Source organism: Fundulus heteroclitus, unplaced genomic scaffold (assembly GCF_011125445.2).
Source record: "Fundulus heteroclitus isolate FHET01 unplaced genomic scaffold, MU-UCD_Fhet_4.1 scaffold_165, whole genome shotgun sequence".
NCBI lineage: Eukaryota > Metazoa > Chordata > Actinopteri > Cyprinodontiformes > Fundulidae > Fundulus > Fundulus heteroclitus.
The window spans coordinates 84,943-373,300 of NW_023396577.1; the positions used below are offsets into that span (position 1 = coordinate 84,943).

The 288,358-nt window shown below is 39.6% G+C and overlaps 1 protein-coding gene and 3 long non-coding RNA genes across 6 annotated transcripts; 2 read left to right on the plus strand and 2 right to left on the minus strand.

Annotated features, from left to right (window-relative positions):
* Positions 1–31,973: 31,973 nt before the first annotated feature.
* On the minus strand, positions 31,974–33,890 carry LOC105934189. 2 transcript variants are annotated; one of them, XR_004928513.1, is made up of 4 exons: positions 33,621–33,890; positions 33,420–33,528; positions 32,900–33,095; positions 31,974–32,791 (listed from the first exon to the last, which is right to left on the minus strand). It is a non-coding gene; the product is annotated as a mucin-13 (long non-coding RNA). The 2 variants fall into 2 exon arrangements; XR_001166692.3 differs by having other exon boundaries at positions 31,974–33,095; positions 33,621–33,888.
* Positions 33,891–55,292: 21,402 nt separating this feature from the next.
* Positions 55,293–56,507, minus strand: LOC118558849. The gene is made up of 3 exons (XR_004928515.1): positions 56,262–56,507; positions 56,060–56,168; positions 55,293–55,734 (listed from the first exon to the last, which is right to left on the minus strand). It is a non-coding gene; the product is annotated as an uncharacterized LOC118558849 (long non-coding RNA).
* Positions 56,508–56,909: 402 nt separating this feature from the next.
* On the plus strand, positions 56,910–57,698 carry LOC118558848. The gene is made up of 2 exons (XR_004928514.1): positions 56,910–57,181; positions 57,335–57,698. It is a non-coding gene; the product is annotated as an uncharacterized LOC118558848 (long non-coding RNA).
* Positions 57,699–85,926: 28,228 nt separating this feature from the next.
* On the plus strand, positions 85,927–228,305 carry epha4b (eph receptor A4b). 2 transcript variants are annotated; one of them, XM_012874097.3, is made up of 19 exons: positions 85,927–86,136; positions 109,046–109,110; positions 119,204–119,404; positions 120,479–120,586; positions 123,021–123,372; positions 157,604–157,759; positions 164,437–164,772; positions 166,221–166,333; positions 169,073–169,235; positions 171,704–171,812; positions 190,430–190,497; positions 191,119–191,244; positions 193,139–193,324; positions 211,305–211,366; positions 215,218–215,427; positions 218,710–218,859; positions 218,974–219,167; positions 221,244–221,384; positions 223,623–228,305. In XM_012874097.3, exons 1-19 carry the CDS (start codon positions 86,019–86,021, stop codon positions 223,720–223,722), a joined length of 2,958 nt encoding a protein of 985 aa, XP_012729551.2. In that variant the 5' UTR covers positions 85,927–86,018; the 3' UTR covers positions 223,723–228,305. The 2 variants fall into 2 exon arrangements, with proteins under 2 accessions (XP_012729551.2, XP_035985302.1); XM_036129409.1 differs by having other exon boundaries at positions 221,247–221,384.
* Positions 228,306–288,358: the final 60,053 nt, after the last annotated feature.

Consider the following 288,358-nt stretch of genomic DNA (forward strand, 5'->3'; position numbering starts at 1 on the left):
GGCTTTGGTGGTTGAAGCCATATGCCCTTTGCTACTCTTAGGCAATTAGTTTTGCAAGGTTTTTACCTATGTCACCATTAACCCACATACTCAGACACGCAATTTAATTGGCCAAAGGTTATACAAATAGAAGTTCTTATTTTATTGATAGCCTGTACACAGATTAGTTCCAACCGTTTGCAATTCCAGCTCCAAAGCAAAGACAGGGACTGATATTAAACTTGTAAATCACCTGGTTAAGTGAACAGAGTGAAGGATTATCAGGGATTTCACTCTCTGAAGCTGGATTTACCCACCTCGGCTGTGCAGAGAATCTTAATAACAAAGTTTGACACTTTGGGGATGGGCAACTGGGGACTCGCCCAGCAGGTCGTTCAATCAAGAATCCAAAGGCAGGTATATGAAGGCGGAGAAACAGATGAAGGAGAAAAGCTAGATTGCGGTTGGGGAGAGATTGCGGTTGGGGAGCGTTAGTGAACAGCAATTTGCATTATATTTGACACCATGGATCTTCCCATCAACTCTGATCGGTTTCCCTGGTCCTGCTGAACAGAACACCCCAACAGGATGATACTGCCACCCTAATGGTTCACTGTATAGGTGTGCCTGTGTTGGTATGCAGTTTTAGTAATCCATGACACACTGGGCACCTTCTTGCACATGTTTCTGTCTTCCCTACATGGATTGTAGCAAATTGCAAACGAGACTTAGCTTGGCTTAATTCTTGCCACAGTTCCATAAAGGACAGAATTGTGGTATGCATGGCAAATAGTTGTCCTGTCATTACTTTCTGCCAGCTGAGCTCTAGACCTCTGGCGCTCCTCAGTAGCCACTCTGGGCCTGTTAGCTGCTTCTCTGATTTAATTTCCTTGTACTTGCCTTGGCGTTTTGTTGGGGGATTTCCATGTATGTGTTGCATAGTTCACAGTAGTGCCATACTCTTTTCTGTGTCCGTTGGTTTTAATGATGATGTTTGATCTCTAATGATCTCTGACAAATCTTTGATGCCTTCTCAGAGCAGTCAGATTTGTGCTGTAATCATATTAGAATCAGGTGCACTCTACCTATAAACTGGGTAACTTTTAAAGACAATTGCTTGCACTGGATTGAATTTCAGATAGTGTGTAAAAGGGTGAGCGGACACAAAATGCACACAAAACTTATCAGATTTTCTCAATTAGGAAATGTGAATATCATAAATCCCCTTCCTACGTCACATAAAATTCTGACAAATAGATTGACGTTTGTGGTTGTCACGTGACAAACCTGTAGTTGCCCAGCCAATGCTATTTTGAGATGCATCATCACGATCCTTGGTATTCTCCTTTAATTCTTGAGGTTATTTCACTGACCTTTTCATTTAATCATTTTATGTTGTATAATATAATGAAGGCTGCTTATAGAAATACATATAGGAGTCCTTACAAACACCAAAAAACAAAAGCAAAGGTGAAAGCACTTTAAACACTGAGAAACGTTCTGAAACCTTTTCACTTACACAAATGTACACAACCACAACCACTGTTTCAGTGAAACAGAAAAACATCTGTGCCTACTGTATGTGTGATTTTCTAAACTTTCTATCTGCTTGTGAATGCCTTGTGATTAACAAGAACTTAAGTTTTATCTCTCTTTTGGCAGTTTTGTTACTGTATAAGAAAAAGCAGCATTTGTTGCAAAGTTATTGCCTTAGAAACTAACATAGGAAGTTGTGTCAGTGTATATGTATACTGTCTCATTTTCTGAATTTAGGCCATGTGATTTTTTTTATTTGTTTTATTTCTATCACTAACACCAAGAAGAAAATAGAAACTAGCGCTTCTAATGTGAAGGCATGAAACAAGCACTAATCACCATTTTTCTCAGTCGAAGAGTAAGCAAGCTAATTGCTATGTTTTGATAGAAACCAATAGGAGTGACAGTTGATGTAAACTTGTAAAAACTGTCTAAAAGCCCTGTTAATGCCATATTGTTTACGTGGCAGTAATATATAAATCCATCATTGTTTTATTGTAAATTCATGTGTAGTCAGTTTAAGTTGTAATGGATATACTGGTCCCATTGTCAGCTTTTTGGATCTAAAGGGAAGAGAATGGACAGCTACATCACACATATTACAGTGAAAGGCTTTGATTCTGCCACATTCTCATTGTACCAAAATGGTGCCATCTGTTTTCTCTTCATTACACACATAATTTGTGTCTAAAAGATAGATAAATAAAATGTTTAATGTTCCAGGTTGAAAATCAAGAGTTTTAGCATTTTAAAGCCTTCGATGACAACTGACTTGCAGTACCCAAGAAGCACATGCTTAATAAATTAGTGAGACCCTTTATCTGTAATTCTCTGTAAATGGGTGACTTAATGATGCACAAAATATAACAGTAAACATTGCTTTGACGTGTGTCTTTAGGATCTAGAGGACACAAGTTATGGTGGCTTCTCATTTTCTGTTATCAAAACATGATAATGAATGTGGATAGATCACATGGTGACTACAGGATCTATTATTAACTTGTGGCGTGGTTTTATTAATAAAATGGACAGCATCTTATAAAAGTACTTATTTTGTCATATTGTAGTGATAAACTTTGATGTATTTTATTGTGAGTTTCATGTGACAGACCACCACAAAGAAGAGGATAATTATTAAGTATAAGAAAAATGTTACATAATTTTGATTTTCTTGATGATAAAAATATAATAAGCTGCACAAGCTCCTTCCATACACCTGTTTATATGGTAAAATGGTAAATTGCTTGTACTTGTACAGCGCTTTACCTAGTCCAATGACCCCAAAGCGCTTGACACTACCATCAGTCATCCACACATTCACACCCTGACGGTGGTGAGCTATGTTAATAGCCACAGCTGCCCTGAGGCAGACTGGCAGAGACGGGGCTGCCATAGATCAACGCCACGGGCCCTCTGACCACCGCCAGCAGCCAATTGATGTGAAGTGTCTTGCTTAAGGACAGAACGACTGAGACAGTCGGACCGAGGGATCAAACCGGCAACCTGTCAATTGTAGGACTAACTCCCTAACTCCTGCTCACTGATGCACTGTTTATCATGATGCCTGATTCCCACGTCACAGACTTTGTTAATAGGTTTCTGGATTTCCCTGCCTCGCCTTGCTGTTGTCGGACATCTAGTAAGATTATGATTTCTGGACCCCAACTTGGATCTACCACTATGACCCTTGCATACCCCCTTGAAACTGCTTATCTTCTTTTCTAACTGTCTGTGCATGACCCAAGCCTGTTCCCTAGACTCAGACCAAGCCTCTGCCATCCTGTCTGAGTCTTCAAGTCTATGTGCAATGTTACTTTTCTTTGAATCTAATGTACATTATGCTCTCATACGAACACGTGACTTTTATCCCCATGTTTTCTGTGAAAACTTTATATAATTTTGACAAACTGCAAACTGGTTTTCTTTTAACATGGTTTTGCTCTTGCTCGTCTTCTGCAAAGGCCACATTTGTGGAGCAAAGAGCTAATAGTGATCTTGTCAACATAGATAGTTCTCCACCAAAGCTCTGAGGCCTTAATCTCAGAGGTTAAAACATCTGTATCTACACTAAGATTAAGTCTAGTCTAAAAAAACTGACCAACATTCAAGTCTGTGGTTGAAACATGACAACACGTGACAACAGTGTAATAAGTACTATGAGAGGTATGTTTACAGGATTTTAAACATCTCTTTCTTTTCTGTTGGATTTTTCTTTTTTCGGGAATCGAGAAGAGGTGGGAGGAGGATGTAAAGCTTTGGTGGGAGGTGGCATTACGGTTCCTCTTTCTAACTATATTTGTGGGACAGAAAGCAGTATTGACATGTATAGCATGTCAATACAGTTACACTGAATCAGTAATCTTAAACAAAGCTAAGACAAAGACTGTCCATCTGCTTTTTTTCCATGATGCGTCTCACTTTCATCCTGTTGTTACTGGGAACCTTAATGTTGCCCACTTTTTCAGCTCAAGGTAAGATGAACGTTTTCATTTTCAATAACTTAGTTTGCCATGTTTTACCGTGGTTATGGATATAAAAGTACTGCATTTTTATTTAAAGGTACCTCAAAATGCTGTCTGAAGTACCGCAGCGCTAAGGTTCATCGATCTTTCCTGAAGAGTTATTACTTACAGGGTTCACCATCATGTGCCATACCTGCAGTGTTGTAAGTTTGAAAATAAATAGGTTACTGGCCATAGTCTGCGATACTTTTGTTAATACAGTTTATTTAAACATATTTTTTTAAAGAAATTATACAAACTGTACTAAATATGATTTTTTTTCAATTACTTTTTCAAGATTTACGACACACGCAGGGAAACGACTCTGCACTAATCCCAGCAGTGTGTGGACGAAGACCAGTATGGCCTATCTGGATGGAAAGAACTGGCAAAGAAATACTTTAAAATAGCAGCAGGAAGATTGGTCTTACTGATCCCATTGTTGACATTTTTTTTTTACCCCGGTTTTCTCCTCTGCTATGTTGGTATTAATAACTATCAGCTTTGCAACGTGCCACATGTTTGTAAATCAAATCATCTATCACTTTTGATATTTTGCAAGTTTCATTCCTTCTTTCTGACAAATGGAAATCTTTAAAATGTCCTTACTTCCATAACTAAATGATTATGGCTTTAATTAGCAACTAGAGACGGTCACAATGGCTGCAATTGAGTAATTATGAGTTTCAAATGAGGTGGATTTAAGTACACACAATCACTTTTCAGCACTTATTGCTCATGTTATCTTTCATCTCTGTAATACCACAAACTCTCACTCTGATGAGAGATAAGAGCAGCACTAGATGAGATTATTACGTAAGAGATGAGATTAACACCTGATAAGATACAGAGCTCGGTGTGAATGAATGAGTATCAGTGAAGTAAATCTAGCTTTTAAGAGGTTGAACTGAAAAAGGTTTATTTTTTCTGAAAATGTTATTGGAATAAAGTTATAAACAAAGTGATAATAAAAATAATTAGTCCATACAGATGAATCTTTGTAAGTCCGTAGCTAAGCATGATATCTTCTTAGAGACCTAAAGGTCTGTGGTATTTCTTCACCTACTGCAAAGGATGCATGGAGAGGAACGAAGATCTGAAGGCTCCAGCACAATGTTTCATTACAAATTTATAACACCTAATTTACCGATAACCTAAAATATCTAGTTCAACAGCGCCATTTTCAAATGAAGGATCAGGTCTCCAAAGTGAAATCTGGCTTGGTCTGGTAACTCATTCTATGTTTGGCCAAAGGAATGACAATGGTTTTCCATTTCACCTCACAGTACAGTTGACCCATTGGAATATAGGCTAACCAGCTGGAGCCTCGTAGTCAGTAAATTTCCATTAGTTGGCGCTCTTACACAGTGATGTGTGAAGTTCTAAAAAAAAAAAAAAAAAAACTGTGAAAAAAAAGGTTGCTCTTTGTGGGCTGAGAGAAAGTACTGTGTGTCTGTGTACTGCAGCTGGGGGATGTTTGAGGGGCTACGAGAGGAGAGCGTTTGAGGTCGCTGCAACGCTTGCTAAAACCAAAGTGTAATGGGTTTTTCCCACCCCCTGTATAAATTATTGGCCCACTCCTATTATTATGTGTATGATGGAGCATCTGAATGTAAAAAAAGGTGATACATCATGAGCTATAAAACAATATCATTTTAATTGTGTAGGATTCGTTATTCTTATACAAATAATCTGTGGCTTTTGTACTTCCCATAGCTTGGTGCAAACGGAAATGGTCTGTGTTCTTCACTCTTAACAAATATGATTAGTCAATTGAAACAGTTTACTGAGTTATTAACTTTCCTTTAACTCTGGCTGTGTTTTTGTACTGTAGGTCTAGGTCAGAGTATAAAAAAACATTTTGACAAATAACATAAGATATAACTGACAGTAAGTTAAGTCATTTTAAGGGGTGATACAGTCATAAAACTTTCCTATAAGACCAGCCCTCCCACCTCTATCTCAAGGCACTCGTGGGAAAATGGGCAGAGGAAATTTCAGAGAATACCACAAAAACTCTGACCATCAGTTGGCTTCAAACCCACCAAAAATACTCAATAGTTGTGAAAACAAAGGCAAGCATAATATCAAAATATTAACTGATCAGTTATGATGCAATGGATAAAAGTAGATTTTTCACAGAGGAGATGTGGAATATGTAGTATCTAAGGAATTGTCTTGCTATCTGCTTAATTACTTTAAAGTGATTTAAATGGTTGTCTTTAAAAAATTGGCAGCCATCTTCCTGTCTACTACTATGGGGACATACAGACAAGAAGGATAACCAGACACTGCTACTAGAGCAACAGTACCATGTTTTATTCATTTTTTTTTTTGTGACACAAAATATTGTTTCTTAGTTGTTGCTACCTTTGGCAACCAGAGATAAAGAGTATGATCGTTTATTACTCCCAATCACAAATTTGGATGAGTAAACAAGGGAATCATTTGTCATGAACCAGAGACAGATGGACCCAGTATTCAGCCAGACAAGAGAGGTTTAAAGCAAAAAACGGGATTTAATAATAAAACAGGGACAGGCAGACTCAATGATCAAAAGGGCAGTCCAAAATCCGGTACACTAAAGGCAGTCCAAAATAGGCAGAAGTACAGACAAGGATAAGGCAAACTCAGAATATCCCAAGGCAGGTAAGTAATCGTACAGGGCAGGAAAAACAGGTTCAAGGATCAGGCTGGCTCAGAATCAAAAAGGCAATCCGGTTGGTATCAACAGGGCTATCAGAAATACAACGCTGGATAAGACTCACCAAGTGGCTCGAATTGATCTGGCAGATTGCAGGAGGAAGAGGCAGGTATAAGTAGGGGAGTGAGCAGGTGAATGGAGTGAAAACTAATCACTGGCATGGGTGGAGCTTATCAGGAACAGGGAAGTGACTGGAAGTAACTGAAACTGATTGGATGGTGAGCTGGCATATAGCTGGCAGGTGAACTGAGTGACTGATTAAAGGCTGGATACAAAAAAGTGAACTGAGCAGGCCAAGTGACTTAATAACAAACTACTCCAGAAACCAAAACAGAACCTAAACCTTCAACACTAAACCATATTCTTGTCTGCTCACACCATTTCATGTAAGGTTTAGTCTATGTTACTGTTGCTGTCATATTTCCTGAAAGAACGGGGTTGTAATGCTTTTTTGGACATCACCAGGCTGGTGCTAGGGCTAGATCTATGTCTAAGCTTACCAATTATGTTTTTCACATTAGTGAACTGGGCATCCATTTTCAAAACACAAACTACTTAAAAATAACATTTCAACCTATGAACAAATACAAAATACATGATACCTGCCATAACCTTTTAAGAAGTCATGCAGGGGTCATGGTTCTAGGGAAAGAGTTCCCTAGATCCTCAGGGAATCTAGCAGGTAGCGGCAGTGAGAAGGATGACATCACAACACGGTGAGGCTTGGTTGTGGAAGGAGTGTGCTTGAAGCTCTATGGCTGATTCACAAAGGCTTGGTCAAAATCCATCAGACAGGCATGGGTCGTCCACATGAAGGCTGAACAGGGCAGACGAATTTAAGGGTCAGGCAAGGGGCCTTGGTCGTGAGACAGAATGTTCGTTGTGGACCGGAGATCAGAAGAAATCCAGAAGACGTGCACTTGGTTGTGATAAGGCAATCAGGCCGGCAAAGAATGCTGGACATCTATAAGCTAAGGCTTTCAATAATCTGGAGCTGTCTGTCAATGGCCGGTATACGAAAGCAGAGAAACAAAGGTGATGAGCCAGACTGTGGTCCCCTGAGAGGCAGATCACAGGTGTGTTGGATGACGATAATGAGTATGGAGCAGGAGGAATGTGGAAGCATGCAGACAGACAGGCCAGAACTATAACAACGGCATGGAATGATAAATGAAGGAATAGAGAATGAGGCCGTATAATAGAAGAATCCATCAATAGACAATGAGAACTGATATGCATATATGCCGAGAGACAAGTGGAGAACCACATGGGAAGCTGGTGGGATAATCAGAGGAAAATGAGGAGAAGCTGAGAAGAAACAGACCAAAAAAAACCAACCAGGGAGGGTGGGTAGAGTGTCGGAAGGACAGAAAAGAAACCAAAAAAAAAACAAAAAACAAACCACTGGCAGTTGACCCAGATGTGATCCAAAGGAGGTACAGAGTTCAGGCATCAAAGAAACCTCAGAGTGCATGTAAGACTGGCTGGAGCATAACATAAAGGAGATGAAGAAGTTGATCCAACAACACTGAGGGTCTGAAAGACAACACGAGAGGTCTGGAGGCCAGAGTAAAGCTCAACGGAGTTCGGTAGAGTTAGTTAGAAGCTGGAATATCCCCTGACGAAGCTTGGGTACAGAAATGTGAGACCAGCCCATGTGGACAACCTCATGGGAGAGCTGTTGAACAGGAACAGAAGGTGGGTCCACCTGGGATGTTGTGGGAGATGAAGCTGATGATACCGAGGGCAAAGACCGCACAGTAACAGTCTCTGTTGCTAATGCTAAGGATGTGGATTCTGCTGCTGCTGCTGATGATGACATGGAAGGTGCTGTTCCTGCTCTGCAGCAGGTTACTGAGAAGTGCTGAATAAGCAGCACAAGCATGGTCTGGTGCTCTGAGGTGGGAAGAAGCGCACTCTGGTGTTCTGAAGTGGAAGCAGCTTGTGCCTTGCAGAAAGCACAGATGTTGAAAGGTGAGTGGAGTGAGTCATGGAGGAAGCAGCAGCTATGGACATGGAACCACTGCAGCTCTTCCTGCTGTGGACTTTGGAACTACGGAGATTTCTACACCAGCTTGCACAAACCCCCTCCTCTCATGCAGTGCTGTGTACCATGCTAAACTGCTGCAGTAGCCATACTTCTGCTCTGGCCTTAAGCATCAGACAAACAGGGTATGCCAGTGCATGTGGAGTCCCCATTGTTGTTTGGTCTACAATTAACCACATTACTTAACATTAAAGCCCCACTGAAAATATTGTGTGGCTTTTGCCCCAAAGTTTCCTAAAAAAGGGAGCTGGGGGAGACATTTAGTCGTCACACCTGCTGAAAACGTTCACTGTTTCTTACAAAGAATATCCAATTAGAATTCATAGCTGACATGTTTAGTATTCATGAAATATGTGTGATTTAAAGTCTTGGAAAGCTGTTTGCTGACATTAGTCCAAGATGGCACCAAGATGGACGCTCCTGTGAAGTAGTTACTTATATCGGTCTTGTTACTACTTTAGAGACACTTGTCTCTCTATGTAAATAGTTGCATTTAAGAATGTTGGATGCATTATTTTTAGTCTAACTCTTTTAGATTATTTTCCATTTTTCATGTTTTTATGCGGACAGCTCTGCAGGGGGGAGATACGGTTTGCCAATAGCTCTCAGAGATCCTATTTATACACCTATAATATTTGTATATGGTAGCTTCTACCATATACAAATATTTCCCTATAATTAGACAGTCAAAGTATCGATCCCTTGTACTTAAATACTTATTATCTTTTTTTGTTATTCTAATAAACTTTTTTTTTACCAAAACCTTCTTTTGTGCTGTATATATCTATGTTTTCCTGGTTATTATGTTAATAAAAGAAAATGAGTCTTTTAATTAGTCTTTCGTACATTGTTGTTCTAAATGAATCATGTAGTTGTATAGCAAAAACTCTGGGAAGATGCTAGTTGGTAAAAAATTAAAGGAAAAAAGGTTATTTAAACTTTTCCTGTTTTAAATCCAGTACAACTCCGGTGTCTTATAAGCCCATGTGGGCTGAGCATGTGTGTGCATGAAACTTAAATAGAATTATTCATAATTCACAACTTAAGGAATAATGGAAGGAATTGCTCACCTGTATAACTAAAGCTGTTCACCATCTGTTATTATTTATCAGTTGAAACAAAAATAATTTAAAACACCTAAAATAGTTACAACAAAGGCTACAGGAGGACATAAGTGGCATTTGTGAGGCCTAGAAAATGGTAGTTAGAAATGCTAAATCTTTTTTTTTTAAGTTAGAAGATAAAAATAAGTAAAATTACTCGTTTAAGAATAGAAAAATGTATTACGCTCCTTTGAGCATCTGGGATGCAGCAGTCTGTCACTGGAAGACAGTGTCAGCTCTGGAACAGCTCCATGCATGGGGTAGGAGACATTGTCTATCAGTGGTGGGATTTTCCCTACAGTTCCTCTGTCTCCCACTGGGTCCAGAGGGCATCCTAGGTCAGAGCTGGCCTTGCTAATGAGTTTATCCAGCTGCTTCCTCTCCGCTACATATAAGCTCCTGCTCCAACAGACCACACCATAGAAGATGGCTGATGCCACCACAGAGTCAAAGAAGGACTTCGGGAACGCTCCTTGCACTCCAGAAGACCTCAGTCTCCTCAGCAGGTAGTTTGCTCTGACCCTTCCTATAAAGAGCATCAATCTTGTGACTCCAGTCCAGTTTATTGTTCAGGTGAACATCCAGGTACTTATAAGAGTCCACTGTCTCAACATCAGTTCCCTGGATGTTCACCTGTGTCAGTGAGGTGGGTCTGTGCCTGTGAAACTCCACCACTAGCTCCTTTATTTTCCCTGCATTCAACATGAGATGGTTCAGACTGATGTTGAAGATGTGCCCCATGATGGCACACAGCTCATCGACACAGCACCTCAGGAGCCTGGAGCTGATGCCATCTGGAGCTGTAGCCTCTTTCTCACTTTGGTCTTCTGCTGAATGTTCCTCACTTGGAGCATTGAGAAGGACACGGTGGTGGAGGGGGGCTCATTAGTGGAGTCATCTGAAGCGGAGGGGGTGGATGATAGCTGAGAGATGTGCAGCTATTGGTGGAGGAACAGGCCGTTGTCCAAGATGAGGGTGTCTGCAGCCTGTTAGGCTGAGTTGGGCGGCTGGCTGGTCAAACCTCACAAAAGTGCTGATTCAGCTCATTCACCCATCTCAAGTTACAGTCTGGGTGTTCTGTTTGCAACCTGAGATGATTTTTAGGCTTTTCACTGCTGTTATTGTCCTGCAGCTGCACCTCTATTTAATTTTATTTTTCTTCTCACGTTTTCTGTATATTTCTCAGTTCTTATTTAATTCCTGACCTGAAAGCCCTCTTCTTCTCCCTCAGCAAATATTTTATCTCTTGGTTTATCAGGGCTTCCAGTTACAAAAGCACCTAACCTTCCTAAGGTATACAGTGGAGTCCATACAGAAGTTGATGTATTCTGTGATGCATTCTGTTATTTTACCCAAGTCTTCCCCATGAGGATCACAAAGCTCCACACAGTGGAGCTGAAATAGTCTCTCAGGGCTTCTTCTACCTCCTCTGACCATCTCCTCACTGTGCGTGTTATAATTGGTTCTCTGTGCACCAGTGGTTTGTAAACAGGTTGGAGGTACACTAAATTATGGTCAGAAGAGCCCAGGGGAGGGAGGGGTGAGGAGCTATATGCTTCTTTCCTATTAATATACAGTAAGTCCAGAATTTTATTGTCTCAGGTTGTGCAAGAAACCTATTGTTTAAATGTGGGGAGGGAGGAGGACAGGGATACATGATTAAAGTCCTCCAAGATGAGAAGTTTGCATTCTGCTCACAGAAGTGTGGATGATGTCACAGGCTGCCTCGTTGTTTGTGACGTACGCTTTTACCACGATCACATGTGAAAGCTCTTTGGCAAGCATGAACGGCCTCATTTCCACAGCTAGCAGCTCAATGTCCTTTGTGCTGCAGCTACAGTGGATAGGTTGTTAGCCAGGCCTAGTAGTAGCTGGTGGTATAGCTGGTGCTTCGAGTAAACAATAAGTGTATGTTGGCTTCTTTTGTCTCTGAGAGCATATCCTGTGTAGAGGAGGATGAGCAGCTGCTGGACCGCCGCCCGCTGGACTGAAGGTGAAGTGCAGATTTCTGCACAACTTTCTCATTCGTTATTAGGATGGCCTGCAATGGAGACACACCTTTTTAAAAGCCCCAGGCTTTCATTTACCCCAGGAAAGCAAAAGTGGGGCTTTAAATCCTGGAGCTTTCAATGGAAAAGGGTATTTAAAAAGCTATACATATATGAGCTTTCCATACAGTGTCATGTTTAACAACTGAAAGTTTTCACAGAGACAGAAACATTACACACAAGAGACGAAATCCAAATTATTTTTTTTATTACAATGGGTCTATTACTGTTGTTGGACTTTTTGAAAGCATATATCTGAGTAAAAACTTATTGACCATAAACTATTAACCATAAACATAAATGCTCTTTAATTGCACTTTTCAGGGATGGGAAGGAGCCAGAGTTTATGTCAGTAGTAAGTTTTGGAGAGGTGAAGAGGTGACAAACATGCACAGACTGTGAAGAATCACAAGTTATGTGTCTGTTTTGGTCTCGTTATGTTTGCATGCAAACATTTACCTGGTGTGAACTTGAGGCATGAGGTGAAGGTATGAGTAGTAACCAGAGATGTGTAGAGTAATCAAAAATTGTACTTGGGTAAGTAATACCATTACTTCAGTATATTTTACTTTTGTGAAAGTTTAAGAACTTATCAAAACAAATTAGTCCAGTAAGAGAAAGAGTAGTTGTCAGAAGTAGTGAGTATTTATTTGATCAAGAAATCTGATCTAATTACTGAAAATTCTGTAATCAGACAGAAAGCAGTTATGTAACAATCCTGGTATTTTAAACGATAAAATAAAAAAACCTCTAAGAAACAATTATTAGATAACAGATTCAGGTATAAAAACACATTTCCAATAATTTTTCACAACATAAATCTTGTCAAATGAGTATTTAATGTCATGGTCTGGGATCCTGCAAACCTCCTTATCTCCATGTCATTTCAGCCTAACGGAGCGTACCGTTAGCTTTTCTCTCTGCTGCTCTGTAACCAGGCACATACATAACACCTGTTTCCAGCTCTGTATACATTCTCCTCAGATAGCCAGACAGTGCCAGATTGTTGAAAGATTTCAGCTAGTCGATGTCCGACGTTCTTCATACCAATTTTCCACATTTTGACTACTGAGCTTCTATTTTCTGGACCATGACCTGGATTGTGTCCATGATCACGAGCCTTGCCAAGTCCCTAGATTTGTCTGCTCTTCTGAGCTCTGACCAGCCATGTATAACCCAAGCCTGCCTCCTGAACTCTGCCGAAGCCTCAGCCATCGTGTCTGTTTCCTCGGCAGTGAGTAATCCAGCTCTCACCTCTGCCTGCACTCCTGCTTTTTCCTTGCAGAGGATGCTTGATTGCTCCAGATCACATAATAACTAAATCTTTTAAATGCAACACTTTATCTGGCTTGAATATCAGGTTCCCTAGCTGTCCAACTCCTGACACTTAAATAAGATAATGCATATATGTTGGAGCAGTGCAAAGCATTTCCTGTGACACAGTTATACCATTTAATGTATATTCACTTGGCCTTCAAACGGCACAGAAGGGTCAGCAGACAAAAAATATGCATATAAAAAGTAAAGCTTGTATACAAGGACAAAGTGTCACTTATATATCAACTGTGTCTGTTTCCAGTGCAGTTCTGGATTAACATATCCTTGTTCCTCATTCCCTGAAATAACTAGAGGTGGATAACGTACCCAGAGATTGTACTCAAGAGTATCATTATGTCAAACTAATATTACTAAAGTGAAAAGTAGGGTGCAGTTAAACTACTCCTAGGAGTGATATTTACTCAAGAGGGGCAAAACGTAAATAGTTACTACCCACTTCTGATTCTAGCCATCAAGTAACCATATAACGCTGGAGGTATTACATTCAGTTAACTGCACACACAACCAGAAAATGCTTGCTTTTAACAGTTCTTTGCAAAATTCTGTTTGTATTATGTATTTTCCTAAATTCCCTACTGACTTGTTCTGTATTTCTAAAAGGCACACAATAATAAAATGGCAATCTGTAACAAGTGCTAGTATGCTGACTGCCGTGTGCATGAGATCAGCAAACTGGACTTTTAAGCATGTACTTGATAATAAACTGGCCCTGCAGCTGCTGTAGGTCAAAGGTAGGTCACACAAAACAGTGGAGTCTAAATGATTTCTATTGGTACATCCTGCACATAACACAAGTGTAATTTAGTGTATTTTATATGAGCTTTTTAACTGTCTAGGTAAAGAAGCTGGAGAGGATTATCAGTGGCAGATGGTGATACAGGAAGTATGTTTGACAAATTATCACAATGTTTTATCTTTAGATAATCTCTTTGCTTTTAAATATCTACACATTTGTATGGGAAAGTAAAATATTTTCTGACTGAACATAGAGTTTGCTTGAGCTGGAATTTATACCCTTTTTTACATTTACTTTGTTGCACCTTGTCCTTCCCGCAGAGAAGATCCCTCAGAGAGGTTTTTAGGAGCTCTCTGTACTGACCTTTCTACTGGAAGACTCAGAGCTCACCTTAACTTTATGTAATATAAACATGTTTTCAATTTTTAATTCATTTTAAATCTATGTAAGTACGAGTATGATTAAAAAGGATGAGCAACTAAACATAATAACATTTTAGATGCAGCTCACTGGAGGGTTGTGCTATTTTTTGAACAGGCTTGAGGGCACCAAGTATGGTTCTCGAGGGCTACGTGGTACACGCGGGCACCATGTTGGTGACCCCTGCTCTAACATATACAACAATGATTCTTGTTTCATACAAAATAAGTAAGACTTGCAGAGCCTTTGTTGAGTTAAACAAGAAAAGGCTGCACAAGGATGTGGTGTGCATGTCTTTGCAACAGCACGGTAGCTAGTTTTGCAAAATGACAGCTTGATAAGATAGCATGCCATGTAATGATGGAGTGGCTCGATAACACCATGGTACGCCTGGCCGTGTAGGTTAGGCTATATTTACTCAATGGTTTGAAGCTAAATTGATGAACTTTGGCTAAGTGCTTCTGAAAAGGCAGAGTAAATGATAAGTCAGGGCAGGGGTCGTACATCAGCAGTAATCAAATTGTCCAGCAGACATACAATCGTAAATCTGCATTTTAAAAAAGAGACCTGTTTAACATTAATACTGGGTTTACATTGCATTGTCTCCAAGTTTTACTGAACCTGTAGCTATATAACACTGACCTTCTAATAATAAAGCACGTCATCCTGTATTTTTAACATTACCTTGTTCAAGCTGACAGTGATGTTGCTTCTTATGCAGTGCTCACTGTCAATCTAATTAGCTAATATTTTTAAGTTAATATTTTTGTATCAGTTTGCAAAACTAACTTTTTGGTTACCTGTATGTCAGAGCTGGAAGTGATGTTAAGGTACACATACAGACATACATGTTCACAGTGTGAGGAAAGCAGAGCAGTGCCGAAGCTCCGCCCACTGCGCCCAGGGCATCAAGTGATCAGGAGTGCACCAAACAAAGTCGTGAGTTGATTAATGGAAAGCAGTTGTCATCTTTTTTTCATCCACGATTGACACACATGCATACTTTTTGGACCTTGTGTTTGCATTGTAGTTTGAACTATGTTTTGTTTTCTTCTTCAGTGGTTTCTGCAGTTTCTTAAACCTTCGGATAGACTCTCTCCAAATCGGTGCGCTCATAGGAACTATGGATGCCCCTCAGTATCGGCTGACAGGGAGAGAAACAGAAAGAACCTTTGGAGTTTTGTACTGTTGAAGACAAATAAGGCAGCAAAGCACAATCCACGTGCACTTACTGTATTCATTTCTGAAACGACACTATTCATTGAGCAAATGAAAAGCAACTCCACTCTGTACCGTCTTCTGTCCCTCCTAATCGGTGCCCTGAAAGCAGCTGTGGGCAGCGCCGACCCTCAGTAGCTGCTGACAGGTAGAGAAACGGAAGGAATCTATAGAACCTATGGAGTTTAGACTGTTGTAGATAAAAAAATATCGTGGCAAAGCATCTTTTCACATGTAGGCAATCAAGTAAGACTAAACTTCTTTGAGCAAATGATAAAGGTGAAATATGATAAGCATCAAGCCAAAAATGATCCCATGTTCAGCCTGTTACATCTGTCCTAATAAAATGTCTGTGACTATGAAATAATATGTACAAGTATGGCTTATGGAGGATTTTTAGTTTAGATAAATTCCTGCTCATGAATATTCCATAGGATAACAAAACGTGTCATGATCATATGCATCAGTTTCCTCTGTTATGTCAAGATTTTTTTTGTTTTTGGAGTTTTAGGGTTTTCCATCCAACAAATACAACATGTGAAAGCAGCACTAAAAAATTGTTTCCTTGTTTTAATCCCTTTTAAACGCTGTTGTCTGTTATTTTTCTCATTAGGTAAAACATAGACCGACAGACAGACAGATACTAGGGATGCAAGTTATCAATTAATAAGTTAATCTAAAGTTGATTGATCTTATCCATCGTCCAAAGATTATTTGATAAGCGGCCATTTTCTTAAAAACCTTAGTTTTCTCTTGTATCAAGAGGGTCTTTCCATAACATGAAGTACTATGTTTTTTTTTTTTTTACAATATGCAAAATTTTAAAAGTGGCATATAACTATATTTTTTACATCTTATTATGCCACCTGTATTAAATACTGACTGAATAAACGAGCATTGTGGTTTTTCTCACACATGATTTAACTTGAGCATAGTTATTAAATATAACAAAACAGAAACCTAACTAGATTACTGAATAGAAACAAGTTGAAGAGAATAGAAAATATGAATGATAAATGGCTTATACTTGTATAGCGCTTTAACTAGTCTGATGACCCCAAAGTGCTTTACACTACAGTCAGTCATCCACACCCAGACGGTGGTGAGCTATGTTAGTAGCCACAGCTGCCCTGGAGCAGACTGACAGAAGCAAGGATACCATACATCAGCGCCACCGGGCCCTCTGGCCACCGGCAGCAGGCAATTCAGGTGAAGTGTCTTGCTCAAGGACACAATGATTGAGACGGTCGGAACAGGGAATTGAACTAGCAACCCACCAATTGCAGGATGAACTCCCTAACTCCTGCACCAATGCATGTTGCAACATGCTGATACAAAATATAGGGTTTTCCTAAGGTTTCTAGGAGCAATATGTGGTCAAGGGTCTCGCTCCGACTGACAGACTGAGTGTCAAACCGTTGACCTTTGGGGCCTCTCCAGGACACAAATGCCTAGCTCTCTAACCACTAAGCCACCACTCCCACATTAGGTGTTCTCTCCATTGAGGAATCAAACTCAGGTGTCCCACATGACAGCCGAAGATACTCACCACTATTTTTTGATTCGGGGAGAATTGGTAGCCTACTCTCATCAGCTTGTGCCACTCAGCTGGGTAGGATCCGTGCCAGGAGATTTACTTGTCTTTAATGCTGAGATTTCCTTGTCAATTACTACATCTGAAATTCCGGGCCACAACGGTGTCATTGTGGGTCCTGCTTGTTATGCTCTGACAGACAGTGAACCCAGTATTGAAGCTAGTTGCGCCTAAAAAGATTAATTAAAAAATAAAACAAACAAAAACGTGGTGCATCCTGCTGATAGTCCAGAAAGGAGCAGAAGGCAGTTGAAATTGACAGTTGGCTGCTCATAGCAGGAGCTAACAGGTTTGGGTCATAAAAAGAGCAGGTAGACAGAAGATGGCAGACATGTCTAAAACAGTGGCCTGGAATCATGGTTAAAAACAGTCCAAGTCATGTCCAGAACCACAGAGTCGATGAGGTGTCCAAGCGAGGGCAAGGTGAGATGCGTGACAATCCAAAAAAACAAGGAACTTGGTCAGTAAAACAGGTGATGCAAACAATGAACACTGGACAGCTACTTTATGGTTTTTGGCAATCTGTCGTAGACTGGCTGTGTAAGGCAGAGTAGCAGGTGGAACGAATGCAGGTAATTAGGTGTAACAGTTGTCATTGCTCCCGCTTATTAGCACAGCAGTGAGGAGCAGAGCAGAAAGTAGCAAAATGCCAGCCAGCCCAAAAATAAATAAAAACAGATGAAGGGAGAAAAGTGCTTTTCTGGATCAACTATCTCTCTGATGTTTAAAATTATTTAAAAAAGGCAGAATGGGCTTTTTTAGGAATGTTAGCAAGATATCTTGAGCTGAACCTTCAACGAATTACTTTAAAATAAACCAGATTATTCTGAAGGGTTCGTACAAAAATAAAACTGACATGTAAACAACATCAATTTTGAGAATGCCTTTATTTTGGGAAAGACTGAAAGACTCTTTATTTAATTTAGTATTTAACCTTTATCATACAGGTTGTCTCATTGAGATACAAGATCTCATTTACAAGGGATACCTGGGGTCCGTTCTTCGTACGTCGCTAACTCAGTTAGCAGGATTTCATTGTTGACGATTTGGCATGATCTTGGATGGTTTGGTTCTTCGAAAGAGTTCCTGCACTTGTTGTCATAACAACATGTGCGCCAGCTTAAGCCTGCTCGAGAGCAGACTTATTTCATGTAAACAAGATTAGATCACGGCTGTATATGCGGAGGAGATGGGAAGTCTGTCATAGCCATGTCCATTTTTACGACAGCAACCTGTTGCGGAAGGTGCAAGAATAATTTTAGAGCTTTTCGAATTAATCGCGTATTGCGCAATAGACAGGATCCTTTAGCGCAGCGCGACAGTATAATTGTAGAGAGATTTTTCTTGGTGGCTGTTATAAACAGACAAGCACATCATCTAACAGTGGCTTTTAAAGAAGAAAAAGTGGTGTTGGAGCCATAAATCTAAAATATTTAAGTTATTTGTATGATAGTTTGCTTTTTATTTTTATCCTATTCAGTAAGAAGGTTTGTTCAGGCCATTTTATTGTGAAGTTTAGTTTACTTTGAAAGGCTTGCTTCCTGTCTAGCCGTATATTGTATTAGAAAAAAACTATGGATGGATTATCTAGACACGGAGCAATACAGTTTTACTGTGTAAACTGTGGATGACTTGGAAAAGGAAGATTTTCATTATTTATGGATAAAGATTTTTTTTGTTAAAATCCCCAGTTTGCACATTTCCTTTACTTCCCGTGTCTAAGGAATGACACTGAAATTTGGATCTCTTGACATAACAAGTGCCTTTTTAAAATAAAGTATAATAATTAAAGGCTACCATTTTGTAGAATATTCTTGTATTTAACTTTTACTTGTCCCCATGTTCTAGTGGGTCCCGTGGAGGCTCTGACATAAAAGAACAAAGTAAATATGAGATTATTAAAATGCAAAAAATCATACTGTAGAAAGTGATAGAAACATCTACCATGGACAGTATTTACGCATTAATTTGTCTGCTGCTTTTTGCCAGCCCTCTCTCCTGGCTTTAACAGATTTTGATGTGTTTTAATTAATGACTCAAATTCGGCATAACCTTCCATTAAAAGCTCGTGTTCTGCTTGGGAGAAAAACTGTGCGCATTCTTTGGCCATGCTGAACAGCCAATAGCAGCGCTGCTGATCAATGTTTCTACTATCGATACATTTCCCCTTTTAAACAAACGCATGAACGCGCAGTTGTCTCAGATAACGCAATCCAGCCATACTAATCGTAAACAACAGGTGTGTTCGAAGAACCCAATTAGCCGGATCATCATTAGCCGGATGAAATCATCTTTGATGTCTCATTTGATCTTGGATGTTTTAAGCAACGTACGAAGAACGGACCCCTGTTTTGATAAAACAAAAAACAACAACAAAGATGTTACAAAGATGGTAACAATACAAATAATAAAAAAAAAATTATTTGAATTGAATAAGCTAATAAAATATTACCTAAAAACACAAGCACGTTTTGCAGGATGATTCCTCTATTTGTCTTAAGATAAATTTCAATTGTCGCACAGGAGTCACATGGATTGTGTCCCAGTCCCAGATTGTGCTGTAAAGTGGTCCAAGTGGAAACTTTCTTCTTTTGAAGAAACAAATTTTTTGAGAATAGATAACTTTCTGCTTATATTAATACAACTTGCTCATTTCTTCCTTGAAACTCTGCAGCATAATGTCCGGTTCTATGTTCCACTGCTGCAAGTGTTAAAAGTAACACCTGTGCTCTACATGTTGAGTATTGCCCGACAGCTTGACAGGTTTTCTGAAATGTTTTGTATTATTCTTAGAAGAGAGGAAACAGCCCCTCTAATATTACTCTTGTGTATCAGACTCATAGACGCAAACCCCGGGCTGTACACATTTGCTCAACCCGTTGTTCAGGATGTGGTAATTGGTGTGGCGAAGCAGGCCCACCGAGTCAAATGAAAACACATGCAACCCCGAATGAAAAAAAATGCACAAACCTCACAAAATCATAAAGGAAAATATAGATTTCATAGTAAATACGATTTTAGAATGCTCAAGTTATACTTAATTTGCAGTGGTAGAGTTTGGACCACCTACCCTAAAATGCCAAAAATATTTTTATCAGCAACCTTTAGATTTGATACTGTGGTATGCTGTTTGCGTCACAGTAAACAGGAACATCTGATGTTGCGATGTGACAGATAGGAAGGTAATAAACAAGAGAAAGGGCTGCTGAACCACGGATAGCTTTGACCTATTTACACCAAGGTTTAGTTTATTAAATCAACAACCTGCACCCAGAAAAGATTCAACAAACCTGTTACATGACAACACATCTGAGTCCATCCTCTGGTGCAAGAAACTACAATATGCCAAATAAAGCACCAGACAGCTATAGATTGTACTATGTCTGTAAAATGTAAAACCACCACTTGTTGTGAAAAACAGCATACTAACTGTCCTACAACTGGCATGGATGCATGTTTCTGTAGTTTTAGATGAGCAGTATGAGCTGTGAGGTAGCTGGAGAGGACTTTTTGCTGATTGCAAATTTTCCTTGACGAGCTGAGTATAAAGTTCTTAGAAAAGCTGGTTTTGGTCAGTTGGCAGGATGGATGTGCCTTGAGCTTTGTGGACGCTTGGTGGAGGCCTGGTCTTCGCCTAGTTTTGAGTGAACTGAATTGAAAGCTGGGTTTTTTTGACAGACGGTAGGTATAGGAACTTTAGTCTTGGTTGTGGCAGAGCAGTGTGGCTCGAGCCAAGCAGTGAGCTTTAATTTTCTTTTTGTGGGTCCATTTAACAGCCTGTCCCTTTTTTCTTCCAGGTTTTCTATTTGTTCTGATTTTTCTGTCTGTTTGATCACAAATAAAATAACATTTCCGTGACTGACTCTTCTTTGCTGGACTGTTATTGTTACGCCACCCCATACCCCAGGACCGCCTTGGGGAATGTGACAGTGGTCGTTTATGTCTTGAGCCAGTACACCAGGATTATGAATTTGTTCTTGCTGTTTGCACTGCAAAATAAATGTTGGACTGAAGCAAACTTGTAAAAGTACTGCCATGTTCAAACTTATCAGGTTTATTTCTGTGAAGCTTTGATTACACTCAATAATGCTATATGGGAGGCTGACTTGTCCAGGGACAGGGGCTAAACAGGGGCTTTTCAAGCACTTACCAGGCTGTCAGTTGGTGCCAGAGAAAAAAAAAAAAAAACTCGGTCCTTCACCTTGTGTAGTTTTGGCAATGACAGGGTTGTAGAAAATAGTTCTTTGATTATCCTGATTGCAACATACATTGGTGCACTTCTTGTATGGGTGTGAGGCAAGTGTAAGCTATTTTTGAATAACTTCGGATATTAGGTTGTGTGCTTTAAGCTTAAAACCCTGCTTTAGCTGTGCTTGAGGGTTTAATTTTGAAGTAAGAATGGAAAAAGATCTTGATTTTCCCTTTTGCCCAGTGTAAAAGTTGTGTAAAAGTCACAAAAGCATATGAGACCTTCACCCCTTTTAAATCATCAATGTGGCAGCAGAGCAAAAAAGAAAATGAGACTTTTGAAAAATCCTCAAAATTATAGTAATCATAATGATGACATATTTAAAATAAAAATGTGTAACATATTATTACATATAAGCAATATTTTTTGTTTTACAAACAGTAGTATTAGTCTGTTAATTTAAAATAATATGGTGAAGCAGACTGAGGATTTTTTGTTTTGATGAGCTCCTCCTAATGAATCTTCATCTAGAAAACAAATCTTGTCATAATTATATCAGTGGGTTATCGCTGTAAGGTTAGACGTTTTTCATGTTTTCAGGGGTTTGCATCAAACACGTGAAAACAGCACAAAAAGTCTTAGTCTAATAGCAAGTTATTGGATGAATTCTAGTTCTGTTTTACACTCCCTGTTGTTTCAATTCAATCATTGTACATTATCTGTTTCCTCTTCTTAAAATCTGTTGTCCTCATTAATTTTATTCTATGATAGGATAGGTAAACAAGGTTATCTTGTGTGGAGTATATCCACCATTGCTGATCCAAAATTATTTTAGTACTTTATCAAGATTTTAATTTCTCCTGTAATTGCAACTGTTTTCAAAACATTAATATTGAAATATATTTTTAAAAAAAGAAAACACACTGACAAATATTGTATTAGTGTTCATTTTCAGGTGGGGGACACCACAAAGTATTTGTGCTAAGGGCACCCAAATGGCTAGCACTGCCCTAGATCTAACTTTTATCTGAAAATATGTGAAAGGCATTTGTGCAGCATCATGTTCCCTGTTTGATGTGCTAATGCTTACTAGTGGAGTCTGACCTCTCTTTTCTTGTGTAGTGAAGGACTGTTCAGAGCAGTGGCATAGCCACGGACTACATAATTAGAATTGAAAGTATGTTTATTTGTAACTTTCATGTTTGTAAGTTCACTATGGAGGAGGTACAGCCAGCTGCGCACGCACTGAACTGGAAGCTGGGTTTTGTTTTTTGTACCTGGGGTTTTGTTAGTGGACAACTTTCTATTATTCAATTCAATTCAATTTCATTTATATAGCGCCAATTCACAACACGTGTCATCTCAAGGCACTTTACAAAGTCAAATTCAATCAGATCATACAGATTGGTCATAAAGTTTCCTATCTAAGGAAACCCAGTAGATTGCATTGAGTCTTGACAAGCAGCATTCACTCCTCATGAAAGAGCGCAGAGCCACAGTGGACAGTCGTCTGCATTGTCCATGGCTTTGCAGCAATCCCTCATACTGAGCATGCATGAAGCAACAGTGGAGAGGAAAACTCCCCTTTAACAGGGAGGAAAACCTCCAGCAGAACCAGGCTCAGTGTGAACAGCCATCGGCCTCGACCAACTGGAAGTTAGAGAAGACAGAACAGAGACACAGAAAGCACAGAACCACACATTGATCCAGTAATCTTTTCTATGTTATGTTATAATAGCGGATGTTCTGTCTCCCCTGGATGATGTCACAGCTAACATAACGCCAGACCAGGTGTACCTACTATGAAGAGAATATTCACAGAGAACAAAAAGTTTAAAGTTTAAATAACAACAAACAATGCAAATTGGAGAACAGTAGGAGAACTCAGCAGAGTGAGAAAAATAGACCCTGATGTCCTCCAGCAGCCTAAGCCTATAGCAGCATAACTATAGAGTTAGCTCAGGGTAAGCTAAGCCACTCTAACTATATGCTTTGTCAATAAGGAAAGTTTTAAGCCTAGTCTAAAAAGTAGACAGGGTGTCTGCCTCACGGACCAAAACTGGGAGTTGGTTCCACAGGAGAGGAGCCTGATAGCTAAAGGATCTGCCTCCCATTCTACTTTTAGAGACTCTAGGAACCACCAGCAGACCTGCAGTCTGAGAGCGAAGTGCTCTGTTAGGAACATACGGGGTAATCAGAGCTCTGATATATGATGGAGCTTGATTATTAAGGTCTTTTTACGTTAGAAGGAGAATTTTAAATTCTATTCTTGATTTGACAGGAAGACAATGGAGGGAAGTTAAATAGGAGAAAAATTATCTCTCCTTTCTATTTTTCATCAGAACTCTCGCTGCAGCGTTTTGGATCAGCCAAAAACTGCATTTTGTGGACTTCCTGATAGTAAACAATTACAATAGTCCAGCCTTTAAGTAATCATTTGCATGGACTAGTTTTTCACTGTCACTCCTGGATAAAATATTTCTAATTTTGACATTATTCTGGGAGTGAAACAATGGAACCCTGTAAAATTGTTTAATATGGTATTTAAATGACATGTCTTGGTCAAAAATAACACCAATGTTTTTTACCTTATTACTTTACTTTTTTGTTATTTTTTATTTTTTTATTACTTTACTTTATTGAAGGCAATGTGCTAGCCAATTAGGGTCACTCAGTCATCCATTTATAGCCTACAGAAACAGCTGTGATGATCACTGTGACTACTGCTCCAATGGATATTCAGATTAATTTCTAAACGAATACTAGAACTGACAATGGAGCAAACGAGAGCAGACAGGGAGCAGCGCCATTGATTTATGTTGTAAATGTAAGAATTGAAGTCAACACTGGACTACAGTAAACATTTATGTTAGGAGGGTTAGCTAACACAGCTAGGAAGCACAAGAAGCAGAACCAAGCAGTGAAACTTGGCTAAATGGAGAAACTTGGGTTACCTAAAAGCAGAAGGGAACATTACTTTTTCTGATCCCTGTGCTCATTAGCTGCTGTAGTTACCTGACCTATATGAATGTTTACTTCAGTCACAGTGTTCAGCCTGATATCGTTGTTTATGCTTGACTGATTGAATGTACACAGCACTACACTCAGGGTTTCCAGATCTGACTGATGGTTTCCAACCCAAACACAACATAAACCCACCCAACTTAAAACAATACAGCCCAACTGAACTGAGGCAAAGAAAAAAAAAGCATATAGACTGCCTGCAAAATGTGCAATCAATGTGCAATTTTATTGAAATCATTTTTTTTCTCATTGCTGTAGTGGTCACAGAGCCACTGTTGAGCCTAAAGCATATAAAATGTTTTTATGATATAATATTCCCTGCTGAAAATTACTTTATGAACCCCCAACCCCCTTTAATTTGTCTTTAATTTGTCTCTGCAGCTGGGTCTAGATGAGGGAAAGGAGAAAGGACCTTCTGTGTTCAAGGACCTATCACCTATAACTACACCTATAAAAGTTTCTGAACACAATGTAACATTGAAACAACCATCACATTATCTATCCATCTAGACACCCATGACACACAAAACTGTTTCTTTTTTCAATGCAAAACTTCTTTCCTTTTCTTTTATCAAACACAATACTACGGTTAATAGTTAAAAGGGGGGGGGGGGCGGTAGGTTTGCCAGCAGAAGTTCTACAAATAAGGTTCAGCTGTCATCGTTTTGGGTTTATTTTGGGACATATCTGGACTGATTATCATTACATTCCTCTCGGCCATCAGCCACCAGTCATTATCCTATTAGCTCAGTCACCAGCCAATCAGCTCAGTCACATCCTAGTTACCACTCTGCACCAGATCAGCCCCACCTGTCACTCTCCCTATTTATACCTGCCTCACTCTACCACTCCCTGCCTGTAGGTCTCGTCTTGTTACCCGCCTTCATGTGTTGGTAGCTCTAGCGGCTACCCTTTGTCTGTTCCTGTGTTTTCCCTGCATCCAGCCAGCGCTCTGCCCTCACTACTTCACCTACTAGTGTTTGTGTGCAGTGCTTTGTTGGGAAGATTACTATGGGATTCTGTCTTTTGCTCAACGTACGCTGGGGATCGGAGACACATTTGTGGCTTCTAATCAAGATTCAGTCTATGGCTTCTCAAGTTGATTCTGTCAGTGAGTCCTGTTCAGCCTGGTTCTACTTATCTGCCTCATCGGCCACTTCTTATTTCCTACAATAAACCTTTTAAAAACGAGGCTCTGTCTCCGGCTGAATATCAGGTTCTCCAGCACTATTTGTTACATTCAACAATATAACAACAATCTTTTCTTTGGTTTTCTGCCTTTACTAAAGAAATAAAACAGTTAACTATAACGGCACAATCTGAATAATCAGATTCATATCCAGGCAACTAAAATACCCCTGAATATCTTTAATCTATGGTTTCTTTTATCAATTTATGTCCTTGACGTCATTTGTTACTATCGCTGAGTTTCATCAAACCTGCTCAGACATTTTTTCCCTTCTCCTGTGGCACTTGAAGCGCGTAGGGGTTATTACGAAGAATCCAGTTGCTGATCCCCCCCCCCCCCCCTTTTGCTCTGCTCCTGCTCTTCTGGACCGGTCCAGTTCATAACCTTTGTCGTCACCTTTCACAGCGGGAGGTTTGTCATGTGGGCCTCCGTCCTGACCAGACGTTATTTCTCCTCCAATTCGCAGGTTGTCTCTAAGTGTGTAATTAGGCATGCTGAAGGCTGAATTTAAAGCTGTTTTTCAAACAGAAGTTTTATGTTTGTTGTCTGAATGGACCAAGTGAGGTATAGTCTTAAAGTGCGAAGCCTATAGGAAATAGCACTTTTGTTTATGCATTGCAACTCCTATTTCTATGAGTGATGGCGCAGCCTGTGCGATCTCTACTGAGTCCTTTCTGATTCCTAAATGACCGTAGAAAAACACAATTTGGGAACCGATTGTGCGGTCCCAGCAGAATTTACTGTCAATGGGTTGAGGCAGTGAGTTTGGGAGAAACAATTTTTCTTTTAAGTGCTGCTCTGATAATGCACAAATGCAAACAGTAGAAGGATCTTTTTAAAGAGGGAAGAGAAGGAATGAGGGGTCTGGGCTGAAGTTACCAATGGTACAAGATGTTAAAATGCCCCTTAAAAGTTCACACTGATCGTGTTACTAAATTTAGTATGTGGATCCTCCAAGTGCTTGGCGAAGCAACAGCCCCAAAGTGCTCTCTACTCTGACTGTCCCTGGTTCAGAGTAGAGTGCTGCTGTTATCATTTAACTCTGCACCAGTTTGGGTCCATTCTGAGTCCTTTTTGGAGCCAGGTCAGCATCACAACTCTAACCGCTTCTTTCTGCTTTTACTCTCATCTGAAAAGCGTTGTTAGCTCAAACAATGGGTTTCTTTCTAGATAATACTTTTTTATCAACTTAGGCTACAAGTTGTAAACTGTGGAGAGGTCAGCGACAGGGCTGCAGGTACAGACTGCTGGGGACAACTGGAAAAAAAGTCCTGATATGCTGAGGAGTAAACTTAATAAGTGCTGGTATTGCTCAACGGTGCGTACCTGCCAACTTAAAGCACCGGTTTCAACACAAAAACAACAATTGCATTTTTGGTCTCCAGACAGGTATATCCTGGAAGTTATGTCTCATATCAGCAGAAAAAACAACAGATTTGATCAAAAATAATTTATTTGCATGTTATAGTATTAGTTTTGTATTGCAACTTATATTTGATAGAAAAACACATCCATCCAAATCTATTTAAGGCATTGGCTCTTGACCTCATTGCTGAGACACCCAGCGGAAGTCGCTTAACTAGTTTTGCAGGATGTCACATATTAAGGTTAGACCCGTTTGGTGCTTCACATTACTTATTTTTCTAATAAATTAATTTGAAGTGACATTGGTTTTAGTGTTTTCCAACCATCCATGATTTGCTCTGATTTGGAAGTGCCACAACGAATCCTTGAATTATCCGGGTGGAGCCATAATTGAAAATATTGTCAAAAGTTGAAAAGCATGGCATGAAAACATTCACTTGTCAGAATTAATAGAACAAAATTGCCTGTTAAGAGTCATTTTGTTTACATTATGTTTTCGCTTCATTTTCTTTCTTTGTCCGCTTTGTGTGGTGTTGTGAGGGCCCTGTACAGTTTTGTGGATGTCAGTGGTGTACTTCCACATTGTGAGCCGTCATTTGGACATCCTTTCTTTGGTGAAGGTGTCTTTGCGTCCAGCTTTCGAATGGCATTCTTTGTCCAGGGTTTGTTGGGGTCGGAGCAAATTGTCTTTCCTGACACCGTCAGAAACCTGCAATTGATTGTAAACATTAATGACATTTCAATTCAGTTTCAACATCATTTGAAACTATAGTTAGTGGTAACATCATTTGCTACAATTTAAACAATGTCTTCTTAATTAATTAGATGGAAAAATCTTTTTGAGTTGCAACCTAATTAACAAACGAATTGAAACCTTAAAATTCAGTTCAGAGAAGCCTGGTAGACCTTGGCATCTCACAATCACACAAGAAGTTGGAACAATTAATTATCAAAGAGGCTAGAAAAAGCCTTATTATTATTTACAGTATGCCATTTTGACCTGTACAACAACCTAATAGTGATTAAAGTGACTGTTTTCAGCGATCAAATCTCTACCACAGGATGTAATAGGAAACGGTAACATGGTAAAGTTGTTCTGTATATTAATGTTGATATCATTAAGTTTTTCACCCTACAGAATGAGTCTGACCACTTAACACTACGCTCTCACCTGCTGAGTAGTTAGCTCAAGCTAGAGCTAGCATTGCTCTAAATTCAACCCTCAAGCAGAGAATTTGCATTATGGTCAACATATACCCAGGATATTTTATTCTATAATATATTTGGCATGGATTTTGTTTCCCAAATTCAATTATCTGATCATTCGTAATGCAGTTAAACTAAAAACAAAATTCATATAGTTTAACCTAAATATTAGTTGTTTCGTAATTCAGGTTGCACAATATTATTTTTATCTCTTGTGTAGCTTTATTGTTGGACGAGAGTCACTTGTCGAGGTTTGCTGGCTCAAATCCAAAAAACAAACTTTTTGTTAGATCAGTCCAGTGCTGGATTACTCCATAGCACACCCAGATTGCTTTGTTTTTAATCCACCAGTGTTTTGAGCATTGAAAAAAGAAACCTTGTGCAACAACATATAATCCATAATATAGATAAACAATAACAATAAACATGGCTTAATGTGGAAGATAAGATAAATCACAAGAATACATACCTTACTGCATTGATGGGACATGGGCCTTCCTTCTGAATGGTGTATTCTCTAATTCTAGTAAAGTTCACTTGAATCTTGGACCAAAAGACACAGGGACAGTTTTCCCTAACCTTCCCAGCTAAAAGTAAATACAAAAAATAATTACACACAGAAAGAAAAAGTGAAGGAATACTGTTTCTGCTCAAACATGCTCGTTCCACTAAATCAATCGTGTATCTGTTTTGTTTAGTTCTTTTTTTTTCACTACTTACATGCTTGGACCAAGTTCATCCATCCAGTGAAACAGAGAAGAGCTGCCAAAATCAGTTTAAACTGCATCTTCAGCATCAAACGTTTTCCTTCCCCTGGCAAGTGTTGAACGTTTTTGCGAACACGCTGATTGAAAAGTAACATTAATTCTACTTCTGAGATGTGCTTTTATGTTATTGCAAGCCCCTCTCTCTCCTCCCTCAACCATATCCTCCCCCAGAGATGATAGTCTCTGTGGTTACACAGTGGGGAGAGGAAATAGTGAGTTTTTTTTGTACCTCTCAAGAGTCAAGTATGACAACCACAGTGATGCCACGAGTGAAACAAACAGATGCATAAACATTCCTACTCCTAGACACAGAGATCATCATCACTTTCCTCTACGCTCACCCTGAAAACCTCAAGTGCTTTTGTCCAGAACCCTAATAGATATTCTTTCCATCATCAGCACTGACCTATTGAAAAAAAACCCAATGTAGATCTGCTTATCTCATCTTTAATTGGTTGTGTTGAATTATATTTCCATATTAATGAAGCATAATCATCCCTTTTGACTGTCATCCTCCTTTTATTTACACTCATGAGAGACGCTAGGCATAAACGATTATAAACTAATAGATTCATGTATATCAATTTCATTTGTTCGAAAACTGAAACGTTGGAGTTCTGTTTGATGCAACACTCACAGAAGGCAATCTTATAATTCAGATTTGTATTCGTTAATTATGTGCCACTCGTCTTTTTAATCATGAAACCATTTTTTTTTTGCCACGCAGCTCTTTGAAGAATGTGATTTCCGTTTTTAAATGGTAAGCATTTATCTGGCAGTGGTGGGTGGCTTAGTCAATTGCACTTTAAGTTATTTTATCAACCGTTGTGATAAGGGTATCAAAGGAATTACCCTGTTACCAAATTTGGTGTCTGCGTGTAGTAAATGTTTAATAGCTAGGAAACTTTGAATGTGCATTCACTAGACCATTAGTCCCCTTAGTAATAGCCCTTGGACATTATATGCTGCAATGCAAGGATATCCAACAAAAAGACTCAAAAACACAATGAGCTCCTTTGGGGAGCTGAAACCACCAGACCTCTGACATGAGGAACATGTCAGAGTAAAAGACACCAGTTATTTACATTGTTGTTTAAACAGATATTCATTTATAAATCTTAACATACGCAAACGTGAGTTCATCAGCTCTTCACTCCACAGAGTTGTCATCACCTAATCTCATTGAAAAAGAATAGTTGCTCTTTGCTTTAATCAAAGACGTAGTCGCAAAGAGATAACCCCAGAGAAGGAAGTTGGAATATAATGCGTCATTTGGGAGATTTACAATAGTGGCAATTTGTAAGGCTATTAAAACTAAACCATCATAACAGTTGGCTGTAAATGCCAATGTAAAGTGAAAAGGTTGGAGAGAGGGACCAGTGCAGCCCGTCAGAGGGTCTCAAAGACTTGTGTTAGCACAGACATTAGCAAAAGTAGAATTCAACATTAATACTTGCATTTATAGAGCTGTGTTATGATTATACTACATATGCAGTAAATTAGATGACTGTGTTAAGCTATAGCTGGTTGACCAATGCAGCAAATATTGTCTTGTTTTGCAATCTCACCCTCTGTAAATGTCATTCATCTAGGGTTGCTTTAAACCTATTCATCCTCTCTCACCACCTATCCACTTACTTATTATTCCAATCCTCTTATTCCTTTTTTTTTTCAAAATGGTTTCACCCTATTCATCCTCCTATACGACCCTTCTGCATCCAACTCTTTCTAAATATGCCTCTTTATGGCCTTTGCCAATCCTTTTTTTCATCTCAACCATCCTTCTCATTCCCCTTTTTGTCCCACCCATTGTACTCGTTCCTTTTTTCACCCCACTAATCATCCTTATTACTCTATGACAACTCTTCAACCTGTCCCTCCTTTCCATCCAACTTTTTGACCTGATTTCACCCCAACCATCATCCAAATCCATCTTTCTGACCCATTTTTTGTGCCACTCATCCTCCTTGAGCCTCTTTACTGCTTCTTTTCATCACACCCATCTTCCTCATCTCTCTTTGACATCCCGTCATTGCTGTCATTTTTATTTAATAAGGTTTGAGCTTTTTTGTGTTTGTGTGACATATATTTTAAAACAGTACAACCCACTTGGAAAGGGAAAAGAATGTCCTTATCATGGATGAAGGATGGGTTGCCATATTTTATTTTCCTCCAAAGTTAAAATTTTCATGTCTGAAGCTGTAAAAATAAAGAGAAACGTGCCTAAAATTTTGACTTCCCAAGGGGGGAAAGTCTGAGATTTCTTACATAGCTAACCTCATAAAGCTTGTTTGCACTTGTTATAATTTATATATCATCAAACCTTTCAGATGTACAATATGGTGCAATGTCCTTAAGTGAATCTATGTACATCTATGTTGTTCAGATCTAAATGACAAACACGTAAGCAACCACTAAGCTGTTGATTCTGGTTTGTCTACCACTTCCTCACAGTCAGTTTAATCAAATTTACCTTGAAAACATTGAACAACAAAAACATTTGTGACTACCACCTGATGGACTTATAGCAGTTTGAGAACCATGGTTCTAATCATGCATTAGCTCATCCTCTCTCCTCTATGATCAAACCAGTGAACTCACATAGTTGTGTCCCGGCCCTTGTGAACATGACATTCTGTCATGTATAGAGCACAGCTGATAAAAAATAGTGATAATACACATCAGTGGTGTACTTTAGACATTTCTTTCCAACCACAGCCGCTCAAGCATATGTCCCGTCTTCCTTCTTAACTCTTCACAAAATCTGCATCTCAGACGTTGGCATTTATCTACGCCGTTGCGACTGTTTATCTTATCAACGGCATGTCTGAGCTAGTTTCCTTCCTGCATGCAAACACGCAGAGAAACACTTTAAATGGCAGAAACCTGGTTTTAAAGTCATTGTAATCATAAGCAGTTATAGGAAATATGGACTGAAATAATTCCAGTTATGATTGTAATTGATTCACAGCAAGAAAAGGTTTGTTAAAAGTGTGATTTTATTGTCAGGTAAAAAAAATAGAATATATAGATTTGTTTTTGTTTAACACACAGATTTTAAAAAAATAAAATAAAGTGTCATAATATTGTACATGACTATAATACAGATATAAAGCAGAGCTTCACAATTATTTTATTGTGATACATTAAAGCTTTCACTCGCTACCTTGTCTGGACACCCAGGAAGAGTCACAGAACAATTTTTGGTTGTTAGAAAGTTGTGGATAAAAAATGCTAATAAAATATGGACAAAAGAATTGAAACATCAAATATGCAAATGTTGCAACTCTTCATGCTGAGTTTATCTAAAGTGTTTTTAAGCTGCAAAGCATTGAAAGCCACTGCATTTAAGTATTGCGTGTCATATTTCTTAGAACAAAATTTGTTAAGGGCGGTCACTTTGATGTCTTTGCACATCTTTTCTGCCATTGCCTTATTTTCCTCTTATTCCGTCGTCTCCTTGTTGTTAAATGTCTTCGTGTGAATGCTTTTCTTCTTCTCGTGGTTTTTGCTGGTATATGGTCACTTGCTGAACTGGTACCAGAGGCACCAGCAATGTTGTTGGGTGCTGATGTTGGATTTGGAGTTGATTGTTCAGGTACTGGGGTTGAAGTCATTGTTGATGGTGCTGAGGCTGGTGTTGTTGAGGTTGTTGATGCTGTGGTTGATGTAGCGAATGTTGGAGTTGATGTTGGTTCTGATCCTGGTAAGGACGCCGAGCTTGATGGTGCTGTTGCTGGTGTTGATGGTGCTGACGCTTTTCTTGATGGTGTGTCAGATCCTGGTGCTGTTGCTGTTGTTAATGGTGCTGTTGCTGTTGTTGATGGCGTGTCAGATCCTGGTGCTGTTGCTGTTGTTGATGGCGTGTCAGATCCTGGTGTTGATGCTATTGTTGTTTGTCGATTTGATCCTGGTGATTTTGCTGTTGTTGATGGTGCTGATGCTATTGTTGATGGTGGTTCAGTTCCAGGTGCAGATGTTGGTGTTGTTGCCACTGCTTTTGGTGTTGATATTCGTTCTGATCCTTCTGTGGGACATTTTTCATTTTGTCTTTTCTTCAGCTGCTGAATTACATGTTTTGTCCAGTCATTCTCGGTGAAGCATAGTGTCTTTCCAGCGTTCGTCCGAAACCTGAAATTGTATTGCTAGATGTTAAAATGAATACAGTTCAGTTGTATCATTGCTTTTCTTTCTTATTGTATGGTTATATATCAAAAAATAAAAAAAATAAACAAAAATGTTTTTCTTCTCTCTTCCCTAATTACATATCTGATGACCGATTTTGGAATATTGTTGTATTTTGTAGTCCATTAAAACAAAGTGTGGAGGTTAAAACTAAAACTTTCACAAACACCATAAATAAAAATCTGAACAGGACTAATTTTCACAATTGAATAAAGATATTACAATGAAATCAGATGTAGCTGATATGTTTAAAAAAGATAGATCACTTACGCAACTGCTGTAAACAAACAGGGACCTTCCTTCTGAATGGTGTACTCCTTAATCCTAGAGTGAGGGACTTTTTTATTGGAGAGCGTAACACACGGACAATATCCAATGGCTAAAAAAAAAACACATAGACACAAAGGATTTGAATATTTGTATGTAAGGACAAATCAATCAATAATTTGTTTAAATATTTTTTGTACTTACTTGCTTGGACCAGGTTCATCCATGTCGTGAAACAGAGAAGAGAGGTTGAAATCAGGCTAAACTGCATCTTTCCCTTAAGTGGTCACCCGTTGAGTCTTTCGACAAACTGCGTTTTTCAGTAAGTGTTCTCCCCGTTTGCTGAAATATATACAAGTACGAAGATTCCAACCAGTCTTGTTCAGGCGGCAGCCACGTGTTCGATGTCTTTCAAGCTGCAAAGTTCTCTCACTCTTTCTGAAACTACAGGTTTTGATCTCAGCTCGTCTTATACTACAAGTTCCTCTCCCTCCCACCTCAAACACAACCCACCACAAGAGGGGATTGTCACAGCAGCCGCATGGTGGGGAGAGGAAACAGCAAGTTGACCTGTCACACGTCAAAGATGTGAATCATTCTTTTTACCACCGTCCTGGCCAAGTTTGAACCTAAACGTTCCTAGCAAAACATATTTAGACAGAGTATCGTTGTTTTCCACGACACACCACACTGAAAATCTTCACCTGTCTCTCAATTAAACTTCAAAGACGTACTTTGAAACAATGTTCCTCTTATTCTCAATTAATCTAGTCTTTATTTACTTAATATCAATATATGTCAATCAAGTTTTAACTTTTGACGAGAGAAAGAGGTAGCCTCAGCTGAACTCACACAGTGGACTCTCTCACTTAAACCAAATAGATGTGTATGTTTAATTTTAATCTGTCAGAAAAAATAGGGTTGTGGCCCAAATATATTTAGTTCTAGTAGTCATTTGAACTCATTTCAGGTGTCACTGTTTTGCAGACTTTACTGCATCAGAGCAGTTCTTTAAAACTATTTCTTGTGATTTAAGTAGTTTGCAGAATTATATCTAAATGATGTGCATTTTTTTCCCAATGTTAAAGGTTTTTCTAGATTTTAAAAACTTTATTTTAAGTTTTTGTTTGGTTATGGTGTATCTCATAAAAAGTGAAAATCTGTGGGTTTGTGTGTGGCCTTTGATGAGCACCAGATTGTGAAGAGGTAGTAGAGAGAAGACCTAGCATTGAAAGTGCATGTGCATGCATGCAGGAAATGTTGGGCTTAAATCGCACTTTAAAAATTAGAAGTGGGGGGCTTCTAATTAAAGCGACAGAATAAAATGTTCATGAGTTCAAAGAGGTGTGAATCGGAAAGGAAAATGTTAGCCAAACTGAAACTCTGCTTGGCCATAATGCGCCTCAAAAGTTTCCCCATAATAAACCCCATTCACAATGACATCACTCTGTATTGGAAGGCTTAACATTAACAATGGGCTTCATAATGTTCCTATGACTGCAATTCAAGAAATGTAGTTATTGTATTAAGTCAGTTTCAGGAGAAAAAAAAATGACCAATCATTATAGCTGGCTATGAGCCAGCACATCTTGTTTTGTGTTTTGGGCCTCAAACATCTTCATCCATTCATTTTTACCTCATCCCAACTGTGCCAAATGGGTTAAGATTATATTTATTCACCACTTGTCTCCTAATAATATTTAATTTTCATTACATTTCATTTAATATTTATTCATAATGCTTGACTTTACATTGTTGTTATAAATTTGCTTCACATACCATCCCGGTTTTGTTTGTATGAGCATTGTATTGTACTTCACCCCTAAGCAGATGTATTATTAATCAACAGAATTTATTCATGTATAGTTTTTTTTATTTTTTTTTTTATTTTATTGAACTAGATTTTTTATACATATTTCTTTGTGAATACTCAAAATTATTTATTCCTTTGTTCAATCCACCATCCAGGCGTTTAGGTGGTCTAATTGATTCCTGATTTTATAGGGAAATAAATGTATTGTTTGTATTACTGGATACAAACCAATGGAGGATTTTATTTTTCCCATAGTTTTACTTATTTACATTTATGGGACCTCATGAGCTGCTTTGTATGAATAAAAATTTACAAGTCATTAAACAGTGTTTGTAAATTGGCTCAATAATAATTTTCCTGTGTTTTGTGTAGACTATATTGTTAATTTTAACCTGCTTGGTATTGTGCTGTCTTATAAGGTTCAGGTGTGCTTTCAGTTCTGTTTAAAACCAGTAAGATTTATTTTGGACACCTCATCAATCTTCATGAACCCCCTTTATCCCATCTTACTTATTTTTACTATCCCTTTTAACCCACTTACCTTCCTCATCTCTCTTTTTGACCTGCTTTTTAATTCATCCTTTACATCTGTTTAAAATCGACCTTTTCATCCCAACCATCGATCCCAACCATTATTAGTTTGCATCCCTCCTCTCCATCTTTAAGACAAGTTTATTCCCACGCATCCTCCTCTTCCCCCTTTAAACCCACATCCCAAACACAGCAAACTCGCAATTGGGCGCGCCTGTGCTGTCAAAAGGAGATTTTGACAGAAGTAAGATCTTAATTTATTCAACAAAGCCCATTCAATTCAATTAAATTTTATTTTATTTATATAGCGCCAAATCATGAAACATGTCATCTCAAGGCACTTTACAAAGTCAAGTTCAATCATATTATACAGATTGGGTCAGATTATACAGATTGGTCAAAAATGTCCTATATAAGGAAACCAGTTGATTGCATCACAGTCCCGACAAGCAGCATTCACTCCTGGGGAAGCGTAGAGCCACAGGGAGAGTCGTCTGTATTGTACATGGCTTTGCTGCAATCCCTCATACTGAGCAAGCATGAAGTGACAGTGGGAAGAAAAACTCCCCATTAACAGGAAGGAAAACCTCCGGCAGAACCGGGCTTAGTATGAACGGTCATCTGCCTCGACCGACTGGGGGTTACAGAAGACAGAGCAGAGACACAACAAGAGAGACAAAAAAGCACAGAAGCACACATTGATCCAGTAATCTGTTCTACATTAGATGGTAGTAGCGGGTGAGCCGTCTTCTCTGGATGATGTCACAGTTAACAGAACGCCAGACCAGGTGTACCTACTATGAAGATAAAAGAGAGAGAACAGAAAGTGAAAGCAGAAATGACAACACATAATGCATTATTGAAGAACAGGGGAACTCTATAGAGTGAGAAAAGATCCTGATATCCTCTAGTAGCGGCTATAATGCTATAGGCTTAGGCTACTCAGTAGCCTAAGCCTATAGCATTAAAACTATAAAAGGTAGCTCAGAGTAACATGAGCCACTCTAGTTATAAGTTTTGTCAAAAAGGAAAGTTTTAAGATTAGTCTTAAAAGTAGACAGGGTGTCTGCCTCATGGACCAAAACTGGGAGTTGGTTCCACAGGAGAGGAGCCTGATAGCTAAAGGATCTGCCTCACATTCTACTTTTAGAGACTATAGGAACCACCAGCAGACCTGCAGTCTGAGAGTGAAGTGCTCTGTTAGGAACATACGAGGTAATCAAAGCTCTGATATATGATGGAGCTTGATTATTAAGGGCTTTATACGTTAGAATAAGAATTTTAAATTATATTCTTAATTTAACAGGAAGCCAAAGAAGGTAAGCTAAAATTGGAGAAATATGATCCCGCTTGTTGATTTTCGTCAGAACTCTTGCTGCAGCATTTTGGATCAGCTGAAGGCTTTGAACTGCATTTTGTGGACTTCCTGATAGTAAAGAATTACAATAGTCCAGCCTTGAAGTAACAAATGCATGGACCAGTTTTTCAGCATCACTCCTGGACAGAATGTTTCTAATTTTGGCGATATTCCGGAGGTGAAAAAAGGCAACTCTGGAAACCTGTTTAATATGGGATTTAAATGACACCAAGATTTTTTACTTTATTACCAGAGGCCATGTTAATGCCACCCAGATTAAGTGATTGGTTAAGAAGTTTATTTTTTGAGGACTCTGGCCCAAAGATTACAACTTCTGTCTTGTCAGAATTTAAATGCAGGAAATTTAAAGTCATCCAGCTTTTGATGTCATCAAGACATGACTGGATAAATATAGCTGAGTATCATCAGCATAACAGTGGAAATTAATCCCATGCTGTCTGATAATTTTGCCGATCGGAAGCATATATATAGTAAAGAGAATTGGTCCAAGGACTGAACCCTGTGGTACTCCACAGGTGACCCTAGAGTTTGAGGAAGATTTAATAATAACATGAACAAACTGGAATCTGTCTGACAGATAAGATTTAAACCAGCCTAATGCTTTCCCCTTAATCCCTACAGTATGTTCAAGTCTTTGTAGGAGAATATTGTGATCAACTGTATCAAATGCAGCACTTAGATCTAACAGGACAAGTACAGACACAAGTCCATTATCTGAGGCCATGAGAATATCATTAGTGACCTTCACCAGAGCTGTTTCAGTGCTATGATGAGCTCTGAAGCCTGACTGAAACTCCTCAAGTAGGTCATTGCTTTGTAAATGTTCACAAAGTTGATTAGCAACTACTTTCTCAAGAATTTTAGATAAGAAGATTAGATATAGGTCTGTAGTTTACTAACTCATCTTGATCAAGAGAAGGTTTCTTAAGTAAAGGTTTAATAACAGCTACTTTAAAAACCTGTGGTACATATCCATTTACTAAGGATAGATTAATCATGTCTAAAATAGTGCCACTGATCAAAGGGAATATGTCCTTAAACAACTTGGTTGGGATTGGGTCTAACATACAGGTAGAAGGTTTAGATGAAGGTCAAAATTTAGATAGCTCAGAAAGCTCCACTGCTTCTAAACAGTTCAAACACTGTGCAGGTTCTAAAGATTCCTACAATGCTGCCTCACTTACTGAGGACGAGGTAATCATGTTTGGGAGGATGCCAATTATTTTGTTTTTAATGGCATCAATTTTATTTATGAAGAATCCCATAAAATCGTTACTACTAAGAGCTAAGGGAATGGATGGATCAACAGACCTGTGGCTCTGGGTAAGTTTGGCAACTGTACTAAAGAGAAATCTAGGATTATTTTATTTCTCTTCAACTAATGATGAAAAATATGCTGCTCTAACTCTGCAAAGGGTCTTGTTACACAACAATAAACTGTCCCTCCAGATTAGGTAGGATTCCTCTTGGTGTGTAGAGCGCCATTTTCTCTCCAATTTCCTAACATTGTGCTTCAAGGAACGCAGCTCTGAATTAAACCAGGGAGCCAGCTTCCTGTGAATAATCACCTTCTTTTTCAAGGGAGCTACATTTTCTCATGCAGAACGCAATGAGGAAGTCACATTGTTAGCAAAGGTATCGATTTGTGAATGGGAAGAAACAGCATTGCTGCTGTCTACAGGGCATTTCTGCAATACTGAGGATATTAAAAAGGGGACAGCGTTTTGATACAGCATTATCCGATAAAGATCTACTATAATGGAATCCTCTTTTGGGGGTGGAGAACTCAGTTAGATTAAACTCAAATGTTATTAAAAAATGATCAGACAGGACAGGGTTGTGAGAGAATACTGTTAATTCTTCACAATCAATGCCATATGTCAGAACAAGGTCTAAAGTATGGAGCCGAGAGTGCATCGGTTTATGCACATTTTGAGCAAAACCAATTGAATCTAGGATAGTTTTAAAGGCTACACTAAGATTATCACATTCAGTGTCAACATGGATGTTAAAATCACCCACTATAATAACCTTATCAGTATTTAACACCAAATCAGATAGGAAATCTGACAACTCATCCAAAAACTGAGTGCAAGGGCCTGGTGGACGATACAAAACAACAAACAGAAGAGGTTTTATTGCTTTGCAGTTTGGATGAGGGAAACTGAGGGTTAAATGTTCAAAAGAACTGTAATTATTAGTTGGCCTGGGACTAATTAATAAATCAGACTGAAAGATGGTTCCCACTCCTCCTCCTCTTCCCACAGATCTGGGAATGTGAAAATTTGAATAACTGGAGGGGGTTGACTCATTTATACTAACGTAGTCCTCTTGTAGCCAGGTTTCTGTTAGACAAAACAAATCAATCTGATTATCAGAAATCAATTCATTAACTAACAAAGTCTTTGGAGGGAGAGACCTTATATTTAATAGACCACATTTAATTCTTTTATTTTTTAGTTCAAAGTGATCCATATGAATTTGTATTAGATTTTTATGATTTGTTCCTTTTAGATCAGTTTTTGATCTGTTAAGTTTTGGCCGTGGGAAAGACACTCAATAGGATAATGGGTGGGTAACAGTACAGAAGCTGCAGAGAGGTGTGTTAAACTACGGCTCTGCTTCCTGGTCTGGACCCTGGGTTGTCAGCATTTAGGAGAACTAATAAATCTGGCCAGATTCCTAGAAAGAAGAGCTGCACCATCCAAAGTGGGATGGATGCCGTCTCTCCTGATCAGACCAGGTTTTCCTCAGAAAGTTTGCCAGTTATCAATATAGCCCAAGTCATTTTCTTGACACCACCTAGACAACCAGCGGTTGAATGACGACATGCGGCTAAACATGTCATCACTGGTCAGATCAGGCAGGGGACCAGAGAAAATTACAGTGTCCGACATTGTTTTAGCAAACTCACACACCGAAGCAACACCAACTTTGGTGACCTCTGATCGGCGTGACCGGGTGTCATTACCGCCAGCGTGAATAACAATTTTGCGGTATTTACGCTTATCCTTAGCCATTAGTTTTAGGTAGGATTCTATGTCGCCCGTTCTGGCCCCTGGTAGGCATTTAACTATGGTCCCTGGTTTCTTTAGTGCCACATTTATTATTATGGAGCTGCCAATAATTAAGGTCGGCTCCTCAGTGAGACTGTCGCTGAGAGGGAAAAATTTATTAGAAACGCAGACGGGTTGGTGGTGATCTGGGGTCTGTAATATAGAGCTATGCTTCCTATGAACCGTCACCCAGCCAGCCTGGTTACCCGGCTGGTCGGGTGCTACTGCTTTTGGTTCGCTACGTGAAGTTACTCTATGCGGCTCCGCGCTAGCAAAGGAGCGGCTATCAGCTGGTTTTTCAACAGCACGGAGCCGGGTCTCCAATTCTGACACCCTCGCCTCCAAAGCTACAAAAACACTACATTTATTACATGTACCATTATCACTAAAGGAGGCAGAGGAATAACTGAACATCTGACACAGAGAGCAGCAGATAGGAGACTTAGTCAGAGACGGAGAAGCCATTATGAGGCTAAGGCTTGGCTAACGCTAGGCTAAAGCTAGGCTAGCACCCTGTTATCACGCCAAAGAACAAACCGTGTGAAACACGAGGAGTTCCCAAATGTGATGAGCAGCCACAGAAAATGTTTTAAAAGTGCTTATGTTTGGAAACAGATGTTACAGCAAAGAGGTTTAAAGATAAAAAGCGAGAGATCCTGGAGCAAAAATCCGTCGTTCACATAGCAACAACAGAAAGTGACACAATACGCATAGCTCTCAACTCTCACGCATTGACCGTGTGACACACGCATTTCACTAACTTCACACGCTCACACGCAACACATGGCATTTCACACGCAAACATGGAATTTCTCACGCATAAAAATCACAACGCCCCTCTGGGCTGCGGACGACAAAACTCCGCCTTCTGCTGAGCTGTTTCGGCTTCTTTCACAGCTTGTGGCCATCAGTGATTCCTGCTGCAGTTCGTGTTAACAGAGCAGCAGGAAGAGTGATCAGAGTTATGAATAATTTTAGTCTTAACTGTGGTGAAAGTGAGCCGGTAAGGTACCGCGTACACAGGAGGGGGGGGGGGGGGGGGGGGGGGGGGGGGGGGGGGGAGCTGCTGCGAGATGACCGGTTCATTCAGAACCAGTGATGGCTGCACGCTGGATAATAAAACAGTTCTGCTAACCAGATGCAGTTTAAAACGCCACTAGGTCAGTTTATAAGTTTCGTTTTTATTAATTCTGTATTTTTTAACTACATGCACCGTATTTCTGTGCCTCCGCGCTTGCTCCTCTCCCCCCTCCTTTCCCTCGGAGCAAGTGCTTTCTGGGCGTCAGTGCGCCCAGAGCGCACTGACGAGAGCAATAGAGATTTGTCTGGTCAGCGCGGCGACTGACTGAGAAACCTGTCGCTGTGAAAGGTGATGAGAATGTTATAAACTGTAACAGTCTAGAAGTGCATTGAGCTGAAAGGAGGGAAACATCAGCAGCTGGATCATGCGTAAAGACGCAGCGGGAACCTCTGTGTGCTTCAGTGTTGCTGCTGAGGGGATCATAAAGGCTTGATGAAACTCAGCCTGATTCACCAATCAGGTTATAGATTTACAATGATAAACAACCCATAGATGAATGTGTAACAGTATAATAATTCGGTCAATAATTAAAATCTACTTAATTTTATTCAGTATTATTTGAACAATTGTGTATTATTTATGTTTTAATCCATTAACTGAACAATAAAGTATTAATATGTCTCTTTCTCTTTTTAACAAAAGTAATACATATCTACTTCATTGTCTGGTGGGATAAAAATGAGATGGAGTTGACTCCACCGGCTCTTCCAGGGTCCGGTTAGCCCCGCCCCCAAACAAGCCCCGCCCCCAAATTAGCATAATCTCACTCCTAACTTTTGATAAAAGTTGAGAGGTCTGACAATACGCCTTACCGCAAACAGGAAGTCAGCCGTGAACCAACCCATGTGAACAGATTCTTTTTCTGGTGCATTTCCGCATCTGCAGTTTGAAGTTGACCAACCCAAAATACTTAACAATATAGTACATAAACACAACAACTTGTGCAGGGTTTATACAGGAATGAGTAACCCAAATTTAATGCTCGCAGAAATAATTTTAATGCCATTAACAAGTACCCATATATATATATATATATATATATATATATATATATATATATATATATATATATATATATATATATATATATATAGAGAGAGAGAGAGAGAGAGAGAGAGAGAGAGAGAGAGAGAGAGAGAGAGAGAGAACTTGTTGATGGCTGTGTTTAGACAACAGAGAGCACCTCCGCATGCATTGCATCCAAATGTTGTTCGAACACCATCTGATTTCCCTTCATTTTAGCCTAAAATATTTAGCCTAAACATTTAGGTTAAAATATTTCCTTGAGCTACTACGTGAGGTGTGAAAATACTGTTGTCTTTTTTTAAAGATTTTATCCAGCTTGTGGCAGGTAATGTAAACATTTCTTTGGTTTATAGTGAAGGAGTTCCTACACTATAAATGTTAATTCATCCAGAATCAACATTTCTCTACTTTACTGTAGGTTTTTCAATATAGACCTAGATGATAAGTAAGAGCGGTGAAGCACAGAGACACAGCGAACGTAGTTAAAAAAATGCAGAATAAATAAGAACGAAACTTATAAACAGACTAATTGGCATTGTAGACTGTATCTGGTTAGCAGATCTGTTTTCTGATCCAGCGTGCAGCCATGACTGGTTCTGAATAAAGGCTTCATCTGGGAGCCGCTCTCCCCCCTTGCCTCCTGCTCCGCAGAAGGCGGAGTTTAGACTGAGCTCTGGATGGACAGAGCTGTGAATGGGTCATCCGCAGCCCAGATGGGTTTTGTAATTGTAGTAATTGTAGTTTATTTTGTACAAACATTTACTCGCCATGTGGCAGCTAGCCCTCTGAAATTCCAAACGGGAAATTTACTCGCATTTGGCGACTGGCGAGTGTTAATTTCGGACCCAGTTCTCATATATATTGTGACACACTGATAGGGTCCACCTGATGTCAAAAGTTAATTTATGGCCCTCATGACCCTTATATCACCTATTGATTTATGACACATGTCACCCTTCCCCCTTCCAAATATGATTTATGATACACACACACACACACACACCGCCACCGGGCCACACACACACACACACACACACACACACACACACACACACACACACACACACACACACACACACACACAAGAAATGTGCTTATTGTAGGGTTACTTATAATCAAACGTGTAACTTTAGCTGTATAAACCTTCAGACTTATACTCTGCATTGGCAGGATAGGAAACTATGGTTGATGACAAAAACAGATTATCCACATAATTTATTATTATTACTAACTTTTCTCCCCCGTGAGATCAAAAAGATCCATCTTATCTCTTTACTCATCCTATAAATCTGTAGCTCATACAGATTGGAAAAGAAAAAAAGGAGGCAAAAATATTAGGGCTGTCAAAGTAACGCGTTAATTTCGATTAATTAATTAAAAAAAAACGGATTTAAAAAAATAACGCAGATTAATCAATGTCGTATAGTAGGGGTTTTCAATAGGTGAGGCGTGCCTCCCCTGGGGGGCGCCAAAGAGTCACAGGGGAGGCGCATGAAGACAGAGAAGAAGACAGCGCTGCCGCTCAACTATGTAGCAATATTCATGCCTTCTGTTTGAGCGCGCAGGAACCAATCCAAGCATACAGTGAAACAACTCTCAACGCTCAAAACCGGTCTGGCACGGTCTGAAAAACTCTTCTCAACCCACTGTCCTTGCGGTGAGTTCCATCTCTGCTCGCGCGCTACTTTGCTCGCGCACACCTGCTCATTCCACGCTCAACACCAGCTGTGCGCTCGCTCGGCAGTTAAAGCCAATCACAGACAGTTTTTTTTCCCATCCAATCAGAGTATGGCTTGCAAATACTGCATTCAGATGAATTAAATCAAAATGCTGCAGCCTTTGGCAGAAATTACTAAACATCACAGTGTGATTGAAGAAAAACTAATAAAAAGTGTAATATTTTAGTATTTAGACTAAAATATTAGTGAGGTGTGAAAAATGTTTTTGTCTCTTTTCTTTCCAGCTTCTGGAAGGTGATGCAAAAGTTTATTCTGATCATAATCATCATGAATGTCATCATTATTTAAAGAGCACTTTAACACGAGGTAAAACAAAGTGCCAAACATCAGAAATACATCAGATAAGAGATAACAACTAATAAAATGCCTGTTTGTTAAAATAGCACTAGGTCTAAATTCAATTCAAGGGCAGTGCCTGGGGACCCCGTGTAAAGCAGGGTCTGGGGCAGTTTGGGGAACACACCTAATGGCTGCGCTTTTTAGCAGCAGCCGACTGGCTGTGTTCCTGGCTACGCAAGGCCTCAGTCAATCGTTCCCCCAAAATGTTTGTTAAGTGTATGTGATGGACGGTTGTACTGGGACAGAATTTTCGATTGTAATGCAAATTGCAGTTGACTAATAAAATTGATTGATTGATTGATTGATTGAAATTGTGTATAATTAGCCTAAAAAGTAGATTGGAATACGGAATATGTTGACGTCTGTTAAATTCAGGTTATCTTTTTTATTATTATTTCAGTTGACGTCTCCTGTTGACGTGAGTTCAGTTTGACATTGGCATCTGTTTAGTTCAGTTTGTCTGCTGTTGAAAACAGCACTTTAATGTATCTAATGCTGATTATTCATTGAATCATTAGAATTTAAATATTTAAAATACACAGCAAAAATTATATGTGATTAATTTAGATTAATTAATTACAGAGTATGTAATTAATTAGATTATTTTTTTAATCGATTGACAGCCCTAAAAAATATATACCATCTCCATGCAGGGTCCTCTCTAGGCAAACAAACTTCTGTCTTACACAGCCGGGCTGCGTTAAAACAATAATCCTGATGCATTTGTTAGAGGCATCGATGTGTCTCAACCTTATTCAATCAGACAACTATAAACCCTGCAGGACGCATCCTTCCGTTTCTAAGAATCAAAAGGGAGGCTTCCATCCTCTGCAGGGCCAGGTGTCTGTTAGAAACACCGGTTCTAGCAATAAAATTGAGTCCGACAATAGCGCGCCACCGACACGCAGCTCGGCAGACACCTTTTAGGCATACAGCGCAGGCTCGGACAATAGGACTGACGTGGATAACACAGCACCCCGCCGCGTTGCGAATCAATCTGCATATCAGCATACTATGCGCCCAGGAAATAAAATAAGATCAAACCTTTTAGACGTAGGGCGATACATTCAGCACGGACGGAATCAAAAAGGTTTCCTCCCATCCCCTGCTGGCCTAAATGTCTTCAACAAACATACAGGCGCCGTTGATCTACAATCAAGGTTCTCGCCGCCTGTGACACGTCTTCAGGAGGCGGGGGGCTAAAGCTTACGTTTTTAACTTTAAAAACTATCAGTCTGAATTTAGTCTGAACGCGACACATAGCTGATTGCTACAACATGTCTCACGAACCTTCAACACACAGAGTGACTAACGAACTGTTTATTTTTAATCTACAACCAATAGCTACTTTTTTTTAGCTCTCAGGTTGCAAGCTTGCTTGTTAAGTTGTATGTAGACTGTTTCCGGGGTTCTCCCGTCACGCTAGCAGGGGAAAGATCATGTATCTTCTTCTTCTTCTTCTTTTCCTTTTATTGGCGGATTGCAAACAACTTATAGGTGCATACCGCCACTGTACATGAGTGTGTAGCTCTATGGTTCCACCTACTATATTCTATTTTTTAATTTTGTGTTATGTAAAAATAAAAACAATGCTTTATTAATTTCCATATTTTCTTCCCTATCTCCATCTGTCCCTAAAATTCCTTTAATACTCCAATCTCTCCCTGTTTCCATAATTACTTTCCTCAAAGATCATGTATCATGTGATAAGCCTAGCCAAATGACGCAGGGGCATTTACCGCTGAGGCATTCAAGGAGCACTTTAGTTTTCCCAGCTTTGTTGCGGTTCACATCATCAGCAGGTATTATTACAATATATTTAAAAATAATGTTTTTCAGGGCCCACGCCTCGAGAGTTGAAAGGAATCCATTTTACCCAGTCCAATTTTGGTAAGATATCTTTCAAGTTTATATTCATTTTATTTTAATACTGATAATATATATTTGTGACCATTCTTTCTTTTTATTTTCTGTATTCCAGATTTTAACGGCCACGGGTACATTGATGAATCTTACGGCTCTTTGAACCTGGCCAATCCTAATTTGTACTACGGAGAGTTACCGACAATTCAACCTCGACCGGGCAGACTTCCTCCAAAGACTTTGTTAAAAGGAGGCGCGATATAGCGTTTCAAAGCTCCTCGGGGTTTGCGCGTCAGAGTACCAGAGAACCTGACGATGCATACATTGTAATAAGTCCCCCGTCCGAGCCGTCGTGAATTCACCGATTCGAACCGCTCAGGACTCACACGGTCTGCTTCAAGAGGCTAACCAGCACACGCCACTTCACGGAGCACACGCAGCACGTAAGTTAACTATTATAACTCTGAATCTAACCCCGATTGTACATTTCCGAATTATCTCGGTTCATTTAATCTATCTTTTATTTAGCGGCAGTAACAATCAGTCGAAACATTCTCGCTCAAGCAGCCTTTACGGCCGAAATACTGCCACCCCCTGCTACATTTAGACAGACTGTAATTCAACATCTGTTCATTACTATTTTTATTCAGTATTTATTTATTTATTTTTCTTCCTCGTGTAGTGACTGTTTTTTTTTTTTAAAGTATGTCTCTGTACTTTTACCATTCCTTCAGTAACCGAGAATATACCAGTTGAATCATTCCCAGCAGCAGATTCCCATCCCCACACCTCAACCCCTCAGGCGGATGGTAAATGAACATCTGTTTGTTACTATTGTTATTCAGTATTTATATTTTATTTATTTTATAAATTATAAATAAATGATTTACTTAGCAGCAGCCCAGGGAGACATTGCTGTACAGCCAACAGCAGTTCTGACCCCTCCACGAGCAGCTGCCCAGGCAGACATACTTGTGCAGCCATCTGGTCTGGCGTTCTGTTAACTGTGACATCATCCAGAGAAGACGGCTCACCCGCTACTACCATCTAATGTAGAACAGATTACTAGATCAATGTGTGCTTCTGTGCTTTTTTGTTTCTCTTGTTGTGTCTCTGTTCTGTCTTCTGTAACCCCAGTCGGTCGAGGCAGATGACCGTTCATACTGAGCCCGGTTCTGCCGGAGGTTTTTTTTCCCCGTTAATGGGTGGTTTTTCTTCCCACTGTCGCTTCATGCTTGCTCAGTATGAGGGATTGCAGCAAAGCCATGTACAATGCAGATGACTCTTCCTGTGGCTCTACGGTTCCCCAGGAGTGAATGCTGCTTGTCGGGACTTTGATGCAATCAACTGGTTTCCTTATATAGGACATTTTTGACCAATCTGTATAATCTGACCCAATCTGTATAATATGATTGAACTTGACTTTGTAAAGTGCCTTGAGATGACATGTTTCATGATTTGGCGCTATATAAATAAAATTGAATTGAATTGAATTGAATTGAATTGAATTGAATCTCCAGCAGAAGCAGCAGCAACAGCTCCAACACCACAGTTACCCGGTAAGTCAGCAACTATTCATTGTTATTTTTATTTTGTATTTATAATTTATTTATTTTATAAATTATAAATAAATTCTTTTTCAGTAACCGAGAATATACAGGCTGAATCTCCGCTAGCAGCAGATCTCCCACCCCACCCCACACCTCAACCGAACCATCAGAGGATCTGACCCCTCCACGAGCACCTGCCCAGGCAGACATACTTGTGCAGCCATCAACAGCAGCTCCTCAGTTACCCGGTAAGTCAGCAACTGTTCATTGTTTTTTTTTTTTTTTGTATTTATTTATTTATTTATTCTATATGCTAATGTTTGCAGTAACTCGAGCCACCCGCCGTCCAAGAAGTGTGAATAGCTTACGTACATCTGTCCTGAAACTCCAACAAGACATTGGGCAAATAATCACCAAAGCTCGTGCTTTTAAGAGGATTATTCAAGGTATATCTTGATTTCAAAGCGTTCAAAAAATTAGTTTGTGATATATTCAAGTAAATTTATTCAATCCTGATTACATTAAAAATCTAATTATCTTCTACTTTTTTTCAATTTTTGTTGTATTTCAGAAACGGTGGCGGTTGTTGAACGAATTCCGTCGTCAGGAGACAGAGCACAGTTGTACTGCCTGCAACTGCAGAACTTGTGAGATCCTGCCAGATTCTGCTGGACCAGCTGTTCCAGCCACCAACACTGCACCATACAAGAAGTGAACAGAGAACACCTCGTGTGAATAACTTGCGCACAGCTGTCTAGAAACTCCAACAAGACTTCGGCCGAATAATCACCAAAGCTTGTGCTGTTAAGAGGATTATTGAAGGTATATCTTAATTTCAAAGCTTTCAAAGAATTAGTTTGTAATATATAAAATTTATTTAATCCTGATTACGTTAAAAATCTAATTATATTCTGCTTTTTTTATATTTGTTGTATTTCAGAAACGTTGGCGGTTGATGAACTAATTCCGTCGTCAGGAGACAGAGCACAGTTGTACTGCCTTCAAGCGGCAGAACTTGTGAGATCTTGCCAGATTCAGCTGGATCAACTGTTCCAGTCGTCGAGACTGCACTCACTGTAACCAAGTAAATTGTCACCTCTGTAAAAACGGGGAGCCAGCAAATGAGATATGCTTTAAATGAAATGTTGAAAGTAGACGGATGTGCAGCAAGGTGTCGTTCAAATCCAGGTATTTTTCTCCATCTCCGGGGATAAAGAACTCAATAGGGCTCGTGTCTGTAGTAGCTGACACTGGTAATATTTCGGTGTAGACCTTATCTTCGATAGATAGTTGAGTCATGGGGACGGTGAACAGATCGAGTTCAGCCAGGGTGCATTCTGATGATTTCTGATGTAAAAGAGCCATGATTGATTTTTGCTGATTATACTAATTCAGTTTAATATATCCTTGCTCACAGGGGGCATCCTCCTCCTAGGTCGGCTCTGGCGAACTGGCTTGTTCTTTTTACGCGGCACGAGTATTTGTGAATGCCATACACGTTGCCCAGGAGGTCCTTTTTCTAGCTCTTCTTGACAGAACCATAACCCCTGACCCCTCCTGGTTATTCACACCCCCGTGCAAACTGGTTATTTTCGTCATAGCTTTACCTATGACGTCCGAGGCGATGGCTTCAATCTCTGTGATAAGCTGATTCAAATTAGTGTAGTATCCGCTTCCAATCTGTATGCGCTGGACTTTTTCCTCACCCGCTTTCCGCCATTCAAAATAAGCATTTTCTGAGGGGATGTTATGCCATGTGTGAGGGTATGAAACCTCCGTCAAAGACACTTGCCACTGACCTTGTAAATTAATAGGCTCGGCTAAATCCACCCAGAAACTAGATATGCTATTATCCATAAAAACGTTGAGGCTAGCATTGGACGGCAGTGTTAAGACTTCACCGCCTCCCCTCCGCGGTGACACACCCTAGGTGGACCCAGCTCTTTTTACACTTCTGGCGACCTCCACTTACTTGTTACCTTGGATGTAGGACACATAAAACAGACAATTATTTATATACAGCAACTTTTATATTTCCGTGAAAACAAAGAATTTTATGTTCGTCCCCGCGCAAATAAGGGGCTCTAAACCTGCATTTCAAGACTACATGATCTTTTAGAAGCCACGTGTAACGGCGTGCCTGTCAGTCAGAATGGCAGCTTTTATGCTAAACACAGAGGAAGACGTATCCCCCTCCCTGCCTAACAAGGGACCTCTAAACCCAAATTCTCAGAATGGCAGTTTTTATGCTGAACACAGAGGAAGACGCCCCCCCCCCCCCCCCCCCCCCCCCCGTGCCCAACAAGGGACCTCTAAACCCAATTCTCAAGGTTCACAGTATTTTCAGAGACCTGGCCAAGGTCTCCCGGACTTTCACCGCTGTAACCACACGCAAATCCCAATTTTCTCTGGCTTTAGGAGTGCAAAAAGTCGGTCCTTCCAAGAAGAAAAAGACACTAGGAGATAAAATGAATCTCCTACCTTCTGTGCGGCCTGCAGATTTTTGGTTTTTCCTCTGGAATGACGTCCTGGCCGGAAAACGGAAGGTGGTACGTGCCTTTTGGTTCCGGGAGGAAACACCAATTTGTTAAGACTTCACCGCCTCCCCTCTGCGGTGACACACCCTAGGTGGACCCAGCTCTTTTTACCCTTCAGGCGACCCCCCACTTACTTATTACCTTGGATGTAGGATGCATAAAACAGACAAGTACTTTTAGTTATATTTTATCTACTTAAAGACAGATAAACAGTTACAGACATCAGCGCTGATTTGTTCTTGATTGGCAAGAAGCCCCGATTGCTCATTACAGAAACATTATAAAGGAGTTTAGGTTAACACTCATAAAAGGCCGTACACATCCAACCTGCATCATCAGTAGATAAACTGTGTCACCTCCGGGGTGGTATCTGATAGATATGTGCCAATCTTTTTGGGTCAGTGCCATCTAATTGTGCCATGCAGTTCTGGGATAAACAGCTCGTTTCACTTGACCTCGTTGATATCCTAACAGAAGCGTCAGATAAAATCCCTGGTCCTCGGCTGTGCGATCCATGTTGCAATGACAGCCCTCCCGGTGAGAGACGCTTTCTTTATACATCACGGAGGTCACTGGTTCTCACCCAGCTGTTGAATTTCGCCGGCCAATTTTTCCCATTGACTAAGACCTGTCTGACTCCCCGGACGGTGCGTTTGCCTAATATTTCACCCACTTGATACATTTTGTTTTTTGGTATTTTCACCTTTTGAAGCTCCTCAGTGTAAAAAGAACCTCGGACGGGCTCCCCGTCTAAATCTTTCAGTTTGAAGATGGGTGGAGATCGCTGTATAACTTCTGTAACTGTAAAGATTTCATCCGTGAAACTTTGTTCATATTTCTTGTCAAACACTTCACGCACTTTGGATATTCTGACATGGTCGCCTTGCTTAAACTCCATCTTGAGCTTTGTGCAGCGTTTAAAATTAGACCCGTACAAATTCTGAAACACCTGAAAGACGTTACTAATGGTGACTTCGACAGGGGCCATGTTATTACTCGAGTAATAGCTGTGGTTGTAACTTTTGACGAGATCCTGAAGCACATTTACATATCGGAGAGTGTTGTTTGCGGTGAAATATCTCCACATTCTTGATTTTAACGTGCGGTTAAACCTCTCAACCACCGAGGCTTGTATTTCACTAGCCGTGGAAAAATGTTCAATACCGTTTTTATCCATTAACACTTTGAATGATTTGTTGAAAAATTCTTTACCGTCGTCAGTTTGAAGTCTCTTGGGAATCTGACTCTCGTTTAAAATGGATTTGAAAGCTGTTACGACATCGGATGCAGTTTTCATTTTTAAAACCCTGACGTAGGCTCTTTTGGAGAATACGTCGATAACGGTACATAGATAATTGTAACCGTCATTTTCTTTGGACAAACTCTGCATATCATATATATAAAAAGAAAAGATGTAAAACAGACACATTGAAAAGACATTCTTTTTAATACGATGTCACAAACTAAATTATTATATAAAGATAAAGACAAGAGAAAACATGCATGGTATGGTTTCAACACCCCCGCCAGTACTGTGAGGCGGCTAGAAGCTGATCTCTGAATTCAGAGCTTTCTTCAACGACCAGACCAAACACTACATTGATGGGGTCATACATCTGCTTGACCAGCGTCAATTCTTACAAGTAAGCTTGTGCGACCGTGTCGACTGTACCGTTGTCTTCATGAATGTTGCGTGCGGTTAGAAAGTGTTGAATGGCTCAGATAAAACACTCATTACAAAGCACTGGCATTATACGATAGTAATTGCTTTCAAAGAACCCGTCCTCAATATCGGCAAAGTATTCATGGTCTCTCAAACTAGGACGGTCATCACGCCCGCCGACAGGGGGGGGACAAACGGGTCAGCGCGCAGCTTCACCAAAGTCTCTGCGTCTGTGTCACGGCACGTTGCTGCTCCCCCTCCCCTCTCGTACATAGCTCAGCGGTGCCAGCCAATCAGCACGCAGGCTCAGCCTGGCCCGCCCACTCTGCTCTCACACAAACTCAACACGCAAACAATCGTGCTGCTGAGAGAGACCGCAGCAGCGGAAAAACATGAACAGGGAAAGTAGCGCCGTTTGGCTTTATTTTAATACCGTAAATGAAATCAAGCTGTATGTTTTGTAAAAAGCCAGTTAATTTCAGTGGAAACACAACAAATTTATCTAAGCACGTGAAAAAACATGAGCACAGACAAAATTACATAGGGATTAAAAGATATAAGAGGTGGATTATGGAAAAAACACTGAACATAACATTATTATAATTATTATTATTATTATTATTATTATTAGTTGTAGTAGTAGTAGTAGTAGTAGTAGTATTAGTAGTAGTAGTATTTAATTGTAATAATAACATAAAAATCACAAAACCCAAAAGGTTGACAGTTTCATGATACATCAAGCTTAGGGACTGGCTAATATACAGCAGGTCATAAAAGGCCATATTTTGGCTGCAGTGCTTGCTGTTCTCTTATAAAGAAAAGATCAACTAGTGCACTAAATTCAATAGATGGGTTAAAAATATCCAGTATAAAATACAGAGATTCACAGGGCATGAAGTATACAATGAAGTTGACTTTTTTTTGGTGTGTGTGTGTGTGTGTGTTTGTGTGTGTGTGGTGGCAGCAGGTGTAGATAGGGGGCCCAAAAAGACTGCGTTGTCCCAGGGCCTAGCAAAGCTGTCAGCTGGCCTGACGGTCATTAGCGCATTCATAACATTTATCGTGCATGAACTTGTTGATGCCGTGGTGCAAAAGGTGGTGCACCACAGTTTTCACAGCTCTGATGAAGCCGAAGCGAATCCATCCGTCGTATTCATCGGCCCCGGTGCCAGCCTCTCTTTAGGGGTGGGGGAAAGTTGCGAGTTCTCAGGTTGCGATGGGTCCGGGGAGGCCGGATATCCCTGGCCTCAGGGTAGCTGCGAGTTGTCAAGCTGTGAAAGTGCCAGGGAAGCAGGAAAATTCACCGCTTGTGAATCTTCATCCAGGGTCACCGTCTGAGGTGGCATCGCAGGAGGCCCGGAATTCTTATCCCATAAAACAAAGTACTCAGGGCCGCCTTTCACGCCTCCAGGCAGGGGCTTGGACCAGTCGATGGTATGCCTCTGCAGCGACGTGAGGATGCTCTCGCTCCTGCAGTCGCTTAGGGCTGAAGAATCAGAAGTTGGTGAGGATGCGGATGAAGGAGGTTGGTACAGCTCCGGGGAGAATTTATCGCTATCCGGGGACCAGTGCTGCGCCGACGATGATGATGATGATGATGAAGCGTTTGAATCGTTTGAAGGAGATGGCGGTGGGGTAGGAGAGCTGCCCCTCCCGCAGAATGTCAGACTGCTGCCAGCATCGTTCCTCATGGTGTCAGATGTTAGAAGTCCGGTCAGTGAAGTTGCATGGAGTCCTGATCGGCCTGGACGTTTGTTTTTATATACTGAGAAGGGCGTGGTTAACGTTGAATGGGGCTGTATGGACTGTTGTGAGGGGCGGGTCTAAAAAGCGAGCGCTTTCTTGACCCCCAAAATGTCTTTCCAGTTGCGACAGTCTCGAAACAGCGTTGAAATCCGGTCTGCTATTCCGATCATCTTGTCACGCCACGCATCAAAGGGGATGATTAGCAATGTCCTGAACACACCGTAGTCAGAATTATAATACTCATGCACGAAAATAACCGTCTCTGTTTTATCTTGAGCCTTTCTGAGACTTGCACGGAAAAACCATTGGCCGGTAACCCCCGTCTTTGACGGCCAGGTACCCGAGAAGATCCTATTTCCTGAATCCTTGTCAATTTCATTCAGGTTGGTCAGCACTCTTCTGCAACGTTTAGTGGCGGGAAAGGGATTCAATCACTACAGAGGCTGGAGAAATAGAGCTTATATTACGATACATGCAATCAAGGTTGAAAGGGACTTCCGGGGCGGGACTTCAGCCGGAAGTGGGAGGTCAGAGGGGGAGGGGGGTGACAAGTGTCATAAATCAATGGGTCATATAAGGGTCAAAAGGGCCATAAATTAACTTTTGACATAAGGTGGACCCTATCAGTGTGTGTTGTAATATGCATTTTATTTTCCTCCGAACTTAAAATTTTCATGTCTGAAGCTGTAAAAATAATGAGAAACGTGCCTAAAATATTGACTGCGCAAAGGGGAAAAGTCTGAGATTTCTTACATAGCTAACCTCAAAAAGCTTTCTTGCACAAACCTTTCACATGTACAATACAATATGGTGCAATCTCCTTAAGTGAATCTATGTACATCTATGTTGTTCAGATCTAAATGACAAACACGTAAGCAACCACTAAGCTGTTGATCCTGGTTTGTCTGCCACTTCCTCATAGTCAGTTTAATCAAATTTACCTTGAAAACGTTTACCAACAAAAACATTTGTGACTACCACCTGACGAACTTATAACAGTTTGATAACCATGGTTCTAATCATGCATTAGCTCATCCTCTCTCCTCTATGATCAAACCAGTGAACTCACATAGTTGTGTCCCGGCCCTTGTGAACATGCCATTCTGTCATGTATAGAGCACAGCTGATAAAAAATAGTGATAATACACATCAGTGGTGAACTTTAGACATTTATTTCCAACCACAGCCACTCCAGCATATGTCCCGTCTTACTTCTTAACTCTTCACAAAATCTGCATCTCAGACGTTGGCATTTATCTATACCGTTGTGACTGTCTATCTTATCAACCGCATGTCTGAGCTAGTTTCCTTCCTGCATGCAAACACGCAGAGAAACACTTTAAATTGCAGAAACCTGCTTTTAAAGTCATTGTAATCAGGAGCAGTTCTAGGAAATATGGATGGAAATAATTCCAGTTATGATTATAAATGATTCACAGCAAGAACAGCTTTGTTAAATTGTGATTTTATTGTCAGGTAAAAAAAATAGAATATATAGATTTTTTTTGTTTAACACACAGATAACAAAAATAAAGTGTCATAATATTGTACATGACTATAATACAGATATAAAGCAGAGCTTCATAATATTTTGTTGTGATACATTAAAGCTTTCACTCGCCACCTGGTCTGGACACCCAGGAAGAGTCACAGAACAATTATTAGGTGTTAGAAAGTGTTTTTAAGCTGGAAAAAATTTAAAACCACTGCATTTAAGTATTGTATGTCATATTTCTTAGAACAACATTTCTTAAGGGAAATCACTTTGATGTCTTTGCACATCTTTTCTGCAATTCCCTTATTTTCCTCTTATCCTGTCGTCTCCTTCAAGATCCTGGTGCTGTTGTTGTTGTTGATTGTGGTTCCATTCCAGGTGCAGAAGTTGATAAGTTTTGCCACTGCTTTTTTATTTTGTCTTTTTTCCAGCTGCTGAATTACACGTTTTGTCCAGTCATTCTCGGTGGAGCATATTATCTTTCCAGCGTCTGTCAGAAACCTGAAACGTTATTGCTAGATGTTAAAATCAATACAGTTCAGATGTATCATTGCTTTTCTTTCTTATTGTATGGTTATATATAAAAAAATTAAAAAAAATAAACAGAAATGTTTTTCTTCTCTCTTCCTTAATTACATATCTGATGACCAATTTTGGAATATTGTTGTATTTTGTAGTCCATTAAAACAAAGTGTGGAGGTTAAAACTAAAACGTTCACGAACACCATAAATAAAAATCTGAACAGGACTAATTTTCACAATTGAATAAAGACATTACAATGAAATCAGATGTAGCTGATATGTTTAAAAAAGATATATCACTTACGCAACTGCTGTAAACAAACAGGGATCTTTCTTCTGAATGCTGTATCCGTTAATTCTAGAGTGAGGGACTTTTTTATTGGAGAGCGTAACACACGGACAATATCCAATGGCTGAAAAAAAAAACACATAGACACAAAGGATTTGAATATTTGTATGTAAAGACAAATCAATCAATAAGTTGTTTAAATATTTTTTGTACTTACTTGCTTGGACCAGGTTCATCCATGTCGTGAAACAGAGAAGAGAGGTTGAAATCAGGCTAAACTGCATCTTTCCCTTAAGTGGTCACCCGTTTAGTCTTTCGACAAACGTCGTTTTTCAGTAAATGTTCTCCCCGTTTGCTGAAATATATACAAGTACGAAGATTCAAACCAGTCTTGTTCAGGCGGCAGCCACGTGTTGAATGTCTTTCAAGCTGCAAAGTTCTCTCACTCTTTCTGAAACTACAGGTTTTGATCTCAGCTCGTCTTATACTACAAGTTCCTCTCCCTCCCACCTCAAACACAACCCACCACAAGAGGGGATTGTCACAGCAGCCGCATGGTGGGGAGAGGAAACAGCAAGTTGACCTGTCACACGTCAAAGATGTGAATCATTCTTTTTACCACCGTCCTGGCCAAGTTTGAACCTAAACGTTCCTAGCAACACATATTTAGACAGAGTATCGTTGTTTTCCACGACACACCACACTGAAAATCTTGATCTGTCTCTCAATTAAAAGTCAGACATACTTTGAAACAATGTTCCCTGTAGCTGCCATCGAAGTCAGAATAAATAAATAAATAATAGATTAGTAAATATTGGGTTAAAAATATAGAGTTCATAAATACATACATTTCTAGCAAAAAATAGTTTAATATGAAAGTTTTAATTTCCGGTATTTCATGTATATTATTTGTTGTGATATGGGGGAACCAAAGTTTGCTGCTGCGTGTTGACGGGGTGTTAACTTTTGAGTGTTGCTACCTGTTTATTAAGAACATTCTGGATCGAGCTACAAGGCAGACACCTCGTTGATTCCTCTGGCTGGACTTCAATAATAATTAAAGAAGACTGAATAACATGCAAAGTGCATTGAAGGACAGAAGATTTTAATTTTCTCTCAAGCAAAGCGGCCAATGAGGTACATTTACGTTTGTTACTGTTATATTTGTTTGACCGTGAAGATGTAACGTCACAAATTTCTGTTGCGTCATGTATGTATGGTCGCGTTGTTTCTTTGATGTTTTTGCACTGAAATTTGTTTTTATTTGCTTTCTGTCTGTGTATCGAGCAGTTCTCACGGCACACTATCATGCTCCGTGTGATTAAAGCCCGTAACTTTCAAGAACGACTTGGTTTCGTGATTTGGACTTGAGGGGGAATTACAGTGAGAACTCAGCCACCGCGACGCGAGGGGAGAGCGTGACCAGCAGCAGCAAGGAGCCAGTGCGCGCGCCCGTCTCTCGTCGTCGGAGCTGTGAAGATGTTCGGGGTTTGGGAGGAGCCACTCGTCAAAGGACAGTATGCAACCTGCCAGTAACCTAAGACAGTTGTGTGGTTATGCCAACGTGAAGCACGTTTGAGCCAAGTTAAATGTGAAGACGTAGAGTAGCCTTTACAACTGCTAAAGAAGAAAAAAAAAAAAAAAAAAAAAAAAACGCTTGCTAAGTTTGAAGTGTAACTAAGGTTTAATGTGATAACTTTTCGGAATATTCTACATATTTGTTGCCTGTGATATTTGAATGTTTATTGGTTAAGTGTTAAGCAACATTAAGTAATTCTGAGAAATATTTTTGTTTAAAGGGAGTACTCCGGTATTTGCCTATTTTCAGTGATTCTAAGTTTTAAAGGGTGCTCTCATTTAATATTCATCTTACATAAATCTAGTGTAAGTCTAGTGTATCTTGTCATTTAAGTTACCACTTGACATTCAAGTTGGTGTGATCTGATTTAAATATTGTGACCTTATTCTTTGCCTATAGTTATTAATTTTTACTACATAAATATTAACGTTATTGATATTTTCATGTTTTGATTTCTCAAAATAGCCTTTAAAAAAGAATAGGTCGTTAAAGCATAAGAAGTTTAACTGATCTAAAATAATTTTCTAAGGGGAAATTTATGCTCATTTTGCAAAACAATTTATTTCAAGTTAATTAGCTCTAGGCTCCTTAAGGTTACTTCTCAAACCAGTTTAAGTCACAATATACTAAATGGCTGATAAGGACATTGCAATTGAAATGCAAAACCCAGAAGTTACTCATGAAGAAGAAGAAGAGGGGTCTGTTCACGATGAAGCTTTTGGAAAAGATCCTGCAAAGAAAACTCAAGCGAATACAGAAACTGATGTTGCTGAAGACAAGAGGAGAAGGAAACTAACTGAGAAGGGTCGGGAGCTACATAATGAAAAATTAAAGAAACTTCAACGCAATTTTGACAAAAAATATGAAAAATGGAAAATACTTGCAAAAGAGGCCAAAAAGACACTCTCCTTACCCAACTCAACCGACGCTCTACACGAACATCAAATTCAAATTCATACTGCTGATCTCGAAGTGAAAGAACGCTATGAGGATATTCGTAAACACAGTGTCCCGGATGCAGACACCCGGCGTCGGGTGGACACCTGTGATGCTGTATCAAAGCAACTCATTGAACGACTACATGTTCTACAGGATGAAGACACAGATAAGCATTTACCAACTGTACAAGCTCCATGGGGTGACACTGGTTCAGTGTTTTCATCTAAAGAAGACCAAGTGTCCATGTTTAGCCGCCCAGCCTCGGGACATGTTTCAAGACGCTCAAGTGTGTCCTCCACAAAGAAGCAGGAGGCGGAAGCAGAGTATGCTGCAACCCAAGCCACCTTGAAGGTTCTAGCAGAAATGGAACAGGAAGAAAAGGAGCTTGAAAGGCTTGAGGCTGAGAACAGGAGGCAGCTAGCGCAGCAAAGGGCAGAGAACGCTGAAAGACAAGCACAACAAGAAGCAAGACGAGCACGGCAAGAAGCAGAAAATGCTGAAAGACAGAAGTTACTAGAGGAGAAACGCAGACAGTTAAAGTGTTTGGAAGCAACTAAAAGAATGAATGCTGCAAGGGCAAGACTGCAAGTCTACGAACATGATGTAGGTTCAGATGAAGACATATCAGATCTTCTTCATAACCCGTCAGGGCATTCACCTAAGGCTAATGCTCCTCTAAAGTACAGCATGCCTTTACAGCCTGCCTGTAGGCTTCCCACCACAAACCATGAAGTCCCAAGGCTTACTTCTCAAGTTGCTCGCTCCACTCATCACGATAACAGCACAATAATGCTTGCTGAAGCGATAGCAGAATCCATAAACACAAGCCGTCTTCCAGTGCCAGAGCCGCCGATGTTTAGCGGAGATCCAATCAGGTACAAGGACTGGAAAATGTCATTTCTAACCCTTATAGGCCGGAAGAACATTCCTGTAAATGAAAAGATTTACTATCTCTGCAAGTATGTCACAGGAGCTGCAAAGAAAGCAATTGAAAGTTATTTCCTGGTGGGGACTGAGAAAGCCTATGATTCAGCATGGGAAATATTAGAAGAACGATACGGCAACTCCTTTGTGGTCGCTAAAGCTTTCCGCGACAAGCTGAATTCATGGACAAAGATTGGACCCAAAGACAGCGTGGAGCTGAGAGAATTTGCAGACTTCCTGCGAGGCTGTCAAGCAGCCATGAGTCATATTAAGAGTCTTGAAGTCTTAAACGACTGCAGTGAAAACCAAAGAATACTCAGCAAGCTCCCTGACTGGCTCACTGCCAGGTGGAACAGAAAGGTAATGGAATACGAAGAAGAGAAACATGACTTTCCGAGTTTCCACACCTTTGTTGAGTTTGTGTCTAGAGAAGCCAAGATAGCTTGCAACCCGATGACTTCACTTCATGCTCTGAAGAGTGGTGATGCTGAAAGAGCAAAGCTGTCTAAGGTCCGTAACGTTGGCGTAAAGGTGCTAGTAAGTGCATCTGAAGAAAGGCCAGATGTTGAGGGACGAAAGGGCGATGCTAAGGGATGCATTTTTTGTGAGAAGACACACCATAGTATTCAGACATGTCGGAAGTTAATGGAGAAGCCTGTTAAAGAGCGAGTTAAGTATGTGCAGACAAAGAAACTGTGTTTTGCGTGTCTAAGGCCAGGACACCACTCAAAGAGCTGTGAGAAGAGAAGTGTTTGCAATGTGTGCAAGGGGAGGCATCCCACATGCTTGCATGAAGACCGTGCTAAGGCGGATGAAAAGGTCCAAGCTGATGGACAAAGGGAGAGTGGAAAACCTCCAAAGGGACAGGAAAGGTCTAAAGAGTCCAGAGACACAGAGTCTGCTACTACTGAAGTAGCAAGCACAGCTATGTCAAACCAAGTCATGCACAGTGGGAACAACACATATGCTTCCACTATAGTGCCAGTTTGGCTGTCAACGACAAGAAACCCAGAAGCTGAAGTTCTGGTATACGCTCTTCTGGACAGTCAGAGCGATAGCACGTTCATCCTGCAAGAAAGGGCAGAGGCTCTTGACACACAGATGGAGCCTGTGCAATTAAACCTTTCCACACTTGCGTCCAAACAGACTGTAATCCCAAGTTACAAGTTAGTTGGGTTACAGGTCAGAGGGTTTTACTCCTCCAAGAAAATCCCTCTTCCCGTGACTTATTCACGAGACTTCATCCCTGCTAGTCTAAGCCACATTCCTACACCCAAGACAGCAAGAGCATGGTCTCACTTAGAGCACCTTGCTGAAGAGATCGCTCCTCTGATAGACTGCGATGTCGGCCTGCTCATAGGGTACAATTGTTCCCAAGCCCTGTTGCCGAGAGAAATTGTATCAGGCAAGGATGACGAGCCATTCGCAGTCAGGACCGATCTTGGCTGGAGCATCGTTGGCTGCGTCAATCCCTGTGTTGACTATGGAGATGCTATTGGAAGCAGCCACAGAATCATTGTGAAACAAGTCACACCAAGTCTACAGTCACCTAGTGACCTAACAAGTCAAGTTCAGTACATATGCAGAACCCAAGTTAAGGAAGTTTTTGTTCCGACAGATGTGCTGAAAGTGCTTGAATCCGACTTCAGTGAGAGAAACGCGGAGGACGCTCATTTCTCTCAGGATGACTTTCGCTTCATCACGAAAATGGAGGAGGGTATAAAGATACAAGCGAATGGACAGCGTGAAATGCCATTGCCATTTAAAGAAGACAAGCCGTGTCTGCCCAACAACTTTAAGTGTGCAGATCATCGGCTCAGGTGTCTAAAAAGGAGATTTGAGAAGGACAAGCAGTACCACAAGGACTATGTCGCGTTCATGAGCGACATCATATCCTGTGGAGATGCTGAGAAGGTCCCGGAAAGTGAACTCCAACGAGGTTCTTGCTGGTACATTCCTCACCACGGAGTCTACCACCATCAGAAGCCGGGGAAGATCCGTGTGGTGTTTGACTGTTCAGCCAAGTTCGAAGGAGTATCACTTAATGACCATCTACTCACTGGACCAGAGTTGACTAATACCTTGATAGGTGTCCTTTGTCGATTCAGGAAGGGCCCAGTAGCCGTAATGTGCGATATTGAGCGTATGTTTCACCAGTTTCGGGTCAGAGCAGAAGATCAGGACTATCTCAGGTTCTTGTGGTGGGACAACGGGGACATCAAGACAGAGCCATTAGTGTACCGAATGAAAGTGCACTTATTCGGTGCAGCTTCGTCACCCGGCTGTGCGAACTATGGTCTTAAACACGTCGCCGCACAAGGACAAGGCCGATTCAGCGAAGCAACAATCCACTTCATCGAAAGAAACTTCTATGTCGATGATGACTTGATAAGTGTCTCAACGCCAGAAGAAGCCATAAAGTTGGTTGCTGAAATCAGACAGCTCTGCAGCTCTGGAAGGTTGCGCATCCACAAGTTTGTTTCCAATTGCCAAGAGGTGCTTGCATCCCTCCCAAAGGAAGAGTGTGCAGATTCGTCGAATGGTCAAGACTTGGCTCTGGGTGAACCCCAGATGGAGAGAGCGCTAGGCGTGAAATGGTGCGTCACGTCAGACCACTTCAGTTTTAGAGTGGTGGTGGACGAACGCCCACTCTCAAGAAGAGGAGTGTTGTCAACTGTGGCCTCCATCTTTGACCCCTTGGGCTTTGTCGCTCCCTTTATTCTGATCGGGAAGCAAATACTTCAGCAGATGTGCCGCGACAAGGTTGGATGGGATGATCCGCTGCCAGACGATCTGAGACCACGGTGGGAGTCTTGGCTCCTGGACCTAAAAAACCTGGCAGACTTAAAGATTCAGCGATGTTATCTCCCATCAGAGTTCAAGCAAGTCCAAAGGTATGAACTCCATTACTTCTCCGATGCGAGTGTCCTGGGGTATGGAGAATGTACTTACCTTCGGGTAATTAGCGAAACAGGACAAATCCACTGCTCCTTAGTGATGGGCAAAGCCAGAGTGGCCCCCACTAAGGTCACAACTGTGCCAAGACTTGAGCTATCGGCAGCAGTCGTAGCTGTACGCATGAGTGACATGCTAAGAAAGGAGCTAGAAATAGTTGCTCAAGAAGTTTTTTGGACGGACTCGAAGGTCGTCCTTGGATACGTGAACAATGATGCAAGAAGATTCCACGTGTTTGTGGCAAATCGCATCCAGCGGATTAAAGACAGCACCAGACCAGATCAGTGGAGACATGTGAGTTCAGTAGACAATCCCGCCGATCATGCATCGAGAGGCCTGCGGGCAAAGGAGCTCATTGCTTCCAACTGGTTTTCTGGTCCTGATTTTCTCTGGGGTGAAGAACTTCCCAGTGGGAATGTTGAGGTGGAAAATTTAGCAGCAGAAGACCCTGAAGTACGCAATGTCTTTGTACACAAGGCTTCAGCTACAGAAGTTTCACTGCTGGATCGATTCCTTAAGTTCTCCTGCTGGACAAGATTGGTCAAGGCCATTGCTCGTCTCACGCGACTTGCCAAGGAGCTGAAAGGTTCACTCCCAAGAACGAATGAAGCCACAAGTCTGGTGGAAAGGAGTAATGCTGAGGCTACCATCATAGGTCTTGTTCAGAGAGAAGCTTTCACAGAAGAAATCCAAACCCTCCAACATGGGAAGGAGCTCGTTAAGACCAGTAAGTTATACAAACTGAACCCTTTCCTTGACAAACAAGGAATCCTCAGGGTGGGAGGTCGGCTGACGCATGCTGATTTGCACTATAACATCAAGCATCCCGTCGTTTTACCTGCCAAAGGTCACGTAACAAGACTGCTCATACAGTATTATCATCAACAAGTGCAACATCAAGGACGTGGCATAACAGTCAACGAGCTACGAGCTAACGGATTTTGGATACTCGGATGCAGTCATGCTGTGTCATCCTGCATTAACAAGTGCTTCAAGTGTAGAAGGTTTAGACGTTCTACAGAGAATCAGCAAATGGCAGACTTGCCGCACGACCGTATGGAAGAAACACCTCCTTTTACTTATTGCGGAATAGACTGCTTCGGACCGTTCTATGTCAAGGATGGAAGGAAGGAGTCGAAGCGCTACGGCCTGTTATTCACATGCTTATGCTCTCGTGCAGTTCACATAGAGCTCCTAGAAGAGATGACCACAGACTTTTTCATCATCGCTCTCCGTGCCTTCGTAGCCATACGTGGCAATGTTCGACAACTCCGCTGCGATCAAGGCACCAATTTCGTCGGTGCCAGGCGTGAGTTCGTAGAGGCCTTGAAGGAGATGGATCAAGAACGCCTGAAGATACTGGGCTGTGAGTTTGTCATGAATCCGCCATCAGCAAGCCACATGGGCGGTGCCTGGCAAAGGCAGATTCGGACAATAAGAAGTGTGCTGACGTCTATCCTGGATCAGTCCTCCAATCGACTCGATACTTCTTCACTGAGGACTTACTTCTATGAAGTAATGGCAATCATTAACAGTCGACCATTAACAGCTCACTTACTGAACGATCCTACGGGACCACAGCCTCTTTCACCTAATCATATACTGACAATGAAGTCCTCTATCATTCTTCCACCACCTGGGAAGTTTGAAAGAGAAGACCTCTATCTTCGGAAGAGGTGGCGCAAGGTTCAATACTTAGCCAACGAGTTTTGGTCCAGATGGTGCAAGGAGTATCTGTTGAGCTTACAACCGCGTCAGAAATGGCAACGAAAGCGCAGAAGCGCTCAGGTCAATGATATAGTGATCGTTCAAGATGACACTGCCCCAAGAACAGAATGGAAGTTGGCAAAGGTCACAAAGGTCTATCCTGCAGAAGACGGTTGCGTAAGGAAAGTGCAACTGCTGATCAGTGACTCAACTTTGGATAAAAGGGGAAAACGCGTTGGGAAGCCAGTCTACTTGGAGAGACCTATCCATAAGACGGTGACCTTGATTGAAGCCGAGTGATGCTGCCACATTTTTCTTGCAATGTGTCTTATCATCCAGCGTTAACTTAGTTTGTAGGTTTGTGTAAAATCACAAGTGATTTGGTGGGAGTGTAGCTGCCATCGAAGTCAGAATAAATAAATAAATAATAGATTAGTAAATATTGGGTTAAAAATATAGAGTTCATAAATACATACATTTCTAGCAAAAATAGTTTAATATGAAAGTTTTAATTTCCGGTATTTCATGTATATTATTTGTTGTGATATGGGGGAACCAAAGTTTGCTGCTGCGTGTTGACGGGGTGTTAACTTTTGAGTGTTGCTACCTGTTTATTAAGAACATTCTGGATCGAGCTACAAGGCAGACACCTCGTTGATTCCTCTGGCTGGACTTCAATAATAATTAAAGAAGACTGAATAACATGCAAAGTGCATTGAAGGACAGAAGATTTTAATTTTCTCTCAAGCAAAGCGGCCAATGAGGTACATTTACGTTTGTTACTGTTATATTTGTTTGACCGTGAAGATGTAACGTCACAAATTTCTGTTGCGTCATGTATGTATGGTCGCGTTGTTTCTTTGATGTTTTTGCACTGAAATTTGTTTTTATTTGCTTTCTGTCTGTGTATCGAGCAGTTCTCACGGCACACTATCATGCTCCGTGTGATTAAAGCCCGTAACTTTCAAGAACGACTTGGTTTCGTGATTTGGACTTGAGGGGGAATTACATTCCCCTTATTCTCAATTAATGTAGTCTTTATTTACTTAATATCACATGATAACTTTTGACCAGAGAAAGGGGTAGCCTCAGCTGAACTCACACAGTGGACCCTTTCACTTAGATCAAATAGATGTGTACGTTTAATTTTAATCTGTCAGAAAAAAATAGAGTTGTGGCCCAGATATATTTAGTTCTAGTAGTCATTTGAACTAATTTCAGGTGTCACTGTTTTGCAAACTTTACTGCATTAGAGCATTTATTTGAGACTCTTTCTTGTGATTTAAGTAGTTTGCAGAATTATATCTAAATTTTGGGCAATTTCTTTTTCCAATGTGAAAGGTTTTTCTAGATCTTAAAAGCTTTATATTAAGTTTTTGTATGGTTGTGGTGCGTTCTCATAAAAAGTGAAAATGTGTGGGTTTGTGTGTGGCCTTTGATGAGCACCAGATTGTGCAGGGGTAGTAGAGAGAAGACCTAGCATTGAAAGTGCATGTGCATGCATGCAGGAAATGTTGGGCTTAAATCGCACTTTAAAAAATTAGAAGTGGGGGGCTTCTAATTAAAGCGACAGAATAAAATGCTAATGAAAATCCGCAAAAGAGGTGTGAATCGGAAAGGAAAAGGTTAGCCAAACTGAAACTCTGCTTGGCCATAATGCGCCTCAAAAGTTTCCCCATAATAAACCCCATTCACAATGACATCACTCTGTATTGGAAGGCTTAACATTAACAATGGGCTTCATAATGTTCCTATGACTGCAATTCAATAAATGTAGTTATTGTATTAACTCAGTTTCAGGAGTAAGAAAAATGACCAATCATTATAGCTGGCTTTGTGTTTTGGGCCTCAAACATCTTCATCCATTCATTCTTACCTCATCCCTACTGTGCCAAATGGGTTGAGATTATATTTATTCACCACTTGTCTTCTAATGATATTTAATTTTCATTACATTTCATTTAATATTTATTCATAATGCTTGACTTTACATTTATCATGATTTGGGTTTGGTTATGGTTTTTGTTTGTTATTTGATCAATTACTTCACTCTCCTGCCTTAAGTTCAGTTTCTGTTTTAGGTTCTGTCTTAGTTTTTGAATAGGTTGGGTTTTATTGTGGTTTGATTTTGTTTTATATTATTAGTTTATCCGGCCTGCTCCAACCATTTCTGTCACCAATCTTAATTCAGTTCACCTGCCAGCATTCTTCCACCCTGTCACTCCCCTTCTCCAGTCACCATCGTATCAGCTTCAGTTTACTCCCAAGCACTTCCCTGTTCCTGATTAGCTCCACCCATGCCAGTAATTAGTTTCACTCCATTCACCTGATCACTCCCGAAAATAACTAACATAACCAGAACATAACCCAGAACATTACAACATTGTTGTTATAACTTTGCTTCATGTACAATCCCGGTTTTGTTTGTATGAGCATTGTGTTACCAATGGAGGATTTTTTTCCCCCCATAGTTTTACTTATTTACATTTAGGGGACCTCATGAGCTGCTTTGTATGAACAAACAATGTACAAGTCATTAAACAGTGTTTGAAAATTGGCTCAATAATCTTTTTCCTGTGTTTTGTTTAGATTATATTGTTAATTTTAACCTGCTTGGTATTGTGCTGGTTTATGAGGTTCAGGTGTGCTCTCAGTTCTGTTTAAAACCAGTAAGATTTATTTTGGGCACCTCATCAATCTTCATGAACCTGACATCAACCTTTTCATCCCAAACATCCATCACAACCATTGTTAGTTCGCATCCCTCTTCTCCATCTTTAAGACAAGTTTAATCCCACGCATCCTCCTCTTCCCCCTTTAAACCCACATCCCAAAGACAGCAACCTCGCAATCGGGCGCGCCTGTGCTGTCAAAAGGAAATTTTGACTAAGGTAAGATCTTCATTTGTTCAACAAAGCCCATGTCAACAGATTCTTTTTCTGGAGCATTCTCACATCTGCAGTTGGAAGGCGACCAACCAAAAATACTTCACAATATACTATATAAACACAACTTGTGGGAAGATACCAGAGCAAATGTTTTCATCATAACCAGAAGAGCATCTAAAACATTTGTTAAAAACTTCAATACACTACATATCATCTCAGCAACCTATTTGTTGCGTGAACAAAAACGCCGGGTGGATTATTCATTCTTCTTTTATTCATTAGCTGTTGTCAAGAATCGAAGCCAAGGCTGTTTGTTGGCTGAAGAGGTAGAAGACAGGAATTAGTCTCCTTATAAACCAGGAGAGGGAACGCAGCATTGCAGAAAATTACGATCAATGCTCTCATACCCTCATGCTACATCAACCACAAATAGGAATGAGAGACACATGGTTAAGCCCAACCGGCACGGGGGCAGACTCAACAGCATATTCACCCACGGACTATCACAGAAAACCGTTTATGTGTTAGTTATGACACAGAACACCTCTTTATCACCTTTCACGGAGCAACGCTTTGTCTTCAAACCACAATTGTAAGTACACTTTTCTAACCAAGCATGAGTCATACAATAAAAAAAAAAAAAAAAAAACCCTCAGTGGTCTTTTAAACCAGTTCATTAGAACAGAAAAGATGTTTCTATTATCAGACTGTTTTAGAGAAGTGGTGCCATCCATTAATGGTTCCGGCACGGGCCAAAGCAAATGACACAAACCCTACCGACACAGACGTATTAGACTTAGACTTAGACTTAGACAACTTTATTTGTCATTTTGTATGTACAGGGTGCATACAGAACAAAATTGCGTTGCATACAGCTTATGAGTGGCATGTTGCAAAATCGATCAATAATCAAAGCACTTCTTGATCAGGTGGATGTATATATGTCACTGGCTGTGTCTGTACAACCTGCTTGGTAAAGAATCATCTTCACACGGATCAATGTTTAATTTCATCCTGAGTCCAACATTCAGGAATATTATTGATTCAAGTTCAGATGGAATTATTAGGGTCAGGCACGCGTCTTCACAAAATCTTTCCGAGAAGCCCGATATGAGCATAGTATATGTCAGGCTTTAAGTTTAGACGCTGATGGCGTTTCAGCGGGACACCAAGGAGAATGTCTGGATTTGCAAAGAGCAGAGCAAAGCAGGTCAGGGTCAGAGCTGAAGAAGTGTTGGGCGGTACAGAGCAGCCGTACACAACGATCAATACACCAACCTTTCTTAGAGTTATTGCACGATGTTCCGCTCTGCCCTGAGCACCAAACACGTAAGACCTATTTCTTGTTCTCCTGTATAATTGCGTGTATGACCACATCTCATCCTGACTTTTAGAATGCCTTGAAAATTGTTCATACCCCTGGAACATTTTTACGTCTTGCCTTCCACAAACTTTTATGGGTTTTATTGAGAGTTTATATTTAAGACCCACACAATTTAGTTGGTATGTGGAAGGAAAATTAGAAAGAAAAGTGGGACATGCTATGTATTAAGTCCCTTTCATTTTGAAATACCTAAAATTCAGTGCAACCATTTGACTTCAAAACTCATGAATACAGTAGAGTCATCCAGCTGTACATAAGCTGGAAGAGACCTAACCTGAAAGACTTGAAGTTTGACATAGGGAGTTTTTTTTATAGATACACTGTATGGCACGGGCAATTGAACACTATTTTGTGTTGGTCTGTCACATACAATCCTTGTAAAGACAAAGTCCAATACATGTTTAAATGTACATTTTAGCTTGTCAGTGTAAAAGGACAAAACTCTGTAAGGTTAAAATCAGTCTATTTTAGGTGTGGAGCCTACCATGAATACTGCTCTTTTAATTTAGATTAAAAGTCACACACATAACACCAAGCTGTTAAAACAGAACCAATGAGCGGATGGTTCTTAACAAATGAGGGTCACTGACCTTTTTTCCAGGGCTCTGGGGCATGGACATTGTCTTTTCTTGTGCAATACCTAGGGATAAACTCAAATCCCACACGGAGTTGAGAAATGTCATTTACTTTCCAATTAATATTTCAATTAGGTAAGTAATGCCCAATTCGTTTTCAGAAGCTGGTGTAGTTCAAGTGAAGCTGACCTCATGCCCTGGTATCAATCTCGTATGGACACCTTTCTATGAAGCTTGAATTGTGGATCAACCGTCCATTTAGTGAAAGGCGTCAATAATCGACTTAAACCGAGGGGAAACATTACCATACACATTAGCATAGACATTGCTCTCGTGGCTCTGAGGTGATTTGAATGTCTGTGAGAGTGACCGACTCACGGTTCAGGGAACGCAGGAGCGCACAAAGTCTAATCAATAAGCACTTTAATTATGGCGGCCCTCAGCATGCGGCTCTTCACGGTTGGGAGACACGCGGTAGCACAGCTGATCCAGCATGATCATTTCAGATGGAGTGACTTTTTCATCGCTTCACTAACCCGTCTCTGGCCAACACCATTATAGACAGCAAATTGTCCACTCCTCTCTATGGATTTGGTAAAATGGGCCCATCAGTAGCAAGATGGCGCTTTAGGTTTTTTTTTCTAATTTATTTTGCGTTGCAGTTATTGTGTGTGAAATAAAACTGAGTTTGTACTTTTTTTATGGCCTCTATTTTTGAAGGAGTTATCAAAACTATGGAAAAATGTTCGCTGAGTTACGTCTTCTGTCTTAATCCTGATTTGTTAGTACTTTCTGTGCCGCATTTATTTTATCTAGTTTAAATTGTTTTCATTGTCAGCTTACAGTTGTTTTCAAGTAGCGTGAAGTTTTCAGAAAGCATATCATGACTCTACTGGACTAAGGGTTAGGAGGCAGAATTAGACTTGATGCACAGGGAAATAAACAGCACAGAACATACAGGCTATTTAAAGACACGTCTCCATTTTCTACTAAGAGTATTTGGGGAATTGTGTAACTCTTGACAGCTTATTGAAGAAAAAAAAATTCTGACTTTATCTCTACAGTTCTTTGCAAAAGTATATTCATGTTTGAGTGAGTGTTACCGTTTGAGCCTGTGATTGGTCCAGCCACTGTAGAATCTGAAAATTTTGAGTTTGAGCCATTAAGACGCAGGTGTTTCGGACTGCAGCAGAAAAGATGGCAACAAGGAGTAGCTCACATTCATATTTGCTTTGATCTAAATGATTTCACTGTAGCTGTGGCTGTAGATTTAAGGTGAAGATTTAAGGTGAATCTCCATCCCAGTCTCTCTTGTTCAGGTTTGTGCTGTATTTAACTCTGGCAAGCTTCTCTTTGCCTGCTGAGCAACAACATAACAATAGCATGATGCAACCACAACCATGTTTCACCATTGGGTTGAGGCGGATGTGCCTAGACACACAAAGAGTTATTTTATCTACACAGTGTTCTGTACACATTACAAAAAGTTGAATACTTTCATAAAACACTGTACATTTAGATAAGGAGACTAAAATGTGCAAAGACGACGGATGAAAAACTAAAGATCAAAGAACAACTTATGTTCCACTATTCTTTTTTTAACGTTTTCCTATTTTTGAAATTTTAGTTTCTATATCATAAAGTTTATTTAATTATTTGACTATATATTCAAAAATAGCCCAAGATATTTTACATCAGAAAAACTGCTTGTGGATCTGTTAATGAGTGATTTAAGTCAAATGTATGGTCCTTTTATGCAAGAGACTTTTCTCAAGGTTAAACTTAGAATGACTTAACTAAGCTGAGAAAGTTACTTATTTTCCCAAATAAAACAATTCGTAAATCTTGAGCTTTCAAGTCCGTTCTTGTAAATGTCATGATCTGCTACGTATTTCCCCTCAGCTTAAACAAACTGTTCTCATCATGTGAGGCACCCAGTGACTGACACCACCTATTTCCTTTCCTTTGCCGGTTCACTAGATGGCGCACTTTTCCTACAATGAGCAAATAAGGGCTGGCACTATGACAGAGACAAAGTCCTCCAGATTTAACCCAGCAGTTTAAAGGGGATAAAATACAACTACTGGAACCCCGAGGCTACAGCTGACATTATTCTGCACTTCATGGCAATAAAATGTCAATTGGTCCTGAATAATTTAGTATTCCATTTTATAAAAATACTCTGCTAAACTGTCGACTTCTAGCTTCACTCAGTGCTTCATAATAAAAATAATTGAACTAGGGCTAGATTTTTTGTGCAGAAAGCTGATGAATAGACTGTTTTCTTTATTTATTTGTCAGCCATTTATCTCCTTTTGGCACAGATGCCTCAGATGAGGCTGTGATTTAGAAACATCATTAGAGGAAGCTCAATCCGCCCCCATTGACAGCCAAAGTTATTCACAACTTAGTGCAGTAAGGTTTCCATCTCGCTTGATCTTTTTTGGTCTGTCCTAGAAGCTTAGGCAAAGATCAGGGTGGGTCAGAGTATCTTGTGCCTCGTCAGACTTGCCCTACAGACGTCGGGAGAATGTCAGATATTCTTCCTGTTGTATAATTTACTTTGTTGACTAAATGGCATGACAAATGGAGCCATAGAAAGGGCAAAATGAATAAATGAATGGAAAAGTAAATAAATAAATCACAACAAAATTGACAAAGGGTAATTTTGCCTATTCACCAATTCATGCCTTTTTTTTGCGGTTTTGTTTTTTATGTATTACCACCAATGTACTAGGAATCAACTGTGCATATGCTTATCTGAGAGGATAGTTACAAATGTGACAAGATATTTACATATGTACCCATTCAACAATTTAGACTAATATTGAAACGTTTATTTATTTCAGTTAAATAATTCACTGAGTGAAACACTTTAATGTAATTTAATTAAACACAAACTGACATTTTACAGCTTTTGTTTTGTTAATTATGATGATTTTCCACTTGCAGTTAACGAAAACATGGAAACATGGCATTGAAGATATCAATATCATATCAGACCAAATAAAATAAGTTTTAACATAGAAAGGTTGACTTAGTTAAAAGTAAGTTTAATACATGCTTAAAGGTCTTTATTTTCAAATGGTACTTTTAATCTTACAAACAAGTCTCATCAGAACGCATATTCTAATTGTGTTTTTAGAAGCAAAGTGCCTTTAAAGTGTTGTTGAACATTTCAAGTTGTACAGGTTGTGCACCGGTAAAGTACTTTCTTGATATCGTCAGAGACCAAGTTTAGTTTATTTTCTTCAAAGTAAAATCTTGACCCAAAATAAATACAGTCAGGCATCAGCAACATTTTATAACTTGGGGAAGACAATCTATAGCAACTCCTGAGCCTTTTTATTTTATGAGTAACATGGAATGTATGATCTTGTAAAGACTGTGTGTCAGCAACTTAGATCCCAAATATGAATCTCAGCCATAATAGGTATATATTTAAACTTCTAATAAGCATCTCAAAACATTGTGGAAATAGTTTATTTAAACCAAATACCTACCAACCTTAACCTAGACCAGGGATTCTCCATCCTGGTCTTCGGGCCTCACTGTCCTTCGTATATCACACGTGTCTCGGTTCTAGCACACTTTATTAAAATCACGGCATTGCCTCCTCAGAGAGCCACCAAGTGCTACAGATGCCTGTTAACCGCTCACTCATGTAAGTCAGACATTGGGCAGCAGGGAAACATGTAAGGCATGATGGACCCTGAGTGCCACGACTGAGAACAACTGACCTATATCTTTTACACATTAGTTAGATATATGTTTAACTAAAAATGCTCACCAGGCTGTTTTTTTCCCCCTCATCACTCCCGACACCACCACTTTCTTGTCATTTGGCTCACAATAACCCCTGGTAGCCCCCCAAAAAAATTCCCTTCACCCTTCTCTTCCCTCTGTGAGACTTTGCCACTGGGTTAAGCGGGTCATATAATCCCTAAATGTGTGTGTGTGTGAGCGAGTGTGTTTGTGTTTGTGTGTATGAGAAAGCCTCGTCCCTCCTGCTTTGGCGAGATTATTCCAAGTTCCTGACCTCCGGGAGGTAAGAGGGGGCCCATGTTTGGAAACACAGTTGCCTGTCTTTGTCTATTGAACCCCAATGGGGGGACCTCGACCAAGGGGGTGGGCTCTTTCTCCCTTAGAGCCCAGGGACGCGCTTGGTCTGCCCCGGAGCTGCCATGTGTACTTTGATTCTCGCCACCTCCGTTCTAATGTGAATACGCCTTGATTAAGCAGCCAGCTGGTGGAGCAGCCCCAATGCTCCCTCGATGCACACTTTAGCACACACGCACACACAAAAAAAAAACACAACAGGCCGAGTTTGGCTTGCAAGAAAAAACATTGATCCAGAGTCCCCTCACTGTGAGTCAATCTGGCCCCAATAGCCATTCAAGTGTATCTGCTTGATCTGATGTTTCCCGATAAGAGAAATTCCTCTTGGGGTCTGTGTGTGTGAATACGAGATATTGATTGCTGAGTGTCATGGTGGTATAGATCTTGAGCAGCTGCAAAGGGGTTTAAACGAGGCCTGTAGCATATAATTAAAATGCTACGACGATGTCAGAGTAGATGCAAGAAACGATTTTGTCCTTTTTCTTTACGGTTGACAAAAAAGAAATGCTCGTGGGCTGTGCAGGGCTGCTCACATCGTCACCTTGCCGTTAGAGTGTGAGCATCTCAGACCAAGTAAAACAGCCCAGCTGATTGCTTTCTGAATACTCTGACAGTGAAATACATCCCTTTACGCATTTACATCAATATTTTCATACACAAGCAAGAAATATAAAAGCTTTCTTCTACAGCTCATAACTATCAGTAGCTTTATCTTGGTTTCCGGTGCCTTTTCTTTAGCCTCATCAATAGATATTTGCTTAACTTTTCCAAGACCGAGGGCTGAAGACCTTTTCTTTTGTTTAATCCCGACATACGGCTGCAAATACCGATCACTGTATATTTTTAAAAGAGTGGGATAAACCAGTGGCCTTGGCCAAGGTTGCATTCTCTCAGTGCCATTATTTTGTGCTTTTGTCCGTTAGCAAGATTTCATTATATATATATATTAAAAAAAAAAAAACTACAAGAAACGATGTGCTGAACAACGTCAGATGTGAATGTTTCTTTTTTGAGTATCCAAGCGCTGGCCTTGGTGAAAGAGGCATTTCAACAGATCTTCTAGTACTTCTGGTCTCTTTTTTATTTAGCATTTTTTTGGAAACTACAACCAGGTTTATTTAACACCATTCAACTCATTGTACTGGTCACTGTTCAATTAGAACTGAGCAACATTTTAAGCAGGAAATCCAAGCTAATATAGCAGCCTAAAAAAATTAAAATCGAAATTGAAATTTCACAGATATTTCTTCCTATACTTACCTGTCATAAAAACGTATTTCGATTGTGATTATTATCTGTTATCATCTGTATTGCAATATTTGTATTACACAGTACCTTCCAAAATGTCTTCATTGTGCTCAGACTTTTCTACATTTTGTCAAACTACGACAGAAATTATGCATTTGTTTTATATTTCATGTGATAGACAAACACAAAGTAACCCATAACTGTGAGGGGGATTTTTAAAAGTTTTTATGATCATTGCCCCAGTGGAGTGGGAACCTTCTACCTCGACCATTGGTAGCCTCCAGCAGGTTTTCTTACCTGATGACCCTGCTTTTATCTCCAACCCTCCTGAAATCGATTCCATAAAAACATCCCTACTCCATGATGCTGCCAGCTCTGTGTTTCAGGTTGAGGTGCTATGGGATGTGCACATCTGACATGAGCGCCTTCTTCATCTTGCTGTGTTGCTTACATGGGTTGTGACAAACTGCAAACAACATACTTTATGAGTCTCTTCTAACATTTGCTTTCTTCTTACCACTCTTCCATAAAGGTCAGATTTATGGAGTGAACGTCCAGCAGTTGTCCAGTCATCTGATTCTTCCACTTTGATGAATCTGCAGCTCCCCCAGAGTTACCACAGGCTTCTTGACTGCTTTTTTAATCAATGCTGCCTTTGCCACGTCGGTCAGTTTAGGGAAGGCGACCATCTCTTTGTAGGCTTGCAGTTGTGTTATACATTTTCTGATGATTGACTAAATAGTGCCCTGTGAGATTATTTCTAGATTGATACTGAGCTTTAAACTTATCCATAATTTTGCCTCTAATCCGTCTGGCGTGTTCCTTGGTCTGTTTGTCCGCTACTGTTCTCAAAGGAATCAGTGAGGCCAAGGCTGAACAGCTGGGGTGATACTGATATTAAATTACAATGAAGCCAATTCGTTGAACTGTATTTTATTTAGGGGTATAAGAGTGAAGGCGATGAATCCTAATACAATGCACACTGCTCAATTTTTTATAAATCCAAATCTTGTTAGTGGGTAACCCACTTTTCAGCAGTTTGTAATATTGCAGCCAAAATGATGCATTAAATTGTCTTGCTCTGCAAGATTTAGGCATAATGCATTGAACTTGGTGGGTGTGAAAAGGTTTATGAGGTATGAATACTTTCCAGCTAGACTGCCAGCCATCAAAATGGGCTTTCCAATTTTCATGGCAATTCATCCAAAAACTCTCTATTCATTCTTTTTCAACTTTCATGGACAGAAATTTGTTGAGACATCAGTTTGAGGCAATATCCCCATACACAGAAAGTCTTGTATATCATACAGGTTAAGTGGTCTGGGATAGACTTTCCATCATCTGCCAAATAGCTAAAGTGTTTTACAATCGTTTCAGGCTACTATTAGCCAGATAAGGGGTGAGCTTAAATGAAAAATAAGTGACAAGACTCACGATGGAAACATTCTTGTCTTGCATGGGTTTAAGCAAGACATCAAAAATATTATTATGCTACAAATCAATGTATAAATAAATGACTATTTACCAGTTTGAGAATATTAGCATCTGATTGTAAATTTTTGAAGTAACATCCAACCTAAACAGCACAATTAGAAGCCATCTGAACTGTTTGTTCTGCATGTCCGAACTACGTCTCTGTAGTTATCCAACATGTTCACAGCATTTAGCATCAAGCTCCCTCTTTGTGCAACTAATGGTGACTAGTAATTCCAAAGAAAATATTCAAGGCCACTACACTGAGTACTTATTCACTTTAACCATTCAGAACACAACTTTTCTAGCCTTGAGTGTTTGAATGGAGGATCTTTCACGCAAACTCGCTTTCCATGTGACAAGAGGGGCAAGCAGTGCTAACACAGGTAATGGGATCAGAATAATGTGTTTACATGATCAAGGATGAGACAGGATAATCAAAAGAGGAAGGATTTACAGTAGTAGGCATGCAGAGGTGAGAGGGTGTGAAGGGAGCATCTGGGAGGAGGGATAGATAACACGGAAAGGAGGCAATGGATGATAAATGTCAAGAAAAGGAAGAAAAGACGGAGGCGAGGAGGGAGTCTCCTTGTCAATCAGATTATGAAACAATCATTTGACGTAGAATCGCTTTGACCTGAAACCGGTTGGATCGCGTTCGCTCCTGCACGTACGTACACACCAACAGATGCACTCAGAGTCATTACCACACAGCTGCATGGAGATAAATGTGTCTCACTCACATCCAGTCTGGTGTTAAGTGCACGTATTAGGCCGTATCAGCATTCATGTACGGTCTTCGTTTGGGTGGGTGTGTGTGTGTGTGTGTGTGTGGGTCTGGGTGTAAGTAAGTGAATCAGTAATGAGTGAGTGATGGATGGACGATAATGCACATTTGGCCCCTCTCGCAAGCGCTCGGAGAGCTTAGATGTCTGGCCAGGCTCACACATTACTCTCGCAGAATTGTGTCAGATAAGACAGCTTTCTCACTTCTTCACAGCAAACTGTGCAGAACACGTCTGTCCTCTCCCCTGCTCTGCCTTCCCACATTTACCTTTCGCTACATTTATACTCCTTTATCTCTTTTCTCGAAGCCCCATTTCTTTTTCCTGTTTCGGTCTCACCCGAGCTGTCTGCTTCTTAGTAATGGAGCTAATTTGTTTAGCTGGCAAAGAGTGTCTGTCCATTAGCGTAGGCCTGTTTGTGCCGAGGGAGATGGTGACAAATCAGCCCAACATGTGTATCTGATCTGTGTACATTATCAGGATTCTCGCCATACAAAGAAGGAGTGAATAAGCGAAACTTGAAAAAGAAAAGTGTCTGTTTGCCGTTAGCAAGTCATTTATTTCTGACTCTGAGTCGGCATACCTGTAGCTTTCAGGCACTTAGAGCTCGGCTTTTAGGGTCCAAAGACAAAGTAATATTTACAGGTTGCCACACTCATGCCACGCGTGTTACTTCACTTTATTGAGTTAAGTTAAAACAGCAGGAAACTTGATGGCTTGGATAATAATATTACGCAGCCCTGTATCTTTTAGGACAAAGATTACTGAAAGGAGGTCTATTTCTATAAGACACCATGCAGTTCCCTCCTCGGTGTTAGGATTTTTTTTTAAGGGTTTTCTTATGTTTGTTGTTGCTTATGATTTATTTATGCCAGAAATGTTATGCTGGTGCATTTGTTTATCAATGTATGTTAATATTGTGTTGCCAAAATTCCTCCGCTATTAAAACAATATACTACAGTCTGGTATCTACTGAAAGAGAAAGCAGGTAGGCGTACAGCAACCTGAGACAGATTGTCTGCAATATGACACCTGCTTCTGAATAATTGGAAATCAAAATGAAATCAAAACAAATGTACTGCAAATGCCTTGATTAGTAAAAAAAGATTAAAATATAAACTAAGATTTAAATGAAAACAACAAACACTGAAGCTGTAAAATGTTCCTGTTATAATAAAACCATCTGTGCCTTTTGCATTTCATACAAACAAGCTGGGAGATTTTCCTTTAAATAACCATATTATTTAAACATGCTCCACAAACTATCTACTAAATGTGGAGACGATTTAGAAGACAGTTTAAAAAACATTACCCGTTTCAACATTGTAACGTGGTGTTCTTCCATTATGTGTTCTTAGTACTTACTGTTTGTCAGTAGCTATTCTTCTTAAACGTTTGAACTCTTTTGCAGAACCATGCAGTTTTATCAGACGCAGAAAGCAATTTGAAGTTTCTTGTTGAAATCATAATGGACTGCAGGACACCCCCCCCCCCCCCCAAATCATTTTGAAGTGTTGTGTTTCAGCATGATTTTTGATAATAGTTTCCATTTATGTGTTTAATACCATCTTTTCCCGTATCAGAGATGAAAAATGGCAAAACAGGTAGGATTCCACACTTCTTTAAATGCAGACTTCATGTTTTCTATGATGTTCAGTTTATAACAACAGCTACACATCCTAAACTAAGCTCACACCTCCAACCATGGCGGGGAAATCACATAAGACTATTTCCTATCCTGCTCACAGCCATTATTGCAGGTTACACCAAAGATCTTGATCACAAAAGGGGACCTCCTTTCATATAGCAAGGCTGAAACATGAAACCTTGTGACAGTTGTTCACATTTTAAACTTTTTCCAAAAAAAGAAAATCACATGTGGAATGTAATGTAATCCCATGTCATAGACCGGGAATTTAAATATGGGGCACAAATACATCATCTGTATGGACACTGATCCAAAGCAAACCCCCAAATTAGTTATAAAGTGGCTAAACGACAACAAAGTCAGCATTTTTTAGTGGTCATCAAAAAGCAGGCAAGGTGGGCTACAAACCCGTCAGACAATTAAGTAAAAACATCCATTGTCTTTTCATACAGCTTATGTGAATATCTTTTTTTCAGCTGCATATTTAAAAGTGAGTCTGACCCTAGATTAATTTTCTACTTGGTTTCAGCCTTTGTTTGCCTTTTTGCGCTATGACACAAAACCCTCACAGAGTGATAGATTTCCTAGCTGGGCATCTCTCCCACCTCCCTTTGCCAACTGGCTGACACGGCTTGGGCATGCTCCAACTCATCCTGATGACTACATTCTTCTTTTAATTCATCCTCTTCTTTCTCCTCTAACACCTTTTAAATGATGTGACAGCGGCTGAAGAAGATGAGAGGATAAGAGAAGTGCCCCGACTTGCTTCTATTCCACTACTGCTATGTTGAAAATGTATTTTGTGAGGAACACGGAGCACATGTAGATTCACCAAAAATATTTTTTTTCCTCGTGACCTCAATCTATTCAGTGCAAACATATTTTTTCCACCTCTACCCAGCTGGTAAATCAACATGTTTTCTAGTTTTCTCATCATTGGATAATAGGTCAGCTCCACGGGGAATGTGATACAGGAAGGCCACGGTCAGTTTTCATTGATTGTAAAATCATTTTTTTTTCTCTTTGAGAAAGGAAGTCACTGACTGCTCCTCCACGCTAGACTTACAGAAAATATGCTTCCTTTGCTGTATATGCCAGACAATATCCACTTTACCCTCAAGTCAGCATTTTCTGCATGTATACCCAGGTGCTGGTGTGTTTGTGCCTAAATGTACAGCCCCGACGATTTAGCAGGACAATGAGTAGCAGTAAAACAGGAGACGCTTGGAATGGTGTGAATGTCCTCTTCTCTCACCCTTTGTCAGTTTGCCTTTCTGCCCTGCCCTGTTTGTTTGCCTCCCTGTCTATAACGCTGGCGTCAGCCTCAAGGAGAGCCTCCTTCTCTTTCCTGCACCCAAATCTTTTTTTTTGTGGGCAGAGCTGGCAGATACTAGCAGATTTTTTTCTCCTTGAATAGCCCTTTTTGTCTCTTTTTCACTCTCTCCATCCAACATTCTGTTCCTCTCTTTATCTCCCTGTGGGGAAAGACAGTCTGGATTGAGTTTAAGTGGTTTTTTTTTTTTTTTTTGGAGGGGTGTTTTTGAGTGCTGAAAAGGTCTGATGTTAATGTTGCCACACTAAGAATTTCTTTAAATATTTCGTAAGTACAACCGCCACTCCATCCAGAAGTGTAAATATGGAAACACATATCTTAGTTTAGAAAGATTGATTGTGTTTTTGCAGACTGGGGCCATGTCTGCCACTGGATGGGGGATGTTGAAGGGGCTCTCGACTCTCGACGCGTGTATGCTATCGAGACGATGAGACAGACGGGGGCAGGGAGGGCTTTGTGCACCCGCCCTTTCCCACACTCCCTTTCACCTTTTGTTGCGGGGAAGGACCGGGGCTCTCTGACATGACGAATCACCCTGTCTGCTTAACTGAGTCAACGGCAGTCGGAAAGTAAGAGTGTTTAACAATGGCTGCGTAGACCGTGCCTTGAAGTTATTCCTTTTACTTTTTTTCCACATTTTGTAAGGTTACAAACACAAACTTCCATGTATTTTATTGGGTTTTTATGATACACCGGCACAAAGTTGTGATAATTGTGAAACGGGAGGGAATTGCTACCTCATTAGCAATTTTTTTTAAATAAATGTATGAAAACTTTAAAATGCATTTCCATGAATCCCCTTACTCAGCTCCGCACAAAAAAAAAAATTCCAGTGCAACCAATTGTACTTCAGAAGTTACTTGGTTGATAAATCAATTCCATTACTTAGACAACATTAGTGATAAATCAGCATCATTAAATCTGTGGAATATAGCAGACAGGCCAGGAATAAAGTTGTGGATCAGTTTAAAGTAAAGTAAAGTAAAGTTTAAAGTATTATATGACCTTATTCTAAGCTTTCAACATGTCCCACTGCTTGCAGCCAAATAAGGGAATACAGCAAACCTGTCAAAGATGGGTAGCTGATACCAAAGTTTGATGTTTGGTGTCAGGTTTTGAAAACAACACTGCACCACCCCCACTTTTAAACACAGTAGTGGTAGCATCATGCTGAGGGGAGACACTTCTATGACAGGGACAGGAAAACTGACCAGATTTGATGAAAAAGATAAGATGGGATAACATAAAATGAGATGAGATCAGATCAGATTAGATAATTTAACATAAATTAACATCATACATTCTTTATAATCCCACAATGGGAAAATTCGGGCATGCTTGTGGAAAAGACAAAAAAAAAACAAGCTAATCTAATCTAAAGTTAGTTCTAAAGCAACAGAGGATGAGCTTTATCAGAAACACCAGAATCAGCAGTAAAAAAATAAATGCCAGCATAAATATTGCACAATTATTGATAATATGGCATACTCGGGTAAGTAAGATGAAATATCCAAGTCAGCAGTGATAGAAAGTGAATAAAAAAAACTATTTACAAAACAATATAGAATAATATACAATACGCATGATAGTACAGCAGCACTTTGGAGAAGCTAAGGCCTGTGCAAGTGTACCCTAGCATCTGAGAGACAGTGTAAACGATTTATGATCAGATCAGAACCAGTGCGAGCATTAGCAAGTTGTAAACACTTATTGAGTTTATTGTGAACATCAGAGATTAGAAAGTATAACAGCAGCCAGGAGAAACAATCTGCGGAAACGTTCCTTAGAGCATCTGGGATGCAGCAGTCTGTCACTGGAAGAGCTCTCCAGCTCTGCAACAGCTCCATGCATGGGATGAGAGACATTGTCCATCAAAATGTTATTTTTCTTAGTCCTTCTGTCTCCCACCACCTGCACTGGGTCCAGTAGGCATCCCAGGACAGAGCTGGCTCTGCTGATGAGTTTAGGCTACCTCTTCCTCTCAACTACAGACAAGCTGCTGCTCTAACAGACCACACCATAGAAAATGGCTGATGCCACCACATCAGTCAAAAAAGTCTTCAGTAGCTGTGCTGACCCCTCTTGTAAGGATCAATGTTGTGACTCCAGTTCAGTTTATTCTTCACATGAACACCCTGGTACTTATGAGTCCACTGTCTCCACATCAGTTCCCTGGATGTTACCCGGTATCGAAGAGGTGGTCTGCACCTGCAAAAGTCCTCCTTTGTTTTCCCTGCATTTAGCATGAGATGGTTCTGCTGGCACCAGTCTACATAGCTCGGTCTGTACTCTGACTCTGCTTCATTTGTGATGTTTATCTCTGTGGCAGCGTCATCAGAGAACTTCTGAAGGTGGCAGCCTGGTGAGCTGATGGAGAAGTCTGCAGCATAGATTGTAAACAGAAATAGGGCTGATCAGTTGTTTAACATCAGGTAGAGATGGAAGAAGCTAAACACAGGACACTACAGGAAAGCCTGTAAAAGGTGAAAAAAGATTTGAGACTGGCAAAGAGGTTCAACTTCCAGCAGTACTAGATCCTAAATATGCAGCCAACTGTTTGGATTCAACCTGCAAAACAGGTAGAGACATACTCTCTGAGAGTTGCAGCTGTAATTGGAGGGAAGTGATCTTCTTCTGCAACGTATCACCTCTGGTTGGCTGAATACATTTTCATTGGAAACTGAATATTTTCTGCAAAAAACAAAAATAAAAACAACAGAAATTGGTCCTTCCTCTACACAGTTGTGCATTACTTTGTGTAGTCTTAGCTCTAAAAATCTAAACAAAACACTTCAAAATCTGCATGTCGGTAATGTAAAAAACAAAACAAAAAAACTTTACTTCCATTACTTGAAACTGCATCTTATTGCCATTTTGTGTGCTGCAGGTCTTGGTACCAGCCTGGGCCGATATACCCAGGGTCTGAACAACTCAAACTCTAGCAGACATGCTCATATGCACACCCATGCCCCTGCTTAAGTGCCAGCACCAAGCTGTTGCCCATAAAGCGTCCAGGCTGTCACAATAGAGACATTACCACATGAGTGAGTGGCTCTGAATGGGGCTCGGGGTGTGTGTGTGTATACAGAGTGCGGTGGCTAACGGGGAGCTCCTGGCAAGGCAGACGACCCTGTCATCACCTCTGCCCCATGTCAAATAACCGATCGGCATCAATGGTGCATGCATCGGCCACAAGTGTTTGCACAAACTCTTGCTGCACGGCCTGCTGCGCTTAAACAAGTTTGCAACTGCCATCTTTTCCGCTAGACTGAGACTCCCTGCGTTTACACTGTTACATGTGATCAACTCACAAAGACAAACAGCTTAGCTGATTTTTGAATGGCTGACCCAACCGGGCCAAGCGGGGTGAGGGGTGAGAGTGAGAGGTCAAACGAGAAGAAACCGTCTGGAGAAATGCTTTCAAAATAATTGAAAGGCTGAGGACGCTTCAGCGGGAACTGGAAACTGGTTCCTTCTTGTTAAGGAAAGCGGCAAAACAAGCATAAATGCATGAGGAAACACCCACATTTCAAACGTTTATCGGGAAACTATCGCTCAGCTCTGTCAGCACTCTGTCACTCTTCATGCACGCATGTGTGTGCAGCCTAAAAAAGTCATTATGCACAACAACCAGCCCTGCCGTCAACAAGCCGCGCAGAGTGTGTGCGATGGAAAGAGCCACGTGGGTTTTAGGGGCTGTGTCCACCCTGTCTCTGCAGGAACGCATGACAGCAGGATTTTGTCTTTGCATGGCTGAGCGCAGCATCATGGCAGGAGAGGAAGATGAAGAAAGAGAAGCAGAAAGGAGGAAGGTATGAGCTTGAGGTAGAGAAGAAACATATTGTTTTTTTCCTCCTGCTTTTTGTGCTCGGTGAGGAAATTAGGTCATCCCAAGTAAGGAACAAATCCTCATCATAATTGGGCTCTTAAAAATGTATAGAGATGGCTGTTTTACACACACACGCACACACACACACACACACACACACACACACACACACACACACACACAGAGGCCGAAATACACTGCTGCAGCAACACTTATGTCTGGGAGGGGTTAAAACAAGATTTTGTCATAATTCAAAACCTGCCTGACAGGTTTATAGCTCTTTCAGGAGCCTCATTTGAGACAGAAGCATGATAGAAGAACGTTACTCGTGGCAAATATAATTGTGGTCACGATCTCACCATAAATCATGCCGTGGATACGTCCCGTTCGCCCGGTGGCTGCATGGGGGGAGAAATTCCAATGCATCAGGCGACCTGTGGGATGTCACTACGCATTCTGTCACCCAAACCTCCAGACCACCCCTCCCCCCCATATAACACTCATAAGCAATAGAAAAGCAAAATTGGTACTGAAAGTGTGCTTTAAAATAATCAATTTAGATGTATTTGATAAATAATAGATGTAAATCTGCTGTTAAAATATGATATTATCGTTTATCTTTTGTTTCTAAACCTATGCTTCCATCTGGGCTACAGTTCTTTCACAGCGTGTGTTAAAGACGGAACGTCTGACCTTCTAACCTCTCAGGTTTTTTCTCCAATGTTTTCCAAGATATTCTCCATACATTTTTTTTTTCTTTTTTAATGACCACTACATTTATCGTGCATGCAGACATGCTGGCCCACACATACATGTAACATGGGCTGAATAAATCTCCATAAATCATCTGCATTCCCTGATACTGCAGGCATCCTGGGGAAGAGCATCAACAGCTGGGCAAAGACCCGTAGAAGAACGAGGCAAGCCAAGCAGTAATTGACATGAGTTGTGTCGCTTGTCAAAATAATTGACAGCTTTTTTCTAAATAAAGTGTGATCTGCTTATCCTGGTGATCCCGGCCCGGTGAATCGGTAATGATAGCTCTGGTATTGTCATGGTTTGTTCCGGCAAGCATTCTTCTGAATCTGGATCTCTGGGTGTCGTTTTATTTTTCGTGTGCTGAAAGGTTTTACAAAACAACAATAACAGCAAAATATTAAAGGCGGCTAATCATATATTTTGACCATAAAAAGAAAAACACAAAAAAATTAATCTTCAAATGAAGACAATATTCGCCAGGTGTTTGTCCTAATAGTGTTTATTTAGTCCTTTTTGAGCCTGAAAAGAACTCTGCACCGGGCGCGGTCAGCAGACATTAACATCGTTGTGTTCCATCTGGCAGCAGTACCACGGAGCTACCAGACAACAAGATGCTGTAACAGCCAGTAGACTCTGTATTATGCCTCACAGCAAAGTGAGAGCTTTACCTGTCACAGGTAAGAACAAATACATACTCATGATTGTATTTATTCATTATAACGCCATTATAACATTGGATGTTTGTCTGCGGGCTCCACTGCTTCTACTTGTTTACTCCTTGCGTGTATGCGCAATGCCGTACTCTAACAGAGCTAAAACAAAGTGCAAAACACAGAAATAAAATATAATAAGCCAACAGGGTGCAATAATTGAATCGAAAAACCTTTTCATGCAACCAGAGAGAGCTAATGGTGAAAAACGTTGTAAAGCAACAGTTTTATTAAAGTGTTCATTAAATAATTTAGCAGAATCACTCAAACACAGTGCCCCTTGAACTTGTTGTGACGTTACAGTCAAAGACTTTTGTGTTTTTTTTTTGTTTGTTTGTTTTATAATGTGATAGGCCAACACAAAGTAGTACATATTTGAGACATGGGAACAAAATTAGAAAATGGTTTTTTAAATGTTTACCAAGTACAAATTTGGAAATTCTGCTGTGCATCAGTATTCACGGTCCTTCGCGGATCTGAAAACAAATTCATGCCACCCATTCCAGATACTTATTTGTGCAGGATTTTCCAAACCATGAACCATTCATTTCATTTCACAAGACAAAACTCTGTGCTGGTCTGCCACATAGTTCCCCCTAGAAATACATTGAAAATTGTTGTAATGCCAATAAATGTGAGTTGATGGGTATGAATATTTTTTTCAAGGCACTGTAATTTGTGTTTGTAACTCCTTGTGATACATTTCTGTTGCAAAAAAGCTCTTCTTTATTTTTATTATTTTCTTGTTTAATTTTTTTCCCTTAGTTTTAATGTAATGCTGAAGTATGTGTTTTTCCTAATAATTTTTATTCTAACCAACTGGTAAAAAAAAATCTAATAAAATATTAATATAAAAAAATGACATGGTGCAATATTCAAAGTTCTTTTTTCTGTGTGTAAAACTAGCTGAGGTCCCCACCACCTCCTGTGTCACTCCACAGCCACTGATTGACAGGACTTCGCTGATTGTGGACCCTCCTTCCCAGCGTCTCCTCCTCTCTCTCCTCTCTTCTCCTCACCTCTCCTCTGGTCTCTCCTTCTCCTCCTCAATCGCAAGGCTTCGCTCAACGACTCGACACCGCCAACAGGGATGCAGCGAGGGCGCAGCGCAGCCTGAAAATGGCACCACCACGCGTCCTGTGGATCTATCCATCCCTTCCCCTGCTCTCCTCTCTTCTCCTCGTTTTCCACGCGTCTCCGCCGTGCACGGCCTTACGGAATTACCCGGAGAATGAAGGTGGGTTTGCGAACCTTTTTGGGAAGGAGTTGAGTTGGATGACTTGGTCGCTTGCGCGCTGTGTCGGCGGCGGATGGGAAGCTCCATCGTCCCGGCGGTTTCTCCTCCCGGGGAATGAGCGGAGCGCTGCCCGGCGCAGACTCCCGTTAAGTGCTTGTCTCGGTTATAAATCATGCATAGAGAGAAGCGGGGCGTCACGTTTTTCTTTCCCAAACACGCTGCCATTAAATTTGTATTATATGTACACACAGAGACAGATGGACAGGGCTGAGGACATTTCACTTTCTGACACGGGGAAACGCTTTTTTTTTACGTTACAAATCTTCCCTAGACATAACTTATAATGATTATACCAAAACAACATTGACAGCAAAAATCTTTCTTAATTATCGGTACATTCTAAAATGATGCATTTTTAAATATACATATTTATTTTGCTTCTCTTGCCTCAGTCTGCAAATGAGGAGCAGCAATTACATTAAATTTGTCACACGCTGCTGCTGAGCCTCTCCGGGTTATTGTATTAACATCGATGCTCAGCCTGAAATTAGCCAATACATTTACTCCCTAACTATTCCTGACTGCTCGTTGGAATGAAACATGGGAGCTGGGTCGTATTCATGGGAAACTGAACTAAATGCAAAAGTTATTTCACCCCAAAACACGACCCAAGTCTGTCAGTGAAGCAGTTTTTTTTTTTCTTTTCTGGGTGATGTGATGGAAAATGGAAGAGACAGTCTGATTGAAGATGATACAGCCGCGAGTTGTCACTGTGGGAATCCTTTCATTTGATATTCCCTGAAACCTCCAGTCAGTCTTGATCAGATTGCTCAACAAAGCACTCCATCCCTGTGATACTTTCTTTTCACTACCACATAGAAACATCAACTCCAGGCTCACTCGGGATAGATATTACAGTCAAACGCATCACATCGCACAGTGGAAGGTGTAATGGGACCCCCTGTTTCTGGCTGACTCAACAGTATATGATGTTTGCACATACATTGTGCTGAATATATGTCACAGCCTGGAATTGTGCACACAGAACAAAGACTCAGGAGGATGCGCGGGTACGGCAGAGGAGGAGGAGTGGTCGAGGCGCCCGATACGACACGTGAAGGAGACATAAAACATTGCTAAAATATTAACTGAAGCGAGCACGCACGATGAAACCCACTGGAAGCCAAAGGAATCTCCTGTTGATTTAGATAAGAGCATCATACCATGTGAGCTTCTGAACGTTTTTTTTGTTTTGGTTGTGTGTAGGCGTGGGCTTATTAAAGGTGTACGGGTTTGAAAAAGTTGCTGATTTTTTTTTCCGGCCAAAGGTTTAAAGTCCTTTTGACAAGATGACAAAGAAAGTGCTGGAGTGAGCATGGTTTTCTCTGGTTTAATGGAGCCCTGGACCTCCCGCACTCGTCCTGTGTGTCCCCATGGTGAAACCATGATGATGGCGAAAAACTAAGATTGTTAATGGGGGGGTGCACCCAAATGAGGAAAACGTGTAATTCTAGTACCATTTCAGAAAACTGCCACGCATCCTCTGCTATCCTTGAGCCCTAGCATGTCAGCCACTGAAGATGTGTCCGACATGTGGCCAATATGGCCGTTTGGAGTCCATCCTACTGCTCAGATATATTACTGATATGCAGAGCATAAATGCATATAACATCCTAACAAATATTGCATGCAAGCCGGGCCTTGCGGTTGAGATGTTGCACTCTCCGATATTGCATTGACAACTGGGATTCGATATACTGCACCGCTCAATTTAAGCAGCACGTTTGTTAAGCAGCAAACTGTAGGCATGCTAATGGAGCAGATAGCCCAACTAAGTAATGAGTTAAGATCAGCCCTATATACTTGAGTTACTCTGTGAAGAGCAGAACAACTGGAAGGCAAATTATTCTGCATATTCAGCACTTAAAACTGGGTCTAAAGTGGACTAAGTGGATGTTTGTTCCTTATTTTTGCTTAAAGTCTGTTCATAAAAATCTAACTAACAATAAATAAATGTGATGGACATCATTATATAACTGCAATGACAAAAAATGTTTTTAGTAGAGGATTTTTGCCTCTCTATTTGAAACGACAGCAGTTGAATAGTGCCATACATTTTCGATTTCAATGTTTGTGTTAATATAGAGAGATTTTGATGTTTTTATCCAAGACTGTCATACAAAGAGAAACTGCTACCAGCCCATGGTTAAATCTGTGTGCGATTTATATATTGAATGACTTATTTTTAGGGCTGATAGGTCAAATGTGTTTCATCAAATGTAAACATTCATCAAATGAGGCAAACGGTAGTGTATGTCAGGGTTTATCTGCCTGAGGTGTATTTGATCATCCGCCAAATTGCACCTGTAATCCCAAAGCGTGTCTCTCTGTTTGCATAGGTGTTAGGGAAGTGAGCTTTCATGTGGTCCAGCGGGAGAATAATTCAATAAAGCACATTTTGGTTTCAACATTTGGTCTCAGTTACTGCTGTGGCCGCACATTTATACCTGTTACATCTTCTGCTGTGTGTGTATATTTCATATTCATGCATCTCAGTTGGTGTTATATTCCAGCAAATCCTCCCTTTGGGTCTCTCTACCAGCAAAATGAGGTTATAATAAAGGAGAAAGAAGAATATACACTCCTTGATTGAGCTGATAGCAGGAGCACTGTGAGAAAACCGTAGGGCTTTTAAAATCTTCCTTTAGTGCTTCCCATTGATCTGCTCCAAAACTGTTGGCATTTACAAGAAAGTTTAAAGCTGAAGGTGGATTTGGCAGAACGAGTTGTGACAGAATTGTTTCCATGTAGGTAACAAGGGACACAGCAGAAATGAATTATTTCAGAAGCTGAGAGAGGGAGAGGTTTATTGTACTCTGAAGGTCTTTGTTAAAATGTGAAAAAATAAAACGTGAAAAACTAAAAAGAGGGGACGATGACCCGTGGCACACCAGCAGAGGGCGCCCCACGCACCGTTCGTCTGGACCCTGAGGGGTTGCTGATGTAATAGGAGCGAGGATGCTCCCAGGTCTTTCCTTTTTCTAGGAGTGTCTTCCTCACTGCGATATGTCCTCGCTACCTTTGCTTGGACGCGCATTCTTAGAAACTGTCCTGTTTTTCTCAGATTCTGGTTCATTTGGCTTAATTTGACTGCTAAATCCTAGACTATAAAAAGGGTTTGATTTTCCGTTCATGCCAAAAAGCACATTAATGATTTATTTGCTTATTTTGGATGGGGCGACATGAAACTGAATTTAAGAAAGGGAGGGTAGAGAAACAATACAACATTAAAAATGTTACTCAGCAGCAGTTTAAAAAATACAGCTTTACATCCAACTGGCCTCAGGGGGTGCTGGGAAATTGCTTTATTGCTTCTTTGGGTCAACATGAGGGTGAGCAGTTTTAGTGCAAAGGCAAGCATGCTTTATGTTAAACCTGCCCTCACACACACGCGCGCACACACACACACACACATACAACCTGCATGAGATTCAAACAGGATCCTTACTGTGGGATAATACTGGGTCAAAGGTCTCATCTGCTTTAATTGCTTCAATCTATAATGGTTGCTTGTAGTTATCGGCAGAGCCATACCTCAGTAAGCGCGTGTGCGTCTGTGTGAGTGAGGCCGAGAGATTGCTCTGCTCCCATGTAACAGCCGTGACCTTGGACCGAAGAGGATATAGATCTCCCCTCTCATCAGAAAAAAAGAAGGCAGAAGCTCAAAGCAGGACCATCCGTTTTTTTTTTGTTTTTTTTTACTTCTTCTCTGATTTCTCTCTAATCCCTTTTTAAAATATCTGCCCTTGTCTGTTTTCTGTTTTCAACCTCCCTGCGTGCCTCAATTTCCTACCCTCTACTTGCTTTTATCCTCGTTTCCTTCCTTGGTACATTTATTGTAACTGGAGCGGTTGGCCACAGCCTACACATGGTATGGCTTCTGTAAAGAGACAGAGGATATTTATTTACCATGATCGTAAATATGCGCTAATCCAAATTTTGAGGCCAATTTCTGACTTCTGCTTTCTTTTGATGTGCTAACACCGATTTGGTTAATTTAATTCTCGTTCAAAACTATAATGTATCAACAGTATTTCAGTTCTATGCTGCTTTAACAAATCTTAATTATCCTGATTTGAGCTGAACTGACTTGTCACTGTGTATGTGAGTAATCACTGTAAATTCAGTTTTTTATTATCATTTTAAATGTTTTTTTTTAGCAGATTATATTATTTATTAACCTGGCTAGAATTGCTAAGCATCCATGTGTGTTCTACACAATGTAGATACTTACCTTAACATTAAAAGGCTGCCAACGTCTCCTTATCCAACAAGTTCTGTGACATGTTACAAGTTAAAAAGGTTCACCAGAACAATTGACCCTTCTTGTTATCTACTGGAAGTCCCTACACAGTTTCAACCTCCTAACAATTGTCTGTCCTAAAAATGGCTAGAGTTTGCTAAATAACATCATCACCTAATTTGCACAAGTGATCCTTGTCATTTCATGTTAATGGCGGGTGCAGGAGAGGACTGCATGGTTGCACAGTTGTTAAGGCTTGCGCCTTGCAGCAGCAATGTCCTAGCTGAAATCCCAGCCTGAAAGCCTTTCTGCTTCAATTTGCATGTTCTCCCCATGCATGCATTTTATCTCTGGGTACTCTGGCTTCCTCCCACAGTCCATAAAATGCATTTTAGGTTAACTGGTCCCCTTAAGTTGCCCCCAGGAGTACGTACATACTTGCGTGGTTGTTTGTCCCGTGTCTCTCTGATGGACTGTCAGCCAGTTTCTCACTGGCCAGGGACTGCTCAGAGCTGATCAGGCTGATCAGGCTGAAATCCTCTGATTCCAGGAAACCGGCGATACCTCTGTGGATCTCTGCACAGGCTTGTACACAAGTGCAAATGGATTTCTGTTCATAAGACACACATACTGTCGGTATAGTGCGTTTAAAACCCAAACACAGACTTTCTTTCTTTCTTTTCTTTCTTTCACTTTCTTTTTAGTAAAAAATCCAACATTAAACACAGGAAACAGTAAAAAAAACCAAAAAAAAAACAACGATAAACAAACAAACCCACAATTTACCAAAAAAATGAATAGGCTAAAGCAAAGCTTATTATTGCCTACTTTCCTGCATGAGTATTGAGGATGAGCAACAAACAAACTTTATTGACTGAAACAAAAATGAAGATGCCGCAACGGAGGTTATCTTAAAGACGAGTCCAGGGCAGAACAGCGTAGGAAGCGGCAAGAACGACCATCTGGAAAACACAGACAGTGGAAGTCAAACCAGGACACAAACAAAGAGCCGTAAAACCAATATTAATGAAAAACAAAGCGCAGACAAAACAAGTAAATGAAAACAAGAAGGGAAGGAGGCAAAATCAAAAGCATTACAAATTCCCACAAACCGCTATGGCAAGGCTGAGATGCATAACTACTCCCACTCATTCTGCTTTAATGCATGGCTGGGGGGCAGTTAGGTGGTCAGAGAATAGTGTCACAGAGTCCGGGGGCTGACTGATAGATAGGGTTATAAATATGAGCCAGTGACAGAAAATGTTTCTGCCACGAGGGCTTCGCCTCATCATGGATTCATTGTGCGTTTGTGAGCATGTTTGTGTGCTTCTGGGCGGTACAGTGTGGGGCTGAGGGGATGCAAATCAAAAGGGGAGAAGGACAAGAAGAACAAAGACTGACAGGTAGACCGAGATAAAATAAACAGCTCAGCTTCCATACTGCGCCTCCATGTTTTAGTGCTAAGCACAATACCGCGGTGTGAACGTGTAGACAGTTAGGCATTCGTAATGGCATTCTTGGCAAACATTGCCTGCTGATACGTTATATTACACTACCTTCAAACCTATTGTATAATCTAGACAATGAAGCAAAGAAACAAAACCAAGTCATTGAATTAACACATCAAACAGCTGCTTGTGGTTTTCACGTGCAGTTTATGGTGGTGTATCTCATTGTCGCTGTGAAGTAACTGCACTGAATTTGGTACGGCAAATAAAACAGCTCCCATAAAACACGCTGTAAGGATGCAACAAGTCATGCTCATTAGGACGTATTGAGGTGGCAGACTAGCAGTTGAACCTTCCGTTAGCGTTAATGGCGGGGGTAGTACTCCATTTCCTGTTAGGAACTTACAGCTAACAAATTGCCTAGTTCATTCTGTCTAAAAGAGCAAACAAGCAGTTGAATTTCTTCTTACCTTTGTTCACGCATTAGCTACTAATCAGGCCCCGTTGGATCATTCAGGATGGAGCTCAGAGATGGATGGTGCACAGTGTCTGTGCAGTGTTGGATTTATCTGCTTGTTTACTATGAATTGGCAGTTTTTTTTCTCATTACTCCAAGCTAGAGGATTTTTCCAAATTAAAAGGAACATTTATACTAAACATTTGTTCCTGAAGTTAAACAGTAAATCTCTTGCTTGGTTCCCTATAAAGTAAAAGATGATGCAAGATATGCAATGTAGTGTGTAAGACAACATTTTGAACACATTCATGGAAATAGAAATTTCCCATGACCACAAATACAGTCATCAGAAAAGTAGACCTAATGAGTTTGTAACCGCCCTCACCTTGATGTATTCATTTTTTGTCGTGACTTAGTCAGTTTCTTATTATGTTGTGGTAGATGTTTTGCCCACATTAGTTCCCCAAACTTGTGGCCATTTGTTCCCAGCCACATAATTTTATTCAGGTTGAGGTCTGAACTGTGCCAGTTAACTTATTCATTTGTTTGCTCTTAAGTCATTCTGTTGTAGACTTGCTGCAGTGTTGTGAACTTTTTTTTTTTCCATGACTCACATTTGACCCTAGAAAATGTTGGTACGTGGAGGAGTTTGTGGTTAACTCAGTGACTGTGTGGTGCCCAGACCACAAGGCTACAAAACAAACCCACATCATCACTCCTCCATTATTATGCTTGACAGTTTGTGTGAGCTTGACTTTTTTTTTCAGCTGATATGCTGTATATGTTTGTTTTAGGTCAATATGGATCTCCAAACAATCCATATTTCTTTGTCTTTCTACATTTACTGTCATGAACTTTAGCATTTTAAATGAGAGCTTAAGAAGAACCTGACTATATGTTTCCCTTTAAATCCACTGAAAGTAACAAGGATGTACTTAGTTTTTCTACATTAATATTCCTATATTGAGGCGTGTGTCCCCCTCAACTGTACCTGCAAAAGTTAGCTCTTTTAATCTCAGTTTTGAGTTTTACTCAGCAAATTCAAATTCAATTTTACTCAGTCAAGGTTAAAAAACAAAACTGGACTTTTTATTCCTGAAGTGTGAAGACGTTTCGCTTCCTATCCAGAAAGCTTTCTCAGTTCAAAATGTCTGGAGTCGCAAGCTTTATAGTACTGCCCAACAAAGGCCTTGTAATGGCTTAAATGACATGCAAATTGAACCGAAGGCCTTTGTTGGGCAGTACTGTATAGCTTGTGACTCCACACTACTCCAGACATTTTGAATTGAGAAAGCTTTCTGGATAGGAAGCAAAATTACTTCAAATTTCGGGGGAAAAAAAGTCAAATTGTTTTGTTTTTTAACCTTTTTTAGATTGATCATGACCTGGATGACTGAGAATCCTCACCTGCATTTTACTCAGCAAAGGACTGTGAAATCACTATGGTGTCATTTATATATTTCTGTCATCTTAAGATGATTAAAATTTAAACGATTTCATAGAGGGCTATGTCAGCCACTATGTTGGAGACTACAAATCTGTGTTTTTCTCCAATAACTTTCTATTTGAAACAGGTACTGCTTTACAAAACATGATAATTTGGTCAAAGTAACTGCTTGACGTAAATATATATATATATATATATATATATATATATATATATATATATATATATATATATATATATATATATATATATTTCATCACTTTGATTGATTTTAACGGTGAATCATTTGAGCTTTAACTCAGCAGACGACTACTTCACTGCTCCCAGTAAGGGGGATCAAGGATGTCTTGACAGTTTTTAAGGTTGAATGAATCCTGTAGGATGCAGAGTTCATTAATGTCAGAGAACAGTTGTGTCATTTTGTGATGTCTGATGGCTGTGCTGAGGTTTGGATATAAGCAGGCTCCCACCTCTTCACCACCAGCACGTTTACTGACCCCTTCCCCCTCTCTGAACCAAGCCCTTAACTGCGGCTCCAATCACTGAGCAGTGGGCCTTGACCACTGTCAAGCATTGCCTCATCGCGTTCTTTTTCCCATGCCACCAGTCCTGAACATTTTTTCTCAAATCAAATTTGATTGCTTCCTTCCTTCGAACCTTCTGTTTTTCTTGTGTTTTTTCAGCAGGCTTGATTTGTGCTCAAGCTGTGAAAGATAGCATGACATTCACCTCCAGATTTAGGTCATAGGTATGGTCCACTGGCTGACAAATCTAGTCTTTTCTCAGCCGTTTAACAGTGGGGAAATGGCAATAATAACTCTGAGACCTGCAGTGTTGTCAGTTTATTTTAATTGACCTTTTGTCTTAGAAAATATTGTTAAGACAACTTGTGTTTTGTCATCTCTACTTTTGATTATTCATCATTTTAGCATTTTACTATCTATTTTGGTTCATAATTGTAATTCCATTTTAGTTATTAATTATTATGACAAACAAAATATCTAGTAGATTGTATTATTTATTTTTTTCCAAAATATTGATGTTTTTGAGTGTTTAGAACTTTTAAAGTTTAAAAAAAATATATTGTCAGGGTTTCCTCACAAAATTATGTTACTGAGTTTCCTCAGTTCCTCCCAAATTGTTTGATTTACCCAGTTTACCTTTCCGGGTGCCGTTTTTTGTTTGTTGGTTTACTTTTTGCTTTGGTCCACAACACCAAGCAGACTTTCTGGGAGAGGTTAGGATGGGGTGGCAGTCTCTAGAAACACCATGACTCACCAATCGATTGAAGTCCTTGTCATGCAGGTTCATATTTTTGTCTTTCTGCATCCTTCGACACAGGATCTTTTGAATTTTCAAGCGCAACAAACGTTTCTGGATTTTAAAATAGAATAAAAATAAAACCACTCACAAGCCCTGCCTGTTATTATCAGGGAAGTGACCACAAATATTTATTGTTTACTCCCCGGCTTGTGAACAACAGACCAGGGACCCATGCTCTGCAGAATACACAGATAGACCCTATATTCACAGTTGATAATACTAGCTAACAACACAGTTTAAAATGAAAACTCTAAATCGTTCTGTCTCCTGTTTTCCTGTGACTGTTTTCTCACACACAGACAGCCTAGGGTCACTTCTGCTCACAATATATGCAATGTCATATTAATTAATGATCATTCACTTAAAAAAGGCTACAAAACATTTGTTTCGGAATGTTGTTTATCAATGACAACTGGAGATAGGCACCGGCCCCCCTGCTACCCTGCATGGATAAGCGGGCGTAGACAGTGGGTGAATATGTGGGTCTTTATCATAGTTCTTAAAGTGCAATTAAGAATCAGCTACAATCGTTTTCAACTGGTCAAGCCCAGAAATTGGAAACTAGGCACAAATCTTAGTTGGACGCGTCTTAAAAAATCAAGGGAACTTATATTTCAACAGGCAACAGCAGCATTTACTACAATTGGTGCTTTTGAGATGTGTTTGCAAGTCACACATTCTTAGTGTTATATATTGAGGTGTGCATCCACAACAGAAGCTGGCCTCAGCACACTATCTATCTGTCATGTGATTTCTTCTTTGCCTCTAACGCTGTAGCTAACTCCAGAGACTCCAGGCCAATTTACCCGCTTGTGACCAACCACTGTGTGACAGCTCTCTGTGCCTGTGTGCGGGGTTATGTGTGTGTGTGTGTGTGTGTGTGTGTGTGTGTGTGTGTGTGTGAACACGTGTGTATGCTCTTTCTGTCAGAAGGAATGTCTGAAGACAGAGCACAAAAAAGGTCAAGAAGAGCAGAAAAAAAGCACATTTGAAGTAAAGGGCATTAGAGACATTCCTGAGCTATTAGCGTTAAATTGTACTACATTACCTCTTATTCTCTTGCCTCAGCTCTCAATAGCTGTTTAATACAGCTGAGGAGAGCGTGCTGCAGTTTATACGTGTATTTGTGGTTTGAACAGCAAGTTATTTCTGAATTCCCAAGGTCTCTCTATTGTATGCGCCTGTGTGTTTTGTTTGTGTATTTGTTGCCGCTCGCCCTTGATGAGTCGTGGACTTACTGGGAGATGAAGCTTATTAAAGAAAAAAAAACAAGTGTCTGGATCTGACTTGGTGTCACAGTTCAATATTGTAAGCATTCAACAAGCACGCACAGACAAACCAAAGACCCCCGCCCTCCTACCCACATACTCCAGAGCCTCTTCAAGCGACAAACTAGTGCAGAGCTCCTGTCATTGTGGGTAAGAATAAACTCTTTTCAGTCCTGCTAGCGCTGTCAGCAGGCTAAAATGCCTTCTGCTGCAGTGGAGTTCCAATGGTGCAAGCTTTTCATATGAGATGTTTTCAATTTTTTGTATTTATATTTTTACTTTTGCAGACCTTGTTTGTGCGCATTTGAAATGAATGCATTTAGGGTTAATTAAAAAGTAGACAGTCACAATTGATGATCATCCTTGGTAATTTTGCTATACACTCACAACTTTCAAACCAGATGTCTAGAGTATTTTTAGGTTCACTTCCCGATGCTAAAACATCTGTGATTGGGGTACAGACACAGGAGTGTATAAACAGGGAGGGCGGATGAGGGAGTTCTTTGTGGATGTGGTTTTGCTAAGGGCCTCCCACAGATGTTTAGTCAGATTGGGATATGTGGTGTTTGGAACTGAGTCAGTGCCTGAAGAGCTTTTTCTTGTTCCCAACAAGTTTTTTTAGGGTGGCAATACCTTCTCCTGTTAGCGTCCTTTAATATTTTGACCAACCCTGTCAATAAAAGCAGCATTCTTTGAAAGTGGGGTTATTTGATCCGCTCTAGATCGAAACATTTTTAAAAGATTGGAATTGATCAGCCAATGTTTTGACTTAACTAAGCTTATGATTTAGTTTACTAAATGAGTTAGTTTACTCTTCATCATTTTAGGTATGGAACATCAGAAGCATGCCATGTGGGCTAGATTGTTGTTGATAGCTGGCAAAACAATATTATCAATCCTGAATATTGTTGGCCTATTTAACAAACCAGAGTTATACCTAACAATCTGTGTTTTTCTACTTTTTATGCCGCGTTGCTTGTTTTGAGACCTGCACTGTTTCAGCCGTTGATGTGTTGAAGAACTGCTTCAAAAGCAGCTGAAACACTGCTTATTAACTTTTACAACGTTCATAGTAGAATGAAAGTTGCTGCCGTAATAACTATAAATCATCATCATCTTTTGCACATAATTAACCTTAACAGCAATGAAATACGAGAAACAATGAGTTATATCAAAACAGTAAACTTGCAAACACTAGCCTAGCACTTAAGCAAATTGCTCTGCATTATAAGATAAATATATATTGGTATATATGATGTTTTTTTTTTTTTTAAGGGATTAAGCGGGTCAGAAAATGGATGGGTGGATGGATGGTGAACCATTGTGAGAACATCTTTGTTCATACCAATGTTTAGCATGTAATACTGATGAATGTGGAATACTACTTCACTGCCCTCTGCTGACTTTCCAGGCATATGCATTGAATTGTATTATCTTTGACGTGGTATTGGGTTTTGAGTTTGCATACATGATCTTAAATGACTCAGAATAGGATCAAGGACACAAACTCTTGATTGGGTAATGCCTGCTTCAAAATGTTGAATATTCTTCAGTAGAATATTACCAATGTCACAACTTGACTAGTGCTGTTTTCCTCTTCCTTTTTACCTGCCAAGGTACTTTGTTTAAGTGTAGCACTGCTTTAATGCATGTAGCATGCCCACTTTACTTCTCTTTATATGTGATTGAAAAATTCTTGCATCTAATCTAATCTCTCTTTGCTTGTATCTATTTATTTTTTCATCCTGATTAATGCCATTAAGTACACAGATAAGAAGTTGTCAGACAAAGGAGTATGGTTTTTATAGGTTGCATTGCTGAAAGATGTTGTTTTGTTAAATGTTATTATGTAATGAGGAATCTGGTGTAAAGCCATATTAAAACAGGAGCCCAATGTTGAATTAAAGATATTTGCCAGTTTCATTTATCTTCTTAAGGACATATTAAAGGTAATATTCTGTCTAAACAGAACCTTTAGCTTATGATCTGTAAGATGTAAATCAGACAAATAGTGATTCAGAAACCTAACCCTCTATTTATGCATGCAAGGTAAAAGTTAATAAAATTCTCTTCAGAAGAATCAGCTGTTACACTCAGGTATCTGCACCCGTCTATGTAAATAGACATAAACTTCAGTGATAATTCCAAGCACGATTCTCATTATAATTGATTTTATTTCTCTCAATTTAGTCCGGAGCAAATTGGAATTTAATTTTCTTTCTTGTAGAGGTTTACCAAATCATAGAGAATAGGAAACTGATGAATCAAAGCAGGAGCAGGATTATAATTTAATTTCAGGCAGTTTAGTTATTCATAAATATATTCAGTTTGCAAAAAGTAATTAGGCTCAAATAATATAATTTTTGCCCTGAAATCAATGTAGATTGATTTTAGGGAGTAAAATATTTTAAATGCAAAATGAGGTTGGTATTACCAATTAAAAAAAGTAATAAAATAAAAATACCTTCCCTCACGTAATATATGACTATAATTTGGATATAATGATTGACATATAATAAGAGAGAATAAGTCTTGAATGCATCTTTTAAAACCTTACAGTTAAATGCCTGATGATCCCCATGTAATTACCATGCAAGCATTTTAATACACATCTCTATTTGGAGCAGGCTTCTCTGCATATTATTGTACTGTAACACATTTCGAAAATGCTAAGTTATGAGAAAACATACCCTTTAATTTTCCTTTGTAAGGTAATAGAGGGATTTATTTTGACAAAAACATCACGTAGAGTAAAAGTCATGGGAGATTGGTGGGATATGCTGCAATACACAGCTTCAATAAGACGAGATGAAGAAGGGATGAGAGTGTGGACGGAGCGAAAGAGCTTGAGGACTGATTGAGAGCCTCTGGTGGTTTGTGGATGAGTGGAAAGCGGACTGATGAAAAGACAGCGAGTGTAGCTGTCTTGGTAGGATGCCCATTTATTCCTAAAGTTCAGAGCTCAAGTCCTCCCACTCCTTCATCCTGTTCTCCATCCACTCATTTGTTGCCCTGACAACAGTAGCGCCTGTTGAACTGCACTCTCGCTGGAAAGGAGGCCGGGGGAAAGGTCTGCGTGTGTGTCGTGGGAATATTCTGAGATATTAAAAGTGTGTGTATCTCTACTGCTGCAGTTTCTCGACAATTTCTAGGTGCTGTAGTGGTGCATAGTCATGAATTAAGGTGGCAGAACTGATAAAGAAGCTATCATTCTGGGCTCCACAAACATCCTAATTAAGATACTATATTCTATGAAAGCAGGCAAAAGCAAAGTGATGATAAACTGTTTAAGTGATTTTATTGTCTGATATCAGACAAGGTTTTTATGTCATTGCTCTACAATAGGGAAGGGGATTTATTCTTCTCTAATGAATCACTGGGGATTGGTCCACAGGCTGATATTAGCTTGTGTTATTACCAACCATTGTGTTGGTTCAAGTGATTGGGTAATCATGGGATTTTCTGTGTGTGTGTGTGTGTGTGTGTGTGTGTGTGTGTGTGTGTGTGTGTGTGTGTGTGTGTGTGTGTGCGTGTGTGTGTGTGTGTGTGTAAATATACACCACGAACAAGGCCAGTCTAGGCTGGGCAAATCACTAAACGAGTGGAGATAATCTGAGTCGGCAGAAGCCGAGTTGGGCCGGCGAAAAGGAGTAGGGCCAGTGGAACTGAGTCTGGACTGACTGCAAGCGGGGCTTTCAGGACAAGGCAGCTGTGGCTGCCGGTGTGTGTGTGAGAGGAACAGCACTTGGGGAAGTGGGGAAGGACTCACGGCAGCTCTCACTGCTGCCTTAAGAAAGTTTTCAATAACACATAAAAAAGTCACTGGATAGGTCGCTAGTTGCCTTTGGGGTGGGGGAAAGTTGCTAGAGGGGTCTGAAAACTTGCTAAATATAGTGACAAAGTCGCCAAGTTGGCAACACTGTGTGTCACTTTTCCCTATCTAGGTTGGTGAAATAAAAAAAGGAGATTTAAAAAAAATAAAACTTTTATCTTCCTAATATCCAGTTGAATATTGAAGCATTAAGAGATTTTTATGTGAAAGGTAAAGCCACAAATCTGATGTTTTGCTTTTATCTTTTTCTGAGAAAAACAATATAAATGTAAACATCAGGTTACAAACTAAAGGTAATAATTAGACTCATGCTATTTGGAAAACACCCACTACTGTGTTGTAGTTTATCTCAAAGTGAATGATCAGCACCTCATTTACATTTCAGTTACATTTTTTTGTTGGTAGAAGATTTTCACTGCAGGACCTTGATTATTCAAAGCTCTGATTAGCATTTCCTTGCAGAAAAAAAGCAGTTTTATTGAAGCAGAAACTCAAGCTTTCCATTCACGGAAAAACAATTAAGATCATGCATAATAAGCATAGCGTGGCTCTTTAAATTCCTACACTTTTACCTGTTTAAGTTTACATTCAGAGCTTTAAGTTGAAAAGATCTAATGAACTCATTATGTAGTCATATATTGTGCTCCATGCCGAGACTGTGTGGTGGTCTTATTGAGCTGTCTTTTTCTTTGGGGTCCTGGCAGAGTCTTGAGGTGTGTGTTTGTCTTGTTTTGTGTGTGTGTGTCTGTGTGTGTGCCTGAGTCTGTGTGAGCATCCTGGCTCTTTTGTGTGCCAGTATGGCTGTTGGCAGCTTTGTTTGATATCTGGCGTGTGGATTGCAGCTACTTGCGGCCTGGCTCAATCTGTGGATGGTGTCCAATGGGAGCAAGTTGGTGAGACATTAAGCAGAGAGAAAGAGGGAGCAAGAAAAATAAAATGGGGAAACACAGACACCCCAGAGTGTTGAAGCAGCAGTGAGAAGAAAAATAGAAGCAGAGGGAGATGAGGAGACAAAAAAGACACTTGGATGTTGAAGTTTCAGCTTTTTTTAGAGCATTTGTAGAAGAATTTGTGATTCAAAGGTTCACACCGTCCACCCCCACCTACTCCTCATCTTTCACTCCCAGAATGTAAACCTCACAGTTTGATGCTGAAAATCGATGAGACAGCTTGTCTCTCTGTAACCAAACAGGCTTTGCAGTAATCAGGTCACATGTGTATATCCACGGAGCTCAGCATTTAGTTCCTCTGGTGAAACCCTGGGAAAAAAGAAGGTAATGTTTGTCCATAAGTCACATTTTTACTTTTATGCCGTCTCAGAACAGCAGCATTTGTAAGAAGATGCATTCCATGTGTAATAAGTCACGTCTGGCTGTTCATCAAGTGGGGGACTTGATTTTCTAGTTACAAAACTGGTCATAGAGTGCATGATTATGTCTCAGTATTTTAAAGAGATCAGAGTTCTGTTGCAGATTATTGATCCTTGTGTTTTTCTGGTATGTTACCTGTCTAAATTGATTTCAGACAATTAGGATTTCTCTTTAAGTTAAATATAAGAAAACATAAGAACAGCATTCAAAAAAAGCCTAGCCTTCCTGCAGTGAGCATGTCATCAGGTGATGCATGTTGGAAGCAGAGGGGATGTCACACTGTGTGAGAGGAGGTGGTGTAAAAGGGCTTTATATCATTAGTGTCTCATAATTTCAGATTTATCATTATCACAATATCCACCCCCTGTACTGTGTCTAGGGTGCACCCTACAACAGACCTGCATCATGTTAGCTCAGAGGATTAATAAGCAGCTTTCTGGTAATACATTCAGCCTAACCATGTAACCTATTCAGTGTAACCATGTCTTAACATTCATCCCTAGAAAGTCTGGTCTAATTTTCAAAAGCTGCTGATGTCACTGTTGTTCCTCTAACTTAATTTCTCAACACCTCACTAGCATTAAACCTTACTCTCTTTGAACTTTCTTATCTCACTGACAGCATCCAAATCATACAGTGTTGGTAGTAGTTGGTTATATGTACTCACTAATTTAAAAATAGATTTGATTTTTGAGTTTCTGGCTCAAGACTCAAGTCAGGACCAATCAAGCTGAAAATCGCCTGATTCTGGTCACCTCTCTGTGCATCTGTAGTGATTTTCAATGTAGTCTTCCACCTCTGTCCTACATAAGCAATATCCTACAAAAAAATGGGAAAAAGATGAAGGAGTGAGATAACATCCAGATGGAGATTTAAGTTCGGTATAGACCAAAACATAGAACAATGTTTACATTTTTCTCTCATCCTTTGAGCAGACACACACACACAGGCTATATACATACTGGCTTGGTCAGCAGACAGGAAACGATAGGTTATGCATTATTAATGAGTGCAATCATTGATTACAAGTAATAAGTGCTATTGACAATAGGTGTGAAGAGTGGAGAAAAAGTGTTAATGTGTAGGTTTATGTAAGGTTGCCTTTTCCCAATAGGCTGCAAAATGGCTTTTGAATATGTAATGACTCTAGTAGCACTTTAGATTAGCTAATAGGTGTACCATGAGATTCAGGCTCTCTTCTGAAAACTTCTGCACTTAACTTGAAGGTGCAGATCATCTGGATTTTAGTTTATGATGGGGTTATACAAATGTGTTATATGTTAACAAAGTAACATATTGACACTATGCTCTATGGAAAGAGGTGACTCTGTTTCTTGGACGATCAATATAAAAAAATAGTGTGTGGAAACACAGTGTACTGTTCTACAATATGTTTAAGCTATAAACTAAATGATATAAAACTCCTTGCCACATGTCGATGTGCCCTTGGGCAAGGCACTTAACCCCAAGTTGCCTACCGAGCTGCGTCTCGGTGTATAAATGTGTGTGCGTTAGTGAGAGCGACTGGGTGAATGTGGCTATAGTGTACAGCGCTTTGGGTGGTCAGCATGACTGGAAAAGCGCTATATAAGTTCAGTCCATTTACCATTTAAATGGTTGTTGTAGTAAGTGCCAAAGTAGGCATTATTACAATATCTAGATAATCACTGTGATGGCTTGAACCACCCCAACACCCAGTCTGTTTTAAATTCTTAAATTTCAAAGGCAAATAACATTTTTCCTGAATCTTGCGGATCTCATGTTGCCAAAGACTCAACAGATCTGAATTTCAGCATCAGTGAATGGTAGTCTTTTTAACTTTTCTCATTTTCAATATATGCCAGTTAGGAACTATAGGTGTGAAAGTAAAGTTTTTGGAACACACAGTTTCGTAATCTGATCGTCTCTTGTCTTGCATTTTCATCATTAGGCTGAAGTACAGTGGTCCAAGACAAAAAGGTGTTTATATATATATATATATATATATATATATATAAATAATATATATATATATATATATATATATATATATATATATATATATATATATATATATATATATATATATTAGGATTGTTAACACTATCGTGTGACTATTTTTTTTACATGCCAAGATGCAATGTCCAAATATGGAGATGATACCCAAACCCGAAAGCTAAAAAGCAAAGCCCGTCACAGAAAGTGCTGCATGCCACTCTCTCTCTCTCATGCGATCATTGGACTTTTGCTGCAATGATAACTATTTGAGTGTCTTAGATTTCTTCATTGATTACAACTGATGTGTGCACTCCTCTGCATCAACTATGAGTATGTCAACGAAGAATCACTGTGTGTACAGCACATCCAGGGTTATGCATAAGAATGGACAATGGAGAAAAGTTACTGCCTGGGAAAGATAGTGCTCGAAATATGACAGAAGCTACAAAACTCCTGCAAAATAAACATCTGGCTTGCACCATACATGTTTTATGATGGGTTAGTGTTATATCACAATGTCATAAGGTGACGCACTAGTCTATCAAATTTTTACTGGATGTCAAAAAACTATTGATCACATCAAGTACAGCCCATCAATTTTTTTTACAACTTTTTTAAAGTAGGCTATATCAAACTAGCCTCGTGAGACCATCCTGATCTCGCGAGCTTTCAAGGTTTCACTCGCAGATCAGTCTGGCTACCCTCCGTTAAAGAAAATTTGGAGCCGTTCACCAAACGAACGTCCAATCAGCGTTGGCTTTGAGGCGGGTTGAGGTGTGACGCAACGGGAAGCGCGACAGTTCAGTCTAAAGAACATGGCGGCTTCAGCCGATGAAACTAGCGTTAGCATGGCTATCGAGCAAGTTTTATCGGAATTACAGAGTATTTCTCTGCTGAGCTAACGAGCCTTTACTTGCAGCAGCAAGAGTAGCTTGGCTTGTGGTTGTGTTTTCGTCGTCGCTCTGTTACGAGCGACGACGAATCTGATTGGTTCATTTGGCCCGTCTATCACCAACATAGGCCAATCAGCTAACCAGTATTTTCGCCCCTTCCCAAAATTACTTCAACGTAAGGTTTCCAGATGGATATGCGGAGCAAATCTATCTGGCGGAGTCAGGTAAATATCAAACTAAAAACAACATAAAAACAACAAAATCCACCTTTGTTGAATTGATAACTTAAATTATCCTTATTATAAACTGACTTGAAATGTGATTAACTGTGATTAATCAAATGCCATTACTTAATTAATTAATTTACAATTATGTAGATAGATAGTCAATGCATTAAACAGCATTGTGACAACACACTGACCAGGCTGATATTTTTTTATTTTCTGTCTCTCCGTGATGGATCACTACACTAGGAAATATGTAACTCAGCTCTCTTTTAAAATCATGTACGATTACACTAGGATGTCCTATTTTAGCAAGGCACACTAAAGCCCCGGAATTCGAGGAGAAGACTCTAAATGGTCTTTAGCTGCTCTAAATACATGCACAGGCTGGAGGTCTACTCTGACCTTTTGCTGCACAGCACCTCTCCTCCGCTCAGTCGGTCTCATCCCTCTCATTTAATCTATCACTCTCTCGGTTCAGCGCCGCTGTGCAATGTCTCTGTCTGCTTCATTATCCCATGCGTACGATTATATTGCTGAACTGCTATGGGTGAGCACAAGTAGACACATGCAGAAATACTAGGTGAGGTATTACACACTCAAAATGCACTTCCATCTCCACAGCATAGCAGCACCCTGTTGTTAAGATGAGTTAGACCTAAAGAAAGGGGTCTGATGAACACAACGAGCACCAGAATAAGTAAGAGAAAAAATAGGAAATTAGTAAGCACATATCAGCAGAACAATCACTTTAATTCCCTAATCCCCTTATTGCTTAGTCACATTAGCCAAATACTTATACCTTGTGTAGATCACTGCTTCTCTCATAAATTGTGTTAAATCTTTGGCTTTCAAATATCTGGGGGCTGAAGGTAATAGCCCTAAGAGTCTAATAGAGAATAGATAACCTGTTACAAATGACAGTGATTTAGAGAAAAACTGACAGAAGAGAGAAGCATCAGTCTCTGCAGATGGATGCAGATTAAATATTGAATGTCAGAGGTGCTGATTAGAAACAAGCCGTCTTGCCTTAACAGGCAATAACAAGCTGCACGCACGGGTCTTGAACTTTTCTTTTCAATTTGACCAGGTTTTCATTATGCCTCCCACAGGTCTTCCCGCCACTTTGTTGTCTCGTTTTTTGTTTTCACCCTTTAGCAATGTTTCTCGTGTCATGTGTCACACTGTGTACATTCATTAGTCTATTGAACTTAGTGCAGCAGAGAAATTGCAGGCATTTAAAATTACTTCTGATGGGGACAGATTTTCCCTCAGGTTTTTTGGTAGAGAGTAAAAATCATGATGGCGTCAAATAGAGTAAGTCAACCACATCCTCAAAGAGCACAGCCACCCCAGTCTATCAACCTACCTGCTACAGTATGTTTGATTGTCGATATGATGTTCTTTTTCTACAGTTCAGTGTCAGTCGCCAGATGTAATGGACACATCACCCTCTAAAAAGTCCCACCATTGTCTCACCAGTCTAAATACTATTTTTTACAAGAGTCTTGGGGATCATCAAGATGTGTTTTTGGCAGATGTGAGACTTTGTTTTTTTATTCTTGGCCAAAAGTGGTTTGTATGTCGCAAGTCTCCCATTGTGATCTAGTCGCTTTTGGTATATGCATTGCGTCTGATGTGGGTTCTGTGGGGTGCCTCCTGGATGAGTTGTCAGAACAATCTTGGAGGTATTCTGAAGGGTTGGCGTCCTGAGAAGTTTCATTGTTGTTTCATTTTGTGTTTTCTTTTCCATTTATTGATAATCATCCATTTTTGCAGGAGTCTGAATGTCTTTTAAACATTTTTGAAACCCTCTCCTGATTAGTCGATGTCAGATACTTTTTATTTGCTCTTTAATGCCTTTAAATTGTGAAATGATGATGTGTTACTTTTTTATATATTTTATCTTCCTTGACAATGTAACACAGAAGTCTTTATTGGATTCTACAGGTCTGGCGGTAATCATGTCTGGATGTGGGAAGTGAAACTGAGCTCAGCTTTCCCAAACAAATTGCTTAATCATAGCTAACTTGTTATCTAACAAGGTATGCAATTACTTTTTCACCAAAAATCAAGTTGGTTTTAATAGTTGACTTGAACAGTAATTAGAAAACTAGATTTTGTATTTACTCATGTTTCCCTTTTTTAACATATTCATTTGTTTGATGCATTTAAAATATGACAAAGGAAAAAAAGAAGCAATCTTAAAGAGGCAATTTTTTTTCTCACATTAATGTAATTCTTCTGGTGTTTTGATGAAGACACAAGATAAAATAAATACAATGTTTTCTCACAGCTCTTGTATTTCAATTAAATACTGAAATCCTTTGGATATTCATTTGTCATTTACCAAAAAATTAAGAAAGAAAGAAATAACGGGCATATATCTTCATTTTAAAAACTTTTTTTATTTGTCCATGGGTCTTTTAGCAAGACAGTTACATTCACTTTCATGTCTAAAATTAAGATAAATTATAAAGAAGAGTAAAGAAAAACCCTAAAACTTTGCAAAAGTTAGCTGAAAACATTGCCATCAATACACAACACAATGGCCACTTAAGAAGGAAGTAGAGTGTTCTTCTCAAATGTTACTTTGAGACTTTTTTTCTGTAGGAATGAATGAATGCAGCAGAAAGTCTCACTTTTCTGCACAGTATCATTTTGTATGTAACATACGAAGGTTCACTAGAGTGAATTTATGTTATTCTTAGGCCATACTACTCTGTCTACAGTAATATAACAACTATAATGGTGCAATGAACACAGAACACGAACAACACATTAAAAGTTGCAGGGGGTGGTACTCACCGGACCAGGTGCGACACCCTCTGTACCTGTTTCATGTAATGCCTTGACAGAATCTGGAGATTCAGCCAACACAGAATGTTTAAAAAAGTTTAATAATAATAAACTGGTGTTGCTGGAACAGGAACTGACTGGAGCTCATACTGGAATCATTGTGGGGAGAAGAGTAGGGTTAGTCACCGGGAATAGCTCAGTGGTGGTGATAGTGCACTGAATGAATGCCACTAACCTTCTCAAATGCCAGGAGGTTGCACTGCTCTGAAGATTGATCCCAATGCTTCTGTCTGGATGATTCGGATCACTGAATAATCTGGATCACGCCGTGGCTAGACAGGGCAAAGGCTAGCAGGGAAGTTGTTGTCAGTTCGGCCATGTACAGGGAAACGGTCTACAAGGTAGGGGTGTCCAGAAGGGCTAGGGGTGAGTCCAGAATCCAGGCAAGAGAATCGGTAACAAGAGGCACATAGAGAGCAGAGGTTTCCAAGCAGGGGCAGAAACAGGTCCAAGGCCGAGGCTTGGTTTGTTCATGAGAGGTGTGCAGGCTTGGTCGAGAGGCAAGGCAGAAGATTGATGTGCAGAACACGGAAGCCAACATGGAGAATCCGATAGGGGCAAGGCAGGCAGGAGAAAACTGGAACGAGACAGGTCAGCAATCAGGAGGTCCAACAAGGAATGCTGGATGGTCTACTTACAAAATGGCTTTCAAGAATCTGGCAGTTACACACTGGGAGAGCCAATAATACATAGTGCTCCTCCTAGTAATTGGAGCCGGTGCAGGTGAAACCACTCAGATCTTGATTGCAGGTGCAGCACAAAGAGCAGGGACTGACGTCATTGGACTGGAAACAGGAGCTTTTCAGGCAGGATCAGACAGCAATAATTACAGTTTCATGAATCTCACACAGTTTTTCTCCTTCAAAGATCTTTGGGGAAAGCAAGTGTGCTCACTCTAGCCTTGTTCTATGTTGCAAACACAGAGCACCTGGACTTTTTTCTTGTCAAGGAAACAATTTATTGTCTGCATACAACAACAGGCCAGTCCTACACAGTCTTACTCTGCGGTGCCAATGCCATGTAATCATCCATATAGAGCATTTGCATTTTAGAGAGGCTGGACTCCAAAAACTTTTTTTTATTATTTATTTGCTTGACAATAGTTAGGCATTTGGGATTATTTATACTTTGAAGATTTTTAGCCTTTTCTGGGCTGTAAAAAATGTAATTTGCTATTTAACAGTGGAAAAACACAGCATTGTGTTTGTAATAGTTTCTCACCGACTATCTTTGTCTCCCCTTGAACAGTACCATAACAGCTTGTTTCAGCCACCGTCATTTTGAAGTTCAAATTATACGCCAACAGTGCTTGTGATTCCACTCTTGGCACACTTCTAAACAACAAATCTCACCCTGTATATGAGTCGTGAAAACATTTTGAGAGCATTTATGTGGATGTTTTTTTTAGTGGAACATGATGTTAGAAAGAAAGACAACACATCTATATATATATATATTCTTAAACATTACAGCTAAGATGTTTGTTTTATCCTCTTTTGTTGTTGCAGTTACTTTGTTAGACTCCATGTCGGCACTGGCGGACCTGGGCTGGGAGGCTTACCCAAATGAAGGGGTGAGTATCTGCCCTACACACACACACACACACACACACACACACACACACACATTATATTCTTTTATACTGCCGCTGCCACCAAAAGTATGACGGATAAAATCAAGCAGCTTGTGTTTTCCTTCTTGGGAAACAGGCATGAAGTTAACAGCAAGACTGGGGAGCATTTCAGTGAGCGAAGGGTTCTTGAGCGCCTGTTGCTAAATTTGGGAGCCTGTGGGGTGAATTTACAGATTATTTCTGCTGTGCTGAAAACGCGCTGGCACTGAAGCATCAATTCCTAACGGTGCCGTAACTTTGGGGATGCAGTGAAGGGACCACTGTCGGGGTGTAAATATTCTTACGCAAGAGACGGTGGTGTGTAAAGGTTTCTTGTGTTTAAAACTGCAACATGCAGGGGTGTTGTTGCATAACTGCCCTTTTTCAGGTACAGGGACCAGGGGAGTCTGGAGTGCAGTCACCATGACTCAGAAAATGACAACCGAGAAGGGAGGAGAGGAAAAGAGCGAGAACACAGGCAGGAAAAGCAGCGATACGGATAAGGATACATTCAATAGAGCCATATCTGTATGTTACTGTAGTGCTAGCTTGCTGAATGGCTCAGAATTAATTCTATTTCCTCTCGAGTTTTGAGTCCTTCTCGCCTCCTTTTTTTCCCCATTCAGCATCAGTGTGTTAAAATGCAAGATGCCACACACGGTTTCATGGTTTTGTGCAGATGAGAGGCAGCTAAAGTGAGCAGAGCTAAGCAATGTTGTTTTCTTAAGCAATCAAGTGTGTAAAGTTCTCCTCAGTACAGTGCTATGTTTGGAGGGTCATATCATGGATGTTTGTGTGTGCATCCTTTTCCATTACATTGGGTCCCTATTGAACAATAGCGTGTTCCATCTCCAATAAAAGATTCAGTTTAATCTAGAAAACACAAAGTTTACACATTAGGTTCAGGTGAGTGTGGACCTAAAAATACACGTTATTAGTTTCCAACCAAATAACTACAAAATTTTATGAGTGTGTCATTTCACATGGAATCTCAACATTGTGAATTCCCTTATGACTGTGTCACAAAATTATGCAAAAATAGTTTAATATGGCCTTAACAAATCTATGTTGGCAAAAAAATACTGTAAATAGATCAATAATAATATCACCTGAGACTTTATTAAAATAAAGGTATACAAGCTGCCCCTAGTTCCTTACACAATCAAAGAAGTGACCAACAGTAGAAATTGTAGTAAAGTGTTGTTAGCTGTTGTCATTGGTTTGGTGTAGACATGACTATTTTTCAGAGGTGTAATATCAAGTTCACAGGACAAGGGGATAGCAAATATTGTTATTGTGCTAAGAGTCACTAATCAATATAGAACAATACTTCCAAGTTTCAGTTGTCCATATATTTTGCTTTGTATGATTGTGTTATTGTAATCAAGAAGTATTGAAAATGCTCTTTTTCATGTGTTTTTACAGATTGAATTAAGGGTTCATAAATTTTAGTGAGTGCCATAGGGGATCTCTGTTAAGAGTAGAAATATTCAATACATTGGAATGTACATTCTGATGATGCTAATTTTTCAGATTTCAAATTTCAACCTTAAAGGATGAGTAAAAGACACTTTTCATTAGGCCCACATTTCTGTATTGATAATGTTATTGTTCTGATGTAATATTCTAATCATAAAGGGCATCTCATTTATTTCAGTTCTTCCTTTTCACATAGACATCATTCAGTTGTGGTTTATATAAAGTGGTACAGCAATGCTTTGGTCTGAATTCCTCATTAACTTACCCCCACATTCTACCTTGTTCCCCCTGTTCTGAAATGTGTCTGAGAGCAACTGGTTTTGGTCCTGTCTTTTTAAATCTAACCGAGGTATTTCACACCGCCTCCCCCTACAGGTCGCAGAGCGTTCCACACACCCTCGTTCGGCCATTTTTGTAGTATGCTGGGGGACGGTATAATTATCAACCGAACGATTTCACTTATCCACTTGTAGCTTCAGCATCCTTCACCTTGGAAAATGAACTTTCAAATAAAAAAAAATAATTCTGACAAATAAAAAATTTAAATTCACAACATTGGTAAGCTGGAAGTCCATGACCTTGTTTAGCAGTTGACCAGCAAATATTGTGATGTATTGTTAAAAAAATGTAATAGAAAACAGAGAAAACTGATCGGCTTGAAAAATACAACCCAAAGAGATATAAAGATATCTGCGCAGTACCTGGAGAGACTACATTCAAATTTTAGGCACCCTTAGAGCACTCAACAAAATGTATTTAATGGATAAAAAAGTGGATTTTGCAGGATATGTCCCCTTTAAATGTTGTGTTTTCATTAACTGTAAGCAGAAAACTGCAATAAAGGCTTGGAAACATCAGTCTGTGGAATTAATTTATGTAATGTGTTTCACTTTGTGAAATGTTAAAAAAGAAATAAACTTTTCACAAATATTTTTATTTATTGAATATTACTTCCCTTCATGTCTGAGCTGTCTAGGTGTACGAATTTTAAACTAGAGTTGGTAAAAAGCAATACAGCTTTGTTAATAAAATTAAAAAAGGGGGAAAAAATGTGTGCAAAACCTATTCCAAAAACAAACTCTAAAGAATAAAATTTGTATTCAGATCTTCTACTTTCCCCAAAAATGCTGCAAGACAAATTTAAGAGTGGCTGATATTTTTTCTATGCTTTTATGTCCAAGTTCTGTTACCAGTCTGACAAGCAATCTTTATTAGTGGACTCTATGAACACAAATAAACTCAAAAGTAACACATTTTTGTATCTCAAAATAAACAGTGTTCAAGTTTAAACTACTCACCTTCTTATCTAGTGTCTGTATGTGATTTAAAAAATCACATGCAGACACTAACTAGATAACTCCTTACAAGACAAACTTCACTTTGATGAGAAATATGAATTGAATTAAATTGAAAATATTTAGGTGATTTTATATTCATTCCACATTTATTTCATTACACATTTACCCTTTTTATTTCTTAGAGCCTTTTCATTTCAAAGACTCTAATGAAACTGTTCTTTCAGAAGAAATAAAGCTGACAAATGAATAACAAAAGCTAAGTTCAGGCTCTTGGCAACACATTTTTTGTTTTTCCAGGACTATTATTTTCATCTAAACAGTTCTCTTTAGAGACCGCCTCAGCTGCTGCATGTCTGTGCCAAACACTGCGACTGAACAATATAGGCCTCAAAATGCATTTTAGACCAAACCTCAAGTGTGTCACGGGATGATTTTATGTGCAGTTTGTGAAGATTTTAATAGTTTAGAGGGTTACGGGAAGATCTGCACACATTCTTGCTGCTCCATCTGGTCTGCTGTGCTAAAAGGATTCCTATGTCTGTTATTGTTTGTTGCTCTGTACTTTTTATGAGGGCAAACACGCCTTAGTTCATTTCAGCGCCACAGAGATTGTAATGTGTGTACGCAGTGAACCCGATATTCAGCAAACACAGGTTAGCGTTCAAGAAGTTTATTTTAAAATAGGTAAATGGTGATAGATGAGACAGGCAGGTCAGAGTGGCTGAAGTCCTCAGAGTCAGATCAAAACAGGAGCATGAGGCAGAGGCGTGCAGATGATCAGACGATGCAGGCGTCGTGTTGAAGACAGACCCAGACTTGACCAGTAGTAGCTGATGAGACCAGATGAAGCGGGTAAAAAAACAGACTTGACTCGAAGCCGCCGAAGCGTTCCCAGCCTGAGCAAAGCGAGAAACAGAAATCCTGAGAGAAACCTTTACCAGGTGGTGCACACAAGCACTAGTTAGCAAGGGCAAGAACAGGTCCAAGGGAATGAACAGGCAAAACGAGACGACACTGGGGAGCAACGCATGCAGAGACGCTTTTTTTCAGCAGGGACAGGGAATTTTGTCAGAGCTGAGAGGAAGAAGGGCGGAGCTAAATACAGGGCAATCCTGGTAGAAGACCTATTAAGCCCTGTCACACATTACGCAACTTAAAAATTACTACAGAACCCGACCATGTTTACCTGTGCGAGCTCAACTTTGTGCTTGTGTTACACAGCACAACAGAAGATGCCAGACTGCATGCCCTGTTGCTCAGTCAAGCTCATGATCAGAGATTTTCTGCCATGCAAAAAAAAATTGGTAGAGTGAATATGGCTGTACAGGCTGCAGAAGACAGGAGACTGGGGTGGAGGTTCACCTCCCAGCAGGACAACGTTCCTAATCACAGTCCTGTGATGGAACTGTCAAAGTGCAATCTTAAATCCAATTCAGATTCCATGGCGAGAACTTAAAGTTGCTGTTTACAGACAACTTCAATTCACTGACTGAATTAGAGCAAATAAGAGTGGGCAATGTGCAGTTCTAAATTTGAAAAATTGTTTTAAATCTATGTGTTGTTGTTTTTTTCTCAGGAATGAACTACTTTGTGTTGGTGTATCACATGGAGTCCAAAAAAAATACATGGAAGTTTGTTGTTGTAACGTGGCTTAATGTAAAAAAGTACAAAACAGTATGAACACTTCTTCTAGGCCCTTTAGTGAAAATAAATGCCCTACAGGTTTGCAAACAGAGATGAAAAATGATTGAAGAATTGCCAGGGCTCCGAGAAGCCTCTGTGTTTCATATCAGAGGATTATCTAGTTGACCTTTGAACCATAATCCTGAGGATTATTCCCAGTGAGAGCCAATTCCCACTAATATGCGACCAGTGTCTACCTGAATTAGTCCAAAAGGACACTTGACCCTCACAGGTCAGTGTTAATCCAGGTCGCGCAGGGCCGGATATGGCCGAGACTGAGCGAAGCGACCCACTTCTGTCACCGTTTGGCGGGGGTTGTTCCTCGCGAGAGACATAAAACAGAGACATCCTAATGATGTTTGAAAATAGGAGCCCCCACAGCCTCTCAACTCCCCCACCCCCCTCTCATGTTCTATCTCTGTTTTTACCAAACACCTCATTCTCCGCTAAGCCAGAGCTTGTAGGCCAATTATGTTCACGTAGGTGTAACCATCAGATGGTTGAAGAAGGGCAGATTTTAATTTAAGCTGGCGAGTAGTTGAACTAAAACCCTGATCTGACATCTGTGCTTTACTTCAAAGCGATTGGACGGGCCTCAGGCTGCTGAGCCGAGGAGACCGATATATATTTTTTTATGAACGTTAATTAATGTTTGGACGGAATAAACATTAAGCAGTGTGAAGAGTGCATGTGTGGTGCGTGTGTGTGCAAAGGGGGCCCGAAGAACTAAAACAGCGTTAACTCTCGAGCTTCTCCAAACATTTCCCAGTTGTGTTTTCAGGCTGCCTGTCCTGCAGCTGTTGTATCATTGGCAAAGACTGGGGGGCAACAGAGTTGTTCCACACACACACACCTGTGCTTTACACCAGGAATAAGTGATGATGAACAGACTCGCCAACTAGGGAAATAAGTCACTCACCAGGAAATGGCAGTAATCCAGCCACTCCAAACTCTGCTTACAAAGAAATAAACAAAGACATTATTATAAAGCCCTATTTATCCCTCAATGACTATTCCCATAAATGCTTTAATCACCAATCCCTTGGGGCTCAGCTCTGTGCGTTTGTGTGGGTGGATGTGTGTGACCGTCCTGTGATGTCCGACTGCTCTCAGCTCCACACAGATGGGTCTGTTTAGCTGCCAGGCGCCTGTAATTTACCAACACTTATTTCCACCCTCCCTTCTTCTATCCCGTTTTCTTCCTGTGTCTCCTGTTTTGTTCTTTTAATTGAATCAAGTGTTGCTTATCACAACCGCTATCAGTTGTCTGCATGCGAGCGTATTCAAACTTTATACTTTGTGTTCTCCTTCAATAATTGAGTCGCTGCTCGACTTGGGTTACCGTCTCAGCGTCTTCGTCCTCAGTCTGTCTCTGAGTTTCCTGGTGGCGAGCAGTTGGATTAAGAAGGAGCTGGTTTTGTTTGGGCTCCAGCTCATACACAGTGGAGGCTGAGTAGATTGAAAGCATCTGAATGTTTTCAGTGGGAAAAGAATGTGTGTGTGGATTGCTTTAGCGTTGGGGACTCAGAGGAGAAATGCATCAAATTGTTTGATGTGCTGGCGAGCACTCACATCAGATTAACTTCAAACATTTAATCTCAGCTCAGTCTCCAGTTGTCTGGAGTTGGCTTTGCAGCAGTGTTGCAGTTTTATTAATTTTATTCGAATTTGACATTTTCTTCAATATAAGAATTTTTTGTTATTGTTTTATCTAAGATCATATTTATCATGTTCTCTCTCCCGTATTCCATTTTCTGTTGTACACCAAACCCTGCATTCTGATTGGCTCCCTTTAGTTTGAAAGAATTGCTAGGACTTTTTGAACTGAGGTTCAAAAGTAGTCAATGTCTTACCTGTTGTAGGTTAATTCTTGTATCACCTTTGATTTTTTTATAAACCCAGATTAGCTGGACCTGGAGGCTAAAGCTAACAGCTTATCCCAGACACACCAAGAACAAATTGGTCTCCTACTGTCTTAACACCACTTCATTCTCAAAAACGGTGTAGCCGTTTATGCAAAAGCTATTTTATGAACTTTGAAATCATTGTCACATTTTCAATGGACTGGTAATTATTTAGAACCCAATGATTGTTTATATGTGAAAGGGAGGTAGGAGGCTGTGTGCCACTAATAACATTCCTTTGTGAAGCACATTCTGAGAGCAGAAGATGTAAAAGCTTTCCAGGGAGTGTAACTACCCAATCAAAATGTAAGGCTCAGTAAATCAGTAAAGAGGCATTTCTGTACACAGCTTTAATGTCTTTGCTTTTAGCACTGCTTTGGTTTTAGTTTTTGATACAGAAGTTGTTTTAACCCTGTAAACGTCTGCTTTGATCTTGGCTGCTCTTGAACTAGTCATTAGTTTCCATCTTCAGGTCCAACTATTTTGGATTTATACTACATGACAATGCCAAGAGAGTTAGATGCTTCAGCTAAGATACTAAATGCTAAAGCCTTGTAAAGTAACCTTACTGCAAATCTTAGTTTATGGTTAATACTCACTGTAACGTTGGATACTTCTTCAAGCAGTCAAAATGGCATCATTTTTCTTTCACTTAAATAGACGTTTTTCAAGGAGTTAGCATACTGTGTATCTAGTTACAGTAGCTAACATCAATATGCATGTTTTTTATGCTTGTAGAAGATTGACAATGACTGCGTCCATAATACCCTAAAATACATCAAATTAGATAATATAATAGCATGTTGGGAAATTGGATGTTTCTACCAAGGAGAATACTTCCATTTGTGAGTTTATTTCCAAGTAAAATAGCCTTAAAATAGCACTTGTACCAAAAAGTGCTATAAATAAACCTGCCTTGCCTTTTGTTTGAATTGCTCTACTGAAAATCTGCTTCGAGGATCACAAAGTTCAACCCCTTAACCATCCCTCTACATCACATTAGCAATAGTGAGCTCCATGATGTTTTTACTCTGTAGTTGGGCGACTAGGGAAAACACTGTATTTTCCCATGGCTGTCATTTCTTTTTTCTTGGTTTAGTCATTAAAATTGCATTGCTATTTTTCATTTGTTGGCATTTCCAATGACTTTTATTCACACCTATTAGTTAGACTAAATATAAAAGAATGACAACAATGCTAAAAACCTGATGGATTGGTGCACACTTAAGCTCTTGCAGGTGCATGCACATGTGCAAGTGCATTACACATTTATAGAGTTTACCAGCTGCAGGTTGAAGTGTGCCCATCAGTTTGGAGGTCAAAGCTTCAGCGTCAAGATGATGACAGGAGCTCAGAACAAAGATGGTGGTCCGCTCTTCCCTTTACCACAGCCCAGGACTCGTCCAGATGGTGTCAGAGAGGTTTAGTGTGTGCAGAGGAAAATTCATTTAGCATGCACTTGTATGGATCATATAGCTAAAGTCACTGAAACCACATTGGTTTATTTTCCCTTTCCTCCCCGTTTTACGGAATAGAAATGTTCTCTTTGTGTGTGTGTGTGTGTGTGCGGATAGAAATGTTTTCCTGTTCATGCAAGAAGTGTTCTCAATTACAGCCTTAGTCAGAAGTGGAAACAGATGGTAGCAGATGACAGGAGACAAAGTAGCTCTGTCTTACCTACTCGTTTTCCTCTCTCTCTCTCTCTCTCTCCCTCCTTGTCCAGGTTTTTCTCTGTGTCTCTCGCTCACTCAGACACTTCTGCCTCTTAAACTCTTAATCACGTGTTCCCCATCTAGAAAAACACGCTCAGTCTGAGCACATGTGGAGCATGGACAAAGACATTCCTTCAGTCATCTTGACACAGATCATCACTCATATCCATCCAGACATGAAAACAGAACATACGGCCTCAGTGTTGGTTTACTCTGAACCACACTTCGATGAGCTTGGGCCAAGTTTTCCCTGCAGCAGTGACTGAATTACATTGTCTTGGTGTATTGAGCAATGGTAAACAAGATTACAGCTGAGTGGTGCTGTTGTCAAGCGAGTCGTGTGCAGCTTAATGTTAGTCTGCAGAACTTCAGCTGCATCAACTTAGCTTCTGATTAGAGATTTATGTTTTAGTTAAAGAGATTTCCACTTCAGCACATATGTTTCACTGCAGCACTCCTGCTTGTGTTCCTCCTCTCTGCATCTCCTAAACTCTTATGCATTTACCAAATCTTCCAAACCATCTTTAGTCATACTTTCCCTTCTTCCTTTCAAGCCATACACCCATATTTCTTTTTTGTCCTTCTCTTTATCTTCTAGTTTACCTTCTAGTTTACCTCTCAGTGATTTCAAATATCATCAAAAACTCAACGTTTTTAGTTCTTTCAATGAAAGTGTAACTAGTCTAATGATTTCTTTCACATAGTGATGCATTTTTTCTTACCTTTTTATTATTATATCTTACAGCTAATAAGAGGCCAAAATCCAGTTTATTTGAGAATCAGAATAAGAAAGACTGTCAAAAAATGAGTTTTATTACAGGTCTACATTTTATTGTGTATTGTGTGCTCCCACTACAGTGCTAAATCTTGTTGGAAAATGACATCAGCCTCTCCATAAACCTCACAAAACGTCCTTGTTTATGGCTGTTCTGACTTTAGACCAGCATGGCAACACTTGCTTCACAAAGCTGCAGCCATCCCTGTTGCTTGTCCACCTTTTTACCACAGTTTTTCCTTCCACTCAGCCTTCCATTGAGATGCTTGCATACATCACCTTTTAAACTGCCAGATTTTTAAGCTGCTGCTGCAGTTGACAGCAGCAGATGATCCAAGTAAAAAAGTATCACTGACTGTGGAAACATCCACTGGACCTCAGACATCTGGGAATCCGTGCCTCTCTGCTCTTCCTCCTGACTCAAAAATTGGCCAGCTAAGCAACATTCCAGTTCTTCTTCTCTTTAACTCGGCAAGACATTTTTGATATTGCAATCTGCTGAGGAGAAGATCAACTCAAGGAATGTAACATTTGTAGCCCATATCCTGGATGAGTCCGTGTGGCGACTCTTGACTGTAGCTGCAGTCCATGCCTTGTGAATGGCCACCCAAACTCTTAAATGTGTTTGGGTTCACAATCCTATCGAGGCATGTCTTTTCTCTCACTTTTTCCTTCTATTTAACTTGTCATTAATATGCACTCTGATTAACCAGCTTTATTTTTTATTTTTCTGGCTTGTGGTTCTTTATGGACGGTGCCATTGACTATCTGATGGACAACTGTCAAGTCAGCTATCTTTCCAATGATAGTGCAGGCCAAAAACATGGACATAAAATTACATTTCTGTATTTAAAATGATGTGTTAATTGGTCTTACACTACCCTCCAGTTTCCTGAGAAACTAAACTTTGGGCTTAATTAATTGTAAGCTTTATTCATTAAAATTAACATAACTATTTCGGTTTGAGAGTAACTTATCTACTGTGCATATAATGTGTTTCACTTATTGAATAGAACTACTCAAAGGAATTTTTTTTTTCATTGATTTTCTTATTCAAAAGAAAATATTTTTATGTACAAGTGTATTTAAATACACTTGTACATAAAAAAGGAACATCTGATAGTTTCATTAAAAACCATAAACCAGCCTCTGAAATGTAATTGAAGCAGCAAGATAACACGTCCCTCTCTTCATCATCCGCAGTGGGAGGAGATAAGTGTGATGGATGAGAGGAACACCCCGATGAGGACCTACCAGGTGTGCCATGTAATGGAGGCCAATCAAAACAACTGGCTGCGGACGCGGCATATCAGCCGGGAGGGAGCGCAGCGAGTCTACATCGAGATCAAGTTCACCCTGAGAGACTGTAACAGCCTGCCTGGGGTCTCTGGTACCTGCAAAGAGGTCTGCATCTTTCTCTACACTGACAATAACAGGGACACCACGGGAGCTTGACATATAAGAAATGTCTGAGTCTTGATCCTCTCTTCTTGTGACTTCTTGTTCCCTCATGGTGGGCTGAACACTAAAGACTGGCCAGCTCTCTGGCTCTTGTTTTGTAACTGTCTACCCTTTAAAGTGAAGACTGAATTTTTTTTTCTTTTATGGAGGAACGATCAATATCACAGTCGGATCTAAAAACACAGAGCTTTTGTTAATCTGCTACTTTGCGCATTTTGAATGAAGCTTTTGTAATGTAATCTGACTTGTTTTACCAATTTTAAATGTGGGAGAATATTACAAATTTATAAGGGAAATGTCAAATTACTTTAAACATCTACAAATTGGAACAAATTAATCCCTAAGCACATGTAATGAAAACTCAGAGACAAAAGATTTGTTTTTTTAATTGTATTTTGTGAACTGAATGGAGTCCCTTAACAGTAAATAAATATTTAATTCATTATGCTGTTTAATTTGACAACATTTTGCCTATTTACTTTCTTCGTAGGCAGCACATTAACATATTTATTCATGTCAGGCTCATGTAGAGTTGACTTTAATTGTTTGTAATTTCATTATCATTTGGGTGAAATTTGTGCTTCTCTTGAGTAATACATTATGTTGCAGAGCTGCAAAGGAGCATTGTTTCATTTTCAGCTCTGAACACAAACACATACAAGCTGAAGTGCACTTTGATGAATTATGAATAGATAAAAAAGGATGAGGCAGGAAAATAAAATATAAACGACAAACCAGAAGATGTTGCTGAAATTTTCCGTCGATTTGAATGTTTGTCTGCAACTTGTTTCTTTCACTTATTTCGCTGTAATTACTGAGGTGAGAATTTTAAGTAACACCCTCACAGAGCTTCATGTTGAGTACAGTGAAAAACACTCCCTGACATTCAGACAGATGGCGAGAATTTTAAGAAGTAAACAAATACTAATATAGCTGCTTAATGTTGGTTAAACTTTAAAAGTCTGCTCACCAGGCATTAACCCACCCTAAATACTGACACCTGCTTTTGTTTTGCAGACTTTCAACATGTACTACTATGAGTCCAACAACGCTAACCTGTGGTTCATCAAGGAAAGCCAGTATGTCAAGATTGACACAATCGCTGCAGATGAGAGCTTTACACAGGTATGGACATGCTCTGACAAACACCTGTAAAGAAATAGTTAGTGTCCTAAATGTATGGATAAGCCGTGTTATTACAACCGACAGTTGTAACGCTGATGTTTAAAATAAATACATTCATCATAAGACGCATAGTTGAAATTGTAAGCTGAATATCTCATATGTGAATTTTCTCACATTTTCTCACATATCATACATTTTTTTTTCAGAAACAGGAAAGATTGCATAATGAAAGCTGACAGGCTTTGAAACATAAACATTGTTTATGTAATAAATAATGTTGGGCTTGAAGCGTGTTTCCCTGATACATAGACCTGTGAAAATCACAATACTTGGTAGAGATGCACCGAATAGGCATTAGCCGCTTCTCTTTGTGGTGTGATCTGGTGATTTCTATTATAGCCGATGAACTTTGTATAATTTCTTCAATTAAATGGAAATTAACTAATCCGACATTTTGCGGTCATATTCTAGTTTTAAACTACACATTCTATAAAAATCCAAGGTTCCTGCTTTACTTAAAACCTAGAAAAACATTCTCCTTAGATAATAGGACATTGAAATCAGTGAAAAATAAAACCCTGCTAACATGAATTAAATCACACCTCATTTACTTCTTTACTAGAAAGCTTTAAAGGTATACTATGCAACCGGGGTTGATTTTCCAGCGAGGCTCCCCCCAGAGGGCGAAAGTAAAAGTGCACTGTCGTAAAGATGCTCAGCTGTTCTGGGTTCTCCGTCAAGCCAGGCGCGGTTGTTTTGAGCTTAGCAGACAGGCGAACGCAACGAAAAGTGGAAAAAACGGCAGTACAAACAATGACTAACACAGTGAAGGTATGAACATCAAGCTTCCCGCAGCGCTATCTTGGCGAGCCGCCGCCTCGCCAGTTTTATTATTATTATTATTTATTTTATTTTTTTTTATGTTGGCGAGACGCTACCGCCACCGCCTCGCCAAGCCGCAGCCGCGGCCGCCGCGGTAGCGTCTCGCCAACATAAAAAAAAAAATAAATAAAATAAAATAATAATAATAATAATAATAATAATAATAATAATAATAAAACTCGATATGCTTGCATGTTTATTTGACGTTAACATGCGGTTCTTTGTTGTTGCTTTCGCGCGTGCATATAGTGAATGGCATGGCAAAAATACATGGAGTTCTCGCCGTAAAGCGAGACTTCTGTGTGTGCGGGCCGTGAGCTCTTGCAATTGCAAGTGCGGTATTTCCCCCACAGACCCCCAGGGCGGCCGAGAAAACCTTTGTTCGATCTGAAATGACTCATTTAATCATCCAAATCGGTATGGAACACATTAATTAACTGAAAAATGTTGCATAGTATGCCTTTAAAGCTTATGAGCTGTTTTTCACCTCAGTATGTAGATGCTAAAACTATGTAGAAGTTTGTAGAAGCTAAAACGACAACATATTACTTTAATTTACTCCATAATCCAGTCAAAATAAATAAAACGTGTATAATTTAACATTTATGAGAAGAAAAGCTCTTATTTGCTGCTATGTGTAAGTTTATTAACATGTTTTGTTGTGAATGATCATTTATTATCTATTTGAGACTGGAGGTAATATTAAATTGTACTGTATGTATGTGAGAGAGCATTCACTGCTATGCCAGGTTCGCAGTATGACTAATATTTCAGAATAGAAACAAAATGATTTCACATTTGACATTTTAATCTACATTTAGGATCTTGCATTAGCATTTAGAATGAAAAATGATGAACAAGATGAACGGGATTAGCGACGTTAGCATTACTACAGTAGCTGTGAACAGCAGCTTCACCATAAATGTGAGATTTCCAAAATACTGCCAATATTTCCTTATCTTGCATCACTCATGACAGATGACAGAATGTCACTCAAAAGGATAAGACAGAGCATCTTTGCTGCAATATTTTCTGTTGCATATTATCTGCTGAAGATCATCGCTCTTCAGAGCATAGGCCTGAATGAACTCGTGATATGCTTTTAAGGAAAATACACTTATCCTTTAAATAGTTTTTTATGTTGTGTAGTTTGTCTGAAAACATGTAATTTCGTAACACCTCAACAATACTGAAAAAAAAGCTAAGCACATCTTTTTTCCCGCAGGTAAAACGTCCACAACTAGGAGTGTCGTTTTCAGCACATGTTATATTCTTACCCGATAGTAAAAAAAAAAAAAAAAAAATTAATTTGCAAACTGCTGGTCACTCATGGCAACCGATCAAAGATAAAATCGTCTAATTCCAGTCATCAGCTGATTTCTCGGTGCATCTTTACAATTCAATGTTAGAAACGCTGGTCGTAAAGAGAAAAGACTTTGATCATTGGCCGATTGTTTTTTCGTTTATTGGATTTTTTCATCTATTTTTGGTAATACAGTAACCTCAAATGTCTTTTATGAAAACTAATAGACATTATACTGCTTATCCACAGGTGGACGTTGGTGACCGTGTCCTGAAGCTGAACACAGAAGTGCGAGACATCAGCAACTTGAGTAAAAAGGGTTTCTACCTGGCCTTCCAAGACCTGGGTGCATGCATTGCTCTGGTCTCAGTCAGGGTCTTCTACAAGAAGTGTCCTCTGACTGTGCTCAACCTGGCCCAGTTCTCCGACACAATAACAGGAGGAGACACTGCGCTAGTGGAGGTCCGTGGGGTTTGTGTGAACGCCTCAGAGGAGTTTGAGCCGCCCAAGATGTACTGCAGCGCAGACGGAGGCTGGCTGGTCCCCATCGGGAGATGTGTGTGCAAACCAGGGTTTGAGGAGAACAAGGACATCTGCCAACGTGAGTGGGGTGGGGAGTGCCGTTGGATTGAGTTGGATGGAGATAGACGTTTTCAAATGTGTGAATCTTAGAGAAAAACGGAGATGTATAAAAAAAATGCAGGAATAATTACAGATAGTTTTGTCTCGCAGGGAAGATCAAATTCCCGTCTTTTGTCAACGTAAATTTGCCGTTTATGCTCTGCGTATTGTGGTGGCATAAGCAAATGCCTTTCTCTTTAAGAGCTATAATACACAAAGTTATAGCAACAGCATTGAAAAAAAAAATATTTTTCCAGTCTTTTTGCCAATAGCTGTCACTGATTATCTATATTAGCAGCAGAGGTGAGCTTGCATAGTGTTTGATGCAATAGTGCAATAGTGGAGAGGGGGTATTATGATTTTCAAACAAAGAGGAAAATGATTATGGCATTGACTTTTAAAACTGACTTTAGCGTCTTATTTCACTGACTAGTGCAGTTAGCAAATCAAGGATAACTACTCACAGCGTGTGTTCCCGAGAGAATATAGATGCTTCCCAACAAGTTACCAACATTTCTAAATCTATGTTTAATGGCAGACAAAGTTTTAAGGCAAAAATTTAATAAAGAAAGCCTTTTGTTATCTGCTGAAATTCTTGCTCTCACTGTCTTGAAACCTGCATAAACCTCAAAGCTTTTTAGCTCTCTACAGTTCTTTTGAATTCACTTTAAACACATTATGTATTCTCAAAACATTCTATATTAGAGTTTTGTTGTTGCTCAGTAGCATCATCCACAATAAACAGCGTTGTGATCGCACTTATATAGCTGGCTTGCCTGTCAAGCTGAAAATTGCCTTATTTCTTGGTGCATGAGACACAAAAAAACTCAGAGGGGAAATTATGATACTTCATAAATCCTAACAATGCACAGACAGCAACTGGAGAGGAAAATGTGGGATTTGCTTTAAAGGACTTCCTCTTTTTTGTGTTTTGGCTTGCCAAAGTGGAATATCTGATGCCCATGTAGAAGAGGAGTATTTGTGTGTGTGTGTGTGTCTGTGAATATGAGGCAGTGCTCAGTGATGTGTGTTGCAGAGAGAAAAGGTTTGCCTTGTGGAGGAAGATTATTGAGTTGTAAAGCTCCCCCCAGATGGTGTGTGTGGCATATGAGTGTGAGTTCGTATATGTGTGCGCATGGAAGCACACTGTGCATGCGTGCATCTTGAATTAAGGAAGCTGTATTATGCTCATGCTGTCACCTGTCCCCAAGGACTCACTTCCTTGGGAAAATTGGAGCACAGATATTCATCTCTACAAACTAGAAGTGGGTGCACACGATGCAATTTCACTTGTTTTGGAGAAGCAGCCGCCAAGACACTCAGAAAAGTTGGCAGTTGGTCCTTAGAGACAAGTGAATAAGAACAAAATGTGCTCTGCAGTTTGCAGACTGGTAATGTGCACAGATCGTGGCAGAATGCTGGCTGCATCTCAATCATGAGACAGACTGCTAAGCTGTCTGCCTGTCTGTCTGCTTTGGTTATATCACAGGTGATCTCACTGACAGGTTTTCAAATGATTTCACTGTCCTCTCTGTGTTGGTCTATATAGGTCTATCTGCACTATGGGACTGAGATCCAGCTTGATATTGACCTCCGTGAATTCCTCAATTAGGTTTTTTTAGGCTCATCACTGCACAGAGAATAAATGCAACACGTTTTAACAAGCCAGCTTTAACTAAATAACAGATGGCTAGCTTACATTTGTGTGTTTGCTTGAAATGTTAAGATAAAATGATAGATGATGAATCTATCATTATATGCCTAAAACCATTTGATCGTGATACCATCAGGTTACATACACCAAGCGTTCATCCTGATAGTGTATTCATAGTCCTTTTTGAGCCTCAAAATAACCCCAGCAACGGGCGCGATGAGCAGATATAACAGACATCCCGCCATCTAGAAGAACTATCAGAACTATCATGTGGGGACAAATAACTCAATAAATAAAAATTAAATAATGCCGTACCGAGCCTGACCCACTAAAATGCCTCGTCGTAAAGCAGCAGCTCGGTGTGACCGAAGACCAACCGTCATTAAATAAATTAACCGATCTAACAGCAGCTTTAAGAGCCTCATCAGAACATCACAGAGAAATGAATTTCCCATTCATAAACACAAACAGGGACACAGCACCAAGGTCAGAACCAATCAATCAACTGATCTATTTATAGTGTTGTTTTTACTTCAGAATGTAAAGGCTAAGAAGCACATTGCTATTACTATTATCACAGTATTAATAAGGATGTTTACTCAAGTCAGTCAACTCTGCAGTCACATCTGAGCCTCGGCAGCTTTAGCTTCCGCTTCAGTGAACACCGACGTTCACACTGTATTCCCAGTGCTATACCAGTCTTTTCCCTCTTGGAATTATATGTTTTTTGCGTTTTTTTCCCCCCCACCCGATCTTGAACCTTTCTTTGTTGTTTCAATTACTTCGCTGGGAGATGCTAATAGGTGTTAGCTGCTTCCTGGTTTATCCACTGCTGCCCACACGCAGTTTTGCACTTTCACTGTCGTTATAAATAAACACAAAGGGTTTTATTTACTAACAAATTGAGCAAAAACAAAGCATAAAACAGCTAAATAATAACTAATACGTCAGCGGGATGCGATAATCTTTCAGAACAACTTTGTAAGCAACCAGAGTGCGTTACTCACGTATAAATAAATAAAAAGTCAAATAATATGGCTATGCACCTTTAAACACATTGAGGTCAGAAATAATATGTAGCCCATGTCTACTGAACCGACTGACATGTGGCTGGAAAGGTGGCCAGTCTCCTTACCAAAGTTAAATTGTAATACATTTTCAGGCTGACCTCTCAGTATAGTTATTTTGATTGAAAAATATTGAAGAGATTAAAATGTGAATCTCTGAGCTAAGCAGATCTGGATGGTGATCCCAGTTTTTAAGAAAGGCACATGAGAGAATGTGTTCCAGTTGTTGAAGGAATCACCCTTCTCTGCATCCCAGAGAGGCTCTTACTGATCTTTGGACCTCAATAGAAGCAGTGAGGCTGTGGAACAGCGCATCAGATTTTTACCTTTATGAAGCTGTTGAAAGGGTCATTGTGTTTTGCTTTGTGGATCTGGAGAAAGATCAAGGCTGTGTTCCTTAAGGAATTTTCTTAAGGGTTCCGCAACAGTATGAGGTGCCTGGAAGGCTTTTATGGAGGAATTGAAGGAGGAGGTTGAAGTAGAGCCCTGCTCTTTCACAATGAAAGGAGTCAAATGTGGCCTTATTTAGATGCCTCCTGGCATCTCTCTTTGGGAGATTTCTTGGCACTTCATAGCAGGAGATACGGTACAGACCCAGAACACACTGGAGGGGGATATATATTGCACATATGACCTGCAACCTCCTGGGATCTCCAGAATGAGTGTTGCTTGAGAGCGATAGATATTTGGGTTCAGACTTGGACCTTTATTTTACCCTAATGTACGGAACACAATGGGTGGATGGCAATGTGGAGCAGTCAGTGCCACTTGCTAGGTATTAGAGAAATGTAATACAGGGATCGTTCTCAGGCCCAGGTGGTCTCGGACCCCACCACTCTCACACCTTTTTCAATTCATAAATTCTTTGCTCTGAATACCCTAATGCCTAAAGCTAACGTTAACCATGACAACTAACCCTAGCCTTAAGGCCTTCCCATATAAGTCCTTAAATTATATATTGTTGGTTATCCTATATGCAGTCCTGAACTGGAAGAGAACTCAGACAGCTTTATCCTTTTGCATGCACCAATTGAAAATAACGTTGGGTTTAAACGAGAAGGAGATTCGGCCTGTGGGGGCTTAGAGTGGTTCTTGGTCTTAGACAGGTGTTGAAATTCTGCGGCTATATGTTTTATTAAAGTATTAGGAATTTTTTTTTGTTTTTTGAAGATTTGCATAGAATGTCAGCTAAACAAATCTCATGCTTTGCGTTGGTTTTTACTTGTAGAATGATGTCACATTCACACAGGAGAAAAAATGATTTATTTTGTTCTGAACCTTACACTGTTGCTGCTGTTTTTTTCTTCAAATTGTACAAATGTTTTGTTTTTTTTCCCCTCTTTCTTATCAAAACTCACTTAGCCAGCTAAGTGAGTTTTATGCATCCATAGCCAGCCTTCTTTTTACAAGCAGATTCATAAAAGACATAAGAGGGTGCCGAGCAGTAAGGAAGCTTGGCGCGTTTGCTTTAATGTGTCCCTGTGAGAACGAAGCCTGCACTTTTAAAGAGCTCCTCTCAGCGCTCTGCATCGGCTCTGAACAAAAGGTTCCTGCCCTGACACAATCGGGAGGTCTACCACAGGGACGACACACGCCACTAATGCATTCAAATGATCCCCTCTAGTTTGGTTCCACACAAAGGGGTGAGTGTGGGAGAGAGAAACATAGAAAGGCCTGGAGTTGCGTTTGTGTAATCAAAGTGGAGGTGAGCAAGCCACCTAATGGAGGGCCTGAGTTTTCTCCCTGTTGTTCTTTTTGTGGGTCCTGGTTTCCTTCTTTTTCCGTCGCTTCTCTGCTCTTTCTCCCAGCGTTGTCTTCAACTGTCCTTTGTGAATCTTGATCTCTCAGCATCCCTCTCATCACACCCCATCCCTTCCACTCTCTCCCTCTGTTTCCCTGTCTTGGTCTGAAGCGCTAATGGAATCATTACTGGCCTCTCTGTGTTAGACAAACACCAGACACCTCCTATTACAGCCTTTTTCCCCCAAATCTCCTGCTCTTTCCCCTTTCTCTCTTTTATTTGCTGGTTATGCTCTGATGTCTGCTTCTATAATTAGACTGTTCTCCACTTCTTCCTCTCTACAAGCCACCCATTTTGCTTCTCACCCATCTTCTCTGGCATCGTCTTCTTTTTTTCACCTCACCATTCCTCTCTTTTTCCCTGCTCCCCTTCTTCAAGCACGCCTTATCTTTGTGCCTGTTCTCGTTAAACATTTATGGATCAGGGGTTCATCTTTGTCCTTTTGTCTTTTCCTTTTATGTTTCATAATTCCTTTAGGAGAAGCATGCATAACTGTGTTTGTTGATGGCATGAATTGTTGCATGGACAAAGATTAAATCCCATAAACTGGCTCTGTTTCTTTTCAGTGTAAACAGACTGAGAATATGCAGACTCTAATACACGCCAATGAAGGGTTTGTTAAAAATGATTTCCCAATTATGGATTAAAGTAAAAATGGTCATCTTTAGGATAATATGTTTCCAAATGATCAGTAATTAAGGTGACACTAGTTGTAAAGTGGTATTTTTTTTGTCCCACAAACCAATTTTAATATCAGACAAAGATAATCGTGAGCAACAAAAAAGTGCGGTTTTGAAATGATGATTTCAAAATTAAGGCAAAACTGCTATCCAAGTCAAGCTTGCTTTATGTTGGAAATAAATGACACCTTTAACCTAATAATGCTTGTGCTGCCCTTGTTGCCAACGCCATCCAGCATTGCAGTTGCATTGCAGTTATGATAATTATTCATGATTTCTTGAACCTTCCTATGAACTTTCCATAAACAGCCTTTTAATCACTCTTGATTAATTTAGGCCCACTCTGCTTTGCAGTTGTTGTTTTTTTTAAACCTATTGGAAGGTTTCCAAGCGTGAATATCCTGTTTAAGATCATGCCACAATACCTCGATTGGATTTAACTCCAGACTTTGACTTAGTAACTCGACTATTGTTTGTTTAATTTCTATCATAGTCCTGGTGCCGTACCCAAGTGGACTTGAGTATAAGGTCACCAACTGGCTGGATGCTGCCCTTGAGCGTCTGGTAGCAAGTAAATTTCATGGTTCCACAAAATATGGCAGGTCTTCTATTTCCTGAAGCAGCAAGGCTGCCCCAAACCATCACAACACCTTGACCATGTTCGACTGTTAGTTGGATATGACATTTTTAAAATGCTGGGTTAGTTAAAATAACTTCACACAAATCTTCCATAAAGTTTCCCTTTTGTGTTTGAACTCCACAGACTGTTTTCTAAAAAGACTTGGGGACATACAAAATGTTTTTGACAACTGTAAAACGGTCTTTATGTCCTTTTTGTTCCGGAATTGTTTTGCCATGAAAATCTCCCATGAATGCGTTTTTATCTAGTAGCCTATCTTTCTTCTTGTTGAATAATGAACATTTATCTTAACTGAAATCCATTCTGGCCTTTAGTACAGTGTTGGCATTTTTCTCTTGTAGTGTTTTTGTGTGGCAATTGTTTTTTGTGTTTGTAAGCTTTGGAGTTTGCATCATTTGTGTGTCTCCAGTGCGTTTGGCTTTTTATGGCACATTCAGCCATATGCTTTGCGTTTGCACATGTTGGCCACCATAGTATACTCAATGACCACCTAGCTATTCAGAGAAGACGCCAAGTGGTTAATGAAGCAAATATAATAATAAAAAAAATATAAATTAATAATTAGATTTTAAAAACACTTGTTTTAAAATCAAATAAATGCACTGTATTATAATACCGTAATGTTAAATAAGCCTGATCAGATTTCTGTCCAGGATCTTCAGTTTACAATGATTCTCTATTAGGAAATATGTAAGCCAATCATTAATTTGCAGTCAGTGGGCGTTTTCTTCTGCGTTCTGAGAGATTCTCACGGGCCTAATGATGATTGTCATGGGAGAAATCTGTCACAGCTGTCACATGTGATACACATTAAACTGTAGAAAGATGTTTTGTTGATACATTTTGTATAGTATGCGCTCATGTTCAGTCCTGAATATGTTTGCCAGTTTGGGTTAGCAGTCGGAAAGGATGGACTCAGCTCACAGGCACAGCCCCAGTTCAGCTCACATGGTTCTTGTGTGTGCTGAAATATGTGGACCCAGGTGACTCTGTGGAAATGGAATTGCTTTGGGACTCTTGGCAGCATAATTAAAGCTGCACAAAATGATAAAACACATGAAATTGTCGTAAGCTAACGATCACAATGACACTTCTGGGACGTTATTGATGGATTATGAACCGAATTACCAAAATCACCAAAGTGGATTCAGTGTCAACCAGACATCCGTGATGAGTAAAACAATTTTATTTTATTAGTTCTATTTCTGCAATAGTAATTTTACAAGGAGGTAAAGTCTCTCACATTGAATTGATGACCCATTTCCAGGGCTTGTCTCAATATGGTCTTCGTTTGGACTCATCAATTCAAAATAGATATGCTCTGCTGTGTTAGTAGAATAAAGGGCTTGTGTGACATTTGGTTAAATTGGAGAAAATCAGGGCAGTCTATTGTCAATGTAATTGCCTTATGAGGCATATCAGTCTATGTGTGTGCCTGTGGTGGTGTTGGAACCCCTGTGGCGGGGTTTATGGAGTTTCGGGTATCAGCATGTTAGAGAGGGCTCATCTATATGAGAGACACATATTCACACTGGCTTCAGATGTTAAATGGTAAATGGTAAATGGACTGAACTTATATAGCGCTTTTCCAGTTATGCTGACCACCCAAAGCGCTGTACACTATAGCCCTGTGTTGTCCTCTGTTCTTTTGTGATTTCCAGGGCACTGTATGGATGTGGTTTTCAGTAACTTTGGTAGGGCATCCTTGTGACGTGTTGTTTTTTAAGATATCTTGGCCCACTATCTGTTGTCAGGTGGGTTCTATTTAAGTGTTTTTTTTCTGATTCTACAGTTCTGGTAGAAATCAGACCCGGGTGTGAAATTGACTGCAACTTTTCAAAATGTTTGATTTAAAAACAATTGATTATTGAAATGAATGCCTCTTCAGTGACACATGGATGTAGGGCCAGACAACAATTCAATAACAATATATATTTCTATTGTACCACATCGATTGGTGGTGCAATAGAAAAAAATAGGGTCAATAAAAAGTTCAATTGAAGAACAGTTTTCCTTCCTTTTGCAGTCTAGCCTATAATGAAGGTAAAAACTATGGCGATTGCATTCTCCCAATCAATCACAAACACAGACCCAGGAAGGCTGGGTCACCAAGCTCCGCCCCTTCAAAGAGTTCAGAGAGCATGTGTTATTTTTTCTCTTTTTAAAATGTACAGTTTTGGTATAAAGTTAGTTAAATAAAGGGTTGTGTTTGAATTCAGTGATTTGTGTGTTCTTTATCTAAAAATACATAAAGAACACAAAAAATAATTAAGGAACAACCTAAATTGGCTAGTGCTACACATAAAATATGTTTTGGAATGTTGAACATTGGATCCAGGAGGAGCAATGCTGCTTTCGTCCTTGCCGTGGAACAGAGGACCGGCTCTTTACCCTTGCTGAATTGCGGATGTGTAGAAGGCTTACAACCATGTCCCCCAAGGTATTTTGTTTGAGTTCCTGTGGGAGTATGAGGTATCTTGGTGGCCTTTAAAGGCCATACAGCCCTTGTATGCCCAAAGCAATTGCCTGGTCTGCATTCTCGGGACAAAGTCCAGCCTGTTCCCAGTGTGCTTTGGTCTCCACCTGGGCCACCGCTTACTGGCCCTGTCTGTGGACAGGATCTAAAGGCGTAGTCATGGAGAGGAGTATGTATGATTTGGTAACCTCAGGATGTTATCTTTGCTTTTTGCAGATGATGTGGTTCTGTTTGCTTTTTTGGGTCATGATCTCCAGTGTGCACTGGAGTGGTTCACTGCTCAGTATGGAGTGGCCATGATGAGAGTCATCTCCTCTAAGACTGAGGCCACGGTCCTTGACTGGGTCGGGGGTCAGTCTCTGCCTGAAGCAAATATGTTTCATAAATATAACATAAATATGTTAAATATGTATATATCTCGGTGTCTTGTTCACCATAAATGGTACGATGGATTGAAAGGTGAGGAGATGGTTTGGTTCTTCTCCTGAAGTAATGTAGGCACTGCTCCAGTATGTTGTGGCGAAGAATGCCTTCCAGTATGATCAAAAGAACAAGATCCCTTATACAAGGGGTAATGAGCTACCTCTGGAGAGTGGTCGATCTCAGCCTTAGAGAAGGGGTGGGGACATCTATTATCTGGGGGTGAGCTCAAATTAGAGTTGCTACATCTCTGAATTCAAAGGGGTAAATTGAGGAGGTTTGAACCTCTGATCAGCATCCTCCCTGGGTGCCTCCATTTGGGGGTTTTCCAGGTAAATCCCACTGGGAGGAGACCCTGGGGACAACCCAGAATTCGCTGGAGGGACTAAATGTCCTGTCTGGCCTGGGAACGCCTTGTGATCCCTCAAAATGAGCTGGAAAATTGTTTTTGGGGAGAGGGTTGTCTGGGTTTCTTCCCTGGACCTGTTGCCCCCACAACCCAATCTCAGATAAGCGGAAGACAGTGGAATGGTCTTCTATGCACTTTGCTTTGTCTTAGTAGTGAAATGTGCTATGCAAATAAATGTGCCTTGCCTTGCCCATGGTATTTCTCTAACATCTGTAAACTGAAAAACATCTGTAAATACAAAATAGCTAAAGCTCAGTCTGATTTAATGGCGAGCATCTGAACAGCAGTTTTTACATTTTCCCTCAAATGTGCCTTGATCTAAACTACCTAATAAAAACTTTAGCTCCATTTTTTAGGGTTGTTGTCTTCAACTCTGACTCTGCTCCAGTCTTTTCCATCAACAGATTTTCTTCCAGGAGTCTCCTGTATTTAGCTCCATCCTTCTTTAGGTCTGCTCTGACCAGCTTTCTGGTTTGCAATCCTTTCTTCTTGCCATGTGTTTTGGCTGTCTTAGACTTTCACAGAATATATTTATTCATTCTGAGGCTAAATCAGATTAATTTAAAAGATTGACAATTTCTATTAGTGTGGTGGCTCATGAGCATTTAGTAGAACTGGATTTAAGTCAGGGGTATCAAAATGACGGAGGGTGACTTCCTATGCTTTGCCTATCATATTTTCCAGGCTCTTATTTGTAAAACCTTTTGAAAGCAACATGCAATTTTCGTCCTGCTTCACAATAATGCTGTGTTTTGCTCTATCCCAAATGGAGGCTTTATCGATAGATCTGAATCTTTAATATTTAACATCTGTCATTTTCAGTTTTCAGGTTGCTTTTTCTGAGGCTGCTCTTTCCGAAGGCAAAGGGGATTCTGAAAATGTGAACGTGCAGACAGCGGAAGGAGAGGACAAAGCCACTGGAAATAAGCAGCCAGTTGGCAGGCTTAGAACAGTGGTTGACATTTGCTGAGCCACTGTAACAATATTCAGACAGAAGGACATTTTGTATAGACTAATTTGACAAACAAAAATTACGCCAATGTCTATGCTGCTTCAAAAAAAAAACAAAAAAACTGATATTTTATTTAATTGTTCCTCTCTGAAGACACTGTTGCTGAGAGCTTGCAGTTTCTCTGCTCAGTCGAAATCACATTGCTCCGCTTAGTTTGCTGCCTCTGCACCTGTGTAAATTATTACTTCCTCTCAGTCTAAATCAAAGGCATCCCTTTCTTCTTCACATTCACACACACTTGTCACTTCTCCTCCATCTCTCCATGCCCTGTGCTGGTGTAGCCAGTGTAGTGTGTGTCTTATGTGCATTCTGTTCCTGTTTGCCCTCTCTGTGTCTGTCTGCCACTGTTTCCTCCAGCACCTCTGTTTCCACTTGGTACTCCCCTGCCTTCTCCTGCTGTCCATGTCTCTTACAGCTGGTAGGCCTCTAGGGGTTCGTGTTGAAGAGCTGGTGTGCATGTGTGTGTGTGTGTGTGTGTGTATGTGTGTGTGTGTAAGCGTATGTATACATGTATCTGTTTTGTGTGTCTAACAGCCCCATATACTTTCTGAGATGTCAGAGAGATGGAGAAGAGTGATTAAAGTTTGGACATTGGTCACCTTAACATGAGTTTTCTTGCTTTCATCCCCTCTTTCTCCTTCTGAGCAGGCAAACGAAATGTGGGTCAGCATGACACATCAATCTGTACTTGTTCGCGCTGACTACGGCTCTCTGATGTGTTCCCTTCTCTCTTTTTTGCTCTCATTCATTTGTCTGTTTGATGCTGTCAGCGTGAAGTGAAGGCTTAGTTTACCGGAGGACCTTTTCAAAGTTTTATGCTACTGATTCCACTTAACTCGCCCACTGTTCTTTTCACTGCCCAAAGTTCAAACCACTCAGGAGTGAGTCCAGCGTGCATTTGATTTTGCGTGAATCACCTGGTGGATGTAATCAGAATGAAGCCGTACAGGTTAAGGGAGTTTAAACTCTCTTTGGAGAGCCTTGGAAAACAAAACTATGTTTGCTGTTTGATCATAGGACTTCTTCATTCCAGTCTCCAGGCTTGTGACTAGTGACTTTAGTGAGGATTACGATCACCTATGACCTCTAAGGAAGATGTTAATATTATTGGAACTAACTCTTGATGCTTTACATTTTTAAAGAAGTACTCTGACTGTACATATGGACAAGTTTAGGAGACAGTCCCTATTCTAGTGGCATGAAGGGGGGAGGGGATCATCTTATCTATTGGTTGTCCCACATGCCAATCTTTGTGATGTGTTCACGTAACGCCAATGTTCGTGTTCGTTCTTTGCAAGTTTACCCTTGCTGGTTGCACATGCACACTTCTAGTGTTTATGTATCCAAGTTAGCTTGTAGCTCCACTGCTCTTACTGTATACTTTGGACATGGCTGAGAGTCGCAAGAAGAAAACTGTGAGACAAGTATGAGAAGAAGAGCAAGGCCTCAGAATAAAGAAATAAGACTGGAGTGTATTTGGGAGATTTTTCCCCCTGAGGAGCGAAAAAGCAAGTTGGACAATCTTCTGCATGCTCCGTTATTTAAAAAGTGACTTGTGTGTTTCTTACCTATTTTTCCAGAAAGAAAATGGCCACTCTTGTTTGTGTATAAGAGTCCAGTACTGAAGCTGTATCATTGCTCTAGATTGCTAGATTAAATATGTAACATGTAGTGCTCTGCGAACCCGATATTCTAGCCGAACAAATTTTAAAATGTTTATTGTAAAATATGTAGATGCCAGACAGGCAGTACAGGCTGAAACACAATGATAATGACTGAAGCAGGGCTGACTAGATGATGGCAGAGACTGATTTGACCAGGTGATGCCGGTGAGTTCCCATCAAGGGGAGAGAGAGACACAGGATCCCCAGGAACCACCTGAACCAGGCAGTGCACACAGCCACGAGAGATGCCATTGCCAACTAGGGATGGAAGGGCGAGGACAGGTCTAAAGGAACAGAACACTGGGGCAAACACATGCAGGCAGTGAGACAAGAAGAGACCTTCTGACAAGGAGTGGTGAGTGAGACAGGAATAAGTAGGTGGAGTCCCAGGTGGAATGGATGGATGATAATTTGTCAGTGGCAGGTGGAGCTATATGGTGAGTGAGTGATGACTGGAAGGTGGCTGAGATGTGCATGAAATGGGGAACAATAAATCAGTCCATAAACACAAATAAACAACCCCAAATCATGACAAAATATGTAAAAGTATAGTTTCTGTTCCAAGGGTTATTTCTTACTAAAGTAGCCAACAATGAAAGAAGATTGCTTCTCCGGGGTAAAGAACTGGGAGGACCACAACTGGATGTGGTTTGATCTTAACAACCTTTCATTTCTTTCAAGATTAATATGCCTACATTTAGGCAAGTAGCTTTTTTCCTACGGTCCATTTCTTGACATGAATAAAATAATCAACATATGCCTTTCTTAAAGAGCTTGTTCTTTTATTTTTCCAGTTTTGAAGAAAGACAAAGTAAACAGGCCTAGGCAAATAGCTATTTTAATGTTTAAAAACTTCTGACTTATGAAGATCAACACTTTCCTGAAAGACATGTTCTCTTTTACTTTCCATTTTGAAGAGTGGGTAAGAGGAATAGGCCTCTCTGACATCTCTTAATCATACCCTCTGGAAATAAGAAGTAATGAATTATATGTTAAACGCTTCTAGACAGTGTGATCAACTTGAAATGTAATGAAAGATTCACCAGTACTTATTCTATTTGATTTGTAGGTGGTGACTCTAATAGTGGCATCAATAATTTTGTGATAAATGAAAGGTTGCATTTCCCACTGTGTTTTATTTTGCTCTTGCAATAAACCTGCTTTTATGTTTGTACGTTGCATCTAACAAGTATGCGAAAACAGTCAAAGCTCTCCGAAATCGGTGAGCTCCTCATCTGGTTCTGTGTACCAAACAGCAGGAGTCAAATTACTTCTTAATTTCAGCTTTGTACTATATCTTTGAACCTGTGTACACTGTAATGTAACACATGGTATTGCGTTTTAAGTGGTTGTGTGTGCATATTTTCAGGTACAGTAGTAGAAATCTAAACCAAATTATGTGTTCAGTGGCTGCATTTGGAAACCTCCGGTCAAAGCAGCTTAGCAGTTCTTGCATGAAGAAACAGTTGTGAGTCATAAAAGAGTCCAGTGTTAAATTTGCGCTTTAAGCCATGGAGATGAAAAAAAAAAAAAAGCAACTGTCAAGCAGCATATAACACGCAGCAATCAAAGGTCCACTGCTCAGCTGCTCAGTCAATCAGACCATGGTCTGACGGCAGCCCAGCAGGAAAGACGTTTGAGTTAAAACTTTTGTTGTCTGGGAGAAAAGTTTCACTCTAGAACAATCTAGAAGTTTTATGAGGAATGCTTTCTAAGTGCACCCTAAATGTTGTGTTTGTTTTGTTGTGGAAGATGGATCTGAGAGACTGTTGTGGGTATTCCCTAAGTTTAAAAACTAGTGGGATGTATTAATTGTTCTGGTAAGTGACCAGGTATACCCACTATTAAACACCCAAGCTGATAACAATGTTTTTTCCTACAAATGATGGACTCAAAGTCTAAAACAATTATTGACATATTCTAAAATGCCACTTCCTTGGGTCTAAATGTGAAAAAAAGAAGAAAAATACACCTTTATTTTATTTTACCATCCAGACCTAATGATTTGGAGATTATACACAGTCGGAGTGCATCATTCTTCGGAAGTCATGGTCCTGACTGACACGAAAGCATCAGGTGGTTGCTACAGATTCATCGACTGCAACTCCATTGTGTGAATGTCCTGTTCCACCACATTCAGATATGGTGACAGTGGAGGCCAGAGAGTTACAGTGAACTCGCTGACATGTTCAGTAAACCAGTTTGAGATTATTAGAACTTTGTGATCCTGCTAGAAGTAGCAATGAGAAGATAGATGCAAGCAGAGACGTCTCTGCACTCGGGGCCAGTGGGGCCTGAGCCCAACACGCTCTGAGTAGACCGCTGTGGGGCACAAATGCTACGGCCCCAAGCTCGGATTGTCCAATCAAAATTTCGGAAATGCACGTTATGTTTACGTTCTGCCTGATAGTGTGCAACCATCTAGTGGTTGCTGGCTCAGTGAAGGATTGATGTGAATCTTTTTTTGTTCAATAAATGAACAATATGAGTAAGCCTTAATTTATAATTTTATGTATAAAAATTAAATTACATTTAGATTATATAAAATGGCACTTTTAGTTCTAGTATGTTGATTTATGCTAATTTGACTGTTTCATTTTTTAATTTATCAAAGCCATTTTATATGCATCACAGAAAAAGTAGTTGCTGCTAACAGGTGTTGAGTTTTTGTGCCCCACTTAATTTATCATGCTAGAGACCTCACTGGATACTGTGCTGTCATACAGAGGTGGACATGGTCAGCACTGACTCTAGGGTGGGCTGTGGTGTTTTAGCAATGCTGAGTTGTTAGTTGGAGACCTGAACTGTACAAGGAAGGTTTCTCAACATCATTTCCCCACTGTTAACTGTTAATACAAGACAATAAGAATTCATGTTGTTCGTGCAAAGTTATGACCCCTTACCATCTGAGTGTGGGAGCTGAAATCCAGACTCACTGGACCATTTAAAAAATGTTTCTAATCTGTTGTCTAATTGTGGTAAGACTGAGTAAATGGTTTCCTGTTCTTAGATGAGAGGAGAGGGAACTGGTTTTGTCCCATCTGCTTCAAGAATCGGCATGCTGATCATTTAGAGTAGATGTTTCACATAATTTGACATAAAATAAGTGGTTAATGGAGTTTTTGTTGCCTTTTTGTCATCTGACTGTCCCCCTATTCCCTCTGACATAAACATTGCTTTTTGGTCCTTGTGACTGCTGCTAAGCTTTCTCTTTTTGACCTTTCACTGTAACCTACAGAGATGGTTGTACTTGAACATCCCAGTAGAGCAGCAGCTTCTGACATGCTCAGACCCTCCCAGCTGACACCAATAAGTACACCACAGTTAAAGTTATTTAATTTCCCTTTCTTCTGATGTAGGTATAGGCATTTATGTTAATGGTCATTGTGAAAAAAAATATTTTCATTTGTGAAGTTTTGATTAATTATAACAATGATGTTTTAAATCCCTCGGCTGTATAGTTTGAATTGTTCTTCTTACTATTTTTTATCCTCTTGGTTTCATGAGAGCATCAATAAAAATGTATATATTCAGAAATATGATTATATGCTGTTATTGTGTGCAGTTTCGTGATAAAAAGTTATAGTGTTGTAGAAGCCTATTTTAAAATGGGTATGATTTTTTAAGAGCAGTATTTTTGTTTATAGGGCTTTTACTACAGTGACATGCAGTCACAGCCATACATTTACCTGAAAAGACTACAAATAATTAAGGAATCCTTTTTTTTTTACATACTTTTGTTATCACAATAAATACCATAAAAATAACATTATCAAATTTTAAGTTCATATTACCCACCCCTGTTCTGACGCTTGGTTTACATTTCAGCAAACTGCATTTACCACCTTACCTAAAAGCACTGGCTTGGTCCCGTTTGATTAGCTGGATACAAGTATACCTAACAAAGTGACCAATGAGCGTATTTCCTTGTTTTGTCTCACGTGATTGCTGTACAGTTTTATAACTAAATGGTAAGTAAGAGAAAATTGTTATCTTGATACTTGTGAAGGGTGTGTCAGTGAAGATCAGCTGGGAGTCTTGTTGTGAACAATAAATGTGTTTATGGCTGTGCCTGCATTGATCTGCCTGTGTGTGCCACGGTATGTAGATCAGATACAAACGTCTGAGTGTTAAAAGCCGCCCTCCAGTAGCACCTTATCATTAAAACGACAAGCTCACTTTTCTCATTTTGTCAGCTCGGAAAGCTTGAGAGCATAGAGGTGTGTGAAGGAAGGTGTTGGGCAGCTAACAGAAGGATTTGAAGAGCTTGTCAGGAGATTTTTTGGTGTATACAGACTGTGGTGTGTGAATGTGTGAATGAATGTACCCTCCTGCAGGCTTTGGGGGCATTAAGCTGTTGAGGTGTCAGGCAGCGAGGTGTAATAACAAGCCAGATGTACTTAAAGGACAAACGGATATATGGTCCATGTAAAGGCTAGCAATCCGTCCCCCTCCTGTCTGTGCGAGTCTTTCTGGCGCTCTGCTTGTCCAGATCCATTTATTTGGTTAATCACAGACACCTTTTTTTCCCCTCATTTCTCATTTATTCCCTGCTATCTCCTCTCTTTCACATGTCCCTCCTCAACTCCATCCCTTTACCCACTTTTCTGTCTCATTTCCTCTCTTTTGTGTTTGAATAAATGAAACAAAACCACAAAAGGCATAGGCGCTCACCATATCCTCCATATGCACATAGTCCCGGTGTACATTCCCACACTGCACTGACCCAGATAATGTCAATTCGCACCTACTCTCCACAAGCCCTAGCCCCTCGTTCTCCACGACTGATCGCTCGCCATGCATACAGTGAGCTGAGGTTGCCCCCCTCGGCATCATGTAGGGGGGGTCTGCGTCATTGAGGTGTTAGCCCAAACCACACCTGAGGACAAAAAGGTTGGCTTTGGGGGAGGGTGGATACCGTGAAGCTAAGCTGGGTCTGGCGCAGTGGTTTGAACTGCATGAACAACCCCTGGGAGGAAAGCTGAAAAAGCAGGCCAAGAACGGTTCATGCATGTTCCAGCTCTGCACGTCCTTATATAGCTGCACTCCCTATAGGCAGATGTGGTACGAAAGGAGAGAGGTGTAGAGGGGAGAGCGTGTTGCCTTTGGGTACAATTCTCATTAATTGGCTGTGTTACATATGCTACTGAGCTCCAGTTAGGGATAAATATCTACATACTCATGGGAAAGTTAATACATTTCACATTTCTGTAGCGTTACAGCCATGCTGATTCAGAGGGCAGAGAAGGCATTCAGGCTGCCAGTGGGTTTGCAGAGCAGGAAACGGAGAGACAGGAAGGCAGCCATTGACCCTTTCCCCCCTGCCTCTCCTCCCTCACTTTCTTTCTAGTTTATGGATGGCTTCCAGATGTACGATCCGCCCATCAGGCTTTCTTGGCGCTAAACAGGCATTTTTTTTTTGTTTGTTTGTTTGGTGTTTTTTTTTTTTTTTCTACAAACAGATGCGACCATGTTTGAAATCCAATTTGTTAGTGCTTTTGAGTATATTACAACTGCACCTTTGTTCTGTGGCCAACATAAACTAATGCAAATAAAGAAATTGTTGAAGCAAATGAGACTGATGAGAGATGGAGTAAAGTCTGTGTCATAGTTAATAATAGCATGTAGAGGCCAGTGGCATTTAGGTGCAAATATTTAAAAGCACATTTAACTTGGATCTGAGTTATCCTCTTTGTGTTTACTTCTGAGTTTTTCTGAGTGTAAAGCTGCAGGATCGTAAAGAGACACCTGCCAGGGATCTGGTATTGCAGGACCATGATGGTGGCACCATCATGGTGTGGGAGGGGCAGAGATCCAGGTCAGAGTTCATGGAAAGAGTTGTTGAAACTGTAAGACTGGAGCCAAGGCTCCCCTTCTGCACAACATTTTCAAGATTTTACATGTAAAAACTATCTTTCCACTAAACAATTGTGCACCACTTTGTTTTGGCCTTGTACATAACACCCTAATATAATATATTCAAGTTTGTTGTAATTTTAGGTACCATCCCTCAGTAAATTAAAATTACCAGCAACAGTTAGGTCACGCATAAACAACTGTTACATTGTCAAATCCCGAATAACCAGTAATCATGTAGAAATATGGTTCTTAAACATTCCAGATTTACACATTTACTCAAATAAAATTACACAGTGAATTGCTAAAACAGATTTGCATATTGTGTTAACTAGAGACCAAGAAGGAAGCATCCTGTTGATGTTAATACCAAACAAATATTCACATTTTGGAAATGTAAGTCTTTTTTTAAACAACTCAGGCATAAACCCATCATCTGGATGATTCTAAATGAAGGAAAAGTGAAGAAAGCAGAAGCAATATTTATAAGGGTAATAACTGTTACGTTTATAGCCTCCTTTCTCTACTCATGGTTTCATACAGCTGTCTTTATGTGTCAAGGGAGCTGCATCAACCTCAATGGGGTCTTATACCTTCAAGGGTGCATTATTGACAAAATCATTTTGATAAGATTTACTCAGATGAAAAACCTTTGCTGGACTTTGTGTAGCACAAAGACTACATGCAGTGGCAATTTCCCTCCTTTGTATACGCCACCCTTGACTTTCAGCAGGTTGAATGGATGCACAGGGGCATGCTTCTCGAACGTGTGGAAGCAGTTTTATTTATGGAATGCTTCATTCACAGACAGGCAGCTCCATATTGGAAGGTTTAAGATAACATTTGAAGCATGCAGAGTCATTCACATTGATCAAACCAGGGGGAAAAAATGTTCCTTCATCTGTCACTAAGGTATCTGTCGCACACATTGACTTTCATCTGCTGCCTTAGAGTTAGTTACCTCTGCCAGGGAGGTCATGTTTTCATTATCTGTTTGTTTGCACTCTGTGCCGTCAATTTTTGCTATATTGGATTTTCAGCCCCACTGGATTTCATGAAAAACCTTCAACAGGCCTGATTCATTTTTTTTTCTTTAATCCTCACCAATACGGGCCCAAGTCTTTACACCAAGCCTCACGAGAGCAGTCATATGAAACTTAGCTTTTCGAAAATATTTGTCCACCACAGCTAAATTAAATCGACAGCCCGACTACCATACAGGAAGTGAGATCATTTCTAAGCGTGGCTTTGATCCTTACGTTTGGCGAGCAGATGTTGGACCACATTTTAGGGGGAGCACAAACAAATTTGCACCTTGTCATCACTTTGGGGGCGGGGGGCGGCAAGAACCACACTTTGTCCAAAGATTGTTGATGTCTTTCTGCTCCAGTTTACTCAGGAGGTCTCAAGGCCAAGACATCATCATTTTAAGTCAAGCGCACACTATGTCTTACCAAATGCCTGTCAGGGTAAAATCATTCAAATTTAGTCACCATAAATCCTGACTATAATGCACCTTGGAAAAGGACTTTATCCTTTTTTTGTGACTTCAGAACTCCAACCAGCGACACATTTAATTATCCTTTTTGTCAACAGTTCAACAAAAAGTTTAATTTAATTGTGGAACGTAAGAGAAAATAGAACCTGAGCAAACATGTGGAAAAAGGTGATCTGGTCAAATCGAACTTTCTGACCAACATGCAAAAGGTTTTGTGTGTGAAAGAGAAATCACTCTGCACATGCTCCCTGCACATATCATCCCCATGGTAACACATGATGGTGGCGCTATCATGCCATGGGGGCGCTTATCTTTAGCAGGTTACAGGGAAGCTGGTCAGAGATGATGAGAAAATGAGTGGAGCTAAATAAGGGGCAGTCTCCTGTTTTGAGGCTGCAAAACTCTTATCAAGGGGCCAGAGGTTCACTTTTCAGCAGGACAACAACCCCAAACATACACCTAAAGTTACAATGGAATTGTTTAGATTAAAACATATTTATGCATTAGAATGGCCCAGTCAAAGACCAGACTTAATCCCATCTGAGAATCCAGGGCAATGCTTTAAAATTGTTGTTTTGGCTCCCTGACAGTAGACATAATTGTCAGTGTCTCCATGTGCCACACCGGTAGAGACATAACCAAAATGACTTTTAGCTCTAACTGCAGCAGAAGGTTCAGCAAAGCATTAAGTCAAGGGGCTGAATAAAAATACATGCCGCGATTATTAGATTTCTATTCATAAACGGTTTTGAACACCACATTGCATTTTCTTTCCACCCCACAATTATACTCTACTATGTGTTGGTCTAATGACTAAAATCCCTATGAGCCATTTGAAGTTTGTGGTTGTAAAGTGAAAACAAAAAGTGTAAGATGTTCAAGAGGTATGAATGCATTTGCAAGGCCCTGTAATTCTATATTTTTTTTATTGCATGTGAAGAAACAAATTTTGATTCAACTGGCTATAACTTTGACTTAAGGACAACAAGGATGCGCCTTCATGCTTAGTAGGTACCTCTGACACTGAGTGTGTGTGTGTGTGTGTGTGTGTGACAGAGAAAAGAAGTATGCAGCTCTCCGTTCCCTCTCTGCCTTAGAGGATGAATTATTGAGAGTGATGAACTGAAAATAACGTGGGTGAGGAAAAGAGGTGCACCACTCCTCGTGCTCTCCAATGGTCACGGGGCGGGCTGATGTCGGCACGTTTACCGCAACAGTATGTGTGTGTTTCTGGGGAATGGGGAAAGTGTTGGAGAATAACATGTAGATTTGACTGGATTTGGAGTTTCGGTGCTTTTTTTTAAAAAATGTGATGAAAAGCAAAGTTATTCCTTTCTGCTTGCATTTTACCTTGATGGCCTCTCAAAAAGAAGAATAAGTTATTCAGACTGTGAACCTAACTCCCAGCAGACCTCTATAGGCCTGTCATGTTTTCTCCCTCCTCTCCTTCTCCTCTCCTTCACCATACAGTCCTCGTCCATGACCTTTTTTTTTTTTTTTTTTTTGCGCAGACTCTCACAAACACATGCACCTGGTATCAATTTAATCTGTTTTTAGACTGCAAGATAATCACCCAGACTCAAAATTAGGGAGCCATCAGCTTGGGTTACAGCTAGAAAAGTGTCTGCTACACATAATTGCAATGAAATTGAGCTTTGTCTATTTCCTTGTGATTTTTTTTTTTTTTCTCAGAGGGGTTTATGTATGTGTGTGTCTGTCAGCAAGAGAGTAAATATTTGTGCAGGAGCTCTGGAGAAGGTCAGGGTCAAAGTATGACAGACAGCCCAGTGGGAAATAAAGACACACACATATGAAGCCGGACTCACAGACACATGACTCAACTAGAGATGCTGAGAGCGTAAGTAAGACAGCGAAGGCACAGACAAAGACCAAAAAAAAAAAAAAAAGAGACAAACAATGAGGGGAGCTGAGTGATGAGGGAAAACAGGGACAGATAGAGGACGGAGAGCAGACAGATATACAGACAGTTAGTAGGCAAGAATGCCACATCTTCGTAGTTCCCCTTGGCCGCTCTCAGTAATTGGCTGGTATCCAGAAGACAGAGTGGATCAGAAAGCAGCCAGAGTGTACTCATGTGCTTCATGTAGTGGTCATCATAGAGCATTTCATATTTGGTCTGACCCTCCGTGCATGCATGTGTATGTGTTTGTGAAGGGGACTGTAACGTATTAGACTCCACAGGGAAAAGTTAGGGTCTGTTCTGAAGTGTCAGTCACGGAGGGCTATGGTGCCCATGTGGTCATGGCGCACGTTCAATCTTTATACACGTGGAGCTAACCTGTCTGTCTCTAATAACTCTCTTGAGGATGGAAGTTAAGCTGCTGTCACAATGTTTCCAATCTTGGCATGTGCATGATATGTGGGTCCAAACTTGAAAATGAATGTGTATATTTATCAGAATCAGCTTCACTTATCCATGATTGTGTGCCATGATTGAAGAATTTGATGTTGTTGTTTTTTTTTCGTTGTTTGTATTATGTAAAAAAAAAAAAAAAAAGGACAAAAGAGGAAGTTGTGGGTTGTGATGGTGCTTTTTTTGTTCCACAGCAGTGTAGCTGATTACTACAGGCTGTGAGGTGTTCATTGTGTTCATCAACAAGATAGCCTGGGGAAAGAAGCTGTCTCTGTGACGGCTGGTTATTGCACCCTGTAGCACTGACCTGAATGCAAAAATCGAAACAGTTTGTGTGCAGAATGTGTGGGGTCTGCAGAAATGTTAGCGGCCATTTCCCTGACTCTACACCTGTGCAAGTCCTGGATGGAGGGAAAGTCGATCCCGATGACCCTCTGACTTAGTTTTTCATTGCAGTTTAGACATTGCAGACTGTTTTTTGGATAAGCTAAACCACGCTGTTATGAATGAACACAGGACAGACTGAACGATGGCAGTGTAGAGGATGAGTGACGAAGGCGATGAGTCTGCATACAGACAGGAGGTGGATCGGCTGTTCCACCCATGCAGTCAGCGCCACCTGGAGCTTAACCTGCTCCAGACAGCAGAGATTACAGACCATTTCCGGAGAACACCTTCAAGAGTTAAAGCTCATTGCTTTTCAAAAATAGGAATAAAAATAACATTAGCTATGTTTACATGCACACAATTTCATGATCAGATTAAAATGTATTCGGATTAAATAATCAAATTGTACCCTTTATATGAGCACACAATCAACTAATCCAATCCTAATGTGTGTGTATATGCATCTGGCTTTATTCAGAAAAGAACCACTCTGACATGCACAGTTATCAAATTCCCCTATAAAAACACAGAAGAAGAAGTACTTCTGTCTTTGCTAAACAGAAAGTTTGTTTGCCTTCCAAGTGCCCAGGCTGGACTTGCACGATGTTCTAATTACAGTTAAAATGTTACTGAGTAAGCCACTCTTTTATTTTTTTCAAACTGAAAGGTTGTATCGGAGCCCAGACAGTTTTGCTTCTCAATGTATTTCCACCACTCACCAACGCAGAAATACATCACATTTACGTCGGCGCACATACCCACTTGGGTCAGCTTGCCACTTTAGGAATAACTTGAGCCTGACAAGTGTTTATATGCATGTTAATCAGATTATCAATTGGCATAAACCATTTTTGGATTGGTATGTTTACATGACACTTTTTTATTCCAATCGGCCCCTTTATTCCGATTAATTTTGTCCATGTAAACGTAGCTATTGACACATTTAAGAAGGATTTGATTGCTATAATGCTGATAAAGATTTTTCAATTGTTTGAAGAGAATTGTATAAAAAGTTTTTACTCATAAAAACTTAATTATACGCATTTTTCAAATAATTCTTGTTTTACATTTCTTTCAGCTTTCAAGTCTTATTTCCTATAGGAAACAAACCTTTTTGCATAGTGAAAATAAAGTTAAAATCTGTCAGGGGTATAAAAGGATTCCTTTAATCTGTGCAAGCACCAGTTTAGGGGTTAACAACACATTTAATGGTTCACCTCAATGTTTATTTTTAACACATAAGGTGCACTACAACTTTCATTAGCATCTGTGCAAAGTTCATTCAGTGCAATGTCAATTCGATCTGGGGCGTTTTTTACGGGCTTGTACACACGGGCACAAACACATAAACACAAGCAGAGACGCGACCTCGGTGGCCGCGAAGGACGTCAGACTCAATCTTGTTAGATCTCTCCACTGACGCTTGATGTATCAATTTTTAAATAGCTTGCCTCAACTAACGCCTGTGTACACACACACACACACACACACACACACACATGCACTCTCACGCACTAGCACACAAGCTGCTCTGCGCTCCAGGAGCTGTGCCACTCGAGGGGTACTCGAAGGGTTCCATCTTGAAAGCCTGTTGCCATAGTGACCATTATGGAGCTCATCTCCCGTGGGCCAGCGAGCTTTACACAACTTCACTCTCTGAACACACACGCACAGACACACACACAAAGGACCTAACTATACCCCCCACCTATTTACAAACACACATAGACATCCTCTTTCTGCCCTTTATGTTAAACCCGGCACTGGGCCAATGTTTGACTTGAACCAAGTGCCACAAAAAGCAGGAAAACAGATCAATCAGAGCCTAAACTAGGAATAACATTTGAAAGGGAAATGAAGGAGAACGCTTTGTTGAAGACCCAAGCAGCTGTTTTGATCATTCATATACACAAAACATGTACACAACTGAGAAATTTCAATGCAATTAAAAAATAATAACTTTGGAATATACCAGATTTGTGTTTCTGTGGGTTATCTTGTGTGTGAATTTACATCTGCACAAGCTTTACTTCTCAGACAGGTTGTAACTTTCTACAAATATGTTAAACATAATACTCTAAAGCATTGATTAAGACATTAATCCTTAGGTTCTGCAAATGAGAATCGCTTTTAGTGTTTTTTGAATTTCCCATGACCCCAGAACATATTGCATGTTCACGTAAATTGTGTCTATCCTGAAAAAGGTCAGAATCTTAGTTTCAGTAAATAATATATTTTTTGATAATCAAGAAAACAAAAATGTAATGAAAGACGCATAAAATCTGTTCATAATTTGAAAGCAATACCATTACTTTGGTATTAATTAGTCACCTTTAGTCATAAAACAAAAAGAGAAAAATACACTGACTTTCATGCTCCTTTTTTGTTTTAAAAAACAATATTAGGGATTTCAGGGGCACTTGTTTGATACAATCTGACAAAAAAAATCCAAGTTTACTCAGAATTTTGCATAATTATAGCAGGAAAGCTCCAGATTTTTGGGGTTTTATCAAACCATAACAGCTATCTCAATTGAGGTGTCAACCATAGCCACCATTGGTTATTTGTTGTGAGTTTTGCAGCTTTAGTTATATTTTCTAGATTAACATTCATATTAAGCTGCAGTTCTGCTAAATCTAAACTACAAATTGTAGGAGGGGCATCAAACTGTTCAATAAAAATTAAGTAAACTATTTGATCAAACCATATGATGGGGACAACTGTTTTAAACTACTCCTCAGTTATTCAGCAGGTTTTCTGTATGTTTCCTAGATGGTAAATATTCCTTTTGTGTCCATGCTTTCCTGCAGGTTCCAATATCAGAAAGAGAATGAAAGCCTGAAACAACAAAATAAGAGCATGGCATTTCTGTAATCCAGCTTTCCTCCCTATTCTTTGCTGAAGCCAATTGTTAGTCATCTGCAAAAGTGCAAGAGTGCCTCTGCACAGATTTGGTTCTGCAGTTATTATCACTGTAACAATCAACATAATACTCATTGCTCTGAGTGTTTTTACAAAGGACATAACATATAGCTGTCTTGTATTCTGTTTTTGTATCCCCTAAAACAAAAATATCTCGAAAGAAAATCATGCTTATCACTACGAATTGCCTTTTCCATAGCTGGTGGACTGTCCACAGACAGACTAAACATGTACCTCTTCATGTTTAGTCTGTCTGTACAACTCAAAATGTACAACTCAATGAAACATGTCTTCCCCTCTTAAATTTGTAGAGCGCATGCATAGAACATAGTCTGGCATAGGAGCTGGGGGCGGGGGGGAGCAGCAAGTTACAAGGAGAGGCACCCTCCCTGCCAAGAGGGGGATCTGTAATATGGGCTTGGGTCATACACAAGGAGTCAGAAGCAGGTAGAGGTACAGGCTTGGGCAGGCGACGGTCCGGTGGCTCAGTTTCCAGAATACAGACACAGGCAGAGGTAACCAGTAAGCAGAGTGGGCAGGCTTGGATAGGAAAGGATCAGGTGGAAACCTTTCCTGTTTTCTTAAAGGAGGAATAAGCAAAATTTCACCCCCGTTGAGCACTGTCTGTAGACCAAAACAAGATCTCATAAGCCACGCCTCTCTCTACCTCCACTGCAGTTGCAACTCCACATTTCCTCTCCCCTCCTCACCTGTTGCCTCGTATGTGCATATAAGCAAAGCATAGATACACAACAATAAAGCATCACATTCTGGAGGAACATGTCAAGTGAAGACGTAAGTAACTTATGACTTTATAATGCTGTTATAATGCTCCTACGCTATACTGCTCTGACAGTGGCAGTTAATGGGCAGGCATAGGCTAAGCCCTCAATGGCAGCTGTTCGCATGGACCTACATGCAGGCGCGGCCGGTCCGGCTTTGAAACAAGAGACAACGCAGAGACATGGTGTGTGACGTCATACCGTATTCCATCTAAAACCTTACCTTCAGTTCTTCACGTATGTCTTTACATATTTTTTTCAGTTCTTTCTATCTAAATCAATGAATTACTGCTTATTATTCTTTTGAGGAAGTTGGTTACACTGGATTTAATTTAGGACAATTAAAATAGCTTAATTCAAATGCATGCATGCAAAGAATCACAAAAATAACTAAAAAGTGAAACCCTGCATCCTTCTCTTTCCTTCTAATTCACAATTATGTGCTCCCAATAAAAAAAGAACATTCTAGTTTTTGGTTGTGATGTGACAAAATGTGAAACAGTTAAAATAGTAGGGATACTATTGAAAGATAAGGCAATTATATGCCTAAAACAGTCAGATAAAAGCTTGTTTTTATCAGGGGAACCAACCCTGGCTCGAAACGAAAACATTTGGCCCAATGATAGGGAATCATCTAATCTTCTACAGCTTTTCCACCCAATGACTCTATGAAAGATTAATGGAAACATTTTCAAACTTATAAAGAGTAGAATAGGCTAGAAATTGGATCGACAAACCCAATCAGTTTGTGTGCTGTGTTTTCCCAAGGGAAGAACATGGCCCGTTCCCATCTCAATCAGAGCATGGTGACTGAGGGTGTGTCTACAACAGCAGCACTATATCATATCTCAGAGCTATCGATTGGCATAAAACACACTTACTCTCTCTGGTGACCACATGAATGATTAATAGGACGTTGCATCTGAGACACATATTTATCAGGACTATAGAAAAATAATGTGTTGTACACATTCCAAACATAGTCTAAAAAAACCCCCAGAAAATATGATTTAAGTGTTTTTCATGTCCTGGACAAGAAGAGAAAAATAAAACAGAGTGGAAATATGTTTTATTTTAAAACATTATTCTCTAGCCCAGGAGTGGCCAACCAGTTTGGCATCAAGAGCTTGAATAAATTCCAGCAGCATTGCAAAAAGCAAAAATGTCCGCACATTTTTGAAATCTCAAATGCCTTATATCATAAACATAAACAGTTTTTAACATTTTAATATCAGGTTTTTGTAAATTACATAACGGATTACTTGAAAATACAAAAATCCACAAAATGTCCTCAGGATCACATAAAGGGCAGTTCCCCCTTTCTCGACTTCAAGCCAAGCGGCACCCCTTCCTCCCTTCCTTCCTCCTCCTACAAATACAAACCAGCTTTACCATGACCAAATCTGTCACTCCATTTGTTCAAATGACCTTTAAAATACATGGGTAGATATCAGTAGATGAGCAGTTGAGGCAACACATGTTTGCCTGCCTTTTTTCCTCTTTGTGTGGCAGGGGTGTGTGTTGGGGTTACGGGGCACATGTGAGCAGTACCAACAAGTGAAAATGGCTAACTAACAAACCGTAAGTGACAGAATTTTCTGACTGAGTCGGATTTGAGATAGCAACCAAACCGGTGGTTCTGTAACGAGCTCCAAAACTATAAGCTGTACCATGACACCAAAGGCAGTTAACCGGAAAAATGCTGTCACTGTTGCCGCTAGTTCCTAGCCAACTTCACTAATTTAACATGAACACAACTGTGGAAAACAGTGGCAAAAAGAGGGTTCAAAATGTCAAAGAAGTGGCTTTTCTGTTGCAATAAGGAGTCCAAGACTTTGAAATGTTCTTGACACCTTTGCCTGTTACACCTACATAGAGCCCTGATGAAAAAAAGCAAAAGTTAACAGATAACTCCCAGAAACCACTGAAAATGATGGCATCATGAAAGCTGGACTGGAACACAGAGGTCATCACTAGAGTTTATGATCAACTGAAGCCAGGGAAAATGCAAGTACAAAAGAATGAGAAGGAAAGGAAAGATCCATCAGGACGTATTGTTTAAAAGCAGCAAAGGAGTGATGAGGTAGAGGACTACAGCAAACGCTGGAACCTGCAGCTGTATGGCAAAAGCAAAACACCTGAGGAGAACATCAGAGTGGTCATAATGAAGCTCTTTGCTGCACTTGCACCTGAAGATAAAGAAAAGATGGGTTTCCTAATCGACACAGATTTGCGTACCCCGTGACAAGTCCAATCAACCCGCAGTCATTCAGTTCACAACGTGATCTTTCAGAAACAACGGAAAACTTCAAGAGCAGAAGATATTACTCTAAGAAGATCTGACGCACGTTGGTAGGATGGACAGTAATCGACCGTGGTCACTTGTGGAGGCAGCCAGGCAACAAAGAAAAAGAGTCGGCTTCTGGGGCCCTCATGCTTAAAATGAGGGCACAAATGACTAATTAAGGTTGAAATCTCTTTAACCGACTGAGGCAGTGATGGTATTTACAGTTCATAATTTGAAAAGGTTTAAAACATGCTTAATGAAAATGGTGCTTATAGTTAAGGTTCAAGGTTTGTAAATACCACTCCTTTTTCTCTAATATAGTGAAATTAGTTTTACAGACATCAGCTAACTGTCGAATATGGCAAGTTGTGGTTTTAAGGCACTGAATTTATGTTCTCTCAATTTAAGGGTTCTACTTAACGATATTTAAAAAGGCGCTTTTATAATTTCACAGGTGGTGATACAGACTTTGCTTTTTTGCTAGAAGCTCATTCATGCTAAAATGATGTAAGATTTCGTAGATTACAATAGGGAGATTCAATTATATAGCCGATGGCTCAAATCATTCAGCTGGCATAGCATTGTTAAAATATTTTTCATGGAGATACTCTGGAGTCTGCAGAGTAAAGTGATGGGCAATAGATTGTGTTAGTCGTACAGTCGTAAATTGATATATGTTAGATTAAAAAAAAAGGAACAACCAAATATTTAGAGGCTATTGGAAATTCAACAATACACTTATGGAAGATAGAAAATTTAAGGAAAGTATTTCTCTACACGTTAATAACAAATTTGATAAAAAAAGAGAGAGATTGAACACAGAAATGGGGATTTCTTAAATTTGAAGTATGAGAAGCAGCAAGGAGACGTGATAAAGAGATAAAAACCCTAAATTCTAACATAATGGACAGTTTGTAGGTAAAATTGGAGCTGACCCAAAATTTTGGTATGATTTATCCTTAAAGCTAGTTGAAAATTTTTAATTATCTGAAGAAAGAGCTTGAATAAAAAAGATAAGAGTTTAGCCAAAGGCACTTTTACAAAATAGAGCTAAATGGATGAAATAAGTGAAACATTCCAGTTAGTTAATTTTCTGCAATAAAAAAGGAACAGAAAAAGGAAAAATATTACGTCTCTTAACATAAATGGTATAATAAGTTCAGATCCTAATATTATGTGCAATTGCATTACTTCATTTTGCAGTAATTTATATTCATCAAGCTACAATCAAACAAAGTGTGACACATTTATGAATCACATTAAGAAGCAGACACATCTAATCTGGAAAACCTTTAAAGACATCTCTTAGGCTGAGCTTTTATAATCAGAAATCCCAGAACCTGTATGCCCAATGAGCTTAGAGAGGTCACCTGGAAGTGATGGTCTCACTGTAGAAGTTTATATTTGTTTTCAGGAACTAATTAAGGAACCTCCCTTACTAGCATTGAAGGGTTGCACATATGAACAAGAACTGATGATAACATGAAACTGGGTCTAATTACTCTGACACCTAAGGCTGACAACCATCCTTTAAAAATAGAAAACTGGAGACCAGTCTCCCTCTTGCATTTAGATTATAAATATTGGCACAGGTTGATGCTAAGCAGCTAAAGAGGAATTTAGGAAAGATAATAAGTGGCTTTATGCTCAAACATCATGTTTGTGCCAACATTAGATTATTGTGGTTGGGTATAATTGATTATTCAAATTTTATAGATTCCAAAGCATTGATGATTTTCCCTGACTTTTATAAGGCATTTGACTCATGTGATTGTTCTTGTATTATAAAAACTACCACAAATTTTAGGTTATGGAAAATCATTTAATGAGATTATTGCCTTGCCTTGTAATGACACAAGCAGCTTGATTACTTTGTATCTCAGAATATCTGGGATGTTTCCCATTTTAGGAGGTGTCGTTCAGGTCCGCCTAATTCTTTGTTTTCTATTTTGATCAAATATTTCACACAACAAGAGCGGATTATGTGTCCCCCGCACTTTGTTCATCATGTTTTTCAGAGCTAATTAGAACCCGTGTTAAGTATCCAAAATGTTATATCCATATACCTTCTCTAAAAAGTTTCAGGTACAGACATGAATAGTTAATGCTATAATACTGTATGAACACAATATTCTAATGTGATATCACCCAAAGTGACGGTTTTCTGGAATGCACAGTTTTCTAATATACATTAGGTGTGGATGTACCACTTTCAATGCTGTATTTAAAAAGCATAAGGGAACTTGAACATTTGACACAATATTTACACATGTAAAAAAACAATCAAAATATTCAAAGTCTCGGATGAAAAAGTTACCTCTTGTCGAATTGAGCAACAGACTATAATGCCTTTATTTTCTGAGTGTCCTCTCTCTTCAGGGTTGTTTGAGGGACATGAAGAAATATTTCTAATACCATATCAATACCATCAAAATCCGGGCTCAGGATGTCATAGTCAAGTACAAATGTAGTGAAAAAACTTCAAGCTTTATTATTATTATGCTTTTATTCAGAAAATTTCACATACAATGCATGACACAAGGTTCTTTTGGTATGTCCACAAATTGGAAGGCAGAATACACTCTGCTGCAGCTCCAAAGCTTTATACTGATGGGCTCTGAATGGAAAGACTCACAATATGCTTGTGTGTGCAAATGTCATTCTGTTTTCTGCTTTTATCTTAGAGAAGATAAATAAGGTTTTAAAAAAAATAATAATTTCTGGTTAAACTGTGCCCCAGCTGACAGATCAGTAAAGCTTCTTCCTTTGATAAGAAGTTAAGGGAAGGCGGCAATTAAATTCTTTTTTTTTTTTTTTTTTTTTTTTAAATACCCCACAGATTGCAAATAAAACGAGAACCTTGACAGATCAGTAAAGTTGCTGCAGAGAGAGGAGCAGCCTGGGGCTCACGAGCCATACGTTTGCCACTCCTGGTCTAGCCCATTGTCTCAATGTTCATCTGCCCACCTGTACATTTATTTATCTATCATTCAATCCCTATATTGGTCAGGTAGAATGATGTCAGTCCAAGTATGCATTTATTTACCCAACCATCTATCAATTTGTGTGGTGTAATGGGTCATCCACCCAACCATCCATTGGCTGATACCTCCATCCAGTCATGCTTTGGTTTGTGTAGCCATTTTCTGATCCATCCATCTGTACATCCATCCACTAATCACTCCATCCCTCCCTCTATTTCTCCATCTTTCCGCTAGTCCATTGTTCCTTCAGTTAATCTGTCTGTTTTATCCATTCATCCCTCTCCCCATCCAGTTTTAATTATATTTAAAACTGGGCTAATAGGGACAGAGATCTCTTTAAATTTGTATTAGGAAAGTATGAATTTTAAAATGAAAAACTGGGAAATAGTTCTCAGTTTTTCCTCCCTTTTTTCACATCCATTTCATCTCATTAATCATAAAGTGGAACAAATCCAGTATCAAATTTCCCATGGGCAAGGACTGCGACTAGCTTCAAAACAAAAGAAGCAGCATAAGGATCAGAAGAAGGGGAGAAAGGCCGACCCCGAGAGAAGAAATAAAACTAGCGAGAGTCAGGGGGAACAGCGGAGCATCAAGCAGAAGTTAAGGTGAACAGGGCTGCACTCATAGCCAGGCCACCGTTCTTGGAGAAAGTTTTAGAACAGGCAGTTGTTCGGTTGCCAGGCCTGGCATGTGATGCCCTGTCTGTCCTTTAGCAGTGGGGTCCTTTGTGCCTCTCTGGCTGGACAGCCAGGACTCTCCGGATGCACGGCCTCTAGAGAAAAGCTGCTTTTTCCGCCGCGCTCCTACATTCCAGCCAATATGAACACAAACACGGTCACGAGAACAGCACACAGGCACCCCTTTACCTTAGAACCCGACAGGATGGAGGAAGGAGCTGAAAGCCCATGAGAATTATCACTCCTTTCCCTTTCTCTCTTCTCCTTTACCTTCTATTTCCTCCACACACACACACACACACACGCACACTTATCCTTTTTTCAGTGTTCTTTCTGTTCTCTTGGGGATTGCACTAGTGGACTAGGCCCCCGTATGATGAATGATTTGCCTAAAAATACTGTCTGTATGCAAGCGAGTACATGATCCAGGTGGAAGAAGTTCCAGCCATAGGGACAAATCACATTACTTTAAGGCCTCTCATTCCGTTCCGCCGTCCCTCGGTTAACAGCAACATCGAGCAAACTTACACATGTACGTGTGTGTGTTTGTGGGTGGGTGTTTTGCGCTAATGGGAGGATCTACAGCTTTCCTGCGAGAAGTGACGCGTCGCCTGATTAAAATCCGTGACCTTCACCAGCGGTACAAGCAATCAGCGGGCGCGCTCACACACCTGCTGCATACCTAACATCGTCTTGGCGCACAAACACGGAGTCAGCACTTGGTGGAATGTGTCACATTATTGATCCACGCACGCGGGCAAACCTTTAGTATATGTACATAAACACAATGTTTGTTTTTATTACATCGATTTTTCTTATGTGGTTATACAGCAGTCATAAGAAAGGCTTGCATGGATGGGACTACAAGACCCGCAGATTTGTAAATAAATGCATCATGATAGAAAGGAAGGTCAGGAATTCCACCTCCCTCCCCAGGATGCATAAAGGGAATGAATCCAAGTCCTCAGGCTGCTGCCATTGAGTGGGATCAGGGTTTTCCCTCCTCACGTTTGTGATTCTGCAAAATGACTAATAAGCGTCCGCTGTAACACCAAGAGCAACAGTCATGCTATGTTATTGCGGTTATTATTGTGATTGTCAATTGTTGTTCTGCTTTTTTTTGAACGTCTCATTCTAACGTAGGGGAAACGGCAGCTGATCTGCTGCTGCATTATGTTATTGCAGTGTAGCGTCCTGTGGTTCTGCGAGCCTTTAGCCTGACAGAAAAGGAGAACTTCTGGACCTCATGTCACAATAAATTAAATCAAACATTGTTTTCTTTCTCTTTGCCGTGGGTGCCGGATGGCCCAGCAGTTGTTTTTTATTTGTGTATTTTTCTGGTTTATGGACATGTTCTTCCTTCTTTCTTTTTAACTATTTTTTTGTGTTTTATGAAAACAACACTAACCTTAAATTTGGTGGATTTAGGTAATCAGTTTTTGATGCCACCTGTGGCTTAAGGATTAATTTTATGTATTTATTGCATTTTACATTTTGCAAATGACTGTTGCATATGCAGTCCCTAACAGCATCTTTGATAAAATTTGAAACTCTTAAGTCATCCCTATTTATTTTTTAAGATGCAGATCAGCTGGACCCAGGTAGTAAAGCTAATGTCTTGTCCTGGAGTGGCCAAGAATAAAGTAGATTTCTACTGTCTTAAACTGCTCTAATGTCATGAACATCTTAACTGTTTATGTGAAGACTTGCTTTCAAATTTGCATCAGGTGGATATACACACAGAGAAGCTGTGTGCGGTGTTATGTAGATGTAACATAGATCGCCAATGATCGTACTGCATTAAACCCAGTCTGAGAATGGAACATGTAAAGTGGTCATGGTAACTTTCTATAATAATCAATCTGTGTAACTGTGCAACACTAATGTGACAATGCTTTAAATGGTCATCAAACAGTGCTTGTTTGCATGAACTACTTTGACAGATTTTAATTGTTTTGAGACAGTAGAAGTGTATTGGTGCTTTTGGTCATACCCCTTTATCAAAAAAAAAAAAAAAATGTCCGCTTACAAATACAAACTTTAATGATTTCACTGGGATTTTGTAATTTTTTTTTTTTTATGTGTATGTATGTTTTTCTGCTGTGTGATGCTGTCTCTTGATCTGGTTGTCGTTGAAAATGCGAATTGGTTGTCAAGCAACCCACCTGGCAAAGGTTAAAAAAAAATAAATAAAAAAAAAATCAAAGATTTTCAGTGAGATTAAAAAGAAAAATATTCCTTCAGGGAAATTGTGTCCGAGAGGCGCACCACTGCACCTGCAGCAAAAAAAAAGATAGCAATATTTATTAAAACTAAAATTATTTTTCCTCTAAGCTTAATTAATTGAGCCTCATAGGCTTACTGTGTTTTAATCATACAACACAGCAGGGAAGCCTCATATCTGTTTATGTGTCTGTGTCTCTCTTTCATTGTAAAGTGTCTTTAAGTGTCCTAATAAGCGCAATATGTGCTTGATATATTATTATTGTTAGTATTAATATTATTATAGCTACAATTTTAATGAGTAAAATTAGGTGAATATATTACTACATTTAAATTATTCAGTAGCTAATAATAAAAAGCAGCATCATTGATTTTTTTTCTCTCCTCTTCTCCAGCGTGTAGACCTGGAACTTACAAAGCTTCAGCCACAGATGCCTACTGCACCAAATGTCCACCTCACAGCTCATCCCCACAGGAACAGGCCATCGAGTGCATTTGTGAGAAAGGCTTCTACCGCGCCGAGACCGACCCACGCTCAATGGCTTGCACACGTGAGTAATACCAACACTGGAGATAAAAAAAACTCTGTCACATGGACATCTCATTTGCCGCAATAGCCCTAATACTCTTTGTTTACAGCACCGAGGTTTATATTTTCGTGTAATGGAATTTTTAGATTTCATCTCGTTTAATAGGTTGGTAATAAACTCTTATAAGATTTTACAGCGCGTGACTCCTCTACCGTTTTAAATGTAAACTTTTCCCAACTTCTACATTACACTGTAAAACACATGCATCCATGAATTATAGTTTTGTGGTTACAGGCAAAATATTTCTTAGATGACTCATTAATATTGTGGCCTAAACTGATTATGCTGCTAATGCTTTGTTTTCATCTGCCTTGCCTTGCAAAACTTCTCATACCCCTTTTTCACATTTTTTTTCTTTCCGGTTACAAATACAAGCTTTAATGATGTGATAGACCAACATGATGTAGTAACTGCGAAGTGGAAGGAAAAGGTTGGGTTTTACAAGTTTTCTTAGAGGAAAAAATCTAAAAGCTTATGTGCATATTTACTCAGTTCCTATTGTTGTCATACCTTTAAATAATATCTCACAAACCATGCAACCATTTACCTTCAGAGGTCACCTGATCAGTAGCTGGAGTCTACCTATTTTGCAACTTACAATGCCATTTAAGGAGACTATTACTCAAACAAGCAGCCATAACCCCCTGGTAACTCCAGAGCTGGCCTTTGAGCCTTTATTGGCAGGGAGGAAGTCGCTGTTGACAGAAAGCCTTAAGAAGTCACACTGCAAAAAGGGAACTAAAAGTAAGTAAAATTTTCTTGAAATAAGATGATGGGGATAAATTTTTCTTATTTTAAGTGCAAAAATCTCATTCCATTGGCAAATAGTCTTATTTACCTGCTCTTATCAAGGAAAACAATACAAATTTCAAGAAAATTTTACTTACTTTAAGTTCCCTTTTTGCAGTGCACCTTTGACCCACCATCCCCAAGGCCACATAGAGTGGTGGCAGCATTATGCTGTGATGACTACAAGGCAATTTGGAAATAAAACCTTTTAGAGGACGCTAAGGATTCAGACTGTGGTGGAGGTTCACCTTTCAGCAGGAAAACATCACTAATCATAGAACAGGAGGTACTATGGTGTGGTGTAGAAAAATATTTCAAGTAAGATTCATAAGTATGTAAGTATTTCCAGTTAACAAGCTGTGGCAAGACTTTTGGTGTTTGATTGTTTACAGACATTATCCTGGCAAGCCAACTTAACTTGAGCTATTTTTTAACAAAGAAAAAGAAGAATGGGCAAAAGTCTCTAGACGTTTGAAGCCAAAAGATTAACAGCTGTAAGTTGCACTGTAATATGGCTTGTTTTGGAGGAAATATAAATGCTTGCCACACGTTTCAGATTTTTATTTGTAAAAAAAAAAAAAAAAAAAAAAAAATCTTTAAAAAACATTCCTTCCCCTTAACCACTTTCTAATGCTTTGTGTTATTATGTCTCATATAATTCCATTGAAACACACCAAACCTGTGTTTGCGGCGAGACAAAATGTACAAAGTTCAAGGGAGTACGAACACTCTTGTAAGGTGTTGTTTTGTATGTTCTCGCAAAAAAGATCGTGTAGAAAAAAATAAGGCGTAAGTTATGTTAGAAATTTTGTAGAGAAAAAGGAAGTGTAGAAGAAGACACAGGTGCAGACATATGTCACACATACACACACTCAAGCATGGACAGATACGACCCAAAGCCATTATCATGTTCTGGTATATTACACTCATTAATCGTCGTAGCAGGTGAGATATGACGGGTGTTATCAGCTGGAAATGTTTAACGGTTTCGTTCAGATACAGCCACCGCCGCACGCACGCACACATGCACAGACACTAACGCATGCCCTGCTGAATGGTTAGGAGCGCCATTTTGAGGTTCATGAGTGAAAAATGAGAAAATAAGGAGAAAAGGTGAAATAATTATTCATAAAAAAATGGCAAATTACACTTCAGACCCAGAATAGAACAATGGGGGGGAGTAGCGGTCTATCAGAGTCATATAATCTAAGTGTCATAAAAGTCCCATAAAAGACTGATCAGTAGCAACGGTGATGACCGACTTTTAAATATCACTGAGGAAAGTTGGGGGATGGTGAAAAGACCTTGATAGAATTAGCAGCTTGCCCGTTTTGGTAAATTTATGACCGATAGCCTCAATTATGCCTGCCATGCCAACCACCCCCCTGGCCAGTCCCCACATTGACCAGCCATGTCCACAGAGCGGCTCGCTGCTGGGAGGATTAATCAGACAAAGTCCCGGGCTCAGCTGGTGGCCCCCTGGGGCTCAATGCTCAGTCGGGACCTGATGAGATGTCATGAGAAATTGGCATCTATGTCCCACAAAATTTTCATATGGCAGAGATCCCTGCACCACGCTGGGATGTAAGCAGCCAAAATCAGTGATTTCTTCATGAGTGGTTTCCCTGGGACATGAATAGCACTGTATGAGCTGTTTTTTTTTTTTTTTTTTACCATGATGATGTGTTGGCATCTTCTTATTCTAAAACAGACAGAGACAAACACAGATTTAGAACAGCTCAAAAACTTATTTATATTTTAACCACTTCTTACTTAACGGTGTAAATCAAAAGGCAAGGAACATCTTGTAAAGTTTGTTTGAGAGAAAATCATTAAAGCAGATTTCTTTAGAGCAATGCTTGTCAACTATTAGAAAACATAAGCTGGGAGGTATAAAGACAAGAGTAATGATCGAGAAAGTAAGGTGGACCAAACTAAAGCTTTATGTGCATGCTATTTAACAGCAGTAAATCACGTAGCTCATTCTATACTGAATTTAATTTTTCTTGAGTGTAAACATTAATGGTACTGAAGGAAAAAAGTCCAAATCCAGCTGTCTGTAGCATTCAACGCCCGGCTGTATACTTGTAAAAAGATACCCTAAGACAAGAGGGGATTTCCCAACAGCTGTGCTTTTATGGTGCATTCAGTGCAACTACACTATAAAAATAAAAGTAAAACCATAACTATATAAAAGTAAGTACAATTTTCATGAACTGAGTATATTTTCCTTGATTTGAGCAGGTAAATAAGACTATGTGCCAATGGTATAAGATTTTTGCACTTAAATAAGAACAATTAATCTCCATCATCTTATTTTAAGTGCTGGATATCTAATTATCTTATTTTAGTGGTAAAAATAATCGTTCCATTGGCAAATAGTATACATAAACACCTCCAGCTTGTTTGCTGACAGATTGCTCCTAAGTCTTCTTTTGATGAACTTAAAGTCTAACTCTTGGACTGAAAAAAAATCCTTAAAACCATTGAATAACTTCCAGAACAAGGTAAACTTTGAATATTCATGTATCAAAAGTGTTCAAATTAAGTTTAAATATGAAATATTGCGCATTTTTTACACTGATTATGGTATTTCGCGTTTGAGTGCTGCCTCCGTTTACGATTGGCCATTTCCGACGTGTGATGTCAGTTCAAGAACACAGAGAATGCGCAAAGCGAACTTGCATAGAAACACACATTGTTTACATTGTACAACCGGTACGGCAAACAAGGATATATATGGATGTTTTCCAGTATCTTCTTTCACACACCAAATCTGCTGATCCATGTCTACTTTGAGCAAGCACTTTTAAAAAAAATAAAAAATCGCCGAACTAAGTCCACAATAAAATGCCTTCTAGGTGCGTAGTTGGTGGCTGTAGTGCAGACCGCGGTGAAGTCGGTTTGACATTGGACATTCAAGCTCTGCGGAGTCAGCGGGATCTAGCTCATGGTTGATCCGGTTGAAGGACTCCGATTTCGGCCAGCGTCTCTCAGCTGATCCCTCCTCCCATACGCGGCGGGACCGTCAACAAATCTGTTTATCAAGAGTGCTCCGCTTGAATGTCCAATGTCAAACCAACTTCACCGCGATCTAGTGCAGGCCAGAAAGTAGCGCTACATACTTGGGCGAAGGATCAAAAGGTCCGAAAGAAATGGGATAAATTTGTAAAAGAAACGTGAAAGGACTGAATTGCCGGCAGTGACAAAAGTGTTTTATGCAATTCACACTTCACGATTGAGGATTTTGAGGGGCACTTACAATGGAGAATGGGCTCTTTGTCTTAGGCAGCGTTAGATATAGTCTCCTCAGGTTCACCTTGTTCAAACTCCGTTTCTTCGCATATATATTCGGTATCGGAGTGCTTGAGGTGGAGTTTGTAGATGTATCAGACATTTTTTTTATTAATTTTTTGTACGTAGAGTAAGAGTTATTAATTAAATGTAATAAATCGGTAGCGAAAGTCGTAGTGTTTGCAGCTGGATGCGCAGTACTAGTTCTGTTTGTGACATTCCGGAGCAGCCCGATTGAGGAATGTTCGGGCTTTTTCACTTATACAGCAGGTTTTATCGAAATTACTTCCAAATGGCGCACATAATTCACATATAATATACATTTCTTTACTCTGGTGACTATTTGAATGCATCTGCGTTAAAATACATTCAGTTCAAGAGTTAGACTTTAAGGGTAGAGAATGTTCTTTCACATGCCAGCTGAGTCAGGGACAGGGTCTCCTTTTTTTGCATAATGATCAGGTCCAGCAATATTGGATTCAGAGGTAAACAGACATACAGCTGCAATGGCTAAACACTGGCATTAGACAAAATGATACAATTTTAAAAAGTGGGATTTTATTTTGTTTCTGTAAATTGTCCCTAACCACTTTCTTAAAAACTGTGTAGCACATTTTTCCAGGACCAAAAGGTAGATTAGCCTTAGGCTAGCATCAAAGTAATCACTCCACAATCAAAATTTGTCTAATAATGAAATTAAAATGATCCCTGATGACAAAGTTAGTGCTGGCCAATGGTCGTTTTAATGTGTTCTCGCTTTCAAGATTATTTAGTTCAGGATGGGAGACAAAAAAGTACAAACCCAGGCCTATTTTATTGTCCAGTCAGTGTACACAAGGTCCTATTAATAGCCGCAAGTGGTAAGGATGTCAGCTAATTTCATCTGCATTTGAAAGAGAAACTAACCATAGAGCACAGCCAAAATAACTTTATTGACTTTTTATCAGATTAGTCTAGGGGTTGGGTTGCTTAAGCCTAAGTGGTCTGAAAGCATCCCAGTTTACCGCAGGTTCCTGTTCACTTTGAATGCCACTGCCAGAACTGCGGCCGCCACCACCACTGCTGTCAGCAGCCACCACAGCTGATGAAAGACCTGCTGTGATAAACATTTCTGTAATTTTGGAACATTTGGCAGCAGTTTGCTTGAAGATTATGTTTTTCTTTTTTCCCACAGTGTTACCCTGCGCCTCCTTTTTGTTTTCTCTGTATATTAGAATCCTGCCAGATAGCTTATCGTAACATATAACGTTATGCTCATCTGTCAATTCACGTCAGACAGATGCACCGAGTCAAAGAAAAGAGGTGTTTCATGATGTGATTGAGCCAGCCCCATGTGAGTGAAGAAAATGACTTCTTGGTTAGGAAGAAAACCTTTTTTTTTTTTGCCAAAATCGTTACTCAGGAAGGACAAAAGTGAAAGTTGACAGTGTTTAACTATGTGATTTGGCCAGCCCAGGGTTGCTGATCTACTGGTTGGGAAAGTCAGATCAATGTAAAAAAAATGTTTTGGACTGTTCAAATCACACTAATTAAACACAACTAGCATATTTTTACAGTTTCTACTTACATTGTTTTGCGCTGATGAGATTGTCGAGGGACATTTAGTTAACCATGACTTCCTCCTATCCTACATGGGAAATACATGAAACATACCATTCAGGTAAGGTATATGTGTGTATATCCTTTTACTGAGGAAGTGACTAAAAGAAAAATAGCTATAAGCTCGTCAGTTGTTGTTAAGTAGGACCTAAATGCAGGGTGGAGGTAGGCACGATCATAACACGGGAGAACCTGTCTAAAAGAGGAAGAGAATCTAAACTTATAATGACAAGAGTGCAGGCCATTAGCCAAGAGACAATTGACGCAAATAATTGAAATACGGTAAAGGACAATCAGGATACGAGTAGACAGGAGCATACACCCACGGCAACAGAAACCTCTGACAATAGGTGGGGAACACACTGTGAAAAAAGTGTTCGGCTCCTTGGAAAATTATTCAGCTGTTTTGTAGCAGTGGATACACTTTACTCTGGGTAGTTGTACAAGGCTATTTTCCACGTCACATTTCAGCAGTCAAGGCCACAGTTGACTCTGTAGTAAGCAAACATACATCTTCAAAATGAAGGCGTTCTAAAATGAATGTTCTAAAATGAAGCCACATAAACTGGTGTTTCAAAGGGAGTGAGCTTCCACTGTCTGCCTGGCTCACCATTCATGTCTACTTTAGGCCAGATGCTCAAGGCTACATCAGATATCATAAAGCAGCGTTTGTTGGAAGTGCTGCCTTTGGAATTTCACTGTGGGCAATTCTGCTCCACTGATTTTAAAATTTAGTTTTGTTATTTGCAGAGTTCAAACAGAATGCAACAGGAAACCACTGAGCAGTAGCCTTCAATGATAGCACAGAAAACGCTCTATTCTTGTCCACAAAAACACTTAAATCCAATCTTGTCATTTCCCACAGGGTTTAAGATTCTCTGTTTCCCCCATTCCAATTGAAATTAAGGTTTTTTTTCCACATGCAGGAACATATCTCTTCCCTTCTCCTTCATCAGGTCCTCCATCTGCACCAGAGAACCCCATCTCCACGGTGAATGAGACCTGCGTCTCCTTGGAGTGGTCGCCACCACGTGACACAGGAGGCAGAGGGGACATTACCTACAGCCTACATTGTAGGAAGTGCTCCGGCGATGGCAAAAAGTGTGTACCGTGCGGCAGCAGCGTCCATTTCGTCCCGAGACAGTTTGGCCTCTCGTCGGCCAGTGTGCTGATCACTGACCTGCAGCCAGACTCTAACTACAGCCTTACAGTCGAGAGTCAGAACGGAGTGTCAGACCTGAGTCCAACTCCCAGGGGCACGGTGGTAATAAATGTCACAACATCCCAGACAGGTGAGGATGTACACACTTACTGGAGTAATGGCAGTATACGTTTAAAAATGGCAGTCAAAAAAACACAAAAAGTGCTTTTCAATGTAATGTGGCAGATGACACCAGGACAAAGACAAGAAACCTCTTTTAAAAATTAAAAAAATTCCTGAGCAAAGAACATGTAGTGTGAATATTATTTCCCAAGAACTTACAGTGCCTTACAAAAGTGTTTAAAAGTGTTAATTTCAGAATCACTTAATCTGTAAATGGAATATTATTCAGAAAAGTAGCTAAAAAGGCCTTGGTAACACCGGAAGAGCTGCAAAGAGCATTTTTAGATTTTCACAAGCCAAGTAAGGTAAAATACAGCTAACACATAAAAGGTGATGCTGCAGCATCGTTTTGGTATGTGGAGTGGAAACCTAACACTACAGATCACTCTGAACACCATATCTATATAGTGTATCTAAAAACAGGGAAATCCAGGAAGAAAAACAGTTTAGAGGCTGTAAAACACTTGTGACTCGAGTGAAGGTATATCCATGTGCCATCCATCCAGGTCTAAATCCAATTGAAAATCTGTGGCAGAACCTCAAAATGAGGTTCTGCCACATATTAAGTCAGTGAAGCTGAATACGGATTTTGATTAGAAAAACTTTTACACATTAAAGTATAATTTTGTGGTAGCCTGTCGCACAGAATCCCATAAAAATGCTTTTACATTTGTAGTTGTAAAGTGACAAAATGGTAAAACTTTAAGGATGTTGAATACTTCCGTAAGGCACTGTACTATCAAAGTCTTTCATGCAACACAAATTTGCTGCAGTGGGAAATTACACCGATGTCACGAAATGGCACTGCTGGCTCTCTGCTTCCACGTGTCACTTTGCAGGAATAAAATTTGTGTAAGAGATAGGTGTGCATGACAAGGTGTTGATGAGTAATCGGCCTGATACTACACGTGTGGATATGTGTGTAGTGGAAAGCGAAAGGGGGTGTAGGAGGCTGTTCACCACATTACGTTCTGTACATGTGGTTCACAGCTATAAGCCCGAGTTTCACACATTTACACAAATACACTCGCAAGCGAGTAAACCCACATCATCATCCCACTAGAGCAGGTGTCCCAGCGTGGAAAGACTGCACAGGAAGTGACAGTTTTTGTGATGACACGTTGATAGCATGGGTAGATCACACAATGCTCCTATGAGTAGTACAAATGTAGACTTCATAAGGTGTTTTTAACCCACCTGTACTGTACATAACACCTTATAGGCTGTCTGATTACCTTTAAAGCATGACATGCAATATGGCTTTGTGCAACAACAAAAAAAGCATCTTAGGTATGCTGTTTCAAACATCTTTGTCTATCCATTCTGTCAGCTGTCTTCATGCTGTGTTCTTTGTTTTTGTAACCATTTAAGCTAATCTTTCTCTCTGCTGCTCATGCTTTGTCCATGTCATTTTAGTGAGTGTAGTGTTAAAGGAAAGGCGAAGCAAGGACAGCGTAACGTTGGCCTGGCAGGGTCCGGAGAGACCTAATGGAGCAATCGTGGAGTATGAGGTCATCTACTATGAGAAGGTGAGAGAAACACTGTAAATCACTGTCCCTCTGCTAATACAGACAACATGATGAGTGTCTTCTGTTACGGAAAAGTTGTTATGGTATAAAAATGTCCCCCCTTTGTCTGAAAACTCAAAATACTTGTGGCAAGATTTTTTTAAACAGGCTAAAGAAGGGATTCAGTGATCAGAATTCAGTGGCCAACTTCAGACATCTGTTTTTGCACATGTACAACTGTTAGCAATTTTGAGGCAGTCTAATTCCTCCCTAAGAACAACACTGCAATATTTAACCTGGCTTTAGTATCTTGGATTAACATGGTCAGCATTACTAAAGGTGCAGTTCACAGTATATGTATGTTCTCTACGCAGTGTAGAACGCTGAAAAGCAAGGACGCCAAAATGTCCAAATCCTGCATGTTTCTTGACAGAGGTAAAAAAAAAAAAAAAAAAAGACTCAATGAATAAAACAGAGCAGCTTTCCTGTGCGCCAATCAGCCTTGATATTATCTGCTGAAAGTCTTCTGAAAAAAGCTTCGAGGGTCCTTTGCACAGTAAACCAACTTCCGCACAAATAATTAGAACTGTTATCTATACCACATGTCAATCTATCCTTTTTTACAGTGACTTGCAAAAGTATTCACACACCCTGGCCTGAAATGAGAAGGAGATATATAAAAAAATAACAAAAAAAATCTAAATTGGCATGTGCATATGTATTCACTCCCTTTGTATGAGGCCTCTAAAAAGGTCTAGTGCAACTATTGACCTTCTAAAGTCCCATAATTAGTGAAAGGAAGTCCACCTGTGTGCAATCTTTGTGTCAAATGATCCATCCGTGTGAAAACACACCGGTTCTGAAAGGCCACAGAGGCTGCAGCACCACTAACCAAGATGCATCACATCATAAAGACCAAGGAGCTCTCCAAACAAGTCAGGGACAAAGTTGTTGGTAAGAACAAGTCAGGGTGGGGTTACAAAAAATATCAAAATCTTTGATGGTCCCCTGGAGCGCCATCAAATCCATCATCTTTAAATGGAAAGCACCTGGTCCCACAACAAACCTGCCAAGAGAGGTTTGCACACCAGAACTCACAGACCCACAAGGGGGGCATTAATCAGAGAGGCAGCAGAGAGACCAAACATGACCCTGAGCTCCATAACAGGGCCTAATGGTTCTGTCTGTAGGATAACTATAAGTCACACACTTCATAGTGCCGGGCTTTATGGAAGAATGACCAGGAAAATAAATAACCTAAAATAAGAAGCCATTTTTTGAGGTATGTAGGCAACTTGAATTGAATTGAACTGATTGAAGTGAATTGAATTGAACCCCATCCCCACAGTGAAACATGGTGGTGGCAGCATCATGTTGTGGAGATGTTGTTCAGCAACGGTGACAGGGAAACTGGGACAGGGAACTATGGATGGTGTTAAATACAGACATTTCCCTTGAGCAAAACCTGTGGCAGTCTGCCTGTGATTTGAGACTGGGAAGGAGGTTCACATTCTAGCAGCACAATAACCCAAAACACCCTGCTAAAGCAACAGTAAAGTGTTTTAAGAGGAAACATTTAAATGTGTTGGAATGTCCTAGTTAAAGTCCAGACTTCAATACATTTGAGAGTCTCTGTGGGGTTGCTGCTTCCACGTTGCTCTATGCTATGTACAAACAGCCAGAGAAAACCCCGGTTCCTTCAACATTCTCTGTGGCATCCCATTAAAAGGTCTTCTGGGTGTATAGACAGAAGAGTTTAGCATCTTTGATACTAACTCTGTAAACCTTTGCTATACCTTCATACCAGTAACCCATGCCTAGTTAGAAGGTTTGAATTAGAGTACCAAATGTAAACATTAAATGTGATTTTGAAGAGTTGGTAGATGTCATTATCTCAAAACCCTCTTGGCAGTAGGGTTATGTGTTCCATAAATGCATGAAAGTGACGTAAATGTGTTTAACGATTATTTTTCTAAGTCACTATTCCAATGTTACTTCAGCAGCTTTTTTTCCAGATTTAATACAGTATGTTCATTACTGTTTTCCCTACTCTCCTCCTACATATTGGCAGGAATTGGGTTTAGCCTAAGGCCACGTCTCTAATGACTTTTTCATCACAAACATGCTGCTGTCTCTCTGGTTCCTCTTCCTTTTTTTTCCTCCTCACATCCCCTATGCTGCTCCCATCAAGATAATTAACCACACATCTGTCCAACAACCCATGTAAAACACCGCCAAGGTGATGAAATTAGACCTGTATGTGATGGCATCTGTTAACGGTAAAATAGTGTTAATCCGTATTGTGGAGTGTCTTCCATTAGGAGGAGTATCAGCCTCTCTGCAGGGAATCAGCTCCCTGGCTAACAAACTCGTTTTCTATTTGTCCTTCTGTAGACACACAGATATCTAAGTGTTCATGCACACACCTAAAAAGGTATTCGAGGAACAAAGTGAAGAAGGTTTTAGTAACCACATATTGCCCCAGAGTGCAGAGCAGATAAGATTTGGGACTTGAAAGATGCTCAAATATAAATGTGGCCCAATGGTCCAGTGCAGTACAAATGAAAACTTAGTGAGGTGTATTAGATTCTTGGAGACTTCTAAATCCAGCAATTTAAGGGAGTTTATTACTTTTAAACGTTTCCATTTACTCCTCCTCTCTTGATACCACAGCTCAGAGCTCTACGTCAATTTCTTTTTAGTTTTTTATGTCTTCCCCGTGTCAAGTATTTTATCCTGTTGTTTCACGCTCTGCTTTAGAACCAGCGGGAACAAAACTACACGGTTCTGAAGACTCGATCTAACATGATGACAGTGGACGGGCTGAAGCCTGGAACCACCTACGTGTTCAGAGTGAGAGCGCGAACCGATGGGGGCTACGGGACCTACGGTGGAGAGATTGAACTGGAAACCAGCCATGAGGGTAAAAAAAAAGAATAAACGTGTTTTCGGTGTTAGTTGTTTTTTTCTTTACATTTTTTCCCCCCCAAGATGTAGAATCACACAAAAAAACTGCCTGTTTTAGGTCAGTTAGCTTTTACCAAAATTACTTTTATTTGGGAAAAGTCAAATGTAGTTTGCTAGACTTTTTTTTCACTGTATTTCTTTCATTATTTTCTTGAAATTAAGAATTATTGGTTGAATTAATATTGAAACATTTGGGGATTCCTTCCAAAAGCTTCACAAACAATAATTTGCCGAAATGTATGCCCACTCCAGAACTGGAGTAACAGAGAGAGGTCTTCAGGCCGCCTTGATCACACATACCTGCCCACAAATTTTCTACCTGACTGACATTTTATAATTCATTTGGCTGCATGCTTTTCATCATTTTCCATGTAAAGTACCCTTTTGTGTCCAAGCTTATGTGGTACAAGACTGGTTTCACTGTGGAAAATAACTCCCTTTTACCAGCTTCAGCCAGTATCTTGTTCTGGCATCCATACACAAATTTAAAACCAAATCATGTTTCACTCTGGGACGCAGAACCTGTCTCCTTCCTAAACATTAATTTAGCTGGACATTCCTGTGGTGTTTGTACTTGAAAATAATTATTTGAAGTGATAAGCGCGACACCGTCACCTGTCACACGTCAGTAAATTGGACATTGAACAAAGTAAGGTTGTTGAATTTTGTGATGTATGTAAATATTTATTAAACTCAATATGTGTGACTCTGATGGTGATGGCTTGATTCACCCAAAAAGTGCTGACAGCAAATGATTAACTCTTTGCCAGTCACACTTCACTTTCCGATGAAGCCTGACATGGTGTTTCAGTTTTGCGAGTTCTCGTGCCATCTTTAATATCCATAACGGTTATCAGGTGTAGTTGATATATTATTCATCCTTCCCAAAGTTCAAATGATTGAAAAGATTCCCGCTTTCATCCAAGCTCCTTCTTCAGTTCTGCTGTCAGGGCAGAGATGCCCTGGCAGCCTCACATGTTGTCATCTATTTTTCTGAACCAGTGGCTTCAAAGTGTGCTGGAATACTTTTCAGGTAAAAGAAAGAAAAATGCATTTGACAAGGAAGGAAAAAAAAAATGTGGATGGGGATAGGATCGGAGATCTTAATTCAAAAAGACTTTTGGAGCAAAACGTAATGAGTGAAAAAGGTTTTCTCCGACCAAAGTAAGAACAAAATCAGCGGACAAATTTAGGTGCCTTTTTTTTATCCATGCCCCCCTATAACAGAGCTGGCTATCCACTTTGTGTAAGTAGAAGCCCTATAGTTTCGGAACAGAGAAGCTTCATACACAGCTCTTTCCATACTAAGCTGAATCTCTATGATATAGTTGTCAAACCTCCGTCACATATCCATTTCGCCACCTCTATTATTGCTTCATCATGTGCTCTTGGATTTTTTTTTTATCCCCTTTAATGTGCCTTTCAAAGCGATCATTGATTTCTAGACAGGCAAGGAGAGTGGAGTGAATCAGTGAATGTGTAGCGCTGCAAAGTACATTGACTGTGCAGCACAGAAACGGCATGCATTAGCCTATAAATCATTCAGTTGTCAATAAAAGTATTTCAGAGCCTTATTTCCGCTCCTGTGCCGCAACAAATATCATTAATTTGATGCCTCAACATGCTGCACGAGTCTTGGCTGTTTATAGGCTCCTTACACAACAGGTTAACGTCAAAGTCGGCCATCGTAGAATGCGGGAGTAGCAGATCTTGTACCAATCACACGAAGGTCGTCTTATTAGATCAGCTGTATTGATCATGAAAAATGGTATGCATGCGTGAGCCTCCAAGTCTAACTGGAGATCAATGTCTGGATTATCAGGGCTTCTCAAGATGCTCACCCATACGTAAGCTTATGTTGTGCATGCAACACACAGTCATACACAAAGACACGGATGTCCAATCATGCTTAGCTAAGCCAGATAAATGGGGGTATTTGTTTTGAGCAATGGCTCGACTCGTGCGGCGTAAAACTAGATGCGCCTTTGCGGAAAGTTCTCGGCACTACCCTTGTTATGTGCAATGTTAACATATCCATTTGGACAGCGCAGTTGAATGGGAATGGCTTTCACGTCTCCTCTTGTACGCTCACAGGCGATACCGAGAGGGAGAAAGCTTTTCATCAAGGGCCTTACTTACTATTCCATCCGCCTCCCTTTTCTCTCCTGTGCCTGTGTCGGCGGCTCTCTCTCTCTCCCTCCCGTCCCTATCTATTATGCCTTTTCTAATACTATCATTTTTCAAGCTCGCTCCATCTTTCCCTCGCCCCGTTTGTGGTATCATTTTCCGTCTTTTTACTCCCAGCCTGCCTTAATCTAACCTTACCTCCTACAGAAAGCGCCCTGGGCTTCATTGCATTCTCGCTGAAGCCTGCTTTAATAAACTTTTATAACGTTCACTTTTTTTTTTTTCCTGGCTTTGCAGACGTTCTGGCCATTGGGGACCCGAACCAGTCCACCATTTTGGTTGTGTCCATTGCAGGAGGGATTGTTCTCCTCATCTTCTTGGTGACCTGCTTTGTTGTTAGTGGAAGGTAAGAGCAAAACAGACTAGTTCCCCCTGCAGTTCCCCACAAATGTGTTTGTTGTTTATGAACCTTTTTAGATTTTACATTAAAAAACCAACTTAAAGTAGTGCAATTGTGAGAATTAATAAAAAATAATATTAATAATAATAATTAACACATTCAATTATATTTGAATAAATTACATTTATTTCAGGTAATGTAGTTTTCTACAACTGAGAGTGTGAAAAGTGGGGAGTGATTTTTTTTTTTTACTTAACAAAACCCCACCCAGAATCAATACTTGTGGCTGAGGAGCTAGGAGTTTTTCTGTAACCAGTGGGTTGCCAGTTCCACCCGTCTCAGTTGTGTCCTTGGGCAGGACACTTAACCAGCTTTGCCTACTGCAGGTGGTCAGAGGACCCGGTGGCACCGATTGTTTGGTAGCCCTACTTCTGTCAGTCTGTCCCTGGGGAGCTGTGGCTCCAATTTTAGCTTACCACCGTCAGTGTGTATATGGGTGTATGACTGATTGTTATGTGAAGCACTTTGGAGTCCTCAAACTTGATAAAGTGCTATACAAGTACTGGCCATTTGCCATTTACTGTGATTGCAGTAGGTCTCTACTGGCTTTTTACATCTAGAGTAGAGCTGGACAATGATTTATTAAACTATATATATATATATATATATATATATATATATATATATATATATATATATATATATATATATATGTGTGTGTGTGTGTGTGTGTGTGTGTGTGTATGTGTGGTTCAATAGAAAAAAAGGGTCAATCAGAAGTTTAATAGAAGAACAGTTTTCCATCCTTTTTCATATCATGTAGGTTAATTCTACAGTCATTACATCCTCCCAACCAATCACAAATGCAGATCCAGGAAAGCCCCTTCACAAGCTTTAAAGAGTTCAGAGAGCACATTCTTCTTTTCTTTTTTCAACACTTAAGGCCCCCACATAATTGCACACACGAGTCAAGGAGGACTCACCTGTGCAGACAGGTATGCACAGAACTCATGCACAGAAGTTTTTATCACCTGGAAGAAAACTAGAGCTGCCTGTACCCCCTTAACAAACTATAACCACAGTTAAACATGGTGATGGCAGTGTTATGAGCTGCGAATACAAGCTGCACTTTTAATATATGTATTTGTCAAATAGATTTTAAAAAGAAAGCACATTTTGCCTATACCTTGTTACTATGCTCTATTGTGTGTTGGTATTTTGCATGAAATCGTAATGAAGTACATTAAAAGTTTCTTTTTGCAACATAAGAAAAAGTGGAAATGTTTAAGATGGCTGAATAGTTTTGCGGCACACTTGCAGAGTAGGATTATGGAAGGATCCCTTTTAGTTCAAGCTCCACCGAAACTCGCTGACCTTTGAGTGCAACTTTTACTGAGTTTTACCGCTAAGAGCCATCGTATGCCTGAACCATGTCTGTTAATATAAAGGTGCATTTATCTTTTTATAATCTGGTCTCTCCTCGTATCTCTCTCCGTCCGTCTGAGGAGAGATTACACGTGGGTGTGAAAAAGGAGGACGTCCATCTCTGACATTTACAAAAAGTCTGATTAAAGGTTGGGTTACGCTCAATGTGACGAGCGCGGGGCGCTCTTTGGTCACTCACTTTGAAGGTTAGACGGGTTGTTAATGCTCTGCCTCAATGGAGGCCAAAGTGGAGAAATAGATGACTGGGGGGGTGGGGGGGGGAAGGCGGGGAATAAAAAGAGCCCCGAGATTGCTAAGAGGTGACAAGATGAAAGCATCAGGTGTTAGGTGAAAAGCTCTTTGGAGAGGAAGAAGCGGACCAGAAAGGACCTGTGCCCACAGCACCTGTAACCAAATGTTTATCCTCCATGATTTCCAGCTGGATTACCCACATTTCGGGAATGGCCCACGAGCAAACATGCACATGCTTATATACACACGCTAAAAAGATTAGTATTGATTCATGTGATTGCTTATCAGGCTGAGTGCTCTATTCACTATTGACTTGAAGGGATGTAATCAGCAGAGACTGTTCTGGGTGCTGTCGAACACACACATGTACGCACGCAGCACTTAGGGCACGCGAGCGGGAAACCATCAACATGTTTTTAATCAGACAGGGATTATTGGGTTGTGCGTCCAAAAAAAAAAAAAAGAGAGAAAAGAAAAAAACGCTGTGAAACATTTCACGTTATGAACACATGTGATGACACAAACACGGACTCACACTCATCTAATCAGATTTCACAGGCTGGGGAGGTGTTAACTAGGTTTTACGGAGAGGTCGATGCAGTGCCATCAATTTCAGGCCTTCCTCTCCTCCTCCTCTTCCTCTCTGCTTTCCAGCTTCCATCGGGCGAGAGGTTTGGAGGATCGGGAGGAAGGTATGGCGATGGCTGTTTTCTATTAAAGCGCATCTGTTGAAATGTGTGTGCTCACAGGTCGGAGTGTGTGCCTTGTTTGTAACCAGAGAATGAAGATCAAAGCTGAATCGCAAGTGAGCTGACAAGTGTGCATGTGTGTGTGTGTGTGTGTGTGTGTGTGTGTGTGTGTGTGTGTGTGTGTGGTGGCGGTGGTGGGGAGGACCCTGGGGTAGAGAAATTTGGCAGGATGGACAGAAGCAAGAGAAAGGGAGAGACACAAGTGGAGAATAAACATATTAGAAAGGTGCTAGGATTGACGGATTGCAGCCGAGGGGGAGGGAGAGGTACATCTGAAGCATAATGGTGCCGCTGGAGAGCCACATTTTCAGATGATGTGAAAGATAGAGAGAAGGAGGTGGAGGCCTGGAGGAAATTGATGGAGGAAAGCGAAGAGCCAGGGGAAAGAAAGCAGAGGTGCAAGGAGCAGAAGATGAAAAGGCAGATTGCGAGTGTGTTTGAAACAGGAGGAGAAAAGGGTAAGGGGAGATGATGGGTGGGCGATTGCGCTGTTAGGTGCAATAGGATTGTCATCCTTGAAGCTGGTGAGGAATTGGGGGGGGGGGGATCTAAAGCTAATCTCCTCTTGTGTTGTCTATTCATTCCCTTCTTTTCCATCTCTTCTCTCTTATGTGTCATTCAGATTCTCGGCCATTTCACCCTCTCTGACATGTTTCCCCTTCGTCTTTTATCTGGCTCGCCAGCTTTCATTTCCTGTTCTCTTCTTGAAATTTACATTTGGATAATTGTATCGACAATCATATGTATTCGCTGTGACTGGCTTAATATGAACAATGATTGGGCTGAAATTGATGTAGCCAGGTTTTAATAGATTTTTCCACCCGGCGTTTCTAGGACCCCTGTGTCTCCCAGAATGCCAGCTGTTTAAATAATCATTAAACTGGATGAAAGTGCAGAGGATTTTGTTTCTGTATGCTTTTAGAGATTTTAAATATGCAGTTCTGATCACTATTTGAAGGATGCAGTCCATCACAATAAATTAGAAAGTCATTAAAATGTAAATTATTTCCAGGTTAGGGTTGGTGTTAGGATTAGTGTTGTATGTACCGATGCTCCGTATCAGGCTCCCCTTCTCAAAAACCTGCCTATGTTACTCGAGAGGTCGGGTCTGTCATGTAATTGGTCACGTGACCCAGAGCACTGATTCACAGCAGACTAAGCTAACGTTATGTGCTTCTACTTTACTCATCCATGAGTCAAAGTTTGTTCTGGCCAAGGGAAGCAGAAAGAGGAAAACTATATCTGAGGAGGCCAAAAAGAAAAAAAAGCTAGCCAGGGATCGCTCCAGAGAAAAAAGCCAGAGTGGATCTTGCGAAACAATTTGTTGGTGTTTGATGAAAGAGCAACCTGGGTGCAAGACCCGTTCTCTCTTTGCATTATTATTAGATTGGTAAGTTATCTTTTTGCTTGTTATATACAGAATATGTCTCAGACTATATTTTTTCAATTTTGTAGAAGCTAAATACTAAGCTACCAAGCAATGTAACAAGCCAGGGTCATGTGACCTAGAGCGCCACTCTAGGTTACAAGACCTATGACTTAAATGACCCATTCTAGGTTATGGTGGTCAAAATAGATGAAATTTACCTAATTAGGCATTTTTTTGGCTCTGTGGTGTACGATCTAATATAGAGTGGTGAATGTGGCCTTATCCTTACAAGTAACTGGATGACTTCTCAATCTGCTGGTGCAAAGTGGTCTGCAATCAGATTCCAAAACACAGCAGACTGTTAAATATTTGCGCAGTTCATGGGCTATAAACCTGGAAGTTACAGGTCTAGTGCCCTTAGTGGCTAAACTTACATGCTGCTGCTTTAAGTATCCAAGCATTGTAATGGAAAAGTTGAGCGTAAGGAAATAGATGGTAAAAGTAAGCAAAAAATAAAAAAGGCACACAAACAGGAACAACAGTACTGTTAAAAAGGAATGTGAAGGAAAGCCCAATTTAGAGACCAGGAGAGATTCAAAAACTTTGAGCTGCAGCTGGAGTCAGAGCTTCAAGAGCCACAACACACAGATGTCAAGGCCATGAGCTACAACTGTATCCAATATGTTATCCATCAGGAGTGTCTTTACTATGCTAAGCATAAAAGGGCTGGACTGTCGCTCAGAGGTCCAGACTACTCCTTTGAGATGAAAGTAGATTTAGCCTTTTATCTGGATATCCAAATACCTGAGTCTGTGGGAAAAGTGAAGAAGCTCAGAATCCAAGTTTTTTAGGTCCCGTGTGAATCTATAGAGTATTGTCATGAGAAAAACGAGAAACAACATAACCAATGCAGACAAGCTAGGAGTGGCCATTAAAGCAACCTGGACTTCTTTATGAGTGACAGACTGATCACCTCCATGCCATGCCAATTCATCCAAGAAGAGCCTCAACCAAGTTCTGAGAGCATATACTATATACTTAGACATATTTTCCATAGCCATCATTTTCAGTGCTCCAACATTTCTTTAATAAAAGACATAACAATCGAAATTTACAGAAATAAACACTGAAACATATCACTCTGGAATCAATCTATGAAGCAAATGGGTTTCACTTTTTTAAAATGGAATTACGGAAATAAATTAACTACTCTACGATATCATTTCCTGAGCACCTGCATGCGCTAACACCAGTCCCTTGTTCGCACTCAGACACTTTTAGCATTCTCGCAGCCTTTGCTGGCAGCGCACTGAACAACTACGCCTCATAAACAAGCTGATTTGCAGGCGATTCTGTTCTCTACTGCTCTCATTTAATAAAGTGCTGTTATGCTATTGTTACAGCGGGAGGGAAAACATGAAAAAAACGCCCAAAGCTACTCAGACACAGCACGCTGCTGACAAATCACACCAGTCAATGCTGTGTGCATGCCATTATTGCTCAGCCCGGCGAGCCCACGTGTGTGTCTTGCATGTGAAGTTTTCCGCTTTTGTCCTCCTGAGGTTGCCTTGGCAGGCTGGCAGGTGCAGACGATGGGGAGCTGCTAAGGAACTGGCACTGCCACGGATCCAGCAGATGGCCTTTCACTCAGAAAGCATATTCCCCCTCAGTCTTTATTTTCTCCCACTCCTTGTTGAACATGTTACAGCTTCTGCCTCCGAGCATCTGCTACTGTGTGTGAGAGTGTGTGCAGGTTTGGGCCTCAGTTTTGTTCGGATTCTAATGATCCTACGGCCGCACAGACATCTCCGTTTTTGAGTTGCTACAGGCTTCTCTTGGCATTCCAGATTCCTGTGTGTTTTTTTTTTCCTGTGGGAGGTTTGGAGACAAGTCGGCATAAATTTGTTTGGTCTCTGTCAAGGCACACTTTTAAAAAAATGTTTTATCTACTTAGTTTCTTAAAGTGTAGTTTTGCTGGAGGTTATCTTTTGACAGAGCTGCAGATTATTCCTGAGGGTCAAGAGCTGAAAAACTGAGAAATCCAATAAAGTTCATCAGTTTTTCCAGACAGGTATTGTATTTTCCAATTAGTTGAGCCAAAAATGCCACATGTCAGATCATTTAAAAAAAAAAAAAGTTTTGTTAACCAGAACAAACTGAAAATGCCTTTCATTGGGATTTTATGTGACACATCAAAACAGCGTAGCACAAAACTGTGAAATACAAGCCAAAGCATAAAGTACTTGTCTGAGAAATAAAAATCTAAAAAGTATAGTGTGCCTTTGTATTAAGGCCTCTAGTGACAATACTTCGAGGGGAAGGAATTTAGTGGCATATCCCAAGACATTTTTACATATATTTTGCAAAAGCTCAGTTAGATTTGCCAAGAAGCATCTGAGAAGAGCAATTTTCAAGTCTTGTCCCAGATTTACAATTTCTTCTAGGTCTAGATTTAGACTGGGCCATTCTGACACATGAATATGATCTTTGGTCGAAACCATTTCTTGAACCTCTTACTACAAATATGAGGCTCGCCTGTTTTGGTGCACGGCGATGTCTTGATAGGTCAGCAGTTGTGCCGTAAGCTTTCCATCTTTGGATGGAGAATTACACGGAGCTCTTAGATATGTTTAAAGCTCTGGGATTTATTTTATCGCCTAATTCTGCTTTGAGCGCCTCCACAACTTTCTCCCTGACCTGCTATGATTCATTTGTTTTCATCATCCTGTTTGTTCACAAGGTTTGTTAGAGAACGTTAGTTATGCACTATTTACTAATAGTGTAAATTTACTACGCACTACATTTTAGTTAAGGGAATCAGAGTAAAGGAGCCCTGATCCTAATGCAACCTTTACAGTCCAAAGAGCCATTTTTAACCTCATTAGTGCTGAATAAAAAATTTCTGGAAATGCAAAACCTTAATAATAAAAAGGGATAGCTCTGGTACAATGTTACCTGACTCTATATTTAAAACCACAGTTAATTTCTCTATCATATGTGGGCAGAGTTTTTAAGAGCTACAGAGACCATTCCACTCTATGACATAAAATCCTAATAAAATAAAAAACAATTTGTGATTACAAGATACTGTGTCTATTATATAAATATATCTACAACTTTCTGCTCTTTTTATTTTCCAGGCCGAGAGAAAAAACATCTTTAAGTATCAGACGGCTGCTTATGATGTCAGACTTCTCGGTTTCTCTTACAGAGAGCGTTAACTGCTCTTGCTTCTTAACACATTAACAAATCTTGTTCACAAGCTTGTATGTTTAAGCTCTTTTACCTCAGCAGCAGCTGTCACGCAGCCCAGGGTTATTGTTAAAAACTTTGTGACATAAAGAGAGGAAGGGTGAAAAAAAGAGAAGCTTGCTAACGAAAATATCCCTCTGAGAAGAGGGAGAGAGGCGCATTAGGAGGTGAAGGTAAAAATCTGGCAATACATTTTGTTCCCTTTGGGTAGTGTTGGTGTGTTTGCTTGATAATAGCACTAATAATGACTTGGCAGCTAAAAAGATCCCATATTTACAAATCCAGAACAAAGCGGGCCGGTGTGTAGAGGTGTGTGTGTGTGAGCGCATTTACTTAATGATGGCGAGGTGCGTGTAATGTCATTAGCCAGATTTTGTGTGTGCTTGCTTGAACGATGGTGTTTTCAATTAATGCGCCTAAGCTGCAGGGTGTAGCTAAATACAGCTTTGTCTGCAGAATGCCTGGAAAGTAGCTAAGGAACGGCGCAATAATAGCAGGTGCACAACTTTTCTCCACACACGCTCTATGCAAATGAGCAGATGCTGCAGAAAAATGGATCAAATGTCCGGTAAACATCGCAGAGAGAAAAAAAGGAAAAAAAAGGAAAACGAAAAGTAATTTGTCTGCTACTTGTAAATGCATTTAAAAGAGACACGCCAGCATGCACAGACGGACATGTTACTTGACCTAATCAGGGTGTAGTAGCATCGGTATCATTAAGCAAATTAGTTTCGCACCGGCTACCATGCACAGATCAGTAAGTGAATATAAAGATACACTTCAATTAATGATACAGATCCCATGCTCCTCTTTACTTCCTTCTATCTTCTACCATTTGACCTTTGAACCAGGTTGTTAAAACTTCTGCTACATTACACCAATTACCACAGCATAGCTCCCTTCCCTGACCCCCCTCCTCCTCTTCTTCCTTTTCTTGCTTTACCACTCTCTTTAATGAGCGGCTTCCAAATGAAATGTTTCCAAACAGGGTGTTAATGAAACATGGACAGATTTATTAGTCATAAGTCTCCAGCTAATCATTTCCCCTTCCTAATAATTAGGCTGAGCTGAGTAAATCTTTTTACACTGCGGTCAAAGAGTGCTGAACCAGTGCCAGGATGGAGACGGCGAGGGCCTGTGGAGGAAATCTTACTCACTCCTGAACTGCTCAATTACATCACCATGTCTTTCTGTAACTTTTGATGTATTTATTTGTTTGTTTATTTCATCCACCTCAGCTTTCACGATCGGCTTTTAGCACCCAAGCAGCAAACGCGCTTTGTTTTTTTCAGGTGATGAAGGAGGCTTACTTTTGCTGTGGAATAATGAGGGTGAATTAAAGCCATTGATTTCATCACTTGTAATTATTTTTGATTCAATGGCTTGACGTTACATGGAATAACCATTTTCATGAGTAATGATGAGAGCAGAGACCCACAGCAGGGTGTATAGGTTTGAGTGGCTGTGAGAGGCGAGAGTTTCGTAGCAAGTCGGGTAGATGTGTCTGTTCATTGTGTCATGCTGGAGGGGTGACTAATGATTTACTGATTTCATTTTTCCATTTATTTTGATTAGCAGCGGGAACGCAACGTAGACAGACAGGAAATGAAAGAGGAGAGGAGATGATTTTAGAGAATGGGAGAATGGCAGAGAGGGAAGGAGAAAAGGAGGCGAGAGCAGGAGGAGGGCGACAGAAGAGTTTGGATATTAACTCCAGGATTTGCCAACACAAGTCAGCGCAGGATGCGTTGTGGTGGACACAAGAGTTGAGAGGGAAACAAAACCACCTATAGAGCCTGAGGTAAACTGATGCCTTTCAATACCTTACACATGTGCAACACACTATTCATTTTTTATCTGTAAGCTACATAGAATTGTCCTTTCACAATTATGTGCTACTTTGTGTTGATCTGTCACATAACATCCCAGGAAAACACACTGTGTTTGATTCCAATGTGACAAAATTAGTTTAAGGGGTATGAATCATTTTGTAAGGCTCTGTAACTGAGTTACAATTTCACTGCTTGGATGCTGTATAACCATCATCTCAGGAGGAAATACATCTCAAGCGTTATGCAGTTTTACGTTGTCTCAATTCTTCCACTTTTTTTTTTCCAGAGCTGACCAAATTGCTTAACTTTCCTGGAGCTAGCTCCTCACTGAGAGAAACAGACGTTCATTATTTACTTCATGTGCATGGGGTTGAACTCACAAGGGCTTGGGTTTCTCCCCGGTGTCAAGTTAACTGAACAATCTCGGTTGTCTTTTTGAGTAAATCTGGTGCTCATCTTATGATGGACTGGCCAACTGCCCGGCATGTTTCCGTGATTTCTGGGTAGTGCTCGCTGGGACAGGATCCAGCAGCTTCCTGTTATCTCACGTGGGAGTAAGTGGGTCTGAACGTGGCCTGAGTGTTGCTGTTTTATGAGGTGGAGTTAATGAAGGTGTAATTTTAAAAGCGTGTTTCATCCTCCTCGGTTGCTTGAATCAAAGCGGGTTAATTCGGTACATTCAGTGCTTTCCAAAAATAGTAGAGCCCCTCACTTTACATTCACAAACATAAATATGTTTTCCTGGGGATTTTATAAGCTTCTTCAACAGAAAGCATAATTGCTTAGCGGAAGGAAAAAGGATACACGGTTTCCTTTCATTTTGTTTTACAAATTAGAATAAAAAGTGCAGTGTGCTTACAAAGTCATCCCCCTTTACTGTGATACCCCTAAATAAAATCCACTGTAACCAGTCACCTATTTAATAAATCGAGTCCACTCGTGTGACATTTAATCTCAGCGTAAATGCAGTTGTTATGTGAAGGCTGCAGTGGTTTCTTGGAGAACATCAGTGTAAAAACAGCATCATGAAGTCCGCAAGAAGCACAGCAGACAGGTCAGGGAGAAAATTGTGAAGAGGTTTAATGCAGGGTTAGTATTTTAAACAAAATCCAAAGTTTTTGAACGTCTCATAGAGATTGCACCACTGCAAACCACACAAGATGTGGCTGTCCATCTAAACTGAGCGGTCTGGCAGGGATAACATTAATCAGAGAAGCATGCTGAAAAGCCAATGGTAACTCTGGAGGAGTTGCAGAGGTCCACGACTGGATGGGGGAATCTATTGACAGCTATTACTAATGTATCACACACAGCTAGTTGTTACGCAAGAGAGGCAAGAAGAAAGCCATTGTTGAAAGAAAATCATGATACGTTATTGATGAAACATGGATGTGGAAGAAGGTGCTGGGAGGATGTTTTTCTTAATCAGAGGCAGGGAAGCTGACGCTAGGATTCATGGAGCTAAAGACAGCGGGACAGCAACCACAAGCAAACAGCAAGAACTGAGATCATTGAGATCATTTAATGTGTTAGAATGTCACAGTCAAAGTCCAGGCCTAAATCCTATAAAAGATCTGTATCAAGATTTGAAATTCTGTGTGCTCAGATTCTCTCCATCCAATCTAACTGAGCCTGACCTATTTTGCACAAAAAGAATGATTAAAACTAGCAAAAGGTAACTGCATGAAAAAGTTGAGTCAGGAGGGCTGAATACAATTGCTTCCACTTTACACATGCAATCCTATGTTTGTGCATCACATGAACACAAAATACTTACTATGTAGGAAGAGTTAGTTGATGTAATGTGACAAAATATTAAACAGTTGAAATAAATATTGTTTTCCGAAAACAGTGCAGGAGATAGAGAAAAGTGTTCTGTCTGTTTCTCTTAGAGCGGCTGTTCTCTACCATACTTTTTCTTCCCTCTCATGCTTTCTCTCTCTTTTTCTATCTCTGCCTTTTCAGGGCTGAGTTATGTGCTGATTATGTTGTACTTGCCCTCTGTCCCTGTTAATACTCGATTTACATGGGTCATATTTGACTTCTACATCCTTCTTCTACATCCTTCCTTCCCCATTATTAAGATTTAACTTTTCTGGTTTGCTTCTCTTCCTAATGCGCTATATTCCCTCTTGCACTTTTTTTTTTTTACTCTTCTTCTAAACTTGCAGCTCTTGTTGTTGTAACACAAACACTACCTTTCCCCTTTTTCTGTCTGCATCTCTTATGGTACCCTTCTGTTCCTATAGCTGCCTCCCTACCTCTCCTCGCTCTTCCCTCCATCTGATTGCTTGTTAGTTGGTATGCAGCCTCGAACCCCCATTGTGCGCTCTTGCTTGTCATCACTCTTTTTTTCCATCTCCCTCTCTCTCCTCATTCTTTTTCCCAGCCACTCATGTCCACTCTTTACAACAAATAGGAAAAAAAACAACAGCTGCACAGCTGCAAAAGGGCAACAGACAGGATCTTTTTTTTTAAAGAGGACAAACAAATCGCAGCAAAAATAAAAGGAGAATCGCCGTGTTTTGGAAAAGGAAATTCTTCTTTAAAAGGAAAATTTAAGAGAGATAAAGAGCAGTGAGACAGGATGGAAAGAAGAGGAAAATGGAGGAGGGGCAATAGTGACGATGATATATAGATGGGGGCTTGGTAGTGGAATGACAAATGGGTCTCGAGTGACAGAGTATTATATTAAAAAGTAAATTGATATGCAAATGTGGAGCGTGTGGCTTTGGAGGACAGGGATAGCCTGTTGTCCTCGCTCAAGTAGAACAGAGGAGGAGAGAAAGGTGAGAGCTGGGCTCTGATAGTGATACAGCAGTCCATTAATGTGTGTGTTTTTGTCTGATTGGTGCAAGGATGTACTTTATATCAGGGCTGGATGTACAGCCGAACGTGTGGGGGGAGGAGTGTACTTGCAGTGCCAGCCCGCTACGTATAGGGAAGCTGGGTGACGGCTTAGTGGGGTGATCATTTCTCCCATAGTGAATGGTAGTGTTGATGTCACCAAGCAAAGAGGAAGATTGGTAGGAATGGAGGAAGGGCATACCCTTTGTTTCAGCTCAAGATTGTATGTTGATGCTAAAATAACCACTGGCCTGCATGCAAATGGCTATCATGTATTTTTGGGGATGGTGGGGAGCTGGAGGAACTGGTACAAAACAAGGTATGGAGGGACAGAACAATTTTGACATGAAACTTCCCTAGCCAGGATTCACACCTTATTACTCACGTCTTATTTCTAGGAGGAGGGACTTATCTAAGCTGTGGTACTGTGTAGCCCCGAATGAGTTTTAGTTTGTTTTTATTTTTATTACATTTTTAAATAAAAATAAAATAAAAACAACACATGCATAATGTTGCATAGGATTTTAATTATTGCTTTTCTTGATTGCTTTGACCTGCTTATGGAAACTAGGTTCGCATCAGTTTTTATCATCTTGTGTTATTAAGACAGATGCCATTAAAAACTCTATATTGTTATCTGTAGTGACCAACCAGAAATCATCTATTCTTTACTGTTAGAAGCTACCTAGATCAGAATGAGATCATTGAAGCTCCTTTTTGACACTCCTTCACACAAATCTTCAGTTAGCAATAACGTTGCAGGCCTTACTGTAAAAGATGCCACGTCTGGGTTGCTCTTTACCACCAGGGGTAGAGGCAGATGAGTGTGAGAGTGAGAATACGTCAGAGGTAGAGGGGCCCGAAGAAGAGGAGTCTGTGTTCAAAGTGGAGGTGTAGTTGGAAAGTTTCAGACTGCAGGAAATATTTTTTCTTCCACTAAACCTTCTGTTAATATTCCAGAATATAGCTTTATATGAGCAGCCAGTTTCTGTCTCTCTCCATCTTTCTCTTATTTATGATTGAATAAAAATCTCTTTAAATCTAGATCTGCCAGAGTTGAAAATGATTTTGAGTGTAACTTTATTCAATTTAAATTTTATTACATTTGGGATCTGTTTCTGATCCATTCCAAGAATAAAGAAGCCATCACTGAAAAGGTCTCTGACGACATCAGGACTCTGACGACATCTGCACGACTTGCAGACGCTCCCGACTCTGTGGCAGCCTGTAGTGCTGCCCTCGTCAGAAATTGGGTGTGTTTACAAAATGCAGATATGTTTACCAAAGCAGGTAAAAATATGTTGCGACTTTGCGCGTTCTCTCTCTCCTGGGGGGAGTGTGAGTTTTCCTGCATGTGAATGCACGTGACTCTGAGCTAAAAGTAGAGGAGCGACAACTCAGCTTTGGGTGAAACACCAAAGGTTTGCGCACATTTTGTTGTGCTGTGCGCAAACTGTGCTTGATAGTTGAGTGCATATATTTGCATAATTTCTTGTGACAAATTCCTACATTTCCCCCCCCCATTCACCCACCCCATACCCGTCAGTGCGGCAAAGCGAGTAGGTGTGACGACACAGGTGCTTGCGAGTTGCGCCTGCCTGTTTGGAGCAGCTCTGTCTCACATGTAAAACAATTAGATGTAAAGACTTTTTTCCACCAAACAATTAATAGTGTGGCACCATCAGCGTCACGCGCGTAAAATTGAGCTCAGCGCGCACCTGTCCACGGACTCATGTTCGCCTTGCGGGAGCCTAGAGACAGAAATAGCTCAGGATGCCTATCTGAAGCTACTTAGAAAGGCTAATGATTTTAATAAAATGAACCATGGACACATATAGATGCTTAATCATTTACTACATGCCGTGATCTTCTTAGGGATGTAGGCGGTCTTTTTGGCGGGGCACACCCCTTGTAGAATGGTGGGGGAAACACTGCTCAATTTGTAACACCAGGTACATTTACATGAAGAAAAGTAATCGGAATAAAGGGCCGATCAGAATAAAAAGCATCATGTAAACAAACCAATCGGAATATGATGATCGATTATGTTCAATCAGAGTGAAATTGTAATCTGAATGAGAGTGGTGGTTTATGGCGATTGATAATCTAATCAACGTGCATATAAACACTTGCCAGGCTTAAGTTATTCCGAATGTGGTAAACTGACCTGAGTGCGGATGTGCGGCCGACATAAAGATGACGTATTTCTGCGTTGGTTAGTGGTGGAATTATGTCGGGAAGCAAAACTGTTGGGACTCTTGATAAACTTTGTTAAAAAAAAAATAGAACAGCTCAAAATTGTTGCTTGCTCAGTAATGTTTCACCCCTAATTAGCCTGGGCACTCGGAAGACAGACGGACTCGTACAATTATGCTTTGTTTACTATTTTTTGTTGTTTAGCAAAAATGGGAGTACTTTTGTGTTTTTTTTAGGGGAATTTGATAACTGCACATGTCAGAGTGGTTCTATTCTGAATAAAGCCAGATGCATATACACACACATCATGATCTAATTACTTGATTGTGTGCCCATATAAACGGTACAATCTGATTATTTAATCCGAATACATTTCAATCCGATTGTGAAATTTTGTGCATGGAAACATAGCTACTAAGAAGTATAACTAGTCCATGTCAACTTCCTGAACAGTTATGCATTCAAAGCTTGACTGTTAAACATGCCTAGCACTTTAACTATTTACCAAATTAAAGACATTAACATTAACGTAAGTATATGGCATGATGAAATTATGAACTTACTATTTTACACGTCATCCTATGGAAGAGGTTCAGTTAAGTCTGAACATGTTTTTACAAAATAATTCAAACTGCCATTCTATAACGTATGATAGAAGTAGACGTAAGACTCTTTCTCTAACAAATATTTAGTTAAGAAACCAATATGAAGCATTATGTGTACTGTAAGAAGGTGATTAATTAAAGACTTACATCCTAAGGTCAGCCTAAGCTGCCAAATTTATTTTTGAACATGCTTAAGGTAATTAAGTTAAACACAATGTATAAAGCTTCTAAGTTAACATTTTGGATAGATAAGTCAGGCAGTTAATAAATGTAAATCATAATGGGCTTGAAACAGTCTTAAAAAGTCCTAAATTTGACCTACTTAAACTTGCTGAATCCATGTGTACAAGTCTGGAATAGAAATAAAAAAAATAAGTACCTATATTAGCGGAAAATGATCTCCACATTGTTCTCCTGAGTCCAATTCTAGTGTGTTTAACAGATGAACCGAAGGTCAGCTGCATTCAGTTAAATGTATTAAATAGCTGTTTGGAACGTATACACCCAGACACAGCTGTCGGGGGGGAAACAAAAAGCATGTCCGTGTCAGATTTTGCGCCATGTTTAAGACTGCTGCGCTAATGAGTCATGACACTTCTAACTGGAGAGGAGAAATGAGCTGCTCTCTAATTACTATGGAAATGTGTTCATTTCCCATCAGACACACATATACATATCCAGCCATGCACTTACTGAGCCACGCACACACACTGACACACCCAGCAGAGATAGAGGGTGGAATGGGGGTGATTCTAACAGAGGTTTTGTAGGACATGTGCATGCATATGTGTGTGTGTGTGTCTTTGTTTCTGCGTATGACTTTGCATCCCTAGGGATATCTCACAGTTAGAGCAGAGGTGTCACCTATGTCCCCATTCCCCATATGTTTTAACACACATGCCCCCGAGCACCGAGTATATGAGGGTGGAAGTCAAGGGGGTAATGATAGTCCCTTGGTGTTCAGCTAGCTTGAGCCCAGCTGATAAGCAGGTGGGACCAAACAAGCCCATTCTAAAGACATTATCACCCCCCCACCCCCACCTCCCTTATTTTCAGATACCAACCAGCAGTCTCTACCATTATGCACACGTCCCTATGTGTGTGTGTGTGTGTGTGTGTGTGTGTGTGTGTGTGTGTGTGTGTGTGTGAATGAGAGTGTGTATTCCCAGGGCGGCCTATTGATGTCGGGTTTACAGCAGGCGTTGAGCTGTATAAAGTCAACAGAAGGACTAAACACCAAATTCGTGAGCGTTACCGAGCTTAGTGAAACTCCACCTTTTTCCATTTCCTGCCCCTCCATCTCATTCTTAGTCAGAGCAGACTGCGCCGTCTCCTCCGTTTTATTCTGTCCGTCTTCATCTCATTTCTCTGCTCCTTTTCCTTATCAAATCTTTGCTCTCTTTGTCTTTCAGTCTCAGTTTCCCTTCTGTCCTCCTCTCAACTGATTTCTCAAATCAAGTACTGTGTGCGCGCCACAGATTCCCAGTTACTCCTGCTCCTGAGCCCAATTCAATTTATCTTCTTGATGTCATATTAACTCGATGCTGTGCTCCCTGTACAACAGTACCTGTGACTGCCAACTAGCCTTCTGCTGATAAAGTACAGGAAAATTACCTTTAGGAAATAAGGAATAAGCCGCAGAATAAACATTAATGGCAAAAAAAATCATATTTCAATTCAGTTCAGTTTATTCATATGGCATCAATTTACAACACGTATCTTCTCAAGGCGCTTTTCAAAAAAAGTAATTTTGAGTTTCCTAAAGGAAACCAGCAATTAGCATCAAGCCATTGACTTTCACTCCTTATGGACGAGCATGTAGCGACATTGGAGAGTCAGTTGCGTTGTGTCGTTGACTTTTCAGCAGTCTCTCACACTGAAATTGCATGTTTACAGCTGCCTAGCTAACAGATATGTTCAACGCTCATTCTTTTTTTAAGTCCAAGTCAGGTCTCAGAATTCTAACAATGAAAGCAAGACCTCCTCATCTAATTCATGCCATCTTGAGCATGCGACATGCCAAAGCAACTGCTCCATCTGCTTTAAATTAGTTGAAAATTGATAAAGTGTAACCCAATTAGAAATGTCTATATGTATTTATGTTCAAACAAAATAAGTAACACATTTTATTACCCATGTTTATATTCTCTATGATATAGAGCATTATATGGGGTGTTATGGGTTGTATCTCCTTACTTAATTTGATTAGATTATTTGGGTTATTTGGAAACTAATATTCTAAAGGCATTTAAAACCTTTGTTGTCAAGTTTAAATAGGTATTACGATGAGGTAGATTACGGCATAATGAGGCACGGTGTAACAAGTAAGTGGGAGATTGTCAAATTTCTGAATGAACGGAACAAGAAGAGCGTTCATTTAAAGCTAGCTAGCAGAGACAGTAAGATTTGTCTGTAGGTTATACTTGTCCTGAAGTGACCCAAATTAATCGTAGAAAAGCATTCAGTTAAAGAGAAATCCATGTGTTCCCCACTATCCAGCTACAGCAAGTCTAAAATCCTATTTTTTGTGTGTGTGATTTAAGTACCACTGGAGTCCAACTGGAGAGCACTCGGTGTCCTTGAGTGCTCTGAAAGGTGCTTTTAAATAAAATGTGTCATTATCATTATTATTAAACCTGAAACTCGAATCATCCTCCTTCTTGTAGTCTCCCTTTGTCATATTAAGAGTTCAAAAATATTTCTGTATTCACTAAATAAGAGCCTGAGGCAGGAAGCAGTATAATATTTATGTTGCAGGTAGTAAACTGATGCAGCATTCATACGTTCTTCAGAATTGAAAATAGACCGCTGAATGTTAGAGATTTTACTCATTTTTATTAGAGCTGTGTCTGAGGCTGAAGCTGCACACAAACTCAAAGAAAAAAATAATCTAAAACATGCAGGTCTCACACGAACGCAGGCATGCTGGTAATGGAGCTCCTACACTGCAAAAACTGATCTAAAAATAAGTAAAATGTTCTTAAAATTTGTGTTTTTGTCCTTGATTTGAGCAGGTAAAGAAGATTATTTGCCAATGGAATGAGTATTTTACCCCTAAAATAAGATAATTAGACATCCTGCACTTGAAATAAGATGATGGAGATGAATTGTTCCTATTTTAAGTGCAAGAATCTTATTCCATTGGCAAATCATCTTATTTACCTGCTCAAATCCAGGACAGATACACTAATTTTAAGAACATTTTACTTATTTTAAGTTCCGTTTTTGCAGTGTACTGCAAGCTCTGTAGAACTCAAGAAGTTAAACACGTCCTCACAGCTGCACTGCAGGATTTAGTTGACCAATTTGTCAATACTTTTGTATTGATCAATGGATTGACCCATGCCCAAAGGCGTAAATGAGCGCGCTGAGGCGGGTGAGTAACAGACGTGTGGGTCAGTATTTGTGTGTTTGATGAACAGGCTTCGTAGGCTGGTAAAGAGTGTTTTAAGACACACATGTTCCACAAACATTCTTTCATCTTAACTAAACATCACGAGTACCAGGTCAAGAAAAAGTGAAAGGAATGATCCCAGGAATGCATGAAGAGTTTGAAGCCTGTTCTGCACTAATTCACATAGAAAACCTGCCACACAGAAAAGTAAGCAATCAAAAAAATAAAAAATAAATATTCAACCTTAACACACCATAGCTATATTTGTTATTCAGCTTACATTTCAAGTAAATCTCGTTTTAAATATAATTTAAGTCCCATATCAGCTCAACTGAAACACAACTGCTGTTTGCAATAGTTTTACTTGGTACCCCAAAAACACTTCAATGCTCTTTTTTTGAGTTTTAAATAAATCTCAACTGTTTAAAGATTTGTGGTGGATAAGATGTTTGCTGATTCTTGTAGGAGGCTTTATTTACTAGTCTTCTAGTTCTACAGTTTTAAAATTTGATTTATATTAGTTTATATACATTAGCTAAACCTTCTGTGCAATACAATTACTATTGTGTCACCTGCAAAAATGTACATGTGATGAAAATCTCAACAACAGAAGAAAGATTTGATCTGATCTAAATCTGATTTTGACTAGAGAACTCTCATTGCTTTATGGCTTAAAAATAAAACTATGCATTTCTATTTCAGGCACTGTGGATACATAAAGGCCAAGCAGGACCCTGACGAGGAGAAGATGCAATTCCAGCACGGTCGAGGTAACGCGTGCACACTCTCACAAAATGTAGAAATCTTTCCTGGGTGACATTTATCCCAGAAACACACTTTACAACCACCTGAGATCAATCCTTTAACTGTCGTATGTAGGACTGCAAGCAGCTTACTGAGCAAGGAATGGTCTGATGTGACAACGTTGTGTAATACAGCTTGACTGTGTTTGTTTGTTTGCATGTATGAGTTCTACTTTCTTTGCTTCTCTTACATAGCTGAGTTGCAGAACAAGCTCCAGATCTCTGAACGTCTAGACTTAACAGCTCAAAGACATTGTTTTTCACAGACTCTTATATGAACGTCTCCTGGTAGCGTGCTGCTCTGTATCGGTTCCTGTTAAAATGATGACTAATTTTAGTGCCTAATTGTGTGATTATTTGTTACACGGTATAGAGAACACAAGAGCTCTGCTTTCAACATAAAGGCATAAAGTTGTTAAAAGACAAACAAACTTCATGAACTGTTGTAGCTTGAAGCTTTTTCCTACAAGTTTCATATCAATTGCAAGTTATTTAAATAAAACTGTGGATGATTTCTATCTAGTCGACATAAGAAATCAAGTAAATAAGTTTAAGTCTATGTTTTTCTCTCTTTTTCCACTAATGCAGTGAAGCTTCCAGGCAGCAGAACGTACATCCATCCTCACACCTACGAAGACCCAAACCAGGCTGTCCGAGACTTTGCCAAAGAGATAGACGCTTCCAACATTCGCATAGAGAGAGTCATTGGAGCTGGTGAGTTGGCACTGAAGCATCAGAGAATTACAGAAAATCTGTTCAACATCAAACTAGATATGTGCATATTTTTCTACTTTTCAAGCACATACTGTGTCTCGCAGGATTAAGATCACTTGCAGTTTTACTCATTTTGGCAAGTTACAAGCACAAACTTGAATGTGTTTTGGGGGAATTTTTATGTGACAGAAAAACAAAAAGTAGTGCATAATTATGAAGTAAAAATAAACTGATTCTTGTTTTTGTTATGTTTTTCCAAAGTGTTTTTTAAATCAAAACCGAATTATCCGAATCCTAATCTTTTAGTAGAATTTGAGAGGCACTTTTTGGCCACTTTCGGGTAGAATTCAGGAAATTATTATTTATTTTATTTGGACAAACAGCTTTCTCAGTACAAATAAATGCACCGGGGGCGTGTGAGGGGCCCATCCAAAATGGCAGCCGCACTGAAACGTCAGCTCCAATAGCCAGCGCCAGTCCTGGGGCATCTACCTATATAATGTCTATGGTCGAAACACTTTGTCTCAGTCGTAGGTCATGGGTCTTCCAACAGCAATAATGGCCCAAAACACACTGCTAGAACCACTGAAGAATGCCTATACAACTATTCTGAAGTGGCCTCTATGAGCCTTCATCTAAATGCTATTGTACAAATCCTAGAAGGAGCTGAAACACGCTGTCTGGAGAAGGCACCCTTCAAACCTGGGACACCTGGGGCAGTTTGCTCACAGGGAGTGGGCCAAAATACCTGTTGACAGTTAAAGAAATAATTTGACTGCAGCGATTGCCTCAAAAGCTTTATTAAGTTACCATCATAATTTTTGTCCAGGCCTGTTTCATCTGTTTATTTTATTTTTTATTATTCTCTCGTACCACAATTCAAAAGCAATGTTTGATTCTTATTGGTTATTTTCAGTAATTTTTTATTCATCATTACTTTTGTCAGTTTGATAAAATACAACACAATGCCCACAGTGAATGATGGTGGTGGCAGCATCATGATGTGGGGATGCTGCTCTTTAACCAAGACAGGAACAGCTGGTCGCAGTTGATGGGAAGATGGACAGAGTTAAACATTGGGAAATAATGTTTGTTACTGGAAAAGACTTTAGTGTGGGACAGAGGTTCATTTTCCAGGATAATTGATACTTTATTCATCTCACAATGGAGAAATTCACCTCTGCATTTATCCCATCCCCTTGGGGAGCAGTGGGCTGCCACTGTGGGGCGCCCGGGGAGCAAGGGTCTTGCTCAGGGACCCAGAGTGCAGGCAGGTGGGATCGAACCGGGTACTTGTATCCTTCTCAGAGTACAAGCGCGCTGCTCTAACCACTATGCCACCACTCCCCATATGACATAAAACATGCAGCTAAAGGTACAATGGAATAGCTTAGTTTAAAAAATGATGTTAGAATGGTCCAGTTAAAGGTTAGACCTAAATTCATTTGACAATCTGCTGCTAGGCTGTAGAGGTGTTGTTTAAAGACATTCTCTATCCAATCTGACTACCCTTGAGCTATTTTACAGAGAAGGATGGGAAAAATTTACTTCGTTTACATTTCCTAAAATAAGTGGAGACAAGACCAACAGATTTTGATATCTTTCACTGTGATTGTAGTGTTGACTTAAGGAGTGCACCTAACAGTTGGGCCATTTTTCCAATAAAACATTTTGAAAACCATTTTTCTTTCATGTCACAATTATGCACTACTTTGTGTAGGTTTTTCTTTACCTGAAATCCCAATGAAATTCATCGTAGTCTGTGGTTGTAGCATGACCAAACACTCATAGAACAAAACATTGAAGGATCGCTAATGTGTCTCTACGATATTAAAGGGTTGCTTTGAAATGTTGGTCTTTCCTCATGCTTTTGTGTGTCTGTGCGTTCGCCCAGGAGAGTTTGGGGAGGTGTGCAGTGGTCGCCTACGTGTTCAGGGGAAGAGGGAGATCTACGTGGCCATCAAGAGCCTGAAGGCAGGCTACTCTGACAAGCAGAGGAGGGATTTCCTCTCTGAGGCATCCATCATGGGACAGTTCGACCACCCGAACATCATCAGGCTGGAGGGTGTCGTGACAAAATGTGAGTGGACACACACATAAAACAACCTTTACTTCATTATGCATTAGTTATCAGACATTGGTCAAATCAGGCCCTGCTTTCAATACCTCTCCATATGATTGTAAGTCTGTCTACCACGTACCTGTTTGAAACACAGCAGATGTGGCAGTGATGTGAATGAGAGCTGACCCTGGATCATATGAAAGCTCCATTACCATGGCAACACAGTGGTGACGCATAGCATGGCAGCGTGAACGTGATGTAACTGTCCACCACTCAAATGGCCACTTGTTTACTTCACATGATTGTGTTTGAGCAATTAGAGGGAGCGTGTGTGTCGCTGATGCGGCTGAGACAGACACAGGCCTGGTTCAACAAGATAGCTGATTTGTTATCGCTGCTCTCCCCAGTCATTCTGCTTTCATCCCCCTATCTCGTACTCCTGCTTTCTCTCCCAGTCAGTGTCCATGTAATCGTCTTATTCAGTCGCTCGTTTTCTCTCCGTGTCTCTTCCCATCTAATTTTCCCACTCTTACCTTTATTTTATCACTTTCTTTCGGTTTCAAATATGAGCATGATTATCTGGCGTCATTTGAATATCTTCCTCCTATTTACATAATACACAAAACTGGCTCTCTAATTCTCCCAGCTACAAGAAAACACAAAAAAATATGGATTCATAACTTGGAACTCCTGCTAAATTTGAACAGAAACACCAAATTCAAGTTTCCATATGATCATGAGCAGCAAAAGCAGCAAATAATGACAGAGCTAACATTATTACCAAGATTTGGTCTTAGAAGGCTCCCGGTACCCCCAACCCACATGACAGTCTCTGCAAAAGCAATCGTGAGAGATAAATTGAAAACGGTGTTGTAGTGAATTTAAAAAGACAGTACCACTCTGGGCTGGAAAGTTACTAAGGACATTTCTTAAAGTAACTTTGATGGATCAGTTACAATTCTTCACTATACCACTTTATTCTTATGCCCCAGTTCAAATCAGATAGACATTCTGTCTCTTTGAGGCCTTTTAATACACAGCTTCAGTTACTACCTATTTTTATCACTAATAGTTTTAGAGAGCTTTCGAGAGGGAAAAACAATAAAAGATTCAATGAAGGTTTCCTCCTTTTGACTAACATCAATAATATAGGTTAATGTTAGTCATACGCATGTTCCAATAACAAACTATACAGCGCCCTCAACACTTATCTCCAACTGTAGCAACCAAAGTGTATTAACTGCCACTAATGTAAAAATCTGCCAATGATTGAATAAGGTTTTTGCATTATTGATAAACAACATTTTGAAAATAAAGTAAAACATTGTTAAAATATTGGCTGGTTATTTCATTATTGGTGTAATATTTATAACCTTGCCTGCAAGATGAATTCTCACAGTAATTGTGCATTCACAAACACAGGAGTCATCATCTTGTACCACCCTAACTTCAACCGATTGTATCGGAACCTGAAACGGTTCGGGCCAATCATGTTGCAGTATTTTTTTCTTTTAGGGGGCTAAAAAAAGACAGTAGGCTGACAGGAAGGGGGTGGAGGAGCGGGAGATACATGTGGCAAACGACCCTGGGTCAGATTCGAACCCGGGTCAACCGCGTCGAGGACAACGGAGGATATGGGTCGCGCTACCCGCTGCGCCACGAGCGCACCCAGGCTGCAGTATTAAGGGACATACCGATACGACAAAAGCAACAGCCCACAGCTGAACCAACATAAACATGGTAGCGCAGGAGAATGCACATAGCTGCCGCTATCACATCTGTTTTGTAAGAATTCACAATTTCATCTTTGAAAGAAGAACAGCAAGGAGTGCCAGGACTAGCTTACCTTCTTGTGGTTTACCATAACGCCTGCTGCCTATGATTTGCTAAGACCAACCTCTGGTAAGCAGGTACTAGGTGCAGAAATGTGAGTACTTCCCATTAACATTCTGGCTGGCCAGATTATAATTTTTAAAAAATAATTGAGAAAAATTATTACTGCAGCAAATAAATGCATAATACATTAACAAGACTGCATTTCTGGGAAATCATTTTTATTTTCCTAGTGAAAAATAGATATAATGAATGGTATAGCCTCATATCAGTTACTTCAAGGATACACACTATGCACGATTCTCTCTTTAATTAGGGATTGTAATTATTTGCCAGTATTACCTTGTTGGTTGTGAAATAGCCCCTGAAACACATCCTGTTTCTCAATATGGGACTTTTTGCATTAGTGAATAAATATTTTTGAATTAAAAGTTTGATTTTTCTATTATTTCATCTTTTGGGGAGCTGAGAGGTTATGAACTGCATTCAGATATGAATTTAATATATTAGTTATTACACATTTTTTACCAGGGAGTTCCAATTATTGTGAAGGTTTCTGTATTTGAAAACTCACAGCTTATACCACTTTCCTAAAATGTTGCTTCTCCCTTGAAGCATCGCCAAACTGAGTTTAAATAGGCACTGCTTGTGTGAACACACCCAGTCTCCTTAGATTAGCGAAGACGCTGACGAGTACTGTACATCCCCTGTCTCGCTGTGCTCTTCTTGATGCTCACTGCAACCGCTCCATCATTCTTCTGATCTGACAGGTTGTTATGCAGATGTTTGTGAGAGACCCAGACGCAAACAAAGAAAAAGCGAAATGGAGAGAGGCGGTACAAAGAAGCTGAATTTATAAACATGCAGGCAGACAAATGAAGCTCCGCTTTTGCCCTCGTCACCCACCCCGCCGCCACACATGCTCAGATCTTCAGTCCTTCACGCAGAAGTGCTCCGCAGCACCCGGGCCAAACAACAAAAGAGCAAATGGATATACGCATCCAACAACCATGAATATTTATACTTCGGAAAGTTAATTGGCTGTGTTTTTAGCCTCATAAATATTCAGCAGCATGTGTATTACGAATGACACCATACTGAGCTTCTTATTAATTTCTTCCTATTGTTTCACTGCCTCTTTCCCTCTTCTTAGAGATATTAGAGAGACACGCAACACGTAGACATGTAATTATGGCGAAGTCGCTTGAATAACTCACAAGCCTGATTTGAAACACCAAACTAAATCCAATAATTACTGTGAAGTGCTTGAAGGTTTCTGACAGCAATGACATGGTTGACAGCAGAAACAGCTAAATAAGTGAAAAAGGACTTGATAATTTATTTCAGCATAATAAAGTTCTCTGTAGTGTTTTTTTTTTTAACAGGATTATTTTGTTTGTGCATCTCCTTTATCTTTATTTTCTTAAATTTGTAATGAGAGCTTGTCTCCTCTCTACACGGAGGTCTTTGTGTTTCTTCTCACCTGCCTTCACGGCACATTGACAAGCTGATAAAGCCCTGCAGAAACAAATCTCACTAGCAGAGCAGTAATTTCACAGGTCACGGCTCAGGGTCTGCATGTGCGAGCGAAAGGGGGTGAGAGTTGAGATGGGTCAATAATTCCTTCAGGCCCCCTTTTCCTCTGGCCCCAGCTGGCCCTCTCACACTGCCCTCACTCTAATCAGACAGGCCGACCTGATTGCTCTGGACTCAGGTGTGCTGGATCGGTTTGTGTAGGTGTGAGTAGAAGTAGACGCCGTAGTAGTATTGGTTTAAGTTGTACTGGGAGTAATTGCTTTTCTGCTGCGGTGGGAGAAGGAGCTCCGTGGAAGCTAGTTCAGCAAAAGCTGAAAATACAGAAGAAGCCCATGCAAGAGGAGCTAGTGTGCTTTTGGTATTACTAGAAAAGACTGAAAAAATATGTTTAAAAATAAGCAAAAAAGAAAGAAAGAACAAAACCTAATTTTGTTTCGGAGTTGAATGAAAGAACTGGCACTACAAGTAAATAGAACAAAACTTGGAGTCGAGCTCTGCATGACAAATGTTCGCAGATGCGATGTAATCGAGCTACAATCGCTCCATATTTGTCTCTTCATGTATTCTCTTTAGGACTTAGTACTTTTAGTACTCTTCCTATTAATACATATAATATATGCCCATAAACAAACTATTTTACCCACATAGCAAAACTATATCACATTGTCTCTTTCTTGATAATTTGGTATTTTAGCTTTACAATTTGCACAATTTCAAATCAAAATACATTGCTATTGTATATTTTTTTTAGATTTTACACTCTATGATCATTTAAGATGATCAAACTATAATAATTAAGGAAATTCTTACTGTTGGATTTTTTTATTGGAATTATTAAACCACATTTCCTTACATTAGATTGTTTTGCAGAAAAACATTATGAATCAAATTTGGCAGAAAATGTCCACAAAGTTTGTAAGAATTGAAGTACAGCTGGCATGAAATGTGTATAAAACTACCAATGCAACAAAACGACCAAATGTCCAGCACACAACTATATTGTATACATATAAATCCCTGTGTTAATGAACACATTATTTGGTCCATATTTGACTTTCGAGGTCTCTGTTCAGTCCTTTTACTTCATCCTAATGGAGTGCCCTGACGCACTCACTGGTTTGTCAACCTTCTACTCAGAAGAACTGGAAAAATACAAGCGATTTCTCACCAGGATGTCAGTGTAGCTTTTTCTTCTTCAACCTTGAGAGACAAAATATCAAAACGTGTGAGACAGAAGATCTTTTCACTGACTTTATTAAAAAATGTCAGTGTTGCTGTTTTTCCCCCCCACTCATGATTCTTCTTGCTGTTTTCCTCTATCTGGTTTGTGTGTGTTGGCGCGATCACAAAAATCTAAACTGTACCTGGGTCGTCTGTGTCCAGAAACAGAGACTCTTTTCACTCGTGTGGAATGGTTTTAAGGCTAGTAAAAAGTCTAAAATGTACTTACAAAGATTTGCCATTCTTATTAAAAAATACCTTTTAATAAGAATGGCATGTTGAAAATGATTTGGCCCTTTACAAATAACAAGTGAAAAAATCTGTATTAACACCTGCCTTACCATCACAGCAATTTTTGTATGTTTCCAACGCTATTTTGACGATGAGCTAAAAGTCTTTGAGGCTGGAGGGCTTCTTTGCCATAACCCTAATCTTTAGCTCCTTCCACAGATTATCTATAAGATTTAAGTCAAGACCGGCTTCCAGTCAGAAGAAACATTTTGGTGAACATTGAAAAATATGTTAAATCTAATTAAACCAGGGTAATGGATAATGTTGGGTTTGATCATACATGGACTTAACCAATCTGGACAGAAACATTCTATATTGATAAAATACAGCTTTTGCTCTGTGAAACGTTCACTCTTTTTTTTATGAATATGGGTACAATATAGTCATGCTCTCGTGAAGCTAATATTATGTATCCTTTTTTTTTCATTCAGCTGCTTATTTGGCCACTTATCTCATTATTTGTTATGGATTCTATCTTAATGGAACTGCAGAATTGATTTTTAGATTTTATTCTAACACTAATGCCTTTGAAATTACAGGCGGCCCTTTTAAGCACGTTAAAGTGCCAGTGTCTGTAGTTGAAACAGTGATCGGAGCAATAGCTGTGGCAACTGGTGTAGTAATGATGCTCATAGTGTCGTAGGTCTGTTGTGGTAAAATTGCTTAAATGCACGAGCGTTTTTCTTAACTGAGTTTTCCAGTTCCAGCTGCTCAGCCTGTCTATGTGCATGTGGGTGGGTGAATGTTTTCTGCTTAAAACCTTATAGGCCCCCAGCCGCTGCCATGTGCAGCTCTAATAACCTACTTCGCTGTCTGTCACCTGATTGTTGCCATTCTTATGCTAATTAGACCACGGCATGCAGAAAAGTCTCTCTTTTCTTTATCAGCCTTTTTTCTGCCCTCGTGTCCTCATCCCTGCCCATCCCATCCCTTTATCTCAGCAGTCCCTCATTTCATCCATTCGTTCTTTATGTGTTTTTACAATCACTGCAACAATCGGCTCATTTGGAAAACCCTCAATTACAGAACTCCATCTCCTCTGTCTAACACACACACACTCATTAAAGGGCTGCTCTACAAAGGTGCTATTAAAACTGACAAAGTCGTGTTTTCTAGTCGTCTTCTGTTTGAAGAAAAAAAAAAAACAGTGATTGGCTTTAACTGCGTGTTTTTGTCCGCCGAACAATGAGCGCTTCAGTGTTTCCTGTCAGAGTTTTGTAAAGTATTCATGCTTTGAATACACATGCAGATTTTAAGATTGGAAAGCGCGGAGAGGAAACGGGGCCGAGGAAAAGATGACGACGGCTGCGGGATGGTGCGAGAAGAGGGCATGGAGGGATGAGATAAGGTACAAGAGTGAGGAATTGAGAGAAGTTGAGGCTTGAGTTTAAATGATGGTGGCACGGAAAGAGGGGAGATGCTGAGGAGACAAACATGAGGAAATGAGAGAAGAGGAGAGGTAGGAGGAGAGTTACAGAGAGGAGAGGAGATAAGGTTATTGAGTTTCTGTCTGTCCGTGTTCTCTACAGCCCCCACAGCCTTACATGGCGCTTCCCAGAACAGAGATCTGTCCTGTGTTAAAAGCTTTGTATCATTTAGTCCAGACCCTTAACATTAATCAATACAGCAGTTATTTCATTTTCTCGTTTGTACCTTGGGCCGCCTCATTCAATAAAGCAGTAATGTGGCCCAGTGCGCCACACACAGATATCTACTCATAATGTAATTGTCCGGATGTATACACAGTCTATCAATTTCGTTTACACTCACCCCAACGCAAACTAAAACTGCCTCTCATAATGTAATTTACTGGACAGTATGCTTAGTCTGCAGACTTATAAACACATTCACACATAGGTGCCACTCCTAAACCATTATCAATGGAAGGAAGCCTTTTCTAGACCACCCCAATGAAGTTCTGCGATGGACTGAAAACGACTTTTACGCCTGTTACATATCAAACTCACACAGGTAAAACATCAAAACTAGAAGTTCACCATTCATTTTTTTTTGTCTGAGCTTTGATCTGCTTGTACTTATTTTATATAATTTACATTTATTCTGTAAGAACTAGAAAAAAATGCATTCAAAATACTTATTTCTTGACTTACTGTCGTGTGAGATGTTTAGATCAGAAGCAGAAGCATGCCACATTGTGAGTAAATTGTATTATTTTAAAACAAAGCCAAAATTATGTTGTATTGAGATTTTGAAATGTATTTAGCATCCATATTAATGTGGACGTGTAATTCTCTGTTGATGATGTCTGCAACTGCCATCAAAAATTGTTTACTTTTCAAGAGCTTCTTTTTTATTCCTTTGACAAATTTTTTTAACATTCCACTGACACTGAAAACAGCTAATTTAGTCTTCCAGCAACAAAATCTTCCACTCTAATGAGTGTTTATGTGAGCATGTCCTGCTAGCGCCTAATTGTAAAAAAGGTTTGGTCACTAGTAGGGTTGTAAATTCCTAGCTTTATCACGATAAAATGTTGTATCGATTTGTTTCAATGACGATACGATGCAGATATCATACGATTTGCATTAAACTCGATTAACAAGTCTGTGATCGTTATGCCATATCATCTACCACCCATCTAAAACAATTATTTAACTTGAAATCAACTCACAAATAACAAATATGACTTGACAATTTTATTTCTAAGCATTTACAGGCATCAGGGATTTAAATCAAAAATAGCATTCTTATTATTATATTTATGCAAAATTATAATAATAGAATACCTGTTCACTATAGTCTTAAGCCTTGTAGATTTCCAAATAAAGGTGCATCTTAAAGATGGCGTTGCAGATCGACGTTTTCATTTTGCATCAATGTAATTGGATCGTCAATCATTTCATTGATGTATCGACGTGGATCAATGTCTTGTTGCACTCCCAGTCACTAGTTATGGCTCGTTCTAACACTGACCACGCTCTGAATCATAAATACGAACTGTTACCATCCGGTTACAGATGCAAGGTTCAACAGGCTAACAATGCTAAGGTAAAAATGCTTTATACATCAGTCAATCCTGAAATTGAACATGCAACATTAAGCAGTGTGGATTGCCATCATTGTCTCATCTTACAATGTGATCAATTAATTATGTGCTTTCTAGAGGAAACTGAAATGTTTTCCTGTTTGGCAGAAGGCAGCTCCATGACATGCTGAAGAGTGAAGTCCCGTCGGTGTGTGTGCGCGTACATGTGCGTGTGTGTGTGTGCACATGTGTGTGTAAAAGGGATTTGTGCGTGTGTGTAAGCCCAGACCACAGGATGCATGTGTTTCATTGTGCTTCTCTTTTGACCGTATCCAACACCTCGAACCTGGAGGCAATATTCTCTTTCACCTGTAACAAACACTCTTGATCCCAAACGCACATTCACACACATTTTTAGGGTAGCTTTTTGGGGTCCATTTTCATGGCTTTCAACGCCACGCAGTGTAACATTTACATGTAGTGAAAAACATACATGTAAACACATTTACTGAAGAGACGGCAACACGCACTGATGCAAACCTGCAGACGCCGACAAAAAGCTGAGAGGAGTCAGCTTTCCTTTCAGCTAGCATTAGGCTCACTGCTCATTTGCATACAGATCACACAAATGTTCTCCCTCTCTAAACAGAGCTCAAATCAGCCTGTCATTATAGTACCATCCGTCCCCTCTTGCCATGGCCTGAAACCAGCCCTCCCTCTCCTGTACACACACACACACACACACACACACACACACACACACACACACACATGCACACAGAGGCTCTGTGTGGAGATAAATCTGACCAGCAGTCCTCACCCCCAGCAGAAGAAAATCCAATTCTCTTTCACTTTTATCCCTGAGACTAATGTTACTGTCAAAGAAGACACCACCACTAGAGACCAGGGAACTGTGTGTGTGTGTGTGTGTGTGTCTGTGTCTGTTTTCTGCAGTGAGATAGTGAATTCATTTAAGGTGATGTATTGCTGTCTTTACCTGCAATCTTAGTGTAGGCCTTGGTGGTGTTGTTGCTGCCTGTCCATGACAGACGTGTGACCGGCCTCCTCCCTCAAGTCCACCTCTTCTCCTGTCTCCTTTCTCCCCACTTCCTCTCTCCATCTCTGTTTTTTCGCTCATTGTTCTTTTTTTCTCTTATTTTTTTATCTGTTCCATCCATTCTTTGTTGTCCCACCTTCCTTTTACTTACTCACATTCTCAACCATTGGTCTTGTTCTTTTTCTCCTATTTTATCATTAAACCTTTGTTTAGCTAGATAAAAGACCCTTTGAGAACAAGTTCTCTTCCACAAGGGTAACGAGGCCAAAAAAAGGCAGTAGCACACATTGTAGCGGACACAGTGATGTGTGGTGAGGTGCATAGCTGGTGAGGACCTCTGGAGTCAGATGTACATACAACCAAAATAGAAGTTTATGTATCAATTTTGACCCTAATTTAAACATGTTGATTTAAAAGCTTTTATTTATTATTATTTAATCAGTCCAATACTGTTCAACAATATCATACCAAGAAAAACTAAATTATATTTAACATAACATCAAATTTTATTTTGTAAAAATGTAAACATTTGGGGCAGACAATCTTTTTAAAGAAAGGTGAAAATTGTGCATGATCTCTTAGTTTTATGTGTATATGAAGTCAATGTGGCTGTCTCTGTCACTCTGTTGTAAAAAAAACTTTCCTTTGCCTTCATCTCTAAATGTCTGGCTGCTTCATTAGAGATAATCGCCAGAGTCATCCTGGGTTGGTCGTGCTCCGACAGTTTTTTTCAATGCAAAGAAAATAAAAATAAAGGGCATGGAAAGCAGTGTTTTCATGCGTACCTCTCCAGTTGAAAAGAGTGGGTTACCTTTCTCCCCCTTGCTTGAAACACAATTTTTTGCTTCAGAGTTGACCTCTCTCTCCCTAATACCTCTTACTTCCACTGAAAACCCAGTTTCGAAAAATATTGAGCGAAAGTCCAGTTGCCTCCGATTTAAGCCTGCTTGTGGTTTTAACTTTGAGACCTTATTTTTACATCTTGATGGAAAAATAAATAAATGAGTGTACCGTTGGAGTTGTCAGTGCAACGCCCGCACCCACTCCGTAGAAGAAGAGCCCGCAGCAATGTGCGCCTGGTACCCCCATTGTTCTTATGGGGCTCAGCGCTAGCACCTATCAATGGGACACGTTACTATTTGCATCACCTGGCGCATTTTTTTTCTGCATATTTATGGCCGATTACAAACATATAAATTACAGACTAATTATGTCACACATGTTCATTATATATTTTACACAGAGTGTGAAACGCCAGCACGTGCAGTACATTTGGAATCAAACATGTATACTGCCGATATAGAGAGACAGCAATGGGCACGCACTAACTGCTTGCATCAGTCAGGTTTGTGCAACATAGCATGATCAGAGGGGAGACACAGCTCATCGCTGCCTCACCTCTATCTTCTGCTGTGTATTTGAACAGACAAAAAAAGCACTGAAAGCACCTTTATAGAACAGTCAAGCTGACAAATTGATTTTCGCTTATCATTGTTAATATTTCACTTGATGCCAAGCGATGCATTGCTTCACCTGCCTCCCCTGAGTGCACATCACTGAGTGGACAAGACAGAGAACAATAACAAAACAACCATTAAAATACATTATGTGTGAGAATAGTGTTGAATAAAATGGAGAAGTTATTGTTACAGTAATAATATAAAATTTTAAATAGTAAAAAATACCTTTCAACAACTATTGAACAACTTTAATACAAGCAGGAGGATTTCTGTTGTTGTTTTCTTATGACAGAGTGGAAGTCTTTCAGTAAAAGCAGTTCTGCCAGTTTCAGTTCAGCTTGGAGGGTTTTTCAAGCAGAGGGGGCAGGAAAACTGAAACCTTTCTGTCCTGTTTCACTTCGAACATGCGGAGCAGAGAAATACAAAATGTCATTTGATTGTCAAGCACAATGGCTTTCAGGTCACTGAAGAAAAGTGCATAAAATGGTAAGAACCAAGCCGATGGGAGCCCTGTAAACCAGAGTCATCTAGAGTGCATGTTGCCTTACATTCAAGGAATGCATGTCAGCTATAGCATAATTTCTCAGTGGTTGGCAAGGCGGCCACAACCCGTGATATATCTCAGAGCACAGTGGTACCCTGAAGTCAACGACTGTAGGCGACAGGTCGAAACACATATACACAACATTGCCATAGTCTAGTACAGGCAGAAAAGTGGCTGCTATTAGAAACTTCCGTACTCTGAGGGAGAAACATGACTTGTTTCTGTAATAGAAAAAAAGTATTTTTCAGTCATTCATTACAGTTTACATTCATATGCACCACTTTGTGTCATATTAGCTTCACAGCCATTTAGAAATCATAACTTCTTTTTTCTACATTATCATACATTTTTTAGACAAGACTTTGGCCCCGTTCAGATGAAGCTGGGTTCGGGTGTATACCACAAGCTTCTTTGTCAGCTATTGTCATCAAAACGAAGTGGCCGTGAAACCGACTACGTCTGAAACCAGCCACCAGAGTGGATAGGTTTAAAGCCGCCCCCCATGGTGCCTCCGTCGTGACACCCATATATGCAAAACTGGCTAGACATCGGCGGGTTTGTGCATGCGACCTACAGTAAGGTGACCAGATTTCTGGAATGAAAACCTGAAAACTCAGTCTTTGTTTTTTGTTTTTTGTGAGGGGGGGGGTGATGACACAGCAGAATCTCTGGCTAGGAGTTTGTTTGATTTGCCTGCTCTGCAATGCCAATGGGCGGGGAGGGCGCATTCTAAAAAGTGGGGACAGCGGGCCGAGTAAATACCCTAAACTGTTTTACTCCATCATGATAGACTGAAATCGGACATAGCTGTTATCGTGGACAGGTCATCCAAAACGGGAACATCTGGTCACCCTAGTTTACATAAGGCCCGTTTACACTACACCTAAAAACCGAGCCATGCCAAGACCGGTCCGAGCTTGGTCCAGTTAACTGAGATAAATGCAGCCGTTTACACACAAGAGTTATCCCGGTTTTTTGTTCCTTGGTTGCTCCTCGCCCCCTAGTGGCGATCTGCGGTACTACCGCTCTTTGGGATCGAAGGCGGGACCGAGCAAATCAAAATGGCGGCACCCGTAATATTCAGGATGTTATTGTTAGACATAGAGTCGGCTTTTGGGACGTGGATAAGACAAATGAACGTCTAATAAGGATTTACAGACGCAGGAAACAACAACAGACGCTGAGGTTCATAAGCAGAGTCATCACTGGAAACCGTGTGGCACGGTAAGGAAGCTAGTATTATTATGAATGTCTGAAATTTGTCTGAATGGAGTGTGAATCGGGACGTGCAGCCAGACACGCCGGGAAACCCGCGGACAGTCAGCTGACTGTAAGGGGATGACGCGGTCTGCTCATGCGCCCCTCGTTATCAGGGAACCGGGCTAAAAAAAACCAGTCCGAGACCTGGTGGGGAACTGGTCTGCAGTTAGCGCGGTCCGGTTATCGTTAGCGCGGTCTGGTTCAGTCTGCTGACCGTTTACACACAAGAGTTATCTCGGTTACCGAGCTCGGACTAGTCTCGGCTCGGTTAAAAAAGTGTAGTGTAAACGGGCCTATAGACCGCGCCTCTCCTTTAACACGTATGCGCTACCTTGCCAACAACAACAATGGCGATCTCCATAGTTGCAGTTGTGCTGAACAGGCAACCTACTGCTTTGTGCTTTCCCGGTCTTGTAGTAAAGTGTAGCTCACAGGAGAAGCTCCATCTTGTCGCCGGTCCAAATAAAAGCTTATGTTTTTTAATCCATCAGTGATAGCAGTCGCCATTCTTTTCTTCTTCTTCCTACAGCACTTCCTCGCCCCCACAGCACCACGGTACCGCACCACCCACTGGTGTGGCATATGTATTACAATAAGGTGACCAGATTTCTAAAATCAAATCTGGGGACATTTCTTGCTCGTGGTTAAAAATCAATACATCTAATCAAGATGAAATTAGGAAACGGGGACAGTAATGGTTTCATTTATTTTTACATGTTTATTAATATTTAAACAATAAAAATCAAGTGTAAAAGACAGGAATGTGCCTCTCTAGACCTTTAGTGCATCCTAAGATTAATACAATCAATAAATAGTGTTATTAATAGAAACTAGAACTGTGTCTCTGGGTTGGGGCAAAGTGGTGGGTGTGGAGGGGTCCAGAGTGGTTAGCAGGGTTTCCAATTTTGTGGGGCTCAAAGAGCTCTGCCACCCCCTAAGGGGAAAGTAACATGAGAAAAAGAAAAACCAGTAAATACAAACATTTAGCCTGTGGCTGTCTGTGGAGACAGAGCCCCCCAAATTTTAAAAAAACTGCAACAAATACTCATTCTGTTCACATCTACATACCTATGAAAAATAGGTTTTTCTGCGTTAACATCAAAAAGTAGCAGTCAGGTCCGCTGGTAAAGGATGATATATGTTTCTTACTGTCAACTGACCACATAAGGGTTCTGTGCATCACAAAGCAGATTAATTTCTCCCACTAATGAGCTATAAGCACATAGAGTACATAGTGCATAGAGCCTGTTTGGGACAAGACATTGTCCAATGGATTGTGGTGATGTAAGGTGAAACAAGGGCACAGACTTGGAAAACCCCTTGACATGAATGCAAGTGATTGTGTGTGTAGTGCAGCATGAGCATGTATAAACTTACATAAAGTTTGTATAACTACATTATGTGTATGTGTATGGTAGTAGCTGATGTGCCAGTATATTGTTTGCTCCTATAAGGTGAGTTAACTCCGGTCAGTGAGTCAGCTAACATGAGATCATCTCTGGTTTCTTCAAGGCGTTCTGTGTCTGAAGAGCCATCAGCCACGGTATCCAGAGGTCTGGATAGAATAAGAGGAGAAGAGGATATATTATGTGCAGAACAGAAATTTTTAAAACACAAGAAAAAAAATAAATAAACTAAACTGCCTCTTTATTGTGCCACAGCTAGGGAAGTGCAGTGAAACTCATGTTCAGTGCAGAGACTCAGAAAGAGGTTATATCCTCAGACAATTGGGCTTCTCAGCTCAAACCTGAGTATATCATGTCAGAGCTTTATCACTTGAACTTTATTAATAATCTAAGTAAATATTTCTCCCTTCTCGTCAATCATTCTTTACATCAATATTCCTATTTTCCTCCACTCTCATTTAATCTCCTTTCTGTCTTCCTATCTTTTTCCTCTCTCCTCTTGTATCAATCTTACATTATTCTAAAACAGAGACATTATATATTTAAAATCACTTCCAAAAACATTAGAATGTACAACATGAAAACGTCCTATTATTATTATTATTATTATTATTTCCTCTGATTAAATACAAAAAATGCTAATTACCACAATACTAGGAGCTACAAGCAAAAACAACATAATAAATGAACCTTAAACAGGCAGTTATCTCTTCCTCCATCGTTCTCAGATCATGTAAATATTTTCTCATTCAGTTTTCCTGTTACTGACTCCTATTTTTTCATGAGGAACTTTCATAAATCCAAACTGAGCAGTAGAAAAGCTAAACCTAAGCCTGGAAGTCTATGCTCATAAATCACAACCATAAATCAGCAAAACAACTTGTAATAACTCTACTTATAACTAACTATCTGAAATATAAAGTAAAGGTCACCAATCAGTTCTAAAACATCTTTAGATGAACCCTTGCTGATCCCTGGAGAACCAGCGTACTAGATTAGCGCCTTACAAGGAGTTTTCTATCATTCTGTTACATTTTATCTGAGTGTCTTTTACTCATGTGAGCAGCAACTCGTGGTCTTGTCTTACTTTTTATTGATTATTTTTTAACCTGAAAAAAAAAAAACATTTCTCACAGGATCAGCTTGATCCAAATAAAATGAATCGATTAACACACTTACCATTACACAGCAGCTCCCCATCAGTTGCCACCAGTTGACGACTTTCCACTTCTTCTTCTTCTTCTGTTTTAAAAGTGGTGCGCTCGTCTTCTTCTTCTTCCTCTTCGTGTTTTAATGGCATCTGACATCCAAAAGGATCATTACCGCCATCTAGTGGTGCGCTCTGTTCCTCGTCTTTATATTATCAGCAGCGCAACCAGCTACCGCAACACATTTCCCCCCTCGGTAAAATCGGGGACATTTCCGGGGACAGCTTTAGCCGGGGACAGGTGGTTCAAAACGGGGACAGTCCCCGGAAAACGGGGACGTCTGGTCACCCTATATTACAACGCCTTTTACAGCTTGTTTGACTTCAGGCCGTTTCATCATTACACTCAAACTTTTCTGTGTGGATATCTTAATTTTTTTTTTTTTTCTCAGCTTTGAGTGGATGTGGCCTTTGTTACACTACAGAGATGCACAAACAAATCCCAGAACTGGATGATTTTTAGCTTGATGAGCTGGTCAAAAATAAAAATCTTAATTTTTTTCATCTCAGGCATCACACTCTACCACCGCACTGGCAACTCACTCTTTAATATGGAAGTTGTTATTGTGGGAAGAAAACTTAATGTAAAAATTAATAAAATAAAAAGTGGATATTTTAAGAACATATATTTTTCACATGAACTTGTGTATTATTTTTATGTTATTTATTATTATTATATTATTATTTTATTTCCACATGCTATCCTTCCTGTCTGCTGCTCTCATGCATTTTAAATATTGTATTTTATGACTAATGTTTCTATGTACTAGGGAAACCAAAAAATAAATCCTCAATGGGGAGAGTAGTTGTCTTACAGTCGGAATGTTGTTGGTTCAATTCGAGCTTCTTCTCCTTGACATTTCAATGTCCCTAAATTATCTACTAATCTGCGTATCAGATTATGAACTGATTTTTGATGAGTTTGAATGTGGCTCTGCTGGTAAGTGTTTGACTAGTCAGTATGACTAGAAAAGAATTATACAAATTCAATCCATCCACCATTTACTTGGTGGACGTTAGAAGTTGAATTGAATTTTAATTTAAGTTTGAAAAAGGTTCTGCATTCTCTACATGAATCCTGTTACAGTAGTGACAGATGCTGATAGTAAAGCAAAAAGCACTGACAGTATGTAAGAGTATGAAATTTGCTATTATCATTTCCCGAGTTTGGATAACTATGAAAACAAAATATAATCAGATATGGAAAAATGCTTGATTTTCCAGACATTTTTTTTCTCCTTTCATTTTATAAAGGAGAAGAACCTAAAGATGCTGCGGGTTTTACATTGGTTGATATTTAAATGGAATGCCTTGTCCTTTTTTTGCCACATCACAAACTGATTTTAATATTTTAACCACAAATATTACGTTTTTTGATCTTTGGAATGAATGTATACACATTCAAAAATAACAATAATTTCCATAGTTAAGATTCAAATCAATGCATTAAAAAGATATTAAAGGTACTATTGCTCACAAAACTGTCCTTTATAATATGCATTTAATGTAGGAAACATCTGTCTTAGCCGTGAAAAATCCTAATACCACACTTTGAAAACAGTGTTGCTTTGTTTCATTGTTGTGGAAAAGATAATAATTACTGTTTCTATTTACAGTTAAAATTTCATATTTTCTCCTCAAACGTCCAGAAATTCTAAAATCTCCAGAAACCAGGAGGAACCCTGACTCTGTAACAAGTTCATCTTTTAAATGAGTAAAACCCTGTTTTACAATTGTTGTTGTATCAGACACACAGTGTGAGACTGCTTCTGTTTCTAATTCTAAGTAATTTTAGTGACCACTCGTGCTCCGATGCCGCAGGGGCAGTGAGCACTACCCAGGTACGGGGGCCTTAGTCCTTAACGAGGACTAAGGCCTCGTCAAGGACATGTCTTCCACCCTCTCTCAAACCCCCATTCCTGTCAGTTCTAACACTAGTGATTTGTAAAAATGAACCACTAGTGCTACAAAAAAAACAATTAAAACAATATATATATATATATATATATGTATGTATATATTTATATATATATATATATATATATATATATATATATATATATATATATATATATATATATATATATATAGATATATATATAGATAGATAGATAGATAGATAGATAGATAGATAGATAGATAGATAGATAGATAGATAGATAGATAGATAGATAGATAGATAGATAGCGATATAAACCTGAGCATGTTAAAATTGTTCCAATACTGGAGCTCAAATCCTCAAAGTTTTCCTCACAAAAATTGTATTACAGCTTTGTGTTTTTGGGGCCCGTTTATTTGCTAATTGATTTTAGCTCTGCACATCCTTTGTCTCAGGTTAAACACATTTACAGCAGAAGTCCCTGTCTTGACACCTTCTCTTTTCGTTCTCCCTCCTTATCTTTTGTGTGTTGTCTCTCCCCCGGGATTTTCCACCACATCACAGAGGTCTGATTTGGGAAATGTGAACTATTCATTACCGGTGACATAGTCTGTGTGTTTACAACCCATGCTCCGTCATTTGTAGCTGCACGTCGAGTGTTTGTTTGGTGATTGGCAATGCCTGACTGCAGGGGAGTCTGGTGTGGAGGTGCGAGGGTGGGGTGGGGGACTGTAAAACAGGAACAACTGCTGTTTTTGACATGTGTGCGTGCGTGTGTGTGTGTGTGTGTGTGTGTGTGTGTGTGTGTGTGTGTGTGTGTGCATACGTGTGATTGCAGGTACTTTGTTAATCATTTGTAAGCCCCACCAGATGCCAAGCAGAGGATCATAGGGTGCAGGGTCTGTCACTCAGCCTCCCCTTCATCACCCGCAAAGTTGCACACGAACACACACTAGTGCAGGTGCACAACGATCAAACCCCAAAACCCCCCCTCCCTCAAGACTGATTAGTATTCATGAGATCTCAGGAGACCCCTCGTGCGCACATACACACACACACACGCACATTTATGTATTGTGGTGGATTGGTCTATTCTAATTATCTCCTGGCGTTTATGGAGAGGGCTGATTAGAAGCTGTCAGTGTGACTGATGACGACATACCATGTTATCCCCCTGAGAGGGGCGCCTAGACGAAAAGAGAGGATGGTCACAGCTGCGGACTCTGATTCTTCTCTGTCCTCATCTTTTTATAGTTTGTGCATTCCTCCCTTGTTACTGTGGTTTATTAACAACGGCCTTATATTGTGCCTCTTTTAGGTAAGCCTGTGATGATCATAACAGAGTTCATGGAAAATGGGTCTCTGGACACTTTCTTGAAGGTGAGTCATATCTCAGCAGGACAGACACAGCACTTTCAATTCCTCCACGCCACATTTACCCTAAAGTTTATCATCATAAAATTACACACATTTTTCTTCAGTTTTAATATAAATGTGAAGTGTTTTTAAACTGTAAGACTTAGTGGATGAAAGGATGAGGTGAACATAAATTGATGGCTTTTTTTAAAAATATACAAACAGAATGAGAAAGTGCAAGACATATACCACAAAATACACTCATCAAAGAAATTAGGACAACCACTGCTTTTCAATCATATCTGGACAGATGGATTTTTAATACCAGTTTTAACAATACTTAGAAAATCACAGAACATAAAAAACAACAACAAAAAAACAATAAGATTGTATCCATTATTTCCATTATTTTTTGTAAAACTGTATTTCTAGAGGGAAATAATAACACCTCCACATTTACTACCACTTAAAATGGCTAAAATTACACACAGTCGTATCACATCAGAGGCACAGAGTTACTGTGTATTTTTAAAGAGGTTTGCTGTGTTTAAACATCAGATATGTTGTTGTGCTTCTGACTGTGTGAGACTGAACACCATGTTGAGATCTTAAGAGGTTTCTGAGACCTTCAGAAAAAAGATTTATACGAAGCAATTTATAAGCCTGATAAGAGATTTTAAAAGATCTCAGAGAAATTGGAAATCAGCCATCCCACTGTATAAAAAACACTCTACAAGGGGAGGACATAAAAAAAAAAACAGGTTTAGCCATCCACGCAAGTTCATCCAAAAGCAGTATTTAAGAGGCTAAAAGCTGACTAAAAAAAACTTAAATGTCAAACAAAACCTACTGAAGTCTCTTGCTGTGAAAGTACTTCTGTATTGACAAAAAACAACAACAACAAAAAAAAAAACGCTAGAAGTTATCTACCCTTTGGAATGTTTAAGTAGGAAACCTATCCCTTTTCTTTCTGAGGTTTAACACAGAAGACTTCTGGAATAATGAGAATTATGAAATGGGGGTCCCTGTGTTGAGTCAAAGCCCAGATCTTGATCTAATTTAGATGCTATGGGCTGACTTGAAATGGGCTGATCATGGAAGAAACCCTCAAACATCTCAGCTTAAAGAGAGGAGTAAGACAGACCTTCCTCAGACCAGTGTCAGAGACTAATATATGGCTGTTATGTTTATTTTTGTTTCCTAGTGAAGAGCAGAGAGGTAGACAAGTAAGAAAAATATTCAAGTTTTGGTCTTTTGCAAAGTTCAAAGAAATGCCCTTAGCATCCATTTCCCAGAACAGAGTTTTACATGGAACCCATGCTTTTTTAGGATAAACGGAATCGAGGAGTTCATTGTACGTTTAATGTAACAATGCAAAAAGCAAACCATTCCCAATGCACAGACACTATTGGCACAGACGTGAAAAATCATTCTAACTATAAATAGTGAGAAATAACCCCAGGACATTGAATGTATTTGCTAAGCAACACAACATGTTTTTGTGAGTGACTTATTACATTAGTCATTGAAAAGGCCTATATCTTGTTAGGTGTATGACTTGATAGTCTAATATGCAGATATAAGAGTTATTCTGCAGTAAATAATTAATACATTTGCTAGTCATTTATTTCATCTTATTAATAGTAATGTCGGTGATAGCAATGAATTACAAAAGCTGGAGCTTTGAAAACACATTTGCCCAATCCGCTCACAGACTGCCACATTGAAAGAGTCCACCCAAATTGTATTTCAAATGTTCTGCTATTTCAAGAGTTAATTATGCCATTGCATTCCAAAGACATGCCAGGGCCTTGGAAAGAGAAACAGGCCCACATAATCACTGATCCTCCACCATGCTTTACATTAGGTATGGGGACCTTTTCCACATATTTATTTGTTGGTTCACACCAAAGCAAACTGTAGAATTTGCTGCTGAAAATCTCAGTCTAGATAGTCTCATCTAACCAAAACACACAGTCCCCATTTCAGTCGTGTTTAGCAGACTCCCTGCATTAATGTTTGTGATAGTGGGACAAGATGGTCTTTTTTTCCGTCATTATTCGCAAACAAAATGGTGGGCTTGTGGATTGCATCTACTGGTTGTTACGGAGTCTCAGCCACCCCAAGTTGCCACTCTTTGCTACTTAACTCAGATCAACTTAAAAAAGTGGAAGGATAAAAAGAACGGATCAGTTACGTGTAATGTAGAAATAGCAATGATTACACTTTAGGAAATTTAAAAACATTTATTTCTCAACAGGGGACTTCCCCTCAACGAATCAATGTAGTCAAATTAAAGAATTTCATCTAATTTCTTTAGTGTGAGATTTTACTGTCACAACAGTAATTTATTAGAAGGCTTTTCACACGTCCCAATAAATATAGCTAGCTCTGTGTGGTGTCTGGAAATTCAAACTATGTTTTCAGCTATGATCGCTGAAGATGCTGTATTGATTTAGCCGAGAAGCCTTGAAACAGATTTAGCATAAACTCAGATGAATGGCACACAGTTCCTGGTGCGCCTCGCGTTCGACGTTCCCCTGATTCATATTCAGCCTTGTTTGTCAGCCAGTAAAATCTCTGCTTCACTCCAGAGCCATTAAGGCTGCGATGATGGGCCTGTTTCTAAGTAGTTGCAGATCACATCTGCAGCACTGGAGCAAAATGAAGTGACAAGATACAAAACAACTCAAGAATATTGCTCCCCACAGTACCCATTTGCCTACACACAATCAAATGAAGCAACATACATGTTTTTGTACAACACTGCATGTTGAAAGGAAGGTCATAATGTGTCCACAGAGCCTGTTGTTTTTATGGTTTTACAGCTCAGCTGTGGTATCTTTACAGTTTGTCTTTAATTATAAACATTTATTAGGCAGAAATCCCTCTGAGGTAACAAAACCTTTTGTTATCCAACACCCTCTATCATCTCACTGAGTGTTTTTTAAATCTGTGTATTAAAAGGTAAAGTAACAACCTAGAATTGAATTGTAAATGATAAAAAAAGGATACTTTTATCATCTAACCACTTTTTCTCCATTTTTCCCTGCCATGCCTCCCTCCTTCCTGGCAGTACAGTGTGGTGGGCAGATTGATAGAGGAAGTCTGTAGGTTTGTTAGACAGTCCAATCAATCAGCATCTCACAAAACCACCGGCTAATTAACTTACTCCGCAGCTGCCGAGGGATGAGAGAAAGAAAAAGACAGACGAAAGGAGGGGAGGGTGCGTGGACGCAGAAAGATGAAGGAAGACAGATAGACAAGAGGCCGAATCCAAGTGCAACTGAGTCCTTCCCCCTCTGAGACAGGGAGCGAGATGAGAAGGAGATGGATGGAGATTAGAAAGGGACAGAAGAAGGAGAAATGATATGAAGGAGAGAGGGTGACTGATAACACAAATGGCTCTTTAACAGGGCGAGCTGGCCCAGGTCAGGAGTAATCGGCAGAGGAAGGTGAGCTGAACCATCATCGATCAACAGGCTGCAATGTCTTTGCCAAACGGCTCGAAATCTGAAATACAAGGAAAGCTGCGCTGGCACATGATTAGTGTTAAAGAGAAAAGTTATGTCTGCTGTGTCAGGTTCAGTCCTCTGTAAGTAGACTTTCTTGTTCCTGTTAACCCCCCCCCCCCCCCCCCCCCCTCCCCCAGACTGTAGGTCAGAGTGCAGGGTTAGCAGGGGCTGGAAGAGATAAAGTGTGATTCCCAAGAAGCTCTGGGGACTCTGTAATGCTGCCAGTGCGACTCAAATCCTGGCCTAAACCTTCAATTACAGCTAAAGCTGTTGTTGGTGCACGACCGCATGTTACAACTCGATGTCAGCAGAAACACTAACTCCTGCAAATGAATCTATGTTTTTTCTGCCTCGCTCCAGAAACATGACGGCCAGTTCACAGTGATCCAGCTGGTCGGTATGCTGCGCGGCATCGCCTCGGGTATGAAGTACCTGTCAGACATGAGCTACGTTCACAGAGACCTGGCGGCTCGAAACATCCTGGTCAACAGCAACCTGGTGTGTAAGGTGTCCGACTTCGGCCTGAGCCGAGTTCTGGAGGACGACCCCGAGGCCGCCTACACTACAAGGGTAAGACTTACGTAATCTATCTAACGTGTTTCAGTTTGCAGCAAACGGAAACACGTTAGATAGATTACACTAGAAAACGCAAATAAATTGATTAATCTTTAATTAACAAAGTAAGAGTATCAGGCATATTAAAGTATTTATAATCATTTAATTCCTATTAGCAACATTTTCCATAAATTGTCATTAACTCCTTAAGGTCACATACAGTGCCTGGGAAAATCTTCATACCCCTCAAACCTTTTTGTCAAAACCACAAACTCAATTTATTTTATTAGGATTAGGATGTTTGTGGAACTCAAATCCAGAATCTTGACGTAAAATGAGAAAAAAAAACTGATTTTCAAATTGGTTTTACAAAAGAAAAACTAACTAAAAACTATTGCATGTGCATTTTGCCCCCCTTTACTTTGATGCCCTTGAATAAAATCCAGTCCAAGCTTTTTGCCTTCAGAAGTCATCTAGTTAGAAAACAGAGTCTCACTGTGTTTAACTTGGTCTCAGTATTAATCTAGCTGTTTTGTGAAGGCCTCACAGGTTTGTTAGAGTAATAGTTACATGGAGCGTAATGGAGAACTGAGAACACAGCAGAGGGGCATGTGAAAGATGGCTGTTTGTTTAGATGCTTACATGCAAAACATTTTATAAAACAGGAGACCCACTGCACAACAACCCGAACGCACCATCCCTTAAATGAAAGGTGTCATGCTGGTATTTCCTTCAGCAGGGATATTGAAGCTGGATGAAAACCAAAGTACTTGAGACCGGGGCAGAGGTTCACATTCCAGCAGGACAATCACCCTAAACACACAGTCAGACTACTATGGGGTAGTTTATATCAAAGCATACTCTTGTGTTGGAATGGCCCAGAGAAAAAAAAAAAAAAAGAAAATGAAATCCAATTGAGAATATGTGACAACACTTGAAAAAGGATGTTATTTGGCTCTCTCCTGAATCTATACTAGAATACCCCAGATAAAGTCCAGACCCAAATCTATTTGAGAAATGGTGCCAGGATGTTTACAGATGCTACCCATCCAGTCCAACTAAGGTTGAGCAATTTCACAAAGAGAAATTGCTAAATCTTTGGACTCCAGATTTGCAGTGATGCTAGAGACATGCCCCCAAGGACTTGCCACTGTAACGCCAGTGAAAGGTGATTCTATTTGAGTATTGACTTAGGCAGCCTGAATAAAAAATGAACAGCACACCTGTCAACCCAACAGTTCTTAGCAGTAAAAAATTGTTGAAAATCATGTACAGTATTACATTCCCTACACTTTACACTTCTTTGTGTAAAGAAAGAGGAGAGACTACATCAGATAAATAGATAAAACATGGTTGTAACATGACAAAATGGTAAAATGATAAAGGACTATGAATCCTTTTTTTAAGGCACTGTAGATGTGTACATACTGAATAAACCAGTTCACAATGATGATTATTAAACGCATTGAACAAAGAGGCAAAAGCAACTCAATAACATTTTTTGCATGCACGCAGTCAAATCAGTCTTTGGTGACTGCGGCATCCTCTCCCAGCCCTCAGTGAGACTAGAAACTCAAAACATCAGTGAGGCAAACCACCGTGGAGTAACTCATCAAAAATGTCCACAAGGAGATGGCATTATTCATATTCATAGGAAAAGTTGGGGGAAGTTATTCTTAATGTGGCATTAGCATTGCCCTAGGAGGGGTGGATCAGCCGCTGACAGCTCTATAACAATCACATACAAACTCCCACTGATGTCAATAGACCTAGATGAAGAGCTGCAGGCGCTGATGGAGGAGGGAAGCAAAGGCAGAGATGGGGAAGAGATTGACATAGGAGACTGAGATTCAGGGAGGAAAAAGAGAGAGAGGAGGAGGGCGGGGAAGAATAGTGATCCAACGAGAGCAGTTAAGAGAAAAGAGAGATGATATTGGGTAGGGGCGGACAGGGTGGTTGTGGAAACAAAAGTACAGTGCCGAGCAACTTGGCAGCTTTGTCTTTCATTTGACTTTCACCAGGCAGAGGCATCTGCCGCATGTTAAAAAGCCGAGGCGAGCCTATAGAGCTACGATGTCTGTGTGCGTCAGAGTGAACCAGAGAGGGCGGGGTGTCTATACATACAGGGGGATGTATGGGATCCTTTTGATCTGTGTGTCAACAACAAAGGCAGGGGGAGCTCAGGGAATTTATCCCAAAAACTGTTGGCGTATACTCTCTATCCGTTCACCTCTCTCATCATATCGTAACATTTTGTGCAGTTCTACACATGGCACAAGCCTTGCATGTGGCAACATTTGTACTCTTTTTGTAAAAAAGAAGGTTAAACTGCTTTTAACAATAATGGGGATATTGTACCTATCATTTCAATCAATCAATCAATCAATCTTTATTTGTCAACTACAATTTGCATTTGGAATCAAAATTTGGATTCTTAAACAAATTTAATAGGTTGAATAAGGGCCTCACAAGATGTCCCATTTACAGTTTGCATCAAGCCAGAAATTGAACACAGCAAACAGGTAGAATGTAATCTGGTCAGATGAAAACAAAGGTGGGCATTTTGGTGGAAAAATAACATTATGCATCGCCCTGAGCACAGCATCCCCATGGTGAACCATGGTGCTGGAAGCATAATGCTGTGGGAATGCTGTTCAGCAGGGACAGCGACGCTGATGAAAGCTGATGTCATGATGGATGGGGCTAAGAAATAAGGGCTTCCTGAAAGAAAACCCCTTTAGAAGCTGCAAAAGACCTGTGACTGGGCTAAAGAGGATTAGAGTCTGCGTTTGTTACCTTATACAAAAATGTGGGTTTACTTTGTCACTCACATCCAGAAATGAATGATCATCAAACACCATTCAGTTAAACAACTCAAATTATTTCCCTTTGAATCATATCCGAATTTATAGTGCCTTGATCTTTTTCATAAATGTCATCTTACAACCACAAACTTTTTATGTGACAAACGGCATTGCAGATGATTCCATAACTGAGAAGAGGAAGGAAAATTATTCAGTGATTTCTACAGTTTTCGCAAATAGGACTCTTAAAATGGTGCAGTGCATTTGTGTTCAGCCATTTTTATTTTGAAAAGCCAAAATAAAATCCTGAAAGAAGCAGCAGAATGGGTCGAAAATCCAACTTCTTGTAGGACACTGAATATATACACATAAACACAGATCTACAGTGGAATAGTTTACTTTAAGACATGTTATTAATGCTTCAGTGCATTTAGTCTCTCCTCAGCTTTGACAACTTAAGTCAGATTATTTTGTCTATGTGATCTCCCTACAGGGAGGAAAGATTCCCATCAGATGGACAGCTCCAGAGGCCATCGCCTACAGGAAGTTCACCTCAGCCAGCGATGTGTGGAGTTACGGCATTGTCATGTGGGAGGTGATTTCATACGGGGAGAGACCGTACTGGGAGATGTCCAACCAGGATGTGAGTGCCAAACATGCAAACGTCACACTTTGCAGTGTTTCCGTCAGCACATTTGTAAACTACAAAAAGACACTAATCCTGACTTAACACATTCAATTTTTTCTTCCTGCACAGGTGATCAAAGCAATAGACGAGGGTTACCGTCTTCCTGCTCCTATGGACTGCCCGGTGGTGTTGCACCAGCTCATGTTGGATTGCTGGGAGAAGGGGCGCAGTGACCGGCCAAAGTTTGGACAGATTGTCACAATCCTGGACAAGCTCATCAGAAACCCAGCTAGTCTCAGAGAGCTGGCAAACAGCTCAGCCTGGTTAGTGAAACCTGGGTATTTCACAGATGTAGCCTTCAGACAGTTGGATGAGTGTGGGACAGTATAAAGACTCAATGCACTGAAAATATGCTTGGTTGATTCTGAAATTTGTAAGCAGGAAACGTAATTTTTCAAATATATTCTATTCGTTAAAGCTGTTTTCCAACATAATAACTAGTTCTGAGAGTAGAAAATAAAAGAATATAAGTTTGGGGGTTGGTGTATCTTCCCCCTCCTTGTTCAATTTAGACTTTCCGAAGCCCCAGCTGAATTGCACGCATCCGGAGAATATCATTATTTTTACATTTACATTTTACACCTCAGGCACTTAGTTGATGTTCAGAATCAGTGCAGCATACAGTGAATTCTTCTTCGGAGACAAACACTCTAAACAGAGAGTGGGGAAAAAAAGCAAGGATCAGCACAAGCCAACAGACAGCTGAAGCTCAAAAGTACTTCAGTTATAACCCCCAGAGAGTTTAGAAAAGACAAAACGAACCACAGGACCAGAAACTTGTCTTAAATTATCATCTATGGTTTAGATTAATGCAGGGTAGTTGTAATGAAACAAAAAGAAAACCTCTAATTGATTTGTTTTTGTTTTTACTGTTTATGTCCTGGTGTTTGTCAGGTTTTAGAATGATATAAATCTAACTTCAAGATTTAAACTGTTGCAAACCACAGATTCCTGTATGTCATTAAATATTAAACAAAGCCAGACTGGAAAGTTTTTTTTTTTGTTTTTTTTTCAAAAACCCAGGATGCCTACAAAACACGTAAAGAAAAAAAAACATTTAAAGCAGTGTACTTTTTTACCAAGAGTGCAAATCCCTATGAATGTACTTCTGTTCGCACTCCATTAATAATTTTCAAATAAAGTTATAATTGCCATAATTTAAAATAAAATGCTATTAATTCTTAATAAACGGATTCAAGCAAGCGACTCCAAAGGTTGTCTAAGGGGCAAAAGACTACAAATCATATGCTTCCATCAGTGGAAATTTGTTTTTTTCACAAAGAAAATAAATATGTAATACAGCAAAATCTAAGAACTATGCTTCAGATTAATAAATTAGACATGCATGAAATAGTAAATTGGAATACCACAAAAGCTAATTTATTCCAGAAATTAGGCAAAAAAAATCAAAACTCATATTAAAAACATGAGCCCGGGTGTCTCTCACCTTCTTCTTGACGATACTCCATAAATTCTGCGTGAGGTTCAGGTCAGGCAAGTTTGCTGGGTGTTGAAACACAGTAACACCACAATCATTAAAGCAGGTGGTACTCGGGCTCTGTGGGCAGGTGGCAAGTCCTGCTAGAAATTTTAATGAGCATCTCCATAGAGTTTTTTTTTTTCAGTAAAGGGAAAGCATGACATGTTCTAAAACCTCCTGGCAGATGAAATGATCGCAAAGAAATTTGGATCCTGTGCCTTTTTCCTCCTAGCCTAGGAACCTTTATTTCCAAAAGTTCTAATTTTATTTCAAATAAAATTAGAACTTTTGAACGCTGAGAAACAGCCTAGTCATTTTTCTCCTAAGCCCACGTAAGACATCTCTGACATTGTCAGTGTGGCTTAGCACAAGAAAAGTGACAGTTGCAGGCTACTTCCTAGACACATCTGTGTGTGGTGACACTTAAAGCTCAATCTCCAGGTGTACTCCACGCCGTGCCCCCCCCCCCCAAAAAAAAAAAAAATGCTGGCTATGCTTCAAAGTCCTGTCAAGGCTGGGGTTACCCCTGTAGCTTGTTCACTTTTTCCTACCACACTTTTGTGTTCGTTCTGAGCAACCTGCTTCTTAAGTAACAAGGTTTATTTGTATTGAAGCCACCTTGTGGAGGATGTCAGTGATTGTCAGATCAGCAGTATTCCCCAAGATTGTGTAAGCCATAACATTTCTGTATAAAAATTACTTTTTTTATTGGTCCCGATGTAATGTTCAAATTTCCTGAGAGACTGAACTTTGAGTGTTTTATTTTGGTGTATTTTCTTTAACTGGGGAGTCACTTGTAATAGCGTGAACTCTGTGTGGACACAGCTACATTAGACTGTAAGTGTGCTTTCCATCTCAGCAGGGAGGACCCGCCCACCCCAGAGTTCAGTGTGAGCACTGTGGATGATTGGTTGGACACCATCAAGATGGGCCAGTACAAGGAGAACTTTTCCAGTGCTGGATATGTTAGCTTGGACTCCATCCTCTACATCAGTGTCAGGTACAGAAGCTCACAAATGCCAAACATTTTTTAGAGGGACACCTCTTAGCTCTCATTCTAGGCCTAACAAATTTGGTTTACATTAAAGGGTAACTCATCTCCAAATCAACTTTTTTTTTTTTGCTATTAACTCTTTTGTCTTATAGTGCCGTCTACATGTCCTGGTTGTTGCACTGAATTTTGAATCACTATTGTTATGGGTTCAAAAGATGTTGTGACGTCACTGAAAAAAACTCCCTTCGGTGGCTCTGCCGCTGTGGGGCGTAAACGCGGGTCTATGTCCATTCCTCCATAGCGGGTTGGAGTTGGAATGGTGAGCTTTGCGATTTTACTTGCGATATTCAGGTTAGCAACTTATTTCTAAAGTTTTGTACTCATCTTTGTTAGGATGGGGAGAAAGTGTAGTGTAGTGTAGTGGGTTGCTTTAGTTCTGGAGGCTAGACCATGGACCCATCCTGCCAGCAGCTTTAACTGATGATGCACAGCCCCGCTGGGCTCCGCAAAGCCTCCTTCAATCTTAAAAGATCAACCTGTGGTGGAATCACCAGAGGTCAACCTGGTCACTCCATGTTTCAACTAGGGGTGGGCGATATATCGAGTATACTCGATATTTCCTCCGCGCGATAGTTAAAATGACTTTATCGCGAGCATCGCGTGTAAATTTTCATGGCAAGATTGAGCCGCTGTATTTAATTCACTGTGAGTTTAGTTTTTCCCACATGCTGTGAACGCATCACTCACTCCTCCTCCAAACCAGAAAGCACTGTGGCGCGCGCACACAACATGGAACCCATGCGCTTACTTAACATTGACGAGAGGGCGAGAACTATGGCCACAGCGAGTTTTTCAGGCAGTGGAATGATGTCGATCAAAACGCGGTAATTTGCAAAACATGCCGTGACACCATTGCCACAAAAGGTAGCAGTAGCATCAATTTGCTCCACCTAAAACGTCATCCAGTCCAAAATGAAGATTCTTGTAAACTCCGCGTGTCGACCCCCCCCGCCCCCCCCGACACACACACACACACACACACACACACCGAAGGGAACTTTAATGAAACTGGCGTCTTCTTTTGCTAAATCCCATAAGACAGGAAAAAAAAAACGTTTGTTTAAAATTTCCCAGCACCTAAAGAGCAACGGAAATATTTTTGAGATGCTCTGAATGTGTAGCTGCGACCGGTCAGTTGATTTTATAGTCACAATACAGGCTTTTGTTTTTGGGATTGTCACATTTTTATGATACCTTTTATTTCAGGTGTATTTTGTGTCAGATTTTTCTTTTGGCTGCTGGGATGTTCTGTTTTGTAAGGTCCAGTGTTGACCATGAAATAGCTTTAATATGACAATATTGTAATTTGTGAAAAGCTTCTATGTGCAGCTGTGGTGGAAAAAAATGGCTAAAATAAAACATTTTAAATAAATTTTTATTTTGCAATCAATTTTTCAAATTAGAAAAAATGACACGTTAATATGAGATATACCAATGCAGCTTTAGGCACTATTTGGCTGATAAAATTTGTTATTCAAGGTTATTTAAACCTATTGCGATATATATTCGTGATATAGCCCAAAGATATCGGGATATTAGATTTTCTTAATCTCGCCCACCCCTAGTTTCAAAATGTCACTTTCCCTTGTTCTGACCACAGCTCACTTAGCCCCGTGTCTCTTGGAACCACCTACTTTAGTGACATTTTCAGAATGTGTCTGGGGGCAGAGTTATTCCTTTACACTGGGGTGAGTTACCCTATAAATACTGCTCCAAACACTTGAAAACAATTTTCTGTTAATAGCATCTGATTGGTGACAGGCAGCTTAAACGCCAAAAGGTCTGATGATTTTTATCTACCAGTTAAATGCATAAAAACCAAGCTCTTTGACCATTTTCTGCCTATAAAATGCATCAATCAATACCACATACTCTGATGCAGTAGGGATCATCATTGCTCCTTCATTTTATGTTTGCTTCAAAACTACTACCTCTTTGAAGGCAACCTGTGCCACATTTGTTCTTTTTTATGTTATTATAGGCCTTAGTAAGACAACTATTGGAAATGGTCAAAATCAGAATTAGAATATCAGACCTCAATGAAAACTGGAAATCAGTTGTAAAAGGGCCCCCCAATTAACATCTGTATTATATATTGATGTATAGGATTTTTCCTGTATTGTAAAACTTTACTATTTATAGCATTATAATCCATTCCCTTGCATTTTTTGTTCTTCCATCTAGTGAGCTGGCTAAGATGGGAGTGATGCTGGCCGGCCACCAGAAGAAGATTTTATCCAGTGTGCAGAGCTTGCAAGCCCAGGGGACACACGTCCAAGTATAACAGTTTCCACATAAACACACAGAGAGACAGAGTTGAACTGGACGCTCCTGTGAGGAGTCTCTGCCCCACTAAGATAGAACCGTAATGGATACTTTGTGCTTGGGTCTCCATTGATTTTCTTTTTTTCTTGAGACACTAAAATGGAGACAACATTGACGCTTGACTCTTTCACCCTCCCGTAATCCCCATCCTGGATGGGCACTTCAGCACTCGGTATCTTCTCCGACAACACTCACCATGACGGAGCAGCAGAGAGACAGCAAAGCCGCACGCAGAGACCATTTCACGTCATGTCAACATAAGCGGGGGGGGGGGAAAAAGCAAAAAGACTTAACATAATGACTAAAAACTGATTATAATGCTCATCACTGTTTGTCAGGTGTACAGTTTGTTTTGCCGTCATTCTGTTTGTTTTTATGTTTTCATAATGAACGGTTTAAAAAAGGGTCGTAAGGTATGTAAATGTGTAGATATGTGTTTATATGGGCGGTGTATGCCACAAGCATAGAGATGGACCTAACGTTTGTACCGGTGGTTGCACAGTGTTAACAGCAATTGTTGTATATGTATGAACTCTTCCACTGGCGTCTGCTCACAGAAAGCTAAGAGATTATGGATGACATGAATGTGAGGGGAGTGGGGAGATGACTAAATGGACCTGTAGACATAGAGGGGGATGTAGATTTTACTAGCTAGTGTAGGATGGACGTATGTTTTAATCGTGTGTTCGGCCAGTAAAAGGGCTTCCTTGGAGACTGCTCTCTGACACACTTCCATAGAGAGTAGATCCAGTATACGTAAGCCTGTTTACGTGCACTTACTGTATGATCATACAGACTGCAAAGAAACGACAGAGTCTAATGAAATGTTACTCTTCCGATATCTTTTCCAACATAAACATAGTTTACAGAGCCTTGCAAACATATTCATACCCCTTTAAACTTTTTCACACTGATCACAGTTTTATTGTATTGGGATTTTATTTTGTTGTGACTGACTATGTGAAGTTATGCTCAGTTTTGAAGTGGAAGAAAAATTATACAAGGTTTTTACATTTAAATTACATGAAAAATAAAAGGTTTAGTATGGATTTGAATTCAACCCCACTGAGGCAATTCTTTGTAGAACCACCATTTTTTTGGATTTTAGCAACAACTCATCTTCAGTGTGTGTTTTCCAGGTTTACACACATGGAGAGTGAAGTTATTCTCCATCCTGCCTTATAAAACAGCCAAATTTCAGTCAGATTGGACATTAATGTGGAAATGGTGTGTTCAGGTTTATTTGGAGTGTTAAGATTTCTTCCACACAAACCCAAGGGGATGAGGACAAAAAGCTCAATTTTGATCTCATCTGACAAGAGCATTTTGTTCCACATGTTTCTTGTGTCCCATATATGGCTGATATATGGCCCATATATGGCAGATTTCTTCTTGCCACTCTTTCATAAAGGCCAGATTTGTGGAGTGAATGACTTGTAGTTGTGTAAATAGATTCTTCCACATGAGCTGTGGATCTCTACAGCTACTCCAGGGTTAGCATGGACCTAATTCTGCTTTGCACTTCTCAACAACTTTATTCCTAACATGATATGTTCCTTGGTCTTCACAAAGATTTTTGTTCGGCAGTCTTCTCCAACGCACCTCTGAGGCCTTCAGAGAACGCCTAGTTTTATGCTGAGAATAAACTACACACAGCTGGGCTCTGTTTACTTGTTACTTGACTTCAGGAGACCAAAGGATATTATTGAGGGCTGTCAGAGTGTAAAGCAGGCTGAATACAAATGCATGCCACACCTTTCAGATTCGAAGTGCGAAAACAAACATTGAAAACCATTATTATTTTTCTTACACTTTGTGTTGGTCCCAGTCAAAACGATTAGTCTGTGGCTTTGACGCGGCAAAATGTGAAAAATGGCAATGTGGGTGTGAATCTTTTTGCAAGGCATGCAAAGTATATTTGTTGTACAACATAGTGTAAGGAATAATTTAGCTTAAGACGAAGCCTTCCAATGTTTCAGGTGTGTTTAAACAGTTAAAGTGTTTGTGTGGAGCAAAGGCGATGCAAGCCAGTGACGCTGTTGAGAACGTCTAACTTGATTTTACGGGTTTGTGCCATGTACAGAAATAAGAAACAATCTCGATGACATACCTTAATTCTAGTCGTGCACTTTCGTTTCCTCTGTCCTTATGCCTGGTCGGTTACACAGTGCTGTCCCGATGATTACAGATTTGTGTGTTTTCCAACATCATTGCTTGATAGAACTGTCCCTTGATTGACAAGGTGAAGTGTTGAATTTCAGATGTGCCACCACAAGAGGGTAATTTGTGCATAAAAAAAAAAAAAAAACATTGTATGTTGTGTACTTTTCGCTTTCTGGTTACAAAAACTGTTTTATCCTCTTTATTTTCAGTCACTACCAAATGCTCACAAATTTACAATACACAATGTTTACAAGAATAAGCAAGTATGTTTGTCAATATTTTTGCTTATGACATTAATTACACAATTTGATGTGAAGGGACCCTCTTCTGTTCACTGTATCAATAGCACTGAACCTGATTTTAGTGTTCTCCGAAACCCAGTTCCATCACAGGTGGTAATCTATAGGACCAACAGTGACATAAAGTACAGTAATTGATTGTATCATAATGTAAAATATGTACAGTGTTAATTTCCATTATTAGAATGTTTGTAATGATAACAATGATGATGACTTCGATGTGCTTTTAATATGACAAAGAGATTTTTGAAGTTTATGTTCAGGGGCGGCTCATACAGGTGAAAAGTGCGGGTGAGGCGATTCATTAGTTTGAACAAAGGAATGTAGCAAGGAGAAAAGCTTCAGCTTTGAAAGACATGAGACAGTGACTGCAGTTTTTATGACAGTGTTAGGATGAGTAGAATGAACTTTCAAGCTTCTTTTATATGCATATCCACGTTAAAATGTAATCACTTCCTGTTTTTGAATCGATGCCTGCATAAAATACCAATTTGAAAAATTACAATTGAAAATTTCTTAGTGAAGCCTCCAGCTCAGTAATACTTTTACTTTAGATTTGAGAAATAGACATGTCTTGCAAGTGGAATGAAACTGTTACAAGAGTTTCAAATTAAATATTAAAAAGAACAACAAAGCAGAATAGCCTATGTGTAAACACTGGATTACATGTTTTTTTTTTCTCTCCCTAAACAGTTTTTATTATTTCTGCTAGCTATTATAATGTGGTACAACAGTGATTAAAAGCATATCCATAGCTAAAATATTATAGGTGCTGTAATTACAAATCATATTGAATCCACAACAATTAAATTCAGATAATCCAGTGGAATTATCAAAAATGACAGCATTGTGACATTTATATCCAGACATCTAAGCTGACGTTAGCTTAAATTCGTAATCATTTAAAAACCAAGGTTTTTAAATGATGACATTTCAAGTAACTGCAATTAAGTAGCTTGGAATGCAAACCTAATTCTGGGTTTGCTGTGTCTGTAATTAGAAACGCATTTTTTTTTTTTTTTTTTTTAAACCATTCAACTGTACGCTTAAAACTTTGCACGTAACAGGACTGAGGATTCAAGGGCAGCTAAGGGACCATTTTTATCTGCCCTCTTGTTTTACAACTGGTGACATAAAAATGTTCCGGCATAAAATAATCAAACTCTCTTGTCATTTCTTTGTCCAGCCAAATCACTTTCCTCTTTCGCAATAAAAATTCTAGGACTAAAAGTCCTACAAAATGGCACTAAGTGAAACTGTTCATTCTACTCTTTCTAACACTGTTATTACACTCTAGTGGCCTACCTTGGACTGCTGGCCTTTTAGATGCCTTATTTACTGAGTTATATACTTTCCGTGATCAAATAGAGGTGATATTAAGAGTAAAGTGTATATACAGGTTGTATTTATTTGCATTACTAAGGTGACCTCGCATCAGCACCCTTGTTGTTTAACATCTCGGAGACATCCACAGAACCCCCACCCCCCCATGGACAGAGGAGAGTAGTTGGTTTGGTTTCTAAAATAATATTTAAAAACCCTTTAAGGTTCTGACCTGAAAAGCTGAAGTGGGGAAAATACATGTTATTTTGCAGATCCCAGATGATTGGCTGACATTAAAAATGACATATACGCGTGACTGTTTTTAAGTGCAGAACTCTACATAAGGTGTACCCTCAATTAATTCCTCAAAAATTAAAGGAAGCTATTAGTGCGCTTTTTGTGTTCCTAGTTAGCACTTCTAATCCATACCTGCACCCTTTTCTTAAATCCCACGTTTCTGGCACTCCACGCCTTGCCAAGTTTAGCGCTGTGGGCTGGTTCTCTCGATCTGAAATGCTGCGTTTGTTTCTGTTTCTCACCAGGTATGTGCTGTAAATGTCCATTAGATTCTGAGTTGCTGCTTTCAGTTTCCTCTCCACCGCCCCCAAAGCATCCCCTCTTCTCTCTTTTGTTGCCCACCCATAAAGGTTATTTGTTCCTATGCCAATTTCCTCTGCATTGCTTGTTGTAAAGGATGTAGGCATTCTTATGTCCTTCATGTCGCTGTAATAAATATGCTAATATTTCTAATTTCTCACCTGGAGCGTGCACTGTCTTTTCTTTTGACACATTCTGTGCTTCTCGTGCTTCTCATTTTTTTTTCTCTGTCCCTCAGAAACACTTATTGAAAACAGCTATAAAAGCAGATAACTTATATTTGAATATTATAGTGTTTTAAAACTCGAACATCTCTTCAATTGAGAGTGACACAAGAGCTCTTGTAGGCCATTTCTTTTGTTTCATTGAGTGTCTGGGAGCTGCAAACTGACTGACTGATGAATCTTACATAAATTGCTGTTTTATGTATTTTTTCTCTTACAAATTTCTAAAACAGTTTAGAGTTTACGCATTATCACTGCATTCTTAACAGGGTGTCACTCCACAAAACCCGTCTAGGCATGGACTCCAATGGAACCCTGAAGGTCTGCTGTGGTTTCTGGCATCAGGATATTAGCAGCAGATCCTTTAAGACCGGTAAGATGTAAGGTGGAGCCTCCACGGATCTGACTTCTTTGTTCAGCGCATCCCTCAGCTCCTCGATCAGAATGATATCGGGGGATTTTGGAGGACAATTCAACGCCTTAAGCTTGTGCTCCTCAAAGCATTTCTTGAGACTTTTGCTTTGTGGCAGAGAGCAATTTTCTTTGTGTTTTGCAAACAGCGGCTAGAAGCAAAACAAATCTGCAGAATCGTTTGAATACTTTTAGTTGCAGCTGTCCATTAAAACAATGAAAATTTTTAAATTTTTCCTTACATTCTCACATGTTTTCCAGCTCTTCCTCAATGGCCATCGCAGGAACGTAATTATCATCATAACAGTCTTGATTGACAAAATATAGTGATCTGGCAACCACATCTTCATTATCAGTGTGTATAGTATGTGTGTGTGTGTTTCATACTGAAAGATAATTCTGTCTCAGGGGAAGAGGGAGGTCATTGACTCCTGGCCTTGGTTAACCTCTTAATGCACTGGCTCGGTTGCTGTCACTCTATGTTACCGCCATTCCACCTCATTTAGCCCATCATATTAGGCTTCATATTCCCCTATTGCTCACTCCTAAGCTCCACACACACACACACACACACACACACACACACACACACACACACACACCCAGCTCGACATCCAAAAAAATCCAGTTCCGTTCTCCATTTCCACAGTATCTATCTCATCCCATTGCCCTCCTCTTTATCTTTCTCCTGGCCTCGTGCTGTTCCATTTTTCCCTCCCCCTTTCCTATCCATCCTGTGCAGACCGACAGTAAAGTTGCAGAGTCTCCTCTGACCTTGACTACTCCATTATCTCCTACCCATGGCTTTCTACCCATCATCCAGTTCTACTTTCTTACATCGAGCACTAAAGTTTTCTTTGCATGGAAGACCCTCTATGAGGTTTACTACCTGGTTCGGTCTCGCCGCCACCTCCACTTTAATCCTTTTCTCCATTTAAAAGCGATTCCGTAAGTTACAGCCATTGTCTGCAGGTGTCTCAACAGGCAGAATGTCATCTCATATGTTTACTTTGGATAACAGAGGCTTCCAGGAGCCATAGGCTCAGGCGATTGATTCATCATGCAGCTGCTATTGACATCATGAGAAAAGGTCAGATGTCCCCACAGAGAACACTTTAAAAGGCCATTGGTGACTGATGAGCCTGTCATGTTTCTGCAGCATACATGCACAAGCAGCGTGTCTCTCATTTTCTACCTTCACTTTTCTATCTGTTCCTCCGCTCTTCTCTTTCTCCATGTGTGACACATTCTCTCTTTCTCTCTGTCTCTGGGGAAAGGTAATTGGGCCCCTCTGTCATGCTGTCAGGTGTGTTTTTGAGTGTCCCCCTCATGTGCAGTCATTATAATAACACAAGAGACCAAACAGCCATAGATCAACCAGAGCCTCTGTCAAGGGTCGACCATATACGTCCTGTATATGTGATAGCTACATCCGTGCACTTGGGATATTTGGGTTTCCAAAACCTTTGTGTTGTGTTGGAGGCAGGATCTGATTCAAAGCCATCGCCAGCCCCAGTTTACTGGGTCATGTGACCAGAAAATATTACCTTCGCCACGGTGAAATTACCAATAAATTATCAGCAAAACAACTGATAAAGACGTGTAAAAAAATACAAGAAAGTGCAGCAGCTAAAAATTAACATTGTAAGACAATAGAAAGTTAAGAAGATGTGGTAGTGTGATGAGATTTGGGGTTAAAACATGTTGACCAGACTCAAGTGTATTTGAAAATCTAAATAGGAATATGCTTTCACAAAAACCAAAACCACCACCACACCTTGAACCAGTGTTTTGACCCAGAATAATCCTTAGGAAAGCAATGACTGTTGTTCCCTGCTATCTGTTTTTATGTGCAGTCTAGTCTTATATTTGGAGCATATTGTCAAAAAAGACAGACTACAACAAAAAGTGTTTCAGATCATTAAAAAAAATTTCAGATCATTAAAAAATGTGAGTGAGCTGTTCGAGTGGAAGGTGAACGTTCACTGTTGAAAGAAAGCCATAAACCGTCTTGGTTTCAGTTTGCCAAAAGCCATGTAGGTTCAGAGCAAACATCAAGAAGCTGCTGCTGTGGTCAGATTAGAGCAAAACTGATCTTTTTCCCTACACATGCAGGCCACCAGACTGACGTTTTGTTCTGGTTGCACTGGCGCACATACTTTTTTCAAAGAGGTTCACCCAAATTTTGCCACAATTCTTCACCAACAAAATAATACATCTTTAAAAATTTCATTTATGTCATGTCTGCACAAACTGGCAGTTCTGAAAATGGTTATAACTGGAAAAAAGGAGGACGTGTGCCTTTAAGTAACCTAACAATAAGCAGAAAATGACTTTTTAAAAGACGGTTCAAAGAGGGATCCTTATAATTCAGAAAACGTGAACTGGCTGACATTCACATAAAAAAAGCTAACAGTCTCAATGTTGAATGAATAACAATCATGATATTAATAAAGCTTAGCAGTGGTTAGAATAATTTTATAAATGGACAAAAATTTGTTTCACTCATTGTAATTATCTTTCCAAGCAGTAGGAATCATACCTAAGATAACAATACTGCTTCACAGCAGGGATAGTGGAAGAAGAGCCCTACGGCGATATTCAGAGAACATAACTTACATCTTTCATTAAATTTCACCAATGCAAATAATTGAAAAACACAGATTTCATCAACAAAAAAAATGCACGTAATCATGGCTGCTCTACTTGGATTGCACATGCACATCAGTGAATCAGTTTGAATCCTTTTCTTCCCATCCCTAATTTCCTCTGATAGTTGGCGAGGGTTGGGGCTGGGGAGACACTCGCTGTTGCCGAAATCTTATGAACGGAGGAGAAAATGTACAAAGGAAGCTTTCATGTTCTGAAAGAGTGTAAGCACTTAAAAAGAATATATATAAGTGGTCATACCACTCTGGATTTGATTTATATTCAGACATTATGCTGCAGTATGGCTTCATGTCTACCGACACCACTGCTCTGAACCAAATGAGAGATTTTATCAGTCATTGGCTAGATTTTCGGGATTTCCTGCTTAGTCGATTATGACTGCATTGTGTGTGTATTTCCTCTAATAAAATTTGGTCAGGTTCAGATAGGCTCAGTGTTTGTTTGCCCGCACACACTTGCACACATCACTACTCCTGTGTCTCAAGAGGTTTTCGTTTGCTATCAAAGCTATTTCCTGTCTCAAATTTTCATCAGCAATCAAAGTTCCTGATTGAATTTGAAAAGTGAGCCCAGCTCCATAAATCACATTATATGCCTCACTCCCATCATGCAGGCTCTCATCAGCCACAGGAATTAGACGCCATCCTGGGTGCATGTCTGAATTGCAGTCGCCGTGTGTCCTCTTGAGGATGCGGTGGAATGGGGAAAATGGATGCTGACAGCGTTGAGATTTGATTCGTGCGATTTTGTTTTCGTTTGTTGGGACAGAAAACCCAGACGAGGGAGAAGAATGGTCAAATAAAAATAGAGATAACACACCTGGGTCTGACTGTGTGTGGAAGCAATTTCTGGCATTTGTTTTGGTGTCAAACTGATAGCAGATTTGTTGAGTTTATTGGGTCAATATACAGCTAAAAGTCAGAGATAAAGCCAGATAAAGGGAATCTGGGGAGCAGAGTATGAAACCTTTGTTGATTCGATGGCTCATTGGCTGGGAAGAGATGTTTTGTGTTTCAGGTGGGTCTTCAGAAAATCCACTTCATTACGGAAACCTCCATCAAATAAAACTAACAAAGTTTAAACTTTTTCATGTTTGAAATTGAAACTTTCGTCTTTTTTGTTTGCATGATCTGTGAATGAAATTTGAAAAATGTTGGATTTTAAGATAGTTTCAAAGGTTATAGACTTTTATCCCAGTGCATCATTCAAGACCATCAATAGGACAAATTTAGATGGCACAAATTTGAATAATTTTAACTCACTGATAGTTTGAATATTTCCTCAACCTTGACCAAGATGAATTAGGGATGAGAAAGCAATTTATTGAACAAATAAATTAGTCTGGTAGAGACTCAATAAGAGCTCAAATGAGCAATTTTGTTTAGTTGTATAAATAAAAAAGACAAACTTAAGTCAAGTTGGCAGAATCATGGTCTTTACAGTCTGCTGACTTGATTTTATCATTAATTTATCAGTGGTGTATCCATAATGAAAAATAATCAGCCTTGTACCAGAAGAATGTTGTTTAAAAAAGTTGAATCTTAACAACTCATGACTACAAAACCAGCCAATTAAATGATACTTTGTATATGTGAATCTATGACCTCGGACCTGTGAAAGAGCACTTTTCCCCTCACAGAATTCTTCTGTTTGCTTGTCACAAAGCTTTAGATCATGAAACATGAAACAATAAAAGAAAAGAAAATCTAAGTGACCACAAAATGCATCCACACCAACCTAGGTAAAAAAAAAAAAAAAAAAAAAAAAAAAAAAAAATTTCCCCATGTCATTAATTAAATAAATGTGATCAGCAATTTTAGAAAAGCTGAAATCAATTTCACTGGCCACACTCAGTTTCTATCAAACCTACAAAATAAAAAAATTAATGGAACCTGTCTGACAGCACGCAGAAGGCTCAAAGATTTTAAAAAGCAACACACCATCCACCAGTCTGAGGAAATTCAAAATCACATGAGAAAAAAAAAATCACTGAGTTGGGAAGGGTCACAATGCCATTTGTAAGGCTTTGGGACTCCAGTGAGAACCATTATCCATAAATGGAGAAACACGGAAGAGAGGTAATCCTCAAAGGAATACCCGTCTTACCAAAAATAATTAAAGAGAGCAAGAGATAACAAAGACTGTTCCAGTAGGTCACAAAAGACCCCAGACCAACATCTAAATATCTGCAGGTCTCAAACTCTACAGTTAAGGTCAGTTGTTATGATTCAACAAGACTTAGATTGGGAAACAATGGCACCTGTGGAAAAAAACAACAACAAAAAAAACAACAACAATGGCACCCATGGGAGAGCTTCAAGGCCAAAAAATACTCCTTTCACAAAGTAACATAAAGAGCCATCTCACATTTGCCAAAAAAAAAAAACCCACATACTGATGATCCCCAAGACTTTAGAGAAAAGAGACAAATGTGGAACTTTGTGGCTGGTGGGTTTCATGTCACATCTGACCTGGAACTAGCACAGATTTTCAAAAAAGGAACACCTAACTGATAGCCAAACACGAAGGTAGTGCGATGATCGAGGAGCTGCATTGCTTCTTCAGGACCTCAAAGACTTGCTTTTAGTGATGGACCATGAATTCTACTCTTTACCAGCAGAATGTCCAGCCATTGCTTTGTGACCTTGTGCTCAAGGGCACTTTGGGGGATAATGAGCCAAACAACACCAGCAAATCCATCTCTGAATGCCTAAAGAAAAAAGTCAAGACCCTTAACAGCCTGTTTTTGCTTCCAAAGGTGGCACGTCCACTAATTATGTTTAGATGGAAATTTCTTTTTTATATATGAACACGTTGGTTTTGATAGCATTTTCTGCAGTACCAGCCATTCAAAACATCAGTCTAAAGCAAATAGAAAATGCTGTCACACAACACATAGCTAGAAAAAATTGTGCTGAGAAGCCAAATATTTCATGACTATTCCTTGATTTTAGCTTAACCGGAAAATGTTCATATTTCCCTCAGCTTTATATTCTGACTAAAGACAAATAGTTAAAATAAAGGTTGTCAAACAAAATTCCATCACATCGTGGAGCTTGCATGGAAATGGTATTTGTTTTTATTTGCAGATTTCCCCTCACCAGCTCCTTTTATGATTATTTCTGCACATCAGCAGCGGTGCGGAGACAGACGTTCTTCTGTATGAGCCACACGTTTATGTGTATAATCTGTGTATTGTTATCAACCACAGCCCTTCACTGTCAACAGACAAGTTTTGATTTTATACAGTAGAGTTTCCTATGCAGAGCTGCAATCTTTACGCATTCGGCAGGAGTAGGGAAATCTGTTTCCTACGCTTGAATTTGGTAACAAAAAAAAACAAACAAAAAAAAGGTGTTGTAGTTCTGAGACCAAAAACTACATTAAGGAAAAACAAGTGCAGCCACTTAGCTTCACAAATCACCTGATTAGCCTGATTAGTAAACAGACCAAACTGGTAGTAAAGTCTTTTTCTGACAAACGTGTATATTTTTTCCACAATCTCTAGGTGTTTGAGTTTTAGCTATATTTTGTCTTTATGTGTTATTTATTTGTGTTCATTTCAGTTTTGCAGTTTTTGATTTTTCTTTTGTGTTTAGTTTCTTAGTTTTTTCCTGTGTTCTGTTCACTGTGTGTTCTAGTTTATTCCTTAAAGTTAGTATTTGTCTTTCTCTCTCAATTGTTTCCTTGTGTTTTCATTCAGCTCCTCTGTGTTAATTAGTTTGCCTCCCTCAGTTCTCGCTGCTCACCTTCCGGCTCAGCTGCTATACTGTCTCCTGATTAACACACAGGCATCCTCTGTTATTCTCCAGCCTGTAAGCACTCTGTTGGTCATTATTCCTGGCTGCATCCCTCTGGTTGCCTAACCATTACCCTGTCTGTTGTCACGGCCGTGAGTATTCCACATTGTTTCTGCTCTGTCCATGCTCCATGTCCTGATCTCCTTGTGCAGTGCTGTAGATTTTTGTTTATGATTTCATTAAATCTTTCAAATCACCATGCAACTCTCGAGATCTTGTACGCACCTTGGTCCAGCACTCAAACCACCAACATTTATAATATTGATGTCCAATCTGGGCTCTCAACTCTCACACATTGCCCGTGAGACACACGCATTTCCCTGACTGCACACACCACACACGCCACACTTGGTTTTCCACACGCAGAAAAATAACAAAGCCCATATGGGCTGTGGATAATCTGTTTACAGCACTGTCCCGTTCAAAGCTCGGTTTAAACCCCACCTTCTGTGGGGCTGTTCCGGCTTCTTTGACAGCTTGTGGCCATCGGTAATTCCTGCTGCAGTTTGTGTCAACAGAGCAGCAGGAGGAGTGATCAGACTTATTAATAATATTGGTCTTAACTTTATTCAGTAATTATTTGTACATTTGGGGTGTTTTTCATTTAATCCATTCATGCGGGTCTATCTAGAAACAAAATATGTTTTACATATTTGTTTTGGTTGCAACAGACTGCAGCAGGATGTCTAAAGATGAACAACAATCAGATCAAATTGTATTTTCGTCTGAAATCTGGAAATGGCCACAGAGCCGTTGAGAAGGTGCAATATTGAGCATTTATTTTGTGAATGGAGTTTAAACAGACGTGATTTTCCTCATATTAGGCAGTTTTGATATTGAAACAATCATGGTAGCACAATTTTGTGTAATTTTCTGTATTGAGCCACTGACTAAATGATAAAGTGTCGACTCTCCTCTTTCACTTTTCAACACAATTAAAACCTCTACTTCTATGCCTTGTTGATTAAAAATGAGACGGAGATGACTAGATCCGCGCTTCCTGTCTAATCAGCGCTCCCGATGCAGGGGGCAGAGATTCCATTTCAGGGGACTACTTCATTTATTTGGAAACCAGAACAGAGAAGTGACCCTAAACATGACAGTAAATCCACAAAGGGCTAGGAAAGAAGACATGAAAAATCTGAGGACAAGTCAACACACCAATCGTGATCCCATTGAGAAACTAGGGCGTACTTGAAATGGGATCTATTTGCAAGAAGCTGCTCAAACATCTCCCAGCTGTAAGTGAGGAGCAGGAAAGACCTTCCTTAAGCTGATGTATGACAAGCTTTACACTGTAATTGGTTGTGGCAGGATTATGCTATGGAGATGCTTTTCCATAGCAGAAGCAGCAAATCTGAGAGGAGTCAATAGGAAAAATGATGGAGTTAAAGATACACCAATCATAAATGAAAACTTCTTTCACCAGGACCATGAACCTAAACATACAGCCGGAAGTACAAGAACGGTCTAAGAATAGCACAGCTACAAGTATGGTTTCACTAGGGAAGGTTACGATTCTTTGGGTTACAATTTTTCAATTTTATATGCAATAAAAACAAACTGTAGCTGTACTCATCACTATCTGATATTTTTTTCCCTTTGTCTTAGTGATCCTAACTTACTTTGTTTCTCATTGGGGGGGAAAAAATGAGACGGAAGGATGCTGCATTTACATAATCGTCCGCAGCGGAGAACCTGTTACACTGCTGATGGCTTCCCAATGATCCGGTCTCAGATCACCCCAGAACATTTTCAAAAATATTAAAAAGAAGTAGGAAAAATACAGAAACGGTGTTTGAAACTACAACAACAAAAACGTCAATTACCGGCTGTGTGTTTCCTACATGTTGAAATGCTAACGAAATAAAGCAGAAAGAAGCGATTCCAGCTATCTTCGAGGAATCTAATTCTCACTGGAATGATATCTTTAAGAAGGTTGGCTGTTACTACTTTATTATAGTCCTAATACACAGAATGTAATGGTGTTTCAGCTCTTTTCTTTCTTTCTTTCTTTGCAATTGTGGCAAGATCTGTAGAGTTAAAAAACTGTCACTGGTGGTTTGAATTAGAAATGCCTCAATTTAAGGACATCGGTGGTATTATTCTGAATGTATCTATAGCTCAAATTGTTGGAAAGCTAACGGAAAATGCATGACTCCCTCTCAAGGCTAAGCCTATAGTTGTTCAATTTCCATTTAAAGAGAAGTTAAAGTCATCAAAATCAGAGCGCTGTATTTTATTACTATAAATAATTTGTATTATTTACAGCAAAAGCATGAATTTCAACTATTCCACATGTCGTTAAAATTTTATTTTAAAAGGTATATATAAATAGGTATATACTTTGATCATGATAAAATAAGGTAATACATCTCAAGCCTCTTATTTGATAATGTTTTGATGGTCCTTTTTGTGAATAAAAATAGCCCCAGCACTGGGCACGGTTAAGAAATATAAACTTAATTTATAAATCAATTGTAAACAATGTCGGACCGAGCCTAACCCTCTGCAATGCCTCGCAGTAAAGCGGCAGCTCAGCGTTATCAAAGACCAACCATTATTAATTAAATAAACCAATCTACAACAACTTTAAGAGCCTCATATCAGAACATTTACTGATGTCAATCAATTCTGCGGTCACATCTGAGCAATCGGCAGGTTTGGCGTCTGCTTCAGTGAACACCAACGGTCAGGCTGTATTCCCAGCGACTTTCCAGTCTTTTCCCTCTTGAAATCATATTTTTTGCACTTTTTTTCATTGGATTTTGGACTTTTCTTCATTGTCTTGCTGGGAGACGCTGATAGCTGTTTGCCTCTTCCTTGTTTTAACCCCTGCTGCACATGCGCGGTAAGTACTTCCGTTAAAAATAAACATGAAAGGCTTTATTTACTAACAAATTGAGCAAAATCAAAGCATAAAACATCCAAATAACAACTAATACGCCAGCAGGACGTGATAATATTTCATAAAAAACTTTGTATGCAACCAGAGTGAGCTACTGACGTATAAATGAATAAAATGTCAAATAACATGGCTATGCACCTTGAAGTTGCACATAATTGTGAAAGGTTTTTAACATTTTACCAAATAAAACCATACAAATTGTGGCATGCATATTCTTTCACCCTCCATTTACTCAGATAGACCTACACTAAATCAAGTGCAACTCAGAAGTCACCTAAATAGTAAATAGAGTCCACTAATGTGTAATTTTATCTAATTATAATTGTACCTGTTTGGTAAAGACCTCAGTAGTGGGTTGGAGAACACTTGTGGACAACATCACAAAGACCAAGGAGCACACCAGACTGAGATACAGATCAGGAAAAGTTAATGTGATACTCCTGACCAGTCTTGGTTTCGAGACCAATGTTGAAACCACATTTTTAAAGTTTTGGTCTTGATTACAATTTTACTCTGCCTTGTCTCAGATTTATTTTTAAGACTAATTGAGATGACACCTGCAGCATAGTTTTTTGTTGATTTTGTTTTATTTTTTCAAATCAGTGAGGCATTCCTGACTGCATTCAAATGAATGCATTTTTGTTTTACTTTGGACATTTCCACCAATGCCATTTGTGCCCCACCGTGCCATGGATGAGGAGATAAGAGGAATGAAAAACCTAAAGAGAAACATTTTTCACGATAATTAAACAAATGTTTTTCTGTTTGCACAACAGACAGAAAGGAAGAATGCCAAGGAAGTCATCCACCTCAACCTGTTGCCTTCACCCACTTTGCCCGCAGCTAAGTTAATGTTCTGTCTGCTTAACTTGTCACCACATTTATAGCACGTATTTGAAGCATGCTATAAATCCAGGTCTGGATTCATCCAAATGTTGTGGCTGAACAAGTAATTGAAAACGTGTTGCTCATCAGTGAAACCAAATTAGCAGATGTTTTGATTGAAAGCAATAACTATTACGTTACAAATATGAGGCAATGTTTTTTTTTTTTTATGTTTCTGCTTCCCTTAAAGCTTTGGTCTTGGTCTTGACTTTAACTCCAGGGTCAGGTTTTAAAATAGTATCTCTAGCTCTGAATATCTGTTCAGTCCACAATCTGAAAATGGAAGAAAAATGACACAACAGGAAACCAACAAGTACCAGCCCATCCTCCCAAACAGGCCAGGTAAGGAGAGCATTAACTAAAGAAGCAGATAGGAGCCATATAGTAACTCTAGAGGAATTGCAGAGACCAAAGCTCCTTTGTCGAGAGAAATATCAGTCATTCATTCCACAAAACTGATTTGTTTGTATATAAAGCAGAGGTTGTCTCGCTCTAGCTGCTTTATTTACTCACTGTACTTGGTGTACACCCATATGCTGTTTAGCATTGTCTCCAATAAAAAAAATTCAAGAATGCAGGACTGGGAAGTCAGCACTGCTTCAAAAAGCTAAGTCAACTTTACATTATCCGGTTTATTCCAAAGTTGAGAGAGGGACATGCTCAGTGGAAACAAACAGTGTAAAGGAAATGAAAAAGAGAAATCAACAAAATTACCAAAGATTTGTTTATCACCAGTGTATCATAATATATTTTGAGGTAATATCTGAAGAGCCTACATCAAAGCACAAATCATCCTTGTAAGTAGGAATTTCAGAAAACAGCTGACTAACTGCTATGAACCCACATCAGATCATCCCCCAAACCCCCCTACCCCCTGCTGTAGGAGGAATTTTAAATTCCCACCAACTGGGATAGCCATTGATTCCCTTTAATTCAGGTTCCTCCTCTTCCTCTAAGCTGTCATTGACATAATGGCTGCCATTGACAAGTGGGTGTGGTTGCTTGACAATGATTGGCTGAGGTCTGTGGAAATTGTACGGGTCAACAAAGAAAACAGTTCCCGATCAAGTCATGGTGACGATTGCGTTTCTATCTCTGGCTCTGTTTATCAACAGCAAAATGAAAGTGCAAAGCGTTTAACAAATTTAAGACGTCAGAGTGACTAAAAAGGTATGCAGATCATTATAAAAGTTAATCAAAAAACATTTTTAGAGCATAATATTATGAAACTGGAATTTTGACTAATGAGACATTTTAATTTACTTACACTAAAAGTAATTTATTCATTTTTGGTCAAAGGGGAAAAAAACATTTAATAAATGCCCGTCAGAGGTTCTATATATGTTAATTTGTTTAAGAGCTGTCTCAATTGTGAAATCAGAACCTTTCATACAAAACATTCATCATTTTTATCAAAATGTTCAGCTTTTCTTTCTATTCATGTACGCACAGGCAAATAAAGCTGGCCTCATATGTTTCCAAGTGTCTCAGGCAGAAATGTAAAAGGCTTACTTATATGAGCTGCTGAAAAGAGTTGAGCCAACTAATCAAATTGAACATCCATCTGTTTCCATCACCAAGTCTAAACTAGTTATCTTGTCTTATTGTCTTATCAAACATAGTTTTCCTGCCTCTGATTATTTTTAAAACAGTTTTTACCAGAGTAAGCCTACACCTGATATGGGGTCTCAGGAGGATTTTTTTAGATCACTACAGCACTATTTTAAACATAAAAACGGCACAGCACTGGTTGAAACTTTTAAAAAAGATTGCTGCCACCTTTTAATCTAAATTTGAGTGGTTAAATTGAATATCTGTCAGTTTAGTCTAACAAGTCCCCCCAACTAGTAAATGTACATCCTGCGCATTTACTCAACTTGGCTGAAGAAAATAAAACCTAAACATGAGAGACGTGGGAAGATAAAGCAGCTGGACATTTAAATGACGAGTTAAAAAAATAAATAAATTACTGACTTTTCCACATGAACTTGTTTTTTTTTATGTCACTACAAAATGACTTTAGCTTTGGAGAATTACCAACATACTTGCACTCGCTGACATACGTACTACAACCACATGCAATGAGTGGACATGCTGTGATGGCTGATGTTTGACCACACACAATGCATTTTGAAGGGAGCGTACAACCCCTCTTGTGGTCTGTCCGCAAATAATGAAACCCATTTAAGTCTTTCTTTTTGCCGACATCTATATGCTGCAGTCTGTGTGATGTGAATAAATGTTTATCGTTTGTTTCACCACAACTGGGCGTTTGCTGGTGCATGTGTGTGTGTGTGTGTGTGTGTGTGTGCACACGTACTGCACAGATTCAGGAATACGAGTGGAAGCTGAGACTCTAAATCAAGCATGTGCTTACTAACAGAGGTTTGACCCAAATAACAGCGTAATTTATGAGGGCTTTTAGGCTTCCAGACAGCCATGGAAATAGAACAGAGAATAATGTGAGTCTGACCAGAGCTGCATCACTTCAGTTTATGTCCCACTCTTTTACTAGGACACATGTCTGTGCTTCTTAATGATACAGAGGCTGTAAACACAATGTTAATGGACAGTGGGTTAACAAAGACGTGCCCAACGGCGAATGCAAAGTGGTGCGCACAATTATAAGCAACACGTGTTCCACAAACAAAAAATAATGAGCAGGTGCAGGTACTGACAGGCGGGATTATAAATACACGCAATCAAAAGAAAGAAGTGGTAAACCGAGGGAGAGGGTACAGTATAAATGAGATAGATAAACAGCAATAAAGGCAGTAAAAAAAAAAAAAGAAGCTGTGAGGGATTAATGGAAAAGAGACCGAAAGAAGGAGAGAGATCATTAGTGCCCTGGCGGAAGGTGTTGGCCTAAAACAGGCAGGGTCAGCAGCCAGAGCAGACCGTTAGCCGCTGCTTAAAAACATGACACCTCAGGCAGACCGAAAGGAGAAGCTGAGACACCCACAGCCCTCACAGAGTGCAGCTTTGTGTGCTGTCATGTGTGCACGCGTACAGCGGCACATGCTGCTCTGCCGGCGCTGCATCGGGTCACATGCCTCGGCACTTGAAGTGGAGAAGCAGCTCTGAGGATCGGGATCCTGTCACAGTGCCACTGATCAGAGTGCGACTGAAAGGCATGAGAGAGAAGAAAGGTTAAAGACAGGCAAATTAGATGACAGGAGACCTTTCCCACTTGTTTTTTTCTGTCTTTTCTTTCTTGGTTCGGTCTTTTCCCTTTAATCTGTATGGAAACAGTTTGCCCTGTGTGTCTCTAAGTTGCACCGTGATAGACTAGTGACCTATCCAGGATCTTAAAAAAAATAAATAAATGTTAAGCCTTGCTGGATTTAGGGGTTAGCTTTGACCAGAGCGTTTAAACACACAGGTATGCTTTGATCTGATCCATCATGAGCCATCTTGAGCCATTGCGTCATGGTTCTTGCTGAATGCTCACAGCTGTGGTCCTGGTGGTAAAGTGGAACTGTGCTGTTGTTTACACTCCTGTGCAGCCTCCAGCAGCTCATCCACGACTGCCCTGGGATTACCTCAAGGCATCTTCACAACCGCTGTCGCTGCTAAAGAAAGGCACCCCCACAGCATGACGCTGCCTCTACCATGTTTTGCTGTTGATATAGTGTCTCCAGGGTGATGTGAACTGTGTTTTCTTCCAGTCAAAAAGTTTTGCATTTGGGGAATAAGGTTCAGTTTTTGTCTCATCAGACCAGTGCACCTTCTTCCACATGTTTGCTGGGTGCTCTACATACGTGGTCCCCGAACCTCAAGGCCCGTTGTCCTGCATGTTTTAGATGAGTCCCTGCAATAGCAAACTGCAAACAGGATTTCTTATTGCTTTCTTTTAACATCTTTCCTTCTACAAAGAATCAATTTGTAAAGCGCGCAACTGATAGTTGTACTGTCAACTGATTCACCCACCGGAGATGTGGATCACTGTTGGTATGAGTTACCACACTCATCTTTTTTCCAAGTCTCATCTTCATCTTTTTTCCTTTGTTGTAAAGAGCCGTGGGAAAACATGCGTTGTCAATTACTTAAATAAAGTGAGTTTAATTGAATGGGTGCTTCCCTTCTCTAACAGACTTCAATCAAATGAATTGCTTGTTTGTTACAAGGCCTCTGCAGAGATGAAACACATGAAGGAATTCAGCCATCGGATTCAGGTGAGTTGGAGGACATGTCTTGTTAGGTTTGCACTGTGTATTACACTGTGCTTTAACTTCTTAACACCCTAGGATTTTGATCCAAAAACAGGCTTACAAGCACTTGGAAAAAGACTGAAAACATTTGCTTGTCTTCAAATGTATATGTTTCATCAATTGTAAACCTCAACTACAAATCTGTCAGGAGAAAGATAAAGATATGTTTGAAGAGAAATGGGTCAATTCAATTCAATTCAATTCAATTTTATTTATATAGCGCCAAATCATGAAACATGTCATCTCAAGGCACTTTACAAAGTCAAGTTCAATCATATTAAACAGATTGGGTCAGATTATACAGATTGGTCAAAAATGTCCTATATAAGGAAACCAGTTGATTGCATCAAAGTCCCGACAAGCAGCATTCACTCCTGGGGAAGCTTAGAGCCACAGGAAGAGTCATCTGCATTGTACATGGCTTTGCTGCAATCCCTCATACTGAGCAAGCATGAAGCGACAGTGGGAAGAAAAACTCCCCATTAACGGGAAGGAAAACCTCCGGCAGAACCGGGCTCAGTACGGTCATCTGCCTCGACCGACTGGGGGTTACAGAAGACAGAGCAGAGACACAACAAGAGAGACAAAACAGCACAGAAGCACACACTGATCCAGTAATCTGTTCTACATTAGATGGTAGTAGCGGGTGATCGGTCTTCTCTGGATGATGTCACAGTTAACAGAACACCAGACCAGGTGTACCTACTATGAAGAAAAAGAGAGAGAGCAAAAAGTTAAAAGCTGAAATGACGACAGTCATTTCAATGTAATACAATGCAAAACTGGAGAACAGTAGAAATCAGTAGAGGGAGAAAATTAGACCCTGATGTCCTCCAGCAGCCTAGGCCTGTCACAGCACAACTATAGAGATAGCTCAGGGTATGAGCCACTCTAACTATAAGCTTTGTCAAAAAGGAAAGTTTTAACATTAGTCTTAAAAATAGACAGGGTGTCTGCCTCACGGACCAAAACTGGGAGTTGGTTCCACAGGAGAGGAGCCTGATAGCTAAAGGATCTGCCTCCCATTCTACTTTTAGAGACTCTAGGAACCACCAGCAGACCTGCAGTCTGAGAGCGAAGTGCTCTGTTAGGAACATACGGGGTAATCAGAGCTCTGATATATGATGGAGCTTGATTATTAAGGGCTTTATACGTTAGAAGGAGAATTTTAAATTCTATTCTTGATTTAACAGGAAGCCAATGAAGGGAAGCTAAAATTGGAGAAATATGATCCCTCTTGTTGATTTTCATCAGAACTCTTGCCGCAGCATTTTGAATCAGCTGAAGACTTCAAACTGCATTTTGTGGACTTCCTGATAGTAAAGAATTACAATAGTCCAGCCTTGAAGTAACAAATGCATGGACTAGTTTTTCAGCATCACCCCTGGACAGAATGTTTCTAATTTTGGCGATATTCCGGAGGTGAAAAAAGGAAACTCTGGAAACCTGTTTAATAGGGGATTTAAATGACATGTCGTGGTCGAAAACAACACCAAGATTTTTAACTTTATTACCAGAGGCCAGGTCTTTAGATTATAATTCCAAAAAGCCTTTCACATCCCCTGAAGCCTTCACAGAACATATAGATTCATAGTTGTGCAGATTAGATTATGCACAATTGCATTATTTGTACTAGTTTATCGATTTCTTCAAGCTATTTAGTCCACAAGTCAAAGATTTTATTTAAGGTTATAATGGAAAAACAGGCTGAATACCACGATATGCGGCACTTTTCAGATTTTTATTTATTTATCTATTTATTTAAAAAATTTGAAGGGGAGGAGGTGGATTAAAACCTTGTATTACTTTCCTTGCCCTTCACAATTATGTACTACTTTGTGTTGGTCATTCACATAAGATCCCATTACAATACATTAAAGTTTGTAACTGTACCAGAGCAGAATATAAAAAAATAAAAAATAATTATCAAGAAGAATTAAGCATTTTGCAATTCGCTATTAAATAATTGATTAAATAGAGGACAGAGATAAAAAGCCCCAAATGATATTTTTCTACCTTCTCAAATGTTTTTTCTTTTACAGATGCAATGCTATCTATGTGTTGAGAGACTAAACTATTGCATAAAGAAGTCTGTTTTTCTCTTTACAGAAGAACTGCACTTTTCATAATGACTGCTCACTGACAGAGAGCATTGAGAATTAGGAGAGCCAGCAGAAAGAATGTAATGATATTAATGTTATTCCTTCATTTCAGAGACAGAGATAATTTACTTAATGCTGCCTGTTTACTTATGACAGACAGGGAGATGAGGATGAAAAAAAGAGCCAAAGGGAAATTTTTAAAAATTACAACCGAAAGGGGATGATGCTAGGGAGGAGAAAAAGATGGCCAGTTAGTGTAGCCACATATTTTTCCCTGACTTATCATCGCACAAATTAGGCGCTGCTTTCTGCTGATAAGGTCAGCTGTCAGTCTACGCTTATTTAAAGGAATGAATATGCACAAACAGACACGTGCACGGCTGAATGCGGAGGCTCACAGGGAAGCTGATTTCGCAAGATTACAGCAGACATGAGCACAAATACAGAGAAGCGTGCATGTGTCAGACCGGGGTTTCCTTTTTTGTCTCCTACTGAACATAATGCCAGCACACTCCCACTCGCTGTATTACACAGAAACAGTGCTACTGCATTCTCTTTCTCTTCAGATTTATTTCATGTCCGTGTTTTCTAAAACCTGTCCTTGTGCAATTTGCAACTCATAAGCCCATGAGTCATAAACTGCAAATTAAACTGCACGTTGCAATCCGTCCCTGTGGAATTGCTCATCTGCACTGCTCAGTGGAACAATGACGCTTACAGACAAGTGTCTTCCTGAGGAGAAATGCTCCCCGTATTCAGGTACCGGGGCTTGTCATTCTGACATATTCATTCTGTCTATAGCAGAGAGTGAATATAAAAAGGTATTGCCAAAAGCTTAGCATTTGTTAAATGAAGATAAATGGGATGGTTTGGACTGAAGGTGATATTTTATTTAGGATCAGACACTTTCTGTTTGGTAATGCAGCAGCCATTTGTGCAGCGACATGACAGCTCAAGGAAATGGATATTGATTAGAAAAGGTTGAGGCTTTTCTCCCCTCCCTTACCCCCCACCCCCCCTCCATACCTCCCACCCTCCCTGCACTCCTCTCCATGATTTGCTCTTTTTATTACTCTCCCGCCCTTCACAGCTGAGAAAGAATTTCCGCCATATCTGCATCTTTTTCTGCTGTGAGCCTGAAAGGGGTGATGTTCGCTTTAGCTTGATGAATGGTAAGAGCTGATGTTAGAGGCGCACAACAGGAACTGAGCATGACATCAGAGCTCACTGCGGAGAGCCGAGATTCTCAAAGCTATGAAGATTGGCGTTTGTTAGACTACAGCGTGTAGTGAGAAAGTATTCGCACCCGTTGAAGTTTTTCACCCTTTTCTACACTAAAACTACACATTTCAAAAGACCTTAATGTTGAACTGTTAGACGATGTTTGGTATTCCTTGCACAGGACACGGCAGTCCACATCCAGCTGCAGAGATTTCAGCTAGGAAACTAAAACATTTCTTTATCACCCCTCAAACAAAAATGTTAATAACTGGGCAAAAAAAAAAAAAAAACAATAGAAGTGGGGGCAATGTTTTTGGTCATGAACAAACTTTTACACTTTCACAGACAGTGCGTGGGGGAACAGGATCCCATAGGATCCAATAATACCGTCACTGGGATAGAAACTTGGAGATATTGTTCAAAGAGTGGAACAATACAGTAAAGCCCCATGTTTCTTGTAGTTGTACGTAAGGTGCAAAGACAGCCCACTGGACGAAAAGAGTAAACAAGATCTACTCAACGGAGAAAGCAACAGAGCACTGTAGCCTTACAAATCTCTTTTTGGGTAATTTAACCTAGTAACCTGAAAACTATATGCTTTTGAGGATTGATCAGGTGAGACTCCCAAGAATAGCAGCGATTTCTTCCGACAAAGCATTATATTTAGACCAAGGCTTTGCTCCAAATGCTGTATCCATTCATAACTAAGAACAACTGAGAAAGAAAATCAATTTCTGTGCATGTAAAGGCATTTATGTTTGTGGTCAAGTTCCTTTTTCTGTCTCTCTCCCGAGTGAAGGGGTACAATACACCTCCCACTAAGACCATTGATTCTCCTTGTCAACACTCAATTTGTTTAGTGCACGTAAGAATTGTTTGCAGCATTCAGGTGCTTTTGTTTCGACACATGGAAAGTTGCGTTTCTTTCCTGTAGCCCTAACAAATAACCTCTAATCTGCAGACACTGACACGGAGTTCATTTCAGTCTCTGCGGGCTTTGGACACCTTGAACTGACGTATTTACTCTAAGAAGGTTCTTTGGAGAACAAGCTACTGTCATATCTGAAAGGTTTCATCTACAGATTTAGAGGCTCACTCAGAAGCCGGTAGTTTGTTGCATCTTTCATGCAGTCTGGGGAAGGTTTTCTGTTCATTTACTTACCTTTTTTCTGGTCAACATCTATGCCCTAGCTTCTAAAATGCAACTAGAAAAAATATTCAAATATTTACTTTATATAGAGAGAATGTTTTCTATGTCCTTTTGAATGCTGCCTATACATACTAAAAGCCTGCTGCCATATGTCTATTTTTCTTCAGTTACTTGTTTGGTCAGATCAACACCTTGTAATTAGAAATATTTCCATTTAACAATTAATGAGGCCAGCATACTCTAGGTAGTGTTCAGCACTCTAAAAAGGGTTTCATACTGTTGCAGAGATTCATGATCCGCCACAGTTTTATCAGCCTTTGGGGAATTCTTTGTGCTTCATTTATTTTATTTTTTTCTCTGAGCCTGATCAATTGAGTTTGACATTAATGTGCTCCAATCAAGTTCTCGGCACAGATCAGGGGTAATTTAGACAGCTACACCTGGAAGTAACTGGCAAACAATGTTTCTATTTTAAATCCAAGTAGCATTCAAATCAAAAATTTCCGTTTTGGTTTTTAGAGGGGAATTAGAAATAAGTTGTGAAAACATTCTACTCTGTTTTTTTTTTAAATAAATAAAACATGAATTCGTGTAAGTTAACCCCCTTTATGGAGTAAGGGTCAGCACATTAATTGACTGGCTAACAAACTCTACAGTCATGGTACAATATTCACAAGGAGTCCTGTTAATGTTTACTGATCTCAAATCATTCAGTACAATTTCTATTGTTTTATTATGTCACAGTTTTTAAAAGATGCTCATGTAAAGAGCAATTTAACTAAATTGTTTGCTGATTTTTGTTCATTTGCATCTTTCTGGAGATGCAAGTCTGTAACACAAACTCAACAAAATTTACTCCCAGGCCTTGATTAGTCATCTTTCTGGTTATTATGTTTGGTGTTTCAAAAATCGAAAGTCTTTATTGTCATTATGTAACCATAATGAAATATGGTTATTTGTGCAAGACACTGGCTCAAATTTCACACATAACAGTTCTTTCGTTCTTTCTGCTAGCCTCTGTTTTAAGAAAAAACATTTAAATTGCTGTCACAACCATTGTCATCCCAACAATTCACATAAAATTATTGTAACTGAATCATAAAAATATTCATTTTATACTTATTTACAATCAGCGTGTGTAGACGAATGAATATGATGTGAGACTGAAGCCCTTTTTTCTTAAACATTCTTCAAAATGAGAAATACAGTAGAACATGAAATCCAAGAAATGGCCTGTACACATTCCTCAAGATCATAAAATTGAAGTGTCTTTCTTGATGTAATGAGGACTAAAATACATTTCTTTCTGGCCAGGACATTTCATGCTTAACAAGATAATTGTGTAGGACTCTGTCTTCGTGGGTTCCTCCTGCTTCAGCACACTTCAAATTACTAACCAATTACACAATGGTTCTCAGACACCACATGAGAATAAAAGAGTCTGCACCCAGAAAAGGAGTTTAAAGTTCACAACCCAGACCAGCAATAACAGAATACATTTTTTTCCTCACTGCCCTTGGAAAGAGAACATACTTCTCTGTAGAGTGTGTACATGCCTTGAGGCAGATGCACGTTGAACCTCTTTAAGTCAGGAAAGGGCTACAAGAAAATAGCTACTTGCCTAGATATATCCATCTCTACAGTCAGAACAATACATAAAAGTAAAAAAAAAAACTGTTTAAAACAAGAAAAAATCTAAATCTTTATTTCAAGTTTATTGTTTACTGTATGAATACCAAAGCATTCTTTTTGTGAGATCATCCCTAGACTTTCCACACATCTTTACCACAGGTTTGATAAAATAATAACTAACATGAGACTTCTAAGCTGGTCAACGTTAATGCTTTACTAATTCTTGTAAAACGATGTAACGGATTTATTAATAACTTTATAATGGAATTTGCACATGGGTCAAATAACGCACAGGCAATCCTTGTACTAATCCCACGTACAGCAGGCAATTGATCACAGTGTTGTAGCTGATTTCGCATTTCCATTAATCAATGAATATTTGACCAGCAAAAATAGATTTCTCAAGAATATTTTATGGCAATAGTGAACTCTTTATACAGTTATGAGATTGAGAAATGGACAGCGAGACATACAGCAGGTCCCAAGATCAGTAAATGAACTTCAGATGGCTGCATTGAGAACCAATGGCTTCAGTAACTGATTTAGCTCATTCAGATTTTTTTATGTTAAAATATAAGAAGATATAAGAACAGCTTGCAGAAAATTCAATTGTGGTCTTCCTACATAAGTGGTCATTTTCATATTAGGAGAGGAAGTAACACAATGCCAAATCTTTTAGAGCAGCAGCATTAAAAAAGGGGAAAAAAAGAAAATTATTTCAAAGCTTACATTTCAATCTACCTTTCATTTCTTGTGGTAGCAACTAGCATAGTTAGCAAGTTTAGAAACAGCCTCTAAGTTCCTTTCCCAAAGAACGTAGATCCTGTCTTTAAATCTGAGATTTTCAAAAGGCTGTCAACATCCAGCATGTTCCATGGAAGACAAAGAGGAAAACTCTAAAGAAAAAAACACAATTGCCACTTTCTTGTGGCCTTTTTTAGCCTTCCTTTTTTATGCTGAAGCGCCTTCTCTCTTGGAGCCTAAATAAATTGCAGGTGTGTCTCAAACTGTCTTGAAAAATAGATTTAAATTTTAAGAAGCTTGTTACCTCTACTCTCATCTCTGTGCAACATCTGACTTCAGTTCTACACACTTTACAGATACTGAAAATAGCTAACCCTGTCTTCTTCTTCTTTACTCAGCAACAGATTTCACACCAAAGAGTGTTGTTTCAGCGAGCCCTGATATTGCTTACCTGTGGTGTGTCCTGGCTGTATTGAGATTTCATTTCTGAGTTTCTGACTAGCATCGACAGCAGTCACTGCCAGTCAAGCAGCAAATTTCTGGATTCTGGTTGCCAGACAACTTCTCGCTTAATCTGTAAGAATAGCAACAAATATTGATCAATAAATCATTTTTGTCAATTTGTGGACCACATTAAAAAAATGGAACTGTGCTCAGAAACTAAACAGTAGCCATATACATGCCAGGATTGACTTATTTAACCCCTGAAATAAAAATCTGTCTCTTTACCTGTTCAATTATTTTCCTCTGGTTGGACATAATTATATGTCCAGGCACGTGTTGACTGTTTCAGTGCCTTTTCGTTTGGGATTCACCTTGCGGTGGCCATGTACTTCTTTCTGTACAAGCAGTGTAATTAGAAAACATGCACTCATAAGGGGAAGGGAAAACACCGTATTGTTGTGGTGAACAAAGATTTTCTCCACTGTTTGCGGTGTTACCATTAAAATTCCAGACACACTCACACACCAAAAAGAATAGCACAGCAGCTGCACACACACACAGAGTCCTGTATTATCTCCTGCGTCCATTCACTCATTACTATTCCACGCTGATAGCCGATGATAACCTCTCGTGTTCCAACGCAGCCAAGTGGTGACCAGGATTATGGCTTTTGATAAGTCCAATTAACAGAGAACTAACAACAGTGATCGACAGGATTGATCAAACATGGCAAGGAAATTCATAATTGCATGGAGGTGAAAGGTTAAATGACTTATATAAAATCTTAATATACCATTAAACCCTGATAGTGCTTTCCCCCTTTGTCCCGTTTTTCTTTATGTTTACCGTTCAAAGGATAATTGACCCCAATTCAAGCACCTGCAATTATCAGGGTTTTTTTTAGTGCTTTTACAGTTGTAATTTCACAGAAGCTGCAATTGTAGGACCGCCATCAATGAAAAGTGATTGCCTAATAGAATGATGCAGTAAGAGGGAACATGTATTGACTACATGGATCTACAACATGATAAGAAAAAGGTAAAAGGTGCACCAATTATTTGTGTTCTGTGTGTCTTTGCCATTGAAATTTTATAAATTGCTTTGTTCTTTTTTTAGGTTTCAATGATGGCCTCTGTACTATGTAGCTTTGAATTAAATTTTGCTCGCTGTCTGATAGATGCCTCTTTCTATTTCTGACTGTACAAAATGTGTACTAGGTGTTTGATGCTGGCGAGAAATGGGGTTTGTCTTAGAGGGGTTGCACTGGGTTAGGAAAAACGTTATCAGTGTCACGGTATGAAGGTAAATATAGTCATATGGACATAAAATGCAGTCTGTGTGAGCAACAAAGCTTTTTATCCTCTACATACACTGGAGCAGAGGTTCCCAAATTGGGGGTTGATACTGATGTGCTAAAAAGAAATAAATTACAAGTATAACTTTACAAGATGCTCAGCATTTCTGAATTTAATGCAGTATTAGTAATAACAGCAACAATAATAATGGTATATTTTACACTTTATTCTCAAAATATTATTACTTTATTCTCATAATTTACCCCCAAAAAAGAAAATAGAAATCTCACCCGCCAAAAGGTCGGTGGTACAGTTATTTTGGGGTCTCATGCTGAAACTTTTGGGAACCCCTGCAATAGAGGATAAATAGCAGCTACCTTGCAATACCTCAAGATCAATGTCTAGGCCCTTTCTGCCATGACGAGTCTGGATGACAGCCAGATTACAATCTGGCTGTCATCAAGCCGTTTCTAATTGCAATTTAGACCAAAACTAACAAATGCTATGAAAAACAAAGTCTTGCTTTCAACTTCTTCAAACGTGAAGCTATTTTGGTGAGGTCTGAGCAACAGCACCATCTCTGACAGATGTCTGAGGATATTTAATCATAAATAAATAAATATGGTGAAGAAATTCATAATTACAGTGGGTGAAAGGCAAAATGATTTATTTCAAATCTTAATATACACCATTAAACTAGATAGTAATTTTCCTTTACGTTTCATTTTGCTTCATGTTCACCCTTCAAAAGATCAACATTCAACATATTTGAATTTAAAGTTTTTTAGGTGAGGTCTGAGCAGCAGACCCAAATCTGATAGATGTATAAAGATATCTCGGCCATGTGTACTAATAATCAGGAAGTAAAGGTTGCAAACTAGCATGGATCACACATCTGAGGTAAATGGAGACAAGGTTACAGCAATGAGTCACTATCAGGCAAGTTGTAATTTTTCTATCATGTCAACTATTGGCGATGTCACTTGCAGTCTGGAGACGTACAGAAAGAAATGTGCGTTACAGGAATAGCAGGGAAGACGCAGACAGCGGAAACAGCTGATCGGTCAAAAGAGGTAAATGTTCGCTTTATCTGAACTTTTTTTGCCAAATGTGTTTTCACCTCCCATTTTGTACATTAACTATTTTTTGAAAAAAACAAAAATCACCTCAAGCGGGCATAAAAAAGTTTTATGGGAAATCAAGAAAGTTATTTTGTATTTTGCTGTTTCCAACGTTTTTAATGCAATACTTTAAAATGTGCATAAAACGTTAATGGAAACAAGGCTATAGAGAGGAAGTTGCGACAGCGAATACAGATTCTCTTTTACTGTAAAAATCATTGTAAACTCTAATAAAAGGTGGTGGTTAACCCAGATTCATTAGGTAAACAAAATAACTTACACCACCTATTATACACTTCTGCAAGTCACACACACAAAAGCTGGGTAACAATCTTTTAAATTTGGCAAATTGCAACTTTAAGACTTCAGTACAGAATAACAACAACCGACATCTGGGGTTGAATTTAGTTGAAGACTATGATACTGATCAAAACCATTATCTAATTCTTGGAATTGGATCAAGACATCCTAGATCTAGAGAGTTAATGCCTTTTCCTTCTGAAGTTGTATTAATTTTACAGTCTCTCTAAGAGTTTGATTTAAAAAAAAAAACTATCTAATTTAAAAGTAATGCTTTGTATGTATTTTTAAGAGTGTATGATGAAGTGCTGAGTAGTTATCCAACTGGTTTCATGCCTGTCTTCTTTTCATTTTCATTCACCAAATTAACCATCACATACCAAAAGCAGTGAGGCTGTGTCATGCTCTTCCTTCATTTGGTAACTTGCAGCAGCTGACATCTTAATCTTCTCGGTAGTTTTCCCTACAGTCTTTCTCGTCTTTTGTACATTGCCTTGAGCAGAAGCCTTACTAAGAGATGAACAAGATGGAAGGCAAATCCAGGCTACTTTTGCAGGGGCATTCTGCCCAGCAGCCAGCCTTTGATCTGCTCCCTGGGTGAAACATGCATCTTCAGCTTGTAGAAGACGTCAGAGTACAAAGCAATGCATCAGATCACATTTTGAAGCATTTTATTTACAAAAAGGCTAAAACAAGCAATTCCAAAATTCAAGTGTTTGTTATGTTATTTTAAAGAGTATTTTTAGCCGATTGTTCTCTGTTCCTATTCGTCTCTCTACAGGAACATAACTGTTATCATATAACAAGAGGATCTGTCTTTCTGAAGCTTTTGTGGGTGTATCCATTATTATTGCCATACAACATAAAGAGTGCCATTTTTATTTAAGGTGGGTGTTTTTTTATAAAGCTCCGAGCCTTTCAAGCAACATGACTAAAAAATTAAAACTATGTAGTGAATACAGAGAAATCTGCCTCTAACATTTCCTATATGGCAGCAGCCAAATGACTCAGGTTTTAATAATGTTTTCATTGATTAGTTCTCCGTCTTTCACAGATTGCTTTTTATATGTTTAATGCCTGATAAATTGGATGCCTTTAAAAAGTTTGCCCTCTTCAAATACACATTTTCTTTAATTCACAGATAATCTGTACATTAAATGCTGCCTGATTTACCATAATTTGATATGCCTTAATTTCATCATAAAAAATATAGTTCAGCAAACAGTAGGTAATTGAAAATCTCTAAAATCTTACCAATGGGACTTTTAATGTCAATTTCACTGCAAATATCTCTAAGAACCCAAGTATTCTACCCAAACACAAATGTGTTCACAGGAGAAGTTTTGAGTCCTGGACCACTTTATTGCACATCATTTCATTTATGTAGCGATTTGTCTTTATTGCTTTTCATGTGTGGATTACTTGGGTAATGGCTGATATATGGTGTACATTTCATGTGAATAATCACATTAACAATGTATATATACGGAGGGAAATGTTGATATGTTCATACTATATAAAGTATGAACTGAACTATATAAAGAACTACGTAGTTCAGAATGTACAGTGTATCTACACAGTGCAAAACTTCCAGCAAAAAAGCTGCATTTGGTCTGCTCCATCAATATCATCTATTAGAATAATCTTTGTGTCTCAGAGGCTTCTTTTTTTGTCTGTGTGCACTTTTGTTGTGCGTGTGTGTGTGTGTGTGTGTGTGTGTGTGTGTGTGTGTGTGTGTGTGTGTGTGTGTGTGTGGAGAGGTCACTATGTACCCAGATCACCATGGTTCCTTGTCAGAGAAAGGGCAGAGAGGCTCCCAGAGGTGTTACAAGGGACAGCGGGGATCACAAAGAGGTGACACAGGGAGAGGACTCTGGTGACATTTGCTCAGTCGGAAGCATTGGTCACGGCATACTAACAAATGGGATCTGCTTTTACTAATGAAAAACAAAACGCAGGAAGTGAGCAGAGAGTTTGCCAGACATAACGATGTCTTTGTCTGTGACACACATTTGACAAATTAAAATCAATTAATACTTCAAACAAGGAACAAATGGAAAAGGTGCTTATAGCTGTGTTTTTATGTAAAGCTTTCCACACATATGCCCAGCCAAATTTAAAAAACAACTCTTATCCACAAAGCTCTAGCATAGCATTTTTGCATATTGACACAGTCTTGACCAGAGGCTACTGTGAAGCATTCAAGCTTAAGCTTTGTCCCAGTTTAAAATGGCTATTGGCAGTCTTTGACTCTCAATAATAGATGTCCCTGGGCTTTCAATTATTTATTGTAACTGGTTAGGAATATTTAAACTGTGCATTAGAAGTAAAAGGACATTCCTCACACAATGATCATCTTACTCTTTAATTAGCTGAAGGTTAAGAAGTAAAAGAGAACATGAGAGAAAAACAAAATTTGATTACATGCGTAGCCAAGATGTTAGGGTATAAGTTGTGGTAATTAGGCAAATTCATATCAATCATTGGACTAGTTTCAGAAGATGTAGGGAAGACTCAGTTTGGAGGGTGGAGAATGGACGCAGACACAGTGACTGAGGTTTGAGTTTGTTGGTGCTATATAGTACAGTGGAATAAAACCAAAGGCACCAACAGTAATTACCTTAATAAACTATTTGAGTGTTTATTACGCTCAGATCAAGTTCAGTATTATTGTGCAAATTGATCATTCACAGTTCCACTTTTTCCACTCAAAGTTTGATAAAGATATATGGCTTGTTGGGTCCATAGAATATAAAACATCTTCAGTTCATGTGTTTAAAGTTGTCCATTCCAAAAAAAAATGAAGTCACAGTGGTCTATGCTGGAAAAGAGCCAAGCACATGGCGGAATAAAAGTGGAAAAGTTAACTGGCTGCAGGCTGAAAGAGCAGGCAAAGTCCTTCAGGATTGAGATCTGGGCCATCTGAATCCTTGTCTTGTTTCTGGCTCTAGGCCTCTTGGTAGCTTGTCATTTGAAAGATACCTCGCCTGTATGGGACACAGGGCCAATGTCCAATATATTAATTATCCGTGGGCACACAAATTCAAGAAATCAAACATAATACCAGCTGCATTATATATGAGCCCCTTTTCCATTGCCACTCAAAAGCCTGGGGCTTTGCAAGTCACATGTAGTGTTTCTATAAACATTTACCTGACTAATTTCATTTTACCCGTCTTTACTTTCCCGGGGCTTTGGTCCCACAGCCGACCCAGTATTTCTCTCCTTTCTCCTTTGCTCAATGGGCGGGGTTGCGGTAAGAAAAACTGAGGAGTTTACAGACCTATTGATTTTATAACTTTGATTCATCTCAAAAAGTTGTTTTAAGATGATTTTAGGTGAGAAAGTACATCTCCAACTTTCCTCTGTCCGGTCAGTTCATCAGTATTAAGAGCAAATTAGAATTCGGCTCGGACTTGTCAGGAGCGGTAGAGACCTGCTGATCCACTGCAGTCTCATTGGCGAGACTGCAGTGTTACGGCCACTGCTGTGACATTATTCCTCGGCTAGACAGTCTGATTTCCTGCAGACTGGATGATGTTCGTCGCAGCTGAAGTCACTATATAAAGCTTTCACTATGTTAGCAGGGATATTTGCGCATAACAGATATCAAATGTTAAAATTGTATGTGTGTGTCATTGCGTGAAATGGTTTTTGACACTGTTGCCAAGTCTGATTGGTTTTTTTTTTTTTTGCAGTAACTTATTTGGGCTCTAAACAAACTATAAACACAAGTAAAGAGACCTGGTCTCACTGTGCAGTACAGACAGTGAACCTCCCTCCCACATGCTCCCTGAGAGGGAGACGGAGCATGTTGGCCGTCTCTACCGGGAGGACAGAATGGTTACTGGACTACACTGCCCTGTTTCTAACATAACGGCAAAAAGAAACTTCACTGTTATAGACTGCAGGTCTACTGGTGGTTCTTAGAGTCTGTAAAAGTAGAGTAGGAGGCAGATCCTGTAGTTATCAGGCTCCTCTCCTGTGGAACCAACTCCCAGTTTTGGTTTGAGAGGCAGACACCCCGTCTACTTTTTAGACTAGGCTTAAAACTTTCCTTTTTGACAAAGCTTATACTTAGAGTGGCTTATCTTACCTGAGCTACCTCGATAGTTATGCTGCTATAGGCTTAGGCTGCTGGAGGACATCAGGGTCTATTTTTCTCACTCTGCTGAGTTCTCTTACTGTTCTCCAATTTGAATTGTTTGTTATTATTTCAACTTTTAATTCTCTGTGACTTTCCATTTCATAGTAGGTACACCTGGTCTGGTGTCCTGTTAGCTGTGACATCATCCAGGGGAGACAGATCATCTGCAATAATCGTATAACATAGAAAGGGTCCCTGGATCAATGTGTGCTTCTGTGATTTTTGTGTCTCTGCTCTGTGTTCTCTAACCCCCAGTCGGTCAAGGCAGGTAACCGTTCACACTGAGCCTGGTTCTGCTGGAGGTTTCCTCCCTGTTAAAGGGGAGTTTTCCTCTCCACTGTTTCTTCATGCATGCTCAGTATGAGTGATTCCTGCAAAGCCAACGACAATGCAGACGACTGTCCACTGTGGCTCTACGCTCTTTCAGGAGGAGTAAATGCTGCTTGTCAAGACTCAATGCAGTCTGCTGGGGATACTTAGATAGGAAACCTTATGACCAATCTGTAAGGTTTGATTAAATTTGACTTTGTAAAGTGCCTTAAGATCACATGTGTTGTGAATAGGCGCTATATTAATACAATTTAATTAATTGAATATAGAATTAAATATATAGACTTGGAGAGTTTTCTCCCAGTTATTACTTATTTTTCTTTTCTTGGTTACTTTCTCTTCCCTCTCGCTGAACCAAGAGTAAGGATGGTCCTCCATTTCAACAAAAAACTGCAAATAGAATGATCTACGGTCGTCTTTGCTTGTGTTTACTCCTCCACCAACAGCATGTCTTTATATAGAAGACAGAAAACGTGTTTGGCTGACAAGTTTGTCTCCTTTCGGCTACTGAAATCAGAAATAGTGCCGCAACATGCAGCCTCCCAGTGGGTGCACCGACGCCTATGTATTCATAAACTACTAATCTACTAAACATATAAGTCATGAGAACGCTTTAATTTTAATGTGATGTTATTAGACTTTGCCAGGATATGTATCTATAAAAGCAATGCTTGATGTTTGCTAATTAAAAGCCAAATGAGTCATAAACTGTGCCTTTAAGTTCTCACAATCTTTACATGTGTCTGTTTGCTGTATGGCTTTTATTTGAAAGATGGCTGCTTTATTAGGAGAGTGGATAACCAAGTAGATATTGTGGAAAGGTTTTTCAGATGTGGACTGAGCCAGGGACCTCAGAGATAAAGAGACTGTTTGACTAGGTTTCAAGTGCCGCAAGAGACAAACAGGCACACATTCAAGAGGAGCCAGGGGCTAAAGGCTGAACAGGACAGAGGCCAGAGAGAGATGAGCTGCATATTGATCTGCAGAGTTTGAGTTTCTTTGTGAAACAGGATCTGAGGACACAAGTGTGAGCCTTATTTAAAAGTCTCCCTATTCAAATCCATATCTATTGATCCATGCACACTTTTATCTAGTTTTAAGTAACTCACTGGATGCTTCCCCACCTCCTTTGATCTACATTTTTTCCCCTTCATCATTCTATTTTAGCTGTCCAGGCTCAAATAGCACTTTTTTCTCCTTTCTTAAATTCATTATATTCTCCAGTTTCCTCTTAAGATTTAGGATTACATGAAACAGACATTTCTCTTAATCTTGGACCAATGCAATTCATCTTTGAGCGATTGAAACCACTTCTTTTATGGCTGTTTATTTTCTTAATGTGCTTCCAATAAAAGTCTTCTCATCCTCTGGATCTTATCACTGACAGCAATAAATCGAGCAGATAGACTTATTGTAACCAGAATCACATTAGGCAATAACGAGCATATTTCAACAGAGAGAGAGAGAGAGAGAGAGAGAGAGAGAGAGAGAGAGAGAGAGAGAGAGATCATAGATAGAATCTTTGTTCTGTGGTAGAGTTGATTCTTGCTGTTCATTGGCAGGAGTAATAGATGGCTGTCATTACTGTGTGCTGTTATAAGTTCCCTTGTAAATCTCTAACTGAGTAGAAGATGGACAAGAATGCCTTAGGAAACATCTTCATAATGTTTGCAACTATTGGTGGAGACCAAATGTGATTTCTTTACGAGGGGCGTAACAAGAACTCGCGATGGAACGCCGCAATATTTCTCATCAAAGCAAAGTCTGTCTTGCAAAGCACTGCCCACTTGTTGTCATCTTGCGACTTCATCTTTCAAGCTAAATATGAGGTATTATTATGAACCCTAGATGTGAAGACTGCTTTAAATTTGATGCCTGCATTTTTGTTTGACATTTTGGGATGAGGAAGGATGTTTTTTTGTTGTTGTTGTTGTTGTTTTTTGTCAAAACGTTGCCCTGATCTGTTGCAGAGTATGCTAATAATGTTGTTGGTTTGGATTCTTTACGACACAGTTTATGGCCTACTCCACACATAGCCAGGTATCTGGATAAACAAATAAATTTTTATGCGGTTATGCCTTAGTTACATAAACTGTGTTTTACTTGCCTAAAATCGGATGATTCCAAAAACTCCGGCCAAAGTGGAGATTTCTAAAAGCTCCGTCTTTTAGCCTGCGTGTGTACCAAGAGAGACACAGAGAGTCTTGGGGTCCGGCGAATCACGGTGCCAACGTCACATTTGTGCCATTGTTATAGACCTGACCATACAGTGGAGTAAAGAAAGAATGCTGCCAATGAGGAGCTGATTTCCACGTTGTTTTTGTGATTTTATTTTAAAGAACTCTGTCTGGCTTACTGCGGCCTATGCCTCTGGCATGTTTAAAACAATGGTCAGCGGTAAATTTACAGTGGTTTGTGTGGATGAAAACTTTTCTAAAAACTAGGGCTAGACGTATAGGAAAAAAAGCATATCGATAAAATAGAAATCATATTGATCGATATTGATATTTATCAACAAATTAAAAATATATGTTTTAGGTGCAGCCCTGGGCATTTTATGCTGTTGCTTAGCAACTATTTTTGAATACAGAACACACAAACACTGAGTTCAAACTCAACCCATTATTCAACCAACTTTTCATCAAAACTGCAAGGATTTAAAAAATTAAAGAGAACCTCTGTTTGCTGAACTCTTTGAAAGGGGAGGAGCTTGGGGGCGGAGCATTCCTGGGTCTGTGTTGTGTTTGGTTGGGAGGATGTAATGTAATATAATATTAATCTATAATATAGGCTAGAATGCAAAAGGAAGGAACTTTTTATTGACCCCATAATCTATATACATCTATCGGTCGATTTATATTGTTATTGAATCCAGCCCTACTAAAAACAATCCTGTGTGTACGGCATTGTTTTTAAAAATTATGTGGGGGAGATATTAGTTTTACTAAATACCCAGATATATGTGTACAAGTCCTATGATTTGTAAAACCTTAGCAATAGCTTTCCCCAAACAATTGCAAAAATCTTGCCCCGCTCTTATAACCTCACTATTGTTATTATGTCACTTACTGTTCCATCTAGTGAGTTGGATGTTTTGTTATAACCGTTGTTTATAAAAATGTAATGTCATTTTAATTGTTCAGTGTAGTGTGAACCAATCCTTAAACTCTGAAACTCTAGACACTCTGCTCTACTACTTTAAACAGCCTGCAACATTTTATAATAAAAGTAACATGAACCATTGTTCCAGATAAAATATAGCAACATAGGCTGGTGTGTCCTAATGATATGATTTTGACATGCGCATTGTTGTAAAGCTCTACTTAGATAAAGATATCTAGATAAAGAAGACAAGATAAGGATATTAAGCCAGAATTTCCCTAGAGTTTTAAACTGAATTTTAAAAATTCTAAATATTAAACTGCTTTTATATTATTAATTTTTTAAAGAAATACATTTTATATGGACTGCAAATTTTACCAGTTAGCAACTTAGCTGAAAGAAAAAAAATATTTTTTGCAAGCCAAAAATCTGTGAGATTCTTGGAGACCACAGAGGAAGACTTTTGATTGGCAAGTTTCAGACAGCTTTTAGCTCATTGGTTTCATAACGTCACGTAACTCCTACGTTAGGCAAAAATCTGCTTCTGATCGGCTGGCTTCACATGGCTCTGTTTTATGACAATGTTTTCTTAGTTTGAGAGTTGCTTTTAAGCAAGAGGCGACATAATTTCTGTATTTGTCACTTTTCTGAGACATTTATGAAACCCTTCTGTAACCTTGCCAGAGAATGACTTCTGTGCACTGATAACCAAAAAAACAAAGTACATCCAAAGCCAGAGAAAAACAGACCACTGTCCTGTTCAAAAGTGATTTCTCTGCATCAAGACAAGCATCACTATCATCTGCGTCAAGATTTGTCCATTAGCAAAAGGGACAATGGCTGTATGTCCACGTGCATTCATGTGGACATACAGCTATAGTCCCTAGAGTTAAAAACACCAGTACAAGTCGGGCTCAATCAGCACTTCTCCCTCTTCTGAGCGGATGCTGATTTGAATATGGGCAACTTCTTAATTTTTCTCTCATTCTACCAAGCATTTGTTCCAATGAAATTGGTGTCCTAAAACACCTAATCTAGACCTTCAAAATAGCCTTCCTCTGGACATTCAAAGATTAAACTGATACTTGATAAGTTTTAGGGTTTCAGTACGATAGTTCTCACTGAAAACGAGCTCCAGTTCCATTTTGATATTCAATGAACAAAAAGGGTGTACAATTTAAATTGCTGTCTTTTTTTTTTTACAATTCTTTTTTACCATGTTTAATTTGAACCATTAATAATAAGTACACATTAAAACAAGCTTGACATATTTGTTTCTTTAGTAACCTGTTTGATATTTATTCCTTCAATAATTCTAAAAACTGAAAAAAAAAATTTCATTTTAAGTGCAGGGTAAAACTCCCCAAAAGGTAGAGGATTCTACCTAAAATAAAATTATGTTTTTTGATAGTTCACGAAACATTTTTAATTTCAATATCATTAAATTATTGTAATCTGACCGAACGTCACTAAATCAGTCAGATTTAAATTACGACTATCGTTCTCACATCATTCGTCTGCCTTCAGTCCTCAGGTGTTATGAAATCCCAAGATCTTTTAAACCATCAGTCTTTTTATTTTCATATATTTTTACACACTTCCAGCCCTCCCTCTCTCGCTCTGCCCTTCTGTAAGACTCTTTCCCAGCAGCAGAGCTCCCCCGCTAAGCGCAGTACAACTGATAACGTCAGCCGTGCTGTCTGTGACTGACAGCTGGGTAAAATGGCTGTGGCAGCACACAGAGGCATGGAGAATCCTTTTTCAGGCCGCACCAGAGTCAGTACCTGGGCCCATCTGTCAGCCAAAAAACAGCAATACGAACTAATAGTCCCAGCTGACCTGCGGTCGGCTTAGGAAGGGGGATAGGGGAGGAGAAAGGCTCAATGCTAGCCAAATAAGCATGAAGATCAACAGATGGCTGTGTGTCAATCATCTTCTTTCTTTAGTTTAGTTTTTCGCCATGCCTCTTTTTTTTTTTTGGTTAGCTGCCTTTGTTTAGTCACTTAACTAATTCTAGAATCTAATCAAGTATGTTTTGATATTCTTAAACACCTTATGCCGTTATTGTCTCATTGTGTTACAGCAGCGAAGGTGACATAAAGAAAATTGGCCCTGTCACTCGGCACAGCTTAGATTGCTATGATTACACTCAGTCCGTGCTATTTCACTTCTACTGTAATTGGACGTGCGGTGAATGAAGGTAAGGTCCTTGATTTTATACTTTCAAGCGACTGACAGCCTGCAGAAAGCTCGTCAAGCTGAGAGACGCGTATATGAGTGGTGTGGGATCTGAAAAGGTAACTGTTAAATCAAAGAGACTGAAGTAAGAAGATTGCACATGTAAGTGTAGCAGATATTTGGATAATTATGCCAAGAAAGGGTTTATTCACAGTCATACTCTCTGCCTCGCTTTAGCGAGCGATAACGAGGCCCTGACACAGTTTCGCTCTGTGGCACCTCTTGTCTCAGCTCTTAAAGTGCAAAGCATAATGTCTGGCACCTTGTTAATAATTTGCAAGTTAAGCTCCAGATACAAGAGGAAGTATAAAATCTGCTGGATATGGAAACCCTATCATGTTCTTTGAGCTTACATTTGGATGTGGCTAGATGTCAAACCACAAGCTGAAAAAAAAAAACCTGAGTTCTGGTAATGAAAGAAAAAAGAAACTACATGGCGGTTTAATTTAGTGTAGAATGAACACTTTTACATATTGCTGTACAAGATGCAAATGAGATTTCTCCCCTTGAATAATCATCCATCTAAAAGGCTGAACCTCACTAGGAGGTAATTACACTGCTCTCATTATTAAATAACCTCTGCTCTCTCTTATAATCCTATCACTTTCTTTCTGCAAGCCCCTAAAGCCTTTCACTTCTCTGTTCCCTGACAATACACCTCCAGGCCAGTTTTATACAAGGTGCAATAGTTACCCTAAAATAAATATACCCCATCTCAACAGTTAGGAAGTGTACCTTTTGCAAGACTTTCTGGTATAACGTCATTTTTTACTCGTTTCATCCATGTTCAGGTTGATAATGATAGTGAGCCACAGGGCTGTGAGCATGCTATGATTAACAATGTTCTCTGTTCTTCACTTCCTCTGAAGGTAGAAATATTTATACTGAACCGTTTTTGTTAAAGCAGCTTCACAGTTTTCCATAGTTGGGCTTTTTCCTATGGTACTTCAGCTTTTTGTTTTTTGCGGTCAATTTCTTTTGTTGCCAGTAATCAGGGAGTGGTGGTCTATCAGTTAGAGCAGCACACATGCGTTCTGAGAAATCTGCAAGTACCCGTTCAAACCCTGTGGAGTGCCATTACGGGTCCCTGAGCAAGACCCTTAGCCCATGGTTGCTCCCCAGGCGCTGTAAAAGCTGCCCACTGCTCCCTAAGGGATGGGTTAAATGCAGAAGACAAAGGTTTCTTGGAATATAAAATTGCAAAGACAAAAAAATATTCTCTCTTTCTTTATATATCGGTGTATCTTAAAATCATTTCACATGGCTTTGGAAGTAAATAAGTGTGTGTGTGTGTGTGTGTGTGTGTGTGTGTGTGTGTGTGTGTGTGTGTGTGTGTGTGTGTGTGTTTGTGTTTCGGAGCCCCTGCAAACATTTGACATGGTGAGGTTGAAGAATCTTCATCAATGGAGACAGCGTGTCTGTACAAATTAACATGACATTAAGCAACATTATTATAGTGTTCTTGCTGCAACATCTAAGCATTTTGTAAATTTCAAGACAGCAGCTATGTGTGGTAATACCACACATAGCTGGATATACCATATATACCACAGTGGTATATATGGTATATCCAGGTCAACAACGAATAAATCACATGATTGTGATTGTAACATTAATGTATGCAATAAGGAGGGACTCATTGCATCTCAGTTGTTCGAGTCTATGACCTGGGTTCGAATCCCGGTTGTGTCCGGAAGGTCATCCAGCGTAAAAACTCTGTCAAGTTGGTGTGCAAGTTCCAATGACTTGCTGTGGCGAAAGGAGTGGCATACATGTATGCAGTATTGCAACTGCAAAGGTCGACTTGTTTGCAGTTTGTTGTTGGGAATTATACTCCAGTGATCATGCATTTAACACTTAATATAGAGTTTAATGATTCAGGCTTTCCAGCTTGCAAAAGAAATGCTGGGAACATCACAATGATGGAAAAGTTAGTTAATCACAACTGATATAATTTCAGTCCCATTTTACCTATTATTGTGCAGCTATACTATTTAGGTATGTAGGAATTTGCTTCTTGACCCAATACGATATAAATATAAAACAATGCTATAAATTGTTTGGTAAAAATAAAAGGTGATCATTTAGAAATACATTTTTCAATAAAACTATCAATGCTTAGAACTATAAGCAGAAGATTTTAAGAAAAAAAAAAAAAAGCTTCAAAACCATCAAGGTCAACATGCTGATATTTCTAAAAAATAGCTGTTTTTTTCATGCTTTGGAGGTGGGGGAAATGTTAAACTTACAGCAAGGCATCTCTGGTGTAACAAAAAATAAATGAGTGGGATTAGAATGGGTCAGCAGAGACAACCTACCCTGCTGCTGTCATGATTTGTAGTGGTTGTTGTAGAACCCAAATGCAGAGAAGCGGGAAATAGTTATTGGTGGATTTAATGAAAATAAAAACTCAGGCATGAGCCAGAACAAAAACAAAATGTAGCTCTGTGACGCACCCAAGGAAATGATCGTCCAAGGTGACATGAAGCAAACAGTAAACACCAGCATCAACTGGAAAATGGGGGATGCTTAAATACTGGGAGGATGAGAGCTGGAACAATGGCAGGGGTTGATTGACTAATTGATGGCAGGTGTGGAGAAGGAGCTGGGTGGGAAAACTAAGGAGAGAGAGTGAGTGGCAACAGGGGGCGAGAGAGAGCAACAGGGGAACAAGAAAGAGAATGCATGTCATTGAGGATGACTGGACACAGGGAATAAACTAAAGACCTGAAACAAGTCTGATCTAATAAATATAAGAAACACAGGAACGGACAGGGGAAAACCTTGAGGAAAGGAAAATAACTAGGACAACTAAGAAACGACTGAGATATCAAACAAGGATACTGAAATGATAGGACAAAAAACAAAAACTGTGCAGACTGTGACAGCTGCCTGAAAAGAGGGAAAATTAAAAAGGCCAAAAGAATACAGAAATAAAAAACATATTTTTAGCAAACAACTCTCAAGGACTAAGAAAAGGAACATGTGCTGCATTCTGTCATGATCTCCAGGAAGTGTACTTCTGTTGGGCTGCTTCCTGCAACTACCCCCCCCCCCCCCACTCCCCTCTAAGACAAGAGTTTATTAAAAGTATTCATCATACTGCTGACAGCAGGTGCAGACCAAAAGCAGGGGATGCTCTTGTCACATTCAGAATAATTTAGAAGGCCTGTATTTTCTGGACAAAAAAAGGCAAGGGTGTTCTTGCCCTTCAGTCCAACTTCTACATCCCAAAACGTGACACATTCTGCTGATGTTATTCACAGTGATTGAGTTTTCATCAAATTCAGTTATCAAGCATTAAACCCTAACTTGATTCCGTTCTGGTCACTTAAAAATATTAGATTTAGAACCTTTAAATGAATATAAATTGAGAAAGCTCTTGGCAACATTACCTACGAAATGAAGTAAATATCTCTCTGACATGGTGCCATTACAATCTGATTTTTTCTTTTTTTTTTAGATTCATGGATCTAAAAATACGAAATGCTTAAATACTACCTTCAGCACAGGTGATTTCCCTGATTACAGTGAAAGTGTTAATATATAAATGGTGACACTGAAGGTGTTAAGGATGCATTGTCTCTGCCACCGCCTGTCTTACACTCCCCAAATCATCTCCAGCTGTCAAAGACACGACCCTTCTCTCAGATCAAAGAATGCAGACTTTTTTTTCCAGCTGGAAAAGCCGTGTGTTGTGTTGAAGCACATCTGTTAAGATAGAAAGGGGCTAGGTTCAGGGTGAGTGACAGCACGTTTTCATTTCGCCTCTCTTTGCAACTTAGGCAGATTTATTCTGAGTCAATACATGGATGAGAGGAAACGTGGAATGCATTTGTTTGTTTATCGGGCTGGTGTGTGCAACAGATCCGATCACTGACAGATTTGTCTTCGCCTACTGAACTGTTGATTTGTGCTGGGCAGATCTAGATAGCAAGACTTCCCTGAAAATAAAATGTTTGTCAGGACACTGCTGCTGCTGCTGCTGCTTCTCAACCTGCTGATCTACTGCATACTGATAGAAGAGGGGATGTAATGGTTCAACATTTAAGACCTATACATGGGCAATATATGCTTTAAGTTTCACCACTTTAAGTTTTTCACAATATTTTGTGGAGTGACAAAAGTGGGCTCTTAAGTTGTAATTCTATCATTGCATGCAGACAGATACTTGCAAAAACAAATACTGTTTTAAAAGGAAAACTGGCGCATCATCAGGAAGGGTACCTCACTACAACAGTTAGATTTAGTATTGCAAATGTACTGCTGATCACTGCACCATGACTGCATTCTGCCATGTTTTGAAATGAAAATAGTATTTATTGATGATCTCAAACAAACAGTAACAATACCAACTGAATTTTTGATTGTTAAGAATTACATACATGATGAATGAAAGTCAAACAAAATCTTAAGTGTGTTGGCTGAATTTTTGTAAGTCAGCAAATTAGTAAATAGTCCCTCGTTTGTAATTTAATCATGGTATAAATACACTTATTCTTTCCCATTATTTCCAATAAAAACTAGAAAACTGAATTTTTATTAACATTTTGTCTACGGTGTTTTCTTCCTTTTTGAAACGCCTCTGATATTCAGAAACAGTTGCCATGCTTTTGAAGATACATGCCTACAATTACAGCAGGGATAAAGTCTGCAGTAAAGTTACAGCTGATCCTCCTACAGAGATCTTTCAGATCAGTGCCTGTCTTGGACGAATTTGGGAGAAGAGCGAAACCCTGTAACCTGTAATATAAATTAACACATTTGGACTGAATGATGCAGAATTGAGGATTTCAGAGTAATACCTGAACAGCAACCTTGTTCATTCACAGAAGACGGTGCAGTTCTAAAATTCATTATATTAGTTGTTGGTGGAAGCTCATCAGTGTGTCATGGAGCTCCAATCTGCCTGAACAAATTTAGTATGGATCACCTTCTGCAACATTCAGAGCTCAAGTCAGGCAGTCATCAGGCACAAAGAGGCCGAAATGCATTATCAACCTGAATAATAGGCTCCATTATCCATATGAGGAGCAATTACAAGGGCAGGCATGTCTAGTTTGTGTGTGTGTGTGTGTGTGTGTGTGTGTGTGTACAAACACACCTAGCCTCTACCTCGTAACTAATGTGTTATTTTCAAAGTCACTATATATATATATATATATATATATATATATATATATATATATATATATATATATATATATATATATATATATAAACATATAACACAACTGTTCATTGATGGTCTTCGGTACAAGGGCATAATTCTTATCTAGCAACTAGTAAAGGCCTGTGCTGTAAATACTTTACATAAACAGTGATAGAGCACTTCTAGAACAGTATCATTCAGTGTTTAGCCCCCTGCTGTTTTCTGCTGGGCTGTGACAATTTTTTCAAATCGCAATTGTTTTTGAATCAATCAAAAACAGCCTTAATAAGTACAAAAAGCAGTTTTCAAATTGTGACTTCATTTATTAAAGGGGGAAGAAGCTGTGCAAGCCAACCAAGCTCTCTGTGAAAATGTAATTACAGCCAAAACCTAATAATATTTTTTTTGTTACACTTTTGGCACCAACAACTGCCATCTAGTATTTGCGAAAACTAAGATTTATTTATTTATTTACCTTGCTGTGAAGCAATTTTGACCCACTCAAAAGAGGGGTTTTTAATTCAGCCACTGGAGAGATGACTTGTTTAGGCTCATCTCACTGCATCTTCATCAGATTTAAGTCTGGACCTTGAGTAAACCATTTGACAAACTTGAGCTTTCTTGAACCACTAATCGGAGGACCTGCTGGTAGCAGGCCCAGATCATCACACTACCACCACCATGTTTCACTGTCAGTAAGATCTTTTTAAAAACAATTCTGTCAGTTTCATGGCAGAAACCGGACGCCTACCAAAAAGTCCCAGTTTTGTGTGGTAAATTTGCAGAATATTTTCCCCAAGTGTTAGGGATTATCCTGATGTTTTTGCCACATATGAGATGGACCTGTGTGTTCTTTAAAGTCAGCTGTAGTATTTCATTGAAACTCTTTCATTGATGCCATTTTTTGCTCTGTCTCTTTCTTGTTGAATCATGAACACTGAACAAGGCAAGTGAGAGCTGAAGTTTTTTTTTTTTTTATATATATAAATATTGTTTTGGGTTCTTTTATGACGTCGTGGATGAGTCATCAGCAGTAATCAGACCTGGGTGAGGCTACTGAAACTGTACCAAAAATATGCTCAAAGTTAATTCATGATTAAGAAGAAAGGGATTAAATGTGTTACACTGGGGTTAGTTATCTTGTATCATTGGTTTTCCCTTTAATAAAGTCATCATTTGAAAATTTACTTTTATATTTGCTAAGGCTTTTTTATTGGGTTATGAAATTTGTTTAGTAAACAAATGAAGTACATTTGACAAAAGAGCCAAAACAGAAGAAATGTAGAAGGGCTCATTTTTCATGGCACAATATTAGTCATGATTTCTGCTACAATTCTATGCCTTTCCAGATGAAATTGTATATATCTGGGTGTCAGAGAAATTCTGGCTCTTTTGAAGATTTTGCATAAACTGACACAAAAACCTATGAGGTTTTTCTTTTATTAAAAACAGGCATTTATGTTGGATAAAACCGAGTTTCAGTTCCCCTGACATTGACAGGTGCTGTTTTTTATGCTCCACCCAAACATATTTTGAGCCACCCAGCTAGTCCCAAACACATAATAGCAAAGAGCTGTGTGCTTTGAGATAAGAAAACAATGCGAAAGGCTAAAGAAAATATTGTGGAGTTCCCCTTTGATTGGTAATCTCCTGTTTTTCATTTATCCATGTCCCTCCTTCCATCTGTTATTCCCTGGCCCCCTTGGTCCACGGTTCTATCTGCACACTTTTTCCAATGTAATCCTTCTGTTTATATGGAAGAAAAGATGATACCTAAACAAAGGCACAAAGGTATTAACTATATTGATGGAGGAAAAGTTGATGCTTATCTCCTCGTGTTTGCATGAGACTGTTTACCTGCTTGTGCACAGTTTTGCATACATGTTACTTTGTATGTTTACCCAAAATGAGTATAATCACATGAACAGTGATTCGTGCGTATCCTTTATCTCTTAGATTCAGTTCAATTCAAAATATTACTGCACAATCAAAAAAACAAGTTCAGGGAGTTGTCAGAAAATAATGGCCATAAATGATCAGCCAAAGAAGCAGGTCTGCTGGGAGCTCACGGCACCATTGTGCCTGTAAGCACCGGCACTGCAACTCTGAAGGGTGTGTGTTTGTGTCTGGCCTTTGCTCTGTACGAGCATGTTTCCTGATTGTCGGATCAGAACACACACACACACATAAAAAACTCACCAGCTGGCCTGACCTTCTACTAACAGCTAAACACCTAATGGGTATGACATCAAATCTTCAAACTGTTTGGGTTCCCGTCTCAACAGTAAAAAAAAAAAAATGTGAAGCAGGGCAGTTGTCCACTTTATGTTAACATTTCGTTTTCAGTTAACACATAAAATTGGTGTGTGTTGGGTTGAAAACAAACATCTAATGTTGACTAGAAAAAAACATCTATGAAACCCAACAAACACCTTTGTTATGTGTTACGTCCACCAGGCTCGTTTGGTGGGATAACATTACAAGGAGACCACACAAGGATATTCTGGTTAAATTTAAAACTGAATTTTATTCAATTATACTAAAGAAATAAAATCCCAAAGAGAGAATAGCTAAAATAAGAAACCATGACTAACCAGAAATAAGCAAATGCAAAACAAACCTAACAAAACCCAACCATAAGACAAGCTACAAACCAAACCAAACCAAACCAAACCAAACCAAATGGGGATCTGAGAAGGGAGAGCAGGAAGAGAGCCTCCCCTCTGCTGCATGCAGAGCAGCTTTAAAGCAGCAGAACACCAATCAGGTAAATGCATACCACCTGCAGAAGGCCTGTCTCTCGAACCCTAAAAGGAAAATAAGGCCAGGGGTCCGTTCTTCGTACGTTGCTTAAAACATCCGAGATCAAATGAGACATCCAGGATGATTTCATCCGGCTAATCATGATCCGGCTAATTGGGTTCTTCAACACACCTGTTGTTTACGATTAGTATGGCTGGATTGAGTTATCTGAGATAACTGCGCGTTCATGCGTTTGTTTAAAAGGGGAAATGTATCGATAGTAGAAACATTGATCAGCAGCGCCGCTATTGGCTGTTCAGCATGGCCAAAGAGCGCGCACAGTTTTTCTCCCAAGCAGAACAAGAACTTGGAAGGTTATGCCGAATTTGAGTCATTAATTAAAACACCTAAAAGTCTGCTAAAGCCAGGAGAGAGGGCTGGCAAAAAGCAGCAGACAAATTAATGTGTAAATACTGTCCATGGTAGATGTTTCTATCACTTTCTACAGTATGAATTTTTGCATTTTAATAATCTCATATTTACTTTGTTTTATATCAGAGGCTCCACAGGACCAACTAGAACATGGGGACAAGTAAAAGTGAAATACAAGAATATTCTACAAAATGGTAGCCTTTAATTATTATACTTTATTTTAAAAAGGCACTTGTTATGTCAAGAGATCCAAATTTCAGTGTCATTCCTTAGAGACTGGAAGTAAAGGACATGTGCAAACTGGGAATTTTAACAAAAAAAAAATCTTTATCCATAAAAAAATTAAAATCTTCCTTTTCCAAGTCATCCACAGTTTACACGGTAAAACTGTATTGCTTCGTGTCTAGATAATCCATCTATAGTTTTTTCTAATACAATATACGGCTCGACAGGAAGCAAGCCTTTCAAAGTAAACTAAACTTCACAATAAAATAGCCCGAACAAATCTTCTTACTGAATATGATAAAAATAAAAAGCAAACTATCATACAAATAACTTAAATATTTTAGATTTATGGCTCTAACACCACTTTTTCCTCTATAAAAGCCACTGTTAAATGATGTGTTTGTCTGTTTATAACAGCCACCAAGAAAAATCTCTCTACAATTACACTGTCGCGCTGCGCTAAAGGATCCTGTCTATTGCGCAATACGCGATTAATTCTAAAAACTCTGCAAATTATTCTTGCACCTTCCGCAACAGGTTGCTGTCGTAAAAATGGACATGGCTACGGCAGACTTCCCTATCTCCTCCGCTTATACAGCCGTGATCTAATCTTGTTTACATGAAATAAGCCTGCTCTGGAGCAGGTTTAAGCTGGCGCACATGTTGCTATGACAACAAGTGCAGGATGTCTTTCGAAGAACCAAACGATCCAAGATCATGCCAAATCGTCAACAATGAAATCCTGCTAACTGAGTTAGCGACGTACGAAGAACGGACCCCAGGACTGACTGCAGCCATAACATATGTGTTAACTGAAATGTTAGGATAAAGTGGTTCACTTTTTTGAGCGTATGGCACAAATATTAAATCTTGTTACAGAAAAAAACATGCTCAGAAAATAATGCAGCTATCACCATGTTTCACATGTATGTATCATTTTAATGAGGTTTTGCCTGGTGAGAGGGTTTATTCGTTTGTTTTTCAGAATGGCATTAACGTGAATGCATTAGCTCTATCTGACTGTTTTGATTTTTACGGGCTTAAAATCATTCAGGTGCCTTTTAGCAAATTCCCAGCAGGATGTAATGGGCCTTTCAGTGAGGAATAGTTTTAGCTTGGTCACTCCACTATAAAGATCTTATTGGTGGAGCCAAAGAGATGACAGGCCTTTTATAAGATTGTTCAATTTCAGGAGAGAAACTCAGAGTCGCATTAAAATTGACCATAAGCTTGAGGTTCATCTGTCAGACCAAGGCCCTGTGTTTACAATACCACTATTAGACTCAGCCAGGTTTTATATTTATGCTGAGCTTAAATATAAAACCTATTAGGGTTGCAGATATTTTCTGTTTTCTTCCCCAAACCCCTGCCTTGACAGTATCCGATTTGACAGACAAGTCACTCCACCTTCTCGTTAGATCTTATATCCCATCAACACACCATATAGATAAAGGTGTGTACTTTTATGTATTTGTGTGGGAGCTGATGACAGGGGTGGATTCCGACAAGTTGCAGAACAATCTCAAGGATAATGAAACAAAATGCAATACACCAAAAAGACAATGGCAAGTGCTAAACCACAAGGTTTTAAAAGTAAGTTTGTGGAGTATTTCAAGCTTTAGGTTTAAGCTGATTTACAATACACATCTTAAACTTTGCAGTCGGTTTCCAGTATCAACTTGTTTGAAGATATTTTAAAAGTTGGTATCAGATTTTCTCATAACATAGTTTAACCAGTATAACCTGGTCACTGCAGCAACAAGTGTTGGTCACTGTTGCACTCACATGCATGAATATGCTCTGCTTCCAAAGAGAGCTTATTTCTATATCTCTCTGACAGCCAAACTTACAGTCCTATGTAACTTCCTATGGTGTTTTTGCATTTTCATACTGCATTTTGGGTTAAGGAATTTTCAAAAATAACTACCTCTGGGATGCTTGAACACATCACAAGTCTGGCTGTAAACAAACTAAGACAATAAATACAAAAACATACAACAAAAAATGTATGTGCGTGCTTGAACTAACCATTAGATTTTTTGTTCGTTTTTTTTTTTTTTTTTTTTTTTTTAGACAAACTAAGACACTTAATACTAAAACTTTTATCTATTCTAGGCAAGGAAGCCAACTTCAATAAAACATGTGTTTTTGTCTCACTGTCAAGAATTAGGACTTATAAATTTAAATGTTGGAATGTTATTACTATTCCTCTCCTTCTGCCTTCATTGCCCATGTTCCCTAAGGTAATTACACAGAGTTTCAGACAGTGGTTCTGGAGACGTGGGATTCTCTTGCAATCCTTATTCTCCAGATCATTTATTGCAGAGTAAACTAAACATGCTGTCTCCGAAGAAAAGAACAATTAAAAGTCAGCACAAGGAAAAAAAATGATATAAATCCCCTTATACGAACACATGCATGAGCATACATAAAACACCAAAGCACAATAGAACATGAATTAATTACAACTTCAACTCATATACGTGAGCCTATCTGCTATTTTAGGGGAAACTCAAGAAGAGGACAAAGGCATAGATTTGCACTCTCGAAGACAAAACAAAAATATTAATATATATGTATGATGACATGTTGTCTGGATCCACGATGTCCGGTGAGCTTTGATTGTACAGGGGACATGGACAGTAAAAAGCATTGTTGTGAAAATACACCGTACTGCCAAAAGTATTTGCTTACCCATCCGAATTATTGGAATCAGGGGTTCCAATCACTTCCATGGCATTTCCTCGCTCCTAAATATTCCACAGTCAACTGTCAGCTGTTTCATAAAAAAAGTGTCTTATCAGATGTCAAAATTGGCATTCTAGACATAATTTCTGTCTGTCTGTCTACAACTGTTTTCAGCTGTGCTTGGATTTTTTTTTCTTTTTTTTTTCCTTTTACATTTGTTAAATATTGCTGGATTTCTGTCATGAAAATCAAAGTACCCAATGTGAGCTACAAAGTTGAACAGAACTGAAAATGAAAAGTTGTAAAATATAAGGTTATCTTATTTTAAAGCTAATCTGACGTTGAAGAAGAGAAGAGGATAAGAAGTCAGCTAATATCAACTTCAAACCAACTAACTACTTGGAGGACCCTATGGAACCAAATAACGATTGCACAAAGCAAACCCTCCCCACTCTTTCTCATATGTGTCTATAGGTCTGAGATTACATCCGAATAGCATTAAATGCACACACAAAACCCGCACAACCCTAACTGGATATGAAATGCAAGGGAACATAAGTGTGTTTTGGAAACCTTAATTGGAGTGAACAGCAAAGCAACATTTACATGATGTTCCTGCAGCTTCCATATAAAATATTTGTCCCATGTCAATGTCACATAGAAGGCAAATCTTGAATGATACTTCATGCATCTTTAAGTAGATATGATGAACAGTAAAATCACCTATCAAAACGTTTTTTCCAGTAAACATTTTTTTACGTATACATGCAACGGCACATGTAATGCATGAGTGCACACGTACGCAGAGACAGCGTCTGTGAACTCTATGTACTGGCGACTGAATGCCTGAAAGTCTGTAATGTATTGCTGAATCCTGCATATGCACAGCTGGATGCTGGGAAAATACTCTTACATAGTTCTAAATATAGGAACTCTCCTTTTTGTGGGTGGACTCTTTGTTAGTCTCTCATGTCTGACTGACTCAAATACACACAGACACAAACATTTCACTAAACACTCAAGGTTATCACAACTTTGGTCTCATCCGACTTACACACAGAGGCAAACTTGCACATCTGTGTGTGTGTGTGTGTGTGTGTGTGTGTGTGTGTGTGTGTGTGTGTGTCTCAAAAGGGACTCTGTTGAAGTAGGGCAGGCTGTAGGAAAGTGGGGCGACAGGAGGGCGGGAAGTGAGCCCAGTTAGGATATCAATAATGGATAAACACGTTGCCATCAGGAGGGACTGACGGAGATGTGGAGACAGTCAGAGGTCCTGGGAGAAAGGTTATAGAGTTATGACAGAGACATAAAAGAAGGAAAGATAACAACATACAGGGATTGAGCAAGGAGTTGGACAAGTTAGTAAGAGAAGGGTGAAAGTACTATTTTGATTGGTTTTTAGCTCTCTGAACATCGACTACACAACTTAGACAAATCTAAACAGATCTCATATTGAATTACCTCGCAAAACATTACTTCTTGTGTGGTGATAATTTTTCCCAACTATTCTCATGTATTTAAGTCTGCAGTCTGCAAAGCAGGACAAAGTAAGATAAGTGCCATTAAAATAATTTTAAGAGTTATCAACAAGTCTTTGTTAGCTTAATCATAACTAATCCTTTAATCATTCAAAAGTTAAAAGTGGAGAAAATGTAATGCCAAACACCTGGAGTTCAGACAGATGAGATAAATACATAGAGTGTGTCGCTCTTAGTAGATCTGTTGCTGACGGCTCCGACCAAGAAAGCTGCACAGACTGATGAGGAAGCTTGGCTAGCAGCTTATAGAAGCAGGAACAGGGTGAGGTGGGAATTTCAGGATCACTTTGAGAATATGAGACTGCATTTCTGTAGTTGTAAAGGTCTGACTGAGGTGGTGATGTACTGTGACAGCTGGAGCCAAGACCTTAAAATGTGGCTATGGAGGCCTTTGAAAAGGCTCACATGGCTTGAGAAATGGCTGAGGCTTTGGGCACTTGAGATGAGTCTGTAGTCTTGGGGAATTTTCAGGCAGTCCTTGGATGGGCAAGCTTCTGAACATGGGGTCTAGGGCTATGCTTAAATGTGCTGTCGAGCATGACCCCCAGGCTTTTGCTGAGGATACTGTTCATGCTGGATGGTTGATGACGGGGATAATATAGAATATGGAGAGGTACAGATCTTGGAGGTAGACGCTGAGCTGCGCACCATCAATCTCCTTTTTTCGAGGAGTAATAAGTAAAAAAAATCTCTCTTTTCCCTTATACACCTATAAGGTGATACTTTGTGCCTGGGCAGAACATATTAGGAGCAGGTTTAATGCTTCAGTAATCCAGAGGGAGTTTGTTTGAACTGTGCTTACGGTTTCTAATGTATGATTACGTTATGATAAGTAACTTGTGCTGTGTTTGATTTGTTTTGTGAGAAACAAGCCGCACTGATCGGCTGAGTTTAGAACTCTTTTCCACACTTCCCTTTTCTCTCTTTTCTATTTTCCTGCTCCAGCTTTTCAAGCTTTCCGCGGGTTTTGTTGAAGCTCTGTGTCTCGACTGGTAACCGCCCTTCGTTCAAAGTCTGCCTTCACCCTTTGCTAGTGAGTTAGCCTGTGGTCTCGCCCGAGGTCATCTCGCCCATGGTAAGTAGGGCCAGCCCCTACTTCTCCATACATCATCAAAGCCGTTATTTTGTGCATGGCACAGAGTAGCTACACCAATCGGTGTTAGGAATGGTTTACTAGCTTTGCTGAAGCTATTCCGAGGTCCTTAGCTGCGGGCTATTGTGAAATCACTCGTTGCTAAACCGGCTAGCTATCGTTAGCCGATAGCTAGGCGGTTTAGCTAGCTCAGGGCCGCTGACTCAGGGAGGCCCTGAGTTAGAATGGTTTAGAAGCTAACTGTTGCATGAACTAACACTGTTAGTGGCTAGCTTTGTCGAAGCGTCCGCCATCTTAGCTTCAGGCCTGTTGTGTACACCAGCCCTTTTCCTACCTCAGAGCCGTTTGCCAAAACTCCTTCAATGCTGTTAGATCAAAGTGCTACCATGTTGATGGTGATCATTCATTGTTGGATCCAATAGAACTTCTAATCAACTGTGAATTGATTACAAATTGCTGCCTATACAATTAATCAGTTTTTACTGACTTTTATTTTCATTTTTTTCCTATTTGTCGTGTTTTATTTAGTAACGAGTAGTGTTTCTAGTAGTGTCATCAAACATAATAATTGCTGTAACAGGGAATTATTGGTTTAATAAAATAGCCCAATCACATTTGTTTGTGGTTATCTTGAATCAGCAATGGAATGCTCTCTAAAGTTACTGAATTACCTCCTTTTGAACTGAAAATACTGAGACATTTTCATTGTCTTGTGGTGAATGACTAATGATTAAAACTCAAATTGCAATTGTAATTAAAGTTATCAACATTTGCTCGACAAGTCTAACCCAGTCAACAACTGGTTTGACACCCCTCTTGTGGGATAAATAAAGTTAATAACTGTTAATTAATAAGCCAATTGTTAGTGCTAATCATTAAAGGCTCATAGCCCTTGATCACAACCATTTGAAATAATTTTCGTTGTAGCTATACTTTGATTTTGAATGATGTATTACAAATTATAGTTGCCAATTATAATTAACAATATTCATAATGAAACAGGTATAATTGTGCAACACTGCAGTGTTGTGAGAACAGCTAAAATATAAGGCATGCAGAGGTCTTAGGCTCAGTCTTTTTACCCATTTGATATTTACCCATTCTTTATATTAGATTGGAAAAAGTTAATTTAAATTTGCCTGTTTTATGGCATGAACCTTGGATGAAATGCACTGAGTAAGAACCTTCAGAGGCCCAAGAGGCATTAGTGCTCAGGCCACTGGAGACTGAAAAGGCACTGGTGCTCAGACCCATGGAAGTGGAAATGGGATTGGTGACCTTAAAAATTAAAACTAAGTTGAGTTGGAGGAGACCTCCCTTTGTAGTCCTATAGGCCAGTCTAGAACCCTAGAAAGCTGTCCCATTTTTCTCACCTTTCATCAAGGACGATGTTGGGATTTTACCATACCTGGCCTCATAGAACATCAGTGTACTTTGATGGTCTCTCCTGCTGGGTCCATCATCATGACTGATGCTTTTGTTATGTATTTTGCAGAACACAAATGCACAAAAGATGGATACAGGCAGGCCAATTGCATGGAAGGTTAAAGATCAACTGAATAAACAGAAAATCAATGTAGAAAATTGCAACAATTTGTGTTTTTTTTTTCTTTCTACTTTGTCCCAATTTTAAGTAAAGTGTAATTCAACCAGTTCCAGCTACACGGATACTCGTTTTGATGGTAATACCTTTGTAATCTCTTGATCTGCCCTTCACAAAGAGTTTGATACACTAATGGGTAGGAGAGTGAAAATTGGGGAACAGGGTTTAGGGGGTGGTTTGAGAGTGGAAGAAAGTGAGGCTGAGTTTACAACTTTGGCATTTTTTTTTATATTTAAGTCGGCAAAGCGGTGTGAAAGGTGAGCTATCCAGCAGTGTTCCAAATCCATTTAGCCTGAGGTAAATGATGAAAATAGGATGCACGGGGCTCCACTCTGCACGCCATTGTCACCCCTGATTCATATTTATGCAGCCTCTAGCAGAAAATCAAGTAGGTGTATGTCTGAGAGTGTGTGAGAAATTCTGTTTCCCTGTGTCTGGCTGTGTGAGCAGGAAGGGGAAAGAAAGAAAGGAGAGTGCTCAGAGGTTTTCTGCCAAAGGGCTCACTTTTCCATAAAGTTTGGCTTTTGTAACCTGAGCTCCAATGTGTGTGTGTGTGTGTGTGTGTGTGTGTGTGTGTGTGTGTGTGTTTATATGCATTCTTGTGCACTCATGAGTATGTATTTGCATATATGTGGCTGAAACCATTACAGATCAGGTACTTGGCTTTCTTGTAAGAATTCACCCAAGGCTTTTTTGAGCAATTGAAAAACTCCAAGTTACCGTGACAGCTCGTTGCTCACGGCAACTCAGCTGTGTCCACTTTCTGCTCCGACACAGCTTAAATAGACATGATCAGGGGCAACACAGCACAGGTTGTGTTTCTTGTTATGTGTGAAGTAGTGACATATTGATCTAGAACTCCTAAAGGCTCCCAAATAATGAGGGAAATATTTTTTTCTAAAGACAATGATAAACTTGTCATATTGGGTAGAAGGGCATGTGTATCTGATTGTGCCTGAAAGTATGTAAACACGATGACAGCTTACCTCAGTTTTTATGCCCATGAACAGGGCTCTCTATTATTCCTCCCTTAATGATGCTAATTAGACTGTTCCCTTTAATTAATCCATCCTTGATTAAGCCAGTGTTTGTCTGTGTGGGATTTAACGGTTGCTTGTGTACTCCCATGCGTGCTTGCAGCCAATGCAAATCATCCAGACATGTCATTACCAAGTGGCAGGAAGCGAAAAGCCTGCCCAAGTTTAGAGTTCTGATCACTAACCTCTAGAAGCAGACTGACAATTATCAAGGTGGAGAGACTACAAGTGGAGTCCATTATACTATCCTGATTACTTTATAAGCTTGAATTAGCAAAGAATAGCGGCAAAGAAGTATGAGAGCACGAAGAATCAGATTTGGAGTTGCAGCAGCTTCATTTTCATTCATAATTTACTTTGTTTCATCTCATCTTTTTTAGGCTTCCCTCAAACCCTGATCAAATCTCAGTCTACTTCAGCACAGAAAATGAGACAATGTTTCTGCCTATTGACTTTCTGTTTTCTTTTGGTAATTGTTGCCATAAAGCATAATTAAAGTTCTTTGTTCATTCCTTCATCCTTTCTATGTTTCTTTGCCACTTTTATTCTCCGTTATTTGCGAGTTGGAAAGTAATTATATCTCAGTGTGTGCCCGCAAGACAGCGCACTCCTGATCCTCTGATGAGAGCAGGCAGGGAGGTTGAGTATAATGAAATGGAATACATTACACGATGCAGGGCGCCACAGGCCTGGCCGTTCAAGAGACCTGCTGCTCTCACATAAAAACACCAAAAGCTTCATATAAAAATTCCATCGATGTAATAGAGCAGAATTTACTCATTTTGCCTTCACTTCTTTACCGTCTCATATCAGCAAGCCTGGGGTACTGTGATCATCCTGCACTGTAGTTCTACTCCCAGGAGGAGCTGTAGGGGAAATCGTCCGACTTCTGCGTGTGTTTTGCCTCCGCTTACTGACAGCCTCAAAATCTCGTGCAGTACCCAAGATGATTAAAATCCTATTTTTTTCCAATCAAACTTCAAACTAAAGTAGCACTCTACAAAAGATTGCTTTTAGTTCCCTTCGTTCACTTCATGAAAGAAACGTTAATTAAGGTGATAGATCCACAGCAGTGACAACCTTATCCTCTCCCGTGCATTTTTCAAAGTAAAACAAGAAAACAATCTCAAGAGTGGAGATGGTGTGTGTTGTTTACCGTGTATCCCAGGAAAAATTTGCAGAGATCCCTGTTAATATTCAACAGTATTGAGAAGAGTTGTAAACATATCCTGGATTCCAGAGCAAGCTGATTTTCATTAGTTTACAAAGTACTGAAGATGGAGTAAGAAAAAGGCTTTTCATATCATATTACAGATTTAACTGAATGTATTAAGATAACAGGTGTTTATGATTTAAGTCATAGGATTTAGGACGGTCTGACATATCTTTTTTTCAAGAATGATATTTTCCGATGGATTTAATTTCTTCTGACAACACAAAATATATATCTTGTCTTCTTTGGTCCTCATTGCTAAATCTGATCTAAAGCCAGTGTATTTCAAATTTGATAAATTCCCAAATGTCGGTCAGAAATATGTAAAAGGTAGGTATAGAAGTGTTCTATGACCAATATTATTTTAAGTGTTATCAAACATGAGAGGTCACATTGTCAGTTCAGCTAAATTAGTGTTTAAGCTCCAAAGAGATGCTGTTAAACATTTGTAACTGGGCTAAGACAAAAGGAAGAGAAAGCATAATATTTCATCGATTTTTGGTAAATTAAAAGCTAAAGCACATATACTGTATGATGGAAAAGATAACTATAAGATTGATAAGGGTTACTAGCTTTAAGGAGCAGCTTGAAATCAGGTAAAAGCATCAAACCAATACTTTTAAAAACTTAGTTTAATAAGATTTTGTCTTGAAAATCTATCACAACTGTTTGTTGAACCCATTGAGATATTAATACCATCGTTAAGATGCATCGTGTTTTATATATTTTTGCTGACACTTTATCTGGGATGAGATTTGTCTAGGCAGAGTGACAAATATAAAAAGGTAGTAGTCTCACTCCAGATCAGGCACTAAGAAATTAAAGGAACAATAAGTAAGAATTACACCTAGTGGATCAAACTGAAACAACACATACACTATGCCTTTCATGGACCCCCCCGCCCAATTGCTCAACGGTCAGTTGTTGCACTGAATTTTTCCTTACACAGGAGATAGGTCTATGACGTTGTATTTTGTTCTATTTCTGGTCCACTTCTCTTAATTGCTTCCATGTTTCCAGGCTGCTGCTCTTTTGGCAAAATAAAATACCAAATGCTGCGCTCTGTTTTTGGAACCCAGGGAACTATCATATCATTGGCTCTGGAACCAGGAAATAAACACGAGCTACACTCTGAACCAAAGTAGTTCTGGACCGTACCTCTAGGTTTGAAAGGAGAAAAACTTGACAAAGACATTGTTGATGGAGAGTACCGATCGTTACTTCCATCCCAAGTGATAAATGAAAATGATTTAGGTTGATTTTACATTCAATATATTACTTACAGCTCCTTTAAGAACAGACATTGTTTTTGGGTTAGGGTTACTCTCAGCTGTTAAGTTGTTTAAAATCGCAGTTACATGACCGTAGGTCCTTTCAGGATCAAGTTTAAGCATAAACATGAACAGTGGTACCTTTTATATTGTTGGTAGGGATGCACAAAGCTGAAGAGCAACTTTTCCTGTGAAAGAATGTATAGGTGTGAAGTTAAAACTGGAAAAAAAAAAAAAATAAAAAAAAATAAAATTCTAGCAAGCTGGAAATGGTTGCCGGATGAGGTGGGACTTTGAGGTTCACACAGACCATAAAACACGGCGCACATCCACTGCACTGTCAACTAAACAAGAAGACCGATGTAAGTGACTGGCTGGTATCATTTAAAAGCAGTCTTTGCAAAAAGCCTGTGCAGAGACCTGGGAGACGATTACAACCAAGCAGAGTGGCAGCCATTTTTTTACTATCAAGTTATGCCTTTGATTTGTGCAGCTTCCTCACTTGAAAGGAAGCTGCACAAATCAAAGGCATAACTTGATAATAGAGGAAGTACATTCATTGCATACAATTCAACAACACAGTTTAGCCTAATGACTGTATTTTACGCAGTTTTTGAGGTCTGTCACATTTTGTAATAAATATTGTTTCTCTCGAACTTGAGAGTCAATGTTCTGCAACTTTTAGATGCACCCATGGTCCACCAAATCTGAAACAAAGGGCCAAATTCAGTAACCATTCAAGTTCGTCAGATTCCTAATGACTTAATTATCTGATTCGGATATGTGGACATTGAAATGTATCTAAAAGTTGCAGCACACTAGGCCTCGAGGAGCGGAGTATAAGATCCCTTAACCCCCGGTAGATTCATCACTGACTTAACAGTTTGGCCTTATTACTGTTACTTATATGTATTTTTATAATGCATATTCCTTCTATGGTTATATTCAGCTATCAACATGTGCTTTAAGATTCTAAGCTACTTCAAGTGCATCCCATAGTGTACAAAACCACCGTACAGCATGAGGTTCCTGGGTTCGAACCAGGTCTTTCTGGATGGAGTTTGCATGTTCTCCCTGTGCATGCATGGGTTCTCTTGGGGTATCTCGGCTTCCTTCCACAGTCCAAAAACATGACTATTAGGTTAATTGCTTACCCTAGATGTGAGTGCGTGTGCATGGTTGCTTGTCCCGTATGTCTCTGTACTGGACTGGCGACCTGTCCAGTTGTGTACGCCCGCCTCTCGTTCAGTGACCACTGGAGATAGGCACCAGCAACCCTGCAAGGATAAGCGGATGGATGTGTGTTTGCCAAATTTAGAAAATCTGAAGATCAAGACAAATAAATATACACACCAAGATTAGGAATAACTGCTGGTGTTTAAATTTAAAGCAGTGTGTGAACAAAAACAAGAAGAAGCGTTAAAGAGCAAATGAATGAGAAAAATTTGCACTTCCTTGGGAAGGTGCCCCCTCTGCAGCCACTGTTCTGTCACATAGTGAAGGAAGCAGCATCACAGCATCAGCATACAAACACCGCAGTAATGAAGCCCCTGCAGTCCTGGGCTCTAACCACACAGACCTATCCATCTCCTCCATGCATTATTCACTGCACACAGCCATTTTACCGCCCCGCGCACCCGGCAAAGATTGGTTCCACTTTTTATTTATCTGTTTTCATCCCCTCCCTCCTTTCCTTCTCCTTCCTTTCTCCAGCTTTTCAATTAAATTAAGGCAAGCGGGACACTAAATCCATGCAGCAGAGGCTACCCACATGACAATTAGACTGTCAGCTAGAAAGAGGAAAGGAGAAGAGACGAGATAGTGAAGACAGCTCAGGTAACCTGGCAGCGCCGGAATGCTCATTTAAAAGGGAGGGAGCCATGGGGCAGACTATATGCAGCATATGTTAGTCTTTGAGATCAATCTGGCTTATCCGTAAAGCTCAAACTTTAGTATTTTAGTTTCGATTAATTTATCCACACCACATTGTAGTACCTGAGAAACATTTTGCTTTACCTAAATCTAGTTCAATAATTTACACTAATTTAAAATTATTGAGTGTACTCTGTAGAATGTGTTTGGGCTCTGCCAGATTAACGGGTTTTATTTGATAATCATCAAACACAGCTCAAATCTGAAAGAGGCCTACAGGTTTGAGGTTGGCATCAGTAGCTAGAGCTTGATGCAAATGACTGCAGGTGCACCTAATAAAGCCAATAAAACTGGAAGTTGATTAGTTAGCATTTAGGGTGGGTCAGTTTCGCTTTATTAGATATCACGGGAACGAGAATGTAATAGCTCGCGGCTCAGCTTGAAAGCAGATAGATACCAGAGGCAAACACAAACAAATAAGATTGCATAAACAGACTGAAGTTGGCAGAGTAAAAGGAGGAAGCAGACTTACTTTTTCTTGACTAGTGTGTCTAGTGCTGATCTTGTTCTTGTCTGCTCAGTTGGTTTTAATGTAATGTTTAACAAGATAAAAGTAATAGTTGAGCAGGAAAATGTTGTTTGTCAAATCAAGAGAGAGAGCTTAGGAACAGAAGTTATTAAAGTTTACAACATTCAAAGCAAATCACTGTTTATGAAGCTGCAGAACATATTTTTTTGGTAAACATTCCCAAATGATTAACTGAAATCCCACTGATAATATCATAACATGCAATTAGATTTAGAAGCTGACGCCACTGCTAATGCAAAAAAAAAAGTTAAAGGAGCAATAAATAATGTGTTAACGTGTTTCAAATCGGAAAGCACATACACAACTGACAACAGCATATGCTGTTTCCTCAACGATCCGTTGCTGCTGTGAAACCCCACTGAAATATTACTTACACAGGACAGGTATATGATGTTATATTCTGTTCTGGTCTGCTTCTCTCACCGACTCCATGTTTGCAGGCTGCTGCTCTTTTGCCAACAGGGTACCAGCACCCTGGTTCCATAAGGAACCCTGGAAACTGTCATATGACTGGCTCAGGAACCAGGAAGTAAACACGGCCTACACACTGTACTGAAGTATTTCTGAACCGCAAATGAGAATGATTTTGGTATATTGCACAGTCATTTTCTTACTTATTGCTCCTTTAAACCTTGAATTGGGCCTTCCAAATGGACAATGACCCTGACCATAAAACCATTTGGTTACAAAGCAGTTTAAGGACAACAAAGTCAATGCTGTGGAGTTGCCATCACAAAGACAAGTCCAAATTAAGCCCTTAATTTGGACTTGTCCACATAATGTTTTTTGGTCAAAATGGAAAAGCTTGGTTGCGTTTTTACAGTTGGTGTACACCCTATTGGTGCACAGTATGACTTAGTAGTGGTGCCTTTTTAAACAGGGAGTACTTATAAGCATGCTGTTGGGTTTTAAAAACATAGCGCCTGCTAGTGACGTGGCAAGGAAATTACATAATTTATAAAATTTCTACTAGTGTTGTGCACACAGATATCATTCTGCTAATTAGAGAAGCCTCCTCACTATACATTGAAATGTTTTCTTCATTTATTTTGATCATTCTTTTTATTCAGCACTTTGGTCAATCCCTGCTCTTCTAAAGTGCTTAATAATTAAAGTTGGTTTGGCTACTTAGACATAAACATGTACACAGGGCCTTTGTGAGCAGAGCTTAAAAGGTGTGAGTGAGAAAGGTCTACAAACCTTACTAATAGCAAACAGGTTTAAATTGGAGGTAACCGGACTTTTGCTCAGTTTTTCTGGAAACGTTTCAACAGCTATCCAGAAGCTTTTGTCAGTTGACAAAGCCAAAGACTTAGGTAATCCTAACTAACCTTAAACAGGAAAAGTTTAGTCAGGTTAAAGGTCAATCAGAGATAAAATAAAAGGTATTACATAACATTGTTCTTATTATGATTTGATATCTGGTTTCAATTCTGTATATAAAGATAAAATTAAGACACTTCCTATTTTTAGGAGATATGTTGGGACCATGGTGTTGACTTTAAAGACACTTTAAAAAAAAATCCTTACAGTTTTAAAATATTTTTTATTCCATGTCAATCTTAGACGTTGCAATCATGAAAGTAATTGAGTCTTCAGTGTAGGCTTATTTAGGAGCCTTAAATCATAAAACGTAATGAACTGTAAATGCTATATTAAGCTATTAAAATGAGGCTGAGCCGTGTGTACACTCGTTTTACATGAGAATTATATTTTTATTTGTAGACATTGGAAACTTCAAGGCGCCACCGCAATTTTGTTCTGCCTTGTTTTTGAGAGATTGGTGAGCGCTTTTCTTCATGTTCAAGGGCCTGCACTCATGTTGTATGTTGTGAGTATATGATACTGTGAATGATTTTATGTGAATTTGAAGTAATTTTGTGAGTGAAAATATTTTGTTTACACATTTATGTTTGTTAATAATGTGTTATTCATCGAGCTGAATGCAAAAATTGTACAAGCTTAAAAGTGCAGTACAGAAAAAATTGAAATCAACAAAATATATTTAGAAACATTTTTATTTGTAATATTTGAATGGTTAACATAAAAAGAAGTATATTGATAGACAGTTACAGTCAAAAGGGATGTATATGAATATAGCCATAAACTTAAAATATTATATGAAACTGTCAGGATTTGTCTTCTGAACCCGGGTTGAGCACACACACACAGAGAGCACGTTTAGACAGTTTATTGAAGGTAACGAGTGCTGGAAGGGGAAACCAAAGTCTGTTATTGGACTGGAGGAGGTGGTACTGGAGTCAGTGCGGCTAGTCAGGTTAGCGGACCACTGGAGACACCATGGCACGGAGCAGAGCTTCTCCAGAGCATCTTGTCAGGTTAGGAGTTCACACGAGACACCTGGACAAAAAGCAAAGCTTCTCCAGGAACAAGCAAGAAAGAAAATACAAAGACTTACTGAGGGACTGGCATGGAGAGGGTGTAGAATGATGACGGACCGGCAAAGGAGTGACAGCAGAGTGAGGCTTAAGTAGGGAAGCTGGCAGGTGAAGTGAGTCTGGCTAATTAGTGGCTGGCAGGTGTGACTAACTGCAGTAGAAGGCTGAGTGGGAGTGGTAGGAGGAAACTGAACTAACCAAAACAAACACCAGGGGTCCGTTCTTCGTACGTCGCTAACTCAGTTAGCAGGATTTCATTGTTGACGATTTGGCCTGATCTTGGATCGTTTGGTTCTTCGAAAGACATCCTGCACTTGTTGTCATAGCAACATGTGAGCCAGCTTAAGCCTGCTCCAGAGCAGGCTTATTTCATGTAAACAAGATTAGATCATGGCTGTATAAGCGGAGGAGATAGGGTAGTCTGTCGTAGCCATGTCCATTTTTACGACAGCAACCTGTTGCGGAAGGTGCAAGAATAATTTGCAGAGTTTTTCGAATTAATCGCGTATTGCGCAATAGACAGGATCCTTTAGCGCAGCGTGACAGTGTAATTGTAGAGAGATTTTTATTGGTGGCTGTTATAAACAGACAAACACATCATTTAACAGTGGCTTTTAAAGAGGAAAAAGTGGTGTTGGAGCCATAAATCTAAAATATTTAAGTTATTTGTATGATGGTTTGCTTTTTATTTTTATCCTATAGTAAGAAGATTTGTTCGGGCGATTTTATTGTGAAGCTTAGTTTACTTTGAAAGGCTTGCTTCCTGTCGAGCCGTATATTGTATCAGAAAAAAAACTATGGATGGATTATCTAGACACGGAGCAATACAGTTTTACCGTGTAAACTGTGGATGACTTGGAAAAGGAAGATTTTCAATTTTTATGGATAAAGATTTTTTTTGTTAAAATTCCCAGTTTGCACGTGTCCTTTACCTCCGTCTCTAAGGAATGACACTGAAATTAGGATCTCTTGACATAACAAAGTGCCTTTTTAAAATAAAGTATAATAATTAAAAGCTACCATTTTGTAGAATATTGTTGTATTTGACTTTTACTTGTCTCCATGTTCTAGTGCAGGGGTCTGCAACGTTTACAGTCTAAAGAGCCGTTGTGATAAAGATCTACTGTAAGAAATCTGCTGTCATCATTAAAGAAACAGCATTTTATGTCTATTTTGAGGTTTGAAAAAATAGGATGGATGGGATGTTGATATTTGTGGATAATGATGTAAAAAAAAAAATCATAGTTTGCAACATAATGAAAAAAATATTGATTTAAAATTAAATATTACTGGCACTTTTAGCATCATTCTGTTGTGAAAATTAAAAGCAATTAGTCCAAGAAAAAGTTGCTAAAACCTGTATTTATTATCATTACTACATTTAAATACCATAATAAAAATATAATTTTTATTTTGGTAAGTTA

Excerpts from the sequence above, each read along its gene's own strand:
- epha4b (XM_012874097.3), top strand. The coding sequence starts at position 86,019 with ATGGCACCACCACGCGTCCTGTGGATCTATCCATCCCTTCCCCTGCTC. Across the intron at positions 164,773-166,220 it reads TGTCACAACATCCCAGACAG|TGAGTGTAGTGTTAAAGGAA; the intron begins GTGAGGATGTAC and ends ATGTCATTTTAG. Across the intron at positions 193,325-211,304 it reads GGAGGGTGTCGTGACAAAAT|GTAAGCCTGTGATGATCATA; the intron begins GTGAGTGGACAC and ends TGCCTCTTTTAG.